This window comes from Bos javanicus, chromosome X (genome assembly GCF_032452875.1).
Source record: "Bos javanicus breed banteng chromosome X, ARS-OSU_banteng_1.0, whole genome shotgun sequence".
Lineage (NCBI taxonomy): Eukaryota > Metazoa > Chordata > Mammalia > Artiodactyla > Bovidae > Bos > Bos javanicus.
The window spans coordinates 131,870,983-132,159,340 of NC_083897.1; the positions used below are offsets into that span (position 1 = coordinate 131,870,983).

Sequence of the window (288,358 nt, forward strand, 5' to 3'; positions counted from 1 at the left end):
AGTACTCTTGCCTGGAAAATCCCAAGCCTGGTAGGCTGCAGTCCATGGGGTCGCCAAGAGTCCGACACGACTGAATGACTTCACTCTCACTTTTCACTTTCATGCATTGTAGGAGGACATGGCAACCCACTCCAGTGTTCTTGCCTGGAGAATCCCAGGGACAGAGGAGCCTGGTGGGCTGCGGTCTATGGGGTCACATAGAGTCAGACACGACTGAAGCAACTTAGCAGCAGCAACAGCAGCAGACCTCATTCATGTCTCCCAGGAGACATTTGGTTGACAATAATAATTTAGGTTCTTTTACTATCAAATAAGTAAGCAGCAGCAGCAGTACCCTATAATGTTCATTGAAATTATGCTAGTTTTCACAGTATATAAAATATCTGACTTGGACAAAGTCAGCTTATATCTCATTCATTTTGTTGGTAAGAGATGAATCTATGTTTTTTTTTTTTTTTTTTTTAAAGTGTGGGGATCCATTAAGGGAAGACCTTGTGGTTTTTCAATAGATTTGAGTAGCACTTTCTCAGCTGTGGAGCATGGCAGATTTTATTATTCCCATTTTTAAAAGGAAAAAAGTTGAGGGATGGAAAGATGCTAAAGAAATCTAGTTAGTAGATGATAGACTAAGAATTCAAGATAAGAGCTCAGGCCTCCTGATGCTGCTCTGTCTTTTGATAAGAGATAGTCTTTCTGTTAGATTGGCATCTCTCTCTTCATATCACAGACTTTACCTCTTGATATTTTTCCAAGGAAGTTACTATTTTGAACTTAGGAAAAAGAAGTTTATTTTAACGAACAATAACAATCCTAAATAAAAGCAATTTATATCTTATTGACGTTATCTTGATTTAATGTGGAAACAGTGAAAGTGTGTTAGTCGCTCAGTCATGTCCAGCTCTTTGTAACTTCATGGACGGTAGCCCGCCAGGCTCCTCTGTCCATGGAATTCTCCAGGCAAGAATACTGGAATTGGTTGCCATTCCCTTCTTCAGGGGATCTTCCCGACCCAGGGATCCAACCCAAGTCTCGGGAAAGGGTCAGTTTGTTAGAAACAAGTATCTGAAGATGTTTGTAAACTCAGCTACTATTTTAATTAGTTATTTAATACCAACTATATAGAATTTTTCACTAAAGTGAAAACATGCATGGTGAGTTTACCAGGAATACCTTGGATCTGTAGCCTCTGCCAGGCTTAGGCATCTGTGTTTTACGGAGAAAGGAGTGCATGAAGTGGGAAAACTAGAGGGTAACTTCACTAAGCATCTGAAAACTTGAACTTGATCTGTGCAAATAATTACGTTTCAATATACAGATGCCTGCTGATGGAAATCTAGATTAAACCTGCTTACCTAGGAAAGACTACTGGAAAAGCCATAGCTTTGAATCCCAGATTGGTGGGAAAGATTGAAGGCAGGAGGAGAAGGGAACAACAGAGGATGAGATGGTTGAATGGCATCACCAACTCAATGGACATGCATTTGGGCAAGCTCCGGGAGATGGTTAAGGACAGGGAAGCCTGTTGTGCTGCAGTCCATGGGGTCACAAAGAGTTGGACATGACTGGGCAACTGAAAAAAATCCTAGGAAGGAAGATCATATTTTCATTCTGATGAACTAATATTAAATCCTAAAAAAAGCAAAACGGCTGTCTGGGGAGGCCTTACAAATAGCTGTGAAAAGAAGAGAAGTGAACAGCAAAGGAGAAAATGAAAGATATAAGCATCTGAATGCAGAATTCCAAAGAATAGCAAGAAGAGATAAGAAAGCCTTCCTCAGCGATCAGTGCAAAGAAAGAGAGGAAAACAACAGAATGGGAGAGACTAGAGATCTCTTCAAGAAAATTAGAGATATCAAGGGAACATTTCATGCAAAGATGGTCTCGATAAAGGACAGAAATGGTATGGACCTAACAGAAGCAGAAGATATTAAGAAGAGGTGGCAGGAATACACAGAAGAACTGTACAAAAAAGATCTTCACGACCCAGATAATTACGATGGTGTGATCACCGACCTAGAGCCAGACATCCTGGAATGTGAAGTCAAGTGGGCCTTAGGAAGCATCACTATGAACAAAGCTAGTGGAGGTGATGGAATTCCAGTTGAGCTCTTTCAAATCCTGAAAGATGATGCTGTGAAAGTGCTGCACTCAATATGCCAGCAAATTTGGAAAACTCAGCAGTGGCCACAGGACTGGAAAAGGTCAGTTTTCATTCCAATCCCAAAGAAAGACAATGCCAAAGAATGCTCAAACTACCACACAATTGCACTCATCTCACATGCTAATAAAGTAATGCTCAAAATTCTCCAAGCCAGGCTTCAGCAATACGTGAACCATGAACTTCCAGATGTTCAAGCTGGTTTTAGAAAAGGCAGAGGAACCAGAGATCCAATTGCCAACATCTGCTGGATCATAGAAAAAGCAAGAGAGTTCCAGAAAAACATCTATTTCTGCTTTATTGACTGTGCCAAAGCCTTTGACTGTGTGGATCACGATAAACTGTGGAAAATTCTGAAAGAGATGGGAATACCAGACCACCTGACCTGCCTCTTGAGAAACCTATATGCAGGTCAGGAAGCAACAGTTAGAACTGGACATGGAACAACAGACTGGTTCCAAATAGGAAAAGGAGTGCGTCAAGGCTGTATATTGTCACCCTGCTTATTTAACTTCTATGCAGAGTGCATCATGAGAATGGCTGGGCTGGAAGAAGCACAAGCTGGAATCAAGATTGCCAGGAGAAATATCAATAACCTCAGATATGCAGATGACACCACCCTTATGGCAGAAAGTGAAGAGGAACTCAAAAGCCTCTTGATGAAAGTGAAAGTGGAGAGTGAAAAAGTTGGCTTAAAGCTCAACATTCAGAAAATGAAGATCATGGCATCTGGTCCCATCACTGCATGGGAAATAGATGGGGAAACAGTGGAAACAGTGTCAGACTTTATTTTTTTTTGGCTCTAAAATCACTGCAGATGGTGATTGCAGCCATGAAATTAAAAGACGACTACTCCTTGGAAGGAAAGTTATGGCCAACCTAGATAGCATATTAAAAAGCAGAGACATTACTTTGCCAACAAAGGTCCGTCTAGTCAAGGCTATGGTTTTTCCAGTGGTCATGTATGGATGTGAGAGTTGGACTGTGAAGAAGGCTGAGCGCTGAAGAATTGATGCTTTTGAACTGTGGTGTTGGAGAAGACTCTTGAGAGTCCCCTGGACTGCAAGGAGATCCAACCAGTCCATTCTAAAGGAGATCAGTCCTGGGTGTTCTTTGGAAGAAATGATGCTAAAGCTGTAACTCCAGTACTTTGGCCACCTGATGCAAAGAGTTGACTCATTGGAAAAGACTGTGATGCTGGGAGGGATTGGGATCAGGACGAAAGAGGACAACAGAGGATGAGATGGCTGGATGGCATCACTGACTCGATGGACGTGAGTTTGAGTGAACTCTGGGAGTCGGTGATGGACAGGGAGGCCTGGCGTGCTGCCATTCATGGGGTTGCAAAGAGTTGGACATGACTGAGCGACTGAACTGAACTAAAAGAAAGGTACAAAAGGAAGTAATCAAACATACTTGAGATACATGAGTATTTTGCATTCGATTTGGGCTGGCTGGGGATGACAGATCTCCTTTAAGCTTGTCACAGGTTTTGGGCTGAGTCAGGAGAACTATAGGAGCAAATCCACAGAAGGAAATCTGAGGCTTGAAAAATAAGCATGAAATTTAGATTTTACTAGTCTTAGTCCTTATTCTTTCAGTTCATATAGTCTCATTTTCATGTTTTATAGGCAAAATTAAACATCATAATAGTAGGTATTCATTATCCATTCATCTATTCACTCATTCAACAAATATTTAACAGCTTTCTACTGTGTGCAAGACACTTCTGTGTAATGTAAAAGAAACAGTGATGTTCTGACCTATGCTAACGTTAAAAAGCAGTCTTGAGTTTATTTTTGCAAAGGGAGAAAAGTAAGGTACAAGTAAATAAAATAATTTTTATTGGATGTCTATATACACTTTGCTGACAAAGGTCTGTATAGTCAAAGCCATGGTTTTTCCAGTAGTCATGTACAGATGTGAGAGCTGGACCATAAAGAAGGCTGAGTGCTGAAGAACTGATGCTTTCAATCTGTGGTGCTGGAGAAGACTCTTGAGAGTCCCTTGGACAGCAAGGACATCAAACCAATTAGTCCTAAAGGAGATCAACCCTGAATATTCATTGGAAGGACTGAGGGTGAAGTTCTAATACTTTGGCCGCCTAATGCAAAGAGCCAATTCATTGGAAAAGACTGATGCTGGGAAAGATTGAAGGCAGGAGAAGGGGGCGACAGAGGATGAGATGATTGGATGGTATCATGGATACTTAATGGACATGAGTTTCAGCAAATTCTGGGAGTTAGTGAAGGACAGGGAAGCTTGGAGTGCTGCAGTTCATGGGGTCTCAAAGAGTCAGACACGACTGAGCAACTGAACAAAATACATGGTCTATAACAAAAGCATATGATTGATGACTAAGTTGGAAGGGATAGGGACGTTTCAAGTGTATATTCAGATGCTGATTCTGGCACCTATTTGGGATGTAATGTTACATTTCCTCTTCCATAAAATGGGAATAAGAACTTTGTGAAAGAATGTTAGGAATATTGAAAATTATGTATCTAAAGAGGCTATCATGATTCTCAGCACTTGGTAGGTGCTCAATAGATGGTGGCTGTTATTGTTAATAACATTTAATATAACAAGGAGACTCTTCTATAAATGCCTAGGTGATCACAGTCATTGAGAAGATATTCTAATATAGATAATGTGAATTACATTATTAGAATTAGGGCTTCAGTAATTTCATGGGAAATATGGGAAGTAGATGAGGCATTCTTGAAACAGGCAGTTTATAATCAGAGTACTATTTCTACAATTTAATAAATGGTCCATATGTGTAAGAGTCTTAAGTGATAAGTCTTTCAGAGAATGTAGGATGAATTTCAGATATTTCTACTGCATCAGGATTAGAAAGACAATGGCCAGTAATTAAAAATTTACCCCCCTCAGTAGCCCATACTAAGGGTTTGCTAAGATTAAACTTAAATTTTTTTTTTTCTGTTAAAGGTAACTTTCTAGCTTTTAAAAACATTTTTGAACCTTCATCTTAGACCATTTCAACTTTTCCTCCTATGTGATAATATACAACTGATGCAACAAATCTCACTTTAATATTTGCACCTGAACCAGTGAACCAGTGAAGTTGTTCAGTCGTGTCCGATTCTGCAATCCCATGGACTGTAGCCTACCAGTCTCCTCCATCCATGGAATTTTCCAGGCAAGAGTAATGGAGTGGGTTGCCATTTCCTTCTCCAGGGGATCTTCCTGACCCTGGGATAGAACCCAGGTCTCCCGCACTGCAGGCAGATGCTTTACCGTCTGAGCTACCAGGGAAGCCCTAGTTTGCACCTAATAATGGCCTAATTTTTCTATTTTCATCTTCAAATTTTCTTGAATTTTGCACTAAGATTTATTTATTCATTTTAAAGGATGCAATTTGATCTTGTGCTATTTTCTAGTGTTTAGATACAATAAATAATACTTTAATTTGGTCCTTGTTTAACATTGCATAAGTTGTGTCCTATGAAAATAATTTTATTCTGCATTGTAGAAAATGGATATATTCCACATTTAAAAAAAAATTTCGGTTTCTATTCCCGAATTATGATTTTAAAACTCATGTCCTAAGTAAAACTCATGTACTAAGTTAAGCAGATCATGGATGCAAAACCTTCATTCTACTTTTGAAAAAAGTTGTAGAGAGAAAGGCCTGCCAATGGTTTACTTTTAGCTAACACAGCACATTGTATTATTTTTCAGACAAAAGTTTTAAATCTGCCTATACCCAACCTCACAACGAGGAATGGGATGTTTTTCTCTGGTTTTTTGTCTGCTACATTTTGTGCCGGGAGAGATTCCCTTTGGAGCTTTTTTTTAACGCCCGCCCCCTGCCCCTAGTTGCGACCTCCACCTGCGCAAACCGTTGGGTTCCGGGCCAGGGAATTGAGCAGAGGAGACCCCAAAACCCACTCTCGAAGACGCTCCCGAGTACTTTCAAGCCTGTGAGCGAATTATTTTACTCTCCAGGTTAATCTAGTTCCCGTTAGCTCAAGCCTGGGTTTAAAGGAACAACTAAATCTGGAATGTAGAGCTGGAGGGGATTGCTGGCAAAAACTCATGGAAAAAAAAGAAAAGCTGTTTCGAGGACTATGCTGCAACCCGCGAAGGAGTGGCTTTGCTCAAGCTGCTCTAACGAACTGCTTTTTCCTTGCTCATCGAATTTGCTCGAGCTCCTAGGGAAGCGCCTGCCTTTTCGGTGCGTGGCCAGGGTGGGCGGTGGCCGAGAGTCACAGTCGATGGCTAAGGGGAAAGCATTCCCCTTGGATGAAACTTGATGCGCATCCTGGGCTCCGAGTTGGGGGCCCACCACGGTCTTGGGTGCAGGGGCTGCGACTTTTTTTTATTTTTATTTTTGGCGGGAGGGCAGATTGGGGCGGGGTTGCGGGGAACGGACGAGGGAAAACTGCCAAGGTCTTGCCCGGGTTTGCAGAGTCTCACTGTTGGACACCGGCCGCAGGAGCTTCCGGCAGAGCCCCCGGCTCGGGCCCCGCACGCGGCAAACGGTCAAAGTGCGCGGCTGCGGCAACCGCAGGGCACGCGGACGGAGGGGAGGGGGCGGGGCCGCGGTGGCGGTTGCGGGGCATGCGCGGCTTCGCGCGCGGCTTCTCAAACATGGCGGCGGCGGTGTGAAGACCGGTGCTGGCTCGCGGGATCTGTGTGACAGAATTTCGCTCTTTTCGCCGACGAGACTCGAGGTGTGAGGCGACTCCGGGCTCCGTGAAGACCAGAGAGGAGGAGTTTTGGCGTTCTGGGCTCTGGCTGTTTTCCGCGGAAGGTAGGGAGTCTCCGGCGGCGCGTCCCCCGCGAGGAACGCCCCCTCACCGCTCCGCGGGGTCCGGCCCCAGATCGGTCCCTCACTCCAGTCAGCCACTCTCCGAGGCTTAACCCCAAAGGTCCCCTACCCCTCGGTGGCCTCGCCCCCAAGGCCGGGACTCCCCTGCCCCGCGTAGCGCTTTCCGCGACGCCCCTCAATCGCTCTCGCGCCGCCCCTCACACTTGGGGCCCGGTCGCCCGGCACCGGCCCATCCCGCCCGCGGCGTTCGGAGGCCTCACTCCAACGGTCCCCTGACCCGAAGCGCGGACAGCACCTTCTAGAGCATCCTCCGCCCGTGGGTGGGGCCGGGCTGGGGTCCCGGGACAACGCAGGTGGGCGGCGGGGCTGAGGAGTAGGGATGACTTTGGTAGTCTGTGCTGAAACTGGTCCCGGAGTTTTCCGGAGACTTGTGAGAGAACTTTTGGAGTTTCTGAAGGAAATGTCAGTTGGGAAGGATGCGCTTGTGGCCGAGCGCGGGCTTGGGCCCCGGTGCCAGGTGTGTACGTTAGACTCGCGGCCCGGGACTCGGGGCGGATGGGTTGAGGGCAGCGCTGGTGCCTCGCTCTCGGGGGAGATAGGGGGCGGGAGGGCGCGGCAGGCTCTGGCGGTGGGGTGCGGGTGGGAGTGGGGGGCCGAAGAGTGGGTCTGCTGCTCTCAGGAACGGCGAGGCGGCCGCCGCGGTATCGCGGCAAGACTGGGTCGCAGGACCACTGTTCTTTTTCGAGATAGCGTTCTCGCTTTTTCCACCTGGATAGTGGTTGTGCTACATTCTAGTGTGAATCGCCAGGGGGAGAGCGAGTAGGAGAGTTGAATAGATTTTGCGTCTTGAAGTTGTACGTAACTTTGAGGGCTGAGCTGTAAATTCGCGCCGCCTTCCCCTCGTCCCTCACCCCAAATGTTAGGGCAGCACAGGTAGTGACAAGTTTACGTTTAAAACTATTGATTTTTTTTTTTTAAAGGTTGTAAAACATTTGTCATTCATTATAAAGTGTGATTACAATTTGGAACTAGCCTCTACTTTGAAGAATTAGATTAGCATTTACAACTTACCTGTAGGTTGACTTTAGGACAGACGTCTCTAAGAGTGCGTGGGGCGGTTAGGAGGGGAAACTGAGGCAGAGAAAGTGAATACTTCCTTATGATCATATGATATACAAAGTTATTGGAGATGGTTTTCTTTCCGAGATGTTCATATGTCTGTTTTGGGGAAAGAGTATTATAAAATGTGTAACATTTATGCAGTACAACTTCCTATGACAATCAGTTGTATTTTAACTATAACTTATAGACGCATATTTATTTTTTTTTCAATAACACTGCTTGGAAATGTTCAATAAGGACAGTTTTGCCTTTCTTACCATTCTTTTTCTTACTCATTAAATGTGTTTCCAAGGATGAATGTTTTCTTTAACTATGTGGTTTTGTATATTCAATGGCAGGAATGTGAAAATAGCTTTTGGAATTGAGTCCATTTGGGATTTTGAGACTAGAGTTCATCAGTACTTACATGATGCCTTGAATTTGTTTGTCTATGTCTTTATCCATATTCTTCAAAACAGTCAGATGGGTTTTTTTCAAAAACTTAGCCAAACAGTACTTTCAGTGGCTCTGTCATTTTTGAGTAAATTTCATGTATATCACACAACCTCATGATCTTCCAAGGATGTATACCTGTTTCCCCCCAGAGAACCTGATTTGTTTTGAAATTAATACTTTGAAAAAAGATTAATGTGGGCAAACTACATTGTTAATGTGTGAGGATGCTTTAAAGTTAATGATGTCATATGTACAAAAAAACTGGAGTCAGTCTTAAAGAGGTGATTTTTCTCTTGAGGCAGCAGTTGGTCAGTCCTTTTGATTTATGGTTCAATCAACACATCTTTATTAAGTACCTGTGCTGTCTGTAGTATGGCGTTCAGTTCAACCTACTGCTGTGTGTGCTGGTTTCTAGGGTGTTTAAGGCTTCCCATTAGTAGTTTATTACTGAAAATCTCAAGATTATAGTTAAGAAAATCATTATGAATGTAGAACAAGTAGTCTTTTTCTTTCAGTGGCAAATTCAGGGAGTCAGTGTTTTGGTCATAATTCTCTAAACAAAATTTGAGTCTTAATTTGAATTATTTCTGACTTATGTGATATTAACTTTATTCCTCTTTTGTTATGATTATACACAGCTATATATATATTTTAAAATAATTTTATGTATTTATTTTTGGCTGTGTTGAGTCTTCACTGCTGTGCCAGCTTTTCTCTACTTGTGGCCAGCAGGGGCTACTCTGTAGTTGCGGTGTATGGGCTTTTCATTGTGGTGGCTTCTCTTGTTGCAGAGCATGGGCTCTAGGCATGCAGGCTTCAGTAGCTGTGGTACATGGGCTCAGTAGTTGTGGCTCCTGGGCTCTAGAGCACAGGTTCAGTACTTGTAGCCATAGGCTTAATTGTTCCACCGCCTGTAGAATCTTCCCGTACACAGGATCGAACCTGTGTCTCCTGCATTGGCATGCAGATTCTTTACCACTTAGCCGCCAAGGAAGCCCAAAGCTATATATTTTTATGAGAGATTGTTTTTTTGGGTCAAACAGATGTCATACTGGTTAGGCTTGAGGGAGAAAATGAATTACTGGTATAAATTGAAATCAGTATGTGTTCTGAAGAGTGGGTATTTTTTAATGTTAAGTAGCTTCTATGACTGAGTAGTTTAGGCTGTAACTAGATATTAAGTGACAATTTAGAGCCCTTTCTTTTTTTCATAACATTTCAGAAGTCTCTATGAGCTAAAAAATAACAAGGGTTATGATGGTCAGCTATAAGCCAGATGTGACTCTCATTTTCTTTAGGGTTTGTTCCTTTTTAGCTGCCTGCCTGTTCCTCCCAGATGCTTCCTATCACCCCTCTTCCTGCCCCTGTTCCCTTTGCTGTTGGTGTCTGTTTCCGCATCAGTGAAATGGTCAGGGTAATCCTGCACTGCCTCACTGAGAAATAATTGATGATAGTAAAGTGCCTTGTGAAGGCTGAGTAAATGCCAATTTTTTTGAATGAGAATGATGTAGCCCCTTGTTTCATTTAAGGAAGGCCTAAATCCCAATTTTAGCTTGAGCTCTTAGAGTGTGGGGAGAGAGGGAGGGAGGAGGAAAATTGCACTTGAAAATGTACTGCCCCCTCCCCCCGTTTTGGTTAATAGAAATGACTGTTGGAACTTTAGAAACTGGAACACTGAAGGGTGCAAAGGATCCTTTGCTATTTGAGTCATTAGTCACCTCAATTTTTGTGTGTTTTTTTTTTTTTTTTTGCCAGGTTACTCTGTCTGTTCCTTTTTATGTTTATGCCAAGTGTGAATGGAAATCTGAGGTCATGTTCTCTTTTAGCTCATCTCCATGGAAGTCAAATTGTCTCTTCCTAGTAATATTCCAGGTTTTTAGGATATGTAAGATATGAATTAAGTGAACTCTGCTAGCCATCAGCTAGTAGAGCTGTGAGGTTATGGTATGAATATTGGTCTGGCATTACCAGGTATTTTGTAGTTTGGAGTGAGAAAATCAAATACCCTTAGGAATTTAAGGAACATTATTAATGTCTGAAAATTACTACATCCATCATATCTTAGAATTTGAAGTGATTATTGATTTTAGGAAGCAAAAGCCTGGACGTTTTGAAAACGGCAGATGTGGGTCAGTTTGAAAGAAAAAGTTTACCCTACCTTAGCTTGGGCTCTTAATCTTTATAATCCTTTTGTCTTGGGGAAATAAATGAGAGAAACCACTGTTGTTTATTTTAGATTAAAATAGCTTGGCATGATTTAGTGGCAAGTAAGTTTTCTAGGCTCTAACTAGTTTGGGCTTTGGTTACTCTTAAGAGTAGAAATGCCTTTACTGTAGTGATAACATTTTTTAAGATACCAGAGGTGACGGTTCTTAAAGTAGGCTAACTTCATAAAATTTAAAATAAAAATTAAGATTTGAAATATGCATGTGCTGTTTGGTTTTCATGAGGAAGGCATTTTTGCTTATTTTGTCTTTATGTTGTCTAATATAAGTAATCCTTGGTTACTTTAGAAATAATAATACTAGTTATTTTTATGCTAAGTGACTTCTACTAAACATATATCCCTAAACTTTTCTCTTGCTTTCATTTTTTAGGCATGTGGTGGAAAGGTTTTAAAGAAATGAGAATATCTTACTGTGTTAACAGTGAAAGATTTGAGGCTCCTATAAGCAGTTTATATGATGGTGCTGTTCAGTTTAATTTCATATTCATCTGACATAGACTAGTGAGTTTCTTATTTAACTAAGGAGTTAAAAAAAGAATATGCTTTGTATGAGTAAAGAGCTGGGAAACATTTGAAGGTAGAGAGTATTTGACTACCTACTACTTGTGACCTGTGTTTATGGCTGTGACTCTGCCTCTTCCTAAGTTTATAGGGGCAAATTGTTGTAAGAGCGGAAAGAGTGCCCACCTTTTATGGTAACGTGCCATTGTAAACTTCAGAAGGGACAGATATATTGCAATTCTAGGGCATATCTTGAGAACACTTTCTTTTCTCAGGAAAGGTGATGGAATTCTCTTTGCTTTTTGTGTTTAGAATACATATTTGATTTTTCTCGACCTCTGTTTCTCATAAGGGTTAACTGGTGCTGAACTCCAGACAAACAGCTCTATTTGCTTGGGTACCTTGTAGCCTTGACATAGTCTTATAAGCAGATGTATTGACAAACTTCTTTTAGTTTTAAATTAAGCAGTGAGTGAATCACATGTTTCTTCGGTTCTCTTGCCTCCCTGAATACAGTTGTAAACTTGTGCCCTTTGCTGTGAAACTGCCTTTTTTTTTTTTCTTTTGAAAGATGTGAAGTATTATTTGGAATGTTTTCCAATATACTTTAAAGGTTTTTGAAAGGTAATGATCATTATTCTCTGTTTTTTATTAATTTGGTAGAATTTGATAAACTGTTCAAATGAACTACACTGTCTTTGATTATTAAAAGAATTAATATATAGTACTCAGTAATTTAAATACATTTATATATTGCTTGGTTTTAGATTATAGACTTGAGATTTTTTTGTGTTGAGATTTTGAGAGATTGTAGAAATATTTAAATAGGTCATTTACTGACACCTGCTTCATGTTTGAAGTATGGTCAGGGATGTTTAGTTTTCTGGTCACTTCAGATTATGGTTTATTACTTGCTTTTCTGTAATCTGTTGTCTAGCAGGGATTGTTGCTGTCATCATTTCCATTATTTCTTGTAGGGCCAGTGTTAGAAACCATAAATCTAGACGTGATAATAGCAACAGGCTGTAACCTGACCCAATTCTTTTGTCACAATGTCCGCACTGAGAGCTGCCCGTAGTAAATTGACATGCCCGGCTATTAACTTCAGTCATCTGCAAATGTCTGTGGGCAGCAGGTCTTTGGGCAATTAGCCTGTGGCTGTGCTTTAAAACCTTAGGAATTTACAACTATAAACTGGGATTTTGGCAGCTCTTTCATTTATCTGTTTTCTGACATGACATACTTTTTAATTAAATGCATAGATTTCATATATGTATTGTTTTAAAATTGTAGGGGATTAATTATTTAACTTGGAGACTTTAATTCTTTAGATAAATTAAAAATTCTTAAAAATAGTTGTTTTCTTCTTGAGTTTGCTTTGACACAGAAAAATAACTAATTTCTAATTCGTTGGGGTCAGACTTTACTGAAGCATAATTAAAACTGCTCCTCCAGGAAACTTGTTTTGATACATCTTCACTGCTAAAAACATTGATTTTGATTATTCACAATTCAGAGATGGGATTTTATTTTTAAAGGTAATTGCAGCCTTAGAATTGAAGTGTTTTCCTGATTAATTTGATAAATATATCAGAAAATGGGAAATTTGATTACTGAGTAAATCGAGTAGGTGCTTGTGAAATCTTAAAGTGATGAATCATGTCCAGTTCAAAACTTAAGCTGTGCAATGGATATCCTACAGTTGTCTCTCTGTATCCATGGGGTGTTGGTATCAGGACCCCCTCAGATATCAAAACCTACAGGTGCTCAAGTACCTTATAAAATGGATTAGTACAGTCAGTCCTCTGTATCCATGGGTTCTGCATCTGTGGATACCGAGGACCACCTGTATACACTTTTTGAAACTGTATCAAGGTAATCATCTTACCAGGAACAAATTTTTAGTTAAAAGAGGCAGCTTCTCTTTGTCAATGGAAAATATATAGCTATAATATATTTAAATTAAATCAATAAGTGCTTTTGCATTTTGGTGTAAATGTGCAGTACTTCTTGAAATCAAAATAATAAATTTTTCATGTCAAAATGAAAAACTTAAAGGTGTTGTTTTATGCAGTTAATTTAGACTCCCTGTTATCTTGCATATTGACTGAGCAATAAAGAACTTTTGCATTTGTGTTTCAAGTTTGAAAACAGTATCTTTACAACAAGGTAGACTTAGCAGCAGCAGCAGCAGCAGACTAAAAAGGAAAAAGCATTCTACCTGTGCTATTTCATTAAGAGTCTGTGGTGACTTATGTGTGTATATAACTTTGACCGCCTATTTCAACCTTTTCTTTAAAACCACCAGCAACCATATGTTCAAGGCTTTTAGCCTTGAAACTTCTTATACTTTTGATTATGCTCAAGGGGATATAATGAAATATTTTTGCCACTAAATTATTTTGTGTGTAGGTTCTGTGTCTTTTCTCTCTTTTTTGTGAATATTGGTTTAAAGCACGTGTTTTAGTTCAACTGTTACGTAGTTGGAATTTATAAACTGAATTCTGGTACAGCATAGTACACATAGTTCTCCTTGGAAAAATACTTATAATAACAACATTTGTATTGGGGCCTGTCTTTTTGAGACTTCAAACATTTTAGAAATCAAATTCAGAGTAAAAAAAAATGAAGGTCTATCAGATGTTGGAAAGGAGGAAGTTGTGGGAGTGGGGGACTGTCTCAGATCCCACAGAATTTTATCCTTGGCCCATTGATTTAGACTCTAAGCTATAGAGTAGACATTGCAGGAGAGAATGGAGAACAATGACAGCCAAAAGAAAATCTCACCAAAATTTTTTTTAAAAACTACAGTATTCTAGGACTATATGGTTTAGATATAAGCATAATGTAGCACAACAGATTTACTAATTTAGCAAACATTTTGGGGGCCCTACTCTGTGATAGACCTGGTGGATAGATATTACAGAATACAAAAGTGAACCAGAGTAGGTTTCTAGTAGGGTACACGCATTTAGCAGGAGCTCAGTAGGTGACAGCTCTTAGTATTTATTATTACCACTGCCAGCACCACCATCAGTAGACCCCAGGGACCATAATCTTCATTTTTTCCTGTCTTCAAGGATCCATTCTGTGCAGGGTGTCTGTCTCCTTACTTCTCCCTTGTAAAGCAGGAACAGTGTTTGGAGCTCTGTCTTTTGTTTTGGTGTCTGACACACCTAGATTTGAATCGTTTTTCTTTCACTACTTTCTTTCTAAGCTTCAAGAATCGACAGAACTTGGTAACTGATAAGATATTGGACAGAGGAATAGGATACTCAATGCTATGCTAAGTCACTTCAGTCATGTCTGACTCTGTGCGACCCCACAGACGGCAGCCCACCAGGCTCCCCCGTCCCTGGGATTCTCCAGGCAAGAACACTGGAGTGGGCTGCCATTTCCTTCTCCAGTGCATGAAAGTGAAAAGTGAGATGACTTCTAATTCAGAAAGATTGGTAGTTTGTAATGTCTAGAGTAGGCAGCAGAGGGAGAGAAACTCATTTTGGAGGGCAAAAGAGTTTGATTTTGTTTGTTGCTTTTTTTTGGCCATGCCATGCGACTTGCCGGATATTAGTTGCCCAACCAGGGCTGGAACCTGGGCCCTCTGCAGTGGAAGCTGAGAGTCCTAACCACTGGACCTCCATGTATCCCCAGAATTTGATTTTTAGAAGTATGTTGTATTTGATGTTGTGAGGCATTCAGAGTGATGTTCACTTGGCTAGAGTAGACATTTTGGAGAGAGGTTGGGACAAGAGGCTTTGATATAGGAGTTATCCACATAGAAATTTGCATGAACCATGAAATAGAATGAGATTCTAGATTCTAAAAGTTTCTAGAATGTAGAGAAAGAGACTGAGTGACTAGAGAAGATCAATGGCTAGGAGAGCGAGAGGAAGTAGACACAGAGGGATAATAGATGTAGGACAACCAGGGAATAAATAACACGTGAGGCTCAAAGAGGAGAGGTGTCTGGGTTGATGGATCTATCACAGAGGGCTCCTAAAGTGTCAAGGAGAAGTATGACTCAGTGCTGAAATAGGGTTTGATGTTTGAGAGGTAACTGGGGCCTTGGAAAGCAGTTTTAGAAGAGGGAATGTAGAGGCCAGATCACAGAAAGTGAGGGAACCCAGCAACTCTGTATTATGGGTGTTATCATTATATTTATTACCAAAACTCCGGTCATCAGGAAAGATTACTTTGGTAAAGATATAGTTGAGAATCTTTTCTACACCTATAAAAATTCAGTGTTATCTCTTTTTAAGGTCACAACTCTTTCAAAAAATCTGGATTTTAATATCTGTCAAATGGGAGGTTGAATGAACAGGTGAATAATGAATGCTTAAATTTGGACGTTATCCCCACCTTTGGGGCTTTTGTTTGGTACATATGGTAGCAAACTTTGCTGTTAGTGAGGGAACACATTTAGTTTTTCAGCTTTGCACCTGTATTTTGTTTATGTTCTCTCAGGTTGAGATTCTGTAATTCCATCCATTTTAGAACATCTGACTAATAGCCTAAATTTAAAAGGGCCCTGGGAAATTTCCTGCTAGTCAGACTTGTTTAGTTCCTGTCCTTGTCAAAATGTTATCCTTTATTGACTGTTCAGATAGTGGTCTCTAATTAGAGACTCAAGGTGTATTACCTTTTTTTCAAAACAAAACACAAGGGAAAGGCTAAAAGAAAAAAACACCCAAACAAATAATGGAAGAGCCCTTAGAATTATGGACCCATTAACTTGCTAAATAGTTCTTTAAAATGGTCTTTTTAAAAAAAATGTAAAAAAAATAAAAATTAAAATTAAAAAATTGTAGAATTTTCTCCAGAATCAGATAAGAGCAATAGGAGTTTTAGGTTGAATAATTCCACTTTAATCATTGTTTTGCATTGTTTAATCATACTAAGAAAATGATTTAAAACAGTGTAAGACTTTCAAAGCATTTTTGATTTATTATCAGCTCTTAAGTCTGTTATAAGATATAATTTGCAAAACGAATGATTTTGTAAAAGACCCCTGCCCCCTACTATCTATCCTTGTTCAAAGCCTGCTAGATACAAGTGCTAGATTTAATGTAATTGTGGTCTTTGGTAAAGGAAATGCCATTGTCAGATACTATAACCTAGTACTTTTTTGGCTTATATTTGAATTTTTTTTTTTTTTTTTTTAATGGCGTGACGTTGCTCCTTATGTGCATTTAGTGAAACAACTTCTCTTAGTTCTGGCAAAAGTAAAACAAAACTTCTAATTTTTTTTCTCATTAAAATTTTCTCTCCCATGTAACGTGGAGAACTACTTTGGGGGTCTTATTTGAGTTTTTTTTTTTTTTTTTAAAGTGCTGAGGCAGTTCAAAGTATATTGAGAGCAAAGTTAAGCTTTTCTGCGGTTTCTTCTGCAGACTGCCACTGTGGAAATGAGGTATGTCTTTATTTTTGAAAGAAGATCAGGGTCCTAATATTTTCCAGAAAGATAACAGCTGTGCTGTATTGCACATCTGGTATGTAAGTCATATGTTCTAACTCCACAGTATCTTTGAGGTGTTCTGAAGATTCAACTATGAATTGATGCTATCCAGAGTTTACTAAAAGAACGTGGTATAGTCCTCTAACTTCTATAATGTCTGTCCTATTGTATCTGAAAGACATAAGTGAATTACATTATAATGCTGGGGGCATTTTAAGAGGGACAATACAACTTCTGTTTTTCTTAAATTAGTTAGTCAAATATACTTTCTATTAAATTAACCAATATTCCTTTACATCAAAATCTATACAGATTTCTCCTAGTATTCAGTGCTAGGCAAGTGCTTGTCTTTCCCATTCAATTTGTGTATATGTTTATCTTGAAGTGGGACTTTTGTAGACCAGAGAGAAATTAATCATTATATGTGATTTCCTACCCCTCCTTTTACCTATCTGTGTTCTAATTTTTAAGAGAGTTGATGAATGTGTGAAAAAAAAGGAAAACAAATCCCCAAACTATTCTAGCTTCTAGTAGTTCATAAAGGCCATTTTAGTTCACAAAAAACCTAAGGCTGTTTTTAATACTCACCAACCCTAAAGGAAATAATACATTCATGAATAATTATACTTCAGAGTCATCCAATATAGAGTGACATCAAGATTTTTTGACTCCAGCTAGAATGTATAGGCTTTCTGATAGTGCTAGTTGGGAGATGGTGGCTGCTTTCTTTGGTAATTATATGTCTGGGCATTACGTATATGTATATTTATTAGTTTAATTTAAAAGTGTCTTAAACTTAACATTTTAGTTTGTACTTTGAAAGTGAATAAGTAATTCTCAGGAATCAAAGTAGGAATATAGGTTCATTTTACAGCATAATTGCTGTTGTGTTAATGCTAAAACTCATTCATCTTGGGGAGTTTTAATTAGGACAGATGGGATGGGATAGAAAACAGTCTTTGAGTTTCTAGTTGTTCAGGATACTATGCTAGATGCTCTACCTGCACTATCTCATTTAATTTCATAACTGCATTTAATTTCATGGCTACAGTACAAAATGTAGATGGTAATAGTCTTAATTTACACATGGGAAAACCAAGACTCAGGGAGATGAAGTAATTTGTAATGGCTTTGAGCACTAGAAATAATATTTCTGTGTAATTGTTATGGCTACCAGTAACCATCACAGTAACGACATAATTTATTAAAACTTGTGTGATAAGCCAGGCATTTAGGGATTATTAAAAAAGAAAAAATAACTGACAGGGTACATTCTCCCGCAAATGAAAATAACTTTCTCTGGTTATTTAATATATACTATGGTAAAGAATTCAAATCATACGTAAAAATATAAGGAATAAAATAAAGTTCACCTAAAATCTCACCACCCTGTGATGCACAAAAGGAGGATCACCAAAATATTTTTGCATTACTTTATGCAAACTTATGCAAAATTTTATATAAATAGAATTATATCACACAAAATAGATTTATAATGCCTCCACACATACCATTATCTTATCTTTACCTTCCCAAGGAAGCCTTAATAACAGCCTAGTACATGTCCTATGTTTCTCTCCATGCTTAAATAACTTCAATCTGTTATTCATGTAATCCTGTAGAGACCTATGTATACACTTAGAGTGAGATTTTAGTTACTATCAGAACGTTTGAGTACTTCTTTTTAGGTGCAAGTCTTTGTGCTAGTTGTGGGAGAACTATAAGGAAGAGTAAGTGATTCTCAATCACTTTGTAGTGTGTGAGGAGAGGTGAGCAGGTAAACATACAAGACTTGCTTTGATACCTGCTAAACGCTGGTTGGAAACACAGCCTGGGAGCCCTGCAGGGGAGCTCCCAGAGGGCAGAGGCCTTGCCTTGTTGATTCTGATGGGCATAAACCCTTGCTTGACCCATGGGATTATGGGTACATGTCTGTGAATAAAAGTATGTGTTTAAAACAAAAAAGATTATTCTGTTTACAGGTCTAAATGGATTGACTTTTGTAGTTTGAGAGTCCAGTAGAGAAATAGTTGGTATATTTGTTTCTTTGCAATGGAGTTATCCATTTTCCCATCAGAGAGTTTAATTCGTTTTATTTTAAAGTTTGGGAATATTTGTAACAAGGAGGACACTGTAATATTTTGCTGTACAGTTTAGTATGTATAGTGCAAGGCCCTTTGAAGTTTAAGATAGTTTAAGTAGTTAGTGATACTTTCTAACACAGAAATCCTTATTTGCTCAAAAGTAAGCTTAAGCATTCACTTTGATTGTACATTTGATGCATAAATTGAATGTGAATTTATACATTTGCATATGCCAAGTATTGAACTTGGGGAGAGTAAGAAATAAAATAAGTCTCCAATGAGATGATTGACTTTCAAAATGTTTGAAAAGAAATAATGTTTTATTAAAGGTTGGTGAATATTCACTCAGGTGTTCAGTTTGCCTAGCACTGTTCTAGATGCTGTGATATATTTATATGTATAAAGGAAATAAAATGGGGCAGGATCATAGTCTCTTAAGGGGAAAACTATTTCATTTAACATTGAAATGAACATGGAAGCTATGTGGCTCGAGGGAAAGCAGTAAAGGCTGTTTATAGTGAAGAAGAGTGTTTAGGGCAAATGATTTTGATTTTATCGTGACCCTGAAAGAATCCTTAAATTACTGCGATGAACACAAGCTCACTTTTGATGTCTTCTTAACAACTCAGTGAACTTTAACACCATAATGACTGAAAAGGAAGGTTTATTGAGTCACTGACTCATTTCCTAAAGAGTTTGGGTTCTTTTTGTATGTTGAAGTCTTTATTTGACATGACTTTGGACTTCACAGGAGGATAGGTCTGCTCACTGGTGTTGAATGACTATGATAATTGAAAAGGAAATGTTTCTAAACTCTAATAAAAGAGTTGGTTTTATTTAATATGGCTAATCTCAAATTAAAGGGGTCTGGAATTCTTCCTGTTTTTATCTAAGGATAAGTAGAATATTTTATTCTTTGGTGTGTGGTTCTACTTCTAAAGTAAGTGCTTTGGATTCCAAAACATTAGTTTTAAAGTTAAGAATATTTACTTTGTGTTTAGCTCTAAGAAGGTTCTATTTTAATAGAAATACTTGTTTTTCTATTACCATCAGCAATGAATGAGTTCCAGTTCTTCATCTTTACCAACATTTGGTAGTGTCAGTCTTTTTAATTTTAACCATTTATGTGGTGATATATCATGGTGGCTTTAACTTGTGCTCCCATGAATACTGATGATTTTAAACATTTTTTTCACATGCTAGTTGGCCATTTGTGTATCTTTAGTGAAGTGATTGTCCAAATCTTTTGCCAATTATGCTTTTATTGGGCTCTGTTTGCCTTTTTAAAATTGAGTTGTCAGTTTTTTGTATATTCTGAATACAGATCTTTTATCAGATCTGTGTTTTGCAAACATTTTTTTCCGTTCTGTAGGTTATCTTTTTGTTTTCTTAGTAGTATCATTTGAAGAGCAGTTGTTAGTTTTGATGAAGCCCAATTTATCAATTATTTGTTTTATACATTGTGCTTTTTGTGTCATATCTAAGAAATCATTGTCTAATTAAAAATTACAGTATTTTTGTGTTTTCCTCTAGAAATTTTATACTTTCAGGCTTTATGTTTAGATTTATGAACTGTCTCAAGGTAATTTTTGTTTATTGTGAGTGAAGCGTTGTTTTCTTTTTTGTTGTTTTTAATTGAAGTATAGTTGATTTACAATGTTGTGCCAATCTTTACTGTACAGCAAAGTGACTCACTTATACATTCTTTTTTGTGTGCTTTTCCATTATGGTTTATCATAGGTTGTTGAATATAGTTCCCTGTGGTATACAGTAGGACCTTTTTGTTTATCTATCCTATATATAGTAGTTTACATCTGCTAATCCTACTTTTCCAGTTCTTCCTTCTTCTGCACCCCCACTCCCTTGGCAACCACAAGTCTGTTCTCTATGCCTGTGAGTCTGTTTCTGTTTTGTAGATATATTCATTTGTGCCATATTTTAACTTATTTTTTTTAATGTTTTAAAAATTTATTATTTTTTGCAATCTTTATGTTTAATTGTAAGATAATTGGTTTACAATATTTCTGTTGGTTTCTGCCATATATCAGCATGAATCAGCCATAGGTATACATATGTCCCCTCCCTGTTGAACCTATCTCCCACCCCATCCACCTCTCTAAGTTGTCACAGAGCACTGAGTTTGAGCTCCCTCTGTCATATAGCAATTTCCCACTGGTTATCTGTTTTACATACGACAATGTACATGTTTCAGTGCTGTTTTCTCCATTTGTCCTACTCTCCTTCCCCCACAGTGTCTACAAATCTGTTCTCCATGTCTGCATATCCATTACTGCCCTGCAGATAAGTTCATCAGTACCATCTTTCTCGACTCCATATATATGCATTAACATATGATATTTGTTTTTCTCTGACTTACTTCACTTTGCATAACAGACTCTAGGTTCATCCACCTCATTAGAACTAACTCAAATGTGTTCCTTTTAATGGCTGAGTAATATTCCATTGTATATATGTACAACTTCTTTATCCATTCATCTATTGATGAACATCTAGGTTGCTTCCATGTCCTAGCTGTTGTAAATAGTACTGCAGTGAGCATTGGGATACATGTGTCTTTTTCGCTTATGATTTCCTCAAGGAATATGCCCAGTAGTAGAATTGTTGGATCATATGGTGGTTTTATTCCTAATTTTTAAAGGCATCTCCATACTGTTCTCCATAGTGGCTGTATCAGTTTACATTCCCTCTAACAGTGCAAGAGCATTCCCTTTTCTCCACACCCTCTCCAGAATTTATTGTTTGTAGATTTTTTGATGATGGCCATTCTAACCAGTGTGAGGTGATACCTCATTTTAGTTTTGATTTGCATTTCTCTAATAATGAGCCATGTTGAGCATATTTTCGTGTATTTTTTAGTCATCTGTATGTCTTCTTTGGAGAAATGTCTGTTTAGGTCTTCTGACCACTTTTTGATTGGGTTGTTTGTTTTTCTGGTATTGAGCTGATGATTCTTTTTTTTGAATTTATTTTTTAATTGGAGGAAACTTTCTTTACAATCTTGTGTTGGTTTCTGCCATACAACAGCACAAATAAGCCCTGATTATACATGAATCACTTTCCTCTTGAGCCTCCCTCTTCTTCCTTCCCCCTTTGCCATATTTTAGATTCCACATACAAGTGATAGCATATGGTATTTGTTCTTCTCTTTCTTACTTCAATTATTATGATCATCTCTACTTGCATCCATGTCACTGCAAGTAGGCATTATTTTGTTCTTACCATTTGGTAATTTTATTTTTAGTTACCTGAGAAATCTCCATATTGTTCTCCATAGTGGCTGCACCAATTTAACATTCCCACCAACAGTGTAGTGGAGGATCCCTTTTCTCCACACCCTCTCTAGCATTTGTTATTTGTAGACTTTTTAATGATGGTCATTCTGACCAGCATGGTTTTGATTTGCATTGTACTTTTCATTTGCATTTCTCTGATAATTAGTATTGTTGAGCATCTTTTCATGTGCCTACTGGCCATCTGTATGTCTTCTTTGGAGAAATGTCTATTAAGATCTTCTGCCTATATTTTGATTGTTTTTTTTTTTTTCTGTTGTTGTTCAGTTGTATGAGCTGTTTGTGTATCAGTTCAGTTCAGTTGCTCAGTCATGTCCAACTCTCTGTGACCCCATGGACTGCAGCATGCCAGGCTTCCCTGTCCATCACCAATGCTCGGAGTTTACTCAAACTCATGTCCATTTAGTCAGTGGTGCCATCCAACCATCTCCTCCTCTCTCATCCCCTTCTCCTCCTGCCTTCAATCTTTCCCAGCATCAGGGTGTTTTCAAATGAGTCAGTTCTTCGCATCAGGTGGCTGAAGTACTGGAGTTTCAGCTTCGGCATCAGTCCTTCCAATGAATATTCAGGACTGATTTCCTTTAGGATGGGCTGGTTGAATCTTCTTGCAGTCCAAGGGACTCTCAAGAGTATTCTCCAACACCACATTTCAAAAGCATCAATTCTTTGATGTTCAGCTTTCTTTCTAGTCAAACTCTCACATCCATACATAACTACTGGAAGAACCATAGCTTTGACTAGATAGACCTTTGTTGGCAAAGTAATGTCTCTGCTTTTTAATATACTGTCTAGGTTGGTCATAACTTTTCTTCCAAGGAGCAAACGTCTTTTCATTTCATGGCTGCAATCACCATCTGCAGTGATTTTGGAGCCAAAAAAAATAAACTCTGTCACTGTTTCCATTGTTTCCCCATCTATCTGCCATGAAATGATGGGACCAGATGCCATGATCTTCGTTTTCTGAATGTTGAGTTTTAAGCCAACTTTTTCACTCTCCTCTTTCACTTTCATCAAGAGGCTCTTTAGTTCTTCTTCACTTTGTGCCACAAGGGTCATGTCATCTGCATCAGATCAGAGATCAGATCAGTCGCTCAGGCGTGTCCAACTCTTTGCGACCCCATGAATTGCAGCACGCCAGGTCTCCCTGTCCATCACCAACTCCCGGAGTTCACTCAGACATATCTGAGGTTATTGCTATTTCTCCTGGCAGTCTTCTTTCCAGGTTGTGCTTCATCCAGCCTGGCATTTCTCACGATGTACTCTGCATATAAGTTAACTAAGCAGGGTGACAATATACAGCCATGACGTACTCCTTTTCCTATTTGGAACCAGTCTGTTGTTCCATATCCAGTTCTAACTATTGCTTCTTGACCTGCATACTGATTTCTCAGGAGGCAGGCCAGGGGTCTGGTATTTCCACCTCTTTAAGAATTTTCCACAGCCTTTGACTGTGTGTTTGTGTATACTTTGAAGATTAAGCCCTTGCCTGTTGCATCAATTTTTTTTTTTTGGTATGTAGACTAGTTCCAGTGCCACTTGTTGGAAAAAAAAAAAACAAAAACCCCAAATCATCCTTTCTCCACTGAATTACCTTGACACTGTGTTGAAAATCTGTTGACGATATGTATGTGAACCTTTCAGGACTTTTCTTTCCATTGATCTATGTATCTGCCCTTTTTCTTTCCACTGATCTATATATCTGCCCTTATGCCAATACTGTGCCACCTTGATTACACAGTGTGCTAATAAGTGGTTTCAGTCGTGTCTGACTTTTTGCTACTGTATAGACTGTAGCCTGCTGGGCTCCTCTGTCTGTTGGCTTCTCCAGGCAAGAATACTGGAGTGGGTTTCCATTTCCTTCTCCAGGGGATCTTCCTAACCCAGGGATCGAACCCTTGTCTCTTAGGTCTCCTGTATTGGCAGGTGGGTACATTACTAGTAGTGCCTGATTGGGAATGGAAGTTAGTAATGGGAAGTAGTAATGGGAAGCCTGATTATACTGTACCTATGGATAAACAACAGAGAAGGCAATGGCACCCCACTCCAGTACTCTTGCCTGGAAAATCCCATGGACGGAGAAGCCTGGTAGGCTGCAGTCCATGGGGTCGCTAAGAGTCAGACATGACTGAGCGACTTCACTTTCACTTTTCACTTTCATGCATTGGAGAAGGAAATGGCAATCCACTCCAGTGTTCTTGCCTGGAGAATCCCAGGGACAGGGAAGCCTGGTGGGCTGCTGTCTATGGGGTCCAACAGAGTCGGACACGACTGAAGCGACTTAGCAGCAGCAGCATGGATAAACAAAATTTAATCGTGATTAAATCCAGTTTATTTTAGGATTAGTGCATTTTAAAGCCTATTGAAGAAATCTTCCAGCTTGTGAACATGGTTCAGTTCAGTCGCTCAGTCGTGTCTGACTCTTTGCGACTCCATGGACTGCAGCACGCCAGGCCTCCCTGTCCATCACCAACTCCCAGAGTTTACCCAAACTCATGTCCATTGAGTCGGTGATGCCATCCAACCATCTCATCCTCTGTTGTCCCCTTCTCCTCCTGCCCTCAATCTTTCCTAGCATCAGGGTCTTTTCAAATGAGTCATCTCTTTGCATGAGGTGGCCAAAGTATTAGAGTTTCAGCTTCAACATCAGTCCTTCCAATGAACACTCAGGACTGATTTCCTTTAGGATGGATTGGTTGGATCTCCTTGCAGTCCAAGGGACTCTCAAGAGTCTTCTCCAACACCACAGTTCAAAAGCATCAATTCTTCAGCACTCAGCTTTCTTTATAGTCCAACTCTCATATCTATACATGATCACTGGAAAAACCATAGCTTTGACTAGATGGACCTTTGCTGGCAAAGTAATGTCTCTGCTTTTTAATATGCTATCTAGGTTGGTCATAACTTTCCTTCCAAGGAGTAAGCATCATCTGATTTCATGGCTGCAGTCACCATCTGCAGTGATTTTGGAGTCCAGAAAAATAAAGTCTGCCACTGTATCCCAATCTATCTGCCATGAAGTGATGGGACCGGATGCCATGATCTTCATTTTCTAAATGTTGAGCTTTAAGCCAACTTTTTCACTCTCCTCTTTCACTTTCATCAAGAGGCTCTTTAGTTCTTCTTCACTTTCTGCCATAAGGGTGGTGTCATCTGCATATTTGAGGTTATTGCTAGTTCTCCCGACAATCTTGATTCCAGCTTGTGCTTCATCCAGCCCAGAGTGTCTCATGATGTACCCTGCATATAAGTTAACTAAGCAGGGTGACAATATACAGCCTTCATGAACTCCTTTTTCTATTTGGAACCAGTCTGTTGTTCCATGTCCAGTTCTAACTGTTGCTTCTTGACCTGCATACAGATTTCTCAAGAGACAGGTCAGGTGGCCTGGTATTCCCATCTCTTTCAGAATTTTCCACAGTTTATTGTGATCCACACATTCAAAGGCTTTGGCATAGTCAGCAAAGCAGAAATAGATGTTTTTCTGGAACTCTCTTGCCTTTTCGATGATCCAGTGGTTGTTGGCAATTTGATCTCTGGTTACTCTGACATGGTACATGTCTTCAGGAAAAGTATATATAAAAGAATGTATATGTGTGTATCACTGAGTCACTTTGCTGTACTGCAGAAATTATCAAATACTGTAAATCAACTATACCTCAGTTAAGATAAATGAGGGGGGGAAGAAGATAAAATATTTGTTTTTAATTATTTCTAAACACATATTTTTACCTTCTAAGATTTACAAAATCACTCAACTAATGGGAACAGTTGATACCAGTTTGGATTAAGAACTCACTTATGGAGATTTTAGAGAAGAACATAGGAACCTGGGTTTATCTTCTGTGTGTGATTCATCCCTCAGTTTTTTGAACTAAATCCTTTGTGTAGTAATGGGATTTACTTTAATGTAATTCACAAGTTTTTCCTTTCTGACTAGAGTTGGTTAACTTCCTTTGGTCCCTACCTGGATTGTGGTCATCTCCCTTTACTTTCTGCTTTGATTCAGCACACTTTATATTTTTCGCTGTTAGGCTGTAGTCCTTAACTGACAGTATCCTCCACAGTGGTATCAAATATCAAGTCCATTTAATTATTTCAGTCTGACTTTCAGAGGAGCGATCTGGGAGGGAAAGGTAATACTTTGCAAGTTGTCTGTGTATGCTTGGCTCCTGAGAGACTGTAGAGGGAGATGAGAGCCCAGAAGGAACCGGAGCAGCTCCAGCATTTCATAATCAAGTAGACCAGGCAGGATCTTCTTTAGTGTTCACTCATTTTGTGCCCTCAATCTGAAATTCCTCTCTGTCTTCTCTGCTCATTTTAATGTTCACCTTTGAAGAACCAGTTTACACACCTCTGAGAAGCCTTCTTTTATTGATATATTCCAAGTTAATAGTACCTCCTACCTTCCTGAAGAGCCTGTATATTGTCTTGCTTTTTTAAAATAACTATTTGTTAATATGTCTTTCCCACTAGATTTATGGCTCTTTTGTAGTAGATTGTGTATCTTCTATCCAAACAGCATCAAACATATAACAAGAATTCTGTAAATATGGTTATATAAATAACCAGATCACACCTGCAAACAGATGGTGGTAATGTAGAAAGGAACAAGAAAGGCTTCAAGAAGGAGCTTGCATTTATATTGGGCATTAAAGGATGGATAGGATTTCCAGAAGCAGAAGAGGAGGAAAGGGTGTCCCATGTAGATAGAATAACATGATGAGTTTTGGGCTAGGCCACAGGTGGTATATAGGTGGTAGATGTCAGGTGGTTTTGAAATTATGAGTGGCTTTAAATATGTCCCAACGAAGATTTGTTCAATTCAGTAGTCAATGAGATTACTAAAGTAGGAGGGTAATTTGGGCAGAAAACAGTTCAGACAATGTATGACATTGTGTATTGGGTAGTTTGGGGTAGGGGTAGACCTTTGTGATAAGACCAGTTAGGGTGCTATGGTATTAGACCAGGCAGGAGCTAATGAGGGTGTAAACCAGTTAATGGCTTCCCTCTTCCCTGGTGGCTCAGCAGTAAAGAATCCACCTGCAATGCAGGAGACTCCGGTTCGATACCTGGGTTGAGAAGATGCCCTGGAGAAAGAAATGACAACCCATTCCAGTATTCTTGCCTGAGAAATCCCATGCCTGGTGGGCTACAGTTCGTGGGGTCACTAAAGAGTCAGACAGGATTTAGTGACTAAATAACAACAAAACTGGTTAATAGCAGGGGAAAGGGAAATGAGAGAGCACATGTTGGCCACTGATTGAGTATGTGAGTGAAATAAGAGAACTTCATTTAGTCATAGCTGGGGTTTTAAGGCCAAGCACCTGGAAAAGTGGAACTAGTAAGAGAAACAAAAATGTTAGAAGAAGCAAGTTTTGGGGAGGTGATGCTTGAGTATAAATCTGTTGAGTTAGAGGTGCAGGTGATGTTCTGGGTGGCTTAGAGAACATATTCCCCATAGGCTTCCTTTAAGTAACAAATTACCTTCTGTTACATACATCATCATGTTCTGACTATAGGCACACAGAGTAGTGAGAGGTAGCTATCCCTTTGTCAATGTTTCATGTACTTTTTCTTTTATAACACTCAATGTGTTTTGTTCATGTGCCTATTTTTGACTAGAGAGTCAAGGACAGTATATTATTTTTTTTGTAGAGTGCCTGGCATATCAAGGACATGCAGAAAAAGTTTGAATTAATGAAAGATTTAGTGGCTCAAAATACAGAGGCCTTTTAACAAGTAATTATCTTGTTAGAAGATTGACACTTCAGTGTCTCTTTTGCTGTCTCGTATACAGGGTTATTGTTACCATCATTCTGAATTCCATATATATGTGTTTGTATACTGTATTGGTGTTTTTCTTTCTGGCTTACTTCACTCTGTATAATAGGCTCCAGTTTCATCCACCTCATTAGAACTGATTCAAATGTATTCTTTTTAATGGCTGAGTAATACTCCATTGTGTATATGTACCACAGCTTTCTTATCCATTCATCTGCTGATGGACATCTAGAGAGGGAGAGGGTGGGATGATTTGGGAGAATGGCATTGAAACATGTATAATATCATATATGAAACGAGTCGCCAGTCCAGGTTCGATGCACGATACTGGATGCTTGGGGCTGGTGCACTGGGATGACCCAGGGGGATGGTATGGGGAGGGAGGAAGGAGGAGGGTTCAGGATGGGGAACATGTGTATACCTGTGGCGGATTCATGTTGATATATGGCAAAACCAATACAATATTGTAAAGTTAAATAATAAAATAAAATAAAAAAAAATAGAAGATTGGCACTTCTTACAGGTTTCATCAACACAGTTATAATTCTTCCACCTCTTGGTAACATGGGCGTAAGTCAGCTTTTGGGATAGTTGTTAGTTTGAATCTCAACTCTACTAGCTTACCATCTGCTCTTTTTTATTCATTTAACCATAAAATTTAATCTTTTTAAAGTGTACCATTCAGTGGTTTTTAGTGTATTCATAAGGTTCTATAACCGTCACCACTGTGTAATTCCGTAACATTTTCCTCACCTTAAAAAAGAAACCCCTTACCCATATTTACATCCATACCCATTAACAGTCACTCCTGAGCCCCTCTTCCCCCAGCCCCTGGCAACTACTAATCTACTGAACTTATTTTTATTCAAGGGAAAGAGATTAAAATGATCTAACTCTATAGCTGATTTCTTTTTTTTTAACCTTTATTTTTTTCTTCCAATTTTACTGATAAAATTGGCATGATTTGACTTACATACACCATGAAATGATTATCATAATAAGTTTAGTGAACATCCATCATCTCATAAAGATACACAATTAAAGAAATAGAAAACAAGTTTTTCCTTATGATGACAACTCCTAGGATTTAATCTCTTTCATATGTAATATACAGCAGTGTCAATCATATTTATCATGTGGTACATTGCATCCCTAGCATTTATTTATTTTATAACTAGCATTATTTATCTTATTTGTGCATTTTGACTGCCTTCAGCCAATTTCTCCTTCTCTTCCCCCAACCCCTCTACTAGTAGTGACAAATCTGATCTTTTTTTCTGAGTTTGTTTCTTTGTTTTTAAAGTATTGACCTACAACACTATGTTAGTTTTTGTTACACAGCATAGTGATTCCAGATATCTGTACATTTCAAAATGATCACCAGGATAAGTCTATTTATAATCATGATCTGTTATCATGCAAAGATGAAAGTGAAAGTGAAGTCGCTCAGTCATGTCCGACTCTTTGCGACTCCATGGACTGTATAGTCTGCTAGGCTCCTCCAGCCATGGGATTCTCCAGGCAAGAATATTGAAGTGGGTTGCCGTTTCCTTCACCAGGGGATCTTCCCAACACAGGGATCGAACCTGGGTCTCCCACACTGCAGGCAGACTCTTTACTGTCTCAGCCATCAGGGGCCTGCTCACTCCATACAAAGATACTGCATAATTATTGACTGTATTCCCCACACTGTACATTTCATATCTGTGACTCATTTATTCTGCAAATGGAAATTTGTCCCTCTTAATCTCCCTCAGCTTTCTTTCTCCCAACCCCTTCCCTTCTGGCAACAACGTGTTTTCTGTATTTATGACTGTTTTGTTTTGTTACGTTTTTTTAGATTCCATATATAAGTGAAATCATACAATATTTGTCTTTCTCTGTCTGCCATACTTCATTTAGCATAATACCCTCCTGGTCCATGCATGTTGTTGCAAATGGCAAGATTTTATTCTTTTTTTTTTTTATGGCTGAGTAATGCTCCATTGTGTATATATACCCCACATCGTCTTCATCCATTTATCTGCTGATGGATGCTTGGGTTGCTTCCATATCTTGGCTATTGTAAATAATGTTACAATATTTATAATACAAGTGAGCATGGGGTTGCAAATATATTTTTGAATAGTGTTTTTGTTTTCTTTAGATAAATACCCAGGAGTGCAGTTGCTGGATCGTGTGGTAGTTCTATTTTTAATTTTCTGAGGAATCTCCATACTGTTTTCCATAGTATCTGCACCAATTTGTATTCCCACCAACAGTGCATAAGGATTCCCTTTTCTCCACATCCTTACCAAGACTTGTTATTTGTTGTCTTTTTGATAATAGCCGTTCTGTGAGATGATATCTCATTAAAGTTTTGATTTGCATTTCCCTGATAACTAGTGATGTTGAACATCTTTTTATGTGCTTATTGGCCGTTTGTGTATCTTCTTTGGAAAAATAATCTTTTCAGATCCTCTGCCCATTTTTTAATTGGTTTGTTTGTTTTTTGATATTAAGTTGTATGAGTTCCTTGTATATTTTGGATATCCACCCCTTATTGGGTATATTATTTGCAGTTTTTTTTTAACCATTCAGTAGGTCACCTTTTCAGTTTGTTTAGTGTCTTTCACTGTGCAGAAGCTTTTTAATTTGATGTAGTCCCATTATAGCTGATTTCTAATAATACCACCCTGCAGAAATGTATTATGTTAAAAGGAGGCAGTAATTGATTTTTCTCCTTGTAGGAAAGCACACCAGAGAGAGATACCATGGGGCAGACAGTGGAAGAAGGTAAGATTTACTTGTCTAAAGATGATACTTTTAGTCAATCATTTGAAATTAGTATCTTTTGGTAGACTGAATGTTTAAAAAAAAAAGCTTTTTTGAAAAATGAAATTAATGGCAGATGTTAGTTTAGGTGCTAAGAATTGGAGTTTTAGAACTGAATAGCTCTTAAAGGTAATCTTGTTTTCCCTTCTTAGTTTTATAAGTGAGAAAGCTGACACTCAGGGAGGTTAAGTGTACAGGTCATATAACAATCTGTGACAGCCAAGATCACAGTCCAGATTTTCTTACTTAAATAGGATGATAAAAAAATGCTTCATCCTGTCCTGCTCTAGTGAGAAGTCAGCTCACTGTCCCATGAGTGTGTCACAGTCATTTTCACTCTCTGTTTTGAGTTGTATTTTCTTTCCCATAATATATTCTTCATATTTTTGTTGTCATGAATCCTGTTCCTTCTTCAAGACCCAGTTTAAGTTCTCTTTCTCTCATGACTTTTACTCTGGCTGCATGCTGAATGTTGTGCTCTGCTATTTCTGTTTTTGTCAAGTGTATTGGTTTAGTATAGTCTCTGTACCTAGATTTTTAGCTTTCCTTGAGCAGGAACCAGGCCTTTATAATTTCACTTTCTTCTCTGTTAGAAAATACTACTGTAGAACTATTTAGTAAATATAAATATGTACTTACTTTATATTAGTCAAATTATCTAAATAGAAAGTAGCCCATACATCCCTCTTGAGTGTTCACATATCTTGAAGAGTCAATCATAACCAGAAAGTAGATCTGATACCTTTAATGGTACGCCTGGCATCCTTCCTATATTCTTCTTTAAGAAGCATGTCACTTGACAGTTCAAGCATCAGTAAGGGTAAAACAGCACTAGATGGAAACACACCATGTTATTAAGTCCATTGGTTCATAACGATACTAAAAATCAAAACAATACATATTGGTCATCTGTGGAGAATGGTGGGGATACAATTCATTATTTTGAAAACTAGAGAATAAAGGAGGAAGAATAAAGCATTGATTGTGACTTCTTTTTGTGGTCTCTACCTCAGTGCAACTGAATGGTTGAAGAGGGGAGTTTTCTCTTTATAGAAGTTTTCTGGCTAATAAAGACAGGATGATAAAATTAGAATACCTCCCTTATGCGACCACTGATGAGCTAATGGATCTAGGCAATAGTCATATGTGGCTGCTCATATCCCAAAAAGAGAACTAGGTATATTAGGAACCTCTTGTGAGAAGTACACACCACCACCTATGAAGTCATTTTCTCTCTTCCTTGTAAAAAAGCTAAACCTGAATCTGGTTAAGCTCGTCTGGCTTGAAATAGCTGTATCAATTTAGAGAAACTATAAGGACCAGAAGAACCCAGTATCATGAGGAAGTAGCAGACTGGAAAAGTCTGAACTGATATCACCAGCAAAAATATTGCTAGAGGAAGGGAAAATAAACAGAGGGGGAGGAGCCTACAGATCAAAAGAAATTTAAGAAATGTACCTACCACTGTCTGTATGGACTTTATTTGGGTCCTGATTGAAACAGATACGTTTAAAATATTTAAGACAATGGGGAAGTTAAGAGACTGACTGCTTATTTGATAACATTGAAGATTGTGGTTAGTTTTTCAGCATAATAATCACAATGAGTCATTTAAGAAATACATACTATAATAAATGTGGATGAAATATATCTTAGATTTGGTGAAGTTCCAAGGTCCAGTGCTGTTTGAGCTCCTCAGCCTAGCACAGAGAAAAACTTTTCCTAATCTGTTGGAGGACAGAGAACCCTGGTGTGCTGCAGTCCATGGGGTCACAAAGAGTCAGACACAACTAAGTGACTGAACAACAACAAACAGTCCGTTGAATTACATTGTATTCTAGCTTCTCTGTTGTTTTAAATTCTCAAAAGTATGCACTTTATTGCTGGGACACATTAATCTGAATATTGTAAGGATCAGCTCGGCTCATTTTGGTTTGTTCATTTATTTAACAAATGTTCAAGAATGTTCTGTGTGCCAAGTCCTTTTTGGGCACTGAGGATAAAAAGTAGTGAATAAGAGACAAAATGAAAAAATGTCTGACCTTTTGGGGCTTACATTGAGTGAAATGAGACATGCAATAAACAAATAAATTATAAAATACATTATATATTAGAAAGTGAAGTCCTGTGCAGAAAGTGAGGATTTAATTATAGAATTGAAACTGGTTCCTATTAGAAAATACAGTTTAGGTTTTTGTAAGTACTCTTTCAAACTGTTGCTCTTTTCTTCTGGTATTGCTCACTATTTTCTTTCTTTTTTTAAAGACTCAATGGGTGTAAAGAAGGAGAATCAAGAGAGAGCTCCTCAATCAGGCACATCTTCTGTGCAAAATGGTAGGTTTTAAATTAGTTCAGTAGAACATATATTTTGTCTTCACTCAGTGTTAGTATGAACTCTTTTCTTATTGCTTTTGGTATAATCTATGTATAGTAAGCTCTTGTAAATATAAAATGTAAGCAATAGGAAAGACCAAAAAGATAGTATTTTTTGAAAATTTTACTTTGGTTTCACATAGAGAGAGATTAAGTTAAAAGATAACTATGTATTTCAGTGCAGTTTTGCCAAGGTAAAGATATCTAGTTATTAATTACCATGTATTACCAATTTAAAATAATTTAATTTTTAATAAAAACCTTTCTAACACTAGAGTCAATGTGAATGTCTTTTTTGATGGTCATAAGACAATCTAGTCGATTAAAGCTTAGGCATTTAGGGGATCTGACAGACCTCTTCTAGAATCTTGGCCTCATTTTTTACTAGCCTTGTGACCTTGGGCAAATTACTCAATGTTCTTAGTCTCTCTTTTCTCCTGTGTAGCACAGGGATAATAACTACGTACTCATGGAACTATTAGAATTAAAGAAAAGGAATGTAAAGCACCTAATATAATGCCTAGGCTGATAGTAAATGTTCAGTAAATGTTAACTTTATTGTCTGAGTTATTAATTCATATTTTAAGCTTTTATTGTTAATAGCATGTGTGTAGCAGTATATCAGAGATTCAGGAGATAGACTCTGACCCATTGCACCTGCTCTTATGGAAAATGAGGAAATAAGTCATACGCAGACAAGAGGCTGAATTAAAAAAAAAAAATACAACAGCAAACTTAGTGTGTTTACCAGCGATTTCCAGGCAAGCCTCTTGCCCCTTGTGTTTCTGTTGTACCTTCTGTGCTAGCCCCACTCTTGGAGTAAGTAGTTCATTCATGACTTTCTGTTCGTATGAAAAGATTGCCTGTAGAGGTAATCCCATGGAGTCATTCTTTATTACTGTAGCTGGGTCCTCAGTGTTTCCTTAGTTCTCTTTCTCATTGGCCTTACTTGTTCCTCAGCTCTTCCTTCCAATCCCCAAAACTCTCCAAGGAAATGGAGGCTGTTAGGCTAGAGTGCTCTTCCTCATCCTTACAAATTCCTTTCCATTTTTTAATATAATAGTTCTATTGAGATATAATTCACATACCATACAATCTCCCCATTTCAAGTGTACAGTTCAGTGGTTCTCAGTAGTGTATTCCCAGTTGTGTAACCATCACCATGATCAGTTTTAGAATGTTTTCATCACCCTAAAAAGCAACCCTAGTACCTAGCTAGTAGTCACTCTTCCTCATGGTGCCTCTCCCTAGGCAACCACTTAACCTTCTTTCTATCTCTATAGATTTGCCTATTCTGGAAATTTCATGAAAATCAATTTGAAGAATATATTCTTAAAAGTTGAAACTAGTAATTTTTCAAAATTTTCAAACTTTTCTGCTTGAGAAACTCTGATTAAAAATGAGATTACTTAGTCAAATTGACAGACATTTGCAGAAATTTCTCAGTGTCCTGACCCTAACATCTTATTTTAGAAATCAATGAGTGACTACTAGAAGGTCAGCTCCTGGAGAGCCAGGGTATTTCTCTGTTTTATTAACTGCTGCATCTGCAGTATCTAGTATAGTGCCTGGGAGATACTGGTGACCTTCTGTGGGAATCCAGTAGTGAATAAGACAAACACGATTCCTACAGTCTTTGAGCTTGCATGCATGTATGTTCAGTTGCTTTGAGCTTTGGTAGACATTAAACAAATGTCCAGTTATAGTTGTGGTAAATACTATAAGGTAGTGGGTGCTGATCATTCAGCTGAGAAGCTTCAAGCTCTAAATACTTTGCTCATTTTCTGTACGTAGCCTCTGAACCCAAGCCTAGCACTGGTGGAAGACATTATGATTCTGGTTTACTCTGGAGAAGAATAGGGGGCCTCATAGATTATGTTCATTTTGCTAAAAGGTCTTTGGGCTAGTGTATGGACTAGATAGAATAGATTACAAATCAAACAAGAAGGACCACAGACACGTGCAAGCAACAAGCAGATCACAACATTATGTACATCTGTCTCCTGAAAAGGCCTATCAGTTCCCAGGGCTCTTTTCTGAAACAGTAAATCCCTACCCCCCTTCCCCCACCCCCAGCTGCTAATCTGTCAATGAGGATAAAAATGCAGAGACAGGGACTTCAGGCTTGTCTGCTACTTTCTGAACTATTTTGGTCAGGAATTCTCACTGTGGTATTATAGATGTACCAAATCTAAATTAGTAAAGCCTTTTGCTGTGTGTGTTTCCACTATGTTTTTGGTAGACTCTCATCATATGGGCATCCAAGCTGAATAGTGTTGTAGACTAAGAATTTTTGCCTTATGAACAAAGGAAAAAATTAAGGCTCCAAAGGTTACATTAACTAGCAGTGCGATAGAAAGCACTTGTATTATATAGCACTGGTATAAAGTATTTGCTAGCTCAAATTATAGCCCATTATTGCCGGGAGAAATATCAATAACCTCAGATATGCAGATGACATTACTCTTATGGCAGAAAGTGAAGAAAAACTAAAGATCCTCTTGATGAAAGTGAAAGAGGAGATTGAAAAAGTTGGCTTAAAACTTAACATTCAGAAAACTAAGATCATGGCATCCGGTCCCATCACTTCATGGCGAATAGATGGGGAAGCAGTGGAAACAGTGGCTGACTTTATTTTTCTGGGCTCCAAAATCACTGCAGATGGTGATTGTAGCCATGAAATTAAAAGACTTCCTTACTCCTTGGAAGGAAAGTTATGACCAACCTGCTGCTGCTGCTGCTGAGTCGCTTCAGTTGTGTCCAACTCTGTGCTACCCCAGAGACGGCAGCCCACCAGGCTCCCCCGTCCCTGGGATTCTCCAGGCAAGAACACTGGAGTGGCTTGCCATTTCCTTCTCCAATGCATGAAAATGAAAAGTGAAAGTGAAGTCGCTCAGTCGTGTCCGACTCCTAGCGACCCCATGGACTGCAGCCTACCAGGCTCCTCCATCCATGGGATTTTCCAGGCAAGAATACTGGAGTGGGCTGCCATTGCCTTCTCCTATGACCAACCTAGACAGCATGTTAAAAAGCAGAGACATTACTTTGCCAACAAAGGTCCGTCTAGTCAAGGCTATGGTTTTTCCAGTGGTCATGTATGGATGTGAGAATTAGACTATAAAGAAATCTGAGCGCAGAAGAATTGACGCTTTTGAACTGTGGTGTTGGAGAAGACTCTTGAGAGTCCCTTGGACTGCAAGGAGATCCAACCAGTCCATTCTGAAGGAGATCAGCCCTGGGATTTCTTTGGAAGGAATGATGCTAAAGCTGAAACTCCAGTACTTTGGCCACCTCATGTGAAGAGTTGACTCATTGGAAAAGACTCTGATGCTGGGAGGGATTGGGGGCAGGAGGAAAAGGGGATGACAGAGGATGAGGTGGCTGGATGGCATCACTGACTCGATGGACATGGGTTTGGGTGGACTCCAGAGTTGGTGATGGACATGGAGGCCTTGTGTGCTGTGTTTCATGGGGTTGCAGAGTCGGACACGACTGAGCAACTGAACTGAGTGACTGAAGACACAAATGGTGATAGAATATTTTAAACATTGTCTTAGATGAATTAATTATTTTCCAGTGTCACTGAAAAATTTTACAAATGTAACTGGTTTGTGGAAAAGTCTTAAGTTCTTTGAGGTCTAATTGTGAAATGGCTTTGATTTCTCAGTTATTATTTCCAACTTATACTCCTTTCATCCTAGTATGGTGGCTCTTTAGTGACATCCTAGTCAGATTTTTTTCCTCCATTCATGTTTTGTTTTCTTCTTCTGTTTTTTAATGCTCTCCAAGATCATATGGTGGTAGAGCTTCATTTAGAACCTTGGGTCTCTTGATTGTCAGGTTAGTGCTTAGGAGGTCACTGAAGTAACCTGGTCAGTTAAATTTTGGAGCCATGGATCTCAGTTTTCACTTTTAATATAGCTATCCAGTATTCTTAAGTTTAGGCACAACCATGACATTTCAGTTCAGTTCAGTTGCTCAGTCATGTCCTACTCTTTGCAACCCCATGGATTGCAGCATACCAGGCTTCCCTGTCCATCACCACCTCCTGGAGCTTGCTCAGACTCGCGTCCATTGCATCAGTGATGCCATCCAACTATCTCATCCTCTTTCGTCCCCTTTTCCTCTCACCTTCAATCTTTTCCAGCATCAGGGTCTTTTCAAATGAGTCAGTTCTTTGCATCAAGTGGCCAAAGTATTGGAGTTTCAGCTTCAGCATCAGTCCTTCCAATGAATATTCAGGACTGATTTCCTTTGGGATGGACTGGTTGGATCTCCTTGCTGTCCAAGGGACACTCAAGAGTCTTCTCCAACACCACAGTTCAAAGGCATCAGTTCTTTGGTGCTCAGCTTTCTTTAGAGTCCAACTTTCACATCCATAATATGACTGCTTGAAAAACTGTAGCTTTGACTAGATGGACCTTTGTTGGCAAAGTAATGTCTCTGCTTTTTAATATGCTGTTTAGGTTGGTCATAGCTTTTCTTCCAAGGAGCAAGCGATTTTTAATTTCATGGCTGCAGTCACCATCTGCAGTGATTTTGGAGTCCAAAGAAATGAAGTCTGTCACTCTTTCCATTATTTCCCCATCTATTTGCCATGAAGTGATGGGACTGGATGCCATGATCTTAGTTTTTGAATGTTGAGTTTTAAGCCAACTTTTTCACTCTCCTCTTTCACTTTCATCAGGAGGCTCTTTAGTTTTTCGCTTTCTGCCATAAGGGTGGTTATCATCTTCATATCTGAGGTTTTTGATATTTCCCCCGGAAATCTTGATTCCAGCTTGTGCTTCATCCAGCTCGGCATTTCACATGATGTACTCTGCATATAAGTTAACTAAGCAGGGTGACAGTATACAGCCTTGACATACTCCTTTCCATATTTGGAACTAGTCTGTTGTTCCATGTCTGGTTCTAACTGTTGCTTCTTGACCTGCATACAGATTTCTCAGGAGGCAGGTAAAGTGGTCAGGTATTCCATCTCTTGAAGAATTTTCCACAGTTTGTTGTGATGCACACAGCAAAGGCTTTGGCATAGTCAATAAAGCAGAAGTGGATGTTTTTCTGGAACTCTCTTGCTTTCAGTGATCCAATGGATGACATTTAGTTTTATGCCATCTTTATTTCACTAAATAGTATGTATTTATCAAGTTATTTATATGCATACTACTTCAGTTAGTTCTCAAAAATACCTTATAACCATACGTATTACTTTTCTCATTTCATAGATAAAGGAACTGAGGCCGAGAAAATGAAGTGACTTGCTCAGGGTCACTGGCTAGTAAAAGGCAGAGTTAGACTGAAAGATAGCATTTTCATGTCAGGAGCCTGTGTTCTTGACATTTTGCTGCTTGCTCTTCAACACTTTGGTAGTGCTTGCTTTCCATGATCTGGAAGCAGAATTAAACCCAGTATTTTTTTAAAGTGGAAAAATCTCTAAAAGGGTATATACAGTGTTAGGAAATGACATGCTTAATACCATATGTATGCACACATATTAAATGCATAATTTCATGCAACAGTGATACTCCGAATCTTGCTCACATTTCACATCAGCTCACATTTCTTCCTAACTGTGTGGTTGGTAACTTTACCTTGGCATCTTTCATTCAGCCGTGGTGGTGGTATTTACATCACAGAAATATGCAAACACCAACAGTTCCAGTCAGGCTTTTTGTTTGTATTTTCTGGAAAGCTGGCTGTTAAACATTTATCAGCCGTGTGTGAATGTGTGTGTGTGTAAGTGGAACTGTTACAGCCTTTGAAGAATGTATAAGGGGCTAGTAATGCAGATTCCCCTAGGGAGGGAACTGTGAAACCCTAATATTTTTATAGTAAAGAGATTAAACAGGGAGTATAGAAAAAAAAAACCCTCATGTTTGATGAGAATTAAAGTTTATGTGAGTTAATAGTACCTTTAATACTGCTGTCAGGTCTTTCAGGGCATTGTGACTGACACAGTGAATTGAAGTGTCTGGGAAAAGCATACTGCCTTCTGACCTATGTCATCAAGACTAAGTGAGACAAAGAACAGGAGTTTGCAGAAAATATAGATCGTTACAACAATCTGTGTTAGTCATTGCACTGATGAGTGGTTTCTGCTTTATTCTGCCACCATATTCTTGACACCCTGGATGGAGATCTAATAGTCAGTTGAAAAACAACGCTGAGTTTTTCTTTCCATAAATTAATGCTTTATTTCTGCTATGCCACACACCTTTAGATCCCTGTGAAAAACAAAGAAGCAGTTTCAGAGTAATGGGATGAAATGATAAAGACATATTTTGAGTAAATTTGTATTAGAGACAAATGAGTAGAATTTGCTATTACTCTATAAAAAGTCCTTTAGTTGTTTCTAGAGTTCATGTTTTTAGAATCACTGTGATGCAGTCCTCATTACATCAAGAAGATCTGGATTATCATTTATTTCAGAACCATTATTATCAGGAAATGGTCTTATTTTTTATTTCCATGTTGGTAGTCAAATGAGGAAGTTTGAATCTGTCCTTTGAGAAGTATTTCTTTAAAGAGACATGGAACTAAAATCCATTTTATTCCTGAAAGTTTGTATACATATTATATATGTTTTAAAAAACCCTGAGAATTCTCTGGCAATCCAGTGGTTAAGACTTGATAGCTTTCACTGACATGGGCCTGGGTTTACTCTCTGATTGGGGAACTAAGATCCCATAAGCTATGCTGGCAGGGCCCAAAAATAAACCAAAAAAACCACCTATTTTTGCATGTTTTTTTCCAGATCATTTTCAATGGGAAAAATACTTGGAAGAGACTGGATCTTTAAGTGCTCCTTCAGAGTATTTCAGACAGGTATGCCAAAATTCTGTAGATACCATGTTATGTTTATTTTTGTAAACTATTAACTTGTTGAAGGGAATCTGTTATTAGGTTCTATTAGTGTGAAGCGATTGTGGGATTGTGGCAGTGCTGCTTAAGAACCAGATGGTCTCTTTGCATTCATTGATTAAGAATTTACTTTATGTCAGATATACTAAGCTCTTATGACTGCCCATGTGGAGGGAAAGACAGCCATGTAAATAATTAATGATAAAAAAGTGTGATAACTATACTGAAAAGGGCTCACAGAAGAGGTCCTATCTGAGGTAGTTGTAATGAGGGGAAGGATATTCCAGGCAGAGAGAACATCCAAAGGAAAGAGACATGGGCATAAAAGAACCTGAGTGTTGAGGGATGGTATGGGTGGCTGGAGCACTAAGTAGATAGAGGTGATAGTATGGGAGTGAGGTTAAAGTGTGGTGGCTTTTAAACTATACTGACTGTTTGGACTTTACAGTAGGCAGTGGTAAGCTGCCTTTTGGCTTACTTTAAGAGGAAAGGCCTAATCAAATTCTTATATTAGAAAGACACTCAGGATGCATTTTAGAGGTTGTATTTGGTTTGCCTGGAAGTGGGCAGATGAGTGACAAGCAGTGGGTGACCATGTCAGGCTGTGTGTCAAGCCAAGGAGAGAATTTGGAGATCTTTTTCTTAACCCTTACAGCTCTCATTTTGTTCACCAACTGTTGCAACTGTTACTTAAAATGTTCCTCATGTATTCTGGTAACATAACTGATCGTTTGATTTTCCTACACTTAGAGAGTTTTAACAGAATTTAATTTGTATGTGTTTATGTATATAGTCTAAGATTCCGCCAGCTAATGACTTCAAAGTTGGCATGAAGTTGGAAGCCCATGACCCTCGCAATACGACTTCAGTATGTATTGCTACAGTTGTTGGAGTTACAGGTGCCAGGCTCCGTTTAAGATTGGATGGTAGTGATAACCAAAATGACTTTTGGCGGCTTGTTGATTCTCCAGACATACAGCCTGTTGGGACATGTGAAAAGGAAGGGGACTTACTTCAGCCTCCACTGGGTAAGGATAAACAGTTTTAAAACAACATATTCTTGGTAATGTAATATTCAGTAGAAATAATTTTAACTGACCTTTTAAAAATCTCTTCTCCTGGGCATTCTGGCAAACGGATGGTGGTTACTGTGGAGAAGGTTTGAGAAAGTAACTCACTACCATATGTTATAGAGTTTCATTTAAGTACATATTTGGCATATGTGTGGCTAAAGGTTCCCCACTCCAGAGCAAGACTCCTTCTGCCTTAAAACTTGAAATGTCAAAAGCAGATTACACATGCAGATTCAGAAACCCTTCTGGGGGAGAAGTTTGTAGCATTTGATATGAGTCACTTCCTCCCTCAGTATTGTCTAATGAGCCATTCATCCTTTATGTTATGGGGATTAGCACAGCAGAAGGAGATGATTTTACATTGGGACTCCAGTGTCAGGCTTGGGAATTTCATTACACCTGTTGTGTGGGAAGAAATCATAGTGAGAGGGGTAGGAATCAGTACCTTTAGGTCTTTGTAAAGGAAGAGATTGATGGAACTCTTTAGCAAAGGTTTTTAATATAAAATTCTTGATTTTGACCAAGTTTTTAAAAGAAACAAAGTACGTGACCCTAATTTTGTGCAAAAATTTTTCTGTTTTAATACTTTGGTGTACCATGGTATTCTGTAGAATATAAGTATTTAGTTTATTACTTACACATTCTGAGTGAATGGTGGGTATTGGTTTTTGTTTCTTTTTTACAATGCTAAAAATGAAAATGCTGTATTATAATGCACAGTGAGACAATTAATTTTTTTGTCTCCAACTAGTGGAAGATGCTGTGAGAATAAAAAATTTAAGACAATAATAACTGTTCTTTCTAGCAATATCGTTTTATATTGTCTTTGTTCTAGTGGTTAATTAATACTAACTTGGTTTAAAGTATTTTTAAAAACTAATCAAGTATGTGTTATTCCCAAGAAGATGGTTTAGGATATGTGTGTTTTCTGCTTTTCCCCTTTTCTTCATAACATTCACATTTTGTTATTGCTTATTTTTGTAATATCTTAAATCATACAGACTTCTGTAACAGATATACATCTGAGGCTTAGTGCTTCCTCGTTTGGGTTTTATTTCTCTATTGACAGTATGCTAGTATGTGTTTGTATTTTGTTTAAAGGAAACATAGCTGTTGTGATTGTCAGCGTTTCAGACATATAACCAAATTTATAATCATTCTTTTTTCAAATTACTTTTAGAGTTTATTAATTAAAAATATGAAATATATAGCAATACGTGCTGATTAGTATGTATTGTGACACCACATAATAAAAAAATACAATTTTTGCCAATTTGCTTATGAGATGCTTTTGAATAGTTTAGTTTCCATTTTAATATAACACAACTTACATAGTTTTACTTTTTAAAAGGTTTATTTATTTAAATGTTAAGGTTATTATTTAAAATTGTTTGTTAGAGTTTTAACATACATGGAGAAAAGTGTACAGCTTATAAATGCTAAGTCACTTCAGTCGTGTCCGACTCTGTGCGACCCCATAGATGGCAGCCCACCAGGTTCCCCCATCCTTGGGATTCTCCAGGCAAGAACACTGGAGTGGGTTGCCATTTCCTTCTCCAATGCGTGAAAGTGAAGTTGCTCAGTCGTGTCCGACCCTCAGCAACCCCATGGACTGCAGTCTTCCAGGCCCCTCTGTCCATGGGATTTTCCAGGCAAGAGTACTGGAGTAGGGTGCCATTGCCTTCTCCGAGCTTATAAATGAACATCTATAAACACCAACACCCAGATAAAGAAAGAGAGCATTGTCAGCACCCTAGAAGCCCCATTCCTGCTGATCCCCAGTCATATCCTCCTCCTTTCCAAAGGTAACTACTGTCCAGACTTCCTAATATCATGAATTAGTTTTAGCTGTGTTTGAGTTTTTTACATGCACTTTGATCTATGTTTGACTCTAGGCAATTCAGAATTAAGGAAAATGCTAAATTTAAAAAAAGTCATGGTACCTCATGTAATAGGATAAGATGCAGGTTAAGAGAAAGGCATAAGGACCAGAGAATGATTGTTATGCGGTATTCTAACAATAGTGTGGAGAATCCATGCTCTGGTAACTATTTAATATTAAGTATCACTAGTAATACTGATTTATTTTAAGGGAGTGTGTAACAACCCTTTACAATTCCCCAGCAACAATTATTTTCCTAGTCAGATTAAGGGTGTTTTGATACATTATTATTATAAAATGACTTTCTGTCTGAACTTTCTTGTATATTTTATCCTATTGATGGACCCATTGGCAATGTGATTCATGTGCCTCCCTATATTAATGCATGTATTCATCAGAGATACATGCAAAGTTCTCACCAACCAATTCTGGCATCAAGGCAGGCAAGTATTGCATGTAACAGATTGCCCCCAGAAAATAGTAAAGCTAGCAGACTCCTGCTCCCTGCTGCACATGCCACATGCTGTGATAGTCACCGTAAATTGATGAGATCTCTAGAGAATACACATGTTGAGTCTATTTTGATAGCATTTGATACAAATCCTAATATAAGATCATTTAGTGTGTGTAGAGATTGCTAAAGTGAGAGCTGTCTTTTTTCCCAACTTAATGTATGAAAAATTCAAACATACAGAAAAGGTGAAAGAAATACCCACTACCTATATTCTACCCGTTATCATTTTACTATACTTGCTTTATTGCTTACTTGCCTTTCTGTCAGTTCATCAGTGAATTATGTTTTTAAATGCAATTCAGGATAAGTTATTGACGTCAGTACATTTCCCCTAAATACTTTAGCATGCATATCATTAACTAGAGTTCACTGTTTATTTACAGTTTGTTTTTCTTTTGAGGTAAAATTTACATACAGTGAAATGTACCATCATAAGTGTACATTTACTGAGTTTGACAGAAAACTGTCTTTCTGAAAGGAAGTAAGGTAGAGGCTCTGAGGAAAAAGGGGCTGGTAGTCTTTTGCAGCCTTATTACTCTGCATGTGTGGTGGTTGGTGGGGAATGGAAGCTCTCCTGGGTTTTGAATTGGATCTCTCCTAGTATTATGGCCCATTCCCAGCATATATGTGTATGTTTGTGAACCCTAGCTAGTGGCTTTTTAAAAATGAGAATTTCTACCCACACTGTAGCATTCTTGTCTAACAGTACAGTGGATGCAGTAGCACTGATTGGAGGGTGCACCTGCTCCTCTAGCCCATTTCCTGCGTTCCTCGATAAGAAAGTCATTCTTTGGAGAAGAATGGTAAATGGAACGTTTTTTTATGCCAACTTGCTATAATATCACAGAGAAGCTTTTAAAAGAAATACCTGCTTTATTTTATAAAATAGGGTACCAGATGAACACATCATCTTGGCCAATGTTCCTCTTGCGAACACTGACTGGATCTGAAATGGCACCTGAAGCATTCTTTAAGAAGGTAAGAAAGATGTTATAAAAAGCTTCCATCAACTGGGCTGTGGTTTTTTTTTTTTTTTTTAATTGATCTAGTGGGGATTCTTAAATGCTTTGTCTTCTCTAATGTGTATCGAAAGTACTTTGCAAACTGCTTGATTGGCAAATGTGTTAGTCTGCTCAGGCTGCTGTAGCAAAGTACCACAGACTCAGTGGCTTAAAATAACTGAAATTTATTTTTTCACATTTCTGGAAGCTAGAAGTCCAAGATCAAAGTGTCATCAGGGCTGGTTTCTGGTGAGGTGTCTCTTCTCAGCTTATAGTCTAAACTGTGTCCTCACATGGCCTATGCTCTGTGCATGTGGTAGAAGGAGAGCAATCTCTGGTTTTCCTTTCTTTTCTTGTAAAGAAGTCCTGGACTTGGAGCCCCACCCTTATGACCTCACTTAACCTTTATTACCTCCTTAAAGGCCCTGCTTCTAAATATACTCACGTTGGGAATTAGGGCTTCAGTTTATGAATTTTGAAAAGATGTAACTCATTTCATAACAGTGGCTTAAACAGAAGTTTATTTTCTCACTTTGACTCTCTCATGCTTTTTGGTTTATAAGACAGCCATCTTCTCCTCTTTGAGTCTTTACATTAGTTACATATCTGTGTCCTGATTTCCTCCTCTTAGGACACTGGTCATATTAGAACCCACCATAATGACATTATTTTAACTTAATTATTCCTTTAAAGACCGTGTCTCCAAATACAGTCACATTCTGAGGTATTGGATGAGGAATTAAACATATGTATTTTGGTGGGATAGGGGGTGAGACACAGTTCAGCCCATAACAGCGAGTCATAAAAAAGGCTCAGTTTTCATCACTCAGTAGTCAAAGTGAATTAGTACCTCTTTCTTGACCTCAGATACAGATGGGTACTTTACTGGAAGCAGATGTTTGTTATTATTTTTTATTTACCTTCAGAAGTGAAACTTCTCAGTTTGCAATGTTAGTCATCTCTTTGATATTGGAGAAAATGATGGGACAAGAAAACTTGAAAGTTATTTGGACAGATTTGGTTGCAGAAGTAAAAGAATGTTAAAAACAGTCATCAGAAAGAATTTTTTTTATAAGGAAATACTTGTTATATAACAAAGAGGGAAAAATCCAAAAATAGTTTATGCTCTTGAGAAAATGTTAAAAGAGAGTACACTGTGTTAAGAAACAGTGAATGAAAGCTAAGTTTTAGTTAAATTATGGGTCAAAATATTTCTCATTCTGTCCTCATTGTTTTTTTAGTCACTTAAATTTTATTACAGCCATTTGTATCAGGAATGGTAAACATTGATTATAGTTTTAAAACTTTTTCAAGAAGATTAAATGTACAAAGATGTGAAATGTCAATTGAAATGATTTCTACATTGCAGAGAAAAATTCTTTGAGTACAGCTTTGAGCAGCATGAAATGCTATAAGTGGGCTTGCTTACCAGCAAGGGGCACAAGTGAATGCAGTCCTTTTGGGCACTGTGTAAAGCATATTTGACAATAGTTAATAACAAAAGAGATGTTTTGTAATAGTCTTTATTAAATACTTATTAGCTTAGACTGTGGCTTTAGAAAAGCCATTGGATCTATTTTAATTATCAAGTTGTTTTATCAGCTAGTCACATGTCACATACATTGTGTTTTTCATTTTTAAAATTATAAAAGTAATTTATCTTTGTGTTTGGAGGAATCAAGCTATATCCTTAACTAAAGTGGAAAATGAGTGTCCATTTATCCTATCCATTCCTCCATTCTACTCTTCTCTCCAAATAGTTTTTCATGACCTTTATCTGTGCATTTACAAACATATATGGACTTTTATTTCTTAAATGTAAATTGGAACGTATTCTGTGATTTAGTTTTTCCCCTAAAGTGTGTATGCTTTGGAAATTTCCATTTTGTTTCATACATATTTTAGGTTGTATTGCTCTCTTCTGTGATATGGATTACCACAACTGATTTAATCTCTCCCTAAGGATTAATGTTTAGGTTGTCTCCATATTCTGTTTAAATCATCTACAGTGGACATTCTTGTATAGAACTTTTTATATAAGTATGAATGGCTACACTCTTATTAATAGAAGTAGAATTCCAATGTCCTTCAAGTAGTGTTTAAATATATTGTTAAGTTGCACCTAAAAAGGGTGTTCCAAACTATTCTCCAGTATTAGTGTTTAGATATATTCACATTCCCATACCTTTACTAGCATTGAATATTATCCATCTTTTAAAATTTGGTGAATCTTTTTTGGAGGTGGGGATGGTAATGGTATCCCATTGTAATTTGTATGGAAGTAATTACCAGTGAAATGGAATTTTCAAAATATCTTTAATGGCCTTTTATTTTTCTGTGAATTGGCTGATTATAGCCTTTGCTGTTTTTCTGTTGGATTTCTTTTCTTACTCTTACTTACTTGTGCGGTGCCCTTTTCAGCCAAGCTTGAAACTTAACTAGGAGCCACTCCTAGTCCTCACTCCTTCTTGACCCTGCGCTCTGGATAGCCGATTAATTAGGAAGGCCCACCTACTTAGCTTGCTAATTATCTTTGTTGTGTCTCTTCTTCCTACTTACTACCACTCCTGCAGGCTTTTCTCTTGTCTGGACTATTCAACTAGCTTTGTAACTGCCTCTAACACCCTTACATACAACGCTAGAAATATCTGATACAGAAGCCATGCTTCATTATTCCATACTTAAAACTCCTTTGAAGTTCCCATTTGCATTCAGGATGAAGTATGTTTGTTAATATGGCCTTTAAGGTACCCTGTGATCTGGTTTACAGTTGCCACTTCTTGCTTTGGATCTTAAGTTCTAAATTGTTTGTAATAGCCTATCCATACCATGTTCCCCTTTTAAAAAGACTGGTTATCTATGGTTTGCTCCTATTTTTCTTGTAACATTCATCTCAGGCATTAAATCCTCCAAGATACCTTCCCTAATTTCACCTCTCTATTCTTATACTTCTGTAGCACTTTGTGCATATGTCAGTCTTTGTAGATATTGGATTATATTATTATTTTCACTCTCTCTTGCTTCCTAGACTATAGTTCCTTTTGAGAAGTTAATATGACTTTGTATTCTCATTGCCTATCCTAGGTCCTGGTACATACTTAATTTGTTCAATGAATGAAGAAAGAATAAGAAGTACAGGAAGGTGAATACTTAGGGAGAAGATGGGTTTAGTTTTTGATATGTTGAAAAGTGCCTCTGGCAAGTTTGAGGAGGAATGACTACAACCAGACATTGACATAAAATATTTAGAATTTAGAAATAAGATTTGGCTTGGGTACATGGATTTGGGATTTTTTAGCTCAAATGGTAGTGATAGAAGCCTTAAGTGTGAATGAGCCAGTTCAAAGGCAATACAGAGAAGGAGAGAAGAGTGTCAAGTTTAGAACCTTGAGAAATATGCACTCACCTTTATAATATATAAGTACCCATATCAGGAACTTAGTAGAGGTCAGTTAAAAGGAAAGCAGATTCTTGACTATTTTATAGAGGAAGTTCATCAGTTACATTAGCAAGAACTGAAGACCAACTGAAAAGTGTCCTCAGATGGAGTGAAGTTTATAATCGTGAAGGCAGAATATTGTTAGAGTTCATTCCTAATGGCCTCAGTTTACTCTGAAATGGGAAACTGACAAAGGCTAGAGGGGAGGATTCATACATAGACTGAAAGTCTACTATATTCCACCACCAAGACAGAGAGCTTACTCTGTGGTTGGGGAGAAAGTCATTTAACAAATAAAATAATAAACATTTAATGAGGAAACATTGGTCTTAAGGCAAATGATAAAGGTTTGGAATAGCTGCCATATGGGATGGGGAGGGGGATCGACCTAGGGACATATGACAGTATTTTGGAGGGTTCACCTGAGGATGAAGACTAAACATGTGTAGCACTGCATGTAATACATATGTGGGAATTTTCTCCAGAAGTGCTCAGCAGCTAAGTGTAAATAGGTAAAGTGGAGGGTGATACTGAACTAAGGTTTGGAGATAATAGAACCAGGACAAGGGGATAAGTTGGTTTGGGGTGCAGAGAAGAAAATGGTGATGCTCTGTAACCTGGATGTGAAAGGGTGTGATAGAAGTTGAGTGTTTTGTCCTTTTCTTCATACAGTAGTTCTGTATGAAGGGGATGTTTTTGGTTATCACAACTGTGTGTGTGGGGGGGTGCTACTTATATCTAGTGAGTAGAGACCAGGGATACTACTAAACATCCTACAATGCACAGAACAGCCCCCACAACAGAATGTTCTGATCCCAAATGACAATAGTGTCGTGTTTGAGAAACTGATCTGCATTAATTCCTTGGTGATTAATCTAATTCCTGACTTTAAGTTCAGTTTATATGCAGATGCCTTTCAGATTTATATTTCTGGTCCAGACCTTTTGCTCCCAACTCAGACTTCTATATCCAGCCCACCTACTCAGTATCCCTCCTTGGGGATGTGTCTAATAGACATCAAACTGCTCAACTTGCAGCCTTTCCCATATCAAGGAATAGCAACTGTCTTTCCATTTGCTTAAGCCAAAAACCTTGGTGATTATTTCTGTCACACACTGCATCCAGTCCATATGGAAACCCCATTTCCTTTATCTTTAAAATATATTTGAAATCCAACTACTTCTTGCCATCTCAATTGCTGTCAGACTGGTACAACCCTAACCCTTATCTCTCACTTGGATTACTGAGTAACCTCTTTATTGATCTCTTTACAGTCTGTTGTCAACATAGCAGCTGGAATATTCCTTTTAAAACATAAGTGAGATTATATCACTCCTCTCCTCAAAGTCATCCAGGGGCTCCCTGATTTACTCAGGGTAAAAGCCAGAGTTCTTACAGTGGCCTCCATAATTCTACATGATATGACCCCTCATTATCTCTCTGACCTGTTTCCTACTGCCCTCCTACTTGCATACTACATTTTAGCCACACGCTGCTTCCTTGTTATTTGAACATTTCAGACACGTCTCTGTTTTAGGGCCTTGGTTCCTAGCTGTTGTCTCAGCCTAAAGCACTCTTCCTCTAGATAACTGGCTAATAATCTCCTTCAGGCTTCTGTTCACATGTCACCTTCCAGATGAGGCTTATCCTGATTTCCCTATTCATTTATTTTTAAAGAATTTTATTTATTTACTTATGGCTGTGCATGCTGCATGTTTGTTGCTGTACAGACTTTACTCTAGTTTTGGTGAGCAGGGGCTACTCTCTAGTTGCAGTGTGCAGGCTTCTCATTGTGGTGGTTTCTCTTGTTGCAGAGCACAGGCTCTAGGGCACACTGGCTTCTGTAGTTGTGGCACCCGGGCTCTAGAATGCAGCCTCAGTAGTTGTGGTGCATGGGCTCAGTTGTTCCACAACATGCAGGATTATCCCGGATCAGGGATCAAACCCATGTCTCTTGCATTGGCAGGTGGATTCTTTGCCACTGAGCCACCAGGGAAGCCCTGATTGTCCTATTTATAATCTCACAACCCCTCCCCTATATTGCTTTCTGGATCTCCCTTACTCTGCTCTCTCTTTCTGCAAAGCATTTATCATTTATAACACAGAATATATTTTACTTATTATGTTCCTCATCTTTCTCTTTACTAGCATGTGAGCAGTACACAGGTGGGTTTTTTTTTGTTTATTTTGCCAGCTAATATTGGGTTGGCCAAAAAGTTCATTAACACCAATGAACTTTTTGGCCAACCCAATATATATCAAGAACCTTCAGTAGTGCCTGGGACTTAGTAGGCACTCAGTAAATATTTGTAAATGAATAAATGAAGGTTAAAGGACTAGAATTCTTGATTAAATCAAAGAAGTAGTTGATTAAAAGTAAGGAAGTAGAAGTTTAAGGATAGGAGTTTGTGATCAGAGGTAGACTCCAGGAATATAGCTACAGACTTAGCTATAAAAGACTCCTTCCTTTATGGAGCTTACCTTCTAGCTGAGTAAATTTATAGTAAGTCATAATAAATGCATTGTATTATGCTTGATAGTTGTATATGCTAAGGAGAACAAAGGGGTGACATTTTAGATAGTTTGGCAAGGAAGGTCTTGCTGAGAAGGTGCCATTTGAGTGAAGATGTGAAGAAAGGGAGAGAATGAACCTGGAGACTACAAGGGTAAAAATACTTCAGGCAGAAGGGTAATGTAGATAATGCTAAGACTGGCTTCAATCAGTGGGATGTAGGGGAAAATAGCCTGTAAGAAGAACCATATTGTAGGTAAGCAAGAAGGGAGGTTAAAAGGCCATTCTTTGCTAGCCACCTTTTAGAACAGAATCATTTTCTTACAGTAAAAGAAAAGAGAATGATCCGTTTTTATTTAAGCTTTTGCTTTTGCAGATTGTATCTTTGTGTTTAGGAAGTCATTCAAGAATGGATAATGACAAACTATATTCTTTTAAAACATATCTTAAGGCTGTCTTTTCACCTTGCTTATAGTTTCCTTCGTTGTGCAAAAGCTTTTAAGTTTAATTAGGTCCCATTTGTTTATTTTTGCTTCTATTTTCGTTACTCTGGGAGGTGGGTCATAGAGGATCCTGCTGTGATTCATGTCAGGGAGTGTTTTGCCTATGTTTTCTTATAGGAGTTTTATAGTTTCTGTTCTTACATTTAGATCTTTAATCCATTTTGAGTTTATTTTTGTATATGGTGTTAGAAAGTGTTCTAGTTTCATTCTTTTACAGGTGGTTGACCAGTTTTCCCAGCACCACTTGTTAAAGAGATTGACTTTTCTCCATTGTATATTCTTGCCTCCTTTGTCAAAGATAAGGTGTCCTTAGGTGTGTGAATCTATCTCTGGGCTTTCCATTTTGTTCCATTCATCTATATTTCTGTCTTTGTGCCAGTACCATGCTGTCTTGATGACTGTAGCTTTGTAGTATAGCCTGAAGTCAGACAGGTTGATTCCTCCAGTTCCATTCTTCTTTCTCAAGATTGCTTTGGCTACTAGAGGTTTTTTGTATTTCCATACAAATAGGACATGGAAAGGGCAATGAAAACCCACTCCAGTACTCTTGCCTGGAGAATTCCATGGATGGAGCAGCCTGGTAGGCTGCAGTCCATGGGGTCGCTAAGGGTCAGACACGACTGAGTGACTTCACTTTCACTTTTCGCTTTTCATGCATTGGAGAAGGAAATCGCAACCCACTCCAGTATTCTTGCCTGGAGAATCCCAGGGACAGAGGAGCCTGGTGGGCTGCCGTCTGTGGAGTTGCATAGAGTCGGACACGACTGAAGTGACTTAGCAGCAAAGCAACTTTTGTATCATTACCTTTTGTTGACAGCAGAGGGAACCATTTTGCAAGTTATCTAAATCTGGAAGGAGGTTGGTTGTTTTGTGATAAAGCCCTTTCATTTACTATGTTATGAAAAAAGAGTTAATTTGTTATGAAACAAACTAAAATTTGTTTTCTTCTAGAGCTCTATTAATACTTATTTGTGTAAGAAAATTTGATAGGGTATTCATGAAATTTAGAAGAAATAGGGGTTTCCCTGGTGGCTCAGATGGTAAAGAATCTGCCTGCAATGCACGAGACCCTGGTTTGATCCTTGGGTCAGGACGATCCCTTGGAGAAGGGAATGGCTACCCACTCCAGTATTCTTGCCTGGAGAATTCCATGGATGGAAGAGCCTGGTGGGCTACAGTCCATAGGGTCACAAAGAGTCAGACACGACTAAGGGATCAGAGAAAGCATGGGATGATGAGATGGGTTTAAAGGGGACATTTTTAAAAGGAATCCATCTACCAGATAGGTTTTAAAAATTATATCTTGTTGAAAGAGGTAGTTCAGAGCTTGTTTACTGTTTTCCAGGTGATTCTTTTGTTCATTCATTTAAAAAATGCTTGCCATTGAGTACTGTGCTGGAAATAACAATATGAAAAAGATCTCAGAAGAGTGAACATATTTTAATAGTTTCACAATTGAAAGGCAAGAGTGCCACTTTGGTGGGCTTCGCAATAGCAGGCTTTGTTCAGGGAAGCTTTATAGAGACCAGGAGAACTGGGCTTTGAGGTGTGGAAGAGTTGGAATTGGCTTGGCAGATGTTGGGGTGTAGAGTGTTCCAGAAAGTTGGCTACTTAGACTTAAAATCGAGCTCTGATACTTATGGTGTAGTCTTAGGCCATTGTACATTAGTTTCATCATCTTGCAAGATGGGTATTATAGCTGCACTGGCTTCATAGGACTGTTGTGAGAATTAAATGAATATATAGAGAATATTTAAACTGTGCATATGCTCAACAATTGAAGGTGGTTATTTTTGTTCAGTCACTAAGTTGTGTCTGACTCTTTGCGCCCCTACGGACTGCAGCACACCAGGCTTCCCTGTCCTTCACTATCCCCAGAGTTTGCTCAAACTCATGTCCATTGAGTCGGTGATGCCATCCAACCATCTCATCCTCTGTTGCTCCCGTCTCCTTCTGCCCTCCATCTTTCCCAGCATGAGGGTCTTTTCCAGTGAGTCGGCTCTTCGCATCAGGTGGCCAGAGTATTGGAGCTTCAGCATCAGTCCTTCCAAAGAATGTTCAGGGTTGATTTCCTTTAGGATTGACTGATTTGATCTTCTTGCTGCCCAAGAGACTCCCAAGAGTCTTCTCCATTACCACAGTTCGAAAGCATCAATTCTTCGGCACTCAGCCTTCTTTATAGTCCAACTCTTACATCTGTACATGACTATTGGAAAAACTAGCTTTGACTATATGGATCTTTGTCAGCAAAGTGATGTCTCTGCTTTGCCATCCCAAAGGAAAAGAAATGCAAGAAGGCAAAATGGTTGTTTGAGGAAGCCTTACAAATAGCTGAGGAAAAAAAAAAAGGGAAAGGCAAAGGAGAAAGGGGAAGATAACACCCAATTGAATGCAGAGTTCCAGAGAAGAGCAGAGAGAGATAAAGACTTCTTAAATGAACAGTGCAAAGAAATAGAGGAAATTGAAGGTTAACCTTTTTATAATGTGTTCCCTAATATTTATTTTCTGATTTCTGGAAGTCTTAATGAAGAGAAAATTAACTTTTAATGTTGTTATTCTAGAGATTTAGGGGGTAGAATTGGCAGGTTGTAGTCTCTGAATGTGAGTGTTAGGGGGAAAGGATGCATCTAGGGTAGTGGTTCTCAGCCTTGGATGCACAGTAGAATCATCTGGGCAATTAAAATGTGCCCCATGTCAGACCAGTTTAATCAATATCTCTGGCAGTGTGGCTCCAGGAAATTCTAATGTTTAGTCAGGCTGCGAACCACAGGTCTAGGGCCATTTGCAGGTTTCTGACTTGGGTAACTGGGTTGCTGATGGTGCCATTTACTGGGATAAAAAGCAAGAGTGGAAAAAAAGAAGATGTTGCTTTTAATGTAGCCCTTGGTCTAAGAATCCTCTTAGCATTTGTATGCTTTAGCTTTTTGTAATTACGGAATGCTTTTAAATATTTGTTTCTGGATTGCATATCATAAATGACCCTGGACTGTGACTTTGATATTCGTGTATCTACATTTTATATTTTGAGTTTCTTTTTAGATATTATCTGTTGCTATTCCTTCTCTTTGGATTTATCTTTCAAATTACTCTATAATTTACATATTTTTAGGTTTGTTTGACTCCCTCTTTTAAAATTTCTTGTTATTGCTTCCTCCCCTTCATCCTGTCTGGCCTCGCAACCACTGCTACCACCACTATTAGAATGTAATGTCTACAAGAACAGGGATCTTGACATTTTTGTTCACCTATGAATGGTAATTTCCTGGTACATAGTATGTAATACATATTTCTTGAATGAATAAACGACCATCAGGCTGGTTTTGTTTTCTTCTAGGTTCTTGACTATGCTCCAGAGTAAGTGAGATATTGTATAGCAGAGTTTCAAAGGGATCTGTGAGAACTGTCTCTTCCTGTATTTCACTGATAAACATGAAGCTTAATTTTTGGTTGCTGAAGATTGTAAGAATACAGTTGAGCAAATGCTTCTTAATACATCTTAACAATGAAAACTTTTTTTTTTAATATTTTGGTAGGAACCACCAAAGCCACCTCTAAATAATTTTAAAGTGGGGATGAAACTTGAAGCTGTAGACAGAAAGAACCCTTATCTGATCTGCCCTGCAACTATTGGAAATGTTAAAGGAGATGAAGTTTATATCACATTTGATGGCTGGAGCGGAGCTTTCAATTATTGGTGCAAGTATGATTGTCGAGATATTTTCCCAGTTGGGTGGTGTAACCTGACAGGAGATATATTACAACCACTAGGAAGTAATGGTAAGATAATAACTAACTAATACATGTTCTTTTATTTTATTGAAGTTAGATTTAACTGCTGTTGACATTGAGGGTAGGACTTCATGCCCAACTGAGGAACAGCAGGCAGAACAGTGAGGACACTGTTCAGGTTAGAGAACTTGAGGTAAAAGATTATAATTAGAATTCTTGAGGGTCAGCACAACATAATGGTCTGAATTGATAGACCACGCTGGCCAGTATGGGCAAAGCTGCAGGCCACGTTTACACCATTGAAGCTTTGCTGCTGTAAGCATTTTGGGGTGCTTAGCTATGTTTATAGTTGATATCCTATTTAAAATTACACATGGCATTCCATTGTTAATATCTTGAAGATTTTTTTTAAAGGTTGGGCATAGCAATTGTTATACATGTTTTACATGATTTTGGTTGATTTTTCAAGTTAAATTGGTGCTTTGATAGTGTTAAGATTTCACTTCTATAAAGATTTTACTTATGCATGTTAAAAATTTTTGACTATGAAAGCCATCATAAACTAGTATATTATTTAGTATGTTATTTCAGTCAAGTGTTTATCAGTTGTAATGCTGTGCTTCCTAAGTTGAATACTGTGCTATCTAGCCTAGATATTTTCTTTCAGAAAAAAGACATCAAAATATTGAAGCTCCTTGGTTGACTCTTCCAAGGACATAGACATACCTAACCCAGTCTTCTGTGATGAAATAACTGCTGAGATTTAACTGGAGTCTAAGCACAGAAACCAATCATTTGATCCAAGTTAAATGTGAACTTATTAGTGGAATAAAATATAAATCTACTTAAAATTTACCCCACTATATTAATTTATACCAGAAAGAAAAGAAAGATGGGTGTAGGAAATGAATAGGTAATATGTGTGGAGGAAGGCAGTACTTAAGTATGAGCATATAGCCATAATCTTCTTGTAACTGCTAGTAGAATCTTATGTAATTTGGAATTCTAAGACATCCCATTATTCTACAGTACTACATACCATGATGTTCTTTTTATTAGGTACCTCTTTTTACCCATTCCCTGCTGTCATAATTTTAGGTAACAGATGTTAATGGTTGATTTTTGTACAAGTTAGTTTGATACAGATTTATGTATCTGTATATGATACTAAAATAAGGCATAGTCTCTGCCCTCAAGAAGTTCACCTTCTACTGGGAGAGGGATGAATGGAGGGATAGACTTTTAAAAAGATACAATACAAAGTTAACAGTGTAAAAATAGAGATATATGCTAGATACCAAGGTGGCCGAAAGACATCTGGTTTGTTTAGGCTGGCGGTAAAGGTGGTTGCATAAAGGAACGCTTCACAAAAAGATGTATGATGGAAGTATTAAGAGAGGAGAAGGAGTTTGACAGGCAGAATGGAGATAAAGGTAGGAGATAAAGACATCACAAAGGTGTGAAATTGCACAGTGTGTTCTGCAAACTGATGAGTTCAAGTTGGGACATGGTAACTTCGGAAGGTGTAGTCAAGAATGCTATTGTCGTTCAGTATCTGGTCTCTACCCTTTTGCTCCCCTTAGTAACAGTTTGGCTGCCTAACATAAAGACTAGATTTCTAGCTTTAGCAGTTAGTTATGGTCTTGACACTTAAATCCTTGTCAGTGGGATAAAAGCACAGATAGTGTGTTACAGAGAGGTGAATGTACCCTTTTCCCTTCTTGCTTCTGTTCTGTTGTTAGAAATGTGGTTGTTTTGGATGGAGCTCTATCTTGAACTATAAAATGGGAACCATATTCTAGGCATTTTGAAGTGGAAAGCAGAAAGGAGCCAGAGTCTCTGAGAACTTTGTGGAGCAGAATTTTTATACTAACCTATTCCAGACTGTTATTTGAGAGAAATAAACTTCTGTGTTATATAAACCACTATTTTAGGCTTTTCTGTTACTGTTAGCTGAATTTAATCCTAACTGATTGATGCAGGGTAATTTAGGACGTCCAGGTGAACATGTCCATTGGATTGATGCACATGCAGGTATGATGCCTACAAGTTAGGTCTTGGTTGACAAAGTGGCTTTAAGAATCATCAGGTTCATTCAAATAAGTATTCTTTGTGTCAGGTGGGATTATAGTTATTGGCAGGGGTGGGGATTATGGAGGTAAGGCAGCTTACACATCCTGTTAATAACAATAACTGGTGGAAGTTTTGGGTGTGATTTTTGGTGCATGTGTAACAGAAGGTAGACAAGGACCTACAGAACCTTGTGGGTCAACATTTAAATAAATAATTCTTATACTTAAATCAACTGGGGGACCTTGTTAAAAGGCTGATACCCTGATACTCTTGAGTTGGTGTTCTGAATTAGTAAGTCTGGAGTGGGGCACAGGTGCTTCCATTGCACATGGTTTGAAGCCCAAACTTTGAGAAGCACAAGAGTAAGAGATGGGTAGATGATAGAATTCAATTTAGGACACTGAGAAACAATATATATAAATGTAGGAGATTCATTGGAGAAGGAAATGGCAACCCACTCCAGTACTCTTGCCTGGAAAATCCCATGGACGGAGGAGCTGGTAGACTGCAGTGCAGTCCATGGGGTCACTAAGAGTTGAACACGGCTGAGCGACTTCACTTTCACTTTTCACTTTCATGCATTGGAGAAGGAAATGGCAACCCACTCCAGTGTTCTTGCCTGGAGAATCCCAGGGACGGGGAGCCTGGTGGGCTGCCGTCTATGGGGTCGCACAGAGTTGGACATGACTGAAGTGACTTAGCAGCAGCAGCAGAAGATTCGTTAGATTGATTCCCCCAAAAACAGAAGAGAAAAAGATTTTACATAAATAAGTAAATAAGTATTCACCACTATCAAATGCGACATAATTCTCTCTCTTTATAATGTTCAACTTTTATCTGTCCTAAAGAGATGCGTTTCTTGCAGATAGTTGGATTTTAATTGCCAGTCGGCTAGTCTGTTTTTTTAACTGGAGCTTATTTTTTTTTTTTTTTAGTTCTACCAGTTTATTGCTACCAACCCGTCACCCTCCACCCTCATGCACATATGCTCAGTCATGTAACCCCATGGACTGCAGCCCTCCAGGCTCCTCTGTCCATGGACTTTTCCAGGCAATAATACTGGAGTGGGTTGCCATTTCCTTCTCCATTAACTGGAGCTTTTAATCTATTTATATTTATTGTAATCACAAATATATTGAGTTTTCAATATGCCATCTTATTTTGTGCTTTTTATTTGTCTTGCCTTTTCCATGTTCTAGTTTCTTTTCTTATCCTTGGATTATTTTTTCTTACTCCATTTGTTCCCCTCTTGTTTGGAAGTTATACACTATATTTTCTGTTTTTATAATACTCTAGGAATTTTAACATGTTTTCTTAAAGGAAGTCTGAAATTAATATCTTTATTCTGCATCAAAACAATAAAGGAAACAGAATATTCTACCCATTTATGCCCCTCAAATTCATGTTATTACTGTTGTATATTTTAATTATGCATTTTTGTAATCCTATAAACTGTGTGTGTGTGTGTGTGTGTGTGTGTGTGTGTATGCTTCCCTGATAGCTCAGTTGGTGATAAATCCACTTGCAATGCAGGAGACCCTGGTTCAATTCCTGGGTTGTGAAGATCTGCTGGAGAAAGGATAGGCTACCCACTCCAGTATTCTTGGGCTTCCCTTGTGGCTCAGCTGGTGAGTCACCCTGCAATGTGGGAGACCTGGATTCAATCCCTGATTGGGAAGATCCCCTAGAGAAGGGAAAGGCTACCCACTCCAGTATTCTGGCCTGGAGAATTTCATGGACTGTATAGTTCATGGGGTCGCAAAGAATTGGACATAACTGAGCGACTTTCACATCACTTCATACACACACACACACACACACACACACACACAGTGCTGCTGCTGCTAAGTCACTTCAGTCGTATCCGACTCTGTGCAACCCCATAGATGGCAGCCCACCAGGCTCCCCCGTCCCTGGGATTCTCCAGGCAAGAACACTGGAGTGGGGTGCCATTGCCTTCTCTGACATACACACACTACATCTTCTTAAACCAGTTGTCTGTTGATGGGCATTTGGATTATTTCCATGTCTTCGCTATTATAAATAATGCTTCTGTGAACACTGGGTTGCATGTATTTTTTCAAATTAGCGTTTTCATCTTTTCTGGATGTATAGCCAAGAGTGAGATTTCTGGATCATATGGTAGCTCTGTTTTTAGTTTTTAAAGGAACCTCCTTACTGTTTTCCATAGTGACTGCACCAATCTGTATTCCCATCGATAGTGTAGAACGATTCCCCTTTCTCCACACCCTCTCCAGCATTTATTATTTGTAGACTTTGTGTGTGTGTGTGTTTTCCTGGTAGAATTTTACTTTTTTTACAGCTTTAAATTTACTTTTTAAAAAATTTACTTTTTTATTGAAGGATAATTGCTTTACAGAATTTTGTTGTTTTCTGTCAAACCTCAACATGAATCAGCTATAGGTATACATATATCCCTCCCTTTTAAACCTCCCTCCCATCTCCCTCCCTATCCCACCCCTCTAGGTTGATACAGAGCCCCTGTTTGAGTTTCCTGAGCCATACAGCAAATTCCCTATTTTTTAAAATAGCTATCTATTTACATATGGTAATGTAAGTTTCCATGTTACTCTTTCCATACATCTCACCCTCTCCTCCCCTCTCCCCATGTCCATAAGTCTGTTCTCTATGTCTGTTTCTCCATTGCTGCTCTGCAAATAAATTCTTCAGTATCATTTTTCTAGATTCCATATATATGCATTAGAATATGGTATTTATCTTTCTCTTTCTGACTTACTGCATTCTGTATAATAGGTTCTAGATTCGTCCATCTCATTAGAATGGACTCAAATGCATTCCTTTTTATGGCTGAGTAATATTCCATTGTGTATTTGTACCACAATTTCTTTATCCATTCATCTTGTCAGTCGACATCCAGATTGCTTCCATGTTCTAGCTATTGTAAATAGTGCTGCAATGAACAATGGGATACATGTGTCTTCAAATTTTGGTTTCCTCAGGGTATATGCCTAGGAGTGGGATTGCTGGGTCATATGGTGGTTTTCGCCCCACTCCAGTACTCTTGCCTGGAAAATCCCATGGACACAGGGGCCTGGTGGGCTGCAGTCCATGGGGTCGCTAGGAGTCCAACATGACTGAGCAACTTCACTTTCACTTTTCACTTTCAAGCATTGGAGAAGGAAATGGCAAGCCACTCCAGTGTTCTTGCCTGGAGAATCCCAGGGATGGGGAAGCCTGGTGGGCTGCCGTCTATGGGGTCGCACATAGTCAGACACGACTGAAGCAACTTAGCAGCAGCATCATGGTGGTTTTATTCTTAGTTATTAAAGATATCTCCATACCATCCTCCATAGTGACTGTATCAATTTACATTCCCAACAACAGTGCAAGAGGGTTCTCTTTTCTTCACACCCTCTCCAGCATTTATTGTTTGTAGACTTTTTGATGATGGCAATTCCAACTGGTGTGAGGTGATATCTCATAGTAGTTTTGATTTGCATTTCTCTAGTAGTGAGCCAAAAGAGTCTGAAATGCAGTACTTGGATGCAATCTAAAAAACGACAGAATGATCTCTGTTTCCAAGGCATACCATTCAGTATCACAGTAATCCAAGTCTGTGCCCCAACCAGTAACACTGAAGAAGCTGAAGTTGAATGGTTCTATGAAGACCTACAAGACCTTTTAGAACTAACACCCCAAAAAGATGTCCTTTTCATTATAGAGGACTGGAATGCAAAAGTACCAAGTCAAGAAACACCTGGAGTAACAGGCAAATTTGGCCTTGGAATACAGAATGAAGCAGGGCAAAGTCTAATAGAATTTTGCCAAGAGAATGCACTGGTCATAGCAAACACCCTCTTCCAACAACACAAGAGAAGACTGTACACATGAACATCACCAGATGGTCAAGACCGAAATCAGATTGATTATATTCTTTACAGCCAAAGATGGAGAAGCTCTATATAGTCAGCAAAAATAAGACCTGGAGCTGACTGTGGCTCAGATTATAAACTCCTTATTGCCAAATTCAGACTTAAATTGAAGAAAGTGGGGAAAACCACTAGACCCATTCAGGTATGACCTAAATCAAATCCCTTATGATTATACAGTGGAAGTGAGAAATAGATTTAAGGGACTAGATCTGATAGATAGAGTGCCTGATGAACTATGGACTGAGGTTCATGACACTGTATTGGAGACAGAGATCAAGACCATCCCCATGGAGAAGAAATGCAAAAAAGCAAAATGGCTGTCTGGGGAGGCCTTACAAATAGCTGTGATAAGAAGAGAAGTGAAAAGTAAAGGAGAAGAGGAAAGATATAAGCATCTGAATGCAGAGTTCCAAAGAACAGCAAGAAGAGATAAGAAAGCCTTCTTCAGCCATCAATGCAAAGAAAGAGAAGAAAACAACAGAATGGGAAAGACTAGAGATCTCTTCAAGAAAATTAGAAATACCAAGCGAACATTTCATGCAAAGATGGGCTCGATAAAGGACAGAAATGGTATGAACCTAACAGAAGCAGAAGATATTAAGAAGAGGTGGCAAGAATACACGAAGAATTGTACAAAAAAGATCTTCACGACCCAGATAATCACGATGGTGTGATCATTGACCTAGAGCCAGACATCCTGGAATGTGAAGTCAAGTGGGCCTTAGAAAGCATCACTACGAACAAAGCTAGTGGAGGTGATGGAATTCCAGTTGAGCTATTTCAAATCCTGAAAGATGATGCCGTGAAGTGCTGCACTCAATATGCCAGCAAATTTGGAAAACTCAGCAGTGGCCACAGGACTGGAAAAGGTCAGTTTTCATTCCAGTCCCAAAGAAAGGCAATACCAAAGAATACTCAAACTACCGCACAATTGCACTCATCTCACATGCTAGTAAAGTAATGCTCAAAATTCTCCAAGCCAGGCTTCAGCAATACGTGAACCGTGAACTTCCAGATGTTCAAGCTGGTTTTAAAAAAGGCAGAGGAACCAGAGATCAAATTGCCAACATCCACTGGATCATGGAAAAAGCAAGAGAGTTCTCGAAAAACATGTATTTCTGCTTTATTGACTATGCCAAAGCCTTTGACTGCATGGATCACAATAAACTGTGGAAAATCCTGGAAGAGATGGGAATACCAGACCACCTGACCTGCCTCTTGAGAAACCTATATGCAGGTCAGGAAGCAACAGTTAGAACTGGACATGGAACAACAGACTGGTTCCAAATAGGAAAAGGAGTGCGTCAAGGCTGTATATTGTCACCCTGCTTATTTAACTTCTATGCAGAGTGCATCATGAGAATGGCTGGGCTGGAAGAAGCACAAGCTGGAATCAAGATTGCCGGGAGAAATATCAATAACCTCAGATATGCAGATGACACCACCCTTATGGCAGAAAGTGAAGAGGAACTAAAAAGCCTCTTGATGAAAGTGAAAGTGGAGAGTGAAAAAGTTGTCTTAAAGCTCCACATTCAGAAAACGAAGATCATGGCATCTGGTCCCATCACTTCATGGGAAATAGATGGGGAAACAGGGGAAACAGTGTCAGACTTTATTTTGGGGGGCTCCAAAATCACTGCAGATGGTGACTGAAGCCATGAAATTAAAAGATGCTTACTCCTTGGAAGAAAAGTTATGACCACCCTAGATAGCATATTGAAAAGCAGAGACATTACTTTGCCAACAAAGGTCCGGCTAGTCGAGGCTATGGTTTTTCCAGTGGTCATGTATGGATGCAAGAGTTGGACTGTGAAGAAAGCTGAGCACCGAAGAATTGATGCTTTTGAACTGTGGTGTTGGAGAAGACTCTTGAGAGTCCCTTGGACTGCAAGGAGATCAGTCCTGCGTGTTCTTTGGAAGGACTGATGCTGAGGCTGAAACTCCAGTACTTTGGCCACCTCATGCGAAGAATTGACTCATTGGAAAAGACTGTGATGCTGGGAGGGATTGGGGGCAGGAGGAGAAGGGGGTGACAGAGGATGAGATGGCTGGATGGCATCACTGACTCGATGGCCATGAGTTTGAGTGAACTCCGGGAGATGGTGATGGAGAGGGAGGCCTGGCGTGCTGCGATTCATGGGGTCGCAAAGATTCTGACATGACTGAGCGACTGAACTGAATTGAACTGAGTAATGAGCCATGTTGAGCATCTTTTCATGTGTTTGTTAGCCATCTGTATGTCTTCTTTGGAGAAATGTCTATTTAGGTCTTTTCCCCAGTTTTTGATTGGGTTGTTTGCTTTTCTGGTATTGAGTTGTATGAGCTGCTTCTATATTTTGGAAATTAATCCTTCATCAGTTGTTTCATTTGCTATTATTTTCTCCCATTCTGAGGGTTGTCTTTTCACCTTGCTTATAGTTGCTTTTGCTGTGCAAAAGCTTTTAGGTTTAATCAGGTCCGCTTGTTTACTTTTTTTTAATTTCCATTATTGTAGGAAGTGGGTCCTAGAGGATCTTGCTTTGATTTATGCCATCAAGTGTTCTGCTTATGTTTTCCTCTAAGACTTTTATAATTTCTGGTCTTCCATTTAGATCTTTAATCCATTTTCAGTTTATCTTTGTTCTTGGTGTTAGGAAGTGTTCTAATTTCATTCTTTTACATGTAGCTGTCCAATTATTGAAGAAGGTGTCTTTTCCCCATTGTATAGTCTTGCCTCCTTTGTCAAAAATAAGGTACCCATAGGTGCATGTGTTTATTTTGGGCTTTCTATCTTGTTCCATTGGTCTATATTTCTGTTTTTGTGCCAGTACTGTACTGTCTTGATGACTGTAGCTTTGTAGTATAACCTGAAGTCAGGAAGGTTGATTCCTCCAGCTCCATTCTTCTTTCTCAAGACTGCTTTGGCTCTTCGGGGTCTTTTGTGTTTCCATATGAATTGAGAAACTTTTTGTTCTAGTTCTGTGAAACTGCCATTGGTAATTTGATAAGGATTGCATTGAATCTGTAGATTGAATTTGGTAGTATGGTTATTTTCACAATATTGATTCTTCCTACCCAGGAACATGGAATATCCCTCCATCTGTTTATGTTATCTTTGATTTCTTTCATTAGTGTCTTATATTTTCAGTGTACAATTCTTTTGTCTGAACTGTAAGGTAAGTTTATTCCTAGATACTTAATTCTTTTTGCTGCAATGGTGAATGGGACTGATTCCTTAGGTAAGTTTATTCCTAGATATTTAATTCTTTTTGCTGCAATGGTGAATGGGATTGATTCCTTAATTTCTCTTTCTGATTTTTCATTGTTACTATATATAGAAATACAGGTGATTTCTGTGTATTGATTTTCTATCCTGCAACTTTGCTTAAATTCACTGATTAGCTCTAGGAATTTTCTGATACTGTCTTTAGGGTTTCCTATGTACAGTATCATGTCATCTGCAAACCATGAGAGCTTTACTTCTTCTTTTCTGATCTGGATTCCTTTTATTTCTTTTTCTTCTCTGATTGCTGTGGCTAGGACTTTCAAAACTATGTTGAGTAGTAGTGGTGAAAGTGGACATCCTTGGGAATGCTTTCAGTTTTTCACCATTGAGAATAATGTTTGTTGTAGGCTTATCATATGTAGCCTTTACTATATTGAGGTAGGTTCCTTCTATGCCCATTTTTTGAAGAGTTTTAATCATAAATGGGTGCTGAATTTTGTCAAAGGCTTTTTCTGCATCTATTGAGATTATCATGTGACTTTTATATTTTTATATTTGTTAATATGGTGTATCACATTGATTGATTTGCATATATTGAAGAATCCTTGCATCCCTGGAATAAACTCAGCTTGATCATGGTGTATGAGCTTTTTGATGCGTTGCTGAATTCTGTTTGCTAAAATTTTGTTGAGGCTTTTTGCATCTGTTCATCAGTGATATTGGCCTGTAGGGTTCTTTTTTTGTGTTGTATTTGTCTGGTTTTGGTATCAGGGTGATGGTGGCCTTGTAGAATGAGTTTAGACGTGTTCCTTCCTCTGCAAATTTTTGAAAGAGTTTTAGAAGGATAGGCATTAGCTATTCTCTAAATGTTTGATAGAATTCTCCTGTGAAGCCATCTGGTCCTGGGCTTTTGTTTTTTGGGAGGTTTTTGATCACAGCCTCAATTTCAGTGCTTGTGATTGGGTTGCTCATAATTTCTATTTCTTCCTGGTTCAGTCTTGGAATATTGAACTTTTCTAAGAATCTGTCCATTTCTTCCAGGTTATCCATTTTATTGCCATATAGTTGTTCATAATAGTCTCTTATAATCCTTTGTATTTCTGCATTGTCTCTCCTTTTTCATTTCTAATTTTGTTATTTGATTCTTCTCTTTTTTTTTTCTTGATGAGTCTGGTTAGAGGTTTGCCAATTTTGTTTATCTTCTCAAAGAACCAACTTTTAGTTTTATTATCTTTAGTATTGTTTCTTCCATTTCTTTTTCATTTATTTCTGCTCTGATCTTTATGATTTCTTGCCTTCTACTAATTTTGGAGGTTTTTTGTTCTTTTTCCAGTTGTTTTAGGTGTAATGTTAGGTTGTCTGTCCAATGTTTTTCTTGTTTCTTGAGGTAGGACTGTATTGCTATAAACTTCCCTCTTAGAACTGCTTTTGCTGCATGCCACGGGTTTTGAGTTGTTGTGTTTTCATTGTCATTTGTTTCTAGAGATTTTTTGATTTCCCTTTTGATTTCTTCAGTAATCTGTTGGTTATTTATGAACATATTGTTTAATCTCCGTATGTTTGTGTTTCTTACAGTTTTTTTTTTTCTTGTAATTGATACCTAGTCTCATAGCATTGTGGTCGGAGAAGATGCTTGATTATTATTTGTAGAGTTTTTGATGATAGCCATTCTGACTAGTGTGAAATAATAACTCATTGTGGCTTTTATTTTCATTTTTCTGATAATTAGTGATTTTCAGCATCTTTTCACGTGCCTGTTGGCCAACTGTGTGTCTTCTTTGGAGAAATATCTGTATGAGTTTTCTCATATTCCAATTTTTTGATTGTTTTTTTTGCTGTTTTTGATTTGTTTGGTGTTTTGATTTGTTTGATGTTCAGTTGTATGACTTCTTTGTGTGTTTTGGATCTTAACCCCTTGTTGGTGGTTTGCAAGTATCATTTGCAAATATTTTCTCTCATTCTATAGGTTTTCTTTTAATTTTGTTGATGGTTACATTTGCTGTGCAGAAGCTTTTAAATTTGATTAGGTCCCATTTGTTTATTTTTTTCTCTTTATTTCTTTTGCTTTGGGAGACTTATCTAAGAAAATATGGCTGCAATTAATATCAGAGAATGCTTTGCCTATATTCTCTTCTGTGAGTTTTATGGTGTCATGTGTTTTTTAGTCTTTTAACCATTTTTAGTTCATTTTTGTATATTGTGTGAGGAACTGTTCTAATTTCATTGGTTTACATGTAGCTGTCTGGCTTCTCCAGCACAGCTTGTTGAAAAGATTATTTGTTTCTGCATTGTTTGTTCTTGGCTTCTTTGTCAGAGATTAATTGACCGTAGGCTCTCTGTTCTGTTTCATTGATGTGTATGTCTGGTTTTGTGCCAATACCATTGCTGTTTTGATTACTGTAGCTTTGTGGTTTCATTTATAACTACTTTTGAATACAAATAATCCAACCTGGCTTCTCTGGTGGCTCAGATGGTAGTGTCTGCCTGCAGTGGGAGAGACCTGAATTTGATCCCTGTGTCGGGAAGATCCCCTGCAAATTGAAATGGCAACCCACTCCAGTATTGTTGTCTGGAAAATCCCATGAATGGAGTTGCCTGGCGGGCTACAGTCCATGGGATTACAAAGAGTCGGACATGACTGAGTGACTTTCATACACAATCCAACCTGTGCCAAAATAGTATTTGGAAGCAGTAGAATAGAAACAAAGATATGCCCCCTGGTGCCACATTCTGATATGTAAAGATTCACGGATGTTCCCGCAAGAACCTTAGGATTCTGGGAAGAGTATGGTTAAAAGTTGTTAGTTGATATTCAGAGACATTGCATGTATGATTCATTTTTATTTTTTTCAAGCATTGCTTATTAATTGCAGATAGATTAATAGTGTTAGTACTATACTTACACAAGCTTGAAATACTCTGTTTTTGAGTAGAGAAGACATTTACTTTAGCCAATATGTCATTCATTAAATGGCAGCTATAATATAGAAGTATCATTTCTTGGACATAATGTGATATATTCTTTTTATTTATTTATTTTTGGCTCTGCTGGGTCTTTGTTGCTGTGCAGGTTTTCTCTACTTGCAGTGAGCAGGGCTATTCTCTTATTGTGGTGCATGGGCTTCTCATTGTGGTGGCTTTTCTTTTTGTGAAACTTGGGTTCCATGGCATGCAGGCTTCAGTAGTGGTGGCTTGTGGGCTTCAGTAGTTGCAGAGCCTGAGCTCAGTAGCTGTGGCTTGCAGGCTCTAGAGTACAGACTGAGTAGCTGTGGCACACGGGCTTAGTGCCCCGTGGCCTGTGAAATCTTCCTGGACCAGGGATTGAACTGGTGTCCCCTGCATTGACAGGTGGATTCTTAACCACTGGACCATCATGGAAATCCTAATGTGATACATCCTTGAAAGCAAAATGTTTTAAAATTATTTTTTATTATTTTTAATATTATTTTTCTCTAATAGAAAAAGTAATAAATGCTTAAAGCAGAACAATGAGAAAAGCATACTGAGATAACCATGGCAAACAGTTTTATCTGTATTTGGCTTCATAATGCTTAAAAAAAATTTTTTTTGCACATATAGCTTAAGAATACAGACACAGCAAAGCAGTAGAAAAACGTTATAGTGTATTTATTCTTAAAAATCATATAGAAGAATTTAGAAGAATGAGACTGTTCCTGTTTACTAAGAAAGAAAACTCCAAGATGTATTTATTGAAAAGAACAACCTCCCTAGTACATACAATATAATACCATTAAGTTAAAATAAGTATGTATTCCTATATTTAACTATGTGAAAGTGAAGTTTCTCAGTCATGTCTGACTCTTTGCGACTCCATGGACTGTAGCCTACCAGGCTCCTCTGTCCATGGGATTCTCCAGGCAAGGGTTCTGGAGTGGGTTGCCATTTTCTTCTCCAGGGGATCCTCCCAACCCAGGGATAGACTGGGGACAGCAGGCCAGTCATGAATGCCCACTAGAAACTATAGACATATGTAAATAAATACATAGAACATATCTGAAAGGCTATACAAATTTGTAATAGTGATTATTTCTGGAAAGGGTGGTAATGGGGACTTTTATCTGTGGCTTTGTTGTTGTTTAAACCAGAATGTATTGGTATGTTACATTTGTGTCTAAATTAATCCATGGTTTCAGTTTGAAAAGAGGTTATACTGCATACTCCACTCTTTTGTCTACTTTTTTCATTATATCTTGTGACTGTATTACCATGTGAAGTACATTCCTCCAATTTCAATTTTACTTGTTTTGTGCTCCATCATGTGGCTGTACCATAATTTATTTATCCGAACTTCTGTTTTGTTTGAATTTAGGCTTTTTACACACTTATGTTATTAAATTAGATGATACGAAGAATATATCTTTGCACACTTCTCTAATTATCTACATAGAATAAGTTTGCTGAGTCAGAGGGTATGTTTCTAAGGCTGACAAATTGTCATTCAGAAAGGTATACTCACATCCATTCCCCTCAGTGGTGGGTGAAGATGTTTTTTCCTTCTCTGGTCAACTTTGGGCATTATCGTCTTATTTTTCCTAATTTAAAAAATGTTATTTTAAAATTTTTTATTTCTTAGATTACTAGTGAGGTTGAATCTTTTTGTTTCCATGCATTTTAACTATTAGTAGTCCTTTATAATTTTCTTGCTAATTACCTTTTCCCACTTTTTTCTTATTATTCCTTTCCTTGTGGATTTGTGTGCTTCATTTGTTGCACATAATCAACTCTTTGTCATAAAAATAAAACCTTTTCGTCAGTCATTTGCTTTTTAATGTCATGAAATTAAAAGATGCTTACTCCTTGGAAGGAAAGTTATGACCAACCTAGATAGCATATTGAAAAGCAGAGACATTATTTGCCAACAAAGGTCTGTCTAGTCAGGGCTATGGTTTTTCCAGTAGTCACGTATGGATGTGAGAGTTGGACTGTGAAGAAAGCTGAGCACCGAAGAATTGATGCTTTTGAACTGTGGTGTTGGAGAAGACTCTTGAGAGTCCTTTGGACTGCAAGGAGATCCAACCAGTCCGTTCTAAAGGAGATCAGTCCTGGGTGTTCTTTGGAAGGAATGATGTTAAAGCTGAAACTCCAGTACTTTGGCCACCTCATGTGAAGAGTTGACTCATTGGAAAAGATTCTGATGCTGGGAGGGATTGGGGGCAGGAGGAAAAGGGGACGACAGAGAATGAGATGGCTGGATGGCATCACTGACTCGATGGATGTGAGTTTGAGTGAACTCCGGGAATTGGTGATGGACAGGGAGGCCTGGCGTGCTGCAATTCATGGGGTCACAAAGAGTCGGACACGACTGAGCGACTGAACTGAACTGATGGTCTTTTAAGAGAATGTACAGAAATATTAAACTTATTGACTTGAATGTTAAATATCTTAAGGGGCGTAAATAATTTCAAAAGGGACAAATGATATTAAATTAGTAGAATTTCATGAATTTTTAAAAATCTGTATTTTTATTTGTTTTGAATATTTCTCAAACAGTTTGGAATTTTTTCAACCTTTTTTTAATTGCTTTTCCATTTTTTTTAAGACTATAGCACATAAAACCTTTTCAAATAATTAATGAGTAAAGACAATTCAGGCTTCCCTGGTGGCTCAAATGGTAAAGAATCCACCTGTGATGCAGGAGCTGCAGGTTCTATCCCTTGATAAGGAAGATTCCCCTGGAGGAGGAAATGGCAACCCACTCCAGTATTCTTGGCTGGAGAATCCCATGGACAGAGGAGCCTGGCAGGCTATAGTCCATGGACTCACAAAGAGTTGGATAGGACTGAAGTTATTTAACATGCATGCAAAGACAATTCACTTGCATAATTTCTTAAATATAGTGAAGCTTCCATGAGTGCTACTTTATTTGACTTTGCATTAAAAACCTTATTTAAGCTTTACTGCTTTTCTTTTCAAGAATAGTAATAAGGTTTAACTTACCTTAAAACTTTTTCTAACTATTTTTTCCCTGGTGTTAACACTTCTATAATCAGAACGAGCTAAGTTCTTATCAGGCCTATCACTGGTATAGAAATCCTCTGAGAAACATGCTTTCAATAAAAAAATAAAGCAAGCTGAGTGGCTTTTCCCCCTCTTGTTTATTTAAATTTTCCTTTGTTGGCTCTTGTTAACAACTCTCACCCTTTACTTTCAAAGCCCTTTACTTCTATTTGGTGCTGTCACAGCTCATCAGATTTATTCTAGAGACCTGAATGGGGCATTTGGTGAGAAAGAGGAAGGAAGTGTGTGCTGCTGTGTCCTTGGCAACTTAAGGCTGAATCAAGTAAACTAAAACAAAGTCCACTGTAGATTTTTTCTTGCAAAATTTATTTGATTTTGCTGTTCTCTGTTTTGGTTTTCCCCCTTCCTTTTGTATCTTATATCTTAGTTCTCTTCTAAATAAATGATATAAATTTAGGAATGCCCTGTAAACTGTTGGTTAACTATTGGTTTCTTTTCATATTGCCCTCCTTTTGTTTCCAGCATATACACTTATTGGAATTTGTAGCCAGTCATTTTATTAAAGTCCAAGTGTTTAATACATGAATCAGAGCTGGGTCAATCATTATTTTAAAGGCTATGTATTTTTTTTAAACCTTCTTTTTCTTGTCTTTATTTGGAAAATTTTGTGAACAAATATGTTGCTGTTTTGTTTTATAAACACAGTAAATGTAGGTTTTTAGTGTTCTGAGAAATTGGGGAAACTCAGAAACAGGATTCTTTTAAAAAATTTGATTCAGTGTTAATTTTTTCTAATATTGTGAGATATTCAAAGTTTTTTGTTTATAAATACTTACAAACCATTCTACCTGACTTTAAAAGTACTTAAATACTCTTTAAGTTAACTATATAAATTAAACGTTAACTTTGTATAATTTCTGAAACATTAATGAACTAATTTTATTAGCTTCAGATTTATGCCTCATTGATTATAGATTAATGACCCACACTGGTGTGAAATGTCATCATGTAGTCTAATTCTTTAAGCATTTGTAGCCATACAGACCAGGAAAGAGGGCAGCAAGCTTCCAGATGCTTAGAATATAAAGTTTCTGGATCCCAAGGGTATAGAGGAATTCCTCTGATCTGAAGGGAAATGTGGAGCAGGGGAAAACCTGGAATCAGAAAGGTGTAGCCAAGCATTCCTGTATAATGGCACAGTATGCTGTCAGTGATCATTTTAACTCTTCTTGATCAAATCCTTCAGTTTATTTGGGTCCCTCACTCCCTGCCTCTCACGGAAACAACTTTAATTTCCAAGTGGAACTCAGTGGTAACATGTCATTTCATTCACAATATTGTAAAACATTTCTGATTATGAATAATTGATAGAACTGGCATATTAGATTTTCTTTGTTGGTAATTCAGACATAAATTGTATGAATAAGAATGTTTTTCTTAAGATTAAAGTGAAAAATAAGTTTTAAATATGATTATCTTGGGCACTAGCTGCTTCTTTGAATGATGGTTTATTTTATGTTGTGTGTATGCACATGTTGCAGGAAGGGGGACCCCTCCAGGGCCTGAAACTGGGCTCCTGTCTAACACTTGGAAATGAATTGTCCAAGGAGACACATATGCTTGACAAGGCAAGTGATTTTATTGGGAAAAGGTGCCCAGGAGGAGAGCAGTATGGTAAGGGAACCCAGGAGAACTGCTCTGCCATGTGGCTCACAGTCTCTGGTTTTATGGTGATGGGATTAGTTTCGGGGTTGTCTTCAGCCAGTCATTCTGACTCAGAGTCCTTCCTGGTGGTGCATGCCTTGTTCAGCGAAGATGGATGCCAGTGAGAAGGATTCTGGGAGATGGTTGGACATGTGGTGTCTCCTTTTGACCTTTTCCAAACTCTTCCGGTTGGTGGTGGCTTATTAGTTCCGTGTTCTTTAATAGGACTTCCTGTCATAAAACAGCTCATGCAGATGGTTATTATGGTGCCTGGCCAGGGTGGACAGTTTCAGTTAGTGTGCTTCCCCTAACACACACACATGTATATAGTTAAGTTTTTTAATTAAAATTTTAAGGGAGTGGGTTTTAAAATCTAAACTTCTGATCCTTTAAAATACATAATTAGTCATTTTACATTATAGTCTTATTTTGCCCTTTGTAATATTTTCCTTTGGAACTGTTTAAAAGTTAATCTTTTAAAAAATTTTATTGAAGTATAGTTGATTTATAATGTTGTGTTAATTTCTACTGTACAGCCAGTATACACACACACACACACACACACACACATATATATTCTTTTTCAAAGTTAGTTTTTTGAGAAGTATTTCAAAGCTTTTATGTGTGGACAAGAAGTAGCTTTACTCTCCACCCCCATCTCATTCTCATTTTTTAAAAACCAAAACCATGAATTATGGCTGCTTTTGCTCTTTGTTCAGGTAACCAGAGGACTATGTGGTTTCTATAACTTGTGCTTCACCTCTCTAAATTTTAAAATTAAGATTTTATAGTTTTTCAGACATGTTTCCCAATTTTTTCCCTCTTTATATGACTGTGTGTTGAGTAAATACCACATAAAGCAGCACTTTTCATTTCTCTATGTTATGGTGGGTCAGAAATAACAGAGGTGCATAAAATTAAGGCTGTAAAAAATTCAAGGTGTATCAATTCTATCAGAAAGCTTCTGAATAAACATTTGAGTATTTGTTTAGAGTTTTGCCCTTAATGTAGCTTATAATAAAATGATGTGAAGAGCTGACTCATTGGAAAAGACCCTGATGCTGGGAAAGATTGAAGGCAGGAGGAGAAGGGGACGACAGAGGATGAGGTGGTTGCATGGCATTGCCAACTCGATGGACATGAGTTTGAGCAAGCTCTGGGAGTTGGTGATGGGCAGGGAAGCCTGGTGTGCTGCAGTCCTAGCGTCCCAAAGAGTTGGACAAGACTGAGCAGCTGATGCTTGATTGATGCTTAGTATATTTAGTATTTTTCCTGTTTGGTATAAAATAGTTAGAAATGCTGTCAGCCCAAATTATTCACTTACAAGCCAAGAAATTTTAAACAGTTGATACTTTCTTTTTCATATGAACAGCTTGGAACAAATGTTTTGCTTGTGCAAATAAGATAGCTATTATGATGCAAAGGAGTATCTTGAAGAAAAAAACAAATGTCCTTTCTTTAAGTACTTCAGCTAAGTATTGCAGTAATTGCAAGCACAGCCTGAAGCTTTTTCTTCTGTTTTATGATATATTTTAACGAATACTCTTGAGACTATTAAAATATCTTGATTTTTAGTAGACCAGCAGGGATAACTTTTTCTGTGGACACAATCGGGTTGGCAGTTAAGATTTTTGCTTGTCTTCTTATTTGTTTCCAGATTCTCTGACCCAGGGTAACCTTTGGTTCTTTTCTGAAGGCAGGAGTGAAGGAAGTTTGAGCAGGTGACTGATGATCACTGTCTATACAGCCCACAGACAATATGTGAATTACTTTAGCAGTCCTCTTAGTCCCCTCCTCCCACTCTCCCCTTCCCCAAACTAGCAAATGCAAATAGCTTCATCTCTATTTGCTAGAAATTCAGGCTTACTCCAGCAACATGGGCTTTGTTAACTCGCTTTCTCCAGAAAGGCAGTTTTATTCCTGGTAAAGGAGAAAGGCTATCAAGTGGAACCTAAATCACCCTCGTGGTAAATACAGCACCAACTTGTTTCTCTTGAATATTTCTAAAGGTAGGAATTACCCCCAGAGTTTCTTTCTATTGCAATTGAAGTGTGGTTAAAGAAATTCATTGTCTGCTTTGTTAGCTTTTGTATACTAAATATCGCAGGCATTTCTGTTAACAACAACAAAAAAATCCTCTATTTTGTTCTACATATTCTGTGCTAAATTGTTGGCACCAATTATTTGGTTAGTCTCTTCTAAAAATTGTTTTATAATACAAGGAAAAGTCAGATTTTGCTTATTTCCATGATAAAAGTATTTTAAAATAGAAAAGAACAACCTTATTGTAAATCAGACTTGATCATTTTTCTATAGCATTGAGGAATTCAGCATGGTTTTTCACTGGTATTACATGAGACTTATTAAAAGGATTTTTATGATATAGAAATGTATATAATATATTTTGCTAGTATTGTATCATACATTTAATGTGTTTTGTGGAAATTATAGTGGTGACTGCTGTGATTTTTTTTTTTTTTTTTGGAGCATAATGAAAGTCACTCTATAGAAGTCATTTGATAAGAAAAAAGACACTATGGTTTAAAAATGGAGTGACTTTTGTTTATTTATTTTTATATTTCTTTTTTTTAAATTTAATTTAATTTTATTTTTTAACTTTACAATATTGTATTGGTTTTGCAGACTCAGCTTTTCTTTTTTTTTAATATTTATTATTTTAAATTTAATATTTATTTAATATTTTATTTTATTTTTTTTCCTTTTTTTTTGAAAATTTTATTTTATTTTTAAACTTTACAATATTGTATTAGTTTTGCCAAATATTGAAATGAATCCGCCACACAGACTCAGCTTTTAAAAGTCACTCCATCCTGGATGGAGTGACTTTTAAAAGCTGAGTCTTGTTAGATGATATGAATTGACTTGACACAACTAAAGTTGCTTCTTTTTGTGCAAACTTTCCTTTGAAAATTTTCTTTTGTCATTTTTGGTAACTGTTATCTTCTTCAGTAATGTCATTTTAACCAAAATCTTGGTTTCTTATGAACTGAGCAGATAGGAGTAGTAACTGTGAATTAAAATGATCTTCATGGAAAGCACCACCCTTGAAGCTGAAGGGACTGGTTTACAAAGCACCTGTGATCTGCAAGTCAAAAACAAATATGTTTTTAAAACAATTCTTTTAAAACCCTTCTAAATTCTAATTGTGATTTCTAGCTTGTTCTTGCATTTTTATGATTTTGTTTCTAGACTAAATACATATAAGATATAATTATATAACAGGGTAGGAAAAAACAATATAAATTCAACTAATAGATTTTATTTTAATTTTGCATTTATGCTAAGGGAAGAAGGCGTTGTCACTTAGGCTTGGAGATGAACAAATTTAACTGGACTTTTGCAATTTGTATAAGTTAGAGAGCTATCCTATATCCTTTCAATTTTGTTTGGAAAATTTTTCCCAGAAACATTATTACATGTTTTAAATCACCTTAAGTTGGAATATTCTATGCAGATTATATTTTATAAGGCAGGTGTTTGAAGAATTTCTTCTCTCTTCTTTAATCTTTTTATATTAGATCTCCAAGCCCTGTTTTGAAATGGGGGGAAGGACTGATTCAAAGCTACAGATCTTTTCAATGTATTTGATTTTGACTTAGTTGTCTGGGCTTCCCTGGTGGCTCAGATGGTAAAGAATCTGCCTGCAATGCAGGAGACTCTGGTTTGATCCCTGGGTCGGGAAGATCCCCTGGAAAAGGGCATGGCAACCCACTCCAGTATTCTTCCCTGGAAGATTCTGTGAACAGAGGAGCCTGGTGGGCTACAATCCGTGAGGTTGCAAAGAGTTGGACATGACTACTAAAAAAGACATGGCAGCACTTCCCAAATGGGAATGCACTCTAAAGACCCCAAAAGCAAGTTCTTTTTTGTTTTTGTTTTTAACTTTTTATTGTATTAGGGTATAGCCGATGAACAGTTTTGTGACAGTTGCTGGTGAACAGCGAAGGGGACTCAGCCATGCACATGTTGTTGTTCAGTCACTAAGTCATTTCCAACTCTTTATGACTCCATGAACTGTGGCATACCAGGCTTCTCAGTCCTTCACTGTCTCCGGGAGTTTGTTCAAGTTCATGTCCATTGAGTCAGTGATGCCATCTAACAGTCTCATCCTCTGCTATACATATACATGTATCCATTCTCCCCCAAATCTCCCCCTCATCCATACTGCCACATAACATTGAGCAAAGTTTCATGTGCTATACAATAGGTCCTTGTTGGTTATCCATTTTAAGTATAGCAGTGTGTACATGACCATCCGCAACTCCCTAACTATCCCTTACCCTCCCAACCGTAAGTTTGTTTTCTAAGTCTGTGAGTCTTTTTCTGTTTTGTAAGTAAGTTCATTTGTGTCACTTAAAAGCAAATTCTTTTAAGTAAGATCTTTATTTTTCTGAGTGAATTTCCTTTTATGTGTGAGTTACCTTTTATTATATGTTTAAAGTATTTTTAATACTGTAAAGCTGTGGTTCTTGGTGTTGAGAGAAACCTTACATGGGTCAAGAAGGACAATCAGGAAGGACAGTGGAGGAGCTAAGGGTTTGTTCAGTGAGCAGGAAACTGGGCAGTCCTCACGTTGCAATAGGTAACTGGCTTCAAGGTCCAGCAAAGGTTAAATTTGAAAAGACAAGTCCCATCTCCATAGAAACCAGAACGGTTACCACTAAAAATTAGAGATCTTGTTTTCCTTTGTATTTTTTTCCTTGTGGTGATTAGTTGTGAAGCAAATAAACCTTTTAAAATGAATGAAGAGTGAGGAGTGGGGTGCAGAGGTCAAAAAAGGACTTTTATGTTTGTTTTGGTCAAGTTCAGTTCAGTTCAGTCACTCAGTCGTGTCCGACTCTGTGACCCCATTGACTGCAGCACACCAGCCTTCCTGTCCATCACCAACTCCCGGGGTTTACTCAAACTCATGTCAATCGAGTTGGTGATGCCATCCAACCATCTCATCCTCTGTCGTCCCCTTCTTCTCCACCTTCAATCTTTCCTAGCATCAGGGTCTTTTCAGATGAGTCAGTTCTTCGCATCTGGGGGCCAAAGTATTGGAGTTTCAGCTTCAGCATCAGTCCTTCCAATGAATATTCAGGACTGATTTCCTTCAGGATGGACTGGTTGGATCTCCTTGCAGTCCAAGGGACTCTCAAGAGTCTTCTCCAACACCACAGTTCAAAAGCATCAATTCTTCAGTGCTCAGCTTTCTTTCTAGTCGAACTCTCACATCCATATATGACTACTGGAAAAACCATAGCTTTGACTAGACAGACCTTTGTTGGCAAAGTAATGTCTCTGCTTTTTAATATACTGTCTAGGTTGGTCATAACTTTTCTTCCAAGGAGTAGGTGTCTTTTAATTTCATATCTGCAGTGATTTTGGAGCCCCCCAAAATAAAGTCAGCCACTGTTTCCACTGTTTCCCCATCTATTTGCCATGAAGTGTTGGTACCAGATGCCATGATCTTCTTTTTCTGAATGTTGAGTTTTAAGCCAACATTTAAAAGTGGTATGGTAGAGAATTCTTTAAGTGATGATAAACGGAAGGATAAGCAGAGACCTGGGGGAGGCAGGATTGAAATGTGGAAGTGTATTTGACCAGGACAGAGAGTGCCCCTGCTACTATGAATGGTAGGCACCCTATGTCTCTGATGATCAACTGCTTGAGCAGTAGAGATGCTTTCATGATTATATTCTGCTGAATCAACTTCTCTGAAATATTTCTGCCTTGGTACTAAAGGGATCTGCTCTTCAGTTCTGAAACTGCTGGAGCCTGAGCTGTAGATTCTGAAGGTCACTGTAGGTATACAGTGAGCCTGTGTGAATTTTTCTAATGTTATTTTCAGTGGATTTATGTATGCTAGTCTAAAAGTTGTATGGCTTTTTGTCAAAATAGAATCTTATATTTCTTATGTTGAATGACTGTTTTCTTTAGAGACATCTAAATAGAGTGACTGGTTCTATTCTTATTCAGGAAGTGACTGGGTTTATCTTTGTTGGGGAGTTCATATTTTCAGTGACAAAATTGGTATTTATTGTGGAACATTTAGAAAACAAAGATAAGTGATGAATAAAATCTAAAAATTGCTTATATTCTTGTCATCTGGATACAATTGCTGATAATATTTTGGTATATAAGCATTAGGAAGCTTTACTTAAAAAATGAGAAATATTGTTGCCAAGAGTTATTCAGAGTAGCTGAGGACATCTTCAGAAGCATATGTTGTGTTCATGTACACAAAATTGTATTAATTTGGTCTCATCTAGTTAATTGTTATTCTAGTAATTAATAGATACAAAATGTGTTATGATTGTAAATATTTCAATTAGAGAAAATCCACAAGAAAATTAAAAGAGTAAAGAAAAACTGTCAGAAAGTACTCCAATATTTGATGCAATTTTTTTCCCTTAAGGGTTTATATTTGGCCAAGAGAAGTGAAAAAAACTAAAGCACCTAAAACACTGAATTATTAAGGGCATATTGATAATTTGTTTTCAGTATTACTTTAAATATTTTTCTTTGCTGTTTACATGTAAGCTTCCTCAAATTTCAACCCGAAAAAATATAATTCTGCATCTTGTTCATTAAGTTTATAGAAGAAAATATTTTAATTAAAAGACCACATCTTTTCATTTTTTCCCTCATTAATTAAAAATAGTACCCAGTTTAAGCAAAGAGCATTAGCTTATGGGTGAGACGAACCTGAATTTGAATCCCATTTCTACCACTTCTGGACTGGATGTGTGATACTGAGTTGGATTTTGCTTATTTTCCCAAGCCTCTGTTTCTTTATGTGTAAAATCGAGATATTAGTACTTGTTTTACAAAATTTTCAGCACAAATTTTAATAATATATATGTAGTCTCTGGCTCATTTGAAGTATACAAATTTCTCTTCCCTTTTCTCCTCCAGTATGTTTTTTTTTTTAAATTCATGTAATATAAAACCATATAAAAACTTACAAATTTGGGAGCACTTAGAGCTTCCCTGGTGGTTCAGCTGGTGGAGAATCCGCCTGCAAAGCAGGAGACCTAGATTTGATCCTGGTTGGAAAGATCTCCTGGAGGAGGGCATGGCAACCCACTCCAGTATTCTTGCCTGGAGAATCCCATGGACAGAGGAGCCTGGCGGGCTACAGTCCATAGGGTCGCAAAGAGTCAGAGATAACTGAAGCAACTGAGGATGCATGCACACACACTATAAGATCTGTGCCAGTAGAGATAAATGTAGTATGTGTGTTGTATGAATATTAAGATTCTATGGTTTGACTTGGAGCTTAGTGCTAGAATTTTTCAGAGCCGGTTTTTGAGCAGAGTTCCAAGCAATGTAGGTAGTTTAGCTAGTGACAGGAGAGAGAAGGCTCTTCTTGGGTCAGCTTCTGCAAAGACAGTGAAGGTCAGAATGTTTGGGGCTTTGAAGCAGATGATTATGGCTGACTGAAATGATAGATCAGAAAGAGATGAAGCTGTGAAGATAACGTAGTGGGTCTTGGATACCTGGCCAAGGAATTCAGATTTTAGCATATGGATAATGTGGCATCACTGATGATCTTAAGTGGAAAAGTTACATACAATTTATACTTTGAAAAAGTCATGCTAATGTGCTATAGAGTATGGATTGAAAATGGCAGCCAGGAATGCTGGTTAAAAAGCTAGTATTGTAGCTTATATGAGAAGTCATGAGGTCTTGGACCAAGTCACTGACAGGCATAAGGAACACAATTAGGAAATACTTAAAGGAAATAGTCTTGGTTAGACATGTGAAGGGAGGATAAGTACAAAGATGACTTCAAGATTTTTGACTTCTGGTAATTTTGTGGAAAAAGGTAATGTCATTCATCAAGATAGAACATATAGGATAAGCATGAAGATTCTGCTTTTGGACCTGTTGAGTTTGAGATGCCTATTTAAATTGTCTAGTTAGCTGTTGAAAACAGCTCTGGAACTTGGGATAGGCTTATGGGGGCTGTGGTAGGGGAACACGGGCATGTAAATGCTTGAGTGAGCAAGAGAACAATTTGGGAATCATTATTATGTGTAGACAGTAGCTGAAATCAAGGATGTGAACTAAAGTGCTCAAAATGCAATGAGGGTAAGGAGAAGATAGCTTATCCTTGGGAACACCATAGGAAAAGTGAGAGAGGAGGCAGGAGGAGAACAAGGAGTTAGTGGCCATGTGAAATCCAAGAAAACTTTAAAAAGAAGTGTTTGGTGCTGCTGGAAGTCAAATAAGAACAGGAAGAAACATCACTGTCAGTGATAGGAGGTTATGGGTGGTGTTAGCACTCAGAGATTTCCTAAAAAGAGGTGCCTGGGAGTATGCTTGTAGAGGGTGGAAAATTGAGAAAATGAAAATAATAGTGAATGAGAGCTAATCATTCCAGAAGTTTGGTTATAAAAATAAGGAGTGAAGATACTAGCTGTAGATAATGTAGATAAATAGGAGTTCCTTCTTTGGAGGACTTATTTCTTCCATTTGTTAGTCATTGACAGCAAGATTTCCCCAATATCCAATCCACTGATGAAGAGGGCAAGGAGCACTCTCTGGGAAGGAAGAGTAGGATGAGACAGGGATGATGATGGTGGTAATAATAACAGCTAGCGGAGAAGGCAATGGCAACCCACTCCAGTACTCTTGCCTGGGAAATCCCATGGACGGAGGAGCCTGGTAGACTGCAGTCCATGGAGTCGCTAAGGGTCAGACACGACTGAGCGACTTCATTTTTACTTTTCACTTTAATGCATTGGAGAAGGAAATGGCAAGCCACTCCAGTGTTCTTGCCTGGAGAATCCCAGGGACGGTGGAGCCTGGTGGGCTGCCGTCTCTCGGGTCGCACAGAGTCGGACACAACTGAAGCAACTTAGCAGCAGCATTTATTGAGTATATACCATGTACCACATGCAGATTTCAGATAATTTGCCCAAGCTATTATTTCTCATAGATACTATGTGGATTTGAACCTAATTAGTCTGGAACCAGTATCTCTGCACTAGATAGTAAGAAGCAGGAAGAGGGAATAGGTATAAAGAGTGGCTAGTACCAGAGTTCCATGTTCATCTTATCTCTACCCCGCTCCTTCTGAGAAAATTCATAGTCCTCAGCTGGCTTCTGCCTTCCAAAATGCCTGCTGTTATAAGGGACAGGAACCTGCTTGCTTATTTTCTTTTCCACTAGTAACTACCCCTGTGGTTTCCTTCAAGAGTTTTTCTTAGCTTATTTGAGATTTTCTAAGTGGATTTTTTATTGCTAAAAATAAGGAAATAAATGTATTTAAAAGACTGTCAGTATGCTTATGAAAAAGTAGAGTTACTCTTATGTTACAATAATACTCCTTGTGTATTCAAAAAGCTAGTTTTGAAGCTTGTCAGTTTTGAACGTTTAATTCCTAAAGGAAGGTTTCTGGGATGGGATTGTGGCTTCTTTGTTATAGATTTGGGAAGAGAGAAGAAATGGGGTAGTGTCTAAAGATACCAGTCAAGGAAGCCAGTGCTGTGGCATGAGATGGCAGCAGGAATGAAGGAAGGGAGTTCAGAGGGTTTACACTTGACTCTGCCTCCCCTTGGCTCTTACTGCTGCCCATGACCAATCAGTTTGTGGCAACATGGGCTGTATGAAACAGAGAGTAAAGTTCCAAGTAGGGACATTGGGTACCTTGACTGAGTTTCTGTGAATACCAGGCCTCCAGGTTGGATAGGTTAGGTGTAGCCATCTCTGTTAATAATTTCCATGTTTTTCAAAATTGAGGTTTGTGTTGTTTCTTTGGTTTTATAGTTACTAGTATGAAAGATCATTAACAGTAAGGACAGTTTCATTGTACATACATTTTTAAATATAAGGAAGATGACTCGTGAAAAATTTCTAAATCTGAAAAAGTTTCCAAAGTTAAATGTTTACAGTGACAGTTTTTTTGTTTTTACTCAGTTTTGATTTTTCCACACTGTATTTTGCTTTTCTATTTTTGTCTATTCATACCTCGATTTTGTCTCTTTCTAGCCTCAGATTCAAGGCATCTGTTTACATAGTGGTTTCTGCCCTTATGGTATGGTTTTATATATATAGCATTCAGTCTCTGAGGAGAAAGAAATCATATCTATATGCTTAAGGAGATATTGAGAGAGTCATTTCCTAGGCAGGTTGATAAGAAGTCTAGGGGTCCCCAAGGAGAGAGGGGTCTGGAATTCTCAAGGAGAAAGAAAGGACAAACATTTTTTTCCTCTACATTCCTTAGGATTATGTATCCTGGCTGAGGACAGTCTCTGGATTAAACCTGCCTAATCATATTATCTTAAAATGTAAATTATGGGAGTAGGTCTGGTCTTTACAAGGATTATATAACAATAATATATCTACCCGCTTCTGATGTCTATGTCAGAAGCTTTCTGTATCTCCTTTATACTTTAATAAAACCTATTACACAAAAGCTCTGAGCGATCAAGCCTCCTCTCTGGCCCTGGATTGAATTCTTCTTCCTCGAGGCCAAGGATCTCGGCGTCTTTGTGTGGTTCAACAACAACCTTTCAATATGAATTATGTACATATATATACATATGCACAAATATACATATAAGATGTAAACTGTATTACTGGGACCATATTTATTTCTTCTGAATTTCCTAAATTTCCTAGATTGGTAAAAAGAACACACTGGGTATTAAGTAAATCACCAGGGAAGCCCATTAAGTAAATGATGGATGGAAAAATATGGAGAACAGTAAGCAGTCATACCTCTATCAAATATTTTTAGATCAAAAGCAAGATCATATTAATTTGTATCTCTAATCCATGTTCAGAATGTGGTCCACTGGAGAAGGGAAGGGCAACTGCTAAGTCACTTCAGTCGTGTCTGACTGTGTGACCCCATAGATGGCAGCCCACTAGGTGCCTCTGTCCCTGGGATTCTCCAGGCAAGAATACTGGAGTGGGTTGCCATTTCCTTCTCCATGCATGAAAGTGAAAAGTGAAAGTGAAGTTGCTCAGTCATGCCCGACTCTTAGCGACCCCATGGACTGGAGCCTACCAGGCTCCTCCATCCCTGGGGTTTTCCAGGCAAGAGTACTGGAGTGGGGTGCCATTGCCTTCTCTGGGGAATGGCAAACCACTTCAGTATTCTTGCCTTGAGAACCCCATGAACAGTATGAAAAGGCAAAAAGGAAACTGAAAGATGAACTCCCCAGGTTGGTAGGTGCCCAAAATGCTACTGGAGATCAGTGGAGAAATAACTCCAGAAAGAATGAAGGGATGGAGCCAAAGCAAAAACAATACCCAGTTGTGGATGTGACTGGTGATAGAAGCAAGGTCCAATCCTGTCAAGAGCAATACTGCATAGGAACCTGGAGTGTCAGGTCCATGAATCAAGGCAAATTGGAAGTGGTCAAACAGGGGATGACAAGAGTGAACGTCGACATTCTAGGAATCAGCAAAGTAAATGGACTGGAATGGGTGAATTTAACTCAGATGACCATTGTATCTACTACCGCAGGCAGGAATCCCTTAGAAGAAATGGAATAGCCATGATGGTCAAAAAAAGAGTCCGGAACGCACTACTTGGATGCAGTCTCAAAAACGACACAATGATCTCTGTTTGTTTCCAAGGCAAACCATTCAATATCACAGTAATCCAAGCCTATGCCCCAACCAGTAACACTGAAGAAGCTGAAGTTGAACAGTTCTATGAAGACCTACAAGACCTTTTAGAACTAACACCCAAAAAGATATCCTTTTCATTACAGGGGACTGGAATGCAAAAGTAGGAAGTCAGGAAGCACTTGGAGTAACAGGCAAATTTGGCTTTGGAGTACAAAACGAAGCAGGGCAAAGGCTAACAGAGTTTTGCCAAGAGAACACACTGGTCATAGCAAACACCCTCTTCCAACAACACAAGAGAAGACTCTACACATGGACATCACCAGATGGTCAACACCGAAATCAGATTGATTATATTCTTTACAGCCAAAGATGGAGAAGCTCTATACAGTCAGCAAAAACAAGACAGGGAGCTGACTGTGGCTCAGATCATGAACTCCTTATTGCCAAATTCAGACTTAAATTGAAGAAAGTAGGGAAAACCACTAGACCATTCAGGTATGACCTAAATCAAATCCCTTATGATTATACAGTGGAAGTGAGAAATAGATTTAAGGGACTAGATCTGATAGAGTGCCTGATGAACTATGGATGGAGGTTCGTGACTATGTACAGGAGACAGGGATTAAGACCTTCCCCATGGAAAAGAGATGCAAAAAAGCAAAATGACTGTCTGAGGAGGCCTTACAAATAGCTGTGAAAAGAAGAGAAGCAAAAAGCAAAGGAGAAAAGGAATGATATTCCCATTGAATGCAGAGTTCCAAAGAATAGCAAGGAGAAATAAAAAAGCCATCCTCAGCAATCAATGCAAAGAAATAGAGGAAAACAACAGAATGGGAAAGACTAGAGATCTCTTCAAGAAAATTAGAGATAGCTAGGGAACATTTCATGCAAAGATGGGCTCGATAAAGGACAGAAATGGTAGGGACCTAACAGAAGCAGATGATATTAAGAAGAGATGGCAAGAATACACAGAAGAAGTGTACAAAAAAAATCTTCATGACCCAGATAATCACAATGGTGTGATCACTGACTTAGAGCCAGACATCCTGGAATGTGAAGTCAAGTGGGCCTTAGGAAGTATCACTACGCACAAAGCTAGTGGGGGTGATGGAATTCCAGTGGAGCTCTTTCAAATCCTGAAAGATGATGCTGTGAAAGTGTTGCACTCAATATGCCAGCAAATTTGGAAAACTCAGCAGTGGCCACAGGACTGGAAAAGGTCAGTTTTCATTTCAATCCCAAAGAAAGGCAATGCCAAAGAATGCTCGAACTTCTGCACAATTGCACTCATCTCACACGCTGTTAAAGTAATGCTCAAAATTCTCCAAGCCAGGCTTCAGCAATATGTGAACCGTGAACTTCCAGGTGTTCAGGCTAGTTTTAGAAAAGGCAGAGGAACCAGAGATCAAATTGCCAACATCCACTAGATCATGTAAAAGGCAAGAGAGTTCCACAAAACCATCTATTTCTGCTTTATTGACTATGCCAAAGCCTTTGACTGCATGGATCAAAATAAACTGTGGAAAATCCTGGAAGAGATGGGAATACCAGACCATCTAACCTGTCTCTTGAGAAACCTGTATGCAGGTCATGAAGTAACAGTTAGAACTGGGCATGGTACAACAGACTGGTTCCAAATAGGAAAAGGAGTGTGTCAAGGCTGTATATTGTCACCCTGCTTATTTAACTTCTATGCAGAGTACATCATTAGAAACGCTGAGCTGGAAGAAGCACAAGCTGGAATCAAGATTGCTGGGAGAAATATCAGTAACCTTAGATATGCAGATGACACCATCCTTATGGCAGAAAGTGAAGAGAGACTAAAAAGCCTCTTGATGAAAGTGAAGGAGAGTGAAAAAGTTGGCTTAAAGCCTAACATTCAGAAAACTAAGATCATGGCATCTGGTCCCATCACTTCTTGGGAAATAGATGGGGAAACAGTGTCAGACTTTATTTTTCTGGGCTCCAAAATCACTGCAGATGGTGAAACTTCATTGCAGCCATGAAATTAAAAGACGCTTACTCCTTGGAAGGAAAGTTATGACCAACCTAGATAGCATATTCAAAAGCAGAGCCATTACTTTGCCAACAAAGGTCCGTCTAGTCAAGGCTGTGGTTTTTCCAGTGGTCATGTATGGATGTGAGTGTTGGACTGTGAAGAAAGCTGAGCGCAGAAGAATTGATGCTTTTGAACTGTGGTGTTGGAGAAGACTCTTGAGAGTCCCTTGGACTGCAAGGAGATCCAGCCAGTCCATTCTACAGAAGATCAGTCCTTAGTGTTCATTGGAAGGACTGATGTTGAAGCTGAAGCTCCAGTACTTTGGCCACCTCATGTGAAGAGTTAACTCATTGGAGAAGACCCTGATGCTGGGAAGGACTGGGGGCAGGAGGAGAAGGGGACGACAGAGGATGAGATGGCTGGATGGCATAACCGACTCGATGGCCATGGGTTTGGGTAAACTCTGGGAGTTGGTGATGATTGTGCTATGATTCATGGGGTCGCAAAAGTTGGACACGACTAAGCGACTGAACTGAACTGAATCCATGTTAGTTCCTCTCAAGTCAGCCACATGTAAACCAAACCAGCAGTCACTTAAAATAGGGGGTTGCTGTTCATTTCTAACTATAGTTCCTTTTCTGAGGTGCTACTCTCTTTTCATAGTTCAAACAGTGCAAAGAGTATCTTTCAATAATAAAGCATCTTCATGTGTCAACAGAAATGTACATTTAATGAGTACATTAACTTGGTAGTAAATAATTAAATAAGGTTAAATCCCCAGTCATGAAGAGTTTTATCAGCATGTTTTTGTCTGTACTTGTTAATGTTTTCTCCCTATAAGTATGCCTCCATATCTTATTTAAAAAAAAAAACACAAGACTCCCTCTGTCAGAGTGCACCTTGCAACTACTAGTGAAATCTCACATAGGAGTTCACAAGGTTGTCTTCTGGGACTTCTTTTTTAAAAAAACACATACACTTTGACTCAGGAGAGTGAATTTAATACCTTTTTCTGTTAGAGGACAGAAAGCAAGGTGGCATATTAGAAAAAGTGCAATTAGAAGTTAGAAACCTCTTAGCCAAATGGGTGATATTGACAAAGTTACCTAACGTCACAAAACCTGAGTTTCCTCTTGTGTAAAGTGGGGAACAATACCTACCTCATAGGTCATTTAGGAGGATTACACGTAATAACAGATATTGAAGTGCTTAGCATATAACGGGTAGCAAATTAGTGTTGGCATCTAACTCCTTTCTTTCTTTGGTTCCCCCTGTTCGAGGCCTCCTCTTGACTTTAATTCCTGCCTTTTGATTGTTTTCCAAATTTGTTCATTTCTTTTGCATTTTCATAATTGAGTAACTTCATTATCTTACCCAAACATTGTCTCTCTTACCTGAAGAAAAGCTGAGGAATCAGGTAAATTTTGTGTTAGGTATTCACATAAAAGTTTTTTTGAAGATGATTAGCATATCCTTCTATATATATTTTATATACTGTTTTCAAATATGTTTTTACTGTTACCATTATGAACACATGGTTGTAGTGCTATATATATAATTTTATCCTTATCTTTTAAACAAATCTATTTTCCTTTAAAATAGTTTAATACTGAATAGGGTTTTAGCATGGTCTGTATATGTTATATGATTGCTTTTTGGAGGAGAGATGAAAATACATGTATAGTGTATATAGTTTAATTTTGTTGTTCAGTGTATTGAATGATTATTCATTCCTCTTTAGTTAAAGTAGTTTAAAAAGTATTTTGTTCTAGGCGCTGGGAGTATGGCAGTGAACCAAACTGAATCTTTGCCTTTGAAAAGCTTGCTTTCTAAAATGAAAAAATTTTTCATGCATAAAATTTTTTATAATGCATTTTCTTTGCTCATACATACGTTTTTACCATGCATCAAAGAGTTCTTATTATAAAATAGAATATTATATTTTGGGAGACTATTTGAAGCTACAGCTCAAATATTTGTGTCCCAAGATTTATTAATATCAAATGTCAACATTTTTATATCAAATATTGCTTTCATTACATTTGCCACGTTCCACAAAGTAATGTTTTATTTGTTACTATGTAATTCTTTATATAAAATATATTTGTTTTGGAGGTGAAACATTGGCTTGCAGGTTGAAAGTATTTTTCATTTATTTGGTAAATATTTTTTGAGGCCCTCCTATACTCTTAGGTTCTGTCTTAAACTCATCTAGTGCAGGAATTTAACCTCAGGTCCAGAGCCCAATCGTATTTCCTTTTCTTCATGCCATATATTAAAAGGTAGGGACCAGAACTGTGGAGTTGAAGAGATTCGTCAAGAGAATGAGGATTTATTTGGATTTAGTTACTAGGAAGAGGTCATCACTGACCTTAAAGTGGTTGGAGGAAGAATAGCTTATTATAGGAGGCTAAGGAAACGCATGGTGTTGCAAAGAGTCGGACACGACTGAGCGACTGAACTGAACTGAACTGAAGGAAATGCAGACTAATAAGGAAATTGAAATATCAAGAGTAAGTGATTCTTCTTTGTATCATGGTAGTGAGTAGAAGGAAGATTTATGCATCCCTAGAAAGTCCCAGAAACTAGGGAAGGAAACTTCAAAATAAGAGATATATATATGTATATAAAGGTTGTAAGAGAGAGCAAGAGTTTGGGGATCAAGTGATTAGTGTGAAGAGAGAAGATAATTGAAACTGTAAAATGCCAGAGAAACCAAAGAAGATGGTTATGGACTTAAGTGAAAGGGGATTTGGCTTAGGAGAGAAAAGAGAAAACTTCATTTGATACAAGAGGAAAAGATGAGCATGAATGAAAATAAGAGTATTTTAAGATGGAGAAAGTGAAAGTGGAAGAAAAGCTATGACCAACCTAGGCATCACATTAAAAAGCAGCGACATTACTTTGCTGACAAAGGTCTGTCTAGTCAAAGATGTGGTTTTTTCAGTAGTCACGTATGGATATGAGAGTTGGATCATAAAGAAAGCTGAGCACCTAAGAATTGATGCTTTTCAACTGTAGTGTTGGAGAAGGCTCTTGAGAGTCCCTTGGACTACAAGGAGATCCAACTGGTCCATCCTAAAGGAAATCAATCCTGAATATTCATTGGAAGGACTGATGCTGAAGCTGAAACTCCAATACTTTGGCCACCTGATGTGAAGAACTGACTCATTTGAAAAGACCCTGATGCTGGGAAAGATTGAAGGTGGGAGGAGAAGGGGACGACAGAGGGTGAGATGGTTGGATAGCATCACCGACTCAGTGGCCATGAGTTTGGGCAAGCTCTGAGAGTTGGTGAAGGACAGGGAAGCCTCGCATGCTGCAGTCCATGGGGTCACAAAGAGTCAGACACAACTGAGTGACTGAACTGAACTGAACTGAAGATGAAGAAATGGGATGGTTATGATCACTCCTGCAAGATAGCCTTTAATCTTCTCTTAAAGTAGAAGGTAGGGTCATTTGCTGAAAGGAATAAGGTGAGAGGGAGAGAGGAACTTAAAAGGGGGAGAATGTTCTGCCATGGAAACATACTTTGAAATCAGTGAGTTCAAGCAGTGACACCTTAGTTGAGAGTAGCATAGATGTTACAGTGATCAGCAATATCCTAATGTTCTGTTGTTACAGAGTTGGCAGACTATAATCTGAGGGCCACATGTAGCCTGTGAGCTGTGAATACTTTTTATATTCATAAAGGATTTAAAAAACTGAAGAGACAAAGAAGATTGTGTGACAGAGACCACATATGACATTTAAAGCCTAAAATATTTGCTGTCTGGTTCCTTACAGAAAGATTGCTGACCTTTGTTCTATAGCTTAGGACGAGAGAAAACAAATGTGAGTGTGACTCAGAGGTTGGAGCTGACATGTTGGACATCATCAAAGATCAGGTGGTGATAACGTAAGGGATACTAGTTACGGGAATTTGGTGGAGGTGGACAGTTGGGGGCAGGTTAATAGGGAGTAAAGTAAAGCCAGAAGATAGCTAATAGATTGGATGAAAATGAAGAGGGCTTGTGACTAAGTCTTATAATGAGAATGAAAAGCATGATCAGTTGGTATGAAGCAAAAAATGACAGATAAGGAAGCTGGATGTAGACAAGGGGAGCACAGTTGATTATCTTAGAGGTAGAAGAGCTTCACAAATTGTCTAATGATGAGGTCAGGATGATGAAGCATCAGAAGTATGATCTTGGTAGCTTGATAGGGATTGCATTGAATCTGTAGATTGCTTTGGGTAGTATACTCATTTTCACTATATTGATTCTTCCAATCCATGAACATGGTATATTTCTCCATCTATTAGTGTCCTCTTTGATTTCTTTCACCAGTGTTTTATAGTTTTCTATATATAGGTCTTTAGTTTCTTTAGGTAGATATATTCCTAAGTATTTTATTCTTTCCATTGCAATGGTGAATGGAATTGTTTCCTTAATTTCTCTTTCTGTTTTCTCATTATTAGTGTATAGGAATGCAAGGGATTTCTGTGTGTTGATTTTATATCCTGCAGCTTTACTATAGTCATTGATTAGTTCTAGTAATTTTCTGGTGGAGTCTTTAGGGTTTTCTATGTAGAGGATCATGTCATCTGCAAATAGTGAGAGTTTTACTTCTTCTTTTCCAATTTGGATTCCTTTTATTTCTTTTTCTGCTCTGATTGCTGTGGCCAAAACTTCCAAAACTATGTTGAATAGTAATGGTGAAAGTGGGCACCCTTGTCTTGTTCCTGACTTTAGAGGAAATGCTTTCAATTTTTCACCATTGAGGATAATGTTTGCTGTGGGTTTGTCATATATAGCTTTTATTATGTTGAGTTATGTTCCTTCTATTCCTGCTTTCTGGAGAGTTTTTATCATAAATGGGTGTTGAATTTTGTCAAAGGCTTTCTCTGCATCTATTGAGATAATCATATGGTTTTTATTTTTCAATTTGTTAATGTGGTGTATTACATTGATTGATTTGCGGATATTGAAGAATCCTTGCATCCCTGGGATAAAGCCCACTTGGTCATGGTGTATGATCTTTTTAATGTGTTGTTGGATTCTGGTTGCTAGAATTTTGTTAAGGATTTTTGCATCTATGTTCATCAGTGATATTGGCCTGTAGTTTTCTTTTTTTGTGGGATCTTTGTCAGGTTTTGGTATTAGGGTGATGGTGGCCTCATAGAATGAGTTTGGAAGTTTACCTTCCTCTGCAATTTTCTGGAAGAGTTTGAGCAGGATAGGTGTTATCTCTTCTCTAAATTTTTGGTAGAATTCAGCTGTGAAGCCATCTGGACCTGGGCTTTTGTTTGCTGGAAGATTTTTGATTACAGTTTCAATTTCCGTGCTTGTGATGGGTCTGTTAAGATTTTCTATTTCTTCCTGGTCGAGTTTTGGAAAGTTGTATTTTTCTAAGAATTTGTCCATTTCTTCCACGTTGTCCATTTTATTGGCATATAATTGTTGATAGTAGTCTCTTTTGATCCTTTGTATTTCTCTGTTGTCTGTTGTGATCTCTCCATTTTCATTTCTAATTTTATTGATTTGATTTTTCTCCCTTTGTTTCTTGATGAGTCTGGCTAATGGTTTGTCAATTTTATTTATCCTTTCAAAGAACAGTATTCTTCACAGAGCTAGAACAAATAATTTCACAATTTGTATGGAAATACAAAAAACCTCGAATAGCCAAAGCGATCTTGAGAAAAAAGAATGGAACTGGAGGAATCAACCTACCTGACTTCAGGCTCTACTACAAAGCCACAGTTATCAAGACAGTATGGTACTGGCACAAAGACAAAAATATAGATCAATGGAACAAAATAGAAAGCCCAGAGATAAATCCACACACATATGGACACCTTATCTTTGACAGAGGAGGCAAGAATATACAATGGATTAAAGACAATCTCTTTAACAAGTGGTGCTGGGAAAACTGGTCAACCACTTGTAAAAGAATGAAACTAGAACACTTTCTAACACCATACACAAAAATAAACTCAAAATGGATTAAAGATCTAAATGTAAGACCAGAAACTATAAAACTCCTAGAGGAGAACATAGGCAAAACACTCTCTGACATACATAACAGCAGGATCTTCTATGACCCACCTCCCAGAATATCGGAAATAAAAGAAAAAATAAACAAATGGGACCTAATTAACCTTAAAAGCTTCTGCACATCAAAGGAAACTATCAGCAAGGTGAAAAGACAGCCTTCAGAATGGGAGAAAATAATAGCAAATGAAGCAACTGACAAACAACTAATCTCAAAAATATACAAGCAACTCCTCCAGCTCAATTCCAGAAAAATAAATGACCCAATCAAAAAATGGGCCAAAGAACTAAACAGACATTTCTCCAAAGAAGACATACAGATGGCTAACAAACACATGAAAAGATGCTCAACATCACTCATTATCAGAGAAATGCAAATCAAGACCACTATGAGGTACCATTTCACACCAGTCAGAATGGCTGCGATCCAAAAGTCTACAAATAATAAATGTTGGAGAGGGTGTGGAGGAAAGGGAACCCTCTTACACTGTTGGTGGGAATGCAAACTAGTACAGCCACTATGGAGAACAGTGTGGAGATTCCTTAAAAAACTGGAAATAGAACTGCCTTATGATCCAGCAATCCCACTGCTGGGCATACATACTGAGGAAACCAGAAGGGAAAGAGACACGTGTACCCCAATGGTCATCGCAGCACTGTTTATAATAGCCAGGACATGGAAGCAACCTAGATGCCCATCAGCAGATGAATGGATAAGAAAGCTGTGATACATATACACAATGGAGTATTACTCAGCCATTAAAAAGAATACATTTGAATCAGTTCTAATGAGGTGGATGAAACTGGAGCCTATTCTACAGAGTGAAGTAAGCCAGAAGGAAAAACACCAATACAGTATACTAACGCATATATATGGAATTTAGAAAGATGATAACAATAACCCTGTGTACGAGACAGCAAAAGTGACGCTGATGTATGGAACAGTCTTATGGACTCTGTGGGAGAGGGAGAGGGTGGGAAGATTTGGGAGAATGGCATTGAAACATGTAAAATATCATGTATGAAACGAGATGCCAGTCCAGGTTCAATGCACGATACTGGATGCTTGGGGCTGATGCACTGGGACGACCTGGAGGGATGGTATGGGGAGGGAGGAGGGAGGAGGGTTCAGGAGGGGGAGCACATGTATACCTGTGATGGATTCATTTTGATGTTTGGCAAAACTAATACAATTATGTAAAGTTTAAAAATAAAATTAAAAAAAAAAAAGAAGTATGATCTTTCAGTTCCTGAAGATGATATCAGGGAGACTGTAAGAAGAACAAATGTGAATTATGTTGCTAGAGTTATTTGAAAAAAGTGGAAATGAGCATGGAGTATAAATTAGATGATGATAAAGAGTTAAAAAGAGGCAGGTGTAAGTAGGTGAATTACTATAAATAAGGGGAAGAGAAAAGAGAAGGCGGCAGTTAAGTGGTCCTCCGTTTGCCCTGGCAGCTGAGCTGTTCCACCCTCTTGACTTGGTGACTGATAGAGGTAGATAAAAAGGCTGCTGGGAAGATGTGGTATTCTCCATAGAAAGTCAGTTTACACCTTGTCTTTGAGGATGGGAGAAGCAAAGTGGTAAATTTGTTTCAGGTTGTAAAATGTTGCTGTTGTTTGTTTGCTAAGTTTTCTTAGACTCTTTTGTGACCCCATGAACTGTAGCCTGCCAGGCTCCCCTATCCATGGGATTTCCCAGGCAAAGATACTGGAGTGGGTTGCCATTTCTTCTCTAGGGGATCTTTCTGACCCAGGGATCAAACCCACGTCTCCTGCATTGAATGTGGATTCTTTACCACTGAGCCACCAGGGAAGCCTTAAGTTGTAAAACGAAGCTCTCAAAATAAAATTTCAGTGCTTGATCACTCAGTCTTGTTTGACTCTTTGCAACCCGTGGACTGTAGCCTTTCAGGCTCCTCTGTCCATGGAGATTCTCCAGGCAAGAATACTGGCGTGGATTGCCACGCCCTCCTCCAGGGGATCTTCCCAACCCAGGGATCAAACCCAGGTTTCCCACATTGCAGGCAGATTCTTTACCATCTGAGTCACCAGGGAAGCCCAAGAACACTGGAGTGGGTAGCCTATCCTTTCTGCAGGGGATCTTCCCAATCCAGGAATGGAACTGGGGTCTCATGCATTGCAGGCGGATTCTTTACCAGCTGAGCTACCGGGGACCTAATACAAGTAGTTGATTTTTTTTTTCATAGATGTATACAGGGTCACGGGGCTTCCCTGGTAGCTCAGCTCTTCCTGTAAAGACTTTTTGACATCAGTACTATTTACTATGTAAAATTCATTTTTTTTATACTAATGAAATTAAGGGATTAATACTAAAAATATCTCTTTTTACTTTGAATATATGTAAGAGTAACTTGGCAAGTAACCTTCATTTGAAATATTAAAGCTGTCTTGATTGGGCTGCAAGTAACAAATTCAAATCATTTGGATATGACAGTCCTTCTGTGACCATGTTAATGTAGAGTCTATATTGTAGCTTATAAAACTTTACTATTAAATATATATATATATAGGGATATAATATCTTTTAGCCATTAAAAATCAAGTAGGGGGATTCCTTTGACCTTTAGAAGATGAAGCAGGAGCCATTGTAGCTGCTTTATGTTTTTCTATTTTGATGGGCAGAATTATTCCTATATATGGCATCATTGGATAGTATTTTCTAAAGGAAAAACTTTTATCTGCCAAGGACTAGAAATACTAGAAACAGACAAAAGGTAAATTGATAGAGTTTTTCAGTGTGCCAGATAAGTTTGAAGTTACTGGTTCTTATAAGAGCATCTTTATTTTTTCTGGAGAATCAGACTATTTCCTGATAATCTAAAATCTTAAAATATCTTTAACTTGATTTTAAATGGTACCTTTATTTCAGGTGGTTTTCAATGAGTAACCTTTGGAATATTTTTAAAGATTGAGTTAAATGTCTTTTGAATCAAGAAGAAAATACTTTAATTATGTCATTTACTTTAATCATATTTTTGTGTTGTGTGTTTTTTCTCTCAGTTCTTATTACGAAGAATACCACAAAAACACAGCCGCCTCCTTCCAAGGCAGCTCAGCGCTCAATGCAGTCTCCACAGAACAGTGCTATAATATTACCAACACATCAGACTAAGAAATCAGGTCGGCCTAAACCACCTGGATGTCCTTCAGACCCCAAGAAGGGAAGTTCTGTTAAGAATACCACAACAAAGAAAAAAGGCCCACACTCAGGAAGAAAGGTTAGTTGTATCTCCTACTAATTTCTATTATGGGTCTCTGTAGTGCCTTATTATTAAACATACAGTTTAGGATTTACTAAGAGTGTTATATGGGCTTCCCAGATGGCTCAGTGGTAAAGAATCCACCTGCCAATAAAGGAGACGTGGATTTGATCTCTGGGTTGGGAAGATCCCCTTGATAAGGAAATGGCAACCCACTCAAGTATTCTTGCCTGGGAAATCCCATGGTCAGAGGAGCCTGGTGGGCTCAAAAGATTTGTACACAACTTAGTGACTGAACAATAACAAGAGTATTATGACACCCTTGAGGAATGTACCAAGAGTGTATAAGGCTTTTTACAAGGGGGAAGGGGGAGAGAAAGGGATTGGGATTTTGGGACTAGCAGATATAAACTGTTATATATAGGATCCAAATACATGTTGTCTGTAAGAAATATACTCTTAAATATAAAGGTGTAGAATCTTGGATCAACTTAAGACTGAATAGTGTTTGACCTCTTCAAAACCACACTGAAAATACTGCATGGGTGTATTTATCTTTGGGGCAGTTTATTTAAAACTCAGTATACTTTAAAATACTTCATGGGAAATAGATGGGGAAACAGTGGAAACGGTGTCAGACTTTATTTTTTTGGGCTCCAAAATCACTACAGATGGTGACTGCAGCCATGAAATTAAAAGACGCTTACTCCTTGGAAGGAAAGTTATGACCAACCTAGATAGCATATTCAAAAGCAGAGACACTACTTTGCCAACAAAGGTTCGTCTAGTCAAGGCTATGGTTTTTCCTGTGGTCATATATGGATGTGAGAGTTGGACTGTGAAGAAGGCTGAGTGCCAAAGAATTGATGCTTTTGAACTGTGGTGTTGGAGAAGACTCTTGAGAGTCCCTTGGACTGCAAGGAGATCCAATCAGTCCATTTTGAAGGAGATCAGCCCTGGGATTTCTTTGGAAGGAATGATGCTAAAGCTGAAACTCCAGTCCTTTGGCCACCTCATGCGAAGAGTTGACTCATTGGAAAAGACTGTGATGCTGGGAGGGATTGGGGGCAGGAGGAGAAGGGGACGACAGAGGATGAGATGGCTGGATGGTATCACTGACTCGATGGACGTGAGTCTCAGTGAACTCCGGGAGTTGGTGATGTGACAGGGAGGCCTGGCGTGCTGCGATTCATGGGGTCGCAAAGAGTCAGACATGACTGAGCGACTGATCTGATCTGATCTGATACTTTAAAAGGGTTTCCCTGGTGGCTCAGCATTGAAGAATTCACCTGCCAGTGCAGGAGATGCAGGTTCAATCCCTCAGTCGAGAAGACCCTTGGAGAAGATCCTGGGAGAAGGCAAATATTCTTGCCTGGGAATTCCCATAGACAGAGGAACCTGGCAGGCTACAGTCCATGGGGTCGAAAAAGAGTCAGACACAACTTAGTGACTAAACAACAACACTTTAAAAATAACATAATTTACTGCTATACTGTGAACCCAGATAACGGTCACTAATTTAAACAAAGAAAAATCCAACAGCACTGAGTGTTCTACTTTTTCTCCTTTGTCCCTGCCTTTTAAATATCTCTATTATTACCTTTTCTAGGCCCAAAGTCCTCTTTTCTGATACTCAAAGAGTCTTGTTTGAAGTTAGCTCCTAGAAAACACCAAGAGCTGATATAATATAAACCGCTAGTGAATTTTAACAATACCCAGAAGACATTTGTTCTTAGATACAGTGGGCATAATTCTGTATGGACTTTAGCAAGCCACTTTTAATTTTGTCAAAATTATCATGTGTAATATGGAGAAATGCAGGCTAGATACAGTAAAAACCCAGATGAGTGACTGCTTTCTGAAGACAAACTGTCCTCTGCCTTGTTGAGGTTCCCCAACCTCATTTGATGAATTCCTGGATTAGATTTCCAGAGTGTATAAAACTTAGATGCATGCATGCTCAGTTGTGTCTTGACTCTTTGAGACCCTATGAACTGTAGCCCATCAGGCTCCTCTGTCCATGGCATTCTCCAGGCAGAATACTGGAGTGGGTTGTCATTTCCTCCTCTAGGGCATCTTCCTGACCCAGGAACCCTGCATCGCTTGCATTAGCAGGCAGATTCTTTACCACTGAGCCACCTGGAAAGCTAAAAAAACAAAAAAGCAACAAACAAACCACAAGTTTTATATAATAATTATTTTGTCTAAGGTATGACTAGGTGGAGCAGGGATAGCATTGGGAATCCAAGTCTCTTGGTCTCTTTCTCTCCTACTTGACTAGCTTATGGTCCCCTCTTAGCACAGTTTGAAAAGTACTACAATTTGTAATAAAGAAATTTCCATCCCAAAGGACTTCTGACCACTGATCATTTGTGGACCAGTGATGCTAATGATTTTCTGACCTCCTTATCTAGGAATTTTTTCTTTTTTACCAGGGAAAACGTATTCCTGTCATTTGCTCCACATCTTCAACTTCTGAAAATGCACTGGCCAGAGAACATGGTAACATTTCATATGATAAGGATGTTTTCCCTGGGTCATCTAAAATAGTGATGTCTACAGGTAAATTAGTATTTTTAAGAGTATAAAATTAGTACTTTTGTTGTATTATATTCAGTGTCTTTGAAGTCCTGAAAATAAAATAAGAGGGAGAAAAGATGATAATAAGCATTTCTTTGAGCATTTTTCATATTAAAATATTTTGAAATTCTAGTTGTTTATTTTGATGTTAAGGAAAAACAGTCTGTTTAAATACATGAGTCACCTGAAAATTCAGCATCCTTAAGATATTTTATCCCTCTTGGTAAAATTTATAACATTTGCATTATTGTCAAATCTATTCTTGTTTTCCCATTATTTCATTTCACAATTTGTCTTTTTGTCTTGTATATATTTTTAAAGTTACCTCAAACCTTTTTTAAATGCCTTTTAAAATTTTCACAGATCCTTGCCTGTCAAGGGACATGATGACTTTAAATTGCTGTTTGCTGTGTAAAGAGTGTGAAATGACAGGCACCCACACTAATTAATCCCTTTGATTTGTCATCTTCTACAGATTTCCTTATTCCTTCCTGTTTTTTTTATAGCAAGTTTTGTTGCTTCCTCTCCTAGATTCTTAATTATCTTTCTCTTACATTCTTCTCTTCCCTGGACTTTTTCCCCTCAATTTTTCTTTTCTTACTGAAAAGAAATTATAGTTTAATTTATTGAAATAGGTATCACTTTAAAAATAATTATTGTTACATTTCCCATTTTGTCACTTTATTATTTCTGATTTTTAGTCCATTAGCTGGTGAGACTGACTAAATGAGTATAAACATTGAAATCCTTGTTTAGCTCATTTGTGCTCAGTAGAACTTTGTCAAGGCCATCAGTACCTCAGGTTGTTTTTAGTAGGTGATATTTCTATGACAGGGTTGATCCTTCCTCTGGCTGTTGCCAAAAAGTTGAGAATTATCATATATTTCAACATGGTGAAAGTGAGATTAATGGGTTTTTATTGTACTAAATACAGACTTTATATAGATGAAAATTTTGCAATAAAGCAGTGGAGAAAAATAACATGCCTTTTGATTTAGGGGGACAATATATTTTCTTTTTGGTAATAATCATATTACATTGTATGTTGGTTAGAATTTGATTCTCAGTGAAGAAAAATTAAGGAAACTTGACTGTGATTATAGGGTATTTACTTCTAAATGCTAAATGCTTTTATTATACTAAGGAAAGCATTTATTCTTAAAATTTTCTTTTCTGAACCTCAGCATGTATAGAAAGAACATTTTAATTTTCTTAAAATTAATGAAAAATTTTCTCCAGGTCATTAGAACTTACTGTGACACATATCTTAAATTATGTGGTTACTTTAGAAAATACTATGTAATAAATAAATGCAGTATTGTTGATTTAAAATAAATTCGGTCCAAAAGGAATGTGCTAACATGACCAGTTTTGAAAGAAAATTCTTGCACTGTGACTGCAGTAAAAAAGTGAAAATATTCTTGTCTCTAAGCCATTTTTATCTAATATGGGAATGTGCAAAGAATTGTTTTGTGATGCTACTAAAACTTCTATTGTTTCTATAATTAGTTTGGACAGAAATCTAGAAAATTGCAGAAGCTTTTGGATTATTTCTTTCTAGGTTTAATATATTTTTACAATGTGAAACTATGTTTACATATTTTTAGATAACAGAAATGATAATTGATATTAACTGTGTTTAGGTTCTCTTTGAGTGAAGTGTGGCTAATGGGATATATAGTGATGATGTAGTGTTTGTGTTCCTTCTAACCAATCTCATTGTTATATCTATATACACATTTTTCATCAAGTCTGTGTCTATATAAACAAACATGGAAACTGTGGCCCTCACCTGGATCAGAACAAAATCCAGCAGCTGCCAGACCACTTTGGCCCAGGCCCTGTCAATGTGGTGCTCCGGCAGACGGTGCAGGCCTGTGTGGATTGTGCCATTCAAAGTAAGACTGTTTTTGAATTCCTTAAGCCAGATGATCGTGGAGGAGAAGTGATAACCGGTATGCACATCTAATCCTTTATCAGCTTTTGTTCTCTAATTGGATTTTAGGTTTCAAGAAGGCAAAGATTTTATAAAATACATAGATTATTTTCTAATTTTTTATTCTATTGATGATAATCCAATATTTATTTTGTTAATATATAGAATATTTATAATAATTATATGTTTATAGACTTTTAACCCTGTTTTGAAAAGTTTAACTTTCAAAATAAACTAATAATGTCAGTAATACTGTAAATTGAAGTAAGAGGTACAGATTTTTCCTTTTACCTTCTTTATTAAGCTTACTATAGATAAAGTGAGCTTTATATTAATATATTTTAATTTTTTTTTAAGAAAACAGACTAATATATAAGAATCTCTAAATAAAAATGTGATTCAAGAAGTGATTAAGGGATAAGATACATATGGCTCTCATGATTGTGTGATCAGATACTGCATTTATACCCATGGCTTCCCTGGTGGCTCAGAGGTTAAAGAGTCTGCATGCAATGCGGGAGACCTGGGTTCGATCCCTGGGTTGGGAAGATCCCCTGGAGAAGGAAATGGCAACCCACTCTAGTATTCTTGCCTGGAGAATCCCATGGACGGAGGAGCCTGGTGGGCTACAGTCCACGGGGTTGCAAAGAGTCAGACATGACTGAGCAGCTTCACTCAATCACTTCACTCAATGTTTGGAAGAGTAGAAAGTATTGTAGATCAGTGGGTTTCTATTGTTGTTGTTTACTTTATGAATATTTTTAAATGAGAATGCTTTTCTTAGTTTGGACTATTGTGTTTGAATGAGAGGAACTTATATAATTTAAGATTATTCTTTTATAAATTACAAAAATCACACATTAGATTTATATTTCCTATATTGATGGCTTTTTTGTTGGTGGTGTTATGGTTCTCATCTTTTTATGATGTGACTCTGACATCTTTTCATAGCTACTTTTGATGGGGAAATTCATTCCATCCAGCTGCCTCCAGTGAACAGTGCATCATTTGTTCTTCGCTTTCTTGAGAACTTGTGCCACAGCCTGCAGTGTGATAACCTTTTGAGTAGCCAGCCTTTTAGCTCTTATAGAGGTAATACTCATAGTCCTGAAGAGAATGATCAAAATAAACCAGGTAAGAGAAAATGTAAAATTTTATACTAATCTTACATTAGATTCTTCACTAACTTGAGAGTCTTGTATAATTCAGTTTTTCCTTGTGTCCTCCTTAAGGTAAACCTTTTAGCCACAGTGAACTAACTAGGCATGTATAAAGTAAAAGTGAAGTCGCTCAGTCGTGTCCGACTCTTTGCGACCCCATGGACTGTAGCCTATCAGGCTCCTCCGTCCATGGGATTTTCCAGGCAAGAGTGCTGGAGTAGATTGCCATTTCCTTCTCCAGGGGACCTTCCCGACCCAGGAATTGAACCTGGGTCTCCTGCATTACAGGCAGACGCTTTACCGTCTGAGCCACCAGGGAAGCCAGGCATGTATAATATATAGTTTTTTGTTCATTCAAAATGGAAAAGTAATTTCTCATTGTATTCATAGTTAACTTGAGAATCAAAACCTCAGAGCTATTGGGTTGGCCAAAAACTTTGAGTTTTTCTGTAACATCTTATGGAAAAACTGGAACAAACTTTATGGCCAGCCCAATATCTTTGTGGTTTGATTTGCATTTCCCTAGTGGCTAATGTTGAACATCTTTATGCTTATTGGCTATTTGTACATCATCTTTGGAGAAATGTGTATTCAATTCCTTTGCCCATTTTAATTGGATTATTTGTCTTTTCATTATAAGACATATTTTTATATTTATTATATATGTATATATTATATATTTGTTATATATAAATATATAAGGAATTCTTTATATTCTGATTAAAAGTTCCATTCAGATATGTGCTTTGCTTATATTTTCTCCCATTCTGTGAGTTGTCTTTTCACTTTCTTAATGGTGTCCTTTTAAGTAAAAAAGTTTTAATTGTGATGGAGTCCAATTTATCTATTTTTTCTTTAGTTTCTTGTACTTCTGTTGTCATATCTAAGAAAACATTGCTTGATACAAGTTCATAAAGATTTACTCCATGTTTTGCCCTGTGTTGTGAGATGTAGGGGCCCAATTTCATTCCTTCACATGTGAAATCTAGTTGTTCATGCACTGTTTGTAAAAGACCACTTTTTCCCTCTTGTCTTGACACCCTAGTCAAAAATGAGTTTTCTATAAATAAAGGGTTTATTTCTGGATTTTCTATTTTATTGATCTCTAGGTCTATCCTCATGGAAGTACTATACTACGTTGATTACTGTAGCTTCTTGTAGTGAGTTTTGAAATTGGGAAGGATGAGTTTTCCAACTTTGTTCTTTTTAAAGATTGTTTTGGCTGTTCTGAGTCCCTTGCATTTCTATATGAGTTTTAGAATAAGCTTGACAGTTTCTGCAAAGAAGCCAGCTGGGATTGTAATAGGGACTGTGTTGAATCTATGGTTCAGTTTAGGGATAATTGCCATATTAATATTGAGTCTTCCAGTTCATGAACACAGAATGTCTTTCCATTCATTTAGGTCTTTTTAAATTTATCAACAGTGATGTAGTTTTCAGAGAGTACATCTGGCAGTTCTTTTGATAAATTCATCCCTAAATATTTCACTCTTTTTTATGCTATTGTAAATAGAATTACTTTCTCAACTTAATTTTTGGCTTGTTTATTGCAAGTATATAGAAATACAATTGATTTTTATATATTAATCTTATAATCTATAACCTTGAATTTGTTTATTAGTTCTCATTGGGGTTTCTGTATGTGTATGAATTCCTTAGGATTTTCTTAAAGTCTGATATTAGTATAGACATTTCAGTACTGTTTGTGTGGTGTATTTTTTCCATCCTTGTATTTTCAGCCTTCTTGTGTATTTGAATTTAAAGTTTGTCTCTTGTAGTAAGTTTGTAACTGGAACTTTAAAAAATCCATTATGCCAATCTAATGTCTACTGGAGTGTTTATTTCATGTACATTTAATATACTTACTGATAAGATAGGATTTGCATCTACCATTTGATATTTGTTTTCTATATGTGTCTTTTTTGAGGGGAGAGTTCTTTTCCTCCATTATTGCATTCTTTTGTTTTAAATAGATGTTTTCTTGTGTGCCATTTTAATTTCCTTGTTCTGATTACTATTTTTAATTAATTTATTTTAATTGGAGGCTAATTACCTTACTACTCTGCAGTGATTTTTGCCATACATTGACATGAATCAGCCATTGGTGTACATGTGTCCCACATACTGAACCCCCCTCCCACCTCCCTCCCTATCCCATCCCTCAGAGTTGTCCCAGTTCATCACCTTTGAGTGCACTGTTTCATGCATCGAACTTGGACTGGTGATCTTTTTCACATATGGTAATATGCATGTTTCAATGTTATTCTCTCAAATCATCCCACCCTTGCCTTCTCCCACAGAGTCTGAAAGTCTGTTCTTTATGTCTGTGTTTCTTTTGCTGTCTCAGATAAAGAGTCATTGTTACCATCTTCCTAAATTGCACATATATATGTTAATATACGGTATTGCTGTTTGTCTTTCTGACTTACTTCACTCTGTATAATAGGCTCCAGTTTCATCCACCTCATTAGAACTGATTCAAATGTGTTCCCTTTTTAATAGCTGAGTAATATTCCATTGTGTATATGTCCCATAGCTTTCTTATCCATTCGTTTGCTGACGGACATCTAGGTTGCTTCCATGTCCTGGCTATTATAAACAGTGCTGCAATGAACATTGGGGTACACATGTCTCTTTCAATTCTGGTTTCCTTGGTGTGTATGGCCAACAGTGGGATTACTGGGTCATATGGCAGTTCTGCTTCCAGTTTTTTAAGGAATGTCCACACTGTTCTCCATAGTGGCGGTACCAGTTTGCATTCCCACCAACAGTGTAAGAGGGTTCCTTTTTCTCCACACCCTCTCCAGCATTTATTGTTTGTAGACTTTTTGATAGCAGCCATTCTGACCGGCGTTAGATGGTACCTCTTGTGGTTTTGATTTGCATTTCTCTGATAATGAGTGATGTTGAGCATTGTTTCATGTGTTTGTTAGCCATCTGTATGTCTTCTTTGGAGAAATGTCTGTTTAGTTCTTTGGCCCATTTTTTGATTGGGTCGTTTATTTTTCTGGAATTGAGCTGCAGGAGTTGCTTGTATATTTTTGAGATTAATTCCTTGTCAGTTGCTGCATTTGCTATTATTTTCTCCTTTTATGAAAGCTGTCTTTTCACCTTGCTTATAGTTTCCTTCGTTGTGCAAAAGATTTTAAGTTTAAGTAGGTCCTGTTTGTTTATTTTTGCTTTTATTTCCATTATTCTGGGAGGTGGGTCATAGAGGATCCTGCTGTGATGTATGCAGAGAGTGTTTTGCCTATGTTCTCCTCTAGGAGTTTTATAGTTTCTGGTCTTACATGTAGATCTTTAAGCCATTTTAAATTTATTTTTGTGTATGGTGTTAGAGAGTGTTCTAGTTTCATTCTTTTACAAGTGGTTGACCAGTTTTCCCAGCACCACTTGTTAAAGAGATTGTCTTTTGTCCATTGTATATTCTTGCCTCCTTCGTCAAAGATAAGGTGTCCATAGGTGCGTGGATTTATCTCTGGGCTTTCTATTTTGTTGTGTTGATCTGTATTTCTGTCTTTGTGCCAGTATCATACTGTCCTCATGACTATAGCTTTGTAGCATAGTCTGAAGTCAGGCAGGTTGATTCCTCCAGTTCCATTCTTTCTCACGATTGCTTTGACTATTTGAGGTTTTTGTATTTCCATACAAATTGTGAGATTATTTGTTCTAATTCTGTGAAAAGTACCATTGGTAGCTTGATAGGAATTGCACTGAATCTGTAGATTGCTTTGGGTAGTATACTCATTTTCACTATATTGATTCTTCCAATCCATGAACATGGTATATTTCTCCATCTATTTGTGTCATCTTTCATTTCTTTCACCAGTGTTTAATAGTTTTCTATATATAGGTCTTTTATTTCTTTAGGTAGATTTATTCCTAAGTATTTTATTCTTTTCATTGCAATGTTGAATGGAATTGTTTGCTTAATTTTTCTGTTTTCTCATTGTTACTGTATAGGAATGCAAGGGATTTCTGTGTGTTAATTTTATATCCTGCAACTTTACTATATTCATTGATTAGCTCTAGTAATTTTCTGGTGGAATTTTTAGGGTTTTCTATGTAGAGGATCATGTCATCTGCAAACAGTGAGAGATTAACTTCTTCTTTTCCAATCCTTTTCTTTTTCTTCTCTGATTGCTGTGGCTAAAACTTCCAAAACTATGTTGAATAGTGGTGGTGAGAGTGGGCACCCTTGTCTTATTCCTGACTTTAGAGGAAATGCTTTCAATTTTTCACCATTGAGGATAATGTTTGCTGTGGTTTATCATATATGGCTTTTATTATGTGAGGTTTGTTCCTTCTATGCCTGCTTTCTGGGACGTTTTTATCATAAATGTATGTTGAATTTTGTCAAAGGCTTTCTCTCCATCTACTGAGATTATTATATGGTTTTTATCTTTCAATTTGTTAATTTGGTGTATCACATTGATTCATTTGCAAATATTGACGAATCCTTGCATCTCTTGGATAAAGCCCACTTGGTCATGATGTATGATCTTTTTAATATGTTGTTGGATTCTGTTTGCTAGAATTTTGTTGAGGATTTTTGCATCTGTGTTCATCAGTGAAGTTCACCAGACTTCCCTGGTGGCTCAGACAGTAAAGGGTCTATCTACAATTCGGGAGACCTAGGTTTGAGCCCTGGGTTGGGAAGATCCCCTGGAGAAGGAAATGACAATCCACTCCAGTGCTACTGCCTGGAAAATCCCATGGACAGAGGAGCCTGATAGGCTACAGTCTATGGGGTCGCAAAGAGTCAGACACGACTGAGCGACTTCACTTTCATAAGTGATATTGGCCTGTAGTTTGTGTGTGTGTGTGTGTGTGTGTGTGTGTGTGTGTTTGGCATCTTTGTCTGGTTTTGGTATTGGGGTGATGGTGGCCTCATAGAATGAGGTTGACAGTTTACCTTCCTCTGCAATTTTCTGGAAGAGTTTGAGTAGAATAGCTGTTAGCTCTTCTCTAAATTTTTGATAGACTTCACCTGTGAAACCAGCTGGTCCTGGGCTTTTGTTTGTTGGAAGATTTTTGATTACAGTTTCGATTTCATTGCTTGTGATGGGTCTGTTAAGATTTTCTGTTTCTTCCTGGTTTAGTTTGGGAAGGTTATACTTTTCTAAGAATTCATCCATTTCTTCCAAGTTGTCTGTTTTATTGTCATATAGTTGCTGATAGTAGTCTCTTACGATCCTTTGTATTTCTGTGTTGTCTGTTGTGATTTTCCACTATCATTTCTAATATTGTTGATTTCATTCTTCTCCCTTTTTTTCTTGATGAGTCTGGCTAAAGGTTTGTCTATTTTATTTACCTTCTCAAAGAACCAGCTTTTAGTTTTGTTGATTTTTCTATGTTTCTGTTTCATTTATTTCTGCCCTAATTTGTATGATTTTTTTTCCTTCTACTAAACCTGAGGTTCCTCATTTCTTCTTTTTCTGATTGCTTTAGGTGTAAAGTTAGGTTATTTATTTGATTTTTCTCTTGTTTCTTGAGGTAAGCGTATACAGCTATGAACCTTCCCCTTAGCACTGCTTTTACTGAATCCCATAGGCTTTGGGTTGTTGTGGTTACATTTTCATTTGTTTCTATGCATATTTTGATTTCATCTGTGATTTGTTGGTTATTCAAGACATGCTGTTTAGCCTCCTTATGTTTGTATTTTTATTAGTTTTTCTCCTGTAGTTGACATCTAATCTTACCTCGTGATCAGAAAAGATGCTTGAAATGATTTAAATTTTTTTGAATTTATCAAGGCTAGATTTATGGCCCAGTATGTGATCTATCCTGGAGAACGTTCTGTGTGCACTTGAGAAAAAGGTGAAATTCATTGTTTTGGGTGAACTGTCCTGTAGGTATCCTGTAGGTATCAATTAGGTCTAACTGGTCCATTGTATCATTTAAAGATTGTGTTTCCTTGCTAATTTTCTGTTCGGTTGACCTATCCATAGGTGTGAGTGGGGTAATAAAGTCTCCCACGATTATTGTATTACTGTTTCCCCTTTCATATGTGTTAGCCTTAGCCTTACATATTGCGATGCTCCTATGTTGGGTGCATATATGTTTATAATTGTTATATCTTCTTGGATTGATCCTTTGATCATTATGTAGCGTCCTTCCTTCTTTGTCTCTTTTCACGGCCTTTATTTCAAAGTCTATTTTATCTGATATGAGTATTGCTACTCCTGCTTTCTTTTGGTCTCTATTTGCATGAAATATCTTTTTCCAGCCCTTCAGTTTGGGTCTGTGTGTGTCCCTTGTTTTGAGGTGGGTGTCTTGTAGACAGCATATATAGGGGTCTTGTTTTTCTATCCATTCAGCCAGTCTTTGTCTTTTGATTGAGGCATTCGACCCATTGACATTTAAAGTAATTATTGATAAGTATGATCCTGTTGCCATTTACTTTGTTGTTTTGGGTTCGAGATTATAAACATTTTCTGTTTCCTGTCTAGAGAAGATCCTTTAGCATTTGTTGAAGAGCTGGTTTGGTGGTGCTGAATTCTCTCAGCTTTTGCTTGTCTGTAAAGCTTTTTTTTTTTTTTTTTCCTGCTAGAAATTGTATTTTATTTTTATTTTTTTTAACTTTACAATGTTGTATTGGTTTTGCCATATATCAAAATGAATCCACCACAGGTATACATGTGTTCCCCATCCTGAACCCTCCTCCCTCCCCATACCATCCCTCTGGGTCATCCCAGTGCACCAGCCCCAAGCATCCAGTATTGTGCATCAAACCTGGACTGGTGACTTGTTTCATCTATGATATTATACATGTTTCAATGCCATTCTCCCAAATCATCCCACCCTCTCCCTCTCCCACTGACTCCAAAAGACTGTTCTATACATCAGTGTCTCTTTTGCTGTCTAGTATACAGGGTTATTGTTACCATCTTTCTAAATTCCATATATATGTGTTAGTATACTGTATTGGTGTTTTTCTTTCTGGCTTACTTCACTCTGTATAATAGGCTCCAGTTTCATCTACCTCATTAGAACTGATTCAAATGTATTCTTTTTAACGGCTGAGTAATACTCCATTGTGTATATGTACCACAGCTTTCTTATCCATTCATCTGCTGATGGACATCTAGGTTGCTTCCATGTCCTGGCTGTCCTGGCTATTATAAACAGTGCTGTGATGACCATTGGGGTACACGTGTCTCTTTCAATTCTGGTTTCCTCAGTATGTATGCCCAGCAGTGGGATTGCTGGATCATAAGGCAGTTCTATTTCCAGTTTTTTAAGGAATCTCCACACTGTTCTCCATAGTGGCTGTACTAGTTTACATTCCCACCAACAGTGTAAGAGGGTTTCCTTTTCTCAACACCCTCTCCAGCATTTATTGCTTGTAGACTTTTAGACTGCAGCCATTCTGACTGGCGTGAAATGGTAACTCATAGTGGTTTTGATTTGCATTTCTCTGATAATGCGTGATGTTGAGCATCTTTTCATGTGTTTGTTAGCCATCTGCATGTCTTCTTTGAAGAAATGTCTATTTAGTTCTTTGGCCCATTTTTTGGTTGGGTCATTTATTTTTCTGGAGTTGAGCTGTAGGAGTTGCTTGTATATTTTTGAGATTAGTTGTTTGTGAGTTGCTTCATTTGCTATTGTTTTCTCCCATTCTGAAGGCTGTCTTTTCACCTTAATAATGAGAAAAGAGAAAGAGAAATTAAGGAAACAATCCCATTCACCATTGCAACGAAAAGAATAAAATACTTAGGAATATATCTACCTAAAGAAACTAAAGACCTATATATAGAAAACTATAAAACACTGGTGAAAGAAAGCAAAGAGGACACCAATAGATGAAGAAATATACCATGTTCATGGATTGGAAGAATCAATATAGTGAAAATGAGTATACTACCCAAAGCAATTTATAGATTCAGTGCAATCCCTATCAAGCTACCAACAGTATTCTTCACAGAGCTAGAACAAATAATTTCACAATTTGTATGGAAATACAAAAAACCTCGAATAGCCAAAGCAATCTTGAGAAAGAAAAATGGAACTGGAGGAATCAACCTGCCTGACTTCAGGCTCTACTACAAAGCTGCAGTCATCAAGACAGTATGGTACTGGCACAAAGACAGAAATATAGATCAATGGAACAAAGTAGAAAGCCCTGAGATAAATCCATGCACATATGGACACCTTATCTTTGACAAAGGAGGCAAGAATATACAAATGGATTAAAGACAATCTCTTTAACAAGTGGTGCTGGGAAAACTGGTCAACCACTTGTAAAAGAATGAAACTAGAACACTTTCTAACACCATACACAAAAATAAACACAAAATGGCTTAAAGATCTACATGTAAGACCAGAAACTATAAAACTAGAGGAGAACATAGGCAAAACACTCTCCGACATACATCACAGCAGGATCCTCTATGACCCACCTCCCAGAAATAAAGCAAATAATAAATAAATAATTTTTTAATTGGAATTTGGAATTTGGAAATAAAAGCAAAAATAAACAAATGGGACCTAATTAAACTTAAAAGCGTTTGTAAAGCTTTTGATTTCTCCTTCATATTTGAGTGAGATCCTTGTTGGGTATAGTAATCTGCATTGTAGGTTTTTCTCTTTCATCACTTTAAGTATGTCCTGCCATTCCCTTCTGGGCTGAAGAGTTTCTATTGAAAGATCAACTGTTATCCTTGTGGGGATCCCCTTGTGTGTTATTGTTGCTTTTCCCTTGCTGCCTTTGATATTTGGTCTTTGTGTTTGATCTTCATTAATTTGATTAATATGTGTCTTGGGGTATGTCTCCTTGGGTTTATTCTGTTTGGGACTCTCTGGGTTTCTTGGACTTGGGTGGCTATTTTTTCCCCCATTTTAGGGAAGTTTTCAACTGTTATCTCCTCAAGTATTTTCTCATGCCCTTTCTTTTTGTCTTCTTCTTCTGGGACTCCTATGATTCAAATGTTGAGGCATTTAACATTGTCCCAGAGGTCTCTGAGGTTGTCCTCATTTCTTTTAATTCTATTTTCCTCTCTGCTTTAATTATTTCCATCATACTATCTTCCACCTCACTTATCCTCTCTTCTGCCTCAGTTATTCTACTATTGGCTCCTCCAGAGTGTTTTTGATGTCAGTTACTGAATTATTCATTATTGATTGACTCTTTTTTATTTCTTCTGGGTCCTTGTTAAACATTTCTTGCATCTTCTCCATTCTTGTCTCCAGGCTATTTGTCTGTAACTCCATTTGTCTTTCAAGATGTTAGATCATCTTTACTGTCACTATTCTAAATTCTTTTTCAGGTAGACTCCCTATCTCCTTTTCTTTTGTTTATTTGTTTGTTTTTGGCATTTATCATGCTCCTTTACCTGCTGAATATTTCTTTGCCTTTTCATTTTGTTTAAATTTCTGTGTTTGGGGTGGCCTTTCTTTAGGCTGGAAGTTTGTGTTTCCTCTTTATTGTGGAGCTTGCTCCCTGTGAGTGGGGTTGGACTAGTGGCTTGTCAAGGTTTCTTGGTTAGCGGATCTTGCATCTGTGTTCTGGTGGATGAAGCTGGATCTCTTCTCTCTGCAGTGCAATGAAGTGTCCAGTAGTGAGTTTTGGGGCGTCTATGGGTTTGGCGTGAGTTTGGGCAGCCTGTATTTTAATGCTCTGGGCTGTGTTCCTGCATTGCTGGAGAATTAATGTGGTGTGTCTTGCTCTGGAACTTGTTGGCTCTTGCGCGGAGCTTGGTTTCAGTGTAAATATGGAGGCTTTTGGATCAGCTCTTGTCAATTAATGTTCCCTGGATTCAGGAGTTTTCTGGTGTTCTCAAGTTTTGGATTTCAGCCTCCTGACTCTGGCTTTCAGTCTTTTTATTACAGTAGCCTCAAGACTTCTCCATCCATACACCATAGATGATAAAATATCTAGGTTAATGGTGAAAAAATTCTCCACAGTGAGGGATACCCAGAAAGGTTCACAGAGATACATGGAGAAGAGAAGAGAGAGGAGAAAGATAGAGGTGACCAGAAGAAGAGGGGGAGTCAAAAGGGGAGAGAGCTATCTAGGCAGTAATCAATTCCCTATGTGCTCTCCACAGTCTGGAACACCCAGATAGGTTCAGAGAGTTACACAGAGAAGAGAAGAGGGAGGAGGGAGATAGAGGTGACCAGGAGGAGAAGAGGGGGCGTCAAAAGGGGAGAGACCAGTCTAGCCAGTAATCAGTTCCCTAGGTGTTCTCCACAGCCTGGAACACCCAGAGAGATTCACAGAGTTAAGTAGAGAATAGAAGTGGGAGGGACGAGATATAGGTGACCAGGTGCAGAAAAGGGAGAGTCAGAAGTATAAAGAGCAATGAAGCCAGTAATCACACCCCTATGTGAACATGGTTATTGCAGATTAGATTCTTAAAGGTACAAAGTTAATAGCAAATACCAAAAAGCAAAGATTAGAAACCTAGAGTAGATTCTGAAAAATACAATATTAAAAATGCAAAACAAAATCTATCACAAAAATTATGAAAAATATATATGAAATTTGCATTAGAAATAGGGTCTTTTTTTGCAAGGTAATAGTAGTGTATAAAAATGAAAATTAAAGTAGTAATAAAGTACCTAAAAATAAAAAAATGGTAATAGTAAAAATGTATTTAGAAATTTCTCTGGAGCTGTTGTGGGCAGTGTGTGCTCAGTTCTGTTTCAGATATTTCCTTGTTCAGCTTATACTTCTCATGGTCTATAGGTTCCTTCCAATGCTTAGTCAGTGTTAACTACTGGGTTTTAATCTGTTGCACCTGTCAGTTCCAGAGCAGTTCCCTCTTCTTTGTTTATTTTGCCTTCCTCTGTTTGCAAGTCTCTTCAGGGTCTAATTTCCACCCTGAGACAAGGGGGCAAAGGTGGTCACTTATTTAGGCTCACTTGTTCACTTGTGTTGTGGAAAGGGAGTAACACTGCAAACAAATATCACAGGCATGTGTGGTGAGTGCTCGCAGTGTAGGGACCTCACAGGGTTTGCCCCAGCTCATGGTGGTATGTGCTTTCCAGGTCTACACTGCTCAGGCTCCAGGTTGCTCTGCAGGGGTACTGTCCAAAGCAGGCCCTGCGTTTCCTGCACTTCCCAGGTCTAAGCTGCTCAGGTTCAGGTTCTCGTGTTCTCCACAAGGGCACAGAGTCAGTTGGGCATGCGTTTTGTGCCCTTCCCAGGTCTGAGCAGCTCAGGTGACCAGGTGCTTGGCAAGCACACTGTCCCAGTTGGGCTGTGTGTCTTAATCACCTCCCGGGTCCTGGCTGCTCGGTTTCCCCGGTGCACTGTGAGAGCACTGTCTCTGATATGCTGTGTGTCTCACCTGGGGAGCTGAACTCAGGCTGCAACCCTCCTGGCAGATGTCATCCCTCTAGGATCCCAGGAATATGTGGTTAGCAATTGGGAGCCTGCTCACAGTTTGGTAGAGGATTCCAGTCTCTGGGGCCGAGATTGCCCCTTGCCTTCTGGCTCTTGTTATCGCACACCTGCCTATCTGCCTCCAGTGGGGGAGGGGCCTGTATAAAGGAGCTAGCTCTCCATTGGTATTCACTCAATCCTTTGTTCTGTGAGTGGGCCAAGATGCGCATTAGGTTAGAGTCTTTCATGGGAAAGTTCTCTTTTTTTTCTGTCTGGTTATCCCATAGTTTGGGTTGCTATCTCACATTAGCTCCCTCAGATTGTCCTCAGGGCATTCAGGCCCGGTCCTTACCTTAAACATGCAGCCGGTGACTCCCTGTCCAGCCCCAACTCTTCGGTGGCTGGACGTGAGTATCTGGGGTACTTTTCCACTGGGAGTGGCAGTTCAGCACGTATTCTGTGGGGTTTTTTTTTTCTTCTAGTTTTGTTGCCCTCTGAGATACATCATGAGAAACGCTGGGCTGGAAGAAGCACAAGCTGGAATCAAGATTGCCGGGAGAAATATCAATAACCTCAGATATGCAGATGACACCACCCTTATGGCAGAAAGTGAAGAGGAATTAAAAAGCCTTTTGATGAAAGTGAAAGAGGAAAGTGAAAAAGTTGGCTTAAAGCTCAACATTGAGCAAACTAAGATCATGGCATCTGGTCCCATCACTTCATGGGAAATAGATGGGGAAACAGGGGAAACAGTGTCAGACTTTATTTTTGGGCCTCCAAAATCACTGCAGATGGTGATTGCAGTCATGAAATTAAAAGATGCTTACTCCCTGGAAGGAAAGTTATGACCAACCTGGATAGCATATTAAAAAGCCAGAGATATTACTTTGCCAACAAAGGTCCGTCTAGTCAAGGCTATGGTTTTTCCAGTGGTCATATATGGATGTGAGAGTTGGACTGTGAAGAAAGCTGAGTGCTGAAGAATTGATGCTTTTGAACTGTGGTGTTGGAGAAGACTCTTGAGAGTCCCTTGGACTGCAAGGAGATCCAACCAGTCCATCCTAAAGGAGACCCGTCCTGGGTGTTCATTGGAAGGATTGATGCTGAGTCTGAAATGCAAATACTTTAGCCACCTCATGCGAAGAGTTGACTCAATGGAAAAGACTCTGATGCTGGAATGGATTGGGGGCAGGAGGAGAAGGGGACGACAGAAGATGAGATAGCTGGATGGCATCACCAACTCGATACACACGAGTTTGGGTGAACTCTGGGAGTTGGTGATGGACAGGGAGGCCTGGTGTGCTACGATTCATGGGGTCGCAAAGAGTCAGATATGACCAAACTGAACTCAACTGAGATTCCAAAACTCCCCACCGACCAACCGGTGAGAGGGTTTCCTGGTGTTTGGAAACTTCTCCTCCTTCATGACTCCCTCCCCAGGAAAAGTCTTGGCCCCTAACTTTTGTCTCTCTTTTTGTCTTTTATATTTTGTCCTACCTTCTTTCGAGGAGAATGGGCTGCCTTTCTGGGTGACTGGTGTCCTCTGCCAGTGTCCAAAAGTTTTGTGGATGTTGCTCAGCATTCAAATGATCTTTAGATGAATTTGTGGGGGAGAAAGTGATCTCCCCGTCCTATTCCTCCGCCATCTTGCGACTGCCCTACTATATTTTGAGTTATTTTTTAAATTGCCTTGGGGATTAAAATTAACATCTCTATTTAAAACAGTCTAGTTTGGATTCAGTCAGTTCAGTTGCTCAGTCGTGTCCGACTCTTTGTGACCCCATGAATCGCAGCACGCCAGGCCTCCTTGTCCATCACCAACTCCTGGAGTTCACTCACACCCACATCCATCGAGTCAGTGATGCAATCCAGCCATCTCATCCTCTGTCGTCCCCTTCTATGCTTGCCCCCAATCCCTCCCAGCATCAGAGTCTTTTCCAATGAGTCAACTCTTCGCATCAGGTGGCCAAAGTACTGGAGTTTCAGCTTTAGTGTCATTCCTTCGAAAGAACACTCCAGGCTGATCTCCTTTAGAATGGACTGGTTGGATCTCCTTGCCGTCCAAGGGACTCTCAAGAGTCTTCTCCAACACCACAGTTCAAAAGCATCAATTCTTCGGTGCTCAGCTTTCTTCACAGTCCAATTCTCACATCCATACATGACCACTGGAAAAACCATAGCCTTGACTAGGCAGACCTTTGTTGGCAAAGTAATGTCTCTGCTTTTTAATATGCTATCTAGGTTTGTCATAACTTTCCTTCCAAGGAATAAGTGTCTTTTATTTTCATGGCTGCAATCACCATCTGCCGTGATTTTGGAGCCCAGAAAAATAAAGTCAGCCACTGTTTCCCCTGTTTCCCCATCTATTTCCCATGAAGTGATGGGACCGGATGCCATGATCTTCATTTTCTGAATGTTGAGCTTTACGCCAACTTTTTCACTCTTCTCTTTCACTTTCATCAAGAGGCTCTTTAGTTCCTCTTCACTTTCTGCCATAAGGGTGGTGTCATCTGCATATCTGAGGTTATTGATATTTCTCCCGGCAGTCTTGATTCCAGCTTGTGCTTCCTCCAACCCAGCATTTCTCATGATGTACTCTGCATATAAGTTAAATAAACAGGGTGACAATATACATCTTTGACGTACTCCTTTTCCTATTTGGAACCAGTCTGTTGTTCCATGTCTAACTGTTGCTTCCTGACCTGCATATAGGTTTCTCAAGAGGCAGGTCAGGTGGTCTGGTATTCCCATCTCTTTCAGAATTTTCCACAGTTTATTGTGATCCACACAGTCAAAGGCTTTGGCATAGTCAATAAAGCAGAAATAGATGTTTTTCTGGAACTCTCTTGCTTTTTTGATGATCCAGCAGATATTGGCAATTGGATCTCTGGTTCCTCTGCCTTTTCTAAAACCAGCTTGAACATCAGAAGTTCATGATTCACGTATTGCTAAAGCCTGGCTTGAAGAATTTTGAGCATTACTTTACTAGCGTTGAGATGAGTGTAATTGTGTGATAGTTTGAGCATTCTTTGGCATTGCCTTTCTTTGGGATTGGAATGAAAACTGACCTTTTCCATGGCCACTGCTGAGTTTTCCAAATTTGCTGGCATATTTAGTGCAGCACTTTCACAGCATCATCTTTCAGGAATTGAAACAGCTCAACTGGAATTCCATCACCTCCACTAGGTTTGTTCGTAGTGATGCTTTCTAAGGCCTCCTTGACTTCACATTCCAGGATATCTGGCTCTAGGTGAATGATCATACCATCGTGATCATCTTGGTCGTGAAGGTCTTTTTTTCAGTTTGGATTAATACCAACTTAATTTGGTTGGTATTAAAACTTCAGCAAAAACTTTGCTGAAGCATAACTTTATTTCTTGCACCCTTCGTTGTGCTATTATTGTCATACAGATTACATTTTATACATTTTAAATGGTACTCTTTTTTTCTAATGTAGATTTAAGTTATTGTCTGTTTTCATTTCATCTTGAAGGAGTCCCCTGTGTTTCTTACAGGGTACCTCTCTAGGAATGAGACAAATGAAAGTTTTTCTCAAATTTTCTTTATGGAGAATTTCCTATTTTCTCCTTCATTTTTAACAGATTAGTTTTGCTAGATATATAATTCTTCATTGACCATCTTTTTGTTTCAGTGCTTTGAATATATTTCTACTTCCTTCTAGCCTCTGTAGTTTCTGATGAGAAGTCAGTTGCTAGTCTTCTTTAGGATCCTTTGTATGTATGATTTGCTTTTCTGTTATTGATTTCAATATCATCTTTCATCTTTTGCTTTTGATGGTTGACTGCGTTTTTTTCTAGATGTGGATATCTTTGAGTTTATCATAATTGGAGACTTTTGTATTTTTTGGATTGTGCACATTAACAGTTTTCATTAAATTTGGGAAGCTTTTAGACATTATTTCTTCAAATAGTCTTTCTGTTCCTTATTATCTGTCTTCTCCTTCCAGGAGTTTCTCATTATGTGTATTTTGGTACTGCTTGATCTTTGATATCCCACAGGTCTCTGAGGTCTGTTCATTTTTTCTTCTTTTTTGAAGAAAAATATTTTTATTTAATTCTTAAATAACAACAGTTACTTAGTAATGGGATTTATGCAGCTATTGTGTACTGCATAACTCCTCAAATCTTGGAGTCAGATTGGACAAGACCACCCTCATTTCCTGTTTTACATTGATGTTTAAAAAAAATTTTTTTTTACTGGAGGATAATTGCTTTATAGTGCTGTGATGGTCTTTTCTTTTTCCTGTTCCTCAGACTAATTTCAGTTGACCTTTTTCAAAATTTGGTGATTCTTCTGATAATTCAAATCTGCTGTTGAGCCCCCTAGTGTATTATTTTTTATTTCATTTATTACTCTTTTCAAGTCTTGAAGTTCTATTTGATTCTTTTTTAAATAATTTTTTATCACTTTATCAATAGTGTGAGACATTGTTCTTATACTTTCTTTTAATTCTTTAGACATGATTTTTTTTAAAGTTCTTTGTCCACATTTAAAATAACTGATTTGATATCTTTGCTTGATAAGTCCAATGTTTGGGCTTTCTCATAGGCAGGTTCTGTTGACTCTCACCGCCCCCCCCCCCCCACCATGTATGGGTCATACTTTCCATTTCTTTGCATGTCTCCTAATTTTTAATTGAAATTTAAAAGTAATATAATGCAGCAAGTCTGAAAATCAGGTTCCCTACTCCTTCTTAGGGTCTGTTGTTGCTGGTGATGTTTCTATTTTTAAGAGACTTTATTGGACTAATTTAATGACTTTTCATGGGCTAATTTTGTTATATGTGACTACTGACATCTGTTCAGTTACTTCAGTTCAGTTCAGTTGCTCAGTGGTGTCCGACTCTTTGTGACCCCATGAATTGCAGCATGTCAGGCCTTCCTGTCCATCATCAACTCCCGGAGTTTACCCAAACTCATGTGCATCGAGTCAGTGATGCCATCCAGCCATCTCAACCTCTGTTGTCCCCTTCTCCTCCTGCCCCCAATCCCTCCCAGCATCAGGGTCTTTTCCAGTGAGTCAACTCTTCACATGAGGTGGCCAAAGTATTGGAGTTTTAGCTTTAGCATCAGTCCTGCCAATGAACACCCAGGACTGATCTCCTTTAGGATGGACTGGTTGGACCTCCTTGCAGTCCAATGGACTCTCAAGAGTCTTCTCCAACACCACAGTTCAAAAACATCAATTCTTTGGTGCTCAGCTTTCTTCACAGTCCAACTCTCACATCCATACATGACCGCTGGAAAATCCATAGCCTTGACTAGACAGACCTTTGTTGGCAAAGTAATATCTCTCCTTTTCAAGATGCTGTCTAGTTTGGTCATAACTTTCCTTCCAAGGAGTAAGCATCTTTTAATTTCATGACTGCAATCACCATCTGCAGTGATTTTGGAGCCCAAAAAATAAAGTCTGACACTGTTTCCACTGTTTCCCCATGTATTTCCCATGAAGTGATGGGACCAGATGCCATGATCTTTGTTTTCTGAATGTTGAGCTTTAAGCCAACTTTTTCACTTTCCTCTTTCACTTTCATCAAAAGGCTTTTTAATTCCTCTTCACTTTCTGCCGTAAGGGTGGTATCATCTGCATATCTGAGGTTATTGATATTTCTCCCGGCAATCTTGATTCCAGCTTGTGCTTCTTCCAGTCCAGCGTTTCTCATGATGTACTCTGCATATAAGTTAAATAAGCAGGGTAACAATATACAGCCTTGACGTACTCCTTTTCCTATTTGGAACCAGTCTGTTGTTCCATGTCCAGTTCTAACTGTTGCTTCCTGACCCGCATATAGGTTTCTCAAGAGGCAGGTCAGGTGGTCTGGTATTCCCATCTCTTCCAGGATTTTCCACAGTTTATTGTGATCCTCACAGTCAAAGGCTTTGGCATAGTCAATAAAGCAGAAATAGATGTTTTTCTGGAACTCTCTTGCTTTTTTGATGATCCAGCAGATGTTGGCAATTGGATCTCTGGTTCCTCTGCCTTTTCTAAAACCAGCTTGAACATCTGGAAGTTCATAGTTCACGTATTGTGGAAGCCTGGCTTGGAGAATTTTGAGCATTACTTTACTAGCGTGTGAGATGAGTGCAATTGTCTGGTATTTTGAGCATTCTTTGGCATTGTCTTTCTTTGGGATTGGAATGAAATGTGACCTTTTCCAGTCCTGTGGCCACTGCTGAGTTTTCCAAATTTGCTGGGATATTAAGTGTAGCACTTTCACAGCATCATCTTTCACGATTTGAAAGAGCTCCACTGGAATTCCATCACCTCCACTAGCTTTGTTTGTAGTGATGCTTTCTAAGGCCCACTTGACCTCACATTCCAGGATGTCTGGCTCTAGGTGAGTGATCACACCATCAGGATTATGTGTGTTGTGAAGATCTTTTTTGTACAGTTTTCTGTGTATTCTTGCCACCTCTTCTTAATATCTTCTGCTTCTGTTAGGTCCCTACCATTTCTGTCCTTTATCGAGTCCATCTTTGCATGAAATGTTCCCTTGGTATTTCTAATTTTCTTGAAGAGATCTCTAGTCTTTCCCATTCTGTTGTTTTCCTCTATTTCTTTGCATTAATTGCTGAAGAAGGGTTTCTTATCTCTCCTTGCTATTCTTTGGAACTCTGCATTCAGATGCTTATATCTTTCTTTTTCTCCTTTGCTTTTTGCTTCTCTTCTTTTCACAGCTATTTGTAAGGCCTCCTCAGACAGCCATTTTACTTTTTTGCATTTCTTTTCCTTGTGGATGGTCTTGATCCCTGTCTCCTGTAGAATGTCACAAACCTCAGTCCATAGTTCATCAGGCACTCTGTCTATCAGATCTAGTCCCTTAGTGTCTAATCTATTTGACACTTCCACTGTATAATCATAAGGGATTTGATTTAGGTCATACCTGAATGGTCTAGTGGTTTTCCCCACTTTCTTTAATTTCAGTTTGAATTTGGCAGTAAGGTGTTCATGATCTGAGCCACAGTCGGCTTCCGGTTTTGTTTTTGCTGACTGTATAGAGTCTCTCCATCTTTGGCTGCAAAGAATATAATCAATCTGATTTTGCTTTTGACCATCTGGTAATGTCCATGTGTAGAGTCTTCTCTTGTGTTGTTGGAAGAGGGTGTTTACTATGACCTTAGTGGTCAGCTAGTGATTGTACAGGGATTTTCCTAAGTGCCCAGAACCAGTATATCTTCCAGCCTTTGTCAAGGGTTTTTTTTGGTGTGTTGAAACTTACCTTCAACATTCCTTGCAGCGCTTCATAGTTGTCAAGAAATGAAAGATTAGGGCCTTCCAAAGTCTTCCCTAGGCATTCATAAAGCCATGCACATACATACGGCCTTACAGATTTGCAGGAATATCTCAGTGCTTTTCTAAGTGTCCTAATGGACATCTCATTCTCCCGTTCTTTTGGTCAAGCTTTTTGTCAGCCCCAACTGATAATCCTGCCTTAGAGAGCATCACCACTAAACATTTGCCACTGTCGTGGTTTTTGGTTTTGATTTGGTTTAATTTTTGACCAGTGCTTTGGAGATAGGACTGTTCACACAGAGCAGCCTCTGATTTAGGTCAAATAAAACAAACCCAGAGATCAGAGGTTTTCAGAGACAGTTCTCTGAGGGTGAAGCTTTTGTAGAATTCCAAATGCTTTGTGCCCCTTCCAGTGTTAGGCTGCTGGCTTTCACAGCTACTTTAGTTGCGAAGCTATTGGTTTGCAAAACTGCTGAAAAACTGAGATTAAGATGGGGGAAGCTAAAATGTCAGAATTTGTTGTTCTGATATTCAGCCATTTTTCTTGAATAAACGCTTTTTTGGTTGTTGTATCCCCTGAAGAAGGGATAGGCTAACCATTCCAGTATTCTTGGGCTTCCCTGGTGGCTCAGACAGTAAAGAATCGCCTGCAATGCAGGAGACCTGGGCTGGATCCCTGGGTTGGGACGATCCCCTGGAGAAGGGAATGGCTACCCATTCCAGTATTCTGGCCTGGAGAATTCCATGGACAGAGGAGCCTGGCAGGCTATAGTCCATGGGGTCAGAAAAGTCAGACATGACTGAGTGGCTTTCACTCACTTAAGCCTTTTGTTAACATCCAGAGTTTTGAAGAAGTTGATTTTGCCAGTGCTGTCATTAGTTTTATGAAAGAATGGAAAGTCCTTAATCAGTCATCTTGGAAGTGCCTCTCTATGATGACTTTTAAAGTACTTTGTAAATTATCTGGCTTTTTCTAATTACTCTGCAAGAACAGTTTCATGCCTTAGCTTACTACAGTACCCAGAAACAGAAGTCAAGAATCAGTTTTATGTTTGTATCAATCCCAGATAGTAGACCATATACTAGCTTCATAAAGTATTATAATGTTGTACATAAAAGGTAAGTAAAGAATTTTTCTGCTCTTGCTATAATTCTGAAGTAAATACCTATAGAAAACTGTAGAAACTGTATACTTTAGTGTTCAAATTTTCTGTATCAGTAAATTGGTATGAAAAAAGTCAGTTATTTCTTTTCTTAGAATTTAACAGTCCTAATTGTAGAAATACATCTTATTCACTGAAATATGTTTTGGCTGTTGATTTTTATAGTTGATGATTAAAAATAAAATCAAAAGTCAAGAACGCTTTTAGACTCATTCGTAATCAGTCAGTAACAGGATGGTTAAAAATTACTTATCAGAGGATTTTAAGGGACATGCCTGACCCTTAGCCATTTTTAACTAGATGAAGTTTGACTTTGGTACTTTGTCATTGCAGTCTGTCTCCTTTCTGAAGATCTATTATCCTACTTTATAGATTTTTATTGTACTTTATTTTTCCTTTTAGTTGGAGATTAAATCAAAATATTGATTCATTTTAGGATTATGCCTTAAAGAATGGTCTTTTAAGAAGAAATGCATTTGGTTGAATGATAAGTAAGCAGTAGAATTGTTTTAAGAGTAGCCCTAGGCCAGGATTGTTACCTATAAAATGGAGTGTTCTTTGTACTCTATCTACTCTAACTTCTCTGAATTCTTAAACTTTTTTGTTCATGGGAGCAATTTTCTCAGGCCTTTTTAGTTGCCTCACTGCTGCCTGAGAGAGTTAGAAAAATATGATGACCCTAGAATCAGTGAAGCCTGGATATAATGGTTTTAACCCTTGTATATCACTGAAATATTTAATAGGATGAAATGAGCACATCTTGTTCATAAACAAATGATTATTGATCAAGTTATGTAGACAAATGATATACAAAGAAGTGTTTTATGCTGTTGATATGAAAATGCCTAAGTATATTAATTAGTTAAAACAGACATCTCTTTTTTTGAAAACAGTAGAAGAAGATATAATGGAAAAGAAAATCACCAAACGACCTTCTGAACAACCTTTGCCTTATGTTGCTCCTCTCTCTCCTAAGCAACCCAAAATAATAGTGCATCCCTCTGAAGGTAAACAGTAGTTACATGTTGCAAGATTGGAAAGAAAAGTCATTCTGCTATCACTTATGTATGCTGTTGAGTGTTGGTGTTGGGAATAGGGGAGTATATTTCCCAACTGCCAAATCCGTTTGGCAGTTAGCTATTTATTACTTTGGCAGCTTTGTTGAGCACTTCATTCCCTTAAGAAATGCACAGTTGTCATTTCTCCTTAGATTAAAGAAAAATAATTATAGCAGCAATTCCCATTCAGCTTTGTATTGCAAAAGCTTTATAGAAAGAGGAATAGAAAAACCTAAAACATTTCTCCAGTGAAGGTTTTTGTTTTTTTTTTTTTAAGTGCCCAGGTAGTAAGCAAATGTTAGAAACCAATTGTGTAAGAACTGTATTTGTAAAAATAAATGTTTTAGTGAAGTGTTCATAGTCTTGGTGGCAAGACTGGCAAAGGTTATTTATGAGAAAAATAGATGATGTCATTAGAATCAATTTGGATTTCAGGACAGTGAAATCAAGAAGGGGATAGCCATGTGCTTTGTGTTAGAGGTTTGTAGTTCATTACACCATGGCTTAAGTAAACTATTGTTGCCAATTTAGGGGATTTTTGACATTTTAGTAGTATTCAAACTGTAAGTCTGTTGAAGATAATTGCCTCTGTCTTTTTTCTTATTGCCTTCGTATTTTTTTTTTTTTCTTGTAGAGGAAGTATTACCTTCTGAGGAAGATGGCATGGCCAAAAAGGAAAAGCTTTCTGAAGAGTCCAAGAAGTCACCACTTAGTTCAGCAAATTCTTTGAGTCCTGCCAGAAAAAATCCTATAAGCACTCATACTCCAGTCTCCATGAATGGTTCTCAAAGTATGCCATGCACCTCAAGCCTCAAAGTAGTGGAGACCAAATCACCTATCAAGAGTAGTCAGCTTGAAGTTGAATTGGAAGTGCAGAGGGAAAGTGAAGGTATTTTCCAAAACAATGATTCTCGTCTGATGGGTTTGTCTTTCCCCTTAAGGTTCCTATGCCCCACATCATCCCCTGAGAGTTTATCACATTGAAGAAATTGTCAAAATTGAGGAGGTAAGAGTCCTCCCCTTCACATCATTGTCAGGGCCAAGCTGCTGCAGATGATCTAATCCTCATGGCATTACAGAACTGTTTCTGGGAATCTGGATCACCAATCATGTTTCTGATAGAGACTTCTTTATTTTATTGGTTTTCATTCCATTGTAGTTTCTCATTTCCTTGGATACTGTCTGGACTCACAAACCTCGTATGACTCTGAGGCCTGGAAGGATGCACTCCCTCTTCATTCTAATGTGCTCCCTTCCTTGTCCCTCTTGAGACCTTTCCTGGCCCCAGCCTGTACTTGGCTCCCAGATCTAGGCTCTGGCATCCTGTTGCTGCAGCCATTTCCCTGTTTTCCACACTCTCAGTCATTCCCTCACACCGACCAGGAGAACATGATGTGTATAAACTGTACAGCATCCTACCACTCATTTAGAAAGAGCCAGAACAGCCTTCCACGTGCAAAGATAGCTCTATCCTGTACCCTTTTAAAGATTAAGGATGTTGGGGTGGAGGGAATAAGTGTTTTGTCTTTTTTCACCAGATAGGCATTTAGGCAAGGTTGAGGAATAAAGGAAGTAGGAATCAACTCACTCCCTTGTCTTTTATCATGGATATCATCTGTACACATGCTGTGACACATTTAATATTGTCACTCCCATCTCATATACCCCATATAGATTGTCTCTGGGTTTGGAGTGATTTTTGTAAAGAATCTAAAGATAGGTGTTCATTTTATAAAAGGGTAGTGTATTGTAAGTTTTTAGATATTTTCACTATATGAGCTTATGAAGATAGGCCTTCTTAGAAGAATGCTCTAAAGGTTACTTCTAATGCTGAATCTCACTTCCAAATGTATATCTAACACTACCATGCCAAAGTAGCCTGTTTTGGGGTTTGAGGATGCCAGCTTCTAGTCTTCCTAGGTGTGGAAAGACTTAATAGTAATAACGTTACTTAATAGTAATAAACTCATCATCATCTTCATTACCATCTGATATTATGTGCCAGCACATAATATTTTACATTGCTTCATGCATTACATATTTACAACAGTTTCTCGAGATGTAGGTGGTGGTAAACATTTTCAGGTGAGAAATCTGAGAAGTCGCTTAACTAAGGTCTCCCAACTAGAAAGTGGCTTGGCCAGTCCAGGCACTCTGACTCCAAGGCTGTATGTACAACTTCAGAGAATAGGTAAGCATTTCACTTTATTTTCTTTAAGGTGTTGGAACTGTTACTTACAGCTGAGTCTACCTTTATTTCTGATGATGCTCACACAACCTCCTGCCCTGCCCCACCCCAATATTTGAATGAAACAAATTGTTGATTTTTATTAAAGGAAAGAAATTCAGTATCATCTGGGATAAAATCAAGTCACTTTCATTTCATTTATACCAGAAATATTTACTGATCGCCTAGTGTATATAAGACAGAGCCATTAAGGAGAAGAGTGTGACTGGACTTTAATTATTTTTCATATAATTATGTGAATAATACTACTAATGTAATGTTTATAACCTTCTCTGATTGTCTTGAAGATATGGGCCCAATTAAAGTATTTTTCCATGGTAGATTAGAGATAGGTGGGCTCACAGCTGTTTTATTTTTAATACAAAATTATAATTTTATACCAGAAATCCTATTTTTACATCAAGACATAACCCATACCAGATTCTGATGACAGAAACAAAAAATCCCACAAATGTATGTTAATTTAGAGGTGTGATTAGCTTTGCCAGTAATTTTTTAAATATTAAATTGAGTCTTTCTTGAGTTAAAGGAAAAGACTTCTGTCTGAATTGTTAGACTGCCTCAGGCATGACGTGGTCTGTATCATCATCACTTTTACTCGAGTTGATACAACCTAGCAGCGTTTCTTGGTAGACCACCATTTTTATTTCTGACAAGTAGAAAGTAGGATGTGAGTGAAGTGAAGTCACTCAGTCATGTCCGACTCTTTGCGACCCCCATGGGCTGTATAGCCTACCAGTTCCTCTGTCCATGGGATTTTCCATGCAAGGGTACTGGAGTGGGTTGCCATTTCTTTCTCAAGGAGAAAGTAGGATAGATTTTAGTAAAGAATTTTTATTTCACATCAAAGTTATAATATTTAAAAAGAAAATATATAAAATTCTAAGCTACACCAAAAATTTACCATTGCAAGTTCTTACATCTTCTGTTTTCTTTGCCCTTTCCTTGGGTGAATACCCAGAATACTTCTCCCTAAAATGGCTAGAGCACAGATGACAGGAAAGAAAATGTTCACTTTTGGGTAATTCACACACACAAAAAGATCAAATTTGTGTTGATGGTCTTTGTTTAGAGAAACAAATCTTCCTAGCAAAGCACCAAACCCACTTCTGTTATCGTATACTAACTTTAGAGAGTCAGGCATTCTGGTTAAGGAAACGAATATGTGTCTGGACAGAAAGAAATTTTGAGTACAACTTAGTGAATAGCAAAACTATAACTTTTTGAGGTATGAGCACTTAAATTATTTCATGTTTTGATTTCTTTTTAAATATATAAACCTTCAACCAAAATATCTATCACTATGCAGTAAAATTTGAAAGAGGTATTCCGTATAATGTTAAAGTTGCTTCTGACCTAAGTACAAAATAATCTTGTTTTCTTCAAAATTCAAGTAAGCATTTAAGCCTTGAGAGACAGGAGTTTAAAGAATAAATTGATGCTAAAAATAATCTTTATTGAATACATGGGACAGATTCAGTGAAAGAACTAATTTGGTTCTCAAGAGATAATATGGTTTATTGAAAATTTATTTATTAAAGTGAATTAAAACAATTATAAAACTCTAAATTTTTTGGATTTTCATTGCAATTACCTAGTAAAAGACTCAAACCTAATCTTGAGTCTTCTCAAGAGGAGGAAGATTGAGAGAAATTCTTCAAAATACTTAAAGGAAGGGAGCAATAGGTTAGCTTAGATTAACCTTGATTTAACCTAAGTTACAGGTCTTTTTCTGTATTTGCCTGTGGTCAAAGAGGCCTTGGATTGTTTGGTCTGTATCATGATCTTTGAAACTCTAGGGTACATTCTGAAGTTGCTTTTGTTGTTTGGAGGAGGTCAAGTGGGACATTCTTGGGTAGCTATCCTCAGGTCATCTTTATCTAGGCTTTCACTAAATTTTACCTTTGAAATCCTGGGTCCATGCTGGGGTACTTCACAGAACATTCCAGGAATGATAAAATTATTCCTTGCTTAACATCTTTTCTTTCAGGATAATGATCAGGTCAAGTATGATTTGTCTTTTTCCCCCCCAGTTGAAGCTCCAAGTTATATAGCTGTACCTGACCCCAGTGTCCTGAAGCAAGGCTTCTCTAAGGACCCTGAAACCTGGTCTGTGGATGAAGTGATACAGTTTATGAAACATAAAGATCCTCAGAAGTCAGGCCCCCTTGCTGACCTCTTCAGGCAACATGTAATGTATCTTTTGATCCAGTTTTCCTAATGTAATGAGTTTGAATTATCTCTCTGCAGGCCCTTCAGTTGGTTACTGATTAGTGTGGATGGTGGGGGAACCCTATCAACTGATTTTCCCATATTTGAGAGAGTTCACTTTGCCCAAAGTTAGATCCTTAAAGGATAGAGGCTGGATCTGTGCTTTAAATGGGTACCCAAGTCCCTAACATACTTACACGTCTTTGAGTTCTCAAGAGAAGATGATTCAGCATGGCCACTCTCAGGTGTATTCTTGTTTGTAAGACCAGCTACAAAGATCCTCCTCCCCACCTGCTCCCTGCTTGGCCCTGGGATTGTGAGTAGGAGGGAATGACCACCTTTATAACATGGTGTCCTTCTTATGATGCCCGATGAATCCATTAACTGTATAAGATTAAGTGCAGCTTTATTTTAAATAGGAACTCAGGAAAATCAAACATACTTCCAAAACATAAATTGTTTTATTAAGCAAATAAATAGTATTAGGAGGATACCTTGTGTCTGTTAAATAATGTTTATAGTCTTTTCTGACATATCAAATTCATGACCAAATGTATCCTTTTGTATCCTTTTTCATATTGTAAGAAAATCAGTAATATGTTTTAGCATCTAATTAGCTTCACATAATTAAGTGAATAGCTTTCAACATAAAGACAACACCGTTTAGCACATTTACAGTTTGCATTAATGCTGACATACATTCCCAGCCTTTCTAAGAAAGTTAATGACTGTCTGAAATTCATTTCTACAATTCATAGTTTTCTATCTACCATTTGTCATAGATATGTGGTATTATATTCAACACATAGTTTTTAAAATCAGATAGTTTGATGCTAAAGGCCATTCTTCAAAGATACTAGGTTAAGTTTACTTTTTCTTAAAATTTGAAGTGAATTTAGAAATGTTCAAATGATGTTTCACATAAGTTATGTTTTTAATAGTTTTTAATAATAAATGCATATTCAGAGAATATATATTGAGAATGTACAGCTACTCTCTATTTACATGTTCTTATATGTAAGTAACTTGACAAAATGTGAAATCAGTGCTAATAATTATAATTTATTTCTCTCTGTAGGAAATTGATGGGAAGGCTCTGCTACTACTCAAAAGTGATGTGATTATGAAGTATATGGGGCTGAAATTGGGGCCAGCCTTAAAGTTATGTTATTATATTGAAAAACTTAAAGAAGGAAAATATAATTGAAAAAATATATAAGTTTAGATTAGACATAATTTTCAGTTGTTTTGGTAACTTTTAATGTAAAAGTATTTTTATTCTCATAGCAATTTTTGTTTTGTAGACAGTTCCTCTAAAACTACATTTTATCCAGAATTGCAGAACTCTATTATAAGTCCGGTCTACTTCTTTAAAAGCCATTAACATGTTAGTATTAGCATATTCAAATTGGCAGTTCTTTATCTGTTTATTATTTTATTGTAGAGTTTACAAATACACTTCATGCAGGAAACAAAGAAACACCTTTGATTTTGGTTAATGTATATATGTAAAACCAAAACAGCTAAATCCCAAAGGGGAAAGTATCAGGGACTGACAGGCTCTCTAATGAAATTCACACGAAGTTTTCCTTAGAAGAGAATTTAAAGATGCAACTATAGATATCATCTCTTTCTCAAATACTTTGTCTGTTACTGCAATGTTCTGTTCGTGTTCTATCAATTTCCCGAAAGGGAATAGCCATATAAATTATCTTCCTTTTGTTACTATTTCTCTATATGTTGTATTTGTTAATATTTAAAGAAAAAACAAGCTTATAAACTTTCTTAAAGTGTTTTTATCAGTTTTTGATGAATTTTGAACAATTATAGAGTAGTTGTTCTATGCAGGAGATATTATACTACAAGGGTGGTTTGATGGAGTCCAATTAAATTTTTTCAATGAAATACCTGTTATTTCTAAACTTTACATATTTTCTCCAAGCTTAGACATTTAACTTGGGATTCTTTCTCACATCTTTATATGAAGAAGACTATCCCTTCTCCAGTGGATGTTCCCAACCCAAGAATTGAACCGGGGTCTCCTGCATTGCAGGCGAAGTCTTTACCAACTTAGCTATCAGGAAAGCCCTTACATGAAGACACCTGTGCCCAAATTTTAAAATATATATATTTTATTGTCTATGTTTATTCCTCATATGAATTCAATACTGTATTTATATATTATTCTATACTTGTAGGTATTCAAACAAGTTAACCTGTTCTTTTTGAATTTAATATGGCACTTTGCATTGCCACAGAGGTAATGGTGAACTATTTATATAGTTGGATGTTTTTATTCTGAAAAAATATTTGCATCATTTGCTATCACTAGTACCTCTCATCTTAGTCTTCAGGGGATAAGAAACAATCCACAGATTGGTTTCCATACAGGGAAGTTCTCTGTCCTATGCAATGTTGTTAGTTAATTTGCTTAGTTCTGAGCCATTTATTCTGCTAAATTTTGGAAGATGCATTAATTCTGACTTATCGTTTTGGGTTTTATTTTTAAAGTTAGAACTTTTGAGGGGAAATGGTGCTATATGTTAATTGTTATTACTTTGTACAACTTTGGTGTAATGTTTATAAGCTATGAGAATCTGTGCTAAAAGTATTAGCCATTTGTTATAAATGCCAATAAAATGTACACCAGGGGCAAGAATGTACATTTTCTTTTTTAGAAAACCAAATGTACTTTATATGAGAATGCTACTATTTAAAGGGTGGTTTCATCTATGTTATTCACTTTGTGTTTTAAGACAAAAATTCTAATTTAAACTGTCTTCTCTCAAATTGTTTGTGTGAAGATGCTGTGCCCAGTTAAACAGTCCTCAGGTGTTTGTATAAATACTGTTTTACAGTCTTCAGATTTTAAAATATAATAAAGTTAAATAACCTCAGTTAATGTGAAGCCTCAGATTTGATTTTACTTGCTTTTACCACATCATATTAATGTATGAATCAGTTACAGTTGAAAAAGAAGTACTCTAGTAAGTTTGTGTTTTTATGTGTCTAAATACTTGGTTTTAGCACTTGGCCTAATTCTACTGGTAAACAGATTCTTAGGAGCAAAGGGCTTATCTTTTGCAAGGGCCTTAAATGAGACTCCAGGGAGGCAGTAAGAAGTTAAATCAATGAGCTTTATCTGTACTCAAAGCTTTTGTTACTTTGGTGATGATGCAAGCATGCTAGAAAATGGCAGTGCCCCCCAGATCCCTCATCTCACCAGAGTTTATGATCTGTGCTTTTTTTTTTATGGCTGTGCTTTTGCTGCTGGGGGCCAGAAGCTATACTGCTACTCAGCCTTCAACTCTCCCAACTTATGTGCTGGAAAAGCCCTGGAGGCTCAGGGTTGTGGTTGAATCACCTTCAAGATTCGACCCCTCAGCCCACCTGTCCCAGGAGCTGGTGCCTTGGAATCCAGAAACTTATCACTGTTCATTGGAGATGACCAGGCCCCAGCTGAGGCTCCAGGGATGATAATCTCAAGTAACTGGAGTAGCGGGTGTCAATTTTCACTGTGTGGTTTGTAAATTTTTGTCCAGGGACTATCATGCCATGTTAGCGTGGTTTACCTGTGAACTTAATTAATTAATCTGTGCTCTAGTTTTCCCTCTCAGTCCATCCTTCAACCTCCTGTAAGGAGCAGGACTCTGCAACTTGAGCACCAAAGCCCTCTGGACACATCGAGCATTTGCTTTCTGATTTTTGTCTTTGTAACTTCTATGATTGGAGAGTCTTATAGTACATGGTCCAGAGTAGAATTTCTCAGACTCTAAATTGGGACTATCTCTATAAGCATAAAAAAGCCATCAGTTCAGTTCAGTTGCTGAGTCAAGTTTCACTCTTTGTGAACCCATGGACTGCTGCACGCCGTGCTTCCCTGTCCATCACCAACTCCTGGAGCTTACTCAAACTCTTGTCCATCAAGTCGGTGATGCCATTCAACCAGCTCATCCTCTGTTGTCCCCTTCTGCTCCCGCCTTCAATCTTTCCTGGCATCAGGGGCTTTTCCAGTGAGTTAATTCTTCGCATTAGGTGGCCAAAGTATTGGAGTTTCAGCTTCAGCATCAGTCCTTCCAATGAATATTCAGGACTGATTTCCTTTAGGATTGACTGGTTTGAACTCCTTGCAGTCCAAGGGACTCTCAAGAGTCTTCTCCAACACCACAGTTCAAAAGCATCAATTCTTCTGCGCTCAGCTTTCTTTATAGTCCAACTCTCACATCCATACATGACTACTTCAAAAACCATAGCTTTGACTAGATGGACCTTTGTCAGCAAAGTAGCCTCTGCTTTATAATATGCTGTTTAGGTTGGTGATAGCTTTTCTTCCAAGGAGCAAGCCTCTTTTAATTTCATGGCTGCAGTCACCGTCTGCAGTGATTTTGGAGCCCAAGAAAATAAAAGTCTGTCACTTTCCATTGTTTCCCCATCTATTTGCCATGAAGTGATGGGACCAGATGCCATGATCTTAGTTTTCTGAATGTTGAGTTTTAAGCCAACTTTTTCATTCTCTTTCACCTTCATCAAGAGGCTCTTTAGTACCTCTTCACTCTGCCATAAGGGTGGTGTCATCTGCATATCTGAGATTATTGATATTTCTCCTGGCAATCTTGATTCCAGTTTGTGCTTCATCCAGCCCGGCATTTCACATGATGTACTCTGCATATAAGTTAAATAAGCAGGGTGACAGTATACAGCCTTGATGCATTCCTTTCCCAATTGGGAACCAGTCTGTTGTTCCATGTCTGGCCCTAATTGTTGCTTCTTGACTTGCATACACATTTCTCAGGAGGTAGGTCAGGTGGTCTGGTGTTCCCATCTCTTTCAGAATTTTCCACAGTTTGTCGTGATCTACACAGTCAAAGGCTTTGGTGTAGTCAATAAAGCAGAAGTAGATGTTTTTCTGGAACTCTCTTGCTTTTTTGACGATCCAGTGGATGTTGGCAAATTGACCTCTGGTTCCTCTGCCTTTTCTGCATGCAGCTTGAACATCTGGAAATTCATGATTCGTGTACTATTGAAGCTTGTCTTGGAGAATTTTAAGCATTACTTTGCTAGCATGTGAAATTAGTGCCAATTGTGTGGTAGTTTGAACATTCTTTGGCATTGCCTTTGTGTGGGATTGGAATGAAAACTGACCTTTTCTAGTCCTGTGGCCACTACTAAGTTTTCCAAATTTGCTGGCATATTGAGTGCAGCACTTTCACAGCATCATCTTTTAGGATTTGAAAGAGCTCAACTGGAATTCCATCACCTCTACTAGCTTTGTTTCTAGTGATGCTTCTTAAGGCCTACTTGACTTCGCATTCCAGGATGTCTGGCTCTAGGTGAGTGAGCACACTATCGTGGTTATCTGGGTCATAAAGATCTTCTTTGCATAGTTCTTCTGTGTATTCTTGCCACCTCTTAATATCCTTTGATTCTGTTAGGTCCCTACCATTTCTGTCCTTTATTGTGCCCCTCTTTGCTTGAAATGTTCCCTTGGTATCTAATTTTCTTGAAGAGATCTCTAGTCTTTTGCATGCTATTGTTTTCTGCTATTTCTTTGCATTGATCACTGAGGAAGGCTTTCTTGTCTCTCCTTGCTATTCTTTGGAACTCTGCATTCAAATGGGTACATCTTTCCTTGTCTCCTTTGCCTTTCACTTCTCTTCTCCTCTCAGCTATTTTTAAGGCCTCCTCAGATAACCATTTTGCCTTTTTGCATTTCTATTTCTTGGGGATGGTCTTGATCACTGCCTCCTGTACAATGTCATGAACCTCCGTCCATAGTTCTTCAGGCACTCTGTCTATCAGATCTAATCCCTTAAATCTATTTGTCTCTTCCACTTTAGGTCATACCTGAATGGTCTAGTGGTTTTCCCTACTTTTTTCAATTTCAGTCTGAATTTGGCAATAAGGAGTTCATGATCTGAGCCACAGTCAGCTCCCAGTCTTGTTTCTGCTGACTATATAGAGCTTCTCCATCTTTGGTTGCAAAGAATATAAGCAATATGGTTTCGGTATTGACCATCTGGTGATGTCCATGTGGAGTCTTCTCTTGTTTTGTTGAAAGAGGGTGTTTGCTGTGATCAATGCTTGGCAAAACTCTGTTAGCCTTTGTCCTGCTTCATTTTGTGCTCCAAGGCCAAATTTGCCTGTTACTCCATGTATCTCTTGACTTCCTACATTTGCATTCCAGTCTCCAATAATGAAGAGGATATCTTTTGGGGGTTCTAGAAGGTCTTGTAGGTCTTCATAGAACCGTTCAACTTCAGCTTCTTCAGCATTACTGGTTGGGGCATAGACTTGGATTACTGTGATGTTGAATGGTTTGCCTTGGAAAAGGACTGAGATCATTCTGTCATTTTTAAGGTTGCATGCAAGTATTTTGTTGATTTGTCTCTTGTGGGCTTACTCTTCTGTTGATTATGAGGGCTACTCCACTTCTTGTTAGGGATTCTTGCCCACAGTGGTATATATAATGGTCATCTGAATTAAATTCGCCCATTCCAGTCCATTTTGGTTCACTGATTCCTAAAATGTTGATGTTCACTCTTACCGTCTCCTATTTGACCACTTCTAATTTACCTTGATTCATGGACCTAACATTCCAGATTCCTATACAATATTGCTCTTTATAGCATCATACTTTACTTCCATCATCAGTCACATCCACAACTGGACGTTGTTTTTGCTTTGGCTCCATCTCTTCATTCTTTCTGGAATTATTTCTCCACTCTTCTTCAGTATTATATTGGGCACCTACTGACCTGCAGAGTTCATCTTTCAGTGTCCTATCTTTTTGCCTTTTCAGGCTGTTCATGCGGTTCTCAAAGCAAGAATACTAAAGTGGTTTGCCATTCCCTTCTCCAGTGGACCATGTTTTGTCAGAACTGTCCACCATGACCTCTCTGTCTTGGGTGGCCCTACACAGCATGGCTCATAGTTTCATTGAGTTAGACAAGGCTGTGGTACATGTGATCAGTTTTATTAGTTTTCTTTGATCGTGGTTTTCATTCTGTCTGTCCTCTGAAGGACAAGAAGCTTATGGAAGGAAGCTTATGGAGAGACTGACTATGGGGGAAACTGGGTCTTGTTCTGATGGGTGATGCAATGCTCAGTAAGTCTTTAATCCAATTTTCTGTTGATGGGCAGGGCTGTGTTCCCTCCCTGTTTGACCTGTGACCAAACCGTGGTGGAGGTAATGAAGATAATGGTGACCTCCTTTAAAGTCCTGTGCATGCACTGCTGCACTTAGTGCCCCTGACTCTGCAGCAGGCCACCGCTGACCCTGGAGGTGTGACACCACTCACACCTCCACTGGAGACTCCTGGACACTCAGAGGCAAGTCTGAGTCAGTCTTTTGTGGGCTCACTATTCCTTGCTCCTGGGTCCTGGTGTGCACAAGGTTTTGATTGTGCCCTCCAAGAGTCTGTTTCCCCAGTCCAGTGTTAAGTTCTGTAATCAAATCCCACTGGACTCCAAAGTAAAATTCTCTAGGGGTTCTCAGTCCCTTTGCCAGATTCTCAGGTTGGGAAATCTGTTGTGAGTCCTAGAACTTTGGCCCTGTAGGAAAACTGAAAAAAATCCCTCATCTTTATGAAAAGACTGAAAGATTTGTCATAGATGCAAACAAAGTGTGTGTGTGTGTGTGCATGTTTAACTAGGATTTGAAGATGTAACTATGAGCTGTGAACACTTAAAACAACTTTAAGAAAGCTGTCCCATGTCCTCCTGACAACTTTTATATCTGCAAACCAGTTACTGGATGATTCCATTTTTATTGAGCCGGGCTAATATTTTTCTCTTCATGCTGAGTAGTGTCCACTGTATGTGATCCCATGAATTGCAGTATGCCAGGGTTTCCCTGTCCTTCACTATCTCCTAGAGATTGCTCCATTTGAAACCATCAGTTCTTTGGCAGCAAGCCTCCGTTTGGTCCAACTCACATATCTGTACATGACTACTGGAAAAACCATAGCTTTGACTATATGGACCTTTGTCGGCAAAGTGATGTCTCTGCTTTTTAATACGCTGTCTAGGTTTGTCATAGCTTTTCTTCCAAGAAGCAAGCGTCTTTTCATTTCCTGTCTTCCGTCACTGTCCACGGTGATTTTGGAGCCCAAGCAAATAAAATCTGTCACTCCTTCCACTTTTTCCACATCTGTGTGCCATGAAGTGATGGGACCAGATGCCATGATCTTAGTGTTTTTTTTTTTTTTGGAGGTCTTCTCTCTGGATCATGGTTTTTTTCTTAATTAATTTTAATTGGAGGCTAATTATTTTACAGTATTATAGTGGCTTCTGCCATACATTGACACGAATCAGCCACAGGTGTATACGTATCTCCCATCCTAAACTCCCTTCCCACCTCCCTCCCCATCGCATCCCTCAGGGTCATCCCAGTGCACCAGCCCTGAGTGCCCTGTCTCATGCATCATACCTTGACTGGTGATCTGTTTCACATATGGTAACATACATGTTTCAATGCTATTCTCTCAGATCATCCCACCCTCACCTCCCACAGAGTCCAAAAGTCTGTTCTTATCTCTGTGTCTCTTTTGCTGTTTCGCATATAGGGTCATCGTTACCATCTTTCTAAATTTCATATATATGCGTTAGTATACTTCATTGGTGTTTTTCTTTCTGACTTACTTCACTCTGTATAATAAGGTTCCAGTTTCATCCACCTCATTAGAACTGATTCAAATGTGTTCTTTTTCATAGCTGAGTAATATTCCATTGTGTATATGTACCACAGCTTTCTTTATCCATTCGTCTGCCAATGGGCATCTAGGTTGCTTCCATGTCCTGGCTATTATAAACAGTGCTGTGATGAACATTGGGGTACACGTGCCTCTTTCAATTCTGGTTTCCTAAGTGTGTATGCCCAGGAGTGGGATTGCTGAGTTGTATGGCAGTTGACCTTCCAGTTTTTTAAGGAATGTCCACACTGTTCTCCATAGTGGTGGTACTAGTTCGCATTCCCACCAGCAGTGTAAGAGGGTTCCCTTTTCTCCACAACCTATCCAGCATTTATTGTTTGTAGACTCTGTGATGGTGGCCATTCTGACCAGCATGAGATGGTACCTCATTGTGGTTTTGATTTGCATTTCTCTGATAATGAGTGATGTTGAGCATCTTTTCATGTGTTTGTTAACCATCTGTATGTCTTCTTTGGAGAAATGTCTGTTTAGTTCTTTGGCCCATTTTTTGATTGGATCTTTTATTTTTCTGGTATTGTGCTTCATGAGCTGCTTGTATGTTTTTGAGATTAATTCCATGTCAACTGTTCCATTTGCTATTATTTTCTCCCATTCTGAAGCCTGTCTTTTCACCTTGCTTATAGTTTCCTTCATTGTACAAAAGCTTTCAAGTTTAATTAGGTCCCATTTGTTTATTTTTGCTTTTATTTCCATTACTCTGGGAGGTGGGTCATAGAGGATCCTGCTGTGATTTATGCAGAGAGTGTTTTGCCTATGTTTTCCTCTAGGAGTTTTATAGTTTCTGGTCTTAAATTTAGATCTTTAATCCATTTTGAGTTTATTTTTGTGTATGGTGTTAGAAAGTGTTCTAGTTTCATTCTTTTACAAGTGGTTGACCAGTTTTCCCAGCACCACTTGTTAAAGAGATTGTCTTCTCCATTGTGTATGCTTGCCTCCTTTGTCAAAGATAAGGTGTCCATAGGTGCATGGATTTATCTCTGGGCTTTCTATTTTGTTCTGTTGATCTATATTTCTGTCTTTGTGCCAGTACCATACTGTCCTGATGACTGTAGCTTTGTAGCATAGTCTGAAGTCAGGAAGGTTGATTCCTCCAGTTCCATTCTTCTTAAGATTGCTGTGGCTATTTGAGGTTTTTTGTATGTCCATACAAATCGTGAAATTATTTGTTCTAGTTCTGTGAAAAATACCATTGGTAGCTTGATAGGGATTGCACTGAATCTATAGATTGCTTTGCGTAGTATACTCATTTTCACTACATTGATTCTTCTGATCCATGAGCATGGTATAATTCTCCATCTATTTGTGTCATCTTTGATTTCTTTCACCAGTGTTTTATAGTTTTCTATATATAGGTCTTTTGTTTCTTTAGGTAGATTTATTCTTAAGTGTTTTATTCTTTTCCTTGCAATGTTGAATGGAATTGTTTCCTTAATAACTCTGTTTTCTCACTGTTAGTGTATAGGAATGCAAGGGATTTCTGTGTGTTAATTTTATATCCTGCAACTTAACTATATTCATTGATTAGCTCTAGTAATTTTCTGGTGGAGTTTTTAGGGTTTTCTGTGTAGAGGATCATGTCATCTGCAAACAGTGAGAGTTTTACTTATTTTCCAATCTGGATTCCTTTTATTTCTTTTTCTTCTCTGATTGCTGTGGCTAAAACTTCCAAAACTATGTTGAATAGTAGTGGTGAGAGTGGGCACCCTTGTCTTGTTCCAACTTTAGGGGAAATGCTTTCAATTTTTCACCATTGAAGATAATCTTTATTATTCCTTTGTTTATTCCTTCTATGTGTGCTTTCTAGGGGTTTTTATCATAAATGGAAGTTGAATTTTGTCAAAGGCATTATCTGCATCTATTGAGATAATTACATGGTTTTTATCTTTCAGTTTTTTAATGTGTATCACATTGATTTATGAATATTAAAGAATCCTTGCTTCCCTAGGATAAAGCCCACTTGGTCATGATGAATGATCTTTTTAATATGTTGTTGGATTCTGTTTGCTAGAATTTTGTTGAGGATTTTTGCATCTATATTCATCAGTGATATTGGCCTGTAGGTTTTTTATTTTTTTGATTAGAAAAGATGCTTCAAATGATTTTTTTTTTAATTTACCAGTTCTAGATTTATGGCCCAGGATGTGATCTATCCTGGAGAATGTTCTGTGTGCACTTGAGAAAAAGGTGAAATTCATTGTTTTGGGGTGAACTGTCCTGTAGGTATCAATTAGGTCTAATTGGTCCATTGTATCATTTAAAGACTGTGTTTCCTTGCTAATTTTCTGTGGTTGACCTATCCATAGGTGTGAGTGGGGTAATAAAGTCTCCCACTATTGTGTTACTGTTAATTTCCCCTTTCATATGTGTTAGCCTTAGCCTTACATACTGCGATGCTCCTATGTTGGGTGCATATATGTTTATAATTGTTACGTCTTCTTGGATTGATCCTTTGATCATTATGTAGTGTCCTGATCATTGTGTAGTGTCCTTCCTTCTTTGTCTCTTTTCACGGCCTTTATTTCAAGGTCTATTTTATCTGATATGAGTACTGCTACTCCTGTTTTCTTTTGGTCTCCATTTGCATGAAATATCTTTTTCCAGCCCTTCAGTTTTTGGGTCTGTGTGTGTCCCTTGTTTTGAGGTGGGTGTCTTGTAGACAGCATATATAGGGGTCTTGTTTTTCTATCCATTCAGCCAGTCTTTGTCTTTTGATTGAGGCATTCAACCCATTGACATTTAAGGTAATTATTGATAAGTACGATCCCGTTGCCATTTACTTTGTTGTTTTGGGTTCGAGATTATAAACATTTTCTGTTTCCTGTCTAGAGAAGATCCTTTAGCATTTGTTGAAGAGCTGGTTTGGTGGTACTGAATTCTCTCAGCTTTTGCTTGTCTGTAAAGCTTTTGATTTCTCCTTCATATTTGAATGAGATCCTTGTTGGGTATAGTAATCTGCATTGTAGGTTTTTCTCTTTCATCACTTTAAGTATGTCCTGCCATTCCCTTCTGGGCTGAAGAGTTTCTATTGAAAGATCAGCTGTAATCCTTATGGGAATCCCCTTGTGTGTTGTTACTTTTCCCTTGCTGCTTTTGATATTTGGTCTTTGTGTTTGATCTTTGTTAATTTGATTAATATGTGTCTTGGGGTGTGTCTCCTTGGGTTTATTCTGTTTGGGACTCTCTGAGTTTCTTGGACTTGGGTGGCTATTTCCTTCCCCATTTTAGAGAAGTTTTCAACTATTACCTCTTCAAGTATTTTCTCATGCCCTTTCTTTTTGCCTTCTTCTGGGACTCCTATGATTCAAATGTTGGGGCATTTAACATTGTCCCAGAGGTCTCTGAGGTTGTCCTCATTTCTTTTAATTCTTTTTCCTTTTTTCCTCTCTGCTTTAGCTATTTCCACCATTCTATCTTCCACCTCACTTATCCTATCTTCTGCCTGTTATTCTACTGTTGGTTGCTTCCAGAGTGCTTTTGATCTTAATCATTGCATTATTCATTATTGATTGACTTTATTATTTCTTCTAGGTCCTTGTTAAACATTTCTTGCATCTTCTCAATCCTTGTCTCTATTTATCTGTAACTCCATTTTGTTTTCAAGATGTTGGATCACCTTTACTATCATTATTCTGAATTCTTTTTCTCATGGACTCCGTATCTCCTTTTCTTTTGTTCGGTTTGGTGGGCATTGATCAAGCTTCTTTACCAGCTGAATATTTCTTTGCCTTTTCATTTTGTTTAAATTTCTGTGTTTGGGGTGGCCTTTCTATAGTCTGGAAGTTTATGGTTCCTCTTTATTATGGAGCTTGCTCCCTGTGAATGGGGCTGGATTAGTGGTTTGTCAAGGTTTCTTGGTTAGGGTAACTTGCATCTGTGTTCTGGTGAGTGGAGCAGGATCTCTTTTCTCTGCAGTGCAATGAAGTGTCCAGTAGTGAGTTTTGGGGTGTCTGTGGGTTTGGTGTGACTTTGTGCAGACTGTATTTTATTTCTTAGGACTGTGTTCCTGAGTTGCTGGAGAATTAGCACGGTATGTCTTGCTCTGGAACTTGCTGGCTCTTGCGCGGAGCTTGGTTTCAGTGTAAATATGGAGGCCTTTGGATGAGCTCTTGTCAATTAATGTTCCCTGGATTCAGGAGTTTCCTGGTGTTCTGAAGTTTTGAATTTAAGCCTCCTGCCTCTGGCTTTCAGTCTCATTCTGACAGTAACCTCAAGACTTCTCCATCCATACACCACAGATGATAAAACATCTAGGTTAATGGTGAAAATATTCTCCACAGTGAGGGATACCCAGAGAGGTTCACAGAGTTACATGGAGAAGAGATAGAGGGAAGAGAAAGATAGAGGTGACCAGGAGAAGAGGGGGAGTCAAAAGTGAGGAAAGCTATCTAGGCAGTAATCAATTTCCTATGTGCTCTCCACAGTCTGGAACACCCAGATAGGTTTACAAAGTTACATAGAGAAGAGAAGAGGGAGGAGGGAGATAGAGGTGACCAGGAGGAGAAGAGGGGGCGTCAAAAGGGGAGAGACCAGTCTAGCCAGTAATCAGTTCCCTAAGTGTTCTTCAGAACCCAGAACACCCAGAGAGATTCACCGAGTTAAGTAAAGAATAGAAGTGGGATAGAGGAGGTAGAGGTTACCTCAGAGAGGAAAGAGATAGTCAAAAGGGGAGAGAGCAATCAAGCCAGTAATCACATCCCTAAGTAAAAATGGGTACTGAATTTTAGATTCTTAAAGGTACAAAATGGATAACAAATACCAAAAAGCAAAGATTAAAAATCTAGAGCAGAGGTTAGACTCTCAAAAACAAATATTAAAAATACAAAACAAAATCACAAAAATTATAAAAAGTATATATAAGAAATTTGCTTTAAAATTAGGGTCTCTTTTTTTTGCAAGGTAATGGTTATAACTGAGTAGGTTATAAAATTGAAAATTAAAGGAGTAATAAAGCACTTTAAAAATTAAAAAACGGTAATAGTAAAAATATATCTAGGAATTTCTTTGGAGCTGTTGAGGGCAGTGTGGGTCAGTTCAATTTCAATAGTTCCTTGTTCCAGATTATACGTCTTCTCAAGGTCTGTAGGCCCCTTCCAATGTTTCGTCATTGTTAACTACCGGGTTTTAATCTGTTGCACCTGTCAGTTCCAGAGCAGTTCCCTCTTCTTTGTTTATTTGGCTACTTCTGTTTGCAAGTCTCTTCAGTGTTTAATTTCTGCCCTGACACAAGGGGGCAAAGGTGGTCACTTATTTAGGCTTACTTGTTCAGTTCTGTTGGGGGGAGGGAGGAACCCTGCAAACAAATATCACAGGTGTGTGTGGCGAGTGCTTGCAGTGTATGGACCACACTGGGTTTGCCCAGGTCATGGCTCCATGTGCTTTCCTGGTGTGCTTACACTGCTCAGGCTCCAGGTTGCTCTGTGGGGGTGCTGTCCAAAGCGTGCTCTGTGTTTCATGCACTTCCTAGGTCTAAGCTGCTCAGGTTCACGTTCTCGGGTACTCCACAAAGGCACAGACTCGGTTGGGTGTGCATTTCGTGCCCTTCCCAGGTCCTAGCAGCTCAGGCGACCAGGTGCTTGGCAAGCACACTGTCCCAGTTGGGCCGTGGGTCTTAATCTTTCCCTGGTCCCAGTCGCTTGGTGTCCTGGGTGTGCCATCAGAGTGCCATCTCAGGTGTGCCATGTTTCTCCTCTGGGGAGCTGATCTCAGGCTGCAACCCTCCTGGCAGGTGTCAACCGTCCAGGATCCCAGGAAGCCTTAATTAGCAACTGCGAGCCTGCTCACAGATTGGCGGAGGATGCCAGTCTCTGGGGCCGAGATTGCCCCTTGTCTTGCAGCTCTTGTTATCGCACACCTGCCTCTCTGTCTCTGGTTGGGTGGGAGGGGCCAGTCAGCAGCCAGCTAGCTCTCCCTTGGTGATTTCTCAATCCTTTGTGCTGTGAGCAGGCCAGGCTGTGCCTTAGGTTAGAGGTTTTTGTGGCAAAGTTTTCTCCCTCTTTTTTTTTTTTTTCCCTCTCTCTGGTTATCCCACAGTTTGGGTTGCTATCTCACGTTAGCTCCCTCAGATTGTCCTCAGGGCATTCAGGCCAGGTCCTTACCCTAAGCATGCAACCCACACCTCCCTGTCCAGCCCCTGCTTGCTGGTGGTGGAGGCCAGCATCTGGGCTACTTCTCTGCTGGGAGTTGCAGTTTGGTGCGTACTCTGTGGGTTTTTTTTTTTTCTTTTTTTCCTCTCCTGGTTATGTTGCGCTCTGAGATTCCAAAACTCCCCATAGACCCTCCGGTGAGAGAGTTTCCTGCTATTTGGAAACTTCTCCTCTTTGATGACTCCCTCCCCAGGATGGGTCTTTGTCCCTAACTCTTTTGCCTCTCTTTTTGTCTTTTATATTTTGTCCTACCTCCTTTCAAAGAGAATGGGTTGCCTTCTGGGTGCCTGGTGTCCTCCACCAGCATTCAGAAGTTGTTCTGTGGAAGTCGTTCAGCATTCAAATGATCTTTTGATGAATTTGTTGGGGAGAAAGTGGTCTCCCAATTGTATTCCTCTGCTATCTTAGGACTGCCTCTGATATTAGTGTTTTGAATGTTGGCCAGCTTTTTTCATCAAGAGGCTCTTTGGTTCCTCTTCACTTTCTGCCATTAGGGTGGTGTCATCTGCATATCTGAGGTTGTTGATATTTCTCCCAGAAATCTTGATTCCAGCTTGTGATTCATCCAGCCTGGCATTTCACCTGATGTACTCTGCATATAATTTAAATAAGCAGAGTGGCAATATGCAACTTTTACATACTCCTTTCCCAGTTTTGAACCATTCCATTGTTCCATATCCAGTTCTAACTATTGCTTCTTGACCAGCATACAGGTTTCTCAGGAGGCAGGTAAGTTGGTCTGGGTATTTCTATCTCCTTAAGAATTTTCCATAGTTTTTTATGATCCACACAGCTTTAGCATTGTCAATAAAGTAGAAATAGATGTTTTGCTGGAATTCTCTTGCTTTTTCTGTGACCCAAAAGATGTTGGCAGTTTGGTTCCTCTGCCTTTTCTAAATTTAGCTTGTACATCTGGAAGTTCTCAGTTCACCCTACTGTGAAGCTTAGCTTGAAGGATTTTGAGAATTACCTTGCTAGCATGTGAAATGAGCACAACTGTATGGTAGTTTGAACATTCTTTGGTATTGCCCTTTTTGGGGATTGGAATGAAAACTGACCTTTTCCACTCCTGTAGCAATTGCTGAGTTTTCCAAACTTTTTGACAGCATCATGTTTTAGGATTCAGACATGGTGAATAAGAAACTAGTAGTGGAATCCCACAATCTATATTTTAACAAGCCCTCTAGGTAGTCCTTAGTTCAGTTCAGTTCAGTCGCTCAGTTGTGTCCGACTCTTTGCGACCCCATGAACGGCAGCACGCCAGGCCTCCTTGTCCATCACCAACTCCCAGAGTCCACCCAAACCCATGTCCATTGAGTTGGTGTTGCCATCCAACCATCTCATCCTCTGTCGTTCCCTTCTCCTCCTGCCCTCAATCTTTCCCAGCATCAGGGTCTTTTCAAATGAGTCAATTCTTTGCATCAGGTGGCCAAAGTATTGGAGTTTCAGCTTCAACATCAGTCCTTCCAATGAACACCCAGGACTGATCTCCTTTAGGATGGACTGGTTGGACCTCTTTGCAGTCCAAGGGACTCTCAAAAGTCTTTTCAAACACCACATTTCTAAAGCATCAATTCTTCCGTGCTCACCTTTCTTTATAGTCCAACTCTCACATCCATATATGACCACTGGAAAAACCATAGCCTTGACTAGATGGACCTTTGTTGGCAAAGTAATGTCTCTGCTTTTTAATATGCTTTCTAGGTTGGTCATAACCTTCCTTCCAGGGAGTAAGCATCTTTTAATTTCATGGCTGCCATCTCCATCTGCAGTGATTTTAGAGCCCAGAAAAATAAAGTCAGCCACTGTTTCCACTGTTTCCCCATCTATTTGCTATGAAGTGATGGGACCAGATGCCATGATCTTAGTTTTCTGAATGTTGAGCTTTAAGCAAACTTTTTCACTCTCCTCTTTCACTTTCATCAAGAGGCTTAAGTCTGAAAAGCATTGCTGGGCATTAGAAAACAATTTAAATGCTATCTAGACAGCATATGTCCTAAAGGAAATCAGTCCTGGGTGTTCATTGGAAGGACTGATGTTGAAGCTGAAACTCCAATACTTTGGCCCCCCGATGCGAAGAACTGACTCATTTGAAAAGACCCTGATGCTGGGAAAGATTGAGGGCAGGAGGAGAATGGGACGACAGAGGATGAGATGGTTGGATGACATCACCAACTCAATGGACATGGGTTTGGGTGGACTCTGGGAGTTGGTGATGGACAGGGAGGCCTGGCATGCTGCGGTTCATGGGGTTGCAAAGAGTTGGACACAACTGAGCCACTGAACTGAAGACAGTGTATTAAAAAGCAGAGACATCACTTTGCTGACAAAGGTCCATATAGTCAAAGCTGTTGTTTTTCCAGTAGTCATGCACAGATGTGGGAGTTAGACCATAAAGAAGGAGGAGTGCTAAAGAATAGATACTTTCCATCTCTGGTGCTGGAGAAAACTTAAGAGTCCCTTGGACAGCAAGGAGATCAAATCAGTCAATCCTAAAGGAAATCAACTCTGAATATTCATTGGAAGCACTGATACTGAACTGAAACTCCAATACTTTGGTCACACGATGCAAGGAGCTGATTAATTGGAAAAGTCCCTGATGCTGGGTAAGATTGAGGGCAGGAGGAGAAGGGGGTGACAGAGGATGAGATGGTTGGATGGCATCACCAACTCAATGGACATGAGTTTGAGCAAGCTCTGGGAGATGGTGAAGGGCGGGGAAGCCTGGTGTGCTGCAGTCCATGGGGTCGCAGAGTTGGACACGACTAATTGACTGAATAACAACAACTGATGCAACCTACGAGATACTAAAGTTAAAAGGATATGTCTCTATCTTCTAGGAAAAGAGCCATATGGAATTTAGAGGCAGAGAGGATGTTTGTTTTTCTTTTAAAAAGGGTTTATTCTTTTTATCTTTATGAGGAATTCATAGCTGATAGGGCTCCCTGGTGGCTTAGGGGTAAAGATCCCACCTGCCATTATAAAAGATGTGAGTTCGATCCCTGGTTGGGAAGGTCCCAAGAAGAAGGAAATGGCAAATATATTCTTGCGTGGGAAATCCTATCTGGTCAGAGGAGCTTGGTGGGCTACAGTCCATGGAGTTGGAAAGAGTTGGACACGACTTGGCAGCTAAAGAACAACAATAGCTGACAACTATATCTAATTAATAGTTTCTATAATGTGTAATTTTTAGCTATGAAGTTTTCCTCAGCTTTGAGATTTTAACTGAATTTTGGTTGAACCTTAAGAAGTGTTAACCATAAATGTGTAATAACTGCTCTAGTCCAAAATTTATAAATTACATTTCTCGTATTCCTCCTACCTTAAAGAAAGTTGCCAAAGATCTTCCATTATTATCAAAGTTCAAAGGCGTTTATGCCATGGCATATGGTAAGTAGATTTGAAAATTGTAAAAATGGAGACCATTCGAAATTGCCATTTGGCCGGACTAGGGAGGATCCAGTTGTCAACCTCTTCTTTGCTGTGGGATAAGTCAGAGGAGTTTGAAGGTATGGTTCAGAGGTTTCCGAAGCAATTCTCACAGCCTGAAGGGTAACAGGGCAGCAGCCAGTGAGGGCACAACCCTGGGAAGCCATGAGAGCCTAGGAGAGAGCCACTCCTCAGGGAAAGGTCAATACACGGTACTCCTGTCCATGTCATAAAATCGTACAAAATCCAAAATTTAATAGAAGAGGATTACATTAAACAGAAGGTAACCTATAGTGTTCTTCTGAACCCCAGTAGAGAATCTCCAGTGCTCTATAGTGGGGGGCCCTGATATGAGGGTCTTGGCAGGCCACTGGGTGTGCTGGATGTGCTAACATCCTCAGGGAGGCTCCTCCTGGCTTTACCCTGTCCACAATGGGCCCCGTGGTGTTTTCCTGGTCTCTCCTTTTAGAGCATTTTCTTGCCCCCCAAACATCAAGAGTGTTTCCAGGGATGTTACAAAGAGATCTGAGAGAGAATGATATATCCAAAGGGACTCAAGGTTAACCCCCCCCCCCTGCTGTTTTCTGTTTGTGGCCCTTTGTTAAGCTCTCAGATAGGAGGATAACCACTTGCCTCCAGGGGTGTGAGAATTCGGGGAGAGGAGGATGGGAAGCAGCTTGACACAAAGGGTATAGGAACCATCCCTTTATTCCAGCATTGCCTCCCTCCACTCAGTCCCTGCTGCTCCCTTTTCCATATCCTATTCAAGGCTTAAACCTAATTATACTGGAGGCCCAGGAAAGCAGCAGTTTGGCCTTGATATTAAAGAAGACTTTAGATTTGTTCTTAAAATAAATTTCAGCATGGATTCTGGAGAGTAGAAGGAAGCTTGGAATAGGAAGGCCGTTGGGTCAGCTTTGGATGGTGCTCAAGGGCTTCTCTAGTAGCTCAGCTGGTAAAGAATCTGCCTGCAATGCAGGAGACCCAGGTTTGATTCTTGGGTCAGGAAGATCCACTGGAGAAGGGATAGGCTACCTACTCCAGTATTGCTGGGCTTCCCTGGTGGCTCAGCTGGTAGTCCGCCTGCAACGCAGGAGACCTGGGTTTGATCCCCGAGTTGGGAAAATCCCCTGGAGAAGGGAACAGCTACCCACTCCAGTATTCTGGCCTGGAGAATTCCACAGACTGTATAGTCCATGGGATCGCAGAGTCAGACACCACTGAGCAACTTTCACTTTCAAGGACTGTGCTGTGAGAAGCAAGCAAAGAATTATAAATTTAGGGTGTATGTGTGTGGTGGGAGCTCACAAGGAGACCTACATTATGGACGAATCATCCTGGCAGCCAGTGAGGGTGGGGAGTCTCAGCAAACAAAACCCATAGATCATCCACAATACACAGAACCCCCGAGGCACCCCTGTCCATGTTATGTCCTTGGGGGCGACTCCAGCAGTTTCATTCTACCTTTTTCTGAGCTCTTCTCCTCAGAGGAGGAGGAGGAGGCATCCCTCTGAGAGACGCCCGAGTTGTTTGCTGAGTTCAGTACTGCCCACAAACAGTCTAGCACAACCACCTTTCTCTTTCAAGTGAAATTAGTGATTCCTTTCCATATCGCCAAGGTTCAGGAGGTCCAGCTTTTGGCAGAGATCTCAGAAGAGCTTTGGGGGCTAGGGAAGAATCCAGGAAGGCACCCAGAAGCCTTGACCGCTGGCAGTGTAGGTTCCAGGCTCAGGAAAAGAAAGTTCTGGGCACGACGGGAGGGCTGTGTATGCTGCAGCTGCTTCCCAGCGCAAAAGGGCGGTGGGGTGCAACGGATCTCCCCACCTCACCCAGGCGCCCAGGAGCCCAGGAGCCAGGCACCGCAGCCAGGAAGCCATGTGGGACTCGCGTTACTGCCACAAAGAAGACAGGTGAGGAGAGGCCCCAAGTCCTGTGTCTTCGGATGGCCGCCACCTGGAGGGGAGAGGGTGCTCCCCAGAGCCACCAGGGTCCCAGGTCCAGGCTCGGCTGGGGAGGCAGACAAGCTGCTGTCCCACTTACCTCGCCTGATGCCACCTACAAAGTGTAGGTCACACAGCAGTGGAGAAGGGTTGGATTTAATTCCCTCCGTGTCCTCTCTGGAGTGTCTTTTCTATTCTCAGCCCTTGGCGTAGCCCCATCTTCCCCCACAGTCTCTTTCACATACCCCATCCCCATTTCGGCTTTAATGGGCCAATGGGATCCAGTTTTACCACCACTGGAAGCGGTGTTCTGTCCCTCTCCCAGGCTTTTCCCTGTCTTTACACAGAGAACTTAAGTTGGTCAAACTTGTACCTGTGTTGTTGCTACCCCTCCACCCCACAATGAGAACTGTTCTTCAGGCCTTGGATCCAATAGCCTCATTGTGACCCTAGGAGGTGGGGGTGGAGGGGTCAGCAGGGACTCAGGGACACATGTCTTGGTCAAGTGTGAGTTTCCATACGTGGACTCTGCAGTCCCCAGCATTTCAGGCTGTTTGGCGTCCATCAGTACTGCCTTGTGAATCTAGCCCTGGGTTGCAGTAGTTTTTTGTTTGCTGGATCAATAATTTTATAATTCATTTATTTAAAATTAAATAATTTGAATTGAATATAATCAATTATTTAATTTTAGTTATATGCATATACATATAAATCACATCTTTATATCCATTGATATGATAAATCACATTTTCATATCATTCATTGATGGACACTTTGGTTGCTTCCATATCTTGGAAATTGCAAATAATGCTGCTATGAGCATTGGGGTCCATGTATCTTTTCATATTAGTGTTTTTGTTTCTTTCTTTCTTTCTTTCTTTTTTTTTAGTGTTTTTGTTTCTTTTGGATATATACCCAGGAATGGAATTGCTGGGTAATATGGTAATTCTATTTTTAGGTTTTTGAGGAACCTCCATACTGTTCTTCAACAGTGGCTGCACCAATTTACATTCCCACCAACAGTGTACAAGGGTTCCCTTTTCTCCACATCCTCATCAACATTTGTTATTTGTGTGTTTGTTTGTTTGTTTGTTTGTTTTTGGATGATGGCCATTCTGACAGGTGTGAGGTGCTATCTCATTGTGGTTTTGATTTGCATTTCCCCAATGCTTAGTCATACTGAGCATCTTTTCATATCCCTGATTGGTCATCCAGGTTGCAGTAGTTCTGATGAAGTTGAACTGTAGGGGTCACTGCTGTTTTGTGAGAATATTTATTTGTACCCTTCTCTGTCTTTTGGGCAGAGTGAGCATTTAGTCATTTCACTTCCTCTTCCCTGCTCACTTAACTGTCCATGAACCAGGTTGATAACATGAACCTGTCAGGTGATGTGATAGTTAAATGCAAAGATCCAGTGACCAGCCTCTCGTGGGGTGCAGAGCAGTGCCTCTCAGCCCGGTACCTGTGAGAAAACCCTGGAATTCTTCAGCCTCAGAGCCTAGCTCCCCCTGACCAGGGACCGGGGGATCTCTGGGGCCCAGACCTGGGCACCAGTGTTTACAGCTCCCCTGGCATTGGTGGGTGCAGCCCGGGCTGGGTACATGAGTGAAGACAGCGAGCAATGCCTCGGCCACCCTCCCTTGGGAGTAGTGGCTGGAGCTGGGCCCCATGCTCCCCAGCTTGCTCCTCCAGCTCCCTTGGAGACCCTGCTTTCCATCCCCTTCTCTGTTGTCTTGCAAGAGCCCTGCCAACCTTTCCTCGCTCTATTTTTCTCACCGTGGCAAACGTTGAGGTCTTTAGCTCCACACACTATGCAAGGGTTGGTGCCCTCAGCTGGTATTGTCACTTGTAGGGGACACTAGAAAGGCCTGGGACTGTGAGTCTCTCTCCCTGGCTTTGCTGGAACACAGTTTTCTGTCACTAAAGGGTGAGGAAGGCTTTCTTATCTCTCCTTGCTATTCTTTGGAACTCTGCATTCAGATGCTTATATCTTTCCTTTTCTCCTTTGCTTTTCACTTCTCTTCTTTTCACAGCTATTTGTAAGGCCTCCTCAGACAGCCATTTTGCTTTTTTGCAGTTCTTTTCCATGGGGATGGTCTTGATCCCTGTCTCCTATACAATGTCACAAACCTCCATCCATAGTTCATCAGGCACTCTATCAGATCTAGTCCCTTAAATCTATTTCTCACTTCCACTGTATAATCATAAGGGATTTGATTTAGGTCATACCTGAATGGTCTAGTGGTTTTCCCTACTTTTTTCAATTTCAGTCTGAATTTGGCAATAAGGAGTTCATGATCTGAGCCACAGTCAGCTCCCAGTCTTGTTTTTGCTGACTGTATAGAGCTTCTCCATCTTTGGCTGCAAAGAATATAATCAATCTGATTTTGGTGTTGACCATCTGGTGATGTCCATGTGTAGAGTCTTCTCTTGTGTTGTTGGAAGAGGGTGTTTGCTATGACCAGTGCATTTTCTTGGCAAAACTTTATTAGCCTTTGCACTGCTTCATTCCGTATTCCAAGGCCAAATTTGCCTGTTACTCCAGGTGTTTCTTGACTTGCTACTTTTGCATTCCAGTCCCCTATAATGAAAAGGACATCTTTTTTTGGTGTTCGTTCTAAAAGATCTTGTAGGTCTTCATAGAACCGTTCAACTTCAGCTTCTTCAGTGTTACTGGTTGGAGTATAGGCTTGGATTACCGTGATATTGAATGGTTTGCCTTGGAAATGAACAGAGATCAGGCTACCCGACCTGTCTCTTGAGAAACCTATATGCAGGTCAGGAAGCAACAGCTAGAACTGGACATGGACTGGTTCCAAATAGGAAAAGAAGTACGTCAAGGCTGTATATTGTTACCCTGCTAATTTAACTTCTATGCAGAGTACATCATGAGAAACGCTGGGGTGGAAGAAGCACAAGCTGGAACCAAGATTCCCGGGAGAAATATCAGTAACCTCAGATATGCAGAGGACACAACCCTTATGGCAGAAAGTGAAGAGGAACTAAAAAGCTTCTTGATGAAAGTGAAAGAGGAGACTGAAAAAGTTGGCTTAAAGCTCAACATTCCAGAAAACAAAGATCATGGCATGTGGTCCCATCACTTCATGGGAAATAGATGGGGAAACAGTGGAAACAGTGTCAGACTTTACTTTTTTGGGCTCCAAAATCACTGCAGATGGTAATTTCAGCCATGAAATTAAAAGATGCTTACTCCTTGGAAGGAAAGTTATGACCAACCTAGATAGCATACTAAAAAGCAGAGACATTACTTTGCCAACAAGGGTCCATCTAGTCAAGGCTATGGTTTTTCCAGTGGTCATGTATGGATGTGAGAATTGGACTGTGAAGAAAGCTGAGCACTGAAGAATTGATGCTTTTGAATTGTGGTACTGGAGAAGACTCTTGAGGGTCCCTTGGACTGCAAGGAGATCCAACCAGTCCATCCTGAAGAAGATCAGTCCTGGGTGTTCATTGGGAGGACTGATGCTGAAACTCCAATACTTTGGCCACCTCATGTGAAGAGTTGACTTGTTGGAAAAGACCCTGATGCTGGAAGGGATAGGGGGCAGGAGGAGAAGGGGACAATAGAGGATGAGATAGCTGGATGGCATCTCCAACTCGATGGACATGAGTTTGTGTAAACTCTGGGAGTTGTTGATGGACAGGGAGGCCTGGCATGCTGCGATTCATGGAGTCACAAAGAGTCGGACACGACTGAGCCACTGAACTGAACTGAACTGAAAGGGTGAGGAGGCTCCTTCCTGAAAACCTGGGGCCTCGAGGATTTTCAGTCTGGATCCTTCCTATGGATGTCCTGAGATGCCCCCAGACCAGCTTCCTCCAGAGGACCTGGGTCACTAGCAAGGTGCCTGTGTCAGGGTCACTGTGCATGGAAGCCCTGTGTTGTCATGGAGGTTAGAGGGTGCAGCAGAGGCCTCTGTCCCCCCAGCATAGATTTTTTAATTGCTTCTTTCTTCAGCTCTCTTATGTTTTCTATATCTGATCATATTTCATTTCATGCTAGATATTCTATTTAAATATTGTTTTGGGAAATAAGTTGATGTTCTCTTCCTAGGAAAAAAAATTTTATTTGCTTATGCCAGACAGCTGGTGTGGTTAATTATTGGTTAATATTGTTGTTGTTGTTCAGTCACTCTGTCATGTCCAGTCTTTGTGACCCCATGGACTGCAGTGTACCAGGCTTACCTCTCCTCACCATTTCCTGGAGCTTGCTCAAACTTGCTCAATATTGTTTAATGTTGGATCACTTTTACTCTGAAGGTATGACTCTTTATGGTCCCCATCCAAGGGAGGAAGTGGTTTACCAGCCCTATGTGTTTGGTGGCTCCCAGAGTCTGACTTTGTCACTCAGTTCAACAAAGCCAACAGTACTATAGCAAGGCCTCTCATCCTTTTATGGAAGAGCAGTAAATACCCTAGAGCAGAAGCCATCCTCTAAGCTGCTCACACTTCTCTAGTTTTCTGGTCTTTCCCAGCTCTTAGCTCAGTAATTGCTCATAATGTTAACTTTTTGATGTTTTTGAGACTCTTTTTATTTTATTTATATTTTTAGCTTTTAAAAATATTTTTTAAAAATTAATTTATATTGGAGTATAGTTGATTTACAATGTTGTGTTAGTTTCTACTGTATGGCAAAATGAATCAGCCAAACATATACATATATCCTCTCCCTTTGGACTTCCTTCCCATTCAGGTCACCCACAGTGCATTAGGTAGATTTCCCTGTGCTATACAGTATGTTCTCAGATACTATTTTTAGAACATTTCATCCAGCATTTTTAGTTGTCTTCCAGAATGGCTGCTCTGCAGTTCCCCTGTCCATTGTGACAGGAAGCAGAACTCCATGACTGCACTGGGTATTGATTAAAATACCTCCTCTTCTGTAGGATGGTGGCTCAGTTCTCACCTCAGCCTAGGTTGATGGTACTACCAGCATCTCTTCCCACTTCTCCCATGTCTGCAAGGTCTCCTGGGCACTACATTCTGCCCTACTTGGTCAGGTTGATGCAGCTTAGGCCGACTAGGAGGAGGAAAGCTAGGCGTAGGACAGAACCATGGTAATGAAGCATTTCCACCTACCATTCTGTGTCCCCGCATGGAGAAGAGGGGTCAATCGAAAGAATGGAGAGTTCTCAATAGAAATGAAAGTGAAGGGATTGTTGAGCATCTGTTGGATGTTCAGTTACATTCTAAGAACAGACATTGATTGGGTCCACTGGGTGAGTGGATCAGTCTGGATATACAATAAAGAGGAAAAAAATCACATAATTGGAACAGAGAAAGTTTAATACAAGGATGTATTAAGTATAATGGTGTATTGTAGTAATGAGGGACTGGCTAGTAAGAAATACAGAAAACTAACGAATATAGAAATAACAGCTATAAGGAACAGTGACTACCTCTAGGGCTGACAGTGGGCACAGGGCACAACTATGACTGAATGATACAAATCATTGTGCTGCTGCGCTGGTGGAACTTGTTGTAAATCGACCCTCTGGAACTTGCCAGAAATATGCCCTGTAGGGTAAAACTTGTTCCTTCTGCAATCTGTCTTCAATACCTCCTACTGAAAGAAGCTTAAACTGTGCTATTGGCAAAGGGAAAAATTAAGGATCCATATCCATTTTCACAGAGAAGACAAAAGGGTGAATGTGAAGTTGAAAGGGAGCACCAGTGTCAAAAGTTCAGAAAAAATAAAAATAAGTAAAACCATTGAATCACTGAGGCAGTAATTAGTGAAAGTTTATTTTGCACACACCAAAAGGACCTTTTACAGACCGGAAGCACTGAAACTAAAACATGGAATGAGACGCAGAGGTATATTGTTATAAAGCAGCTTATATAGTGTGGAGGCAGTGATTTTCTTCACAAAGATTCATTATAATATTAGCATTTTCTTAAATGAGAGGATTGGTTAGTGGTCACCTCATATCAATTTTGGGGAATAATTTGTTTCACCTATGATTTTCAGAAGCATAAGCAAGAAGTGAGCCAGGTGAAGTTAGCCTCACTTGCCTTGCCAAATAAACTAAATTAAGCTTTGCTTGTGTGACTAAACTGGTTTTGTATGCTCAGGGAGTTTTCAAGTCTGGTCTCTGTTTGTGTTTGATTTTAACACCAGCATATTGCGTCCTTTCTATCACTCAGCTTCCCTGTGCACCCTCTTACACATATTTACACTCTTGTACTCCCAGGAAGCAACTCTACATTTCTACCCAAGGAGATAGATCCTTCTTTCTTACAAGTGAAAAAGCTCTTACCCTTCCCCCCAAATGGCAAGATGTACAGTGCCAAGAGTCACTGTATAACTGCCCTGATGAAATGAAACCAAAATTCCAGGCACTGTGCTGGGTGCTCTATATTTTATAACATTTAATTCTTAGAACCTTGGGAGGGAAGTGCCATTTAAATATAAAGAAGATGTGGTGCTTTTTTTCTGGAACTTAGAAGGAGAGAAGAATGTCCACAGATTTCTGTTATCAACCAAAGTGACAAGTGCTAAAAAGAGGTGACAGGAACCCACTGTGGAATCCTAGAGAAGAAGCTACTAGTTCCTTACCAAGGGGCTGTAGAAAAGGGTCTTGGTGCAGGTATTATTAGGACAAATGTCCTTCTGGAACAGGCTTAAAGGGATGTGAGAAAGATCCAGAAGCAATTGAGCAGGATATAATAACAGGGGATGGGAGCATCTGCTATGGGGCAGGGAGGTGTGGGCCTGGGTGTGGGGTTGGGGGGTAATACCTTTGTTCAAATAATAACTCTGCCACCAGCTATGGGGTTTTGAGCAAGTTAATGAAACTCTTTAAGCCTCAGTTTTCTCATTTTTACTATGCAACAGTAATACCAACTTCTTAGTGACTGGTATGTGGAGAGAGAGAGAAAGAGAAAGAGAGAAAGAAAGAAAGAGAAGTCACTCAGTCATGTCCGACTCTTTGTGACCCCATGGACTGTAGCCTACCAGGCTCCCCTGTCCATGAGATTTTTCCAGGCAAGAATACTGGAGTGGGTTGCCATTCAGCACTCGGTAAATTGTAGCTATTACTTAGTGAAGGAATGGTGCACGCACATGGCTGTTGCAAAATAGCAAGTAAGGAGCGGTCCGGCTAAAGGGCAGGGTGGCACAAATGTGTGCTGTGTGCTAAGTCACATCAGTCATGTCCGATTTTTTGCGACCCTATGGACTGTAGCCTGCCAGGCTCCTCTGTCCATGGAGATTCTCCAGGCAAGTATCCTGGAGTGGATAGCCATGTTCTCCTCCAGGGGATCTTCCCGACCCACGGATTGAACCCCCGTCTCTTATGTCCCCTAAATCGGCAGGCAGGTTCTTTACCCCTAGCGCCACCCGGAAAGCACAGGTTTAGTGGGCCTTATTAAAGGCGCATTTTGAAAGTTGGATTATTCCCAGATTTGTACCTAAAGCTGGTGTTGAATATGAGTACAAAACTCAGAAAACCTTAGATAAAGTCTGAACTCAAATCTTTTACATTCTACAAGCTTCCTAAGGTGGAATTACCCTGATGGCTACTAGTTCACTTTTTTTTTTTTTTTAAATGTGTCGAAAAAGTACACTTAGCTAGAAAGGGAGGGAGGCAAACCGCCACACTTTGCGTCCTGCGTGGTCTCCCCCTCCCCTACGGGGGAGCCGGGCACTACTGCGCAGCCGTAGAAGCTTGGGTGGTTTGCGTACGTTGGCTTCCGCACCTCAGTCTGTGGCAGTTATTCGGCGAGGCAGGTCGTGTTCCAGCAGCAGCGCAGACGCCCAGCCTGAGGTACTCAGAGCTGGGCATCCCGCCTCACAATGTCTGACGAGGATGGTAAGATGCCCCCAAAGCTGACCCCCACTAGCTTTTCCTTCTCCTTACCTGGTTCGGGGAAAGGTTCTGATATGGTTTGAACCCAGTCCATTTAGAGGGTTGCGTGGGCGACCACGGGACTGACCGGGTGTTGGTCAGGGCACGACTGGTTATGGCCTCTCGGCTTCAGTCCCATATTGGTCAGGCACACCTGGGGCTAGGGTGTTCGAGAGACTCTAGCTGGTCCTGGGGCTTTTGGGGTCCCAGGGTTCATGGTGCCCCAGGGGTTAGAGGTGATCCAAAGCTTGTGGGTTCCCAGGGTTGAGGGGTTCTAGGGCTTTTGGGGGTTCTGGGGCCTTTGGGGGTTCTGGGGCTTTAGGGGTTCTGTGGCTTTGGGGGGTTCTGGGGCTTTGGGGGGTTCTGGGGTTCATGGCATCCCTGAGGCTTGAGGCTATCTGGACATAATGGAGTCCTAGGTTCATGGCGTCCCGGGGCATGAAGGGGCGGGGGGTGGGGCGCAGGTTTTCTGGTGTCCTAGGGGCTTAAGGGGATTCTGGGGCTCAAGGCAGTTGTAGAGTTCATGGCGTTCTGGGGGGCGGGGGCGGTGGAGGGGATCCTGAGGTTTTCAGGTCTCTGGCGTTTATGGCGTCCTTGGGACTTGAGGTGATACCAGAGGATGCCGAGTCTAATGGCGCCATTATGTCGTGAGAGCCAGCCTCGTTTCCGGCATGAGGGCGGCATTTATTTCCAGGGCCTCTAGTGGCGGTAGAATAGTCTCAGTCTTCACCGTGCCAGAGGGTGGGCCACCTCAGTTGTTTCCCACGCCCTCCAGAGGGCAGTGTGCTACACTGGCACACAAGCAGTTCTGTGCAGTCACAGTTTTTATTTTGAACTTCATTGCAAGGCTTCTGGTGCTTGCGCCACCAGCAGCTGCAGAGTGTGGCATGTTGTGCATTGCACAGGAAAGTGATTTGGCTTAATGGCTGGGGCACTCCTGGGAGGAGAGGATTTGCTTTGCTGGCACAGCGAGTTCTAACCTCAAATTGTAGCAGCGCTTTGTGGGGTGGGGTGTCCGTCCTCCCCCGCCTCCCCACCGCCTCTCTAGGGATGCCAGAACATTATGGGCTTTTGATATTTAGCCACTTATTTTTTGAGTACTTCGTGCTGACTTTTTGGAACAAGTTGATCTTTTATTCTTTCTTTTCTCTGTCAGGCAGGGTTGGGGTCCAAGAAGGACCAAGACTTTCAGCCATTATGTAGACTTTTAAAAAATATTGCAACTTTGTTGTTATTTCCTTTTAGATTTGCATTTCACTGAGGTAACATTGGTTCATAATATATGTTTCATGTGTGCCTTATGTTTCTACTTCTGTATACCCTACAGCATACTCAGCACCAACATTTTATGTGGAATTTTGAGTTTATAGAATTGATAAGCTAGCGAGTTGATTCATTATAACATCTTTTGAGATTGGGGCATTGATTTTGAGGCTTTGTTTGATCAAAGACAGATTGGGCAGCCTCTGTGTTTTATGGTAAATATGCAAATTAGGAGAAAGAAAATAAAGATATGTGTATGAGTATCTTAAAGATTAATATTAATTTTTAGAGAACAAGTTTGGAAATTCATGGTCACCCCAGAGTGTGGTTGTATAATCTCAGTTGTATCATTTAAAAGTTAAAAGCATATCACTGAACACAGTGCATGGGCCAGGTGGTCTAATTTCTTAAAGAAGAAATTTATTGCTCTATAGAACTGAAGGTCCTAGAAATAATACTATTTGTGTTTATGTATACATATATCTCTCTAAGCTTTATACTAAACAATTGATTTCTTAGCTAACTTGGCGATGATTGGAGATATGAAAATATTTAATTTTTTTCAGCTAAAATGTATTTTAAACACTCCATAACTTTATAAGGTGGTTTTTGCTAGAAACTTTTTATTTAATGTGGCATCTAATCTACACATTCTCTTTGCTTCTTCTTAGATTGTATAGTTTTATCTGTTGGAGAAGACAGTGATGATGATGATGATGATGATGATGTTGATGTTGTGCTAATACAAAACTTTGATACAGATTTTACTGAGAACTCTTCTGATGAAGAAGTGTTGCTTCTACTAGCAGATTCTGAAGATGACAGTGATATCCCTGAGGAACTGCCTGTATTTTCACATGGTAATTTTGTTAAATTTCCTCCTGTGCGTAATTTTGATCCCCAGTCCCCATTTCCAGTAAATTGCTTAAACATTCTTCTCTTACCTTAAGTCTTTATTGTCAGAAGGCCAAGCTTTGTGTTTACTTGTGCTTGCATTTTCCATTTATTTAAGCTCTGTCATGTCTCTTTTTCTGTTTTTATTCTATGGGGAGTGGGGAGGTAGCCTTGGAAAGCACTGGGGAGAGTATATTTTGTCTCTAAAAAATTATTTATATCTGGCAACTAAAATTATAACTATTTGGTGGCAAAGCTAAAACTGAACTTTTGGGAGAAACAGCTTGGGTCAAGAGTCCATGGAATAGATGACATGATTTTCTATGTTGAAAATCTCAAAGAATCACCAAAAAAACCTCCTAAGCAATTATAGCAAGCAATTATATAATAAATAAATTAATAAATAGCAGTTATAGCAAGATTCTCAGGATACAAGGTTAATATCAGTACCTTCCCTGTATACAAGCAACAAACATTTGAAACTTGAAATTCAAAACACAGCATTTTATTTACATTAGCACCCAAAAAAAAGTCCATGGAAAGTATAATCCTGCAGCCAGAACTCTAGCTACTTGTCCTTCTAGTTGTTGCTTCTCAGCCACAATCACAAGGAAATGGGAGACCCATTGCCTCCTCATTTATACACAGAGCCAGGAGACATTAACCCCTTGGGAACATCCCTTCATTAACTATGACAGTATGCTCTTCGCTGTTTGCATAGAGAATTGGGTTTACTACTCTTTTTTTTTTTTTAAGATTTTTATTGGAGTATAGTTGATTTACAATATTGTGTTAGTTTCTGCTGTACAGCAAAGTGAATCAGTTATACATAGTGATATACATATATCCACTCTTTTTAAGATTCTGTTCCCATATAGGTCATTACAGATTATTGAGTAGAGTTCCCTATACTGTATGGTACATCCTTGCTAGCTATCTATTTTATATATTGTAGTGTGTAATTGTTTGCATGAGACTTAAGGAATACTGCTTAAGAATTTTTTTGGATCTACATTAGTGCAAAACTATCTATAGGTTGGTTTAGAGATCTTTGTTTCCAAAATGCTGGCATGTTGAAAATTGGCTGGGGTAGCCAAGTGCACCTGTAGCTTTTGAAACAGTGGGTTTACTACTCTTTAAAACATTGAAATATTGCTGCTTTGATTGGAGGTCAGCAAAATTTTTCTGTAAAGGGCCAGATAGTAAATATTTTAAGATTTGCAGTTGTAAGGCCTCTTGTTGCAACTACTCAGCTCTGCTGTTGAAACATGAAAAGAATATTATATTAGTAGATGAGTATATGGCTGTGTTTCAGTAAAACTTTATAGATGCTGAATTTTCTATAATTTTTCCATCTCATGAAATATTCTTCTTTTGTGTGTGTTTTTTAAAATTTAAAACTTAAAAATGTGGGGAAAAAACCCTCAACTAAAACCATTTGTAGCTCCTGGGCTACATAAAAACAGGCAGTAGGGTGGGTTTGGTCTGCAGGCTGTAGTTTGCCAACCCTGGTCTAAATGATGCCAGAAGTCATCACTTTTTATTGGTTCTGGTTTTAAAACTATATACAAGACCAACAGGATGCTTTCTTAGTGTATTATAAACATCAACAATAGCCCTCCTTAGTATGGAAAGAAATAGAGGAGAATTTTCAGTTGTGGATACCCTTTTACCTATCATTTCTGCTTCTAAGAATTTATCCCACAGGACTACTTGCAGAAGTGCAAGACTGTTCAGCCGTGTTCTTTGCCAGAGGGAAAACTTTAGAAGTAACTTGAATATACATGAGTTAGGGACTGGTTAAATAGATTATTCATGGCCTATTTGCATGGTAGGAAACTGAGAAGCTGTTAAAGTGATTGCAGTATACCTAGAGGTTTGTGTTTGGAAAGACTAATACATGTTTAGTAGAAAAAGGAGGTTGCAAAGCAGTACTTTTAGTTAGATCCCTTTTATCTTATCTAACTGAAAGAAAAATTTAGGAGATTTCACAGACGGTAGCTAAGTAGTTTTCTTATTGTGGTAAAATATATATATATATATATATATATTTATAATTTTAATCATCTGTAAGTGTTCAGGGTAGCATAAGACTGCCTAATTGTTGTTGTTCAGTCGCCAAGTTGTGTCCAACTCTCCATGACCCCATGGACTACAGCACGCTAGACCTCCCTGTCCCTCACCATCTCCTGGAGTTTGTCCAAGTTCAGGTCCATTGAATTGGTGATGCCATTCAACCATCTCATCCTCTGTCTCTTTCTTCTTCTGCCCTCCATCTTTCCCAGCATCAGAGTCTTTTCCAGTGAGTCAGCTGTTCGAATCAGGTGGCCAAAGAGTTGGAACTTCAGCTTCAGCATCAGTCCCTTCAAAGAGTATTCAGGGTTGATTTCCTTTCAGATTGACTGGTTTGATCTGCTTGCTTTCCAAGGGACTCTCAAGAGTCTTCTCCAGTACCATAGTTTGAAAGCATCGATTCTTATGGTGCTCTGCCTTCTTTATTGTTCAGCTCTCACATCTGTACAGATCATAGGCTTGACAGAGGAAATCTGTCAGTGCTTCTACCTTTTCCCTTTGCCATGAAGTGATAGGACCAGATGCCATGATCTTAGTTTTTTTCATATGTAGTTTTAAGGTGGCTTTTTCACTGTCCTCCTTCACCCTCATCAAGAGGATCTTTAGTTCCTCTTTGCATTCTGCCATTTGAGTGGTATCATCTGCATTACTGAGGTTGTTGATATTTTTCCCAGCAATCTTGATTCCAACTTGTAACTCATCTAGCCCGGCATATCACATGATGTGCTCTGCATATAAGTTAAATAAACAGGGTGACAGTTAACAGCCTTGTTGTACTCCTTTATTAATCCTGAACCAGTCAGTTGTTCCATGTAGGGTACTAGCTGTTGCTTCTTGACACGCATACAAGTTTCTCAGGAGACAGGTAAGATGGTCTGGTATTCCCATCTCTTTAAGAGTTTTCCACAGTTTGTTATGATCCACACAGTCAAAGGCTTTAGTGTAGTTAGTGAAGCAGAAGTAGGTGTTTTTCTGGAATTCCCTTGCTTTCTCTATGATCCAGTAAATATTGGCAATTTGGTCTCTGGTTCCTTTGCCTTTTCTAAACCCAGCTTGAACATCTGGAAGTTCTCAGTTCATATAATGCTGAAGTCTAGCTTGCAGGATTTTGAGCATACCCTTACTTGCATGGGAAATGAGTACAATTGTCCAGTGATTTGAACATTTTTTAGTACTGCCCTTCTTGGGAATTGGAATGAGGATTAACCTTTTCCAGTCCTGTGGCCACTGCTCTGGGTTTTCCAAATTTGCTGACATATTGAGTGCACCACTTTAATAGCATCCTCTTTTAGGATTTTAAATAGATCAGCTGGAATTCCATCATCTGTACTAGCTTTATTAGAAGGAGTGCTTCCTAAGGCCTACTTGACTTCACACTCCAGAAAATCTGGCTTTGAGTGAGAGACTATACCGTCGTGGTTATCTGAGTCATTAAGATCTTTTTTGTACACTTCCTCTGTGTATTCTTTCCATCTCTTCTTGATCTCTTCTGCTTTTATTAGATCTTTACGTTTCCACCGTTTCTGTTCTTTATTGTGCCCATCTTTGGATAAAATGTTCATTTGATGTTTCCAGTTTTCTTGAAGAGTTCTCTAGTCTTACTCTTTGTTGTTTTCCTCTATTTCTTTGCATTGTTCACTGAAGAAGGCTTTTTGTCTCTCCTTGCTATCCTCCGGAACTCTGCATTTAGTTAGGTGTAACTTTCCCTTTCTCCCTTGCTTTTTGCTTCTCTTCTCTTCTCAACTATTTGTAAAGCCTCCTCAGACAATCGTTTTGCCTTCATGCATTTCTTTTTCTTTGGGATGGTTTTGTTGACTGCCTCCTGTACAGTATTACAGACCTCTGTCCATAGTTCTTCAGGCACTCTGTTTACTAGATCTAATCCCTTGAATCTGTTCCTCACCTGCACTGTGTATTCATAGGGAATTTAAGTCGTACCTGACTGACCTACTGGTTTTCCCTGCTTTCTTTAGTTTAAGCCTGAATTTTGCTGTGAGGAGCTAATGATCTAAGCCACAGTCAGCTCCATGTCTTATTTTTCCTGACTGTATAGAGCTTCTACATCTTTGGCTACAAAGAATGTAATCGATCTGATTTCAGTTTTGACCATCTGATGATGTCCATGTGTAAAGTCGTCTCTTGTGCTATTGAAAAAGAGTGTTTGCTATGACCTGTGCTTTCTCTTGGCAGAATTCTGTTAGCCTTTGCTCTGCTTAATTTTGTATGCCAAGGCCAAATTTGCCTGTTACTCCAGGTATCTCTTGACTTCCTACTTCCAATCCCCTGTGATGAATAGGACATCTTTTTTTTTTTTTTTTTTGATTTTAGTTCTAGGAAGTCGTCTAGCTCTACATAGAACTGATCAACTTCAGCTTCTTCACCATCAGTGGTGGAGGCATAGTATTGGATTACTGTGATGTTGAATGGTTTGCCTTGGAAAAGAACTGAGATCATTCTGTCATTTTTAAGGTTGCACCCAAATACTGCATTTTGGACTCTTTTGTTGATTTATGAGGGCTACTCCATTTCTTCTAAGGGATTCTTGCCCACAGTAGTAGATATAATGGTCATCTGAATTAAATTCGTCCGTTCCTGTCCATTTTAGTTCACTGATTCCTAAAATGTTGATGTTCACTCTTGCCATCTCCTGTTTGACTGCTTCTAATTTACCTTGATTCATGGACCTAACATTCCAGGCTCCTATGCAATACTGTTCTTTACAGCATCGGGTTTTACTTTCCTCACGTATCACATCCACAACTTAGTGTCAATTCCCCTTTGGCCCAGCCACTTCATTCTTTTTGGTGATAGTAGTAGTTGTCCTCCACTCTTCCCCAGTAGCATACTGGACACCTTCTGACCTGGGGGGCTCCTCTTTCAGTGTCATATCTTTTTGCCTTTTTATACAGTTCATGGGGTTCTCACAGCTAGTGTACTGGAGTGATTTGGCATTTCTGCCTCCAGACAGCCTAATAGCTCCGGTTAAGATTTTTAGTATAATGTTGATAGTGGTGAAAGTGGACATCCTTGTCTTGCTCCTGATCGTAGGGGAAAAGTTTTCAAGTCACTCACCACTGAATGTGATGTTAGCTGTGGGTTTTCATAAATACCATTTATCTAGTTGTGGAATTTCCCCTCTGTTCCTGGTTTTCTGAGAATTTTTGTAAGAAATGGTGTTGGATTTTGTCTGATGTCTTTTTGGCATTAATTGATATGATCTTGTTTTTTTCCCCTCTTTATTCTGTTAATGTGATGTGTTATATTGATTGTTTTTCTTATGTTAAACCAACCTTGCATTCCTAGGATAAATCCCTCTTGGTCATGGTGAATAATTCTTTTAATATGCTGTTGGATTAGACTTGCTAATATTTTGATGAGGATTTTTTACATCTGTATTCATAAGGGATATTGGCCTGTTTTTCTTATGTCTTTATCTGACTTTGGTATCAGAGTAATTCTTAAATTTTTTGGAAGAGTTTGAGAAGGATCGGTGTGTTAATTTCTCCTTAAATATTTGGTAGAATCCAGCATTGAGGTCAGCTGGTCCACACCTTATCTTTACTGGGAGGTTTGTGGTGATTGATTTAATCTTTTTACTTGTTATAGATCTGTTGAGATTTTTTTTCCTTGGGGCAGTTTAGATAATTTTTTTAAATTATAAGGACAGATTATTTTCTCACATACCAGCATCAATTTAGAAGATATATAGGGAAAAAACCCCAAAGATAATGGCTACAAATAAATATTTAAAATTGTAAGGAATAAAAAAATAGCAGAACCTATATGAAAGGAAAGCACATACTTTACTGAGGGTCATGAAAAAAGGCTTGAGTAAGTGGAGAGACACAAATTTTTCCTGGTTGAGAAAAAAATACCCTAGTGTACCTTTAAAAAGCCTTGGGAAAACCTATTTAATGGACAGGTGGTAATTTACCATATCAAACACACAAAACATTTAAAAGTACAATTATTGAAATATTATGGTACTAGTTTTGAAGTAGGGAGCCAGATTTAATGCAATAGGAAGATCATAAACAGAATAAAGAATTTAGAGTTAATATACTACAGTATATTAATATGAATATCATATTACGTAGCAAATCATGCTGGTATGAATGGTTAACTATTAGAAATGGGGAAGCCCACTTGATTTTGCCTCACATCACTCTTAAATAATTTCAAGATGAATTAAAGAGCTGAATATGCAGTAAATGGAAGTATGGAAGACTAGATGAAAGCATAGTTGAATGTTTTTTTCTAATCCTAGTGGAAGATTGAGTATAGAAGCAGTTCAAGAAAGCACAAAAATATTAATTAATTTGATAAAGTTAAGGACAAATAACCCCTCCCTATCTCACAAACTCAGACCTCAAAAATTACATCAATACCTGGGAAAAGTATTTCCTGAAAATATGCATTTTCCAGAGTTACTATCCTTAAGATAGCAAGACATCATGCAAATCAAACAGGAAACACTGAAACTCTAATAGGGCAATGAGCAGAGGACATGGACATGAAAAATAACAAGTTACAGGACAAGAACTCTTAATAGATAGAAAACATCTGAAAAATATTCAACTGAATTAGTAATGAGAAATGCAAATTAAAATGGGATACAAAAATGAAATAAACTTTCATTTATCAGATTAGCAATTTTTACATGATTTGTTTTAGTGTTAATGGAGAAAAACAATTGCACTACAGTTTTTATGAATGTAAATTAGTGTAACCTTTTTGGACATTTTGGCAGCACCTGTCAAGAGCCCCTGAAAGATTCATAGCCTTTGACCTAGGGATTCTTCTATATATCCACTATAAGGAACTACTCAGAGATATACATAACTATTTACATTTGAATGTGTACACATCATTATAACAAAATAGTGAGCAACTGAAAGCTGTATTAATGTCCTGCAACAGAAAACAGATAACATAACCTGTGGACATACACATAATGGAATATTATGCAGGCATTTAAAATATTTTAAAAATTATAAATGGCATACAAAATTGTTCAGTTTACAGTATGGTCAAACTACTATATAAAATAGAGAGTAAAAAAAAAAGAGAAAAGGAATTGTATTTCAGGGTTATGATATTTATTAGTGATGGATTACTTAATTTAGATTCTGAATTTTTTATAAAGAACTTAATTTTAGGTTGACTTTTTATAGAAATTTATCACATGCAAAAATATGCACAAATCATAAATACACAGCATAAAATTTCAAATTAATTCACACATATAACCAACACCCACACCAAAAGATAGAAGGTTATGAGCTCCCCAGAATCAGCTCTCACCTCCCTTTTAGTCAGTACTCTCTTGCAAGGTAGTGCTGTCTTGATGTCTCTCACCATTGATTATTTTTGTCTGTCTTTAGATTGAGTTTTAGGTCAGTCAGATCATACATTATCTTTCTACTGAGTGTGTTGGGGCTTCCCACACAACATCAAGCAATTCTTGGACACCAGCGGGGTGTCTGAGAATTCGACTCAATTCTAACACTGCCTAATGTAGATAGTGTCAGATTCCACAGGTTGAGATATCAGTCTTACAAGACTGTCTCCCCCTGCCCATATCCCAGTCACAAGCCCAGGCTGTTACCAGTGCTTCTGATCGACTTGCTACAAATCAGAGGTTCCCACAACCTGCTTGGGTTCGATTAATTTGCTAGTGAGATTCACAGAATTCAGAGAAAGATTTTACTTACTGGAATAACGGTTTATTATAAAAGGATATAACTTAGGCAAATGAAAGAGATGCACAGAGCAAGGTATGAGGAAAGGGCACAGAGCTTTCAAGCCCTCTCCTAGCTCCACTCTCCTCAATATCCATGTGTTCACTAACCCGGAAGCTCTCTGAACTCTCTTTGAGTTTTTATGGAGGCTTTATTTCATATTCATGATTAAATCATTGGCCATTGGTGATTGATTCAACCTCCAGCCCCTCTCCCCTCCTGGAGGTTAGGGGAATGGGACTGGAAGTGCCCATCTACTAGTCACGTGGTTGGTTCCTCTGGTGACCAGCCTCTATCCTTAGGTGATCCAGAGACGTTCCAAAAGTAACCTCAATAACATAACAAAAGATATCTGATCACTCATCACTTAAAACATTTTAAGGATATTAGGAACTCAGTGGTAGAAACCAGGATAGAGACCAAATACATATTTCTTATTATAAATTCATGATATCACAACTATATTCTCTTTTGTGTCTTTTACTCAATGCTTTGGTTGTGAGGTTCATTCTCACAGTGTATAGCAGCAGTTGGTTTATTCCCATTGCTGTGTAGTTCTTTCTTTGTATGAGAACACTACAGTTTAATTATCCATAGCTTGTATTAGTCAGAAAAAAGCAACTAGTTTAAAAATAAAAAGTGAGTTTTTTTTTAAAGTGAGGTTATAGCTCAAATTGGAGGTATTTCATAATTGAATTTTCCCCACAATATTAGTCAGCATTTATCTAACTTGAGAGTCTTTATCTCTTTTGATTTCTTGCTTCTGAACCTTCGTTCATGACTAGTATCTCTACTGTAGAATGAAAAGGAAATAGGAAAAGAGATGAAACTCGAATCTTATCATTCTGCCTCTTATTACTACTCTGGCTCAGGATGGATAAAGGGTATTAACTCTCTCATGAACGACCCTCCCAGCAAGATATGCTATAATAGCATTGCACTCAATGTCTTTTTCTGGTTGCAGAGATGAATGACTCAACCATAAATGAGCCTTCATAATTCTAGAAGAGATTTTGGCTTATTTTTCACATGCAGTTATTTAGGTTTAATATAAAATTTAACTATGGAAGCAGTCATAATTTTAGCATTGAGATGACCTTAGATGTAATTTCGCCCAGTTTTCACCTGTCAGGGGAGAAGCTGATGTCTTAGTGGTCTGCCCAGGCCACACCATGGTGGAGGCCCAAGCTCGAAAAGACTCCTGACTTAAATTTGGAGGCCTGCAGCCTCCCTGAGTGAAAAGCCTCTGAACTCCTTGACCAGAGCAGTTAGGACTCATGCTCTGTTCATTTGTTTTCAGCACTTATGCTGTAGCATTTAGATTGTAAAGCATTTGCTTCAGAATTTGGAACCATGTTTGTTCTGTGTTCTTATTCCTACTTGTGGGCAATAAAGTTTATCCTAAAGCACTAATAGAAGAATTCTCATTTTGTTGCTCTCTAAAATTCAGCTAGAACTCCAATTCAACCTGAGTTGGCATTCTGAAAACATATCTATCCATATTAAATTTATTAAAGCCGTAAGTGTGTTAAGTAACTTTTTTATGCATTTGCTTTTTAGACATGGAAGATTTTGAAGCATTAAATAGCCAAATAGTTTCATGTCTGGCAATTTTAAAAGGAGGTAACCCTGACTCAGAGGAAGTGGAGTCTGTGCCGTTGTGCAAAAAAGCGCGACTATCTATTCCAGAAGATGATCACATGGTTTGTACAGTAAAGTGAAAATTTTTCTTTTTTTCATTCAGCTTTCTTTTAATAGATTGGGTTTAATTTCATATAGTGAAATGCACAGATCTTAAGTATAACTTGAGATCTTAAGTTCAGCGAGTTTCAACAAATATGTATGCCCCCCTCTATCAAGGTAAAGAATATTTACATCATCCCAGAAAGTTCCCTCATAACTGTTCCCAGTAAGTTTCCATCCCCTTGAACCTTGAAATACCATTCTGATGTTTTTTTCCATCATAGATTAGTTTTGCCTGTTCTAGAACTTTACAATATCTAGACTCACACAGTGTGCATTCTTTCATGCCATGGTCTCTTTTCCTTAGAGTGATGTTTTGAAATTCATCTGGTTGTAGCAATATTTCATTTCCATTTATTACTGAGTAATATTCCATTGTATGAATATCTATGATTTGTTTATTCATTCTCCTTTTGATGGACTTTAGGGTTGTTTCCAGTTTTTGGTTATTACAAGTAAAGTGGCTGTGAACATTATTATGGGAGTCTCTTTGTCAACATATGTTTACATTTAATTTGGGTAAATCCTCAGGAGTGGAGATACTGGATCACAGGGTAGATTAAAGTTTATAAGAAACTGACAAACAGTTTTTTGAAGTGGTTGTGCTATTTTACATTTTCATCATATTGTGCTATGCTTCTAGATCTCTGAAGTTGAATAAAATAGATTATTAAACTGTTTATAATTAAGTTTAACAGAAAATACAGTAATTTACTTACATGAGGATGAGGATAGTAATACCACCTAATTATTGTAGGCAGTTCTTTTAACTTCTGTCAGCCCTGATGTTTTAATCTTTGGGGTATAGTGTTATTTGCCTTCCAAGAGCCATGGTTTTTGACATATTTATGTGGAAGTACTTTGAAAAGCATAAAGCATTGTAGAAGGGTAAGATGACAATATTGTTTTTATACTAATCTACTATAATTCCATAAAATTTTTACTGCCTAATAAATTTGTGATGCAGGGCTAATTCAGATAATTTTAAAAACAAAGACACTGATAGTTACTTGGTATAGTTCTATTAAAATTATCCTTATAGTTCATAATTTATCCTTAGAATAAAGAGTTATTATAATTAAATCAAATGGCTATTTTCTGTCTGTTTACTTATTTATACTGTGTTTTATTCCAAAAAGGGATTTAAGGTGTCTTAGAGTAATTTTATTAAGAAAAACCGGTGCTTAAGTGCTTCCTGCTTTGTCCACAGAGTGTCACTGTTGGATTATTTGAAAGTTAAAAGTCATACAACATTAGTTCTTTGTGGTTAGAAATATTTGTTTTTAAAGCAGTTCTGGTACCAGATTACTAGAAGACTAGTCTTTCCATCCTAAAGTACATAAGGGGTTAAGCTTAATGGAAAATGTTGTCCTAAGTATAGTTGACTTAATGAGAAAACAGTTCTGCAAATATCTTTCCATGTTATTGTAATGCTTGCAATGGGCAAAGGTCCTTTAGGCCTTTGAAGCCTTAAAGCTTTTCTTTCAATTCTTTCTTTTATATTTCCTTTTGGTTTATTAATAAACCCTCCCTATGTAAGAACATGAACACCTGATTGTGGAGAACGTGGAAGTGTCATTAATGAATGTACATCAGACTGAATATTTTTGTAGTATTAATTGATAATTGCCAAATATATTCACATTTACTGTCATAAAGACAGTGATTAAAATTCTTTTCAGCTTTCATTTACTGTGGAGTTACTCTGAACTTGTGAGCCCAAGGAAATATTTCTCTTACATGAGTACTTTACCATTTTATTTTTCTCTTTTCCTTATCTAATAGAAATTCATAGTGGTTTTGTACCCTGCTTCAGTAACTTTTCTAATTTTTTAAATGGTTTTAAATTTATGGGGGATTCCCTGGTGGCTCAGACGGTAAAGCCTCTGCCTGCAATGCAAGAGACCGGGGTTCAATCCCTGGGTCAGGAAGATCCCCTGGAAAAGGAAATGGCAATCCACTCCAGTACTCTTGCCTGGAAAATTCCATGGATGGAGGAGCCCGGTGGGCTACAGTCCATGGGGTTGCAAAGAGTCGGACACGACTGAGTGACTTCACTTTCTTTCACTTAGATTTATGGAAGAGTTACGAATACATTACAGAGAGTTCTTGTCTTTCACAAAATTTTCCTTAATGTTAACTGACCTGCGTAACTTAAAGTTATGGTAATTGTTTAACTACAGTACGGTTTTCAAAACCAGGATATTAATACTGGTACCTTACAATTAGCTAAACTGCATCCTTGTTTGATTTTCACCATCCCCTCTCCTCCAGTCTTTTTTCTGTTCTAATCCAGTATTCCTCATTGATTTTAGTTGCGTCTTCCAGTTTGTGACAACTCCTTAGTCTTTCCTTGTCTTTTGTGACCTTGACCATTTTGATGAATGTACTAATCATTTATTTTGTAAAATGTGTCTCTTGATTTTTGTATGTCTGATATTTTCTTTTGAATAGATTGAAATTATGCAATTTGGCAAGAACACCACATACACAATGTTGTCTCCTCATGAATCATATCAGAAGTTTGAGATGTCCATATGTCTTTTTACTGGTGATGTTAACACCAATCATCTGGTGGTGGTCTGGATTTTTTCATTGTAAAATTACTATTTCCCCTTTGTAATTAATAAATATTTTGGGAAGGAGTATACTTTGTGCTCATATCCTGTCCTCAACTATTTGCTCTGTGTTGAGTTGCTGCTGCTGCTGCTGCTAAGTCGCTTCAGTCGTGTCCGACTCTGTGCGACCCCATAGACGGGGGCCCACCAGGCTTCCCCATCCCTGGGATTCTCCAGGCAAGAACACTGGAGTGGGTTGCCATTTCCTTCTCCAGTGCATGAAAGTGAAAAGTGAAAGTGAAGTCACTCAATCATGTCCGACTCCTAGCGACCCCATGGACTGCAGCCTACCAGGCTCCTCCGTCCATGGGATTTTCCAGGCAAGAGTACTGGAGTGGGGTGCCATTGCCTTCTCTGGTGTTGAGTTAGCTCATGGATTTTACCGTGGATTTTATCTGCAACATTTACTACTGTGGTGTTTGCCTATTGGTGACTTTCTGTTTCCCTTATTTCTTTGTATTTATTGTGGAATTAATTTGTAAGGAATAACTATCTTTTCTTCCCTATTTATTCAGTTATATATTTTATATCAATATGGACTGGTGGGCATTTATTGTATTATATACATTATAATCCAATATTGCCACTATTTTATCAATCAAATTTTACAGCTTTGATGATATATTGAGAGCTCCTTCTGGCTCCTGTGACCTTTTGACATTCTCCTTCTTTTTTGAGCAATTCCATATTTTCTGACATTACAAGATGTTCTAGCCTCATATATACTTTTCCCTGTCCCAGCTCTGGAATTCACCTGTCTTTCAATTCACCTCTGGTTCCTTTTATTGGAGAGTGGTATTTAGAAACCAAGCTCTGGATGCTAGGTGTGTTCATTGCTACTCTTGTGTAGCAAGATCTTAGTCCTACTTAGTAGATCTTAGTCCCACTTAGTAGACAGAGCTAGGAAATAAGTGTGTCTACTAATTCAGCATACACATACATTTATGACTATGTCTATTTGTATGTATATTATAAACTGTTCATATGAATATTCAGGAGCTTTTCTTAATCTTAGCTTATATAATAACTTCATTCTTTTAGTCTTCTTTTTAATTGGCTTTTATCTTTTTCATCCTCATGATTCTGGGGTTTGGTTTTACTTCATCTATGCTTTATATTGTAGATTTCTGAAATACTATTGAGGTAAAAAAGAAAACAATTAATATAGAGCAAAGTATATATTTTTAGTGCTTTATTTGGTTCCTAGAGATATTAAGTATTGACTTACTTATTTTTCTGATATTAATAGAACCATACAGCTGAAGATTTATTTAATGGACATCGTCATAACCAAATTATTCGACTCCAACGCTATTGTCAGGTATCAAAGTTGTGTCTTAAATGTAGTTTTCCAAAATATTGATTATAATTTTCTTTACATCATTTAATGTCATTGTACTCATTTTAATAATATTTATTTATTTGGCTGCTCTGGGTCTTAGTTGCAGCCTGTGGGTTCTTCCATCTTCATTGTGGCCTGCAAGATCTTTTAGTTGCAGCATGAGTGTCATTGTACTATTAATAGAAATTTTGCTATGCCAAGTTCTCTATGATTATTCATTCCATTGTGATACTTTAAAAAATATCTACTTAGAACAACATTCCTAAGTGAAAAACTTGAAATAAAAATATGGTTTTTGTTTTTTAAAAAATATAGCCCATAACTGGTCAACTGTAGTTAAGTGTCTTTCATCTAGACTGTTCAATACTGAATTTCTCCAATATTCTCTTTTAAGGAAGTTGGCTGATTTGGATGAAATTTATTATGCCTAAATGCGTGTTAAAATATCTCAGTTGAAGTACAATGGCAGCCCACCACTGTTTTTTTAATGAGTATATCTTATATAATTTTGAGGGGATTTTGTAAAAATTGACATATTGGTGGAGACTGATAGAAGTATGTAACTATCAAGGATTTTGTGAGCTGCATACCCTAGCAATAATGAACATTTATAACAAATGTTTCTTAACATATAACATTTCTTTGATACAATGAACTAACATACTTTGAAAAGTAAGAAGTGTTTATGAGAGTCTTTATCATTATCACTATTGAGAACAGAAGTGGAACACGTAAAGGGGACTTTTGGTGTCTTCTGGGGAAGGATGTACAGAGAGCAGGAACGTAGGGGCTAAGTAGGGAGTTCTGATTTTGAGCAGTGCTAGCCCAGCCTGCTTTACATCAGGATCCACGAGGTTGATGAATGAGGTTGACAGGGCTCTGCCAGGACCTTCTGAACGATTGTGCAAGACGCGGTGGGATGCAGCATCTCCCATCAGACATGCCCAGGTTTCAGAGTCACAGCCCTGCAGTGGGCCCTGGGGGATCCTCTCCATTTCTCCTCCTGTGCCGGCTCCCTCCTGTCTTCAGCGCCTTCTCTTCCCAGTCTAGGCCACACGGGGCAGCACTTCCACCTGTTGTTTTTTATCCTTCCCAGCGTCCCCTTTAGTAAAACCCCAGCCCTGTCCAGCCAGGCTGGGAAGCAGAGGGGAGGACCTCTGCTGGGGACTGGTGACCCTCAGACAACCCCAATCCTTCTCGCTTATTTCATGGAGAAAATGGTGAAGCGTGGAGCAGAAATCCCCTCCAAGTCCCGATTCTTCTCACAGCCCACAAACCTGCCTAGTTCCATCTCTGCCAACCTCCTTCCTGACCGCTGGAGGGGGAAAAGGGTTCCCCCTGTAAGGCTAACACTATCACTTCCTCTGGTTTCTGCATCTGATCCTCTTTCCCTGTGTTCAGACACCTCCCTTCATCCATCACCCTCCTCTTTCCTGGATCTTCAGCCTCTGTCTCTGTCACTCTCAGCATATTCATTCTCCCACTGTTATTCTTTAAAATCACTTCTTTTGGCCTCCTATCCCTCTCTAGCTGTCATCTTCTCTCTCTGCTTATCTTTATAACCCAGTTCTTTAAATGTCATTTATGTTATCTAAGGGCCTGAATTCCTGTTTTTAGCTCTCTTAATTATAAAAGTAAAACATATACACACAGTTCAAAGAAAAGTTAAAGAATAGACAATGGCTTAAATGAAACATGAAAGTCTTTTCTTCTCCACCTTTGGCCCTATACCTTGGAGGTAACCACTTTTAACAGTCTATTTTAAATTCTTCTTGTAGTTTCTATCATTATACAAATAATACACCCTATTTCTTTTTGTGTTAACTTTTGGTGTTAACTGTTAACTTATCACTTTGAAAAATTAGGAATTTAGCTCTTTCATCTTCCCCACTCTGAAATTAGTTATACTGAATTTATAGTTTATTGCTCTCTGTTAGTTTTTGCTATTAAACTTATATTACCTGTTCTGTCAGCTTTAGACAGCAGTCTTTTAACTGTAATCACACCCCATTGTATAAGAATTAGACATTTCCATTCCATACACTGTCCTCCATTTATCTTCTTTCTAATGCTCATTTCTCACATTCCTAACACTGACAAATATATAAATTCTGCTCTGTAAACTATTACTAAGCCTTCCATGTTTTAGATACAAATTATTTACAGAAATAAAAATTAATCAGTACATACAGTGCTAGGATTTTATAAACATTATTTTCTATACAACCAAATGGTATCTTTGGCCTCATAGGGAAACATATATCTTTATTTTTAACTGAAGCATAATTGACATACAACATGATATTAATTTCAGGTGTACAGTGTAATGATTAAACATTTTTATACATTGCAAAATGATTACCATAATAAGTCTAGTTATCATCTGTCACCATACAGTTACAAATTTTTTTTCTTATGATGACAACTTTTCTTATGTTACTTTCAAATTTGCAGTACAGCGTTATTGGCTGGAGTTGCCATGCTGTACATTACATCTCCATGATTTATTTTACAACTGGAAATTTGTATCCCTTGATCCACTCTACCCATTTTGCCCACCCTGCAACAACACTCCCTTCTGGCAGCTACCAACTGTTTTCTGTATCTATGACTTTTGTTTTGTTTATTAGGTTCTGCATGTAAGTGAAATCATGGTGTTTGTCTTCTTTTGACTTACTTCACTTAGCAATCCATGTTGTCACAAATGACAAGGTTTCATTCTTTTTTACGCCTGAGTACTTTTCCACTGTCTGTATATATACCACATCTTCTTTATTCATTGATGGGCAGTTAGGGTGTTTCTATATCTTGACTATTGTAAATAGTGCTTCAGTGAACGTAGAGGTGCATGTATCTTTTCAAATTAGTTTTTCATTTTATTTGGACAGATACCTAGAAGTGGAATTGCTGGATCATATGGTATTTTTATTTTAAGTTTTCTGAGGAACATCCATATTATTTTCCATAGTGGCTGTGCCAATTTACATTCCCACCAAAAGCACGGAGGGTTGTCTTTTCTCCACATCCTTGCCAACACTTGTTATTTCTTGTCCTTTTGATAATAGCCATTCTGACAGCTGTGAGATGATATCATGTTGTGGTTTTGATTTGTGTTTTCCTGATTAGAAATGTTGAGCATCATTTTCATGTGCCTATTGGGCATCTGTATGTCTTTGGAAAATCTGTTCAAGTCCTCTGCCCATTTTTTAATCAGTTTGTTTGTTTTTTGTTGAGTTCTATGAGTTCTTTATATGTTTTAGTTTTTAACCTCTTATCAGATACATAATTTGCAAATATCTTCTCCCCTTCAATAGGTTGCCTTTTTATTTTGTTGATGGTTTCCTTCACTGTGCAGAATTTTTTTTTTCTTTTTAGTCTGATATAGTTCCATTTGTTTATTTTTTCTTTTGTTGCTGTTGCCTTTGGAATCAGATCCAAAAAAACTTTGCTAAGACTGATGTCAAGGTACTTTCTGCTTATGTTTTCTTATAAGAGTTTTATTGTTTCTGGTCTTACATTCAAGTCTTTAATCTATTTTGAATTAATTAAGAAATATAATCTTATAAGTTGCTAAGTTGCTAATTTTCTATTAGTCAGGGTCCTAAGCATCAAGGTCAACGGATTCTCTCCTGTCTTCCAACAGTGCTCAAAATCATGTCATATTCTAGTTGGATTTATTTGAACAGTGACTTTTTATTTGTCTAAATATTTTCTTCTATAGAAGATTATTTCTTTTGGATTTTCTGCTGACTACTTTTGTTGAAAGGAGAAATATGCCTTTTTATTTCTTTGCTAGGATTTTTGAGCTTCAGAGTCATTTCCATGTTGAATAGAGTCTGCTTTCTTCTTTACGTAATTTTTTGCAAACAAATCCTTCCTGTTATAATTTGCACCAATTACTTTAGAGGCATAACTGTCATCTCAGTACTTCTTTTGACTGCCTGCTGTTTCTGGGATCCCATGGCTTCTTCATCTTGGATTCTCCTCTTGCTTTCTTTACAATTTTCTCTGAGTAACTACTTTTTAAACATTTTTTTTCCCACAGAAAGTTGCATAGGAGTTGAATTTTCAGTCCTTGTATATCTGAAATTTTCTTTGTGTCCTTTTATGTCTCTTATGCCCCATAATTGTCACACATGCTGAGTATGCAATTCTAGATTCAAAATTACTTTCCCATTGAAATTCTATTCTAGCATCAAGTGCTCTTGAGAAGTCCGTTAGTATTATGATTTTTTTTTTATAGGTGAAATTTTTTCTCTGGCTTTGGAAACTTTTAGAATCTTTATTTTTTTCCCATGTATCCATGGGCCCTTTCAGTTTGAATATTTGTGCCATTCTTTAGCTCTGATAGAATTTTTCTTCATTTCTTCCTTTCCATATACTCTATTCCCTCTGGAGTAATTTTTATTTTGTTAAAAAATTAATTAATTTGACTGCATCGATCTTAATTGTAGCATGTGGGCCTAGTTGTCACATGGTGTGTGGGATCTTAGTTCCCTGACCAGGGGTTGAATCCACGTCCCCTGCATCAGAAGGTGGATTCTTAACCACTGGACCACTAGCAAAGTCCCTGGAGTGACTTGTAATTGGATGTGACAACTCTTACATCATCCGTGTTGCTTAATGTTCATCTCATTTTCTGTCTCTGACCTATGTACAGCATTCTGAGAGATATCCTTGTCTTTGTCTTCCTGATGTTGTGTTTGTATTTTGGGGGCACAATCAATTATATTTGTAATTGTCAGTAATTTGTTATTTTCTGATTGCCACTGTTTTATAGCATTAATATTTTTATTTTATTGTGTGATATCATCCTGAGTGTCTAGGAGCATTTGGATTATTAAAAGTGTTGTTCTGTTTTTGAAATTACATCTTTCTCCTGTAAGTTCATTGTGCTGTCCACTGGTCCCCCTCTGCTCAGTCTAAATCTATCTGAATGATTCTCTCTATCAAAGGTTTTGCTTTGATACAATTCTGATTCCAAAATCTATGTCTTTAGCCTCTGCCACTTTTCATGGCCCCAGAATCATGAATGTATCTAGCCAATGCCTGCTGAAGAACTCGGTATAATGTGTACAAAATAATTTTCTCCATATTCCCTCTCTCAGGTTAACTACCATCATGTCTTTAATTAAGTTGGAAATCCAGACATTATCTTTGACTAGTTCCTTCCCCTCTCCCCCATTAACCAAGTCCTAAGGATTCTCTTTCTTTAATATCACTCAAAACAGTTTCTTGTACATCCTAACCACCACATCTTTGATTCAGATCCTCACCATTTTGCATTTTAATCTTTTCTAAAGATGAGTTTGCCTCATGTCTTTCCCATGATTGAGTTTCTATTGGGTGAAAATCTCAAAATGGCGCTTCTTGCCTCCCCAGCTTTCTTCCCCAATGCTTTTTCCTCTAAGTTTCACATTTTGTATTAAGCCATAGATAGTTCCCTAAATATATTATGCTAATTCATGTTCTGGTCTTTTAGAATTTTCTGTTCTTTCTGTTCTATATGCCCTTCCATGCATCCTCACCAAGCAAATAGTTTCTCACCTTTTAATTCTCAACATAGTCATTTCCTTCTCTGAAAAGCCTACCATGACTGCCAGTCTGGATTGGGTCCCATTTTTTCTGTGCACACTTATTACTTGTGTCATGGCACTGGTAGTAATAATAATAATAGATGAGCGTTATTGGACTGGTTATTATGTACTATAATTACTATGTTAATATCAGTATAAGACTCCATTACCTCATTTTGTCCTCAGGATAACTTTTGAGATTTTTACCCCCAATTCTACATATGAGAAGATTGAAGCATAGAGAAGTTAAGTGCCCAAGTTCATAGAGCTAATAAGTGGTAGAACTCTAGTATTTGAACTCAACCTTGTCCCCCTAGACCCTGTGCTATTTATCCCAGTGTAATAAGCCAGTGAGTCTCATACTTGATCATGCATTAGAATTACTTGGAGGGCTCTCTCCTAGCGATGAGTTCCTGTATCAGCAGGTCTGAGGTGGGGGATTTTTTTTTGCATTTCTGACAAGCTGTGGGTGATACTGATGCTGCCAGTGCATGGACACTGTTCTAGGCTGCTAATCAATTTATTTATTGATATTGTCTATTTTTCTCTCTCTTCAGCTAAAATAGAAGTTCCTTAGGGCAGGAGTATTTCTTTTTTTTTTTTTAGTGTCCATATTCCCAGCATCTAGCAAAGTTGTTCTGACAGGTAGTAAGCCCCCAGTGAACGTTTAACTTGAATTAATGAATGAATGAGGTAGTGGTTCTGACCTCTTTGTATAAGTGTATTTTTGCCTGAATGAAATTTCTGTGTATTTCAGGATTTTTCGGGTTTTATCAGTTACATACTGATTGGCATAGAGGGGCTGTGTACTCAAAGGTTTTGTAAGGTTGTTAATTGCATGACTGTAAAATACTTTGAAGCCAAACATCTATTGTATTTGGCTCACTATTCTTTCTGGAATGGGCCGCTCTCTGCCTGTTAGTTTATACTGACATTGTATGGAAAGAGGCTCTTTTGCCTTTTAGCAGATTTGAACATTTCTTTCCTAAAAAAGCACCTTCCTTGATGTAAAATGACTCCATCATAAATGTGATGGCTTATAGGAATTGTGGTACATTTACTTTCCAGTATTCAAGCTTCTTCAAATGCCTGTATGATATGGAGTAGTTGAGTGGGAAGTTGGGGTGCTTTATCTCAGCCAGCTTGGCTCTGGATCACCAACAACCAGGCATCAAGTGGGAAACAAGAAATTTCTGATGGCTTGAGAACTTTCTTTGATTCTGGCAGTCAAAATTTGGTTTATTGGCATTTTCTTATATGTTACTGTTTTTTTCCAAAAAGGAACACTAAATTTTTTTATTGTAACAGAATTTGCAAGAACTTACTGAAATCATCAATAGTCAAATTAACCGCCTTCGTGAACTAGTTTCAGAAATACGGCGTTCTTTGGAGACACCACAGATGCCACCCTGTGTAAGTATTAGAACATTTTTACTACTTCCATAAACCTATATTTCCTAAAGAACCACTCAGTTACAAGTGAGAGAGAGCTAATAAGTCTGAGATTAGCAAGACTGATTTATACTTTAGCAGTAGGTTGGAAGCTAAACTTCTGTTGGAAGAATGCTAAAGTTTAGATTTGAGACATGATGCTGAATATTTTTGTTTGTAACCATAAGGTATAAAGTGCAATCAAAATGTAGGTATGAAGAGGAATAAAAATCATATAATCAAAACTCAGCATTTATACTTGACTGTGGAAAATGATGTTGCAGGGAAAATAAGGTATTAATGATTTTACCTACTTTTCAATGTTTATTTTTACTCACAGATGATTTATACTGTCTATGTGTCATTTTAGAGATCATCTGGATTTACGCATAAAGGTTTTGACTGTATACCTCATAGAAAAATTAATGTCTAGAATCCAAAGAAAGGAGCTTAACCCATCCTGTTCTTTTATCCTGGACAGGGAGATGATAACCCATCTTTACCAGCAGAGAGGCAGGAAAATGATGCTGAGACCAATCCAGGAGGAACATCTCTTCAGTCAGCAGCATCCCCTGAACGGCAGCAACTGGAGTGCAGCGAGAGTCCACCACTTCCCGTGATTGTCTGTGCATGCTCATTACAGCCGAATCATGAGTCAGGCAGCCCAGAAACTAGGCGTTTTTATCTGTCCCTTTTCAGTGAAGGTGATGAAAGTGCCAACAATGATCTCTCATCTGCCCAGGATTCTCTAGCACAACCTATAGCACATCTTCCACAAGCAGAATCCAGTCTGCACGACAACTTTGAGACAGTGAGAGATTCAGCTATAAATAACAACATGAACCCAGACACTGCCTTGCCATCTCTCTGCATCCCTCCCAATTTTGGTGAGTTTGAAATGGCACACATTTTAAATAGCATCTTGGTAATCTAGATTAAAAAGCTTCCTCAATGCAAACTAGTGCTAGTGGTTTTTCGATTCAATGGACATGAACTTGGGCAAACTCTGAGAGATGGTGAAGGACAGGGAGGCATGGCATGCTGCAGTCCATGGGTTCACAGTCCAAGAGTCGGACACGACTGGGTTACTGAACAACAACAACAAAAATACTGAGATAATTGTAGCTTCACATGTAGGTGTAAGAAATAATACAGAGTCATAGCCTTTACCCAATTTCCCAAAGTGATAACATCTTGTGAAACTATGGTAAAATATCACAACCAGGATATTGATATAATCCATGGATCATATTCAACTGTTCCCAGTTTGACTTGTATTCATCTGTGTGTCTGTACTTTTAGTTTTATTCTGATTGATCATGTAATAAGGTTTGTATGTCCACCACCATAGTCAAGGGACAACAGTTCCATCACATGGATCACTTGTGTTGCCTTTTTATAACCATGCCCATCACCCTCTGATGACCTGGCCCTCTTCATTCCCTTATCCCTAATTCTTAGAAACCACTTATCTATTCTTCATCTCTAGAACTTTGTCACTTCAAAATTGTTATATATTTGGAGGCATATAGTATATAACATTTTGATACTGGCTTTTTTCACTCAGTATAATGCCCTGGAGATTAAACCAAGTTGTTCAGTAGTTCCTTCCTTTTTATTGCTCAGTACTGCTACTTGGTATGGATGTATCATAGTTTAACCATTCATCTGTTTAAGAAAATTTAGAGTTTTGTAATCCAGGTTTTTATGTTAGGACTAAGGCTGCTGTGAATCTTCATGTACAGGTTTTTGTGTAAATAGAAGTTTTCATTTCTCTGACATGAATACCCAAGAGTGCAATTGCTCGCTATATGTTAACATCATGTTTAATTTTATGAAAAACTACTGGGCTTCCCTGGTGGCTCAGATGGTAAAGAATCTGCCTGCAATGCAGGAGATCAGGGTTTGATCCCTGGGTTGAGAAGATTCCCTGGAGAAGGAAATGGTAACCCACTCCAGTATTCTTGCCTGGAAAATCCCATGCCCAGAGGGCCTGGCGGGCTATAGTCCATGGGTTGCAAAGAGTCAGACATGACTGAGCGACTGTCACTTTGTACTTTCACCTGTTTTCCAGTGTAGGTGTACCATTTTCCATTCCTGCCAGAAAGGTATGAGTTTCTCTGGAGCCATATTTTTGCTCTCTTCCTGTTCTTTCTTCCTGTTGATGCTTCATGAGTCCTTCTTTCATCATATCCTATCTGGTAGAAGATTTTCTTTTAAATTTACTTTAAGAATAAGTCTGCCAAGGACAAAACCTTTTAGTTTTCCTTTGTGCGATAATGTCTTTGTTTCCCCTTCTTTTCTGAAGGACAGTTTCACTCAGTATGGAATTCCTGGATGAGAATTTTTATATTATAGCCCTTGAAAATTTTTTATTTGTAGAAACACCAGGAGAAGCAGAAACCAGCCTTGCAAGCAGCACTAAGATAATGCATTACCCAACTTTACTGGAAAATGTCAGGGGCCAGGATACTGTCTCATCTGACTTAATTCCTCCCAATTTTGGTGAGTTTGAAATGATATACATTGCAAGTAGCACTGTTTCATCTAGATTCCTTAATGCAACTCCATGGTAGCTCTTTTATATATTATGCTTTTAATTTTGAGGTAATTTTAGATTCATGTGTAGTTGTAAGAAATTATATGGAGATCCTATTTTTGCTTCATCTATCTTCCTTAATAAAAACATCTTGCAAAACTATAGTAAAATTAAAAAAAAAAACCAGTATACTGACATTGATTAAATCCACGTGTGTGTGTGTGTGCATTTAGTTCTATGCAATTTTATTTCATGCATCAGTGTGTTTGCTCTGGGCTTCCCTGGTGGCTCAGATGGTAAAGAATCTGCCTGCAATGCAGGAGATCAGGGTTTGATCCCTGGGTTGAGAAGATTCCCTGGAGAAGGAAATGGTAACCCACTCCAGTATTCTTGCCTGGAAAATCCCATGCCCAGAGGGCCTGGCGGGCTATAGTCCATGGGTTGCAAAGAGTCAGACATGACTGAGCGACTGTCACTTTGTACTTTCACCTGTTTTCCAGTGTAGGTGTACCATTTTCCATTCCTGCCAGAAAGGTATGAGTTTCTCTGGAGCCATATTTTTGCTCTCTTCCTGTTCTTTCTTCCTGTTGATGCTTCATGAGTCCTTCTTTCATCATATCCTATCTGGTAGAAGATTTTCTTTTAAATTTACTTTAAGAATAAGTCTGCCAAGGACAAAACCTTTTAGTTTTCCTTTGTGCGATAATGTCTTTGTTTCCCCTTCTTTTCTGAAGGACAGTTTCACTCAGTATGGAATTCCTGGATGAGAATTTTTATATTATAGCCCTTGAAAATTTTTTATTTGTAGAAACACCAGGAGAAGCAGAAACCAGCCTTGCAAGCAGCACTAAGATAATGCATTACCCAACTTTACTGGAAAATGTCAGGGGCCAGGATACTGTCTCATCTGACTTAATTCCTCCCAATTTTGGTGAGTTTGAAATGATATACATTGCAAGTAGCACTGTTTCATCTAGATTCCTTAATGCAACTCCATGGTAGCTCTTTTATATATTATGCTTTTAATTTTGAGGTAATTTTAGATTCATGTGTAGTTGTAAGAAATTATATGGAGATCCTATTTTTGCTTCATCTATCTTCCTTAATAAAAACATCTTGCAAAACTATAGTAAAATTAAAAAAAAAAACCAGTATACTGACATTGATTAAATCCACGTGTGTGTGTGTGTGCATTTAGTTCTATGCAATTTTATTTCATGCATCAGTGTGTTTGCTCTGGGCTTCCCTGGTGGCTCAGATGGTAAAGAATCTGCCTGCAATGCAGGAGATCAGGGTTTGATCCCTGGGTTGAGAAGATTCCCTGGAGAAGGAAATGGTAACCCACTCCAGTATTCTTGCCTGGAAAATCCCATGCCCAGAGGGCCTGGCGGGCTATAGTCCATGGGTTGCAAAGAGTCAGACATGACTGAGCGACTGTCACTTTGTACTTTCACCTGTTTTCCAGTGTAGGTGTACCATTTTCCATTCCTGCCAGAAAGGTATGAGTTTCTCTGGAGCCATATTTTTGCTCTCTTCCTGTTCTTTCTTCCTGTTGATGCTTCATGAGTCCTTCTTTCATCATATCCTATCTGGTAGAAGATTTTCTTTTAAATTTACTTTAAGAATAAGTCTGCCAAGGACAAAACCTTTTAGTTTTCCTTTGTGCGATAATGTCTTTGTTTCCCCTTCTTTTCTGAAGGACAGTTTCACTCAGTATGGAATTCCTGGATGAGAATTTTTATATTATAGCCCTTGAAAATTTTTTATTTGTAGAAACACCAGGAGAAGCAGAAACCAGCCTTGCAAGCAGCACTAAGATAATGCATTACCCAACTTTACTGGAAAATGTCAGGGGCCAGGATACTGTCTCATCTGACTTAATTCCTCCCAATTTTGGTGAGTTTGAAATGATATACATTGCAAGTAGCACTGTTTCATCTAGATTCCTTAATGCAACTCCATGGTAGCTCTTTTATATATTATGCTTTTAATTTTGAGGTAATTTTAGATTCATGTGTAGTTGTAAGAAATTATATGGAGATCCTATTTTTGCTTCATCTATCTTCCTTAATAAAAACATCTTGCAAAACTATAGTAAAATTAAAAAAAAAAACCAGTATACTGACATTGATTAAATCCACGTGTGTGTGTGTGTGCATTTAGTTCTATGCAATTTTATTTCATGCATCAGTGTGTTTGCTCTGGGCTTCCCTGGTGGCTCAGATGGTAAAGAATCTGCCTGCAATGCAGGAGATCAGGGTTTGATCCCTGGGTTGAGAAGATTCCCTGGAGAAGGAAATGGTAACCCACTCCAGTATTCTTGCCTGGAAAATCCCATGCCCAGAGGGCCTGGCGGGCTATAGTCCATGGGTTGCAAAGAGTCAGACATGACTGAGCGACTGTCACTTTGTACTTTCACCTGTTTTCCAGTGTAGGTGTACCATTTTCCATTCCTGCCAGAAAGGTATGAGTTTCTCTGGAGCCATATTTTTGCTCTCTTCCTGTTCTTTCTTCCTGTTGATGCTTCATGAGTCCTTCTTTCATCATATCCTATCTGGTAGAAGATTTTCTTTTAAATTTACTTTAAGAATAAGTCTGCCAAGGACAAAACCTTTTAGTTTTCCTTTGTGCGATAATGTCTTTGTTTCCCCTTCTTTTCTGAAGGACAGTTTCACTCAGTATGGAATTCCTGGATGAGAATTTTTATATTATAGCCCTTGAAAATTTTTTATTTGTAGAAACACCAGGAGAAGCAGAAACCAGCCTTGCAAGCAGCACTAAGATAATGCATTACCCAACTTTACTGGAAAATGTCAGGGGCCAGGATACTGTCTCATCTGACTTAATTCCTCCCAATTTTGGTGAGTTTGAAATGATATACATTGCAAGTAGCACTGTTTCATCTAGATTCCTTAATGCAACTCCATGGTAGCTCTTTTATATATTATGCTTTTAATTTTGAGGTAATTTTAGATTCATGTGTAGTTGTAAGAAATTATATGGAGATCCTATTTTTGCTTCATCTATCTTCCTTAATAAAAACATCTTGCAAAACTATAGTAAAATTAAAAAAAAAAACCAGTATACTGACATTGATTAAATCCACGTGTGTGTGTGTGTGCATTTAGTTCTATGCAATTTTATTTCATGCATCAGTGTGTTTGCTCTGGGCTTCCCTGGTGGCTCAGATGGTAAAGAATCTGCCTGCAATGCAGGAGATCAGGGTTTGATCCCTGGGTTGAGAAGATTCCCTGGAGAAGGAAATGGTAACCCACTCCAGTATTCTTGCCTGGAAAATCCCATGCCCAGAGGGCCTGGCGGGCTATAGTCCATGGGTTGCAAAGAGTCAGACATGACTGAGCGACTGTCACTTTGTACTTTCACCTGTTTTCCAGTGTAGGTGTACCATTTTCCATTCCTGCCAGAAAGGTATGAGTTTCTCTGGAGCCATATTTTTGCTCTCTTCCTGTTCTTTCTTCCTGTTGATGCTTCATGAGTCCTTCTTTCATCATATCCTATCTGGTAGAAGATTTTCTTTTAAATTTACTTTAAGAATAAGTCTGCCAAGGACAAAACCTTTTAGTTTTCCTTTGTGCGATAATGTCTTTGTTTCCCCTTCTTTTCTGAAGGACAGTTTCACTCAGTATGGAATTCCTGGATGAGAATTTTTATATTATAGCCCTTGAAAATTTTTTATTTGTAGAAACACCAGGAGAAGCAGAAACCAGCCTTGCAAGCAGCACTAAGATAATGCATTACCCAACTTTACTGGAAAATGTCAGGGGCCAGGATACTGTCTCATCTGACTTAATTCCTCCCAATTTTGGTGAGTTTGAAATGATATACATTGCAAGTAGCACTGTTTCATCTAGATTCCTTAATGCAACTCCATGGTAGCTCTTTTATATATTATGCTTTTAATTTTGAGGTAATTTTAGATTCATGTGTAGTTGTAAGAAATTATATGGAGATCCTATTTTTGCTTCATCTATCTTCCTTAATAAAAACATCTTGCAAAACTATAGTAAAATTAAAAAAAAAAAACCAGTATACTGACATTGATTAAATCCACGTGTGTGTGTGTGTGTGCATTTAGTTCTATGCAATTTTATTTCATGCATCAGTGTGTTTGCTCTGGGCTTCCCTGGTGGCTCAGATGGTAAAGAATCTGCCTGCAATGCAGGAGATCAGGGTTTGATCCCTGGGTTGAGAAGATTCCCTGGAGAAGGAAATGGTAACCCACTCCAGTATTCTTGCCTGGAAAATCCCATGCCCAGAGGGCCTGGCGGGCTATAGTCCATGGGTTGCAAAGAGTCAGACATGACTGAGCGACTGTCACTTTGTACTTTCACCTGTTTTCCAGTGTAGGTGTACCATTTTCCATTCCTGCCAGAAAGGTATGAGTTTCTCTGGAGCCATATTTTTGCTCTCTTCCTGTTCTTTCTTCCTGTTGATGCTTCATGAGTCCTTCTTTCATCATATCCTATCTGGTAGAAGATTTTCTTTTAAATTTACTTTAAGAATAAGTCTGCCAAGGACAAAACCTTTTAGTTTTCCTTTGTGCGATAATGTCTTTGTTTCCCCTTCTTTTCTGAAGGACAGTTTCACTCAGTATGGAATTCCTGGATGAGAATTTTTATATTATAGCCCTTGAAAATTTTTTATTTGTAGAAACACCAGGAGAAGCAGAAACCAGCCTTGCAAGCAGCACTAAGATAATGCATTACCCAACTTTACTGGAAAATGTCAGGGGCCAGGATACTGTCTCATCTGACTTAATTCCTCCCAATTTTGGTGAGTTTGAAATGATATACATTGCAAGTAGCACTGTTTCATCTAGATTCCTTAATGCAACTCCATGGTAGCTCTTTTATATATTATGCTTTTAATTTTGAGGTAATTTTAGATTCATGTGTAGTTGTAAGAAATTATATGGAGATCCTATTTTTGCTTCATCTATCTTCCTTAATAAAAACATCTTGCAAAACTATAGTAAAATTAAAAAAAAAAAACCAGTATACTGACATTGATTAAATCCACGTGTGTGTGTGTGTGTGCATTTAGTTCTATGCAATTTTATTTCATGCATCAGTGTGTTTGCTCTGGGCTTCCCTGGTGGCTCAGATGGTAAAGAATCTGCCTGCAATGCAGGAGATCAGGGTTTGATCCCTGGGTTGAGAAGATTCCCTGGAGAAGGAAATGGTAACCCACTCCAGTATTCTTGCCTGGAAAATCCCATGCCCAGAGGGCCTGGCGGGCTATAGTCCATGGGTTGCAAAGAGTCAGACATGACTGAGCGACTGTCACTTTGTACTTTCACCTGTTTTCCAGTGTAGGTGTACCATTTTCCATTCCTGCCAGAAAGGTATGAGTTTCTCTGGAGCCATATTTTTGCTCTCTTCCTGTTCTTTCTTCCTGTTGATGCTTCATGAGTCCTTCTTTCATCATATCCTATCTGGTAGAAGATTTTCTTTTAAATTTACTTTAAGAATAAGTCTGCCAAGGACAAAACCTTTTAGTTTTCCTTTGTGCGATAATGTCTTTGTTTCCCCTTCTTTTCTGAAGGACAGTTTCACTCAGTATGGAATTCCTGGATGAGAATTTTTATATTATAGCCCTTGAAAATTTTTTATTTGTAGAAACACCAGGAGAAGCAGAAACCAGCCTTGCAAGCAGCACTAAGATAATGCATTACCCAACTTTACTGGAAAATGTCAGGGGCCAGGATACTGTCTCATCTGACTTAATTCCTCCCAATTTTGGTGAGTTTGAAATGATATACATTGCAAGTAGCACTGTTTCATCTAGATTCCTTAATGCAACTCCATGGTAGCTCTTTTATATATTATGCTTTTAATTTTGAGGTAATTTTAGATTCATGTGTAGTTGTAAGAAATTATATGGAGATCCTATTTTTGCTTCATCTATCTTCCTTAATAAAAACATCTTGCAAAACTATAGTAAAATTAAAAAAAAAACCAGTATACTGACATTGATTAAATCCACGTGTGTGTGTGTGTGCATTTAGTTCTATGCAATTTTATTTCATGCATCAGTGTGTTTGCTCTGGGCTTCCCTGGTGGCTCAGATGGTAAAGAATCTGCCTGCAATGCAGGAGATCAGGGTTTGATCCCTGGGTTGAGAAGATTCCCTGGAGAAGGAAATGGTAACCCACTCCAGTATTCTTGCCTGGAAAATCCCATGCCCAGAGGGCCTGGCGGGCTATAGTCCATGGGTTGCAAAGAGTCAGACATGACTGAGCGACTGTCACTTTGTACTTTCACCTGTTTTCCAGTGTAGGTGTACCATTTTCCATTCCTGCCAGAAAGGTATGAGTTTCTCTGGAGCCATATTTTTGCTCTCTTCCTGTTCTTTCTTCCTGTTGATGCTTCATGAGTCCTTCTTTCATCATATCCTATCTGGTAGAAGATTTTCTTTTAAATTTACTTTAAGAATAAGTCTGCCAAGGACAAAACCTTTTAGTTTTCCTTTGTGCGATAATGTCTTTGTTTCCCCTTCTTTTCTGAAGGACAGTTTCACTCAGTATGGAATTCCTGGATGAGAATTTTTATATTATAGCCCTTGAAAATTTTTTATTTGTAGAAACACCAGGAGAAGCAGAAACCAGCCTTGCAAGCAGCACTAAGATAATGCATTACCCAACTTTACTGGAAAATGTCAGGGGCCAGGATACTGTCTCATCTGACTTAATTCCTCCCAATTTTGGTGAGTTTGAAATGATATACATTGCAAGTAGCACTGTTTCATCTAGATTCCTTAATGCAACTCCATGGTAGCTCTTTTATATATTATGCTTTTAATTTTGAGGTAATTTTAGATTCATGTGTAGTTGTAAGAAATTATATGGAGATCCTATTTTTGCTTCATCTATCTTCCTTAATAAAAACATCTTGCAAAACTATAGTAAAATTAAAAAAAAAAAACCAGTATACTGACATTGATTAAATCCACGTGTGTGTGTGTGTGCATTTAGTTCTATGCAATTTTATTTCATGCATCAGTGTGTTTGCTCTGGGCTTCCCTGGTGGCTCAGATGGTAAAGAATCTGCCTGCAATGCAGGAGATCAGGGTTTGATCCCTGGGTTGAGAAGATTCCCTGGAGAAGGAAATGGTAACCCACTCCAGTATTCTTGCCTGGAAAATCCCATGCCCAGAGGGCCTGGCGGGCTATAGTCCATGGGTTGCAAAGAGTCAGACATGACTGAGCGACTGTCACTTTGTACTTTCACCTGTTTTCCAGTGTAGGTGTACCATTTTCCATTCCTGCCAGAAAGGTATGAGTTTCTCTGGAGCCATATTTTTGCTCTCTTCCTGTTCTTTCTTCCTGTTGATGCTTCATGAGTCCTTCTTTCATCATATCCTATCTGGTAGAAGATTTTCTTTTAAATTTACTTTAAGAATAAGTCTGCCAAGGACAAAACCTTTTAGTTTTCCTTTGTGCGATAATGTCTTTGTTTCCCCTTCTTTTCTGAAGGACAGTTTCACTCAGTATGGAATTCCTGGATGAGAATTTTTATATTATAGCCCTTGAAAATTTTTTATTTGTAGAAACACCAGGAGAAGCAGAAACCAGCCTTGCAAGCAGCACTAAGATAATGCATTACCCAACTTTACTGGAAAATGTCAGGGGCCAGGATACTGTCTCATCTGACTTAATTCCTCCCAATTTTGGTGAGTTTGAAATGATATACATTGCAAGTAGCACTGTTTCATCTAGATTCCTTAATGCAACTCCATGGTAGCTCTTTTATATATTATGCTTTTAATTTTGAGGTAATTTTAGATTCATGTGTAGTTGTAAGAAATTATATGGAGATCCTATTTTTGCTTCATCTATCTTCCTTAATAAAAACATCTTGCAAAACTATAGTAAAATAAAAAAAAAACAGTATACTGACATTGATTAAATCCACGTGTGTGTGTGTGTGCATTTAGTTCTATGCAATTTTATTTCATGCATCAGTGTGTTTACTCTGAGCTTCCCTGGTGGCTCAGATGGTAAAGAATCTGCCTGCAATGTGGGAGACCAGGATTCGATCCCTGGATTGGAAAGATTTCCTGAAGAAGGGAATGGCTACCCACTCCAGTATTCTTGCTTAGAGAATTCCATGGACAGATAAGCCTGGTTGGCTACAGTCCATGGGTTGCAAAGAGTCAGAGATGACTGAGCGACTAACACACACACACACACACACACACACACACGCGCACGCGTGCGCACACACACACACACACACACACACAGAGTCATGATACAGAACATTTCCATCATTACCACAAACACCCTTCATATTGCCCTTTTCTTAACCACAGCTACTTCCTTCTGGTCACCCTTTCCTCCCACCCTGCCCCAGGCCAGCCCAAATTTGACTTGCTATGATTTTGTCATTTGAATATTGTTATTTAAATGGAATAAGTACTATAGAACCTTTTGGGCATGGCTTTTTTTTTTTTTTTTTAACTGACCATAAATGGCTCAAGTGGTAAAGCATCCACCTGCCAATGCAGGAGACACAGGACACATGGGTTTGGTCTCTGGGGTGGAAAGATCCCCTGGAGGAGGAAATGGCAACCCACTCCAGTATTCTTGCCTGGGAGATCCCATGGACAGAGGAGCCTGGTGGGCTCCAGGACATGGGGTCGCAAAGAGTTGGACACGACTGAGCACATGCACACACACATTGCTTGTATCAAGAGTTTCTTCCTTTTTATTGTTGAGTTGTATTCTATGGTATGGGTGTGTAACTGTTTATTTGTTCACCCATTGAAGGACATTTGTGATATTTCCTATTTTTCATTGTTATAAGTTTAGCTCTATGAACAGTCCTTTGCCAGCTTTCACATAAATATAAATCTACATTTCTTTGAGATGAATGCTCACGAGGGCAATTCTGGGTCACATGTAATTCCATGTTTAGTTTTATAAGAAACTGCTAAAATTATTTTTCAGAGGAGCTGTGTAATTTTTCCTTCTACCCATAGTATATATGTGATATAATTTTTATTCATGTATATTTATTCTCTTTCCATTGTTCTTTCTTCTTGATGCTCAAAGAGACAAGTTCTTTTAGTTTTCCTTCATGTAAGAATATATTTATTTCTCATTTCTTAATGAGACATAGTTTTACTGCATATAGAATTAATGATTGACAGTTATTTTCTTAAGCACTCAAAAAATGTTTTTACTGTAACTATGCCAGAGGTAGCAGAAACCAGCCTAGAGAACAAGCCTGAGACAATGAGTTACTCGATATCAGGAAATGACAGTGGCCCGAGTTCATCATCAGTCAACCTCCCACCCAATTTTGGTGAGTTTCAAATAATACATAGTATAAGTAGCACTATGTAATCTAGTCGCATCAGCATCCTTAATGCAAGTTAGCAGTAGTCCGTTTTTTAAAATTAAACTTTTTATTTTGGAATAATTTTAGATTCACATACATTCATAAGAAAAAAAATAATAAACTAAATTTAATGAACTCACCAAAAAAAAAAAAATAATTAAGAGACCCCTTTTACACTTGACCCTTTTCTCTCAATGATAACATCTTGCAAAACTAGTAAAATATCACAACTCAGGTATTGACATTGATATAATACACAGATGTTACTGAGATGTCCCTAGTTTTACTTGTGGTAATTTGTATGTGTTTATATTTATTTCTGTCTGATTTCATCATATGAGTAGATGTAATATCCACCACCACGTCAAGACGTAGAAACATTTCCATTACCATAAGGATGCCTCTTCTTGCCCCTTTATAGCCACTCCCACCTCTCTTAGATGACCCTCTCCTTCCCCATTGTTCATTCCCTAGCCCCTGGCAAACACTGGTTTCTATAATTTTGTCACTTCAAGAATATTATACAAAAGGAATCTTATGGTACCTAAACTTTGAGGATTTTTTTCACTCTGCATAATTCCTTGAGGATTCATCCACGTTGTTGCATGTACAAAACTTCCTTTTTTTGCTGAATAGTTTTACAGGATTTCAGTATGCAGTAATTGTTTTTAACCACTCAGCCATGGAAGGACATTAGTTTTTTTCCCTATGGTTTTTAGTATTAAGTGTAATGATGTTAGGAACATCCATGTACTGGTTTTTGTATAAATGTAAGTTCTAATTTTTCTGTCTTGAATTCCAAGAGTGCAATTTTTGAGTCTTATGGTAATAGCATGTTTAATTTTGTAAGAAAATGCCAGTTTTCTGGAGAGGTTGTATCATTTTTCATTCTTACCAGCAATGATCCAGTTTCTTTACATTCATATTTCTGTTCTTATCATAGCTTTTTCTTTCTTTCTGATGCTCCCAATTTTCTTCTTTCATCCTCTCTTTTCTGTTTGAAGATATTCCTTAAACTCTCCATATGGGTAAGTCCGCTAGGGACAGATTCTTTTAGTCTTCCTTTGTTTCAAAATGTTTCTGTTTCACCTTTTACTTGAAGGATAGTTTCATTTCATGTAGAATTCACCATTGAGAGTTCTTTTCTTTCAGGGGTTGAAAAATTTATCCTTACACAAAAGCCAATAAAGGAAGAAACTGGTGTGGAAAACAGCTCTCAGACAGTGTATTATCCAGCTTTATTGGGAAGTATCACTGGTCTAGGTACTGACTTTTCATCTCATTCCGCCCCACCTAATTTTGGTGAGTTTGAAATGATACATATTGTGAGTAAGCACTGTTTAGTCTAGATCCATCCACATCCTTAATACAAGCCAGTTGTAGCTCTTAAAACTTTTTGGTATAATTTAAGATTCACATGCAGCTGTAAAAATAATGCACAGAGATCCTATTTATGCTTTTTTTTCCCCAACGACTACACCTTGCAAAACACTGGTACAGTGTCACAACCCATATACTGACATTGATACAACCCACAGACGTTATTGAGGTGCCTCCAGTTTTACGTGTATGTGTGTGTACACTTTCATGTGTGTATTTAGCACTATGCAGTGAGAGAGTACACCACAGTCAAGGTAGAGATCGTTACCATCACCCAAGGATCCCTTGCTACTGCTTTTATACAAACACAACCAGGCTTTGCTTTCTCCAAGACCCATCGCTAACACCTGGCTACCATTGATCTCTTCTCTGTTTCTATAATTTTGTCTCAGATTGTTATATAAGTGGAATAACATACCATATAACTTTGGGATTGGCTTCTTTCACTCAGCCTAATTCTCTGAAGAGTCATCCAGTTTGTGGCATGTGTCAACAGTTTATTACTATTACTGCTGCAGAATATTCCATGCTATGGATATACAACATTTTAACTCTTCCCCTGTTGAAGGGCATCTGGATTTTTTTTTTTTTTCAGTTTTTGGCTCTTAGGAATAAAGCAGCTATACATATTCATGTACATACTTTTGTGTAAATATAAATTTTTATTTCCTAATAGTTCCTTCCTATTGATGAAGAGTTTTCCATGGTGTGTGTGTATGTATACACACACAGTGTGTTTTTTTTTAATTCATACATTGAAGGAAATTTATTTTTTTTCTTTCTGAGATGGTTTTTTTTTTTAAATTCATACATTGCAGAAAATTTGTTTTTTTTCTTTCTGAGTTTTTGGATATTTCAAGTAAAGTGCTGTGAACATTGATGTATTGATTTTTGTGTAAATATAAATTTCTGTTTCTCTGTCATGAATGCCAAAAGTGCAGTTGCTGGGTCTTATAAGTAATAGCATGTTTAGTTTTATTAGAAACTGCCAAACAATTTTCCAGAGAGGCTCTACCATTTTACGTTTACAGCAGCAAAGAGTGGTTGATTCATTTTCTCTCCATCCATATCTCTGATCTGTCCACTGTTATTTCTTCCTTCATGATGCTCCAAGATTCCTTCTTTAATAATATGTTTTGTTTTTTGAAGATTTTCCTTCAGCCATTTTTAAGGGAAAATCTGCTAGGGAAAATTAAAAGATCTTTTTTCCTTTGTGTCATAATGTCTTTATTTACCATTCTTTCCTGAAGGACAGTCTCACCCAGTATAGAGTTCACACTTGAGAGTTCTTATCTTTCAGCAATTGAAAAAGTTATACTTACAGAAATGCCAGGACAAGCAGAAACCACCATGGATAACAGCTATCAGACAGTGGGAAATGAAACTGTTGTGGGAAATGAAACTATTGTGAGAAAAGAAACTGTAGTGGGAAATGACAGTGACCCAGATATGGGCTCTTCACATCTCTCCATTCTACCCAGTGTTGGTGAGTTTGAAATGATACTTTGACATATATTTAGTTTAGATTCCTCACTCTCCATAGTGTAAGATAGAGGTAGCTCTTTCTAATGAAAGTTTTTATTTTCAGAAAACTTTAGCTGCACATGCAGTTATAATAAATAGTACAGAGCAATCCTGTGTTCTGATTACCCAGTGTTCCCCAATGGTAAAATGGTATCTACCATTGTAAAATGGTAAAATGGTACCATCTTACAGAATGATAGAAAATTACCACAGCCAACATATCAACATGATACCATCCACAGATATTATTGACATGCCTCCAGTTTCACTTGCATTAATATGTGTGTATTGAGTTCTATACAGTTTTTTCATATGTACAGATCACGTCTCTTCTATGACAGGTAAGCCTTGGAACAGCTGCATCACTACCATGTTCTCTCATATTTCTCTTTTATAACCACACCCATCTCACTCCAACTGACATTTGCCCTCTACTCCTACCCTCTGCCCTGTTTCATGGTAACTGTGAATCTGTTCTCCAGATCTATTATTTGTCCCTTCAGCATAGTTATATAAATGGAATCATGTGGTGTTTGAGATTGGTTTTTTCCTTCAGTGTAATTCCCTGGAGATTCATTCATACTGTTGTGTGTAGCAATGGTTCCTTCTTTTTTATTGCTGAGTATTATTTCATGGTGTGAATGTACCAGGGTTTATTTTTCTGTTCATCTGTTGAAAACCTCTGTTTCCGGTTTTTGACTGTTAAGGGTAAACTTGATATGAGTATTTATTCATCAGTTCGGTTCACTTCAGTCGCTCAGTTGTGTCCGACTCTTTGTGACCTCATGAACCACAGCATGCCAGGCCTCCCTGTCCATCAACAACACCCGGAGTCCACCCAAACCCATGTCCATTGTGTCGGTGATGCCATCCAGCCATCTCATCCTCTGTCTTCCCCTTCTCCTCCTGCCCCCAACCCCTCCCAGCATCAGGGTCTTTTCCAATGAGTCAACTCTTTGCATCAGGTGGCCAAAGTATTGGAGTTTCAGCTTCAGCATCATTCCTTCCAATGAACACCCAGGACTGATCTCCTTTAGGATGGACTGGTTGGAGATCCTTGCAGCCCAAGGTACTCTCAAGAGTCTTCTCCAACACCACAGTTCAAAAGCACCAATTCTTTGGCGCTCAGCTTTCTTCACAGTCCAACTCTCACATCCATACGTGACCACTGGAAAAACCATAGCCTTGACTAGACAGACCTTTGTTGGCAAAGTAATGTCTCTGCTTCTCAATATGCTGTCTAAGGTTGGTCATAATTTTCCGTCCAAGGAGTAAGCGTCTTTTAATTTCATGGCTGCAGTCACCATCTGCAGTGATTTTGGAGCCCCAAAAAATAAAGTCTGACACTGTTTCCACTGTTTCCCCATCTGTTTCCCATGAAGTGATGGGACCAGATGCCATGATCTTCGTTTTCTGAATGTTGAGCTTTTAGCCAACTTTTTCACTCTCCTCTTTCACTTTCATCAAGAGGCTTTTTAGTTCCTCTTCACTTTCTGCCATAAGGGTGGTGTCCTCTGCATATCTGAGGTTATTGATATTTCTCCCAGAAATTTGGAAAACTCAGCAGTGGCCACAGGACTGGAAAAAGGTGAGTTTTCATTTCAATCCCAAAGAAAGGCAGTGCCAAAAAATGCTCAAACTACCACACAATTGCACTCATCTCACACACTAGTAAAGTAATGCTCAAAATTCTCCAAGCCAGGCTTCAGCAATACATGAACCATGAACTTCCAGATGTTCAAGCTGGTTTTAGAAAAGGCAGAGGATCAAATTGCCAACATCCACTGGATCATAGAAAAAGCAAGAGAGTTCCAGAAAAACATCTGCTTTATTGACTATGCTAAAGCCTTTGACTGTGTGGATCACAATAAATTGTGGAAAATTCTGAAAGAGATGGGAATACCAGACCACCTGATCTGCCTCCTGAGAAACCCATATGCAGGTCAGGAAGCCACAGTTAGAACTGGACATGGAACAACGACTGGTTCCAAATAGGAAAAGGAGTATGTCAAGGCTATATGTTGTCACCCTGCTTATTTAACTTCTATGCAGAGTACATCATGAGAAACGCTGGGCTGAAAGAAGCACAAGCTGGAATCAAGATTGCTAGGATAAATATCAATAACTGCATCCTTAGTTTATAAGAAATTGTCAAACTGCTTTCCAGGGTAGCTGTACCATTTTCCATTCCTTCCAGCCATGTATGAGTGATTTGATTTCTCTGCATCCGTATCTCTGTTCTTTCCATTGTTCTTTCTCCTTCTTAATGCTCCAGAATTCTATTATACTTTTTGTTAGAAGATTTTCCTATAGCCATTTTAAGCATAAATCAGTTAGTGACAAATACGTTTGGTTTTCCTTTGTGAATATCTATTTTTTCTTCATTACTGGAAGATAGTTTCATCAGATATAGGTATGAGGGTAGAGTCTTTTCTCACAGCATTTGAATAACATTTTACTAACAGAAATGTCGCTCAAAGTAGAAACCAGCCAGGAAAATGACACTCCAGTGATGAATCAACCACCTTTATTGGAATATAACAGAGATGAAGATGCTTCATATGTCCTCATCCCTTCCAATTTTGGTGAGTTTGTAATGATACATATTATAAGTAGCACTATTTAGGTTTTTTTAACACCCTTGATATGAGCTTTTCCTAATTAAAAATTAAGTTTTTTTTAAAAGAAAATTTTAGCTGCACATGCCATTATATGAAACGAGTCGCCAGTCCAGATTCTATGCACGATACTGGATGCTTGGGGCTGGTGCACTGGGATGACCCAGAGGGATGGTATGGGGAGGGAGGAGGGAGGAGGGTTCAGGATGGGGAACACATGTATGCCTGTGGTGGATTCATTTCTATATATGGCAGAACCAATACAATATTTTAAAGTTTAAAAATAAAATAAAATTTAAAAAAATAGATTTTGTGTATACTTTACCAAGTTTCCCAGAAAGATAACACCTTGCAAAATTATAATACAGTATCAGAACCAGGGTATATACATTGATAAAATCCACAGATTTTATTGAGCTGTCTTTAGTTTTATGTGTATTTGTGTGTGTTTATGTTTGTGTATGTGATTTAGTATTATATCATTTTGCAACCTGAATACATTTCCATATCCTCCATCACAGTCAAGATTCAGAACATTTCCATTACCACAAGGATTCTCATTTTTGCCCTTTAAAACCACCCCTACCTTTCTTCTCTCATGCTCCTACCCCTATCATTCCCTGTACCTGCCCTCAGCAACTACTAATCTGTTTTCATTCTTTATAATTTTGTCATTTCAAGAGTTTTATATAGACTTACATAATATGTAACCTTTGGGGATTGCCTTTTTCATTCACCATAATTCCCTGGAGATTTATCTAAGTTGCTGTGTAGATCAATACATTTTTATTGTTGAGTACTCCATGGTATGCATGTACCATCGTTTATCTGTTCACCAGTTGAAGGATGTCTGAGTTGTTACCAGTTTTTGGCTATTTGCAGTAGAGCTACTGTGAATGCTCATGTATAGGTTTCTGTATGAACATCAGTTTTCACTTCTCTGGGCTAACACCCAAGAGCACAGTTGCAGGGTCCGATGATAATTGTAAGTTGAATTTTGTAAAATACTGCCAAACTGTTTTCCAGTGTAGCTGTACCATTTTATAGTCCCACTAGCAATGTATAAATGATCTAGTTTCTTTGCATGTGTATTTCTACTCTTTCTTCTTTATTATTAATATTTTTAAAAAGTTTTTTATTAAAAAAAATTTTGGGGGGTGCTGCACCACATGGCATGTGGGATGTTAGTTCCCCGACCAGGGATCAAACTCATGGCTTCTGCAGTGTAAGCACTGAGTCTTAACCACTGTACCACCAGGGAAGTCCCTTTGTTCTTTCTATTGTTCTTTCTTCCTTCCTCATGCTCCAGATTTCCTTTCTTCATCATATCCTTTTGGTCAGATGATTTTCCTTTAGCCATTTTTAAGGGTAAGTCAGTTGTGACATCTTTTTAGTTTTCTTTTGTCTAGGGATGTCTTTATTTTTCCTTCATTTCTGAATGATAGTTTTGTTTGAAATAAAAATTACTGTTGAGATTTCTTGTTTTCAGTACTTGAAAATGTTTTCCTTATCAAAATGTTGTTCAAACAGAATCCAGCACAGAAATGAGTTCTGAAGCAGAGAATCATGGAAGTGTAATAAAAATTGACAGTGACCAACAAACTGATTCAGAACCTTGCTTCCTAACTCCTGGATTTGGTGAGTTTGAAGTGATGCCTATTATGAGTAGCAATCTAATTTAGACCCATCAGCATTCTTAATATTAATTCTTAGTGATTGCTTTCCCAACATTAGACTTTTCATTTTGAGATATTTCAGAATCAAATGTAGTTGCAAGAAGTAATACAGAGAGATCTTATGTACCCTTTACCTAATATCTCCCAATAGTAGTATTTTGCAAAAATATAGTAAAATATGACAACTAAGATTTTGAGATTGATATGATCTACAGATCTTTTCAGATGTACTCAGTTTTACTTGTATTCATGTGTGTGTGTGTGTTTAGTTCTCTGCACTTTTGTAAAGTGTTAAGGTTTGGATATTGACCACTACCAGTCATGATACAGAATTGTTCTGTCACTCTCAAGAACCATCTTTTGCCTTTTTATAAACATACCCACGTCTTTCTTGTCATTCCTTACCTAGCTTCATCTGCAATCCATCCAAATATTAATGTGTTTTCTCTCTATATAATTTTGTCATTGCAAGACAGTGTTCTATTAATCAACTCATATTATTTAATATTTAAGTTCACTGGAGTTCAGTCCCTCAGTCATGTCTGACTCTTTGCGACCCCATGAACTGCAGCACCCCAGGCCTCCCTGTCCATCACCAACTCCCAGAGCCTATGCAAACTCATGTCCATTGAGTCAGTGATGCCATCCAACCATCTCATCCTGTGTCATTCCCTTCTCCTCCTGCCTTCAATCTTTCTCAACATCAGGGTCTTTTCAAATGAGTCAGCTCTTCGCATCAGGTGGCCAAAGTATTGGAGTTTCAGCTTCAACATTAGTCCTTCCAATGAACACCCAGGACTGATTTCCTTAAGGATGGACTGGTTGGATCTTGCAGTCCAAGGAACTCTCAAGAGTCTTCTCCAACACCGCAGTTCAAAAGCATCAATTCTTCTGCACTCAGCTTTCTTTATAGTCCAACTCTCAGATTCACACATGACTACTGGAAAAACCATAGCCTTGACTAGATGGACCTTTGTTGGCAAAGTAATGTCTCTGCTTTTTAATATGCTGTCTAGGTTGGTCATAACTTTCCTTCCAAGGAGTAAGCGTCTTTTAATTTCATGGCTGCAATCACCATCTGCAGTAATTTGGGAGCCCAGAAAAATAAAGTCAGCCACTGTTTCCACTGTCCCCATCTATTTGCCATGAAGTGATGGGACTGGATACCATGATCTTAGTTTTCTGAATGTTGAACTTTAAGCCAACTTTTTCACTCTCCTCTTTCACTTTTATCAAGAGGCTTTTTAGTTCTTCTTCACTTTCTGCCATCTGGGTAGTGTCATCTGCACATCTGAGGTGATTGATATTTCTCCCGGCAAGCTTGATTCCAGCTTGTGCTTCTTCCAGCCCAGCATTTCTCATGATGTGCTCTGCATAGAAGTTAAATAAGCAGGGTGACAGTATACAGCCTTGACGTACTCCTTTTCCTATTTGGAACCAGTCTGTTGTTCTATGTCCAGTTCTAACTGCTGCTTCCTGACCTGCATATGGGTTTCTCAGGAGGCAGGTCAGGTGGTCCGGTATTCCCATCTCTTTCAGAATTTTCCACAGTTTATTGTGATCCATACAGTCAAAGACTCCCTTTAGATCCATCCAAGTTGCTGCATGTATTAGTGGTTTCTTCCTTTTTTGTTGCTGAGCTCTGTTCCATGGAATTGGTGTACCATGATTTGTTTATCTGTTTACCTAATGAAGGATATCTGGGTTGTTTCCAGTTTTTAAGTATTAAGAGTAAAGTTGATGTAAACATTCTTGTGCAGGTTTTTGTCTGAACATAGTTTTCATTTCCCTATGATAAATGCTCAAGAGCACAGTTGCTGGGTAGTATAATTGCATATTAAGTTTTATAAGAAATAGGCAAACTATTTTCAGAATGACTGATTTTATAGTCCCACCAGCAATGTATAAGTAATTCATTCTCTCTGCATCCTCACTGGCATTTGGTACTTTCACTATTTTTAAAAATTTTATCCATTCTGATAGGTATACATTAATACTTTGTTGTGGGTTTGATATGCATTTGCCTTGGATAATGGTGTGCAGCATCTTCACGTGTGCTAATTTTCCATCTGTATGTTCTTTCTCTGAAATGTCTGTTCTATAATTTTTTTCTTTTTTTTACTGCTATGTTTTGGGAGTTGTTTAGATATTTGGGATACTAATCTTTTGTTGTTTATGTGGTTTGCAAATATTTTCTTCCTATCTGCAGCTTTCCTTGTCATCCTTTCTACAGGTGTTTTTGTTTTGTTTTGCAGAGAGAAAATTTTTAATTTTTTGAGGTTCAATTTATACTTTCTTTTTATGGATTTTATACTTTTAGTATAGAGTCTATGAACTCTGTCTAGTCTTTGATCCCCAATTTTTTCTCCTATGTTTTTTCTAAAGGTTTTATCTTTTACAGTTCACATTTGAGTTAATTTTGTATAAGGTGTGAGATGTAGGTTGAGGTTCTTCTTTTTTTTTTTTTTTCCCTATGCCTATCCAGTTGCTGCAGCACAATCTTTCCTCCATTGAATTGCTTTTATTCAGTAATAAAAAACCATTAGATCTATTTCTGGGTTCTCTATTGTTTTCCACTGATTTATGTTTCTACCCCTCTACCAAACCACAACCTTGTGATTGTTGTTGTTATACAGTAAACGTTGTCATCAGGTAGAATGATTCCTCCTACTTTATTCTTCTTTTTCAACAATCATTTTAAATATTCTAGTACCTGTGCCTTTCCATCCTCATTTTAGAATAAGCTTGTTTATGTTTCCCCCCAAAATTGCTGGGATTTTGATGGGAATTATGTTAAACCCACAGATCAACTTGGGCTTGTAGATTCCTTTTTGGGGGGAGCTTTTTAATTGCAAATCTAATTTCCTTGATGGTTATAAGACTATTTAGATAGTCTCTGTCAGAGAAGGCAATGGCACCCCACTCCAGTACTCTTGCCTGGAAAATCCCATGGATGGAGGAGCCTGGAAGGCTGTAGTCCATGGGGTCGCTGAGGGTCGGACATGACTGAGCGACTTCACTTTCATTTTTCACTTTCATGCATTGGAGAAGGCAGTGGCAACCCACTCCAGTGTTCTTGCCTGGAGAATCCCAGAGACGGGGGAGCCTGGTGGGCTGTGCTGTCTATGAGGTCGCACAGAGTCGGACACGACTGAAGTGACTTAGCAGCAGCAGCAGCAGATTGTCTCTGTAATCTTGGTTAAGTTTTAGTATTTGTAATTTTGGGAGAATTGGTACAGTTCTTCTAAGTTATCAAATCTGTGAGCGTAAACTGAATTGTAGTATTCCCTATTATCTTTTTAATGGCTGCTAAATATCCCATTGCATTCTTGATATTGATGATTTATATCACCTTTCTTATTTTTGTGAGTCTTTCTAGAAGTTTATTAGCTTTATTAATCTTTTTTGAGGTACCAGCTGTTTGCTTCTTTTCCTATTTTTCCTATTTTCATTTTCATTGATTTCTGCTTTTTATTATTTCATTGTATTTTGTATATTTTGGGTTTTTTTTACTCTTCTCTTCACTTTTGGTGCAGGAGCTTTGATTATAGATTTGGGACTTTTTCCTCTCTTCTAGTGTAAGAATTTAGTGCTGTAAATTTCACTTTCAGTATCACTTTAGTTGCATCCCATATATTTTGATGTGTTGTATTTTTATTAAGTCCTATACATTTTATCATGTCCATGAAATGTCCTCTTTATGTATTAATTAGAAATATGCTGTTTATTTTCTAAGTGTTTAAAGATTTTCTTCTTTCTATTATTGATGTCTAATTTGATTCCATTATGGTCAGACAATATACCATATATTAATCATTTCTTTTAAATTTGTTGAGATGTTTCTCTGGCTCAGAATGTGGTCTCTCTTGGTGAGTGATGCACAGGCATTTGACAAAAATATGTATTCTGCTTTTATTGGATGGAATGAGTGATAGTCACTCAATCGTGTCCGACTCTTGGCGACCCCAGGGACTGTAGCCTGCCAGGCTCCTTTGTCCATGGAATTCTCCAGGCAGGAATACTGGAGGGGGTTGCCATTTCCTTCTCTAATGAGAATCCTGTTGGTTGATTGTATTGTTTGGGTCTTCTATATCTTTGCTGCTTTTTCTGGTTGTTCCACCAGTTGCTGACGGGAGGGTGTTGAGGTCCTCAAATATAACTGTAGATCTGATTATTTCTCCTTTCAACTCTTTCACTTTTTGCTTCACGTATTTTGAGACTCTGTTGCTTGGCATATTAAAGATTGGTATGTCTTCCTGGGGGATTGAGCCTTTCATCCTTTTTGTCTCTAGTAACTTTGTTTGCTCTGAAGTCTACTTTTTAGAAAGATTTCTTTATTTTTGGCTCTACTGGGTCTTCATTGCTGTGCCTGGGTTTTCTCTAGTTTCCGTGTGTGGGCTTTTCTTTGCAGTGGCTTCTCCTGTCGTGGAGCACGGGCTCTAGGCAGGCTGGCTTCAATAGTTGAACTGTGTCCCCTGGATTGGCAGGTGGATTCTTAACCTGTAGATCACCAGGGAAGCCTGTGAAGTCTATTTTATCTGATATCCACATAACTACTCTTTTTTATTGTTAATATTTGCACGGTATATATTTTTCTATCATTTTACTTTCAATTTATTAGTGTAATTGAACTTATAGATTTTCTTATAGATGGCATATAGTTGGGTCTTGTTTTTATTCACTTTATCAATTACTGCCATTTAATTGATATGGTTAAGTCATTTACATTTAAAGTAATTATTGATATCAGCGTTTTAAGTCTGCAGTTTTATTATTTTTTCTTTGGTTCCTGATTTTATTTTTTGCATTTCTGTGGGTTACCTGAACATTTTCTAGTATTTCATATTGATTTATTTGTTTTTGAGTATATTGCTTCGTATAGTTTTCCTTCTGGTCACTCTGGGTCTTGTTATATATGTATGTGGCTTGTCACAGTCTACTGGTATCAACATTTTACTCCTTAGAATGATGTGTTGAAACTTTAACTCTAGTTTCCTTTGCCCTTCTCAATTTTAACTATCATTGTCTTAGTGTCAAATGGTATTCTCATTTCAGTCATTACATATGAATTACAAAACTCATAATAGTGTTGTATTTGCCCATATTTCTGCTCTTTCTGTTCTTTATTCCTTTTTATAATTGAATAATATTCTGATATTGAATTTACCAGAGTTTGTTTAACCATTCACCTGTTGAAAGACATCTGGGTTATTTAGTTTTTGGCTATTATGAATAAAGATGTTAAGAACACTCACATGCAGATTTTTGTCATCATGAGCTTCTATTTCTCATGATTTCTAAATGCCCCAGAAATTGCTGCGTCATGTAGTAATTACAGGTTTAGTTTTATAAGAAACTTCCAAACTGTTTTCCAGTTTGTTCCATTTTACATCTCTCCCAGCAAAGTATGAATGATTGAATTTCTCTGCATGCACTTTCCTGCTCTTTTTATTGTTCTTTCTTCCTTCCTGATGCTCCAAGATTCCTTCTGTCATCATAACCTTTCTGTTTCAAGATCTTCCTTTTGCCATTATTTAAGAGTAGGTCTGCTAGTGACAAACATTTAAAATTTTCTTTTGTCTGAGAATGTTTATATCCCTTTCATACCTGAAGGATAGTTTCCTCTATACAGAACATGCAATTGAGACTTCTTTTCTGTTTGCACTTGTACCTGTAAAAATATTGGTGACAGAAGAAAACAGCACGGAAAACAGACCTGAAACAATGAGTCACCCAATTGTATTGGAAGATGACAATAGCCAAGCTTCTTCCTCATCATCTGTCCTCATGCCTTCCAATTTTGGCGAGTGTGCAGTGACACTATTTAACCTATATTCTTCAGCTTACTTGATACAAACTTTTTTTTCCTATTCTGAGGACAGGTTTTAGATGATATTAGTAATAAGGAATAATATTTATTGAGTATGTACTATGTGCAAGACACTGTCCTGATCAACTGACATGCCTCATCTCTATTAATATTCATAATGACTTCATGATGTAGCTACTTGTATTACCCACATTCCCAAAATCACAGAGCTGGTGAATGGCAGTTCTGGAACTCTAACCCAGTTCTCTCTGACTTTAAAGTTCATGTTTCTTAACATCTCTTGTGTTGCCTATCAAGCCACAGTGGCAGAGATGAGAACACCCCAGGTTCCATGGCCTCTAAGGTCAAGTCTTCCTAATACTTAATAGTTACATGTACCTACTTCTAAGTAGGTAATCTATTATTAATATCCATGGGTAGGGCTCGACATACTTTTTCTGTAAAGGGCTGCTGCTGCTGCTGCTGCTAAGTCGCTTCAGTTGTGTCCGACTCTGTGCGACCCCATAGACAGCAGCCCACCAGGCTCCCCTGTCCCTGGGATTCTCCAGGCAAGAACACTGGAATGGGTTGCCATTGCCTTCTCCAATGCATGAAAGTGAAAAGTGAAAGTGAAGTTGCTCAGTCGTGTCTGACTCTTCCTGACCCCATGGACTGCAGCCTACCAGGCTCCTCCGCCCATGGGATTTTCCAGGCAAGAGTACTGGAGTAGGGTGCCATTGCCTTCTCTGGTAAAGGGCTAGATAATAACTATTTTAGGCTTTGTGGGCCATCTAGTGTCTGTCACACCCACTCAGCTCTGCTGCTGTAGTATGAAAGCAGCCACAGGTGTAGGTAAGTGAATCAATGTGGCTGTGTGCCAATCCAACCGTATTTACCAAAACTGGTGGTGGGATTGTCCTGTGGACTGTGGTTTGGTGACTGTCATTCCAGAGGAGACCCTTTTTCTTTAAATTATTTTATTACCCAAACTAGAAGAAACTTAAAAAATTGTGTTCTTTGTATAAAGTAGGCACTGTGATATGCTGTTGTTAGAAGTATAAATTGGTGAAAACTTTCTGAAGGGTAATTTGTTTAAAAATCTGTAAAAGTATTTATTTTACTTGACTCAGTAATCCCACTTCTATCCAAAGGTATAATAAAAAAGATTTGCATTAAGATTTTGGTACAAGAATTAATTTTTATAGACTTATGAGAAATTGGAAACAGTTCAATAAGCAATCATAGAGAATTAGTTACGTGACTCCTGGTATACCACGATATATGAGGCAGTAAGCATAACAGTTAAAAGCATGGACTACTGAGTCGGACTGCCTGTGTTCAAATCCTGGCTTTGTGTCTTACTAACTATATGACCTAATATTCTCTGACCTAAATATTAGTTTCTTTATCTGTGAAGTGACAAAAATTATAGTGCCTACTTTATAGAATTGTGAGGATCAAATGGGATAATTCATTTAAAGCTCTTAACACAATGCACAGAACATAAGTGCAACATAAATATCACTTGTCAGGAAAATCATGATGATAGGAATACAGACTTGGAAAAAAAAGAAAATGGAGAAATATGCAAAGTATAATGATAACTGGAAAAAAGCAGGATCCAAGCTACATATAAGGTATAGTTTCAGTTTTGTGTTGAGAAAAAAACAATAGAAAACATTAGGTTTGAGGCACTTGGCATAACACCAGACAGACTTAGCTTATAAAACTAGCTCTATAACCAGCAGCATGATCTTGTTCAAATAACTTACCTCCGTTGGGCTTCAGTTTCTTCATCTGTTAAGTGAGAATAGGTTGTTAGGATGATGAAACTGAGCTTATAGATGTAAAATGTTTAGCATAGTGCTTGATATATAGTAGATACTTTATAAATGCTATTTAAAAATTTTTCAAATTATATCCACTCACACTTTCTGAATTGTCTTCAGGGACCATATACTCACTCAGTAATATACCTCTGAGTGTACTTTTAGAATTTAGAAGGGAGCAATGGGATCTCAGAGCAACGTGATTGTATATGCACCTGTGGCCTAAGAATTAAATTTATTCAAGACAATGAACTGATTAGTTCAAGTACAGCAAATTCAAGACTAACAAAGGTGAAACCTGCTAACAGTTATGTAGATGGCATCAAATAGACTCATTTAAGAAAAAGATGAAATAAGTATAGAAAAAAATTCGCCCAAGTAGAAAATTTGTGAATTAAAAATCAATTAGCTTAATATTCTTAGACTTTATTGGTAACCTTGCATGAAAAAAACAAGGATTTTAATTTTCCCCTATATTTTTAAAGGATATCTTGGTGATCCAAGAAGAAATGTGACAATGCGTGATACTCATTTGATGGCTGTACAAAAGAAGGCCATACCTAGGCACGCAGCCTGCTACTTGGTTCGTATTTTGTTCTCCAAGGAAATCCTGACTTCCACCTCAGTAGGTATCAGTTCCCAAGGTTGCCAATCCCTGGATCCAAACAAAATAGCTGCATTAAGAGGTATGTAGGGACTTCCTTGGAGGTCCAGTGCTTAAGACTCTGTGCTTCCACTGCAGAGGGTGTGGGCTTGATCCCTGGTCAGGGAACTAAGATCCCACATGTCACACAGCATGGGGGGAAAAAAAAAAGATGTATGTAAAGTCATTATAGGATCTTTGCTCATTTAGTTATCTGATGGGTGTTATTGATAGTTGAAGAAATAATGAAGTGTGTGTAAATCTTAGAACTGTTCACTTTTTCACCTTGTCTAACCTAGATTTTTACAATTTAGTAGTGTATAATGGGTAGCAATTTCTAAAGAATAAAACGTGTTCATAGACTGATCAAATAAGGTAAACTTTATTGGTTATAGTTGCTTATGGTTAATACTAGGTCAATTCTTAAACTTTATTGGTTATAGTTGCTTATGGTTAATACTAGGTCAATTCTTCAGTGCTGAAACTTGGCACTAAAAAATAAAGAAAAAGCCAAAATAAGAAAAAGTGGGAAAATAAAGCACGTTTCATTGCTAGGAACTGACAACACAGAAATAGCATCTCATAATTAATCCACTCTGGCCCACTCTGGCCTCCTGCCTTCTTGTCTTCCAGTAATGTGTATGGAGGTCCTGGAACTCATAGGCACTAAGAATACAACAATGAATAAGTAGTTCTGACCACAGGAGTTCACAGTCTAGAAAGGGGCACATTGGGGAAACAGATCAATTCCATTCCAGTGTGGTAATGTGGAAACTCAGAGAGCAGAGCACCTACTTTGAGGGTATTAGGGAGGACTTCCTAAGGACAAGACATTTAGAAAGATTCCTTAGCTACATAAAGAAAACAGGAAGAGTATTCTAGGCAGAGGGAGTAGCTTGTGGGGAAGATAGACATGTAATATGCACAAGTAACTGGATCATGATGTGATAATGTTTGTAATAATACTGTTTTCTCCTTACAGGTTTCCTTCTGTGTTTAGATCTAATTTATCCATAGGGTTATTAAAGGGTATTAACACCTGAAATAATTGACTTTTTGTAACACATTTTTTTCTCTAAAGCACCAAAACCTCATCATGGACTCCTTAGGTCAGTGTTTTAGGGAATTGCACATTAGAAGAAATGAGATATTCAGCTAAGCATCCTCTTTGAGTAGAATTCCTAAACTCTTAGTTAGAGAAAAGAATGACAATGAGAAAGAGAAAATTTCAGTATTTTAAATAAAATTTTTTGTCAGTTTCTTTGTTCTTTCCCTCTTAATTTTCGTGAATTCTTGGTGCTATTTGCAGAACATCTGGCAGCAGTTTTTCCCAACTATGATTTGAGTGAACATGGAGAAGAGTGGCAAGCCTGTATTTCCAATGTCAATTCTCTGATCTGCAATTTAAGTTCAAGAAGAACACTAGTAAGTGATTTTTTTATCTAAATATGGTCACTGCTGTATAAGTACATACTGCATACAACTCCAGAACTGATTGTATTGACATACAAGATCTTCAGTCCATGTGCTCAAATTCTTGTTTATTTAATTTAGAGGCAAGGTGTGTTCTCTTGCATCCTGTCTGTTTATTTAACTCTTTGACATTTTATGCCCCATAAAAATATCCTAAAGATAAAATAAATACAGTGTTATAATTAGTATATTTCAAGCCAAGGGTTACACCAGAAAAAGATTTCAACTACAAAGATATTTGGCAAGTCTTTTTCAGGATCCCACTGAGTAACACATAAAAGAGCAGACTGTGGTGCTACTTAGCTGTTCTAATGGTAGTTAGGAATGGCACAGAAGAAAAGGAAGGTACTTCATTACTTGTTCACCTTCAGTGATGGCAGAAACTGGTGAAAATGATGCATATCATGAGGTTAAGTTTTCACAGATATTTTATAATCTGTATAGCTACATGGTAAGTGGGACTCTGACTTCTCTCTCACGATCCTGTCTTCAGAGTGCATTTGAGTTTTTTTTTTTTTTTTTTAAACACAAACAGGTCAGTAGGGAAGAGAGTCATGTCTATTGCCTTCTGATGAAGCATTTAACATAATGACAATTCCTAACTTCCACCCACCTCTCTAAAGCCTCCATTTTATTCTCACCATATCTAGTCACTCCTGTGTCTCTAGAGTAAGTTGATGGAAACTGTTTGCCAAGAATATTTGTAGCTGAGCTTATATTTTCTTGGTGAATGGCTTGATTTCAGTGATAACTCAAGCACCATCTGTATGAAACCAAATCTGCTTATTTTTCACATTCCCTTTTATATCCTACAAAAATTACACCTTAAACATTTGAATGTAAAATTATGATACTGCCTGGAAATGGTAATTTGAATATTGCTTAGGCATCAGAAGAGAAGCAGCATCTGCCAGTGCCTGCTGTGTCCTTAATTAGGAGGAAGGATAGGTCCTTACTACTCAAAGTGGGTCCGTGGACCAGCAGCAGCACTGGAAAGCTTGTGAGAAATGCAGTCTTGAGTTTCATACCAGACTAACTGAAGCAGAATTTGAATTTTAGCCAGACCCCCAGGTGATTTTTGTGCACATTGAAGTTCTAGAAGCCCTAACCTAGAGCAGTGGTCAACTCTAGGTGTATGTTAAAAACATGTGAGTCACTTAAAAAAAAAAAGTAATGCTGGAGCTCTCCCACTCCCTCCACCAGAGATTCTGGTTGAATTTGCCGTGAGTGGGGCCCCAGCACTGCTTTAAGAAAACACAAGATCTCTAGGGTAATTCAAATGCTCAAATGTACAGCCAGATTAGAAGACCACTGGGGAAAGAGAAAAAAAAGAAAAAACAACCTCAAAGTTGTCATCTTTGAGAAACTCATGTATTCATTTATTTATGATATGTTCATTAAGCACTTATTTTGTGCCAACAACTGTTGTTTGTTGTTGTTTAGTCACTAAGTTGTGGTGTCTTGACTCTTTTTGCAACCCCATGGACTGTAGCCCTCTGTCCATGGGACTCTCCAGGCAAGAATATTGGAGTGTGTTACCATTTCCTTTTCTAGGAGATCTTCTTGACTCAGGGATTGAACAATCGTTTCTGGCATTGGCAGGCAGATTCTTTACACTGAGCCACCAGGGAAGCCCATTTAGTTCATTAGACTGCTACTAAATCCCCGAAGAGCCTACTCATTGGAAAAGACCCTGATATTAGAAAATATTGAGGGCAGGATGAGATGGTTGGATGGCATCACCGACTCAATGGACATGAGTTTGAGCAAACTCTGGGAGATGGTGAAGGACAGGGAGGCCTGGTGTGCTGGAGTCTGTGGGATTAGGAAGAGTCAGACAGTGATTGAGTGACTGAACAACAACAAAGTCCCCCAAGAAGCAGCGAGTCATGGCAGCTGGAGGAGGAATCCACCTATAGTTTTATTTCATGCCACACAGGATTCATGTGCTTCAGCCCAGCTGATTAGAAACAGTTGCTTCCTCATCACCCTGGAGGGCTCTGGTAGATGATGAAGCATGTCCGTATTTTCCCACTATGGGACTTTGTTTATAGATACAATTTTGTGTTTCAACAGAAAACTGTTGATAAGAATGGAGGGCCTACCAAACACAAAAGAGATTCGAATGATGAGAGAGATGGTGATGACGGTGCAAGTAGTTTCCAGGTTTCTCAGCCAGAAGCTATCTCAGAAACAAGAGAACATGGGAATTCTCCCCAGAACAGCAGAGCTTTCCCTGAAGGAATTCAAGAACCTTCCACTGATGGTACAGCAGTCTCTTCTGAAACACTAGGTGAGTGTTAAAATTCTCTTGCTGATAAATGTTGAATCTCAGTGATACATTTGTGGGGCTTATATTTTTCTGTTTACTTTTATGTGTGTTTGAAAATTTTCATGAGAAAGCCAAACAACTTAAATCTCTTATATCTGTGGTTAATGAACTATAGAGACCTAGTTCTGAGACTGATAGTTTTTAACATTAAACTAAGTCTAGTATTTTTCCTTTGAAAAGTGGTTCTCAGCTGATTCCTTTGACTGGTGTGAACTCTCTCAGGTTAGTCACCTTTCTCTGCAGGTAAAAGAGGAGCTACAGCTGGATGGTCCAGGAGCAGTTCGGGGTCTTGCTCTGTGTGTGCCAGGCACATTGTAGATGCTTCATAAAGTGTTTTTGCATGAATTAATGAATCTCGTTCATCAGAACACTGGCCCTCACTGCTAGCTAAGTGGTGGAGGCATAGCCTGCTTTGTTAGTGTCAAGTAGAGTGGGTTCTGTAGGTGACTGTGCACTCACACCTTGCATTGCCTTTCCCCAGGATGCTGGAATTTAGTGGCACCTGAGGTAGGAAAACTGTTTTCTGTCTTTCCCTGGCCCTCCATATCAGCCCTAAGTAGACTATTACCTATGAATCTGATCAGACAAAATTATTTAAATAATGTATCTTTATAGTATATTTTTTCCATTATAATAAGGCTGTATGTACACCATGGAAACAAACTCTGGTCAAATTATACCACCACAACAAAATCACTGGGTGAATAGTTCCTAGATTAAAAGGAGCAGAGGACACACAGCCACAGGCAGGAGCCTGAGCAGCCCTGAGACCATGGCATCTGGGGTCCACTGATATCTCTGGGGCTCTGTGTCTGTATCTTCCATGATTTTTAGGTTCTAGTTTTCTGTTGTCATTGTTCAGATTCCCAGGAGAGGGAATCCAGTTTGGGCAGCTTAGGTCACAGGTCTCTGACCCTGACTCAGCTAGAATCAGAGGACAGGACAGCTAAGCAGATGGTGAGCCAGGCAGCCATCACAATTTATGTGTAGTCTATTACGCCATTTTATTGAAAACTGGAATATATTTCGGAGGAAAGAAAAGTTTCCACAATTAAGATACCTTAACAAACTATTGTGGATGTTTTAATTTTCTCCCAGCATTTTTTTCTTATGAACATTTTAAAGACTTATGGTCTCCGTATAATTACTCTTCTTTTAAATATATGTTTTTCCTTAAGAATATCCAGTCTTCATAATCATTTCATTTTAACAGGCATATAACATTTCATTGAGTAAGTATAACATAATTTATTTAGCTACTTCCCTCTTTTTGTTGTTATTTTTTGTTTTTCATTTGAGGACTTTTTAGAGAAAATCATCAATCATGAAAATCATGCCACCAAAAAAGAAGAATTGTACATATTTTGGATTCTTTTAAATTACATCCTCAGAATTTGAATTACCAGGTTAAATAGTATTTACCTTTTTTTCTGAACTCAATATATATTGCTAGATTAACCTTACAGATGTTAAGTCTTTGGACCCACTGAGTGAATTTTTAAAATAATTTAATCTCTCTTGCCAATTGTTGGATCTGGGTGATTCAACAGTTTATACTCTCACCCCTTAAATGATGGATTTCCAAGATGAAAAATATGTTTATTGTAAGAATCATATGTTTGTCTAATATATTTTCTTGAACAAGTAATTCTTTGTTATATGTACAATATAATATTTTTAAGTATGGTTAATTTAATCACTATGGACTGAAGAAAGACGGTAATGATTAGGCTATAGAGTTGAGAAATAAAAACAGGCTTAAAATTTATTTTTAAGTTCAAGTAACTTATCTAAAATACAATATTCTAAGATAAGTTTGTTGATATTTGAATGATAAACAATACCAAATAAAAAACCCTACATTTAAAAATTATAAATATTTTAGTAAGAATCATGATCCTTAATTTTGAAAAAGCCTTTTTTATAAGTAGGAAAACAATTAAGGAAAACTAGTTAGAATTTTTGATGCAATAAAAATTAATTTTAAATAATTACTTAGAATTTGTTACCAAATGTAATGTTAAAACTGATTATATCCTAAAAGGTAGCAGAGTACTGAATTGTTCTCTTAACAATCAGAGCATGTACCATTGTATCAGGAGTGATTCCTGTCTCATTTCTAATGCTGTCTCATGATACACTAAAAAGTTAAAGCTTTAATTTTTTTAGCCTCTCAATTTCTCATTTTTTTAATTGTAGAAATTTTTATTTGAACTTCATTCCATTGATAGATCAGCTTAGGTAAAACTGACATCTTAACTATACTGAATCTTCCAATTCATTAGCACAGTGTAATAGGCAGAATTCTGAGGTGACTTCAAGATCGCTGTTTGTGCATTGTGCATGCTGAATGCATATCCCCTTGAGTGTATCCTGCTAATGAATGTTAAATCCACTAATCCACACTCAAGGGGAAATGCAAGCTCTCAAATTCTTGAGCCTTGAAAGTTCAGCAAAATCAACTTTTCTATTACAACGTTTTAAAAAACTTGAACCTAACATTTGCCATGAAAATCGACATCTTTCTCTTTTGCTTCTAGAATATCTTGGAGATCCACGTAGAAATATACAGATGCCAAAATCACTTCTGATGACAGCAAAAGAGAAGTCTCGCCCAGATCTGTCAGCCAGATACCTTATTCTCAGCCTGTTCACAGAGGAAGTCCTGATAAATAGTGTCCATGGCAGTACGGAGTTTGGAGTGTACTCCCTGAACGCCAATAAGATTAATGCTCTTCGAGGTTTGTTACATGTTGAATATGTGAGAATAAATAAAAGCAAAGTGTGTTAGAGAGGATAAAGAAAAATTTATTCAGTTTGTGTAAGTTTTGAGGAGAGAGGCTGCTCTTTTACTAATTCCATTAGGGTGTGACAGGAGCAGGTTCATGAATGTGTTTCTTTTTGCCTTTGGGTTCTCGGGGCTAATTGCTCTGTCTTGAGCAGCATTATTAGAACAGGAAAGGCATTATCGACTGTGACTTCTGGTATGGACTGCCAGATGAATGGAAACTCAAACACCTTCATTTACTGGGGATCAAAATTGAAGCTGCTGGGCTTTATCAGTTTGCAGAAGTGTCAACAATAGTACAGGAGGTTAATTTGCTAGTTTTCCCTTGTGCACATGAGCATAGTATAGTCTTTATCTATGACATAAATAGATGAAATAATAAAGCTTCCAGCAGCAACTCTGTGAAATATTAAATTTAGACCAAGCAGTAAACAGAATATTTCTTACTTATGTCACTGGTACCCAGCAAAGATACAGTTCTGAGCCCTGGCCTAATCTCAGTTGGCTGGTTCCTGCCTTCATATCACACGTTTCACATCCATCAGATTTGAAGAACACTTGTGTTTCACACTACACTAAAGAAATCTGACTTACAGCACTTTTGTAAGCATTTGCTATCTCATCTAATCCAGTTGTTTTCAAACTTTTTTTTTATTGCAACCCATAGTAAGAAATATGTTTTACATTGTGACTCAGTGTGTGTGTGATTTTTTAAAAAACTGAAGCAAAAATTTCACAAACAAAACTTACTCTTTCTATAACAGTTATGTTTCAATATTTTCTATTCTATTAACTTTTAGTAAAAAAAGTGCTGCTATTACTGATTTCACGACCCAGAAATTGGTCACAACTTGCAGTTTAAACATCACTGAACTAACCCACCAGGCAAAAAATCAAAACCCATTTCCTCTTACCTTACAGTAAAAAAAAAGAACAGTTTGTAACCAGTTTGGAAATGAAGGTGTTTATAGAAGAAATCTTTCTAATTAAAAAAATGTGTTTTAACTGCTGATTGCTGATTGGTATCAGCAATGGGTAAACCTCATTATTCTTCTATTCTCATTTCACTTTTTATCCTAAGATTTTATAATTTGGAGGGAACTCTTCTGGAAATTAGTAGTCACTGATAAATATGTCCAGAAGCCAAAGATATTGATGTCATATAAGAAACTAGTATGTGATGCTCTCTGAGAGCTCAGTTATAATTTAAGATCTCTTTAGAGAATGGTCCATATGGAGAAAGTTAATAGGCTGTATATTTGTAATGAGCAAACAACCCTTACTCCTGCCCCTCTCCCCTCCATTTCTATTATAGCAATAGGAAGTACATTAGGTCCTCTAATACAGCGAATCTTTCAGAGCAGGCATTCCCACCGGCATCTGTCACCTTTGATTCACCATATCTCTTTACTGTGGGATTTTTCAGTGGAGACTAACTCTGGAGTTAAGCATTTCTTATGTGCACAACCAAAATCTTTCCCCACTAAGAAACTTTTATGACTAATGTTTCAGATAATACATTTTGGGAAACAACCAACCAATTTCGGTTCCTCATTGCAGTCAATAATAAAATAAAAGCTTTCAATAGGAAGCTTTGCAGGTACTTGTCTTCCAGTCTATTATCTGTCCCAGTTTTGCTGTCTTTGGGAGATGGGACAAGCCTGCTTTCCATAACTTCTTTTTTGTTAATAAAAATATGAAGCAGGATAGAACTTGATGCTGAATCCAGTGTTATACCACTAAAGCCTCCTTCCAGGCTACCACTGATCTGTTAGCCCTTTGAATATGAAAGCTTTTTTACTTTGTCACATGACATGCTAAAAAATTTGGACATACACTGTGTTTATGGCATTGTCTTGATTTCCCAGCCTGTTATTTAAATTTTAAAAATCTATATTATTTGACCAGAATATATTAAATATCATCACTTCAACATGTAATCAATATAAAAATTACTGACAAGATCAGATCAGATCAGATCAGTCACTCAGTCATGTCCAGCTCTTTGCGACCCCAGGAATTGCAGCACACCAGGCCTCCCTGTCCATCACCAACTCCCGGAGTTCACTGAGACTCACGTCCATCGAGTCAGTGATGCCATCCAGCCATCTCATCCTCTGTCATCCCCTTCTCCTCCTGCCCCCAATCCCTCCCAGCATCAGAGTCTTTTCCAATGAGTCAACTCTTTGCATGAGGTGGCCAAAGTACTGGAGTTTCAGCTTTAGCATCATTCCTTCCAAAGAAATCCCAGGGCTGATCTCCTTCAGAATGGACTGGTTGGATCTCCTAATAGTTTACCCTTTTTCCAGCCTATTAATCCTATTGAAAAGCAGATGACATTAATGTAGCCAAGTAATGCTGGCCTGTAGTGATTGCCAGATCTTTTTCTAAGAGCTCAAAGGTCCTTAGGAAATTACCTAAGAAAGTATCTAAGAGCAGCTCTGTTCTTCTGGTTAACACCTGTCTTCCCCACCTTTCCCTTTGTCCTCCCACTTTCTCTAAGAGTGCTCCTTGAGGTATGTTGCCCTGTCACATTTTGTTACAGAAGTTTTCATTTAACTGCAAGATCTAAAGACTCTTATTTCTTTTGTCTGAGATAAACCAAGCAGTGGCAAAGAATTTAGCAGTCACAGCTTCTTGCCTCTAAAATTATGAAAGACACTGCAGCCTCTGGTGTATTAGAGCCTTATTATTAATAGCATGTCTTTATGATACAATGAATAACATGCTAGATGTGTGTTTGATAAATTTAAGAATAAGGAAAGTTTATATTGGGCACTGAAGAGAGCAGAGGGTTTCCATCCTGGTTACATAGTAAGATGATGGGATATTGGTTTGTGTGTGTGTGTGTGTGTGTGTGTGTGTGTGTGTGTGTGATTGAAGAATGGTGCTATTTCATATTATTATCCTTTCAGATGAAAAGATTGTTCAGCTAATTTAATGAAAGTTACAGTCCATGTGTTTTAATTAAAGTCTTAATGACCTTTTCACAGAAAGAGAAATAGTACTAAGGTTGAATAAATTCATTTCTCTGAGAAGTGATTTCTAATTGATTGTCATATTTTTGGACTTTACCACCAGAGTTTCTCCAGGAAATCTACCCGACTTGTGATCTATCAGAAAATGGATACGACTGGAAATTGTGTGTGATGGCTATCAATAGTTGTATCTATAGTCTTAGATGTAACCTGGAGTGGCCCACATATGAAATACAGTTACTTCCACCAACAACTCCTTCAACAGAGTCCAAGCCAAAAGATCCCGACTTAGCTGACTAAATGTTAGCCGTCCAACCTTTTCTTTTTTGCTATTGTACCACCCTGTAAGTTTCTCAAGTTATTAACTCCAAAATTAGCCTGTTGTAGTAGCATTGTAGATCAGTATTCACACTTAAAGAAATAACCTACGTTCTTTTTTTGCCCACAAGGAAGGCAGAATTGCATTAGGAAGATAGGCGATGTTTCATTTTATGAGTAAAGTGATGGGCAGTATTCCAATAAGAACCTCTCAATAAGAGAATGGTAGTAAACTCCTAAAGATTGTTATTATTGCTGTTTTAATGTAGAGTGAAAATAGTACATTTAGTTCTTAATGACAGATGTAATCTGAGTGTTAGTGATGCAGATATAAGTAGTGACATAGAGCCATACTTGGTTAGGCGAACCATAATACCAAGCATGGGAACTTGCTGGTATTGACACTCAGTATGTCAAGTGATTCTGCAGTACAGAGCTTGAGTTAAGCTAGATTGTTATTATTGCTGTTTTAATGTAGAGTGAAAATAGTACATTTAGTTCTTAATAACAGATGTAATCTAAGTGTTAGTGATGCAGATATAAGTAGTGACATAGAGCCATACTTGGTTAGGCGAACCATAATACCAAGCATGGGAACTTGCTGGTATTGACACTCAGTATGTCAAGTGATTCTGCAGTACAGAGCTTGAGTTAAGCTAGATTGTTATTATTGCTGTTTTAATGTAGAGTGAAAATAGTACATTTAGTTCTTAATAACAGATGTAATCTAAGTGTTAGTGATGCAGATATAAGTAGTGACATAGAGCCATACTTGGTTAGGCGAACCATAATACCAAGCATGGGAACTTGCTGGTATTGACACTCAGTATGTCAAGTGATTCTGCAGTACAGAGCTTGAGTTAAGCTAGATTGTTATTATTGCTGTTTTAATGTAGAGTGAAAATAGTACATTTAGTTCTTAATGACAGATGTAATCTAAGTGTTAGTGATGCAGATATAAGTAGTGACATAGAGCCATACTTGGTTAGGCGAACCATAATACCAAGCATGGGAACTTGCTGGTATTGACACTCAGTATGTCAAGTGATTCTGCAGTACAGAGCTTGAGTTAAGCTAGATTGTTATTATTGCTGTTTTAATGTAGAGTGAAAATAGTACATTTAGTTCTTAATGACAGATGTAATCTGAGTGTTAGTGATGCAGATATAAGTAGTGACATAGAGCCATACTTGGTTAGGCGAACCATAATACCAAGCATGGGAACTTGCTGGTATTGACACTCAGTATGTCAAGTGATTCTGCAGTAGAGCTTGAGTTAAGCTAGATTGTTATTATTGCTGTTTTAATGTAGAGTGAAAATAGTACATTTAGTTCTTAATAACAGATGTAATCTAAGTGTTAGTGATGCAGATATAAGTAGTGACATAGAGCCATACTTGGTTAGGCGAACCATAATACCAAGCATGGGAACTTGCTGGTATTGACACTCAGTATGTCAAGTGATTCTGCAGTACAGAGCTTGAGTTAAGCTAGATTGTTATTATTGCTGTTTTAATGTAGAGTGAAAATAGTACATTTAGTTCTTAATAACAGATGTAATCTAAGTGTTAGTGATGCAGATATAAGTAGTGACATAGAGCCATACTTGGTTAGGCGAACCATAATACCAAGCATGGGAACTTGCTGGTATTGACACTCAGTATGTCAAGTGATTCTGCAGTACAGAGCTTGAGTTAAGCTAGATTGTTATTATTGCTGTTTTAATGTAGAGTGAAAATAGTACATTTAGTTCTTAATGACAGATGTAATCTGAGTGTTAGTGATGCAGATATAAGTAGTGACATAGAGCCATACTTGGTTAGGCAAACCATAATACCAAGCATGGGAACTTGCTGGTATTGACACTCAGTATGTCAAGTGATTCTGCAGTACAGAGCTTGAGTTAAGCTACACTGTTTCAGAAGGGCAGTATGGCTTACATATAACCAAAAAATTTTGCAGATTCTTAATTTCAGATTAATTCATCCAAATTAGTCTTTGGCTTCACGATTCACTATTATTTTGCAAATAATTTTACAAACTATTAGTAATACAGTTAATATATAAACGTTAATTTATACCCTAGGCAAGGTTAACTTTCAAATTGTACATGCAGATTTAAAATTTGATTTGTATTTTGTGGTATCTCAAATATTTCCTGTATTAGAAGTAGAATTACAAAAACAAAAACTGCATATTTGCAGAAATTTTTCAAGATTTATATAGTTAGCTCTATTATGGTGTTTGTTTACATTAGTTACTAGACCAGCCCCGTCCAATAGAACTTTCCATTGTGTTGGCAAAATTCTATGATTTTACATTGCCCAACATGGTAGTAGCCACCTGTGGCTTTTGAGTACTTTGAGATGTGGCTACTTAGATGTAGGAATTACCTTTTAAATTGTATCTCATTTTAGCTAATTAAAATTAAAATTTAAATAGTCACATGTGGATAGTGGTTATTATATTAGATAGCACAGATTAGAATGCACATTTTTTTAAAAAGTGTTTAAAATTGTCCCCACAGTTTGAGTCATAGTTATATACACACTGGAGAAGGAAACAGCAACCCACTCCAGTATTCTATTCTTTCTTGGGAAATCCCCATGGATAGAGGAGCCAGGTGGGCTACAGTTCATGGGGTCAAAAAGAGCAGCTGAGTAGCTTTCACTTCACTTCCATATATACATAATTTTAATATCATACCCATTGAGCAAAATAAGTTTCATAAAGGTGTTTCAGATCTTATTTAAACTAAATTATACCTTTTGTATCCAGAACAACAACAATGTTCAAAATTTCACAGGTCAGTTTTGTTATTGTATTAGTCCAATATTAAACATTTAAAATGCCTGTTCATAAGACTTGTTTTTGATAAATATATCTTTAGTGTATTGTTTTTGAAATAAATACAATAAATAAACATCTTGTTTTCTTAATAGATGCTTTTTTTTCATGTAATTTTATAGAACTTTTACTAATGTCATCTATACCTATTCCCTGGTGGCTCAGATCATAAAAGAATCTGCCTGCAATGTGGGAGACCTGGGTTTGATCCCTGGGTTGGGAAGATCCCCTGGAGAAGGAAATAGCAACCCACTCCAGTACTTTTGCCTGGAGAATCCCATGGACAGAGGAGCCTGGCGGGCTAAAGTCCTTAGGGTGGCAAAGTGGACACTACTGAGCGACTAACACTTTCTGCATAGCATTTTTAATTTAATGATAACATTTGCAGCCAGGTTCATTAATGTGGCACAGTTAGAATGTTTGCTTTCTTGCTTGATAAGCAAACAGAATAGTTTAATCCAGTAACAATAATTTACCATTGTGGGTATAACTGTAGGGATCTTGAAAACTTTGGAAATGTTTTGTCCTTCCTGGGTAAAACAAGTGTTACTAAAGCATATAATATTATTTTATACTTTTAATATTTATTTAAATATATGCCAATATTTTAATTTTGGTCAGCAAGGCTTCAATGTTTAGCTCTGGCTTTTACTTTCCTTTATAGCCCATATCCACATCTAGTGAAGTGATATCTTTGCAACGTTAGGCAATAGTGGCGATCTAACCACATTCATTCCTGTGTAGAAAAGTAAAGTGCTTGTCACTCCTTCCTTCACCCCAATTTATTTTAACTCACGTTAAATTTGCAATGAATTTTTTTCACCATGATTAAAAAATCGCCTGCACATTCACTCTGAGATGGAATAATTGGGAATCTCAAATGATCAGTGAAATTAATTTGAAAGATTGGCGGGTGACAGGTTTAAATCTCAGGACACCAACACAGATGGGCAAGAGACACTTTTTCTATATAACAATTCCTATTTTGATTTCACAGCTTTCAGGTGATCTCGCCAGCCGCTTTGGGCCAAGACCCCCGCCCCGCCCCGTCCCCGGGAGTCCCCAGTGGGCAGGGCTAGGTTTTAGTTCACTAGGCTGCGCAGACCGGGTCGGGTAATGCCAGGCTTTCCAGGCAGGGTTCGGCTCTGAATTCCTCTCCACCTTGGGCGGTAGCACGGGACCCCTTCACGAGGTTCCGGCTGTTCTCGGGAGGTTTTCAGCCCCGCCAACCCATTCTCAGCTCCCGCACGGCTGGCGTCCCAGCGTCCAGGTGTCTGCTCCTCTGGAGAGACCGGCCAGGAGACGCTTTCCTCAGCGCTTGCCTGAGTAGGCAAGTCAGGCTCTGGGGCCGGCAGAAATCCTCGTTTGAGGGCCCCACCAAGGGGCCTGGTCAAAGTGCTGCAGCTGAGCGCAGGGGCTGCTTGGGACTACTGCTCGGGCGCTGCAAGTACGGTCTCAGCCCCGGTACAAGTGCTGGGTTGTTGCCAGTCCCTCGGCCCCTTCTGAGTCACAGTCTGACTCCCAGTGGGCAAGCCCTGTGGGGCGACACTGGAATAGGGGCTCCCACAAAGTGACCCACTTTGTCACTGGCTTCCTGCCACCACCTGCCCCCAGCCCCTTTCCCACCTGAGGACTCAGAGACTCGGGGGAGACAGCAGTGAGGAGCTGCGCGGGCATGGGGGAGGGGCAGGGTGGTGTGTGGAGCCTCTTCCCCGAACTTTCCACGCGGTATCTGGGGCTCTGCGGTGCAGAGGGTGCTTCAGCCTCACCCCCGCGTTCTAGGCTCCCCTCAGTGGTGTCCTCTTCACGAATGATTGGTGGTTCCTGTGAGGGTGAGCGAAATCGGAGCGACCTGTGACGCCATCTTGATGACGTCGCTCTTAGGCTCGGGTTTCAGCCTCCACGCGCTGGAGTGGAAACTTAGCATTAGTTATTCAAGGCATGTGAGTTTCCTACAACTGCGAGAAGAGCCCCTAGGATGTGAATGCAGATAGTAGGTTGGGGAGAATACCAACTGGCGGGAGTTTTTATCCGTAGTTACAGGGGTCTTACACAGTGCTATGGCTGGGGAGAGGTTTCAAAATCGCTTTCTTGCCATTTTTCTTAGCCCTCAGCTGAGATAGCTAGTTGTCCCCTCTGCTCTTTAGTCGTTGGCCCAGAACGATCCTTATTTCTGTCCACAGGACCCATTGAGATGGAGCAGCTCTGATCTCTACTCCTTCTAGGTCCCCCTGGAGCTCATAGGAATTGTTTGGTTGCCACTTCATTATTTTGCATCACGGGAAATGGGTTTTATCCATTTCTCCATATACTTCTTCTTTATATTTAATTTTTAAAATGTATGTTTGGTTGTGCTGGGTCTTTGTTGCTACAGGGGCTTTTCTATAGTTGCGGCAAGTGGGGGCTACTGTCTAGTTGTGGTGCTCAGGTCCATAAGACTAATCTATACATCAGTGTCTCTTTTGCTGTCTCGTACACAGGGTTATTGTTACCATCTTTCTAAATTCCATATTTATGCGTTAGTATACTGTATTGGTGTTTTTCTTTCTGGCTTACTTCACTCTGTAGAATAGGTTCCAGTTTCATCCATCTCATTAGAACTGATTCAAATGTATTCTTTTTAATGGCTGAGTAATACTCCATTGTGTATATGTATCACAGCTTTCTTATCCATTCATCTGCTGATGGGCATCTAGGTTGCTTCCATGTCCTGGCTATTATAAACAGTGCTGCGATGAACATTGGGGTACACGTGTCTCTTTCCCTTCTGGTTTCCTCAGTGTGTATGCCCAGCAGTGGGATTGCTGGATCATAAGGCAGTTCTATTTCCAGTTTTTTAAGGAATCTCCACACTGTTCTCCATAGTGGCTGTACTAGTTTGCATTCCCACCAACAGTGTAAGAGAGTTCCCTTTTCTCCACACCCTCTCCAGCATTTATTGCTAGTAGACTTTTGGATCGCAGCCATTCTGACTGGCGTGAAATGGTACCTCTTAGTGGTTTTGATTTGCATTTCTCTGATAATGAATGATGTTGAGCATCTTTTCATGTGTTTGTTAGCCATCTGTATGTCTTCTTTGGAGAAATGTCTATTTAGTTCTTTGGCCCATTTTTTGATTGGGTCATTTATTTTTCTGGAGTTGAGCTGTAGGAGTTGCTTGTATATTTTTGAGATTAGTTGTTTGTCAGTTGCTTCATTTGCTATGTTGTGGTAGTTTTAGGTGGACAGCAAAGGGACTCAGCCATACATACACATGTATCCATTCTCCCTCAAACTCTCCTTCCATCAAGAAACAAAAGCTATTTTAGATGTCTGTTTAAAGGAAATGCCAACTTCCAGCCTTCAAGATGTAGTCAATGGTAGGTTTCTCCTCTTTCCCCATCTCAAACACAGAAAGAGTGATGTGGGAATGGGTCGGGTTGGCGGGTGGGGGGAGACAGACAGACACGTAGAGAAAAAGGAACATATCTATTACCAGGACCATTAATAACATATATATTAAAGGACCAATATGTTACCCTTATCCCTAAATGGCCAGATAAAAGTGAAGGTGGAGGTCGCTCAGTCATGTCTGGCTCTTTGCGACCCCATGGACTGTAGAGTCCATGGAATTCTCCAGGCCAGAATACTGGAGTGGGTAGCCTTTCCCTACTCCAGGGGATCTTCCCAACCCAGGGATCGAACCCAAGTCTCCCACACTGCAGGTGAATTCTTTACCAGCTGAGCCACAAGGGAAGCCCAAGAACACTGGAGTGGGTAGCCTATCCTTTCTCCAGCAGATCTTCCCAACCCGGGAATCCAACCCAGGTCTCCTGCATTGCAAGTGGATTCTTTACCAACTGAGCTATGAGGGAAGCCCAGATGACCAGATAAAGGTCCTGCTTAACTGAGATATCTGACTTGGACAGGCCCATTCAAGCCCAGCCTGAGGAGGCACTAATATATTTACATTGCTAACATATTCATTTCTCAAGAATGTTGATACTTCAAGTTTTTAATGGCACCACTTAAGTGAATTTCTAGGTAAGTCACTTTCTTTAAAGTGATGTTACTGAAATAAAATATTCATTTTAGTGGATATCACTTTTCTCTATTAACGCTTGCATTTTCAAATTAATTGGTTTACTTAAGTGATGAATGGTGCCTATTTATGGAAGATGTAATATATTGATATGTTTTTGCAGTGCCTGGCAATGTGGTATCCTGTACTTATATCTGTGCTTACTTACTGGGCTCCAAGAGTAATTACAGTTTCAACACCATTTTGATCTGCCTAAGAATGTGCTCAGTGTGCTCAGTTGTGTCCAACTCTTTGCAACCCTTTGGACTAGCCCACCAGGCTCCTTTGTCTGTGGAACTTTTCAGGCAAGAATACCGGAGTGGGTGGTCATTTCCTTCTCCAAGGGATCTTCCTGACCTAGGGATCGAATCCTCATCTCTTGCATTGTAGGTGGATTCTTTACCATTGGGGAAGCCAGTGCTTAAAAATACTGAGTAAAGTTGTCACCAAATTTACAAACTGTGGGCTTAAGAACAGAAGTGTTCACATAGGCACATTTACCAGCTTGTCAGTCACTAAAGCATAGTAACTAATTCATAGACTTTAGCATGCATCTGCGTATGCAAGCAAGTATTCTAATGTGTGATGAGTATGATACACAAGGCTATTATTGAATACTATTTGGGTCTATTGAGGGGTGGCAGAGGGAGTCAAGCTTTGTTGTTCTTATATTAAAGATTGACTCTTTTTTCTCAAATGGGCCTGTGCTTTCTAGATTATTACTCTAGAAAAATAGCTTTCAAACTTTATTCTAAGAAACCCCAGGGATTTCAAAAATGGTTGATTAGAGTATCATTGAAAGCAGCATTAAAAAACTTTAACCTCTCATTAATGGAATGATTGTTCATTTTCTTAGGTGTGATGATAGCATTGTGGTGGTGTAGATTGCATTTATTTTTGAGTGGTGCCTGCAAAAGTATTTAGGAGACACGTGAGATTATGTCTTCAATCCTACTTTCAAATTGTATAGCAAAAAGAAAAGATAGGGAAAAAGAAAGTATGCTAATAATTACTGAATCTCAGTGGGAGTATATGATTATTTGTGGTGTTAATCCTTCTGTAGATTTGATGATTTTCAGTAAAAATTAGGGGAAGTTGTGTGTATATACTGAGGGACCAAACTCAGAACTCCTGCATTGCAGGCAGATTCTTTACTGACTGAGCCACCAGGGAAGCCCTATATATATGTTGTTGTTTGGTCGCTAAGTCGTGTCTGACTCTTTGTGACCCCATGGACTGCAGCATGCCAGGCTTCCCTGTCCTTCACTATCTCCCGTAGTTTTGCTCAGATTCATGTCCATTGAGTCAGTGATGCTATCTAACCATCTCGTCCTCTGCCGCCCCCTTCTCCTGCCCTCAGTCTTTCCCAGCATCAAGGTCTTTTTCAGTGAGTTGGCTCTTCACATCAGGTGGCCAGAGTACTGGAGCTTTAGCTTCAGCATCAGTCGTTCCAATGAATATTCAGGGTTGATTTCCTTTAGGATGGACTGGTTGGATCTCCTTGCAGTCCAAGGGACTCTCAAGAGTCTTCTCCAACACCACAGTTCAAAAGCCTCAATTCTTCAGCACTCAGCCTTCTTTATGGTCCAACTCTTACATCCATAAAACAACAACAACTGTGTGTGTGTGTATAAAACACTTATATATGTTACATGTATATGGAGAGAAAGCGTTAAAACATAGTAAAAGGAGAGTGCTTCTTGGATCCAGGTGTAGGCTACATGGGTATATGTTGTTCCTTCAACTGTCTGGGAAACTGAGGCAGGTGTTTCCCTGCAGAAGGTAGTGGTGGAGTGCTTTTGTGGGGGAATGAAGGCAGCAGGATTCATCAGGAGGAGGAGTCAGTCACAGCTAAGGCCTCAGCTCAAATCATTTAGCTCTGTGGCTGGGATGGCCCTCCCCTGTTGTCTTCCTTGAAGCATGGGGGTGAAGGCTTTATGCCTCCTCACCCACCAGTCATTGGGTGTGAGCTGCCTGCCATTGGGTGTGTGACTTTGGGTGAGGTGGCTCTCTTTGGCTGACAGCAGTTCCCAGATGAGGCCTCAGCTGACAGCTGTCAGCCTCAAACACTGCACCTGGGGGATGGGCATGTCTGTCCTGAAGGGGAGGTCTGGGTGGCTCACCACAGCATCCTCTATGCAGTTTTTCTTTCTGGTATGTTCATTTGTTTACTGGAGTCATATTCGTGTAAATGTGTTATTATTTTGGAAGTTTACAGCTTTGTCATGTGTTTCTGTTTTGCTGGTGGTGGTTCCCCCACCCCCCGCACCCCCCCCACGCCGAGTAATTTAAGCTTGTAGATTGGTCCTCATGTAAAATACTGCCCCCATTCATGTGTGCTGTGCTCAGTTATATGTCATCATCCCCAAATAAAAGAACTTGTAATAGTTCTCATTATGTCAACATCATATTACACACAGTTGTAGGTTTTATGTTTTCTTTTTTACCTTTCTTTCTTTTTTGGTAAACCTTGAGTGCTGCTTATCTGACTTAGAATTTATAAAATACATTTAGACAAATACCACTTTTAAATCTGCTTTATATATTGAAGATTCAAGTAAGACATAGTCTACATGAAAAGGAATTTGCCCCTTGAAAGCTATTGGTCTAGAGTTCTTCTCTAGTCTCTACCCAAGGCAAGACAGTGCTTGACTTCCAGATATGCCATGTGAAGTTTGAAAACAATAAAAGATAAAAAGTTTGTGATGCTCAGTATAACTGGTATCTGACTCTGCTGAGCCCATCCATTTTGATCCTAAGTGAGCAAGAACTCTTTGCCTTGTCTGCATGCACTGGCCACTTTCTGGAACAAGAACAAGAAAGAACAAGGGAGGTTCTTTCCTGGTTATTTTAAGCACTTGTTTCCTTCTGATTTTCTTGTTTCCCTCATTGCCACAGTTTTTAATATGAGCTTCATTTATTCAGACAAGGGTATAATATCCCCCTAGAGGAAAAAAACAATAATTCCAAAAGCAGAGCCCACATGTTGCAGAGAATTCAAAGTTATTCTTCCTGGGAAAAAAGCCTTATTTACTTTAGAATGGATTTGGCCTTTTAAAACACAGATACAAGAGTGGGCAGGTTTGCCCAGACAGTCGCTGCTTTCATGAAAGGTCTCCAGAGAAAGAGCAGTCCCCACTGAAAGTGACAGTGTTGAATGTTGCAGTTGCTGCCTGGAAACCCCACTGCAGTCTCAGGATGCCTTTGGAGAGTTGACCTATGCAACTTTTTAGAGCATACATAGACAAATCATTTGTGACAACCATAATATGAAGAATTGCTAACCCCTTCCTGGCCCCATGTCCTTACTGAATTCCGACCTTAAATAGTCTACTCTTCTTTAGTACTTTCTCCCTCTGCAATAGCCTAGTACAGCTCTTATTCTATGGTGTCATATTGTGCATAAGACCATTAGTACCCAGCTATGCATGCTGAGGGTGCTCACTAAATACTGTGTTCATTGGTTATATTTTACAATAAATTCCCTATATTTCAGAAGATCAAAATGAAATGTTAATGACTTAATTATCTCTGACATTAAGCAGTAAGTACAGGGACTTCCCTGGTGGTCTAGTGGTTAAGAATCCACCTGGCAATGCAGGAGACACAGGTTCAATCCCTGATCTGGGAAGGTCCCACCTGCTGCAGAGCAACTAAGCCCATTCGCCACAACTACTGAGCTTGTGCTCTAGGGCTTGGGAACCACAACTACTGAGCCTGCCTGCTCTAGAGCTCATGCTCTGCAACGAGAGAAGCCACCACAGTGGTAACCCTGCACATTGCAACTAGAGAGCAGTCCCCTCTTGCTGCAGCTCGAGAAAAACCTTTGTGACAATGAAGACCCAGTACTGCCAAAAATTAAAGTAAATAAATAAAATTGTTAAAAAGAGAAGAATCCGCTTTCCAATGCAATGGACATGGATTTGATCCCTGGTCGAGGAACTAAGATCCCACATGCCACAGGGCAAGTAAGTCTACATACCACAACTAGAGAAGCCTGAGCACCACAATGAGAAACCCTTGCACTGCAACTAGAGAAAGCCTGATGCAACAAAGACCCAGTGTAACAACAGCAATAAAAAGCAGTAAGTACAAATTGTGCAAAACATGATGCAATTTTTTTTAAAGTGTGAAAGATTGTCTTAGTTTGAGTTCCTGTAGACATAGATCTCAAGACAAGGATTCAAGTGCAAATCATTTAACTGAGAGGTGAAGGAAACACTGGAGTAGGGTGAGGAAATGAGACGGACATGGGAAGGAGCTAATATCAGGTGCTACTGGAACTTAAAACTACTGAGGATCTCTGGGAGGTGGTATAAGAAACTCAGAATTCTCCTACCTGAGGGTGAGGAAGCTGAAGCATTTCGTAGACAGATCCCGTCAGTTCTGGGTTGAGGACTGTGAGGGTTGAGGGAGCCTTAATTTTCTAGCACTTTCATAAAGCCCTGGTGGCAAAAATGGGCTTTATGTTAGTGGGTTAGGGATATGTGTGGGTGCTACAAACATGCTGTTGGATATCCAGAATTATATGCCAATATTTTTCAACAAGATCTGGCACTTCTATGATTAAAGGATTTTTTTTTTTCTGGTGATGGGCGGGAGGCTGGTTTCATTTACTTGAGTTTAGTAGCTAAGAATAGTAATACTTTTTCAACCTCACAGATTTAATGTAAGGATCAAGTAATAATATCCGTGAAAGTACAACAGAAATGGAAGATGGACGTTAAAATGATTTGATTGTTTGCAATGGATAGAAAAATGAACCAAGGACGAACAGAAAACTGGAAAATAAAACTCACAGATTTTTTTCTTGTTTTACTGTGTTTTAAGTGGTTTTGCTTCTGAATCCCAAAATGTGGAGTTTGAAGTGATTTCATTTATTTCATGTTTCCTGATTCATCAGAAAGCCTTCTTTCTGACATGTACTGAATCTGACATGTACTTTGGGACTGTTGACCAGCTGTTCCTGACTTGGCCACATGAAGCTCAGACTGTCTCAGTCTCTGAACTAAGAGAACCAATAGGGACTTCCCTGGTGGTCTAGTGGCTAAGACTCCATGCTTCCAATGCAATGATCTGGGTTCAATCCCTGGTAAGGGAACTAGATCCCACATGCTGCAACTAAGAGTTCACGTGCCACAACTAAAGATCCCACATGCTGCAATGAAGACCAAAAATCCTACATCTAAGACCCTGCACAGCCAAATAAATACAAATAAAAAATTAAAAAAAAAAAAAAAACAGAGCCAATAGTATTAGCAGATCTCTTACCACCAGGAATACAAGGTTAATAGTCTCTTTGTAATCAATTTTTGTACTGTTACATTTCAAAATAAGTGTGTATTCTCTATTCATTGAGTGTAATATTCTTTGTATAGATACTAGATCAGGCTGTGTTTTTAGTGTGGATTTAATCTTTAGTGTTTTTATTTTTTATTTTTTTTAATATTTACTGTTTTTAATGTATATATATTTCTTGCCTACCTTATTGATAACTTTTTGAGAGAAGTAGAAATCTTTAATGATGGTGAATCTGTTATAAAAATGTGACTCTGAATTTTGAAATTACGTTATTCAGTGCATACAGGTTCAAAATTATTATAGCTTCCTTGTTCTTTTTATCATCTAGTTAGGTTCTGCTTTATTCTTTCTGTCTTTCTCCTTTAAGTTCTGTTTTGCCAGATATTAATTTTGCTAGATAGATTTTTTGTTGTTATTTGATACATATATTTTTTCTAATCCTTTTATCTTAGTCATTTATGTGTTTTAGGTGTGCCTCCTATAAATAGCCCATATCTAGTTTTTGTTTTTCACCTACCAAATATTAATAGAAATAGATTTACTTATCTATTAAAGATAGTGATTAAAAACCATAGATTACTGCTGTATTTGGGGTTAATTTTTCCTTTCTTGTTTTGTTCCTCTTTGTTTTTTCATTTTTGTTTTCTTCTGGTTTGAAAGTTATCCACTCTAGTTTTTGTGTGTTTTTTTTGTCATTCATTTCTTACTCCCATTTTGAATTGCTTTTTGACCTTTTGTTATACTAATGAGATGTTTTCTGCAAGGTTAATTGTCTTTCCTTATCATGGAATAGAGTGAAAATATTATAAACATTTATCTTATGGAAGAACATTCATGGCACATTTGAGGGTTGTTGCTGTGTACCTCGGAGAAGGCAATGGCACCCTGCTCCAGTACTTTTGCCTGGAAAATCCCATGGACAGAGGAGCCTGGTAGGCTGCAGTCCGTGGGGTCGCTAGAGTCAGACACGACTGAGCGACTTCACTTTCACTTTTCACTTTTCACTTTCATGCATTGGAGAAGGAAATGGAAACCCACTCCAGTGTTCTTGCCTGGAGAATCCTAGGGACGGGAAGCCTGGTGGGCTGCCGTCTATGGGGTCGCACAGAGTCGGACACGACTGAAGCGACTTAGCAGCAGCAGCAGCAGCATCTGTGTACCTAATGATGTATAGTGTATATGTTGCTTTATTCCATGCACAGAGGATACAAGCACAAAGTACTGAAATCTTCCCAAACTTTTCTTTGGCATTTCTATCCACATAATTTGGCTGACCTTCCCTTTTCTTCCCCTTTCTCTTTCCTCATGATTTTTCTCCAGTAGCCTTTGAAAGGAGCCTTAAATAGTGACAGGAGTTGCAAGAGGTAGCATGAAGGAAAGTTAGGTATGTCAAGTCCCCAAACCTCAGCTACCCAATTCTGTAAAATTAATAGTTTTTAAAGGGAGCCTATTTTTTTCCCTCTCTCTCCATTTGTGTGACAGCTTTGTGCTGTGACACATGCACCTTCAGCTGACTTTCCAAAGCCTTCTATTTTGGAGGTCATAATTTTGACTGATAGGCCTATAATTAGTAAGTGCTCATTAAGTACTCTGTCTGGAGTATTTCTGTGGGATGGTAGAGAATGTTCTTAGCAGCTGCCAGGGTGATAACAGTCCTGCAAATTGGCATGACTCCAAAAGTACTAAAGAACTTTGTTAATATTAAAAGCAAATGAACGAAGAAGCATAGCAGTAGCTGTAGCAGCAACTATAGCAATGGAGAAAATAGTGAGAATGCTTTTTAGTCACCAAATCTAAGGACCTCATTTTTCTCCATAGTGTTCAAAGCTTGATACTCACAGTTTTCCTCCCACCCATCTGAAGTAATGCCTCTTTCTACTGACTCTTTGTCCTCCTGCCTCCTAGCTACAGGTGTTTTCCACCTGTTGATCTAGAGTCCTTTTCTCTCTTCTGTGATCCTGCCCTACACAGAGCATTCCATTCCATTGGCTTCAAATACAAACTTTATGCCTTCCAAATCCGCATCTGTCTTTTACTCAAACTCCAGTTCCATGTTTTTAATTGCTTGCTGAGTGTTTTCCCCGTACAGGTCCTGCTAAAGCCTTAACTAAATGCACCTAAAGTCATACTCTTTCCTTGAAAGCAACTTCCACTCTCTGCTGCTGCTGCTGCTAAGTCACTTCAGTCGTGTCCAACTCTGTGCGACCCCATAAATGGCAGCCCACCAGGCTCCCCCGTCCCTGGGATTCTCCAGGCAAGAACACTGGAGTGGGTTGCCATTTCCTTCTCCAATGCATGAAAGTGAAAAGTGAAAAGTGAAAGTGAAGTTGCTCAGTCGTGTCCGACTCTTCATGACCCCATGGACTGTAGCCTACCAGGCTCCTCCGTCTATGGGATTTTCCAGGCAAGAGTACTGGAGTGGGGTGCCATTGCCTTCTCCGTTCCACACTCTATGACCCAGCAATTCCACTCTTACATATAATGAATAATGAAGTCGCTCAGTCGTGTACGACTCTTTGTGACCCCATGGACTGTAGCCTACCAGGCTCCTCCATCAATGGGATTTTCTAGGCAAGAATACTAGAGTGGGTTGCCATTTCCTTCTCCAGCTCTTATATATGTAGCACAGAAAGAAATGTGTGCACAGTGCACCAAGAGATGTGTAGTTAGAATATTCATGGAACATAATAAATCATGACCAAATAGAAATTGACTCAGGAATGTAAAGTTGAGTTAAAATTAGAAAATCCAGCTTTTTAATTTATCACATTAATAGAATAAAGGGGGGGGAAATGTGATCATTTCAATAGCTGTAGAAATTCATTTGATAACATTAAACATCCTTTAATGGTAGAAATTCTTAGCAAAGTCAGAGAAGATGGGAACATCCTTAATCTCTAAAAGACTGTGAACATGCTGTGCTGTGCTTAGTCGCTCAGTCATGTCCAACTCTTTGCGACCCCATGGACTGCGTCCTGGCAGGCTCCTCTGTCCAAGGGATTCTCCAGGTAAGAATACTGGAGTGGGTTGCTGTGCTCTCCTCCAGGGGATCTTCCCAACCCAGGAGTTGAACCCAGGTCTCCTGCATTACAGGCAGATTCTTTACCATCTGAGCCACCAGGGAAGCCCTACTGTGAACATACTAAATGATAAAATGTTGAAAACTTTCCCTTGGAGATCAGGAATAAGAGAAGGATGCCCTGATAACCACTGTAATTCCACATTGTTCAGAGTGTTCTGGCTAGTATGCAAAACAAGAAAAACGCATAAGAATTGTAAAGAAGAAAACAGAAAACTGTCATTATTTATATATATGATTATGTTCATAGAAAATACAAATGATTTGGCAGATAAACTATTTAAATTAATACGAGAATTTTAGCACAGACCCTGGATGTAAAAGCTCAATAGTCCAAAATCCAATATATTTCTCCATACCAGCAACAAACTGAAAAGAAATTGATATAAAATACCAAGAAACACATCTAATAAAGGATGTGCAAGACTCTACAGAAAAAAATGATAAAACCTTATTCTCAGACATTAAAAGAATATAAGAATGGGAAGATATACAGTAGTAAATATGAACACAAAAGATGCCCATTCTCCCCAAATTCATTTCTAAATTTAATGCAATTCCAATGAATGTTTTTTGGTGGATATTGACAAATTGATTTTTTTAATTTAAATTTTTTAATTGGAGGCTAATTACTTTACAATATTGTATTGGTTTTGCCATACATCAACATGAATCTGCCACGGGTGTACATGTGTTCCCCATCCTGAACCCCCTCCCACCTCCCTCTCCGTACCATCCCTCTGGGTCATACCAGCCCCAAGCATCCTGTATCCTGACAAACTGATTTTAAAATTCATATGGAAATCCAAAAGGCCAAGGATAACCATTACCCTTTTAAGTAGAAGAATAAGGGAGAAAACTTGATCCATTGGATAAGAAGGCTATTATAAATCTATAGTAGTCAAGACAGTATATCATTTTTCAGGGATAGAAAAATAGACCAATGGAGTAGAATGAATAATCCAGAAACATATCCACAGTTAAGGTTAATGTATGGTGTATGTTGCACTCTAGAAGAGAATTGTCAGTCCTTAGAATGAATAGTACTGAGACAGTGGGTGCGTGTGTGTATGCTCAGTAGTTCAGTCGTGTCTGACTCTTTGCAATTTCATGGGGTGTAGTTCGCCAGGCTCCTCTGTCCATGGAATTTTCCAGGCAAGAGTACTGAAGCAGGTTGCCATTTTCTACTTCAAGGGATCTTTGCAACCCAGAGATCGAATCCTCATCTTTTGCTTCTCCAGCCTTGGCAAGCGGATTCTTTACCACTAGCGCCACCTGGGAAGCCCAGACAATGTGTTCAGTTCATTCTCTAAGTCGTGTCTGTCTCTTTGCGACCCCATGGACTGAAGCACACCAGGCTTCCCTGTCCATCACCAACGCCTGGAGCTTGCTCAAACTCATATCCATCGAGTGAGTGATGCCATCCAACCATCTCATCCTCTGTCATCCCCTTCTCCTGCTTTCAATCTTTCCCAGTATCAGTGTCTTTTCCAATGAGTCAGTTCTTCATATCAAGTGGCCAGAGTATTGGAGCTTCAGCTTCAGCATCAGTCCTTCCAATGAGTATTCAAGACTGATTGCCTTTAGGATGGACTGGTTGGATATCCTTGCAGTCTAAGGGACTCTCAAGAGGCTTCTCCAACATCACAGTTCAAAAGCATCAAGTCTTTGGCACTCAACTTGCTTTATGGTCCAACTCTCACATCCATACATGACTACTGGGAAAACCATAGCTTTGACTAGACAGACTTTGTTGGCAAAGTAATGTCTCTGCTTTTTACTATTCTGTCTTGGTTGGTCATAGCTTTTCTTCCAGGGAGCAAGCGTCTTTTAATTTCATGGCTGCAATCACCATCTGCAGTGATTTTGGAGCCCCACAAAATAAAGTCTCTCACTGTTTCCATTGTTTCCCCATCTATTTGCTGTAAGGTGATGGGACCAGATGCCGTCATCTTCATTTTTTGAATGTTGAGTTTTAAGCCAGCTTTTCACTCTTCTGTTTCACTTTCATCAAGAGGCTGTTTAATTCCTCTTCTCTTTCTGCCATAAGGGTGGTGTCATCTGCGTATCTGAGGTTATTGATATTTCTCCTGGCAATCTTAATTCCAGCTTGTGCTTCATCCAGTCCAGCGTTTCTCATGATGTACTCTGCATATAAGTGAAATAAGCAGATTAACCATGTACAGCCTTGATGTACTCCTTTCCCAATTTGGAACCAGTCCATTGTTCCATTTCTGGTTCTATCTGTTGCTTCTTGACCTGCGTACAGATTTCTTAGGAGGCAGGTAAGGTGGTCTGGTAGTCCCATTTCTTGAAGAATTTTTCACAATTTCTTGTGATCCACACAGTCAAAGGCTTTGATGTAGTCAGTGAAGCAGAAGTAAATGTTTTTCTGGAATTCTCTTGCTTTTTCTGTGATCCAGTGGGTGTTGGCAACTTGATCTCTGGTTCCTCTGCCTTTTCTAAATCCAGCTTGAACATCTGGAAGTTCATGGTTCACATACTGTTGAAGCCTGGCTTGGAGAATTTGAGCATTACTTTGCTAGTGTGTGAGATGAGTGTGTGCAGTAGTTTGAACATTCTTTGGCATTGTCTTTGGGATTTGAAGGAAAACTGACCTTTTTCAGTCCTGTGGCCACTGCTGACTTTTACAAATCTGCTGGCATATTGAGTGCAGCACTTTCAAAGCATCACTTTTTAGGATTTGAAATAGCTCAGCTGGAATTCCATCACCTCCACTAGCTTTGTTCGTAGTGATGCTTCCTAAGGCCCACTTGACCTCGCACTCCAGGATGTCAGCCTCTAGGTGACAATGTGTAACTGTGATTAAATTAAACTTCTATCTCATGCTATATCCCCACATCTATTACAGGTGTACTAAAAGCCTAAACATGAAAAATAAAAAGTTCCTAAAAGACAATATAAAGTATCTTCATGAGGTTGGGGAGTAGGGAAGAATTGTATAAACAAGATACAGAAGATACCTAACCATAGGAAAGGGGCATTATTGATAAATTAGATATTAACTTAAGCACTGTTTATTACAGAACTCTGTAAGAGTGAAAAGGTAAATCATAGGGTGAGAGAAGATATTTGCAAACTTCTGCAACTGACAAAACTAGTATTTTGGTGTATTAAAAACTCATATAGGCAAGTCTTGAGGAAAAGGATGAGGGTGGTTCTGACAGACACATTTGGGGAAAACTGAGGCCAATGAACTTTTGCCTCATTTACTGCTTAAAAGTTTCAGAGGAGTCTTCTGGACAGAGACCTTTTGCCATCATGGGATGTCTCAGCCTAATAAAGAGAGGCATGGTCAGACATAATATTTTAGGTCATGTTCACTCAAAGCAGAGCTTGAGACAGGGATTCCAGTGCATGCTGTTTATTGGAGGAATGCGCCTAGGAGAAAGGGAATGTGGGAAGGGTGATAGGGTACGGGAAGGTGCTAGGCAAGTATGTGTTCTTAGCTTTAGCCTTAACCCACAGGGAGTTCTATAGCATGAACTTCACCACAGAACTGTTTCCCCTTGAGATAAGGAGGCCAGAATTACATACCTATGTGGCATTTAGTCATTGACTGTGGGCTGTACCCCAAAGGTGGGAAGTGGGCATAGCTTCCTAAACATGTGGCTCCTGCTCAGCTGGGGGAAATTTTCCAAAGAAAAGGACTTTGTAAACTATTAGCAGCCACCTCACAACATCTGGAGGGAGGGGTGAATTAGTTTGTAACAGGCATCACTGTGGAGCAAAAAGAGTATCCTCTGCAGTGAGGACTTGGTTAGTATGCCTGAGTCAATCTAAGTTCCCTTGTGGTGTGGATCTTATGTTGGAGCCCAGAAGCCTAAATGGGACTGGACATCACAGGGCACAGTGATCTAGAGTAGAGGATAAAGAGTGAGCTCTGTTTGCAGAAGGCAAAGAGGAGGTTGTAACAGGGACTCAGAAGAATTTCTAGAGAGGAGATTGAAACAGCCACATGAAGAGGGCCAATATTCTCCTAGAACACTGACTGAGCCAAAAACACAAAACCAGAAGCACATCACAAGTTCATCAGCTGGCAACACTGACTTCTTACAGCCAGCAGTGAACACAGCATGAGAGAATATAAGGACATCTCTGTAAGATCAACCCATTTCCATCATCCAAGCTCTAACCTTGAGAAGACCCTAGCCATTGAAAATAAGTGCCATTGGGGTTTGTGAAGAATAATATGTTAGGTTTTTAAGAAATAAACCACAGTTACACTACACACCTGAATTGTAGCATAAGTGAAATGTCAACACCCATTTTAAAATACCTTACTGCCACTAGATTGTTATAGTCAGATACATAAATGGAGTAAACAAAACTTTGACCTTTGACAACAAGATCATTAACCCTTTGAGAGCAAGGTGATTAAACCCACACAGTGAAGTGTTAGATAATTCTATTTTATCTCATATTATTTCCCCTAATGAAGTTTGAAACTCACCCTCTTGTTTCAACCCACATGTGTTACCAAGAGCCACTGTTAAAAGTCAAAAGACACCATGGAAGAAGAAAACTTGACTAGAATTTGCATTGGGATATCTGTTACTGGGCTTTCCCGAGTGGTTCAGCAGTAAAGAATCCGCCTGTGATGTGGAAGATGCAGGAGACACCACAAGTTCAATCCCAGGTTGGGAAGATACCCTGGAGGAGACCGTGGCAACCCACTCCAGTATTCTTGCCTTGGAGAATCCCATGGACAGAGGAGCCTAGCAGGCTATAGTCCATAGGGTCACACAGAGTCTGACATGACTAAAGCTACTGAGCACACATCTGTTACTGATTTAGAGAAAAAACACTTTAGACTCATGCATCACACCACAATGCCAGATTTATATATATATATATATATATATATATATATATATATCAGTTCAGTTCAGTGGCTCAGTGGTATCTAACTCTTTGTGACCCCATGAATTGCAGCATGCCAGGCCTCCCTGTCCATCACCAACTCCTGGAGTTCACTCAAACTCACTTCCATCAAGTCGGTGATGCCATCAGGCCATCTCATCCTCTGTCGTCCCCTTCTCCTCCTGCCCTCAATTCCTCCCAGCATCAGAGTCTTTTCCAATGAGTCAACTCTTCACATGAGGTGGCCAAAGTACTGGAGTTTCAGCTTTGCATCATTCCTTACAAAGAACACCCAGGACTGATCTCCTTTAGAATGGACTGGTTGGATCTCCTTGCAGTCCAAGGGACTCTCAAGAGTCTTCTCCAACACCACAGTTCAAAAGCATCAGTTCTTCGGTGCTCAGCTTTCTTCACAGTCCAACTCTCACATCCATACATGACCACAGGAAAAACCATAGCCTTGACTAGACGGACCTTTGTTGGCAAAGTAATGTCTCTGCTTTTGAATATGCTATCTAGGTTGGTCATAACTTTCCTTCCAAGGAGTAAGCGTCTTTCAATTTCATGGCTGCAATCACCATCTGCTGTGATTTTGGAGCCCCCAAAAATAAAGTCTGACACTGTTTCCACTGTTTCCCCATCTATTTCCCATGAAGTGATGGGGACCAGATGCCATGATCTTCGTTTTCTGAATGTTGAGCTTTAAGCCAACTTTTTCACTCTCCTCTTTCACTTTCATCAAGAGGCTTTTTAGTTCCTCTTCACTTTCTGCCATAAGGGTGGTGTCATCTGCATAGCTGAGGTTGTTGATATTTCTCCCGTCAATCTTGATTCCAGCTTGTGCTTCTTCCAGCCCAGCGTTCCTCATGATGTACTCTGCATAGAAGTTAAATAAGCAGGGTGACAATATAGAGCCTTGATGTACTCCTTTTCCTATTTGGAACCAGTCTGTTGTTCCATGTCCAGTTCTAACTGTTGCTTCCTAACCTGCATATAGGTTTCTCAAGAGGCAGGTCAGGGGGTCTTGTATTCCCATCTCTTTCAGAATTTTCCACAGTTTATTGTGATCCACACAGTCAAAGGCTTTGGCATAGTCAATAAAGCAGAAATAGATGTTTTTCTGGAACTCTCTTGCTTTTTTGATGATCCAGTGGATGTTGACAATTTGATCTCTGGTTCCTCTGCCTTTTCTAAAACCAGCTTGAACATCTGGAAGTTCATGGTTCACATATTGCTGAAGCCTGACTTGGAGAGTTTTGAGCATTACTTTACTAGTGTGTGAGATGAGTGTAATTGTGTGATAGTTTGAGCATTCTTTGGCATTGCCTTTCTTTGGGATTGGAATGAAAACTGACCTTTTCCAGTCCTGTGGCCACTGCTGAGTTTTCCAAATTTGCTGGCATATTGAGTGCAGCACTTTTACACACACACACACACACACACACACACACACACACATAATTAATTAATAAGGAAAAACATTGAACTTTATGTGGTCTCTGGCATTCTCTATAAATTTTACAAGCTTTAAAATGAAAGCCATCACAATTAGAACTGACAATTTCGGCTATGTAAAAATTTAAAGCTTAGTGTATAAGAAACTAAAAACACAGGGGAAATATTTTTTAACAAATATGAAAAACAGAGTTTTAATATCTTAGGAAAATTTTTAAAAATGATATCTTAATAATAAAGAAGAAAAAGACTAGCAATTCCAAATGAGGATCTATGCTAAATAAAGAAGTATATGGGAAATACTTATTGAATATAGTATTATGGCTAGACACAGTTCTGCTGCTGCTGCTAAGCTGCTTCAGTTGTGTCTGACTCTGTGCGACCCCATAGACGGCAGCCCACCAGGCTCCCCCATCCCTGGGATTCTCCAGCCAAGAACACTGGAGTGGGTTGCCATTTCCTTCTCCAATTCATGAAAGTGAAGAGTGAAAGTGAAGTTGCTCAGCCGTGTCTGACTCCTAGGGACCCCATGGACTGCAGCCCACCAGGCCTCTCCGTCCATGGGATTTTCCAGGCAAGAGTACTAGGTACTAGTAATTGAAGAATACAAATCAAATAACTAATTTGATACTAGAAAAACTGATACTTTCATATAATGCTGAGGGAAGTAAAATTATGCAATCCCAATTGAATTTGGCCATACCTATCAAGTGATAATATTGTTTTAAGTCAGGGATTTTACTTTGGGGAACATGTCTGCAGAGGAAAAACTAATCCAAAGAGGGGAAGAAAACATGTGTCTGAAGATGTTCATCACATTGTATTTTATAAAGAGAGAGAGAGAGAAAAAATATATGTGAAAACCCTTAAAGTATTTAGAATTTTTATTAAGGGTTTCTCAAATTTATTTTTCTATATAATCTCTTTTTCATAGAATATTAAGTTGCTTGAGAACATGCCTTCTGAAAGAAGGGGGCCCATCATTTTGGTGATCTTCCTCTTGGGGGTTATAGACTTAATGATGTGGTTCATTTGGCAATAAAGTTTCAGTTCGGTGAAAAGTTTGGAGCTCAGGCCCCGCTAAGCACTAGCCTTTCACCCAGAAGAGAGGGAGAGAGCTTCTAGAACATAAAGAGGATGAAGTCTCTCTCTCTCTTTTTTTTGAAGTCTCTTGATTATGTACTCTTCTAGATGTTCTGAGGTGTGAACATCTCATGTGGACTTTAGGCTAGATGAAACAGCTCCAACCTACCTACTGGACACAGGCCCTGAACTTCTCGGAAAAAATGAGAATGAATCTCTTATTCTGTAAAGACTAACATTCATAGAAAGGACAGGACCCCCTTATCAACTAGAGGTTCAGAAGGAAGGGCAAAACTATGTGATTGGGTCTCAGAATAAATAATCTCAGACCAGTGGTGCTCACCAGTAGCTCTCCAAGGTCCTGAACAACTGCCTGCGTCTCGACAGCCTAATAGTACCTTCCTCTCACTAGTGTCTGGAGAAGGCAATGGCAAACCACTCCAGTACTCTTGCGTGGAGAACCCCAGGGACAGAGGAGCCTAGTGGGCTGCCGTCTATGGGGTCTCACAGAGTCGGACACGACTGAAGCGACTTAGCAGCAGTAGCAGCTCACTAGTGTCTCTCACTTAAAGGATTCACTTCTTCTGCTTGTGTTGGCAGTTGGCCTCTGACTCTCTGACATAATTTATGACCATACCTAATGGAACTTCAGTCACTGTTTGTTTTCTCCATGTACTGGAAGCTTCATTTATTAGGTTCCTTCTAAAGGAAGTCTATTTGAGATTGTGTCAGTAGGAGAGAATGGGCTTCCCTGGTAGCTCAGACCAGGTAAAGAATCTGCCTGCAATGCAGGAGACCCGAGTTCTATCCCTAGGTCGGGAAGATCCCCTGGAGAATGGAATGGCAACCCACTCCAGTATTCTTGCCTGGGAAATCCCACGGACAGAGGAACCTGGTGGCCTACGTCCATGGGGTCGCAAAAGTTGGACACAACTGAGCAACTAACACTTTCACAGGAGAGAATATATGCTTTATTAATTCTTGGTTGTACTGTCAGGAAGGAAGGGAACACAGGAGAGGTAATTTTCAGATATGAGTCCTCTCAGGTCAGTAAAGGCTAGTATCTATTACTATATTTGGTTGTTGCTTTGATGCTGGAGAAAGGAACTACAAGAAGATTACATGGAAGAAACAAAAAGAGGAGACCATCAGAGAGGGGAGAGACATAAAAAGCTTCCATATGACTTACCTGTCATACTTTTCAATCCTTCAATTACTGGATTACAAACAGGGTGCCTTACATATCATTGGTAATGATAAACAAGTGAATATTAAACTAAGCACTAGAAGAACAAAGTTCTAGTCTTGGTGTGCGTGCCCACTCTCTCTTTCTCTCTCGCTTTCTTTTTAAAAACTCTTTGTATAGCATTGGGTAAAATCATTGAAGTTCTCTGTATTAATGTAGGGTACTGCTGCAACAAACTACCCCCAAATTCCAATCACTTACAATAACATAAACTTATTTCTCACTCAGACAACAATCCAATACATATGCCTGATTGATTGACTTTCCTGGACAATTCTCTTGAGTCTCCAAGTGGTGACTTGGACTTCTTCCATATTGTAGCTTTGCTGTCCTCTGCTGGCTACTGCTGCTGAGTTGCTTCAGTCGTGTCTGACTCTGTGCGACCCCATAGATGGCAGCCCACCAGGCTCCCCATCCCTGGGATTCTCCAGGGAAGAACACTGGAGTGGGTTGCCATTTCCTTCTCCAATGCATGAAAGTGAAAAGTGAAAGTGAAATCGCTGTCATGTCTGACTTAGCGACCCCATGGACTGCAGCCTACCAGGCTCCTCTGTCCATGGGATTTTCCAGGCAAGAGTACTGGAGTGGGGTGCCATTGCCTTCTCCGTGTTGTCCTCTAAGTCCTTGTAATAGTCTTCATTCATCTAGTCATTGAGGAAAAAGATTAGAAGCTTATATATTGGAGGGTTTTAAGGGTCAGGCTGTGAAATGGTACACATAACTTCTCCCCACATTCTATTGGACAGGAATCACATATTCATGACTAACTTCAAGGGATCTATATGCTAAAAAGGAACACAGCTTGGTAAATAACTGGCCAGTCTCTCCCATATTCTCTGGGTTCTAGTTTCCTCAACTGTAAAATGACACAAATAATATCTGCCCTTTTTCATTGAGTTATTGTAGCAATCAAAGATTATTTGTGTGAAAATGGCTTGTAAACTGTAAATCAGCATACACAGGAAGGGGATCATTGCTTGGCTTACCTATCTTTGAATGTTAATTTTTAGAGTGAAAGAAAGGTGTTCCTTCTTTGGTAGGACTCTTTATAGTTGATCTCAGAATATACCAAGTATATTTAATGGGATAATGTATTTTTTCACATGGGGTAAAAATAGAGATTGTAAATGGACCTTTGACATTTCATAATTTGAATGTCTTGATAGAAGTATGTATGTGTGCATACTAAATCACTTCAATCATGTCCAGCTCTTTACAACCACCAGGTTCCTCTGTCCATGGTATTCTCCAGGCAAAGATACTGGAGTGGGTTGCTATGCCCTCCTCCAGGGGATCTTCCCAACTCAGGGATTGAACCTGGTGTCTTACATCTCCTGCATTGGCAGGTGGGTTCTTTACAACTGTCACCACCTGGGAAGCCTCTGATAGAAGTATATTAGGATGAAGTTAAATGAAAGTACCATTTACATCCAAGCCTAATTTTTTGCCAGGCTCCTTAAGATGCTTATAACTTCCCAGACAATAAAACTACCACAGGATTAATTATACATGAGAAGTTCTATCATCTTGGACATTCTTCCCTGGACTGGTTATTGGAAATGGGATATCTATTGTGATTGTTGTATGTGACACCCCATTACTCACGTATAAACAATGTACATACACACACTCCTTTTTCACTTTTCTGAGGCCCTCACCCTGAGCAACCAGAAGCTCCTCTTCTCTCTAACTTTCCAAGCAAACAAGCAAAGAAAACAAAAACTAAAAAGACAAAAAACTCAAAGTAAAAAAGAAAAAGCCTCCCTCCAACTTCTCTTCTCCTTCTCAGGTTTGCCATGAAGCAGAGGACCTGATAGACTTGCATTATGCTTACACACCCTGCAACATGGCAATGATTTCTGAACCCTGATCACTCTTTAGTTTCATTATCTTTTGACCTGAAGCTAGAAACAGCCATCTGGGAACGACTGTTATTTAAGCAAACATCACTCAGCCAATTGTGACTGAAGCATTGGATCATGCTAAACTATGAGATTTCTTAATGAAAGGAAATAATAAGAAATCACAATAGCTAGGGACGTTCTTTGAGACTCAGCTTAGTTTCCTGAAAGGAGAAGACATTTGTTTGAAACTCCCAGGCCTTAGGGTAGTTCACCAGAGCATACTAAGCCTTAGGAATAATGTCTAATTTATCTTAGAGCAGAGAAAACTCACAGCTTAAAAATTCAAAGCAAAGATGGCTCTGTTCTCAATATGTATAAAATATCTGAATGTGAACATGACCTAAAGGAAATTAGACTGCACATAATCATGCATTCTGGTGCAGTGTGGTATTAACTCGAAAATACTGAGCCTTGGGGTTTGTGGAAGGAAATAGAAGTTGGGATGTAAAATGAAGCAAAGCAATGCTCTTGGAAATATGAACTGGTATAAAATGAAAGTAGTGTCTAATCAAATAAGGGCCTTCTACAGACAGACTGTCCCTCACATCTGGCTATCTTGGCTCTTTGTCTCTTTTCAGGAGAAAAAAATGGGTCAGGGAGTTATACAAAAGCATACCTGTTTCAGCTGGACTAACTTTGAAAGAATTCAAAAGTCTCCTCTTTTCTAGTGACTCTCAATGTCTTTTTTTAAAAAAACTAAACAAACAAACAAAAAACAAAACTCCTTCTACCAGCCATTTCCAAGATATATATCTACTTACATTCCATTCTGGTCTGTGTTGTACTTATCCTATGTGTCTCATGAAACTATGCAAATTGGTGCCAAACCCAAGCATGCTAAAACTGCTGGAGTCCTGACGCAGATTGGACTCACCACTTACTCACTGACTGTTTGCATTAGTGAAGAGGAGATGTTTCTTTTTTTTTCAAAAGCTTTTGAGTATTATATGTTATACTTGAAACAAAAATTTTCCCCTTTTCAGGACAATACACATGCATCCTCCCAGATATTGTGATGAGGAAGACATGGAGAAATGCAAAGACTGTGTGAGACTGGAGGAGGAACTGGGATTCGGAGGTTCAGGAAACCTGGAATCTTATACTGTCTCTCGCTGAATGTAGGAACTTGGCAAGTGGCTCATCGCTCTGAATCCCCATTTTCCCATTTGCAAATAATAGTAATCAACAATTAAGTGGCAGAGTGGTACAGTGGGCAAATGCACTCACTCCAGAAAGATTGCCAGGTTCAAATTTCTGGCTTTGCTCTTGTTACCTGTAACACTTTTTTGTCTAGGGTTTTTTGTTTGCTTGTTTTTGTTTTTACATCTAGCTGAAGCTTGAACTATATTACTCATTGCAGAATGTTCTATTTTACTTTTTGCAAAATTAATAAACTTATTTTTTGAGGGAAATTTTAGTTTCACAGAAAACTGAGTGGAAAGTACTTTTGATGTTATACATTCTGTGAGTTTGGACAAATGTATAATAACACACATCTACCACTGTAATATTATACAGAATAGCTTCACTGCTCTAAAAATCCTCTGTGTCCTGGCTATTCATTTTCTCTCTCCAGCAATGCCTGGCAACCACTGATCTTTTTACTGTGTACATACTTTTGCCTTTTTGAGAATGACATAGAGGTGAAATCATACAGTATGTAGCCCTTTTACATTGTTTTCTTTCACTTAGTAATATTCATTAAGTTTCCTTCATGTCTTTTCATGGCTTGATAGCTCATTTTTTCTTTAGCATTGAATAACAAACACTCCATTGTCTGGACATGCCTCTGTGCTCCGTTGCTAAGTCATGTCCGACTCTTTCTGACCACATGGACTGTAGCCCTCCAGGCTCCTCTGTCCATGGGATTTTCTAGGCAAGAACACTGGAGTGGGTTGCCATTTCTTCCTCCAGGGGATCTTCCTGACCCAGGGATCAAACCCCCGTTTTCTGCATCTCCTGCATTGGCAGGCGGATTCTTTACCACTGAGTAGCATACTTTATTTATCCATTCACTTTCTAAAGAACATTTTGGCTGCTTCCAAAATATGCATATTATGTGTTCTTGGAGAACTGACCCTTTAACATTATTTTATGCCCCTCTTTATCTCTGATGACTTTTCTTGCTCTGAAGTCTGTTCTGTTGAAAACTAATTTAAGCTACTACAGTTTTGTTTTGATTCTTAGTGTCAGGTAGCATTATACATCTTTCTCCATCCATTTACTTTTCTATATGCATCGTTATATTTAAAGTAAGTTACTTGTAGACATATAGTTATCTTGTTTTTTTGACTCACTCTGAGAGTCTTTGTCTTTTAATTGGTGTATTTAGAACATTGATATTTAAATGTGATTATTGATATAGTTGAATGACTATACCATATTTGTTATTGTTTTCTATTTATTACCCCTATTCTTTTTTTTCTGTTTTTCTTTCACACTTGTTCTGCCTTTTGTGGTTTTAACTGAGCACATTGTATGATTCCATTTTCTCTTATTTTTAGCATATCAATTATACTTATTTACTTTTTTAGTGGTTGCTCTAGAGTTTGCAATATACATTTATAGCAAATGTAAGTCCACTATCAAGTAACACTATAGCACTTCATGGGTAGCACAGGTACTTCATAACAGCAAAATATTCCTAATTCCTTTCTCCCATCCCTTGTATTATTACTATTACTCATTTCATTTATATATAAGTATGTATATATACATATAAGCGTACATAATTGAATACACTGTTGCTATTATTATTTTGAACAAATTGTTATCTGGTAAAGCAATTAAGCATAAGAAAAACAAGAATTTTTACTTTTCCTTTTTAAATTCATTCTCTTATTCTTTATTTATGTAGATCCAAGTTTCTGACCTATATCACTTTCCTTCTGTCTAAAGAACTTCTTGTAACATTCTTGCAAGGCAGATATTCTGGCAACAGATTCCCTCAATTTTTATCCTGCTGCTGCTGCTGCTAAGTCACTTCAGTCGTGTCCGACTCTGTGCGACCCCATAGACGGCAGCCCACCAGGCTCCCCCATCTCTGGGATTCTCCAGGCAAGAATACTGGAGTGGGTTGCCATTTCCTTCTCCAATGCATGAAAGTGAAAAGTGAAAGTGAAGTAGCTCAGTCGTATCCAACTCTTCGCAACCCCATGGACTGCAGTCTACCAGGCTCCTCTGTCCATGGGATTTTCCAGGCAAGAGTACTGGAGTGGGGTGCCATCGCCTTCTCCACAATTTTTATCCTGGAAAATCTTTATTTCTCCTCACTTTTGAAGGATAATTTCAAAGGTTACAGAGTTCTAGTTTGGTGGTTTTTTTCTGTTAACACTTTAAATATTTTGGTCCACTCTCTTCTTGCTTGCATGGTTTACGAGGAATCAGATGTAATTTTTATCTTTGCTTCTATATTAGTAAGATAAGTTTTCCCTCTATCTTCTTTTAAGAATTTTTTTCTTTATCTTTGACTTTCTGCAGCTTGAATGTGATAAGCCTAGGTGTAGTTTTTTGGGCATTTATCCTACTTAGTGTTCTTTTGAACTTCCTAGATCTGTGGTTAGGTGGCTGATACATGCCTCAGTTAATCCATCTGTAAAGTGGGGATTATTATAGCAGCTACTTTCTAAAGTATTTGTGGGAATTAAGATGAATTTGATATGCGACGAGTACTTAAAAGAATACCTAGATTTATTGACTATGCCAAAGCCTTTGACTGTGTGGATCACAATAAACTGTGGAAAATTCTGAAAGAGATGGGAATACCAGACCCCCTGACCTGCCTCTTGAGAAACCTATACGCAGGTCAGGAAGCAATAGTTAGAACTGGACACGGAACAACAGACTGGTTCCAAATAGGAAAAGGAGTACGTCAAGGCTGTATATTGTCACCCTGCTTATTTAACTTCTATGCAGAGTACATCATGAGAAATGGTGGGCTGGATGAAGCACAAGCTGGAATCAAGATTGACGGGAGAAACATCAATAACCTCAGATATGCAGATGACACCACCCTTATATCAGAAAGTGAAGAACTAAAGAGCCTCTTGATAAAAGTGAAAGTGGAGAAAGAAAAAGTTGGCTTAAAGCTCAACATTCAGAAAGCGAAGATCATGGCATCTGGTCCCATCACTTCATGGCAAATAGATGGGGAAATAGTGGAAACAGTGGCTGACTTTATTTTTGGGGGGCTCCAAAATCACTGCAAATGATGACTGCAGCCATGAAATTAAAAGACGCTTACTCCTTGGAAGGAAAGTTATGATGAACCTAGGCAGCATAGTAAAAAGCAGAGACATTAGTTTGTTGACAAAGTCTAGTCAAGGCTGTGGTTTTTCCAGTAGTCAGGTATGAATGTGAGAGTTGGACTATAAAGAAAGCTGAGCACTGAAGACTTGATGCTTTTGAACTGTGGTGTTGGAGAAGACTCTTGAGAGTCCCTTGGACTGCAAGGAGATCCAACCAGTCCATCCTAAAGGAGATCAGTCCTGGGTGTTCATTGAAAGGACTGATGTTGAAGCTGAGACTCCAATACTTTGGCTACCTGATTCGAAGAGCTGACTCATTGGAAAAGACTCTGATGCTGGGAGGGATGGAGGCAGGAGGAGAAGTGGACAACAGAGGATGAGATGGTTGGATGGTATCACCGACTCAACGGACATGAGTTTGGGTAGGCTCCAGGAGTCGGTGATGGACAGGGAGGCCTGGTGTGCTGCAGTTCATGGGGTTGCAAAGAGTCGGACACGACTGAGCAACTGAACTGAACTGAATGTAGTTAGTACTACATTAGTGTTAGCTAATATTTAATAGAGACTTGCTAGGCAACAAGCTAAGTCCTTTTCATACAGAATCTCCTTTCTTCCTCACAACAATCCTGTTCTCAGGAGAGGCCTGTTAGCCCTGTTTTACAGATGGGGAGACTAAAAGCTTAAAGAGAGTAAATGTCTTGTTTGTGATCACACAGCTAGTTAAGTGGCAGGTCTGGAACTCCTTCTCGGGTCTATCTGATTGCCAAGACCATGTGTTAAAATATCAAGGAATAACATCTCAGAAGGGAGTTAGATGCTAGTTAATCTCTGTGGTCCTCTTCAGTGTTAAAATTCTACTGTATGAAGTTTGAAATAATGACAGAATAATACTATGGTAAAGTGCACATGCTTGAGAGTTGGAAAGCCTGTGTTTAAGCTAGTCAGGCATACTCTCTGCTTCCCCTGCTGTGACATGAAGCTAATCCACTTACCTTTCTTATTGAGTTGTTTTGAGGATTGAAAGAGCTGCTGTGTGTAAAATACTTTGTGCAGCGCTTTGTAAGTGGTACTGACACATTGTAGGTGCTCAAAAAAGTTAGATAATAAAACAATTATAATTTAAAATCTTCTTTAGTAGTTATATTATTGGAAAGAACCATGAAATGCATTGATTGTCCAGGCAGGAGGGCAAATAGTGAAAAATTTTGATGTGGAGCTTGGCTGGATGAGGTCAGAATAACTTGCATAATAGAACCCAGTCCTTGGGCTGCACAGAAGCCCTCCTGCACAAAAAGCTGAAATGACTGTGGTATTTTATTTGACTGTGAAGGTTTTCTTTCTTTTCTTTTTTTAAAAAATTATTTATTTTTTAATTGAGGATGGAGGTCTTATTTCTAATGCTAGCAGTCATAAGAGAATTGGGACACTCTTGGGCATTATGACAAGGCTCTTATTTATGATCAGTCTCATTCACAGGAAGGATTAAGTTGGAGGGAGTATTCCCACCATGGCTGGTCCTGATTAGAGAGGGAGCAGATGGCCTCTAAGCCGGACATCAGCCATGCCAGACAATGTTAGAACTGCCTGCTTTCTGAGCTTCTCAGAGTGAAAGGGCTGCCATAGTGATGTGATTTGGGCATGGCATTTCTTAGAGTAGCATAAAGGGATATATAATTGTTAGAATTAAAGGTGACAGCTGCTGTGGGAGCCAGAGCTATGGGGCATGGTGAAAGGGGCAAAATTCCTGTCTCTCACATTTCTGTGTGTGTGTGTGTGTGTGTGTATGAATGATTCTGTTACTGCTATTTTCATCTCCTCTGAAGAAACAGAGGAATTAAAAGTAACAATTCTATGTCCTTTCTTTGGCTCCCCAAGTAGCCCTATCTCCAAAAACGTGAATTATAATCTCAAAGCCCCTTGCCATCCTTCTTCAATAACACCTGCTCATCACACATCATGTTTATAAAGAGCCACTACTTTGCTTTTCAGATCTCTCCTCTTACTCATAAGGGATGGATGGAGGACATATTATGTCCTCCTGGCACTGTATTATGACTGGAGGATACAATAGGGACCTTTAAACTGAAGTACAGCACTATGTAATGGGCTGTGAGAGAAGTATCTTAATTTGGGTTTCTCCCAAAGTAGGCCTGTGGAACAAGGATTTAAATGCAAGTAATTTATTTGGGAAGTGATGCCAGGGAACACTGGTAGAAAAGATTTCAGAATTGAGGCAGGAAACAGAAGAAATCTAACTAAGGGTGCATTTTTAAGCTAGTTACTACCATAGGCAGCTAGGGTTCTTTCTCCCTGGGAAACTCTAGGAGCTGATGTAAAGGTGCCTCATTCTTCCAATCAAGGGGCCACTTGGCTGGGGCAGTTAGCCATCAGATCCCTCTTCATCAGTGTTTGGGGGCTGCCCAGAGTGGCATTAACTCCCTGGCACTCCTCCTGCACACCTGGCCAAATGTGCTCTGATGGGCGAATATAGAATCAAAGGTGTTCATAGTAAGCATCCTTCTGTGTCTTCCTTGTCCTAGTAAACATCTCTTCCAAGGAGATGTGGGCAGGGCCCCAGTTGCATCTGCTAAAGGAAGTACATTGCGTTTACAGGGAGGGTACACAGGAAGGCTAGCCATTCCTAGTTTGGGTGATCAACAAAGACTTCATAGAGAAGAGCTTTCCAGGCCAGAACAAAGGCATGGAGTGTTTGGAAGAATGCAGTGACTTCAACATGGCATGAATGTGGTCAGGGAGATGGTTTAGAGCAGGGGAAAAGACAGTGCCAGTAAGCAGACCAGGACCAGCTCTAGGAGGTCTGTACAACAAGCTACGCTCCACACTCTACTAGGGATGCAGTGAAAGCCACAGCTCTAAGAAGGTTTGTGACCTGGCCACATTTGCTTTTTAGAAAGATCAGTGTGCCTATGGTAGGCAGGCCAGGTGGCTGTTCCTTCCCGTTTGCTTCCTGTGAGTTTAATGTTTATTTCCTGTTGCTGTGAGCATCATGCTAGCACTAACTGATTCCCATCCAGTTTGCATTTTTCTCAGCACTCTCATAATCAGCCTATGTCCCCTCGTAGATGGGTGTTATCACCTCTATGAGGATCTGGGTCGCAGCCCCATGGGGTCCCTTCTCTAGGTTTCTAGGTTCTGATAACTTCAACCTCTTCCCTTTGTTCCTTCACATCCCCAGGAGGCCACTAATTCTTGTGTTATTTAGTGTCGCCTATCTACCTTTCAAGTTCTTCAGTGTCTGTTTCATCAGTTTCATCTCCTGTCCCTAGTTTACCTCTACTGAAATAGCAGTGCTTTGTCTTTCTGCCTGGATCCTGGTTGATGCATGGGGGCACACTGATGGAGTATCTGGAGAACATGAATTGGCAGTCCACACAATTGTTGGATTTTCCCCAAAGCTCTCAACAGTCAGGACACAGGCATGGAGAAGGCAGATGGTTGGGCTGATCAGATTTCAGGGGTTTGAAGAGGAAGATGTTTAAGAGGGTATATAAGCATCATGGACAGATGAACTAGATAATAACAATAGCAACAGCAGCAACAATAATAATAGATACACTTAAAATTTCGTTTACTGGATGCCAGGCACTGTTTTAAGTGCTTTATATATACTATTATTTAACTTATCCCCACAACAACAACTCTAGGGCATATGTACATACTTTTCTCTATTTTACAGATGAGGACACCAAGGCACCAAGAGGCACAGTAATGTGCCCAAGCTCAAATAGCTAGTAAGGGGCAAAGTTACTATTTGAACCTGGGTAGTCTGCCCCCATAGTTGTGACTCATCATCTTTACAAGTGGTGAATTTCCTCCCCTACAATTCTGATTCCATGGATATATGACTTAATGCCTCCATGACAATCTGTGACTTGGCTATGAGGTTTTAGTGATGAAAATACATTTCTAAGAAGCCCTCACAGGAAGTCAGAGAAAGCTAAGCTTAGTCTGCAAAGATGAGACATACAAGAAAGCTGAAAGAGAAGGCATGGACTGATAGGGGCATGGAGTGCCTTTTCTGCAAAAGCACAGATAGAAATGAGACAGAGGAGCTGAGAGTTTATCATTCTCTGTAAAGCTTAATTAGGTCATTGGCGAGGACAGAATATTAAAAAAAAAAAAAAATCCCATCAGCTAAAGACCTGTGGGATCTAACTCCCTCATTCCTGCTCCTTAGATCTTAGAATAAATGAAGGCTTTTCCCAGTTACAAAAATGATGGTGAAAAATGATTGATTGTCCTAATGAGGAAAGAGAACAGCTGCCCGAACAGCAGATGTAACTTTTATAATCATTTCCTCTTCATTGGTTTTCTCCCTAACGACCCCAGCACTGATGATAGTATTTAAGAAGGAGGGCGTGTAATGGGCAGAGGCCTGGAATGATCAGGAAGCTTGGGCAAAGAGGGAAATGGTTGGCCTGAGTCCCTTGTGATTGGCTGCATTTTTAACAGGCCCAAAGTTATGGCTATTCATCAGGCTGGTTGAAGACAGAATAACTAGAGTTTGTGGTGACCCAGTGTCCCAGGATTGAGGGCCAGGCCTGATAGAAAAATCACCCACAGCTACCACATGTACTTAAATCTGCTCCAGCTTCACTAAGATCCTAGTCTGAATAGTCATGCAGAGAGGAACATCCCTGCTGTTGTTGCTGTTAAGTCGCTTCAGTCGTGTCTGACTCTGTGTGACTCCATAGACGGCAGCCCACCAGGCGCCCCTGTCCCTGGGATTCTCCAGGCAAGAACACTGGAGTGGGTTGCCATTTCCTTCTCCAATGCATGAAAGTGAAAAGTGAAAGTGAAGTTGCTCAGTCATGTCCAACTCTTCTCGACCCCATGGACTGCAGCCTACCAGACTCCTCCATCCATGGGATTTTCCAGGCAAGTGTACTGGAGTGGGGTGCCATTGCCTTCTCCGAGGAACATCCCTACCAGGGAACATTTAGCAGCAAATCTGCAAAGAAACTGAAATATGATAGCATAGACAGCAGGCATGGTGGTTAGGAGCATGGGCTCTGGCAGCAAAGGCTGTATTCAAATCCTGACTCTACCACTTATCAGCTGTGTGACCATGGGCAAGTCACTTAAACTCTCTGTGCTTTGATTACTAGCTATGTGGCCTTGGGCTAGTTTCTTATATCTCTGTGCCTTATTTTATAGTTTCCTAGTCTGTAAAATAAGGATGATAAGAATATCTATTTCATGGGATTGCTGAAGGGATTAAATAAGTAAATGCAGTGCCCTCAGTACAGTGCCTGTCGTTATAGCAGGTCTATTTATGTGCTTCATAAATATTGTAAATAAACCTGCCATTGGCGAAACTGTAGATCATTCAAATTTTTATGCCATCTGCAAAAGTGTGATGCAGCCAAGTTAGTCTTCAGTGCCCTCCAGATTCCTGGACCTCTTTCTTTGTCCCTTCACCTCCATGGCATGTTCCTTTATTCTGTACAAATATTGCACACAGATCTCAGGCAGGCCTAAGACCTCAATTCATGGTATGATGCTAGTGACTGTAAATCTTCATCATGTTTCTCCTCTCAGCCTTAAATAAAAAGGCTCCTATGGCATTTCAGACACTGGCCAGAAGTGATGGACATCTTGAGGCCACTTGATGCTCATTTCGAAGACCAATTTTATGTGACCCCTCCTGGTGTCCCCTGCCACAGCTCAAAAATCTCAAGCTTATGGTTCCACCTGCCTGGGCCCTAGATCCCAGCACATCTTGTTCAGGCAGTCCCAACACTGCACCCCCAAAGCAGTCATCTGTTCAGCCTTTCGATGTAACCATTACTGGTTCTGGATGTGTTGGATCACACCTGCTTGGTAATACTTTTATCCACATATCAGGTTAGCTGTCCCAAATTTTGGTGTAGTTCAAGTAGATTTAATTACCCCTATGTTGAAAAGCAAGTTTTTTTTTTTTTTTTTTTTTTTTTTAGTGAAAGCATTTGTCTTTCATTTCTTTTAGCCTCATGATATCTCCATTCTGCAAGTGGGAAAAATCAGGTTTGGTTGCACATACTAGGAAGCCTATCTTAAAGTACCTTCAAAAATATAGGAAGTTAATTACCCCCAAATAAAGGACTAGCTCATTGTCAGGGCAGTGATCAGCTCTGGTCCTAAGAAGACCAACTTATTTTCTCTTAAGTATTTCTCAGCTCTCCTCCACTGGGTGGCTTGATTCTCAGGCTGGTAGATGGTGCTTTAGCACCCCTGGGGCTCAGATCCACACCCCAAAACACCTGAGGAAGACAGGAATAATGTTTTGTGATGGTTCTCTTTTAAAAAAAAGTATTTATTTATAATTGGAGGATAATTGCTTTACAATATTGTGTTGGTTTCTGCTATACATCAACATGAATCAGCCATAGGTATACACACATCCCCTCCCTCTTGAACCTCCTTCCCACCTCCCACCCCATCCAACTCCTTTAGGTTGTCACAGAGCACTGGATTTAAGCTGCCTGCATGATACAGCGAATTTCCACTGGATATCTAATTTTGCATATGGTAATTTACATGTTTCAATGTTTCATTCTCAATTCATTCTGACCCTGTGTTCATAAATCTGTCCTCTACGTCTGCATCTACATTCTGGTGGTTCTCTTTTAAGAAGCACCCCAAAAGTGTCCTCTTATGCCTCATTGACCTGAATAATTCTGGAGGCTGGGAGAATATCCTGTGCTAACTGGCTTAGTTCTGGAATTTTGAGCCAATCACTGTCAAAAGGACTATAATTACATTTAGCTCAATTAGTCTCACCAGTGGCATTGGGGATGGGTTGGATTCCTTTCACTGTGGCAGGATTGGGAAAAGAAAGACATCTAAACAAAAGCCTGTGGTTTTGTCAGGAAGTGGTCATTGTCAAGATTCTGGATAGGTAACTGGGCAGTCCACCTCCGTAATGGCCTCCACCATTTTTGCCTCCTGGTATTCACACCCGACCCCTCCCCTCCCCTTTCCTCTTACATTGAATAGGGCTGACCTGTGTCACCGATACAATATTCCGGAAGTGACAGTGTAACTGCTAGAGCTAGGTCCTAAGAAGCATTGGGTCCTCTGCCTTGAATGCCTCCCGCTAGGAGAAGGCAGCAGCATGCCATGAAGACACCTTTGTAGCTTTGTGCTGGGGCCCTCAGAGAGAGGAACTGAGGCTTGCAGACAACAGCTTGTACCAATTTACCAGCCATGAGTGTGAATCATGTTGAAAGTGAATCCTCCTCCAGCCCCAGTCAAGCTGATATCTTAATGCAACCTCATGAGAGACTGAGCCAGACTCACCCAGATTCCTGAACTTCAGAAAACCATGAGAGATAATAGATTATCTCTGTATGAAGCCAGTAAGCTTTGAACTGATGTTACACAGCATCCTACAACCAGAATGGCGACCTTCAATGGACACTGCAGCCATTTTTTAGGTCCAAGGGGTTTCCCTCCTCCCTTTTCTTTTCTTTATAAATAATTCAAGTAAAATGAGTACTTTTAAAAAGAATTCTGTATCTTTACTCCCCATTACTTTCACTGCTTCATTGAATTGGCAACTACTAACCAAATATGTTTTCTGAGGATTTTCATTTGAGTTCTTAAAAAATTCAGAACTTCTAAGCTGTGCCACAGAGAAGGCTGGCATGGAAAACATTGAACTGGGAAGTTGCCTGAGGAACAAAGTAAGGAGTTTGCCAGGCCCACCCAGATAGCTGACCTAGAGTCATTCCTTAGCATGTATAGGCTCTTCCAACTTGGAAAAAGAACATTTCACTTTATGAATAATCAAGACAGAATTTCTCTCTGGAAATACGATAAAGCTAAAAAGGATTATAACATATCATTTACTTTTTTCCTGATTATATAGGTAATAACTTTTAAAAATAAAAAATGTGGGGATAAACACTGAAAAGAATAAAGAAGACACTAGAAACCATGCATAATTTCACTACAGAGACTGCTACTAACATTTCTTCATTGCATTTCACTATAAAATTGTGACATGAAGTATACAGTTTTATATCCTGCTTTTTATGTTATATTTTTAGCATTTTCTCATGTAGTTGAGTATTCTTTGAAAATATGTTCTTTACTGGATTCTTAAGGTTTTATTAAATAAGTGGTGTTGTTGCTGTTTAGTTGCTAAATAGTGCCTGACTCCTTGTGACCCCATGGACTGCAGCATGCTGGGTTTCCCTCTCCTTCACTATTTCCTGGGGTTTGCTCAAAATCATGTCCATTGAGTTGGTGATGCCATCCAACTATCTCATCCTCTGTTCCCTGTTTCTGCTGCCCTCAATCTTTCCCAGCATCAGGGTCTTTTACAATGAGTCGACTTCACATCAGGTGGCCAAAGTATTGGAACTTCAGCTTCAGCATCAGTCCTTCCAGTGAATATTCAGGGTTCATTGCCTTTAGGATTGACTGGTTTGATATCCTTGCTGTCCAAGGGACATTTATTTAGCCATTCTTCTAGGTGATTCCCACTTTTTTCTATTGTAGACAAAGCTGGGGGGATAATACTTGTACATTCATCATTGCCTACTTTTCTGATTATCTCTTTAGTATTAATATCTCTAATCCCTAGAAAAAGAATTATTGGATGAAGTTTGTGGTATTTTCTAAAGACATTGTTCTAATATTGCCAAATTTCCCTTCAGAAAGTCTTACCAATTTATAGCATTTGAAGATGGTAATGGGACTGTTCATGTCACTGCACATTTATCAAAACAGAGTAGGACAGTTTCTAAATTATCATTTCTAAATTATCAGTTTGAAAGGTAAAAGTAGTATCTTGCTTTAATTTGCATTCATTTATTAGTTGGAAGTTGAATACTCTCTCACACATTTATTAGCCATTTTTATTTCCTCTTTTGTGAAGTATTTATCACAACCTTCACCAACTTTTGCCATTTCATCTTTTAAAAGAAACAGATTTTTAAAGTATCTAGATCAATAATATTAAATATAGTACAAACATGTTCCTTGTTTGCTCATTTGCCTTTTAATTTTGTTTATGGTGTTCATAGATGATCATATTGATTTCTTTTTCTGCTTTTATATTTTGGAAGTATGGTACCATGTCCATATGATTTAAGCATTTGTATTTAAATTTGTGTTTCTCTTAATTATCAACCCATCAAGAATTTATTTTGTGGTATAGTGAAAGAATCTAACTTTGAGGCTATTTTTCTTTTTCTGATTTAGTTAGTTAATTGGCCCAAGAGAGTGTATTTAATACACCTTTAGTTCACCACTGATTAGTATGATGACCTTTGTTGCATATGAGATTCTTATGTATATGCATCTGGCATGGTTCACTGTAGCTTTAGGTAGGGTACATTTTTGCCTCCTAGGTGGCTCAGTGGTAAAGAATCTGCCTGCCAATGCAGGAGATGCAGGAGACGTTGGTTCATTTCCTGGGTTGGGAAGCTCCCCTGGAGGAGGAAATGGCAACATTCTCCAGTATTCTTACCTGGGAAATCCCATGGATAGAGGAGCCTGGCAGGCTACAGTCCATAGAGTTGCAAAGAGTAGGACATGACTGAGCATGCATGCTAGTTAGGGTACATTTAGATACAGCTGAGGTCTCCTTTTAATATTCAAAATATTAACAGGGCCAACCATACTCTACTGGACTCTGTGTTCTCTATAGCAACAGAAACAGAATTGCTGTTCACCAGTGGGTGAGATAGAACCTGAGGTTCTCTCTTTTAGGGATGCTAGAAGCTGGACTGGTCCATAAGCTCCTAAGGTAACTGGGAAATTTAACTGGGGCTGTTACAAGAGAAAGGGACTATACATATTTCTCAACTAGGGCAGGGGGAGAAAGATAAGGGAGAATGAAGTGCAGTGTCATTATTTCAAGATAAAGTCTCATTTGAAATCTTCATAAGATATGGAGTCTTCATAACATAACCCTTGTGACAGAATCTTCAGTGTTTTCTAAACAATTGAAGACTGTAGTTTAAGAGATGTGTTACCTCAGTAGTAAGTTTTTAATGTTGGTGATTCAAGATTCTTTTAGAAGCAAGCACCTTTTAAAAGTGTGAAAAGTGAAAGTTAGTAGTTCAGTCATGTCCAGCTCTTTGTGACCACATGGACTATAGCCTGCGTGGCTCCTCTGTCCATGGAATTCTCCAGGCAAGAATACTGGAGTGACGGGGTTGTCCCAAGATGGCAGAGGAATAGGATCGGGAGACCTCTTTCTCTCCCCAAAATTCATCAAAAGATCATTTGAATGCTGAGCAACTACCACAAAGCAACTTCTAGACACTGGCAGAGGACACCAGGAACCCAGAAAGGCAGCCCATTCTCTTTGAAAAGAGTGGTGTGATTACTGGCTTGATTGCTCTCTCCCCTTTTGACTCCCCCTCTTCTCCTCCTGGTCACCTCTATCTCCCTCCTCCCTCTTCTCTTTTCCATGTAACTCTGTGAACCTCTCTGGGTGTCCCTCACTGTGGAGAATTTTTTCACCATTAACCTAGATGTTTTATCATCTGTGCTGTATGGATGGAGAAGTCTTGAGGCTACTGTAAGAAGAAGACTGAAAGCCAGATGCAGGAGGCTTAAATCCAAAACTTGAGAACACCAGAGAACTCCTGATTCCAGGGGACATTAATAAACAAGAGCTCATCCAAAAGCCTCCATACTTACACTGAAACCAAGCTCCACCCAAGAGCCAACAAGTTCCAAAGCAAGACATACCATGCTGATTCTCTAGCAATGCAGGAGCACAGCCCTGAGCATTAAAATACAGGCTTCTCAAAGCCATGCCAAACCCATAGACACCCCAAAACTCACTACTGGACACTTCATTGGACTGCAGAGAGAAGAGATGCAGCTCCACCCACCAAAACACAGATGCAAGCTCCCCTAACTAAGAAACCTTGACACAAACTAGTCCAGCCCCACTCACAGGGAGCAAGCTCCACAATAAAGAGGAACCACAAACTTTCAGCCTACAGAAAGGCCACCTCAAACACAGCAATCTAAACAAAATGAAAGGCAGAGAAATATACAGGAGGTAAAGGAACATGATAAATGCCCACCAAACCAAACCAAAGATGAGATAGGGAGTCTACCTGAGAAAGAATTCAGAATAGTGATAGTAAAGATGATCCAACATATTGAAAACAAAATGGAGTTACAGATAAATAGACTAGAGACAAGGATTGATAATATGCAAGAAATGTTTAACAAGTACCTAGAAGAAATAAAAAAGAGTCAATCAAGAATGAATAATGCAATAACTGAGATCAGAAGCACTCTGGAGGGAACCAATAGTAAAATAACTGAGGCAGAAGAGAGGATGAGTGAGGTGGAAGATAGAATGATGGAAATAACTAAAGCAGAGAGGAAAAAAGAATTAAAAGAAATGAGGACAACCTCAGAGACCACTGTGACAATGTTAAATGCCCCAACATTTGAATCATAGGAGTCCCAGAAGAAGAAGAAAAAAAAGAAAGGCATGACAAAATACTTGAGATAATAGCTGAAAACTTCCCTAAAACGGGGAAGGAAATAGCCATCAAAGTCCAAGAAACCCAGAGAGTCCCAAACAGGATAAACCCAAGGTGAAACCCCTCAAAACACATATTAATCAAATTAACAAAGATCAAACACAAAGAGCAAATATTAAAAGCAGCAAGGGAAAAGCAACAAAAACACACAAGGGGATTCCCCACAAGGATAACAGTTGATCTTTCAATAGAAACTCTTCAGCCCAGAAGGGAATGGCAGGACATACTTGAAGTGATGAAAGAGGAAAACCTACAATGCAGATTACTGTACCCAGCAAGGATCTCATTCAAATATGAAGGAGAAATCAAAAGCTTTACAGACAAGCAAAAGCTGAGAGAGTTCAGTACCACCAAACCAGCTCTTCAACAAATGCTAAAGGATCTTCTCTAGACAGGAAACAGAAAATGTTTATAATCTCGAACCCAAAACAACAAAATAAATGGCAACGGGATCATACTTATCAATACCTGTGGCGGATTCATTTTGATATTTGGCAAAACTAATACAATTATGTAAAGTTTAAAAATAAAATTAAATTTAAAAAAATAATTACCTTAAATGTCCATGGGTTGACTGCCTCAACCAAAAGACAAAGACTGGCTGAATGGATACAAAAACAAGGCCCCTATATATGCTGTCTTCAAGAGACCCACCTCAAACCAAGGGACACACACAGACTGAAAGTGAAGGGCTGTAAAAAGATATTTCACACAAATGGAGACCAAAAGAAAGCGGGAGTAGCAATACTCTTATCAGATAAAACAGATTTTGAAATAAAGGCCTTGAAAAGAAAGAAGGACAGTACATAATGATCAAAGGATCAATCCAAGAAGAAGATATAACAAATACACACACACACACACACACACACACACACACTCAACATAGGAGCACCACAATAAGGCTGCTGCTGCTGCTAAATCACTTCAGTCGTGTCCGACTCTGTGTGACCCCATAGACAGCAGCCCACCAGGCTCCCCTGTCCCTGGGATTCTCCAGGCAAGAACACTGGAGTGGATTGCCATTTCCTTCTCCAATGCATGAAAGTGAAAAGTGAAAGTGAAGTCGCTCAGTTGCGTCTGACTCTTAGCGACCCCATGGACTGCAGCCTACCAGACTCGTCCATCCATGGGATTTTCCAGGCAAGAGTACTGGAGTGGGGTGCCATTGCCTTCTCTGAAGGCTAAGGCTAACAGATATGAAATCGGAAATTAACAGTAACACAATAATAATGGGAGACTTTAATACACCACTCACACCTATAGAGAGATCAACCAAACAAAATTAGCAAGGAAACACAAACTTTAAATGATACAATGGACCAGGTAGACCTAATTGATATCTATAGGACATTTCACCCCAAAACAATGAATTTCACCTATTTTTCAAGTGTACACGAAACATTGTCCAGGATAGATCACATCCTGGGCCATAAATCTAGCCTTGGTAAATTTTAAAAAATTGAAATCATTCCAAGCATCTTTTCTGATTACAATGTGGTAACAGTAGAGGTCAACTATAGGGAAAAAAAAAAAACTATTAAAAATACAAACATATGGAGGCTAAACACACGCCTCTGAATAACCAACAAATCATAGAAGAAATAAAAAAAGAAATCAAAATATGCATAGGAACAAATGAAAATGAGTCCATGACAACCCAAAACCTATGAGATTCAGTAAAAGCAGTGCTAAGGGGAAGGTTCATAGCAATACAAGTTTATCTCAAGAAACAAGAGAAAAATCAAATAAATAACCTAACTTTCCATCTAAAGCATCTAGAAAAATAAGAAATGAAGAACCCCAGGGTTAGTAGAAGGAAAGAAATCATAAAAATTAGGGCAGGAATAAATGAAAAAGAAAGGAGACTATAGCAGAAATCAACAAAACTAAAACCTGGTTCTTTGAGAAGATAAATAGGCAAACCATTAGCCAGACTCATCAAGAAAAAAAGGGAGAAGAATCAAATCAACAAAACTAGAAATGAAAATGGAGAAATCACAACAGACAACACAGAAATTCAAAGGATCACAAGAGACTACTATCAGCAACTATATGACAGTAAAATGGACAACTTGGAAGAAATGGACAAATTCTTAGAAAAGTATAACCTTCCAAAACTGAACCAGGAAGAAACAGAAAACCGTAACAGACCCATCACAAGCATGGAAATCAAAGCTGTAATCAAAAATCTTTCAACAAACAAAAGCCCAGGACCAGATGGCTTCACAGGTGAATTCTACCAAAAATTTAGAGAAGAGCTAACAGCTGTCCTACTCAAACTCTTCCAGAAAATTGCAGAAGAAGGTAAACTTCCAAACTCATTCTATGAGGCCACCATCACCCTAATAGCAAAACCAGACAAAGATGCCACACACACAAAAAAGAACCACAGGCCAATATCACTGATGAACATAGATGGAAAAATCCTCAACAAACTTTAGCAAACAGAATCCAACAACATATTAAAAAGATCATACATCATGACCAAATGGGCTTTATCCCAGGGATGCAAGGATTCTTCAATATTTGCAAATAAATCAATGTGATACACCACATTAACAAATTGAAAGATAAAAACCATATGATTATATCAATAGATGCAGAGAAAGCCTTTGACATATTCAACATCCATATATGATAAAAACCCTCCAGAAAGCAGGCATAGAAGGAACATACCTCAACATAATAAAAGCAATCTGTGATAAACCCACAGAAAACATTATCCTCAATGGTGAAAAAAAATTTTTTTTTCATTTTTTAAAATTTAAATTTATTTTAATTGGAGGCTAATTACTTTACAATATTGTATTGGTTTTGCCATACATCAACACGAATCCACCACAGGTGTACACGTGTTCCCCATCCTGAAACCCCCTCCCTCCTCCCTCCCTGTACCATCCCTCTGGGTCATCCCAGTGCACCAGCCCTGAGCATCCTGTATCATGCATCGAGCCTGGACTGGTGATTCATTTAACATATGATATTATACATGTTTCAATGCCATTCTCCCAAATCATCCCACCCTTGCCCTCTCCCACAGAGTCCAAAAGACTGTTTTATGCATATGTGTCTCTTTTGCGGTCTCTCATACAGGGTTATCGTTACCATCTTTCTAAACTCCACATATATGTGTTCAGTTCAGTTCAGTTGCTCGGTCGTGTCCGACTCTGTGACCCCATGAATCGCAGCACGCCAGGCCTCCCTGTCCATCACCAACTCCCAGAGTTCACCCAGACTCACGTCCAGCCATCTCATCCTCTGTCGTCCCCTTCTCCTCCTGCCCCCAACCCCTCCCAGCATCAGGGTCTTTTCCAATGAGTCAACTCTTCGCATCAGGTGGCCAAAGTACTGGAGTTTCAGCTTTAGCATCATTCCTTCCAAAGAAATCCCAGGGCTGATCTCCTTCAGAATGGACTGGTTGGATCTCCTTGCAGTCCAAGGGACTCTCAAGAGTCTTCTTCAACACCACAGTTCAAAAGCACCAATTCTTCGGCACTCAGCCTTCTTCACAGTCCAACTCTCACATCCATACATGACCACAGGAAAAACCATAGCCTTGACTAGACGGACCTTTGTTGGCAAAGTGATAGCTCTGCTTTTGAATATGCTATCTAGGTTGGAATAACTTTCCTTCCAAGGAGTAAGCGTCTTTTAATTTCATGGCTGCAGTCACCATCTGCTGTGATTTTGGAGCCCCCCAAAATAAAGTCTGACACTGTTTCCACTGTTTCCCCATCTATTTCCCATGAAGTGATGGGACTGGATGCCATGATCTTCATTTTCCGAATGTTGAGCTTTAAGCCAACTTTTTCACTCTCCACTTTCACTTTCATCAAGAGGCTTTTTAGTTCCTCTTCACTTTCTGCCATAAGGGTGGTGTCCTCTGCATATCTGAGGTTATTGATATTTCTCCCGGCAACCTTGATTCCAGCTTGTGCTTCATCCAGCCTGGCATTTCTCATGATGTACTCTGTGTATAAGTTAAGTAAGCAGGGTGACAATATACAGCCTTGACATATCCCTTTTCCTATTTGGAACCAATCTGTTGTTCCATGTCCATTTCTAGCTGGTGCTTCTTGACCTGCATACAGATTTCACAGGAGGCAGGTCAAGTGATATGGTATTCCCATCTCTTTCAGAATTTTCCACAGTTTGTTGTGATCCACACAGTCAAACGCTTTGGTGTAGTCAATAAAGCAGAAATAGATGTTTTTCTGGAACTCTCTTGCTTTTTTCAATGATCCAACGGATGTTGGCAGTATGATCTCTGGTTCCCCTTCCTTTTCTAAATCCAGCTTGAACATCTGGAAGTTCATGGTTCATGTACTGGTAAAGCCTGGCTTGGAGAATTTTGAGCATTACTTTTCTAGTGTGTGAGATGAATGCAATTGTGCAGGAGTTTGAACATTCTTTGGCATTGCCTTTCTTTAGGATTGGAATGAAAACTCATCTTTTCCAGTCCTGTCACTACTGCTGAGTTTTCCAAATTTGTCAGCATATTGAGTGCAACACTTTCACAGCATCATCTTTTAGGATTTGAAGGAGTTCAACTGGAATTCCATCACCTCCACTAGCTTTGTTCATAGTGATGCTTCTTAAGGCCCACTTGACTTTGCATTCCAGGATGTCTGGCTCTAGGTTGTTGACCACACCATCGTAATTATCTGGGTCATGAAGATATTTTTTGTATATTTCTGCTGTGTATTCTTGCCACCTCTTTTTAATATCTTCTCCTTCTGTTAGGTCCCTACCATTTCTGTCCTTTATCGAGCCCATCTTTGCATAATATATTCCCTTGGTATCTCTAATTTTCTTGAGGAGATCTCTAGTCTTTCCCATTGTATTGTTTTCCTCTATTTCTTTGCATTGATCCCTGAGGAAGGCTTTCTTATCTCTCCTTGCTATTCTTTGGAACTCTGCATTCAAATAGGTATGTCTTTCCTTTTCTCCTTTGCCTTTAGCGTTTCTTCTTTACTCAGCTATTTGTAAGGCCTTCTGAGACAACCATTTTGCCTTTTTGCATTTCTTTTTGTTGGGAATGGTCTCGATCCCTGCCTCCTGTACAGTGTTACGAGCCTCCATCCATGGTTCATCAGGCACTCTGTCTATCAGATCTAATCCCTTGAATCTATTTGTCACTTCTACTGTATTATCGTAAGCGGTTTGATTTAGGTCATACCTGAATGGTCTAATGTTTTTCCATACTGTCTTCAATTTAAGTCTGAATTTGGCAATAAGGAGTTCATGATCTGAGCCACAGCCAGCTCCCAGTCTTGTTTTTGCTGACTCTATAGAGTGTCTCCATCTTTGGCTGCAAAGAGTATAATCAATCTGATTTCGGTGTTGACCATCTGGTGGTGTTCATGTGTAGTCTTCTCATGTGTTGTTGGAAGAGGGTGTTTGCTATGACCAGTGTGTTCTCTTGGCAAAACTCTTTTAGCCTGTTCCCTGCTTCATTTTGTACTCCAAGGCCAAATTTGCCTGTTACTCCAGATATCTCTTGACTTCCTACTTTTGCATTCCAGTGCTCTATAATGAAAAGGACATCTTTTTTGGGTGTTAGTTATAGAAGGTCTTGTAGATCTTCATAGAACCGTTCAATTTCAGCTTCTTCAGTATTACTGGTCGGGGAATAGACTTGGATTACTGTGATATTGTGTGGCTTAGCAGACTAAAGCTTATTTCTTGTTTAGACTAAGCCACTGTGATATTAGTGGCTTAGCAGACTAAAACTTATTTCTTGCTTTCATAACTGTGCACGGAGAGTTCCTGGTCAGCAGACAGTGTTCCATGCAGTCATTCAGGGACCCACACTCCTTCCATCTTGTGTCTCTGCTGTCCTATAAGGCATAAGACTCCACCACTTAACCCTGTTCATCTAGCTAGCAACCAAATGAAAGAAAAGAAGGTGGAGAAGGCACACTTGCTTCCCACTGACCTGAGCTCAGAAGAGGCATACATCACAGCTGCTTACTTTCTTTCATCAAAAACAGCCATATGGCTCTACCTAGATGTTGGAAATATAGTACCTGGCTGAGAAGCAATTTTCTAAGAACTTTTTATACCATGCAAGCAAATGAATGAATTTTATCATATGGCTAGCTATCTCTGCCATATTCACTAAGAAGATTTTCAGATATATAATTCATGGAGTTGCTAAGAAATTGGTATAACAGAGTTTATCAGCCTTGTCACTACTGACATTTTGGATTGAATAATTCTGTTGCAGGGGCCTTTCCTGTACATTTAAAGTCGTTTAGCAGCATCTCTGGACTTTCCTCTTTAGATACCGGTAGCATCCCCCTAGTTGTTGCTGTTTTTTATTCATTGCCCTTGTCCTTTGTTTGTTTGATCTCGTACTTTTTCTGTCTTCTCTTGTTTTAATTGAGCATTTTCTATGATTCCATTTTCTCTCTTCTCTTAGCATATCAATTGTACTTCTTTTTTTATAACTTCTACTTAGTGGTTGGTCTAGAGTTTTCAATATATGCAACTATTCCACATCAGCTTTCAAATAACCCTATACTACTTCACAGTAGTATAAGTACCTTTTAACAGTATTCACAGTTCCTCCCTTCCATCCCTTAGAACCTTGCAGTCACTCATTTCATTTATTTGTAAGCTATATTTGCTGAATACATTGCTTCTTACAGTTACTATGAACTGTTATGTATTAGGTTGATTAACAATTAGAAAAATAAAAGTATTTTATTTTACCTTCATTCCTTCTATTGCACTCTTCTTTATGTAGTTCTGCCTTTCTGAGCTATATCATTTTTCTTCTTTTAGAAGAACTTTTGTTTTTAACATTTCTTACAAGGTAGGTCTACTGGCAATAAACTCCTTCAATTTCTTTTTTTTAATATTTATTTTTATTTTTGGCTGTGCTGTCTTTGTTGCTGTGTGGGCTTTTCTCTAGTTGTGATGCATGAGCTTCTCATTACAGTGGCTTCTCTTGTTGAGGAGCACAGGTTCTAGGGCATTCAGGCTTCAGTAGTTGTGGCAGATGGGCTCAATAGTTGCAGACCCTGGGTCATAGAGTGCTGGCTCAGTAACTGTGGTGCACAGGCTTAATTGTTCTGAGGCATGTGGGATCTACCCAGACCAGGAATCAAATCTATGTCTCCTGCATTGGCAGGTGGATTCTCTACCACTGAGCCACCAGGGAAGCCTCCTCAGTTTTTGTTTGTCTAAGAAATTCTTTAGTTCTCCTTCACTTTTAAAGAATAATTTGATTGGATACATAATTATAAGTTGGTGGGTTTTTTCTTTCAACACTTTAAATGTTTCACTCCACTCTTTTTGCTTGCATGATTTCTGAAGAGAAGTCTGTTGTAAACTTTAACTTTTCTTTGTAGGTAAAGTGTTTTATTTCTTTGTCTTCTTTCAATGTTTTTTCTGTCTTTGACTTTCTGCAATTTAAATACAATATGTCTAGGTATAGATTTTTAAATATTTGTCTTTTTGGGTGTTCTCTGAGCTTCTTGGATCTGTGGTTTGGTGTCTGTCATTAATTTTGTAAAATTCTCAGTCATTATTACTTCAAATATTTCTTCTGTTCCTACTCCATCTGGTATTTCTATTATGCATATATGACACTTTTGTAATTGTCCCATAGTTCTTGAATATTATGCTCTATCTTTTAATTTTTTTCTCTTTGTATTTCAGTTTTAGAAGTTTCTATTAACATATCACTGATTCCTTCTTTAGTCATATCTAGTCTGTTGCTGAGCCCATCAAAGGCATTCTTCATTTCTGTTAGTGTTTTTAATTTCCAGCATTTCCTTCTGATTCCCAGAATTTCTGTCTTTCTGCTTACATTTCCATCTGCTCTTGCATGTTATCCACTTTTGCCATTAGAGCCTTTAGTATATTAATCATAGTTGCTTTAAATTACAAGTCTGATAATTGCAAAATCTCTGCCATATCTGAGTCTGATTCTGATGCTTGATTTATCTTTTAGAGATTTTTTTGTCTTTTGGAATGCCTTGTAAATTATTTGTAGAAAGCCAGACATGATGTAATGAGTAAAAAGAACTGAGGTAACTTGGCCTCTGGTGTGAGGTTTTATGTTTTATCTGGCTAGGAGTTAAGTTGTGCTTATTGTTTGCTGTAGCTGTAGGTATCACAGGCCCCTAAACCATCCTGTGTGCTCTTCTCTCATTGTATTCATTGGTCAGCTACATTTAGAGGATCCAAAGCATATAGGGAGGTTTGAGAAGGAGGGGACATATGTGTACTTATGGTTGATTCATGTTGTTGTATGGCAGAAACCAACACAACATTGTAAAGCAATTATCCTCCAATTAAAAATAAATTTTAAAAAGCATATAGGGGATGATAGGCTTAATAGCGGAGAAGGCAATGGCACTCCACTCCAGTACTCTTGCCTGGAAAATCCCATGGATGGAGGAGCCTGGCAGCTGCAGTCCATGGGGTCGATAAGAGTCAGACATGACTGAGCAACTTCACTTTCACTTTTCACTTTCATGCATTGGAGAAGGAAATGGCAACCCACTCCAGTATTCTTGCCTGGAGAATCTCAGGGATGGGGGAGCCTGGTGGGCTGCCGTCTATGGGGTCTCACAGAGTCAGACACGACTGAAGCAACTTAGCAGCAGCAGCAGCAGGCTTAATAAGGTAGAGGGAACCTGGACCCCCTGAATCACTGCTTAAAGAGAAGCCACCAGGGAGAGTCTTTCAACTTAAATACCTACAGTGAATTTTGTGTGAATGAGAAATAATCTCTATTAGAATTTAGAATTAGTTCATTTCTGTAGCATAGTGAAGTTTAACCTGAATAATTCAGGAGCTCAAAACATTTGATATTAAAGAATAGAGTGACCCTAGAAATTTGGAAGACTTGAGGAAATGTAGGTATAGACATTAGTGTTTATGCATATCAGTAAACAAAATGCATTTATTCTCATTACTTTATTTTTTTGTCTCTGCTTTTTATTTTATTTTATTTTTTTTACATGATATTATACATGTTTCAATGCCATTCTCCCAAATCTCCCCACCCTCTCCCTCTCCCTCAGAGTCCATAAGACTGATCTATACATCACTGTCTCTTTTGCTGTCTTATACACAGGGTTATTGTTACCATCTTTCTAAATTCCATATATATGTGTTAGTATACTGTATTGGTGTTTTTCTTTCTGGCTTACTTCACTCTGTATAATAGGTTCCAGTTTCATCCATCTCATTAGAACTGATTCAAATGTATTCTTTTTAATGGCTGAGTAATACTCCATTGTGTATATGTACCACAGCTTTCTTATCCATTCATCTGCTGATGGGCATCTAGGTTGCTTCCATGTCCGGGGCATACACACTGAGGAAACTAGAAGGGAAAGAGACACGTGTACCCCAATGTTCATCACAGCACTGTTTATTCTCATTACTTTAAAATGATGTATTATAATAATTCTAATTGCAGAAAACCATATCAGCAAAATGATAAAGTCCCTTAACAGTCTCGCAGTTCTTCAGCATCTACCTGAGGGTCTAATATGTCAACTAGACACCCAAGAGTCCAGATAACTATAAAGTGGGGCCCAGACTACTTCCTCACAGTCTGATTCCGATAATGCTAACCAGTACATTCTTTTCCAAGGTAGGAGTCCGAAGGAATTTTCCATTTTGGTTGCTTTTCATAGAAATTGAAGAATGAGATCAAGGGACTCATTCAGATGGCTATGTTAAATGACAAATGCAGATAATAAGTCAACTGAATAGCAGACATTAGAAGGAAGTCAAACATGTAGATGTTTAATCCTTCCCATTAATTGGAATAAAAATCCTGTGGAATGTGAAGGGTTGGAGGTCACTGGGTTAAATTAATCCCTGGTTTTTCTTAGACTACTTAAGAGACTTTGGAGTTGCTGTCTTTAAAAATGCAAACTGCATTGCACTATTTACATATTTTATGCGGGAAGTGGCAGGTTTTAATTTTAACTGCATACCAACTTCTCAATTGTTCCCTGAACAGAATAGAAACTTAGAGAAAATTAGATGGACGGAAAAAAACTGATAGTAAAACCAGAAACTGAAATGAGTTTAAAGTTCAAACAAAGTGCATTCCAAAGTGCTGGAACATTCTATAATCCATGCACATTTGATCAGGAAAACTACATGGTCTCTTACAGTGTTTTTTACCTGTCTGAAGAGACTCAAAGCAAGTAAAATTCATTCTAGAAGAAAAAAATAGATAGACTCATGATATGCACAAATTGCTAGCTGTAGGGTTTTAAGAATTTCTTCCAATCTGATAGTAAACTTTAAGGACAAAAAGGGGTTGATTTTATGCTTTGGCCTTCCTTGGTTTTGTGCTTTGTAATAGTACCTACCTTCTATTTAAATTGTGTGAAGGAATGTTAAATGACAAATGACAGATAAATTTTGAGCCACACACAAAAAAGAAAATGCCTAATGAGAGACTTAAAAACTCCACCGTCCTGAAAGGAAGAATATTCTTTTTCTTTTTTTTTGACTAAGTTCTTTTGTGTGGAGCTTCATGAAGTGAGGTGCCTGACTTTGAGGTGAGGATATACTCTTGTAAAAGCTACCTTATCACTTTCGAGCACACTTTCTTCAGGCAACATTTATAGACATCTGCCTCCTGCTTGCAGTAAGCTCTTTGCCCTCTATCACCAAATATTACATTAGTCAAGATAGGATAGGCTGCGCTGCAGTAACAAAACTACCTTTGTGAGTAGGGTGATAACTGCCCTTCTCTTACTGTCAAGAGACTTTCTTTTCAACCAGTCCTGCTTTCACCTTCAAAATGATGTTGTTATTGTTGTTTTTCCTGAGGGCTTCAAGTTCTTATTTTGAACAGTAGTATCTGATCATCTTCTCTCTGCATTCCATCTTCAGTAGTCCTCAAGGCAATGTGGACGCTCCTAACTGTCCAGATGAGAGTCACGCTAATGAAGCACAGAAAAGAAAACCCCAAAGTGAATTTTCATTTCCAGCCATTATTCCTGAAACACACTGCTTTAATTCTTGGTGTTCATGTGTACTTTTGTGACAAACTTTTGAGTGCAAAGCACCCAGGCTCAGCTCTGTGTCCCCCTGGGCATGTGAGCAGATGTGTATAGGACTGGGGAGTTTTTAAGTCTCCCATTAGGCATTCACTTTCTAATCAAGGACTATTTCACAAGAAGCTCAAATAAACTCTTACGGACAGCAATAAGGCACTAAAGTTTGCCAAAAGATATGTCCAACCTACATGTTAATGGTGGTGCCATTTTTTTTATAACTATTGGAATGTGTTTTTTTAAATTGGGGTATAGTTGAATGTATTATGTAAGTTACAGATGTACAACACCTTGTGTAAACCCTACAGTCAGGTTTTCTGTGGGTCATTAAATGGTGAATGTTCCCACAGTGACATGCAAGAGGCAGCTTGACCCATTACTTGGGAAGAGACTATGAATCATTTTTAGGTTTTGTGTTTTGCCTAAGAAATGATCTTACTTTATATTTTTATTTCAGTTTGTAAATTCTACTCTGTAAGAAAAGTCCATTCTTACTTTGTAAGAAAAGTCACTGTTTTTAAAGTTTATACTCCATTTATAGATATTATAAAATATTGGCTATATTCTCTGTGTTGTACAGTATATCCTTGTAGCTTATTTATTTTATGCATAATAGTTTGTACCTCTTAATCTCCGCTTCTGTTTTGCCCCTCCCATCTTCCCTCACCTTAATGGTAACCACTAGTTTTCTGTATCTGTGAGTTTGTTTATTTTTTTTTTGTACTGACTAGTTTTATTTTTTAGATTCCACATATGTGTTATCATACAGTATTTGTCATTCTCTCACTTATTTCACTTAGCATAATACTCTTCAAGTCTACCCACGTTGTTGCATATTGCAAAATTTTATTCTTTTTTATGGCTGAGTAGTTGTTGGAAGAGGGTGTTTGCTATGACTAGTGCACTCTCTTGGCAAAATTCTTTTAGCCTTTGCCCTGCATTTTGTACTCCAAGGCCAATTTTGCCTGTTACTCTGGGTATCTCTTGACTTCCTACTTTTGCATTCCAGTCCCCTATGATGAAAAGGACATCTCTTTTTGGTGTTAGTTCTATAAAGTCTTGTAGGTCTTCATAGAATCGTTCAACTTCAGCTTCTTTGGCATTAGTGGTTGGGGCATAGACTTGGATTACTATGATATTGAATGGTTTGCCTTGGAAGCGAACAGAGATCATTCTCTTGTTTTTGAGATTGCACCCAAGTACTGCTTTTTGGACTTTTTGTTGACTATGAGGACTAATCCATTTCTTCCAAGGGATTCTTGCCAATGGTAGTAGATATAATGGTCATCTGAATTAAATTCGTTCATTCTGGTCCATTTTAGTTCACCGATTCCTAAAATGTCAGTGTTCACTCTTGCCATCTCCTATTTGACCACTTCCAATTTACCTTGATTCATGGATGTAACATTTCACATTCCTGTTGTATTGTTCTTTACAGCATCAGACTTAGCTTCCATCACCAGTCACATACACAACTAGGCATTGTTTTCACTTTGGCTCAGCCTCTTCATTCCTTCTGGAGCTATTTCTCCACTCTTCTCCAGTAGCATATTGGGCACCTACCAACCTGGGTAGTTCATCTTTTAGTGTCATATCTTTTTGCCTTTTCATACTGTTCATGGGGTACCCAAGGCAAGAGCCTCCTGAGACATCTGTATGCAGGTCAAGAAGTAACAGTTAGAACCAGACATGGAACAATGGACTGGTTCCAAATTGGGAAAGGAGTATGCCAAGGCTGTATATTGTCACCTTGCTTATTTAACTTATATGCAGAGTATATCATGCGAAACTCCAGACTGGATGAAGCACAAGCTGGAATCAAGATTGCTGGGAGAAATATCAATACCCTCAGATACACAGATGATATCACCCTTATGGCAGAAAGTGAATAGGAACTAAACAGCCTCTTGATTAAAGTGAAACAGAAGAGTGAAAAGCCTGGCTTAAAACTCACCATTCAGAAAACTAAGATCATGGCATCTGGTCCCATTATTTCATGGCAAATAGTTGGGGAAACAATGGAAACAGTGACAGACTTTATTTTCTTGGGCTCCAAAATCACTTCAGATGGCAACTGCAGCCGTGAAATGAAAAGATGCTTGCTCCTTGGAAGAAAAGCTATGACAAACCTAGATAGCATACTAAAAAGCAGAGACATTATTTTACCAACAAAAGTCCATGTAGTCAAAGCTATGGTTTTTTCAGTAGTCAAGTATGGATGTGAGAGTTGGACCATAAAGAAAGCTGAGTGCCGAAGAATTGATGCTTTTGAATTGTGGTGTTGGAGAAGACTCTTGACAGTCCCTTGGACTTCAAGGAGATCAAATCAGTCAATCCTAAAGGAAATCAGTCCTGAATATTCATTGGAAGGGCTGATGCTGAAGCTCCAATATTTTGGTCACCTGATGTGAAGAACTGACTCATAGGAAAAGACCGTGATGCCGGGAGAGATTGAAGGCAGGAGGAGAAAGGGACAGCAGAGGATGAGATGTTTGGATGTCATCACCGACTCAATGGACATGAGTTTGAGCAAGCTCTGGGAGTTCGTGATGGACAGGGAAGCCTGGCATGCTCAGTCCATGGGGTCACAAAGAATCGGACACAGCTGAGAGACTGAACTGAACTGAACTGAACTGATAGCTGAGTAGTATTCCATTGTGTATAAATATATATGTATATATATATATATATATATATATATATATCACATCTTTGTCCATTCATCTGTTGATGGACACTTAAAATGAAAGTGAAGTCGCTCAGTCGTGTCTGACTCTTATCGACCCCATGGACTGCAGCCTACCAGGCTCCTCCATCCATGGGATTTTCCAGGCAAGAGTACTGGAGTGGGGTGCCATTGCTGCTTCCATATCTTAGCAATTGTAAATAATGCTGCTATGAGCATTGGGGTTGCATGTATTTTTTGTGTGTGTTGGGAGGAGTTAAAAATTGTTTTATTTGGAAAAAGTGCATCTTAAAAAAGGGCAGCTGCAAAATACAGAGACCTCTGCAACAATCATTATTATTATTTTTTTTTTCCTTAAAGTGAAAAGAATGAGTGATATCCGAGGCATCAGAGCAGTAGATGGACACATCTGGGGCACCTCCAAGTTGTTTTCAGGAAAGAGAACAAAACACAAAGCTAAAAATTCCAATCAAGGAATTATTCTAACAATTTAACATTAGCTTATCTTATGAATTACCACTCTGTTTCCCCTTTTAGTGGAAAAGCCTGACTTACTATATTGCCAACCAATGACTCCACTACAGGAAACACCTTAGAACATAGTTTTGAATCACACTGTCTAGCTGCAAAACTCGGGGATGGAATGAGGCAAATACCCACCAAAAAGGAACACAAAAATCTGACAAGAAACCCCTCAAATGAGGACAAAGTTTTATCAAAATGTGCCTGGACTGAGAATTCTAGATCATACAACATTAAACACAACTGTGGACTCAAGCCCTAGGTTGTATTAACACATGGGATAACCATATAGTTTGCACTTCTGTGGCTAAGCCGATTTCTCTATTTATACAGACAGAGCTAGCATTGCTCTATTAACAGCTACCAATAAACTGCTTTGTCCTTTAAGATCTATTTGCCACATGAGGCTGAAACCACTAAAATGAATTTTTTCACTAAGGCTACAAACACTGCATCTATGCAGGGATGGGAAGCTTGTCACGCACTCACACATCCAAAGTCCATCTGCCTTGGGGAGTCAGCTTCCAACTCTGCATTATTTTCTTCCACTCCCATCTTACATGTGTTCTTTCACAATTTTCCTATCACGCTAAACACAGTAAAAATCTCTAATACATTCACATCTGGTTCTGGTTACCCAGTAGTATTACTTGTGTGCAATGAAACGAGACCAAAAACCACAGGACGAGTGCACAGGGAGGGGGATGACAGGATAGGGACCAGACAGAAAACACAGATGTGCAGAGTTCACCAGAAACCAAGTACCCACCTCCCAAGTCTAGAGCAGAAGGAGGCTACAGTTCAGTTCCTTCACCTATCACCCCGATTCCTGGACCCCCAAAGCAGGAGCCAGTGCTGTTACTTCTGAACCCAGGGTCCTCAAAAATGAGTCCTGGAAATCCAGAAATGCTCCCCTCAAACTGTGTGAATCTGGTGGAAAACATGAAGTGACAAACCTACACTAACTGTCTGACAGTTAAATTCATGTTACAAAAAAACGAACTTTCAGATTTATTTTTGTAACTTTTTTAAACAGAGAAAACAAAATACTTCTTGGGGAAAGGTGGGGGGTTGAGAAGACAGGCCCTGGGTAAAAATGATTACGACAGTACCTGGAGTTGAGAGGCCTGCCTAGGAGAGCAGCCCAGGCATGGCCGCTGCCCCTGAGGCCTGCTGCAGTCTGAGGCTCAGCAGACCAGTTCATGTGCCCCGCCGAGCTGCTATAGATCCAAGTCATAAAAATCTTCCAGCTCATCATGAAACAAGTCCCACTCGTCTTCAGAGTCTGTCAGGTTGTCGCCCCCACCTGCAGCCAAAAGCATGAGCAACATCTCACCCAGCTCAAAGGTGACAACCTCCTCTTTGTCGTCAAGAGGGTTGCCATTGTCTCGGTCCTCTATGAGCTCCCAGAAGTGGTTCCTTCATTGGGCCTGGTATCTGCTTGACATTCCCACTTTCTGTCTCTATGGCTCCTCTTGACGGCCATCAGGGTATGCATGCTTGTAAAAACAGTTCCCTCCAAATAGGCAGCTCCCATGGCCTTCATCAAAATACCTGCAGGCCTTGTTGCTCATTGCCTTTTTGTATTTCTGAATGAGTTTCTGCTTCTCTTTTTTTCTCCTCCACCCAGTACTCACTTGGAATGACAAAGTTAGATATGCTCTGGCATTCTAGGCAGGACTTTATCATCTTGCTCTCAAATTGCTTAGCACTCCTCCAGTTGCAAATACACTTGAGACAGTAGATGTGGTTGCAGTTGGAGAGGATCCCAAAGTGGTGCTTGCTGGGGTTGGCTTTCTCGTAGACTACCTCCATGCAGATGCCACACACCATGTCCTTGCTGCGTTGCACTGTGAATGAGAGCTCCATGTCCTTCTTATGGGTCTTAATGCAGGATTTTATATGCTGTGACTTCTGGGCGGCATCCACAGGATAGAGGACCTGCAGCCCACACATGTCACATGCGTCTCCATGCAGATCCATGCAGTACTCCCCATAGCGGCACTCCCCCACTGTGGCATAGGGGCAGAACTGCTTCTTAGTGTTCACTGTACTTTGCTCCCTCTCCAAGTCTTCCTTGGTCACTGAGCCCTGCAGGGGGCCTTCGGTGGAGGAAGGGGTAATCTGGCCACAGTAGGGCTGCCCTGGAACAAACTTCATGGCATTAATGGTCTTCTGAACCGGCTCCTACAGTTGCAAAGTTTGAATTTCTTGACTCAGCCTCGCCCATATTCATTTCAACAGTCGGTCCAACTGATGAGAGACTTGAGGAAGCAGCAAGAGATGGCTTTTCAGTTAGATCTGTAGCAGTTGCTTCTTCCTGTTTCAGTGGCTTGCTATGTTCACATCTGCAGCGGTCTCCATAAATACAGTACCCTCGCTGAAAATACTTGCACACTACACCATATGGACCGTCAAGAGAGGTCATGTGTGTAGCGACAGTTGTCTCCTTCCTTACAAACCCCGTGCATGAAATACTGTCTTGGTTTCTGGTTTGTTTTTCGTGCCTTGTGTCTCTCAGTCTTCACAATGATATCCCTTCTTGCTAACCCATCTCTACATCTCTTAGTGTTCCTCCTTTCCATCGAGTCCAAGTTCAATCTGCTTGCTGATGACAGGCCAATAAACTGAGAGATGAGATGTTGAGGTCAGGAACAGGAAAGCCAGCAGACCGAGGTGATAGCAGACTAGGTCTCTGAAACACCATCCTGCATGTATCTTTTTGAGTTAGTGTTTTTGTTTCTCTAGGGTATATACCCAGGAGTGGAATTGCTGGGTCATGTGGCAGATTTAGTTTTTTGAGAAGTGTCCATACTGTTTTTCACAATGGCTGTACCAATTTACATTCTCCCCAACAGTGCATGAGGGTTAGGGTTATCCACATCGTCACCAACATTTGTTATTCGTATTCTTTTTGATGATAGACATTCTAACAGGTGTGAAGCAATATCTCATTTTGGTTTTAATTTTCATTTCTCTGATAATTAATAGTGATATGGATCTTTTCATGTACCTGTTGGCCATCTATGTCTTCTTTGGAAAAATGTCTATTCAGAAATTTTGTACATTTTTTAATTGGGTCACTTATTTTTTTGATATTGACTTGTGTGAGCTGTTTTGTATATTTTGGATGTTGGTCCTTTATCAGTCATATAGTTACCAAATACTTTCTCCCATTCAGTATGTTGTCTTTTTATTTTGTTGATGGTTTCCTTTGCTGTGCAAGAGCTTTTAAGTCTAATTAGGTCCCATTTGTTTATTTTTTGCTTTTATTTCCTTTGCTTTAGGAGATAGATCCAAAAAAATTTGCTATGATTTGTGCATATTAATGGCGGTGCCATTTTGTTTGTAATGACCACGGAGCCTGGTAGGCTACCGTCCATGGGTCAGACACGACTGAGCAACTGCACTTTCACTTTCACTGGAATGTGTTGGCTTTTAAAATAGTGTAAGCATTTTATATATAGGTAAAAAACGCAGATCAAATGTTCATACAGATCAACTTGAAAATCATTGCTTTGGGACTTCCCTGGTGACCCAGTGGCTAAGACTCCATGCTCCCAATGCAGGGTGCCTCGGTTCGATCCCTGGTCAGGGAACTAAGATCCCATATGCCACAAGTACGACCTGGTACAGCCGAATAAATTCTGTGAACACAGGGTCTTACTCCCAGGGTCCTAGTCACTGAGGTCAGAGGAGGTCCAAGCTGCAACCACAAGTTTTTGTGCCCCTGGGCCTGGGATACTTCCTGAAGAGAAGCCAGAATGCCAGAGTACAGTTTCAAAAGGACCAGGAAGCTGGAAGCCAGAGACCACTCCCAAAGGAAAAGCCTCTTGTCTCAAAAGGAGAAAGGAAGACAATGAGTACCTGTCTGCTATGGTCTCAGTCTCTGTGTCCACGTGCGTGCTAAGTCACTCCAGTCATGTCCGACTCTCTGCAACCCCATGTACTGTAGCCTGCTAGGCTTGTCTGTCCATGGGGATTCTGCAGGCAAGAATACTGGAGTGGGTTGCCATGCCCGCTTCCAGGGGATCTTCCCAACCCAGGGATCCAACCCTTGTCTCTTATGTCTCCTGCACTGACAGGCAAGTTATTTAATACTACTAGTGCTACCTGCCCCCCACCCCACCACCATATAATGGAAGCCATAACCATCAATGTGATGGTATTAGGAGGTGGGGCCTTTGGGAAGAGCAAAGCCCTTATGAATGAGATTAGTGCCTTTATAAAAGAGGCTGCAGAAAACCCCCTTGCCTCTTCCAACTTGTGAAGACATAAAGAGAAGATGGCCATTTGTGAATGAGGAAGTAGGCTCTCAACAGACACTGAATCTGCCGGTACCTTGATCTTGGACTTCTCAGCTTCCACAACTGTGAGAAATAAATTTAATTTTATAAGCCACACAGTCTCTGGTGTTTTGTTATATCAGCCTGAGTGGACTAAGACACCATCTATAGGACAAAGTTTAACTCTGTCTCCTGTTCCATCTCTGCCTCTAGTGCTGGGAAAATGAGGATGTGGTGTGACTTTTGGACACTGGGACCTGGCCTTCCACTGACAGAAGTGGTACTGAATTTTCAGTTTCAAAGTTCTGCTGGGTTGATTCTTAGAGCCCCTTTCCTGTCACTGAAATCCTTTGACAAGGCAGCTCAGTACCAACACCCTCACACAGAACCCAAGGATGCATATGGTTCTTAGCAGCTGAGAGAGTTCCATTGATCTGATGAGGTCTCTGCTCTCACACAGCCCTCCCTGCACATGCCCAGAAAGTCCAGCTCATTAAGCTTGCAGCCTGGTAGGTGCCCAGTGGAGGCCCTTTTCTCAGCCTCCAGACCCTCCACCCCAAGCTACTCTCTGCAGAAAGGGGACCCTGCAGTAAAGAATTTTGGCAAATGTGTGTTTGTGAATACAAATGCATCATGAGTGATAGGAAAGGGAGAAAGAGAAACAAATGGACTGACTGGGACAGATGAACCAAGAAAGAGGGGAGTGGGGGCACGTGTGGGACGTGTGAGTGAGTGAGGTGAGGGAGAGCACAGGGCATTATGAGCAGAGATAAAGATGAGTAGTAGTGTGGGCAGCCATGGAAGTGACCTAATAGATGCTGCTAGAAGAGGGGCTGGGACAAGGTGGCCAGGTCCTGGGAGTGGTCTAGGGGTGGGAGAGAGATTAAAGATCTGTTGGTGAGACTGTTGTCATTTACCTCACGGTTTCACAAGCTCCTCAGGGCACAGGCTGCACTTTGGGAACATTCTTTTCCTTTTATCCCCCTTCAAGGCTTGTGCTGGCTATTTAACTACTTCTTACCTGATAAGATGATGGGCTTCCCTGGTGGCTCAGAGGGGAAAGCGTCTGCCTGCAATGCAAGAGACCCATATTTGATCCCTGGGTCGGGAAGATCGCCTGGAGAAGGAAATGGAAACCCACTCCAGTACTCTTGCCTGGAAAATCCCATGGACGGAGAAGCCTAGTGGGCTACAGTCCATGGGGTCGCAAAGAGTTGGACATGACTGAGTGACATCACTTAACTTTTACCTGATAAGAGCAAATCTGGGAGTGGAGAGGGCTCCCTTGTGGTATGATCTGCCCCACCCTGAAGAGCTGCTGCTGGGGCCTGACTGTGTGGGAGCCCCGGCTGAGGGCTGCCCAGCCAAGAAGCAGAAACCAGACAAGTCTTGCTTTTTAAATTTTTGCACACAATAAAAACAACTCTTTTTTTTTTTACATGTTATTGTTCACTGTTCACTATTCTTACCTGCTTATTCTTCAATGTAAACTCTAGAATCAATTTGTCAAGTTAAAAACATTCCAGTGAGGTCTTCCTTGTAATTGTGTCAAAGCAATACATTACTACTGCTTTTCATTAAAATTGAATTTGACCCTAAATAATAAAGAACTTTTTTATTCAGAAAGAACTTATTTTTGCTCATTCATTTATTACCCAGCAGTATATCGAAAACTTAGGAAAGTGCTGGAAAAGTGGCCCCATTGTCTAATGACACTGAGAACCATTTGAAGCAAAGGACAGAGGAAGAATAGTCCTTGTACTTGCACCACCCACCCTCCTCACCTGGTCCCAAACTCAACCCTAGTGGAGCCTGTTATTTAAAATTTTGATATTATCTTCATCATGAATTTTTGCATTAATTTTAATATAGAAATATTGTACTAAAATATTTATCTTGATTATTGAGTTTTTTGACATCCATTTAAATTTTACACCTGAGGTGGTGCCTTGCCTGTCTCCCTCATGTCCCCAGTCCATGTGGTACTTAACAGTGGGTGAGAATAGAGAAGAAAAAGGGTTGTAGACTGCTCATGGAGCCAGGATGACTGAGGACCAGGAGTGAGAAACTTTTCTGCTTAACTCCTAAACGGAACTATGCAGCTCTTCTTAACAGTGCATTGTATAAACGTCTGTTCTCTGAAGGGCTGCCCTGGCTACAAGTATGGCAGACGGCTTGCAGCTGAAGAAGAGGAGGACGACATAATTCAAGCATTGCCATCTCCAAAGGGTCCTGCACTGTCCAGTATGGGAGCCATGAGCCACATGAGGCTCTTAAGCCCTTGAAATGTGGTTAGTCTGAATTGTGATCTGCCATAAATATTAAGTTTGCACTGGACTTTGAAGACTCAGTATATAAAAAAAGATCGTATATCTTATTCAAAACTGATGGCCTGTTGAAAAGATAATATTTTTGGATACATTAGGTTGAATAAAATGTATTACTAAAATAAATCTCACTTTTTTTCCCTTTTATTAACGTGGGAACTAGCAAAATGTAAATTTCATGTGTGGCATGTGTTTGTGTCTCATCCTATCTGTGTTGGAACAGCACTGGTCTGGGTGGTAGCAGGAATGTGTCCTTGAACATATGCAGGGGCCCTGATCACATGGCCCCTGGAAACTTTACCACCCTTTGAGGCGCTTCCTCTAACCTCTTCTGTCTCACAGGATGCTCAGTATGTAACCTGTATTAAGAGGTCACCAGCTCAGCAGATATAAATTGGAGCTCACAGGCAGTCAGAGATAGGACCTGATGTTATGGCAGTAGGGGAGGGCATTGGAGAGTGATGGAAAAGGAAGTGTGATGGAGATCCTTTTAGACCCAGCATCTTGAAACACATTTCTTGTATTTCAAAAATGCCCCACAATGGATGAGATTCTCACTTTCCCAGCCTACTTTGCAGGTAGGGATTAGGGCTCAGCCAATCAAACACACACAGGGCAGCATCTGAGGTGATGTGGAAGCAGCCAGTGTTACTGCATGAATCCACGAGGTTGAGGGTGGCAGCAGCAGTAAGGCAGAGATTCAGCATTAATGGATGGGTGATGCCAGCTGTTATGATGCTGCCCAGGAGGTGGCAGGAGTGTCTCTACCAAACCAGTTCTCGGTGAAATTTGTGGCATTGTTTTTTTTTTTTTTTTTTTTACTACATAGCCTTTAAACTGGTTCTCTGGCCTTTCAGAGATTCTCTGTATCCTTCATATGTTTCCTAGCTAGAACGCTGTTATTTGCAATAAAATCCTGGCTGATATAGTGGTTTCTGCACCTACTGTATGAAAGTGAAGTGAAAGTGTTAGTCGCTCAATTGTGTCTGAAGTCGCTGAGTCATGTCTGACTCTTTGCGACCCCATGGACTGTAGCCCACTAGCCTCCTCTGTCCATAGGATTCTCCAGGCAAGAATACTGGAGTGGGTTGCCATTTCCTTCTCTAGGGGATCTTCCCAACCCAGGGACTGAAACGAGGTCTCCTGCATTGCAGGCAGATTCTTTACCATATAAGACACCAGGGAAGCCCCACTTGCTGTATGCTGCTACTGCTGCTAAGTCGCTTCAGTCGTGTCCGACTCTGTGCGACCCCATAGATGGCAGCCCAACAGGCTCCCCCATCCCTGGGATTCTCCAGGCAAGAACACTGGAGTGGGTTGCTCAGCTGCGTCCGACTCTTAGCAACCCCATGGACTGCAGCCTACCAGGCTCCTTCGTCCATGGGATTTTCCAGGCAAGAGTACTGGAGTGGGGTGTAGTCCCCAAATACCCAAATGGTGCTTTAAGCAGTCATGCTTGCTTGAAGACCTATAAGTACTTTATGTTTAGCACTGTGATAACAGCTTGAGGAACTCAGAAAAAAATGACCCTTCATTGCCTGTGCACACTCACACAGGTGAATTGTGATTGTTGGCATCCTGGTACCAAGGTCTTCCCCAGGGCAGAGGAAAACAGATTCTGATTTGTCTTTAGCTGAGAGCTGTATTTAACTCTTCGATTTGAATTCTCTAAAATAATTAGCTGCCTGCCTTCTTTTCTGGCAGCTGTTCTTAAATCAGCTTTGAGACCAAGGCTACTCTGGACACGCACAGAGTCACAAAATCTCATTTACATCACTTAGTGAGTTTACCACTCTTTCTGCCTCTAGGAAGTTAAATAATGGAGTGTGAGTTGCTCATACAAAGGAGGACATATTTTCAAATCATACACTTATAATTTGCAAACATCAACTTTAGCATTTGAGTTCCTCCAAAGCTAAACTCTGAGATGAGGATTTAGATGCAAGTGATTGATTTGGAAGGTGATCCCAGGAAGCACAGGGAGGGAGCAAGGAAAAGAGGGTATGCTGAGGAGAAGGTTATTGCTGTGGCAACTGGGTTCAGTCCTGCTAAGGATTCTCTGAAAGATTGTGTAGAACATAACCCAGAACCGTCCCACCAAGGGGCAAGGAAGTTGGGGTATTTATCTGTCAGCTCTCAGTCCTCACTGAGAGTTACTCATGAGGGTATTAGCTCCCCAGAACTTCTAGTTTGCCCTGCGTGGACAGAGACTGTACTTACTATGGCCAGAGAAAGTCCTCAGGCAGAGAGACCCAGATACTTGAGGCTGGGATCTGCCAGTATGTGTGGGGACTGTCCACCAAAGCTGTTGATGACCTTCAGGTGGGCCAAAGGCATACTGGCTATATTGATTGGATATATCTAGTTAATAAAACTTTCATCATGTCTTTTTTCTTTCATTCAACATACGTTTTAGAGCACCCAATATGTTCCCAGCATGCATTTTGGCATGGTGATGTAACAGGGAACAAAACAGATGCAAAACCCTCCCTTAATAGCTTATTCTAATGATTGTTCTCAGGAGTATCAAATTCTTCCAACCACAAATACCTAACAGATTTTCAGTAATGTATGCATTCATTGTGGCTCAGCTGGTAAAGAATCTTCCTGCAATGGCAGGAGACCTGGGTTCGATCCCTGGGTTGGGAAGATCCCTGGGTTGGGAAGATCCCTTGGAGAAGGGAAAGACTACCCACTTCAGTATTCTGGCCTGGAGAATTCCATGGACTATACAGTGCATGGGGTCGCAGAGTCGGACACATATGCATTCATTTAATATTAGTATTAATACTTGATATTGTACTAATTGGATAAATCGTGACACTGTTTTTGTTATTTTTCTTTGTTAAGAAAATATAATTTCAAAGACTATTGGAGCTTAAAGTGTTCCTAAAATGACTGAGGCATGCAAAGGTGAACTAAACTTTCTGAAATACATGTAGCAGAACAAGGACCAAAACCTCAGGCTTTTTCACATAAATGCAAAATAGCACCACATTGTCCAAGATCGGTGATTTTTTAAAGTAAAAACCAAAAGGCAGTTTAAGTGCATCTTTATACATTGGGGTAAGAGTGGAAATTGATGCAAATTTTTGTAAACAATTGGCAATAAGCATACAAGCTTTAGAGGTAAACATTCCCATTAACATCATAATTCAGCTTTTAGGGATTTATCTTAAGAAAATAATCAGAAAATTGAAAAAGCTTTATATACAAGAAATATTAATTTAGTCAAGAGTGTTTTTTAAAATATTTAGTGATATGGGAAATTATAATACTTAGTGATGAAATGAGATTATATAGCTTCATATACTGGGTGTCTCATTTTTTCAGAACAATCCACACAGAGAATAAAATATAGCATAGAAGCAGTTATAGCTTCATGGTATGACATGTGGAATATTTGTTTTTTCTTGTATAATTGCATTTTCTGCAATAGACATGTGTTAACTTTTATAGTCAGGGGATAAAAATCTAAACATTATTTTGCCTTACTTTTCACCTCTAAGCATTTTTGCCAAGTATCAAGGAAGTGTTTAGTGGGCTTTTTTGTCTCTCGCCTTGAAAAAAAATCATTCTGTTTTAATCTAGGCTCCCGATATTCAGAAGACTTCCAGCTAGAGTGGATGTGGAGAGGGTACATTTTGAAATGCCTTTCCTCACGGCCCTGTGTCTCCCTCTGCAGCTTCATCTCCCTTCACTGGAGCACTCCCCTTCTCCCCATGGACATAGGTCCCTTGTCTGCATACTGCTAGTGTTTTCCTGCTTTGTGGCTTCTATTCCTTTGTTTTCTTCTTCCCCATCAGCTCCCCCTTCATTGTGTTTCTTTCAGTTCCTCTTACAGAAGCTGAATCCCATGCTGCTGCTTTCAGTCTTTCTCCCCTCTTAGTTTCAGCCGCAAAGTCTGATGGGGACTTCATCTCATCTTACCTGCTGTGTCTTGCCTTTGGGATTAGACACTTACTATGAAGATGAAAGAAAATGAGCCGCCTATTAAATATATCACCTTTGGACTTTCCAGACCCTCCAGCTCTGCCAAACACCATGGGAGCCTTTGGCCCCCTATGGCAACACTTCCCGAAATGCATGCTCTCTTCCAAAGCAACTGAAGAACACAGACCCCCTTCTTTCCCCCAAACAAGGCTGTTGTTTTTATCTCCCAGGTTGCTACCATGTGGGAATGTCGTGGTGTGAGAAAATATCAATACCCAAAATGCAGCTCGCACTTGCTTCCCATCAACTATGAAGGGGCCATTAATCATTCTCCACCCTCCCATCCTTCCTCGTCTTTATTACAGAGAAGCTGTTCTTATAATTTCTGAAGAGTATCTGTGGGTGGTGACTAACCTTTGGCATTGTCCATGTGGTCTGACAGAAACGGTCTAGTGACTCCTAGCATCAGCCTGGAGAGTTCAAGGGCATCTGAGGAGGCCCCATGGCAAGGTGCAGCCAAGCAGAAGCAAAGGAAGATGTTGGGATGGGAGCAGCCTGAGGCTGGCTCCCTTAGGCCTGGTGTTGGTGCATTCTTGCTTCTTTGCTGACTAAAGCTCCAAAGGCATTTGCTTTTTTTGTTCGTGGCTCAGCTGAGTACAAAAATGCTGTCTGGGCAGCATTTATTAGAAAACCCCTGCTCATAGGGGTGCAATAAATATTCTTTTTGGAAAATCTGTGGTACTTACATGGTTGCTACTATAGTTCAAGCCCAAGAGAGATACCATGCTATAGCTATTGGGATTCAGTGCTAGAAACAGAAACCCCTTAAAGTATTTAAATAGAAAGGTTTTGCATTCAGAGAATAAGGTGCTTAGCATATTGTTGGAGTGAAAGTGTGAAAGTTGCTTAGTTGTGTCCGAATCTTTGTGACCCCATGGACTGTACCTGGCAGGCTCCTCCATCCATGGAATTCTCCAGGCCAGAATACTGGAGTGGGTAGCCGTTCCCTTCTCCAGGGGATCTTCCCGACCCAGGGATCAAACCCAGGTTTCCCACATTGCAGGCGGATTCTTTACTGTCTGAGCCACCAGGGATGTCGGGCTGGGCAAAGAGGAATGATTGCCAGGGTATCACAGAACTGACTAATCCAAAGAAATCCTACCTCTGTCATGATTAGGAAGGTGGAGGGTCAGAGGCTGCTGCTGGAATACACTCTTCATGGTCCAGGAAGCCACCATTGGTGCACTTCTTGACACCACAGAGATGCAAAACAAACATTGGAAATCTGCTCCAGAAACTCCATATGTTTGCTTCAAGGTATAAAAGCAGGAAGATGATGATCTCTGCCTCATGTATTCTTTCCCATTGGTGAAACCTTTTCATGTACAGAGGCTTAGCTGCAAAGGAGTCTGAGAGATAAAGTATTTAGCTACTTGGATTTTTTAGTATAGTGAGACACATGGAAGGAAGTGGGAATGGAGGCCAAGTGCCAACAGATCATACCTTATAAACACACATACCTTATAAAATGGCACTGGCCTTAGAGCATGCTAGGTTGGGGATGCCTGAGGGCCCAAGAGGGTCTGAGACCAAAAAAAAGTGGGGTAAAAAGTGGGGTAAACAGAAAATATGGTAGAATCTCTTCAGGGAAGAGAGAAGGTAGAATTCATCACAGAATTGTCCCTGTCTGATTTTTAGCAATACACAAGGAAATAAGGAGACTGCACCCCTGCTAGGGAAGTGGCTTGACTTTTGGCTTATGGAAATTGCTGATCATCAGTGTTAGGTGCAGATAGCATTATTACCTGGGACATTAATTACATGGGACGTGGAGTAGATCAGAAACAAAGGTATAGTTCTTGGAAGGAGCTGGTGATGGAGTCAGGTCTCTGGCAGCCAACTTCTCTGGCATGGAAAGAGCTGTGGAATAGGGTTTAGGGAAGGGCATAGCAAAATAAGAGTCCTGACAAGACCCAGGCAGAATGAGGCCATGTAAATGGATGGGCTCTTTGGGCCTGATACTGAAAATGGGCCTTTGTATACCAGCACCAAACTGAATCTCAGAGACAGAGTTTGGGGAAAGCAGAAAAGAACAGTTTTATTGCTTTGTCAGGCAAAGGGGGCCACAGTGGGCTAATGTCCTCAAAACTGTGTGTCCCAACCTGGAGGGTGGTTTGTGAGAAGTCTGTAGTCAAGGGGCACGTTTGCTGACAAGGATCAGGGTGTGTGCAGGGCCTGCATTCATTCAGTCTCAATATCGTCTGGCGTTTGGTGGTCCTGATGGGTTTTGTGATTCTTGAGGTTATTAAACTGTGACTTTCTCTCTAAAATGAAGAATGCTTCATTAAGTAGTTAACATCTTGCCTTTGCTGGGGATTTTAGTTCTGCAGAAGACCTCAAAAGTACTGTTTTAAGTATCCCTTGAGGGGGAAGCAGGATCCTGCCCCAAGGCCACACTATTGTTTTTTGACTACATCTCCTTTGTCCCCACATCCTCCTTGTTCCCTGATTAACAACTGTTTGAACCTGCCATTTGGAACTCACAGAAGGTCATGGAGGCTGAATGAAGCCTATTTCCTACAAACAAGAAACAAGGGACACAAAAAGGTTTTTGTGCCCAGGAGCCCCACAGGGTCCTGCTCAGTTTTAGGCCCAAGTAAGCAGATGAAGGATACTGGGAAGTTGGCTTAATTAGCCCCAGTTCTACATCCCTCCTTGTATCCATGCCCTTTGCCTTGTAATTTTGCATCTTCTCTTACAAAAGGCAAAATGGGTTTCCCTACCACGTGATTTTTGGGCTTGGCCTTGAGACTTGCTTTGGACACAGAATAGGAGAAGAAGCAGCACAAGTTCAATTTTGAACCAAAGCCTTAAGAGAGCTCACATGTTTCTATTTTCCTTCTCATGCTTTTGCCAGCTTCATGAGAAGAACTTCCCCTGGGTTCTGCTTATTCAGCCTAGGCCCAAGAATTAACCCATGTGGGAGAAACTAGAGCCCAGCCCATTGCAAGGAACCAATCCCAGTGGACCTACAGCTTGAAAGGGGGCCTTCTAGCTGAACTCAAGCTAGTTCATCTGAGCCCCAGGCAAACTAATGGTGTGTGAGAAATAAATGCTTATTGCGAACACTGAAATATTTGTGATTGTAGTTATGCAGCAATAGCTGGCTGATACAGGGACTGTCACTGAATACTCAAGGGGTTTATCATTTCCAGGTATTTCAATGAAGAGTATTAGGAGAACATCTACAAACCCAGACTGGCATGTGCAAGTTCTGCGGAATGGTGGTATAACTCAGTACATCTGGATGACCTCTGGAGACAGCTGAGACAGAGCTATGACAGGGCAGTGGCTGACACCCAACTCATAGTCCATCTTCTCCAGATAGGTTTCCCTAAATGGCCAAGCCCACAGAGATCTCTTCATCCTCTTCTCTCCTCACATATAGCCTGTATTTCTCCATCAGTTCTGATCATATGTCATCACATTTAGAGTGACCTAACTGCAAATCTCTCCAGATAAATGGACCCACCTCATTGTATTTTTATCTAACCATGTGTCTATATTTTTTCTGTGTGGATTTAATAAGGGATTAGTCAAGTATCTTGTTCAGATACACATGCATTATGTTTAAAGCAGTGCTTTTTGAGATTCAGTCACTTCTGAACCATCTTCATAATATTTGTCTATTTCCATGTATAAGCAGGAAAATAAGTGTCTAGGGGGTGAGAGATTGTAGGCAGGCTGAGGCTGTGACTGGCTGTGACTCATAAAGACTAGAATGCTGAGAGGAAAGAGAAGTCTTAGAAGAAATTCTTTAAGGTAGAAGGAGAGACTGGAGGAGGCAGAGGACTGGACTGGAGTTAAAGTAAAGTGATGGTTAAAGAAGGATACTGAGAAGGAAGCCATTGGAGGACAGCATTAAGAACCAGGAAGGGGCACTGTAAGAGGTAGAGATGAGAGTGTGTTGGCAAGGGCTGCAGGGTGAGTGCTGAGGAGTCTCACAATAAGACAGGGCAAAGGCAGATGGAAGAAAAGCAGGAGGGGGTAAATATTGGACAAGTGGTGTCCGTGGACCATCTTCATGCCATGTAAAATCATCTTGTTTTCCGTGTGAAGAGATGTCTATGCAACACACTGAGGAACTTTGGTCTAAATTGGTGGGCTTCCACATCTTTTTTGCTTTCATGTCCTCTAAAAGAATTTTGAAAAATTACATATCCCCTTACATTTTTAGAGTTCATATTTAAAATGCTTTATAAGTTTAAATATTGTAATTCCAAAGGATGTAATAGCTAGTATATTATAACTCAGTTCAGTTCAGTCACTCAGTCATGTCTGATTCTTTGCGACCCCATGGACTGAAGCACGCCAGGCTTCCCTGTCCGTTACCAAATCCCGGAGCCTACTCAAACTCGTGTCCATTACATCAGTGATGCCATCCAACCATCTCATCCTCTGTTGTCCCCTTCTCCTCCTGCCTTCAATCTTTCCCAGCATCAGGGTCTTTTCAAATGAATTGGTTCTTCACATTAGGTGGCCAAAGAACTGGAGTTTCAGCGTCAGCATCAGTCCTTGCAATGAATATTTAGGACTGATTTCCTTTAGGATGGACTGGTTGGATCTCCTTGCTGTCCAAGGGACTCTCAAGAGTCTTTTCCAACACCACAGTTCAAAAGTTTCAATTCGTCAGTGCTCAGCTTTCTTTATAGTCCAACTCTTACATCTATACATGACTACTGGAAAAACCAAAGCTTTAACTAGATGGACTTTTGTTGGCAAAATAATGTCTCTGCTTTTTAATATGCTGTCTTGGTTGGTCATAGCTTTTTTTCCAAGAAACAAATGTCTTAATTTCATGGCTACAGTCACCGTCTGCAGTGATTTTGGAGCCCAAACAAATGAAGTCTGTCACTGTTTCCATTGTTTGCCCATCTATTTGCCATGAAGTGATGGGACCGGATGCCATGATCTTCGTTTTCTGAATGTTGAGTTTTAAGCCAACTTTTTCACTCTCCTCTTTCACTTTCATCAGGAGGCTCTTTAGTTCTTCTTTGCTTTCTGCCATAAGAGTGGTGTCATCTGCATATCTGAGGTTATTGATATTTCTCCCGGCAGTCTTGATTCCAGCTTGTGCTTCATCCAGCCTGGCATTTTGCATGATGTACACCGCATATAAGTTAAATAATCAGGGTGACAATATACAGCCTTGACGTACTCCTTTTCTGATTTGGAACCAGTCCCTTGTTCCATGTCTATTTCTAACTATTGCTTCTTGACCACATACAGATTCCTCAGGAAGCAGGTAACTATTGATATTTAAAAATAAAACTCGTCTTGTACTTGCTGGTATCAAAACATCATTATGATATGATAGCCACCATCATCCATTTTAAACGTACAAGACAAGCTCTTTAGGAATCAGAAATTTTATATCATTCCTTTTACTCATTGAAATTATATTTCCATTTCATTTCCCCCACAGAATTTCATCCTGATGTAATATATTTTTATGCTTGACAGTCTTTTATTGATCACTCTCTCATATATCACAACAACAAAATGTATGCAAATGTGTTTAAAATGTGTTTCCTATAACCATAAATAATAAATAATTATTAAATAGAAGAAGTAAAATTTTATTGGGAAAAGCATCTCTTATTGAGATGGGTTGAACAGAGGAGGTAGGTCATGGTCCCTCCATTAGAGGAAACTTAGCCAATGCTGGTATCCTGAATTTTACTTTTCTTTAGCATCTTGGAGGCTTTTACACCCAGAGCAATGTGCCTTGGTCACAAGTTTGGATCCTTGGATACCTAGACATCTAGGTGCCACCTGTACTGTACAAAGACAGTGGTGATGGAAGCTGCCACCACAGTAAACTGAAGAGCCCCTTTGCTTATTTTCTGGGTATTGTAGAAGCTTCCCAGATCTTTATATGACTCCAGGGCAAGGCAGGGGGGAACCCAATAATGCCAAAGATTGAATTTCCTACAGGCATCACATAATGGGTATTTAGAGCCTAATTTGCTTTTATTCAAAGGATACGATGAAATGGGGCATTTTGGGGTATTGTTGAGTTCCTCACATTAAGATTCATGCCTGGACTTCCCTCATGGTCCAGTGGTTAAGAATCTGCCTGCCAATGCAGAGGACACGGGTTAATCCTTGGTCCAGGAAGATTCCACATGTTGCAGAACAACTAAGCCCATAAACCTCAAGTACTGGCCCTGTGTGCCCTAGAAGCCCTTGCTCCTCAACAAGAGAATCCCACACACTGCAGCTGGAGTGTGATCCCCATTTTCTGCAAGTAGAGAAAACCGGCGTGCAGCAACAACGACCCAGTGCAGACAAATAAATAAATAAAAAAGAAAAGATTCATGCCTACTATGTGGGAAGAAGGCAGATAGAGAGCTTTGGACTGGGTGATCATTGAAGGTGAGGTTAACTATGTGTTTTCACCATCGCTGAGCTACTGGGCAATTGGTTATCTGCATCTCATTGTCCATGTGTAAAAAAAAAAATGTGGTTGAAATCTACTCTATGCATCCTCCCGTGTTACTGTGAGACTCATATGAGATCAAACGATACTTATGACAAGTAAACTGTCAAGAATTCTTTTATTTTTATTTGTAAACTTTTTATTTGGAACTAATTAGAAATTCACAGGAATTTGCAAAGACATGTACAGGAAGGTTCTGTGTATCCTACACTCCACCTCCATCAACTCTGACATCTTGTTTAACTCCAGTTTAATATCAAAACCACAGCTTATTCACATATAGCCAGTTATTGCACGTTATCTTGTACTCATTTGTGTGTGTGTGTGTGGCTTCGTGAAATTTTATCACATGTATTTGTTCTTTAGTTGCTCAATTGTATCCGACTCTTGGTGACCCCATGGACTATAGCCCGCCAGGCTCCTCTGTCCATGGGGGGGATTTTCTAGGGCAAGAATACCAAAGTGGGTTGCTATTTCCTTCTCCAGGTTATCCCATGTATCAGTTCAGTTCAGTTCAGTCACTCAGTCATGTCCGACTCTTTGTGACCCCATGAATCGCAGCACGCCAGGCCTCCCTGTCCATCATCAACTCCCGGAGTTCACTCAAACTCATGTCCATCAAGTAGGTGATGCCATCCAGCCACCTCATCCTCTGTCATCCCCTTTTCCTCCTGCCCCCAATCCCTCCCAGCATCAGAGTCTTTTCCAATGAGTCAACTCTTCGCATGAGGTGGCCAAAGTACTGGAGTTTTAGCTTTAGCATCATTCCTTACAAAGAACACCCAGGGCTGATCTCCTTTAGAATGGACTGGTTGGATCTCCTTAAAGTCCAAGGGACTCTCAGGAGTCTTCTCCAACACCACAGTTCCAAAGCATCAATTCATTGGCGCTCAGCTTTCTTCACAGTCCAACTCTCACATCATACATGACCACTGGGAAAACCATAGCCTTGACTAGACGGACCTTTGTTGGCAAAATAATGTCTCTGCTTTTGAATATGCTATCTAGATTGGTCATAACTTTCCTTCCAAGGAGTAAGCGTCTTTTAATTTCATGGCTGCAGTCACCATCTGCAGTGATTTTGGAGCCCCAAAAATAAAGTCTGACACTGTTTCCACTGTTTCCCCATCTATCTGCCATGAAGTGATGGGACCAAATGCCATGATCTTCGTTTTTTGAATGTTGAGCTTTAAGCCCACTTTTTCAGTCTCCTCTTTCACTTTCATCAAGAGGCTTTTTGGTTCCTCTTCACTTTCTGCCATAAGGGTGGTGTCATCTGCATATCTGAAGTTATTGATATTTCTCCTGGCAATCTTGATTCCAGCTTGTGCTTCTTCCAGCCCAGCGTGTCTCATGATGTACTCTGCATATAAGTTAAATAAGCAGCTTTGAGCAATTACCATCACATTCATTATACTGAACTCTTCTATCATCAACAGGCTCACTCGTGCTACCTTTTTATAGCCATGTACTCCTCTCTCACAATCCCTAACCACTGGCAATGACTCTGTCTTTCATCACTATAGTTTTATTTCTACAGTGTTATATACATCAAATCACAGTATGCAGTTATTTGAGATTTCTTTTTCATTTAGCATAATTCCCTTGAGGTCCATTTAAGTTGTTGCCTGTATCAATAATTCATTCCTCTTTATTGCTGAGTTGTATTCCATGGTATGGATGCAATGTAGTTTGTTTAACCATTCACCTTTTGAAACACATTTGTATTGTTTCCCATCTTTGACTATTATGAATATAGCTGTTTTGAACATTTATATACAGGTTTTTGAGTAAATATAGGTTTCCTTTACTTTTGAATATGTGAGATACTGGGTTGTATGGTAAATGCATATCAAGGTTTATAAGAAACTGCCAAACTTTTCCAGAGTGGCTGTACCATGTTACATTTCCACCAGCATTATGAGTTATCAATTTTCTCTGTATCCCCATCAGCATTCAGTGTTCTCACTATTTTTTATTTTAGACATTTCCACATTGCCACAGGTGTATAATACTATTTCATTGTGGTTTTAATTCACATTTCTCTAATGGCTAATAATATTGAATATCCTACACATGCATATTTGTCATCTTTAAATAATCTTTGGTGAAATGTCTGGTCCTGATGTAATAGAT

General features: G+C 39.1%; 2 protein-coding genes, 1 non-coding gene and 1 pseudogene across 3 annotated transcripts; 2 read left to right on the plus strand and 2 right to left on the minus strand.

Annotated features, from left to right (window-relative positions):
* Positions 1–6,753: 6,753 nt before the first annotated feature.
* SCML2 (Scm polycomb group protein like 2) lies at positions 6,754–128,139 on the plus strand. The gene is made up of 15 exons (XM_061408035.1): positions 6,754–6,938; positions 30,602–30,647; positions 32,952–33,020; positions 39,814–39,884; positions 40,714–40,948; positions 44,279–44,367; positions 54,378–54,621; positions 94,099–94,316; positions 96,734–96,860; positions 98,630–98,833; positions 99,766–99,948; positions 120,614–120,727; positions 121,413–121,667; positions 125,060–125,217; positions 126,316–128,139. The coding sequence occupies exons 2-15, from the start codon at positions 30,626–30,628 to the stop codon at positions 126,442–126,444; spliced, it is 2,118 nt and encodes a 705-aa protein (XP_061264019.1). The 5' UTR covers positions 6,754–6,938; positions 30,602–30,625; the 3' UTR covers positions 126,445–128,139.
* TRNAY-GUA (transfer RNA tyrosine (anticodon GUA)) lies at positions 100,222–100,293 on the minus strand. The gene has a single exon. It is a non-coding gene; the product is annotated as a tRNA-Tyr (tRNA).
* A 25,039-nt stretch (positions 128,140–153,178) lies between the features above and the next one.
* Positions 153,179–216,163, plus strand: BEND2 (BEN domain containing 2). The gene is made up of 25 exons (XM_061408845.1): positions 153,179–153,295; positions 155,266–155,454; positions 164,863–165,005; positions 168,913–168,984; positions 175,890–175,994; positions 176,494–176,899; positions 178,395–178,517; positions 179,360–179,482; positions 180,325–180,447; positions 181,290–181,412; positions 182,255–182,377; positions 183,223–183,345; positions 184,191–184,313; positions 185,155–185,277; positions 186,121–186,243; positions 187,773–187,880; positions 189,069–189,218; positions 190,621–190,782; positions 193,286–193,405; positions 194,969–195,076; positions 203,238–203,438; positions 204,705–204,820; positions 206,945–207,161; positions 209,741–209,941; positions 213,070–216,163. The coding sequence occupies exons 1-25, from the start codon at positions 153,280–153,282 to the stop codon at positions 213,264–213,266; spliced, it is 3,618 nt and encodes a 1,205-aa protein (XP_061264829.1). The 5' UTR covers positions 153,179–153,279; the 3' UTR covers positions 213,267–216,163.
* A 54,231-nt stretch (positions 216,164–270,394) lies between these two features.
* LOC133242907 (E3 ubiquitin-protein ligase makorin-1-like) lies at positions 270,395–271,648 on the minus strand (annotated as a pseudogene).
* Positions 271,649–288,358: the final 16,710 nt, after the last annotated feature.

What these genes read in the sequence shown, in the direction of transcription:
- SCML2 (XM_061408035.1), top strand. Translation starts at nt 30,626, where the DNA reads ATGGGGCAGACAGTGGAAGAAG. An exon ending in CTTCAGAGTATTTCAGACAG is followed by an intron (nt 39,885 to 40,713) that starts GTATGCCAAAAT and finishes TTATGTATATAG; the next exon opens with TCTAAGATTCCGCCAGCTAA. An exon ending in GAATGATCAAAATAAACCAG is followed by an intron (nt 99,949 to 120,613) that starts GTAAGAGAAAAT and finishes TTTTGAAAACAG; the next exon opens with TAGAAGAAGATATAATGGAA.
- BEND2 (XM_061408845.1), top strand. An exon ending in CTTAATTCCTCCCAATTTTG is followed by an intron (nt 179,483 to 180,324) that starts GTGAGTTTGAAA and finishes TTTTATTTGTAG; the next exon opens with AAACACCAGGAGAAGCAGAA. An exon ending in CTTAATTCCTCCCAATTTTG is followed by an intron (nt 183,346 to 184,190) that starts GTGAGTTTGAAA and finishes TTTTATTTGTAG; the next exon opens with AAACACCAGGAGAAGCAGAA.